At 44.0% G+C, this 248,872-nt stretch overlaps 5 protein-coding genes across 13 annotated transcripts; 4 read left to right on the forward strand and 1 right to left on the reverse strand.

The window, feature by feature from the left end:
* Positions 1 to 12,397: 12,397 nt before the first annotated feature.
* s1pr4 (sphingosine-1-phosphate receptor 4) lies at positions 12,398 to 14,986 on the reverse strand. The gene is made up of 2 exons (XM_071927411.2): positions 14,955 to 14,986; positions 12,398 to 14,263 (listed from the first exon to the last, which is right to left on the reverse strand). Exon 2 carries the CDS (start codon positions 14,067 to 14,069, stop codon positions 12,831 to 12,833), a length of 1,239 nt encoding a protein of 412 aa, XP_071783512.1. The 5' UTR covers positions 14,070 to 14,263; positions 14,955 to 14,986; the 3' UTR covers positions 12,398 to 12,830.
* Positions 14,987 to 20,068: 5,082 nt separating this feature from the next.
* Positions 20,069 to 82,727, forward strand: LOC139933344 (myosin IXB). Of its 9 annotated transcripts, none has more exons than XR_013505078.1 (45): positions 20,069 to 20,493; positions 40,649 to 40,863; positions 41,057 to 41,276; positions 41,886 to 42,395; positions 55,390 to 55,484; positions 58,687 to 58,749; positions 60,646 to 60,745; positions 61,361 to 61,461; positions 61,877 to 62,006; positions 62,122 to 62,211; positions 62,585 to 62,701; positions 63,093 to 63,227; positions 63,804 to 63,925; positions 64,286 to 64,427; positions 64,698 to 64,893; positions 65,394 to 65,469; positions 66,196 to 66,288; positions 67,809 to 67,922; positions 69,059 to 69,098; positions 69,392 to 69,514; positions 69,666 to 69,746; positions 70,211 to 70,321; positions 70,423 to 70,545; positions 70,803 to 70,952; positions 71,107 to 71,267; positions 71,516 to 72,823; positions 73,083 to 73,158; positions 73,301 to 73,419; positions 74,348 to 74,466; positions 75,613 to 75,806; positions 76,102 to 76,209; positions 76,343 to 76,513; positions 76,619 to 76,660; positions 76,789 to 76,900; positions 77,022 to 77,095; positions 77,525 to 77,717; positions 77,873 to 78,001; positions 78,256 to 78,361; positions 78,735 to 78,866; positions 79,102 to 79,225; positions 79,551 to 79,601; positions 80,569 to 80,684; positions 80,821 to 80,972; positions 81,082 to 81,135; positions 81,500 to 81,581. XR_013505078.1 is itself a non-coding variant. In XM_078285472.1 (45 exons), the coding sequence occupies exons 3-45, from the start codon at positions 40,712 to 40,714 to the stop codon at positions 82,060 to 82,062; spliced, it is 7,122 nt and encodes a 2,373-aa protein (XP_078141598.1). In that variant the 5' UTR covers positions 20,069 to 20,202; positions 20,431 to 20,493; positions 40,649 to 40,711; the 3' UTR covers positions 82,063 to 82,727. The 9 variants fall into 9 exon arrangements, 8 of the variants coding, with proteins under 8 accessions (XP_078141598.1, XP_078141602.1, XP_078141597.1 ...); XM_078285472.1 differs by lacking the exon at positions 81,082 to 81,135 and having other exon boundaries at positions 20,069 to 20,202; positions 20,431 to 20,493; positions 80,821 to 80,960; positions 81,500 to 82,727; XM_078285476.1 differs by having other exon boundaries at positions 80,821 to 80,960; positions 81,500 to 81,627.
* Positions 82,728 to 85,672: 2,945 nt separating this feature from the next.
* Positions 85,673 to 93,074, forward strand: use1 (unconventional SNARE in the ER 1 homolog (S. cerevisiae)). The gene is made up of 8 exons (XM_071927410.2): positions 85,673 to 85,786; positions 86,521 to 86,570; positions 86,911 to 86,989; positions 87,462 to 87,614; positions 88,054 to 88,069; positions 88,217 to 88,247; positions 88,689 to 88,851; positions 90,351 to 93,074. Exons 1-8 carry the CDS (start codon positions 85,685 to 85,687, stop codon positions 90,531 to 90,533), a joined length of 777 nt encoding a protein of 258 aa, XP_071783511.1. The 5' UTR covers positions 85,673 to 85,684; the 3' UTR covers positions 90,534 to 93,074.
* A 14,528-nt stretch (positions 93,075 to 107,602) lies between these two features.
* insrb (insulin receptor b) lies at positions 107,603 to 197,732 on the forward strand. Its single transcript, XM_078285790.1, has 23 exons — positions 107,603 to 108,947; positions 131,145 to 131,693; positions 166,864 to 167,072; positions 167,447 to 167,580; positions 175,040 to 175,179; positions 175,609 to 175,753; positions 176,373 to 176,587; positions 177,113 to 177,239; positions 177,381 to 177,631; positions 177,873 to 178,040; positions 178,211 to 178,409; positions 181,954 to 182,080; positions 182,554 to 182,701; positions 183,239 to 183,387; positions 184,730 to 184,886; positions 186,062 to 186,158; positions 186,457 to 186,524; positions 186,758 to 186,987; positions 187,994 to 188,104; positions 188,399 to 188,561; positions 188,810 to 188,939; positions 189,158 to 189,292; positions 189,577 to 197,732. Exons 1-23 carry the CDS (start codon positions 108,854 to 108,856, stop codon positions 189,929 to 189,931), a joined length of 4,101 nt encoding a protein of 1,366 aa, XP_078141916.1. The 5' UTR covers positions 107,603 to 108,853; the 3' UTR covers positions 189,932 to 197,732.
* A 1,775-nt stretch (positions 197,733 to 199,507) lies between these two features.
* On the forward strand, positions 199,508 to 242,854 carry arhgef18b (rho/rac guanine nucleotide exchange factor (GEF) 18b). Its single transcript, XM_078285617.1, has 31 exons — positions 199,508 to 199,610; positions 205,224 to 205,384; positions 205,731 to 206,377; positions 207,497 to 207,689; positions 208,006 to 208,132; positions 208,306 to 208,357; positions 209,635 to 209,709; positions 210,456 to 210,564; positions 211,032 to 211,242; positions 219,803 to 219,870; positions 220,424 to 220,469; positions 222,073 to 222,289; positions 222,996 to 223,102; positions 225,127 to 225,267; positions 225,824 to 226,074; positions 226,310 to 226,435; positions 226,643 to 226,760; positions 226,887 to 227,141; positions 227,405 to 227,481; positions 227,756 to 227,934; positions 228,430 to 228,503; positions 228,854 to 229,039; positions 229,281 to 229,427; positions 229,824 to 229,942; positions 230,465 to 230,536; positions 230,725 to 230,772; positions 231,393 to 231,674; positions 232,486 to 232,635; positions 238,699 to 239,044; positions 240,149 to 240,292; positions 240,800 to 242,854. The coding sequence occupies exons 3-31, from the start codon at positions 206,184 to 206,186 to the stop codon at positions 241,135 to 241,137; spliced, it is 4,452 nt and encodes a 1,483-aa protein (XP_078141743.1). The 5' UTR covers positions 199,508 to 199,610; positions 205,224 to 205,384; positions 205,731 to 206,183; the 3' UTR covers positions 241,138 to 242,854.
* Positions 242,855 to 248,872: the final 6,018 nt, after the last annotated feature.

Below are 248,872 nucleotides of genomic sequence, written 5' to 3' on the forward strand. Positions count from 1 at the left end.
CTGTTGAGACTCGGCCCTAACCTCCTCCTCACCGCTCAACAATCCTGTCATTATCCCCTTCCCACCAGGGTGGCCCTGGAATTTTCCTTGCAAAACAGCGTAAACAACAACAACAAAAGATAATAATACACAGTGACATTCTAATTTAGCGAGAAGGAAGTTGTAAAAAGAGTTGGAGTTTGTTTTCTTATGTCTCCCCTCGTGGACCCGCCCAGCAACTTCAAGGGTTTTGCAGCGATCTACAATGGGAAAAGAAATCAAACAGTCCAGTCTAACTTGTTCTATGCAAGGAAAGCCCTTGTTTAGTGGGAGACAGAGACAGAACAGAACCACATTCATTTATCATATTCGGTTCTGATTATTTGCAAAAGATGGAGACAGATATCCTTTATGGGCACGGTGCCTGTTGGGCTTCATGCCTGATATCCAGTTCTCCTAGGCTGGCATTTTGTATTGTGAGTATTGATGTCCAGCAGCGCCAGACAGTTTGCATGGCCCCAGCCATTCCAAACAGAACCAGTGTTTTGTTTTTGTCTCCAAGCCGCTTTAAACAAACAGGACTGACCAGGTAGCTGGGTCTGCATATTCCAACCAGGCTCCACATCTGCTGCGTCCTGCTGATCCGGGCAACAGACAAGTCCGCATAGTCATTCCTCACGTCCACACAAACTTAATAATTTTTATTAGAGAGATCAGTTGTATTGTCTTACATTCCAGGGTTGCAAGAGTGGTTTGAAGTGCATCGTAGATGATCAAATCAATTCAAGTCCTGATGTCTTGCTTGAGCATTCAAGACTGCTTGAGACATCAGTGTAAGGGTTTAATTTCCTCAGAGACATACATCTATCAAATGGCCATATGATATTGTTATAGTGTTACAATCTGTGAGGAGTAATGCGCCCCCCCCCCACCCCACCCCCCCACCCCCCCTCTCTCTCTCTCTCTCTGTTTCTGTCAGGTCACAGGTGCTCCACAGCTGCGGAGGGAGGCATCTGGAGCGCAGGAGTAGGGTGGAGAAGGTGGAGAGGGCAGGGAAGGGCAGAGGAGGGCAGAGCGAATCCAGCTTCCATCCTCGCTGTGGTGGGGAGGGTTCCTGGCACCGTGATTTGATGCACAAAGAGAAACAAAAATCACATTGCCAGGGATTTCCACTCCTTCACAGCTCAGCAGGTGACCCAGCCGCATCGGTATGTTCCCATTGTGGGATGCTTTTGTGCAGTCTTCTTGGCTGTTTTCAATTGATATCAGACACTGTATGTTGCTATGGAGTCAGAGGAATAAATACTGGAGAAATTTTACCAGGGAGACTAAAGTTCAGATGGATGTTGTTTTCAGCTCTCTCACAAGACTTCAAGAGATTACCTTGTGGAATTAGTTTCTTACAAGAAAAACCGCAAAAAAACATGTGTCTCCGTTGAGTGCTTTAATACTTCTAAAACTGCAGTTAAATGTGCAGCTGCTTGAAATTCAAACTGTCCACACTATTCTCCCCTTTCAAATCAGCCAGGAAGTGAATCTAAATGCATTTGATAACCGTCCAATTTTAAATAATGTATCAAATTTTTGGAGACATATCACATTTCGGTACTTGGAATGTCCAGTGACCTAGGGCTTTATAACCAAGGAGACTGTTTTGCTGTTTGAAATGTAGGCAAGGAGGATCCCTCATTGGCAGCACACTCTGAAATACAATATGAAATGAGCCCCATCAAAGGCGACGTGATCTTTGGCATCCCGAGCATTGCAGGTTTCGAAACCACCAACGTTACCAGCGAGTAGTCACGTAAAGGTCTGCGTGAGTCTCTGTTCCCTCCAAAGCCAGCCAGCCACTTGCTAAAGGCACAGAGCTTAGCTAATTGGTGAGCATTGATCCCTGCTATGTGTTGTTCACAGTGGCTAAGTTCAGTGCCTGAGGTGAAATAGTTGATTCGACGGAGGGGATTTGTTCCGGTGAATGGAAAGAACTTGATGATCTTGGATATGAAGAAAGGAGGAGGGAGGAGGGAAGCAGAGGAGTGACGAGAGATTAGGCTGAGGGGGAGGGAAGAGGGGGAGAGGGAGACTGGGAGGTGGGAAGAGAGGAGAGGAAGACTGTAAGAGAATCAGGACAAGCGTGGGAGAGTTAATGACTAAGAATTACGGTCCCATGCAGGAGCTGTGTGGGTTTGGACGTGTTATGGACCAAACTCCGCAGGTTCTGAGCGTGCAGTATGGGTCAGACCTGGGACAAACAGCACCTGCACCTTTTGTTTGGATTGTGTTTGCCTGAGCAACAACTGGGCAGGCTTTTACATTTGGGTTTATGAAATCTTAACCTATGCGACCTATGCTTGGCAAGAATCATCATGCATACCGAAATATTTGAAAGGATTTCAGATACAATTTGACCCAGGTTTGATGTGGACTCAAATGTGCCAAAGGGTCTATTGGATTTTAGGAATGTGGTGCTAAATGTCAGACCCGTCGGGGCATGCCCAGTTCTTGTCCAATTGACTTAGCTCAGCACCTGTGTGCCAGTACTTTGGGGCACCAAACAACAGCCTGGACTTATATGGTGGAAAGGAAACCTTGGTGTACCCGACTATCACACTCAGAGATTATTTGCTCATTCTTTTTTCATTGCATTTACACTGTATATGTCACACTGACACTGTCCTGTTCATGTGTGTAAATGCTCTGTACATAAGGTTTTTAAAAAATACCTACTGTGCACACAGGCTGCACCCTCCCATGTCACAGGAAGCGATGTTCGGGCTGTGCCCTCCCGTGCCTACTGAACTGGTATCAGTGTTTTACCTGAAAACTGGCTCAGTTCAGCAGGAACAGGAGTGGAGCCCACTAACTAGCCGAATCTGTGTTCCGCGTTACCTCATCAACCTCCAATCAGCGTGCAGCGAGACAGCCCAGCCCAGTTCCAGTGTTTCAAATTGCTGTGCCCTGTTGTTCAATTAACCACACCCCCAAAGAGTCCCTCGGGGCTTTTGGCTCCAGTCATTGGCCCTGATGAAATCAAACCCGAGCATTCCAACCTGTCAGGCGACTGCGCTGAACCCTGAAGTGTATCCAAGGCAGTGCAGCCGGAGTTAGATGACTGTCCCTTTCTTAGCCAAAGTATGAATGTTTCATAAGCAGATTTACCATTTTTGCTTGATAGGTAGGCCCTGACGTACTGAGCCGTTGTGTGAATATTGTTACATACTGATGCAGTCATTCCTGTTGTTGTGCTCAGCCTTCATGTTTATTTCAGCATCGCATTCATCCCTTGACAAGGCTGCAAACACGTCTCTCTCCCTTTGTCTATGTCTCTCTCTGACTCTCTCTCTCTCTCGTTTCTCTCTCTCTGAGCTGTCAAAGGCCAGACTGAGACTGCAGTTCATTGTGAGGTAATCCCAGTGAAATGCCTGCTATGTCTGTGTAATTGATGTCACCCCAGCAGCCTCCATTATCAGTGATTGGGAATGTGTGCAATGCTGCTTCATCCCCACTCTCTACTTTAGAGATAACTCACGACCACCAAAGGAAAGTGCTTCATCTTGAAGACTTTATACCCATAGGAAAATGGAAGCTCATTAGCGAGCACGATGAATCTGCTCTTATCCAGCAACCCCATTGATTGTGGTTGGCGCCATAAAATTACATTTCTGTTCGAGCTAGAATTTCTGTGGATAGATGTTCCATTCTAACCTTGAAGAGATTACCTAAAGACGGGCTGGAAAGTCGCTATTTCATCGTGTCAGCGGTGGGATCTTGTCTTCAGGGCATTGTTCCAGCCAGGTGGTACCAATGAAAAGTTAGGAGATGATTTGTGTAAGCAGTTAATCTAACTGAATATAGAATACATTGGTGCATGAAGTGCATTATTCAAAATGTCAGTAAGTTTGCTAACTACTTTGAACCATTTGAAGCATGATTTCTTTTGATGTTACAGGTGAAATCAGTGTTTCATGTAATGCATTTACCAACCCGACAGTTGAATAAAGTTGAAATGTGCCTGAGAAAGAATTCTAGTATTGTTTTTTTTATACAATAATAAAAGATAAGATAACATCATTGATCCCCAGGGGGAAATTGGGTCATTGCAGCTGCGAAGAACAGAGGTGGAGAACAAAGAATAAAATAGGTAATTAAAAAGGCTTAGATTAACAAAGGATAGAAACAGAGATAAATTAAAATGAGAGATTGAGCATCTCTGTGATGCTTAGAAAGGATGAAAGGATGAGTTTGGGGGGAGATGATTACCACATTGTCTTGTTGGTGAATTGCCACCTGCTTACCAGCGGGCTGTTAGCGGTTTGCTAACAGGTTATTGTCAGCGCCGTAGCGGAGGATTTCCAGCAAACTGCAGAGGGTCACAGGTTCAGCTCTCTTCTAAAGTTACACTTGCTACACCCAGTTGGCTGGGCTGCCTGCCGCATACACTGAAATCATAAACATGACAATACACATTCCCAAATTCTCATCAAAACACACACACACACACACACACACACACACACGCAATTACACAGCCATAAACGGGTTACCCAGACCAAAGCCTCCAGCTTTGACCACGTCTCTCATTTTAGTCTCCATAGCGATGTCAATGTCCCTTTCATCTTCGGGCCTCAAAGGCTGACCAGATTTCATGATGTGGCTGCTTTATTGAGCCTGATCTGCTTTTGTTGCCCCCATTCAATCAGGGTCCGTGTGGTTCTGGCCCATCGCTGTGTGCTGGGCTGGGTAATTTGGTTTAGGGCTGAACGGGAACATCTGTTCTACAAAGCCTCAGTCCCTTCCGTTCCTCCTGCCTCATAGCATGTAAATGGCGAGTTATGTGAAAAACCAAGGCTGGCGTCGGGGCTACTGCTGCCGCTCAGGACCCGAGAACCTCAAGTCACGACCCGAAACCCAAACCCACTCAACAGCAATCTCACAGACGAGGGAGGGAGACGAGTGACGCTTTGAAATGCAAAGTTCAGGCCAAACCTTTGTGTGAAGTCATGTAGAAATTATAGTTGGAGTGACTTTGACTAAAGATATGCTTAATTGATTTCATATGTACAGTAGGAGGTTTTAAACGACCCAGTAAATGGTGAGCAGAAAAATGTTTCAGAAGAAGTGTTTCATTGTGGTATTACACATTTACAGGGATTATTGTTTTGTTATTCTCTATGACTGCATTATATATATATTTTTAAGAATGATATAGCACAAACAAGACATCCACTTTTTATTGTGCTATCTGGGGCCTCATTCATAAAAGGTATGCACACATTTTGGGCCTATGACCAAATTTTTTTTAGGGTTTTTATGAAATATTGATCGGGATCTGGATGCCAAACACAGTGGGATTCATGAATTTTGGAGATATATAAACACTGAACAAAAAATCTATCATCATGCAACACATTAATACATACTGCAGATATAATCTTAAAGACACCATGAAATGGCATCTTTACTTCCTGTATTTGATGCATTTCCTGTTGAAACAGGATGTCGGGGCGGGACATAATGCAGTGAGGGATCAATCAAAAGTCTAAACCAATGGAATATCAGTCAGGGAGAGAAAGGCAATTTTATTTGATGGGAGGGGTGCAGAGGGGCGGAATTGTTCAAAAAGCTGATGGTTTTATTGGTTAGAAATTTATTTACACCTACTAGTGCAGCATGAAGTCACCATGAAAGATACTGTTTTCCAGGAAGTAAAAGTAATGGGAGTTAATTTCATGGGGACTTTAATAATTTGCTGTTATCATATTTATTCAAATGAATTTAAGTTCGAATTAAGCTATAACAGAGTGGCGTAGCGATTACTGTCCTTCAGCCGGAAAGACCGAGTTCAAGCCCTTTTCACAGCAAGTATCCGCCCTGCTGAAGTGTCCTTGAGCAAAACGCTGAATCCAAACCAGTTCCAGTTGTGCTGTTGTGTATCCGACCCTGACCTCTCACCTCTGGCCTTCCTGTGGAGGTGGGCAAGCGAAAGACAATTTCCGCTCAAGGGGATCCATAAATTATCTCCAACAAAATAATAATAAATAAACAAAGACAAAGCATGTTTTTATAAATGAGGCCCCTGAACTTGAACACAACAGACCTCTCTCAAAGAAAACCTGTGTCCTCCTCACTTTGGAAACTTTTTGGAAACCGAAGCCACATCATCACCCTTGGAACATCTTTCACAACACAATTAGTTAAGTGGTCACGGTGCTCAGCCAAAGCAGAGGAAGAATGAGAGAGGGGATTAAGAAAAGAAGGAAAACATGCCCACATACATTCCCAAGGTTGAGCGCAAAGTCACTGCCGATGGCCGAGGTCCAAACCTGGGAGAAAACTAGTGTTGTCTTTAGTAATTGTCCTGTGTACCCAAAACGAAAGAAGATTGAAAAAGCGCCTTTGTGTGCTTGTGGCAATTTTTCACCTTGTTGGAACATGTTATTTTCTTTTTTTTTTATGAAAAGGGAAAGGTTAAAAGCAAAGGGTTGGCGTGCACAATGTGTCTGCCTCCACCATTTTATTTCTCATAACCTCTGGCCTGTTCTTCTTTGTATCCGCTGTCCCACTATCTGGAATCTGATAAAGAAAGAGGAAACAGCTGTGCCCAGCGATGGTGTAGCTGTTAAGACCCTCATCTCCCCACATGTACCCAGCGCTGGCCTACGACTGAATCTCTCCAGAACCTTCTCTCTCTCTCTCTCCTGTGTCCCTCCCAGCTTTCTTTCTGTCAACATACAGAAAAAAATCCCCCCCCAAAAAAACGACAGTACGAAGGCGAATGGGCTGAGGAAGAAACAGCTGAGGAGAGTTCGTCTTTCTCCATTCTGTCATCCTCCCTTTTCCTCTTCAGCTGTTGTCTTCCTACTGTGTGTCGTCAGGTCAGAGTCCCAGTGTGTGTGTGTGTGTGTGTGTGTGTATATATGTGTGTGTGTGTGTGCATGGGAGGTGGGGCGATAATAGACACACTTTGTATGCGTTTATGCATTGCTGAGGAGGAGACATGTGCAGCCCTAACTGTGAACATACATAAATTATAATAAAATCCAATTACACCGCAGAACAAGAGAACCCGGGTCTCCAAATCCTTCAGGCGAGATTCCACAGCCAGGTGCAGGAGAGGGAAACACAGACACACAGACACATGGGAAACAAAAATGGTCTTGTATGCAAATGTTTGACTTGTTCGTGTGGACACGCAGCGAGAACGCCCTTCCTCTCCTTTGTTCTCTGTGTTGGCAAGAGCATGATGTCAGCTGCCCAGAGGAAAATGGCGACCGCTTTGACTGATTGGGTATAATTGTATCCACAACACCGAGTATTTACACAGCCATTATTGATGTCTGAATGTGGAGTGGGACGCTGTAAGGTAGCCAAACACACAGGCTTTTTTTCTTAGGGAGGCTTTCTTAGGGAGCGCGTCCGCTGGGTCAAATAAAGAGAGAAGAGAGAGAGAGAGAATTTCCTGATGCTGCCAGTTTATGAAATCATCCTCTGTGCGGCTGAGAAAGACCAGATAAGCGCTGACCTCACAGATACCTGGCTGTCACTCTCTCCATTACCTCAGTGTGGGAACACACACACACACACACACACACACACTCACACACATGCACGGACACACGCACACACATGTTAACACGTAGCTTGACACACACACACATTAACACTCGCACACATGCTCACTCACTCACACAAAGTGCTATTGTGTATTCTCCTGCCCTGTAGAAGTAGGCAGGTGCTGTATGGCTAATTATGGGAAATTAGTGATAATGAAAGACTCTCATATCCAAACCAAAATATATCGTCATAATAATGAATCTATTGTTGTACAGTAATTCTCTAGAAAATGGCACTGCACCTAATATATTATCTAAGAAACAGTTGCAGGAGTCCAGAGGAGTGAAGTGTGTAAGTCACTCTTTCTCAACTACCTGTAGATTCTGCTGTTAAAATGGACTGCCAGGTGGCAAGCCATGCAAATGTTTTCATGTGGAGAAACAATCAGACGGCTAGACCACCTCCACATCCCCTTCCGTCTCCCCGCACCACCGTGTTTACATGTTGTCCCTCCTCTTTCCCATGACCTACAGGTACAGGAGAGGGGATTAGGGCATTGTGTAACTCGGGTATGGTTAACAGCAAGCCTGCTGCCACTGGGTTCATGCAATAAGAGGCTGGAGAGGAGGAAACATGGGAAAAGAGAGATAGGGAGTGAGTGAGTGAGTGACTGCAGGGGCGGACTGGTCATCAAGAGCAGTGATTCTCAACCTTTATCATATCAAAGACCCCAAATTTAGTCCACATTAGAGCCACGGACCCCCATTTGATGAGATTTTGCCTCTCTGAGAATATTTGTATTGTTAGATAAGATTTTTGCCAGAATCCCATGACTATCTGTTTTGTAGATAGAGAGATAACAGTGAAACTATGACCAAAATAATCATTCTTCTACATCCTCTAATTGTGATAACTTCTTGTAAATGAAATAATGGTGAAGTTTAACAATTCATAAATTTGCTGGGGACCCCCTGGATTCCCCTCAAGGACGCCTGGTGGTCCTCGGACCCCACGTTGAGAACCACTGATCTAGAGTAGCGTGAGTTTTCCCAATGGGGCCGGTCAGCCTGTGGGTCAACCTGTGGGCCAGCAGTGAGTGCAGCAACACTGATAGCAAAAGATAAAAAAAAAAAATGTCCCATGCTGTTTGGTAGTTCTGCTGTAGACCGGCCGGCTCCATAGAGGTGTACATTCTACCTTTCATGCAGTGAGCTGACAACGACAGACTGATTGTGTTGTGCATAAATTGTGTCGACCTAACAAATGATCACGGAAAAGCAGCAGAACAAAAATGCAAAAGCGGGACTGAAAAACTAAGTGAAAACAGTCCCTCAGGGCAGATGTGACCAAATGCCAGAAATTGATTAATTTATTTTTTCGCACTAGAACTAACAGTGCAACATGCATCAGTTCTTCTAGCATCAAAGTGCAGCAGCATAATTGTAGCTGTTATGCTGCCTTCAGGTGCTGTCGGAATTATCAGAATTACGATTAAAGCAGTAAAAAAGTAAAAGGAAAGTTCAAATTCTCTATGATCTCCAAGTTGCTGAGATGTGACAATTATGGGTAGTGAGCATAAATCTTGTCAATAACTAATGGTAAAAGTGATGTATTTTTATTAAATTTTGAAATGAAATGTATCATCCAATATGTAAAATGGCAACTTAATTTTAAAGATTCTAAAAAAAATAGGCTATGACTTTAATAATACTTTGACACAATATGTGTCCATAATGTGAGAAGCGGGTCGGCAGTGGAGGGCCGGTCTGGGTCAAATTTCCAGGGTCGTTTTTTTTATTTTTTATCCCAGTCGACCACTGACTGACTGACTGACTGTTTGACTAGTTGAATGTCTTACTGACTGAATGACTCTTCCGTTTCAGTGTTTACAGTACCAGAGATCAGACTGTGTCACTTGCTTCACTCTTTAGCCTCTGTCCCTCGGTTTCGTCAGGTTCCCCCTCGGCTCCGGCACCTCTCCTGCCCGGCCCGACACCCCGCCTCACCCGCTGCCTTCGCCTCTCCTCAGACAGTACATCATTAGCTGTCTGCTGAACACCTGGAGGCAAAGCCAGCGAGGTAATTATTGAGGGCATGGCCACGTCTGCACGCAACCATCATTAACCCATCGCACCCCATTTGGAGTGGAGAAAAGGCCTTCTTGTTGCAGCGAGAGAGAGAGATACTGAGAGAAGGAAAGATTGGTGATCAGCCCCTGACATGTCAAATATGATACAACAAACGTCTCTGAGCCCGGAGCTAATAAAGCCTGGAATTTTCTGTTGCTTTTTCATCAGGCACCAGACCTGGAGCCGTGCCAGGACCAGAGATGAGGGAGGCTTATCCCCTACTCTTAACCGTAAAGATGCAGGAATTCATGAGTGGGGAAGGGGAAACACACACACACACACACACACACACACACACAAACACACACAGACAAATACACAAAACTAGCAATGACTTGTTTGCTTCCATAACCACAAAAAAAAACAGGAAAAGATTTTGAGGAGAGCTGGCCTCAGAACTTCTCACAAGGGCGCGATTACTTTGGAGAAACCTCACAAATGACTGTAGAGACTGGTTTTAAATGTGTAGGTGTGTGTGGTTATGTGCATGTGTGTGTATGAGTGTGTGTAGGTGTGTGTGTGTGTGTGTGTGTGTGTGTGTGCGTGTGCGTGTGTTTTTCTGCATCTTTATGTCTGTATATATGTGTGTGAACATTTGCATTTGTGTGTGTATGCGTGTGTGTATGCAAAGTCAAGTTGCTTCATTGTCATACTGTATATAGCGATACTATGAAATGTGTGTGCGTGTGTGTGTACGTGTGCGTGTAGGCCTATACCTTTGTGTGTGTGTGTGTGTGTGTGTGTGTGTGTGTGTGTGTACTTTAGCGGCTGTATGGCACAATACAATCATCTCAGCTGCGTGGGCGGCCATTCCAGGTAAAAGGGATAAAAGCGACGTTCTTCTCCTCTCACCTCAACGCCTCATTTCCTCCTTGCAGCCGGCGCTGACGAGCCCGTGCAGCTCACACACGTCACCAACAGGAATGCCTGCCTGATGCCTGAGCGGCTGCCAGAGCAGGGGTTCATCTCAACAGTCAGTGGTAGCTCCCTCTCCCTGGCTCCTTATCCATAGGAGGGGCATAGGAGGCATAAAATAAACAAGTGAAAAAGTCAGGATATGAATCATCTACTCATCAAGATCAGATTCACTTTGAACGCCAGTTACAGTAAATGTACAGGAATTTGGCACAAATGACAAATTCCGGCATATTTTTAATAACTGAACTCAAGGTAGACATACTGTATATTGTATATAGGAATGCTTTCATCATTTAAAGCATTTTGAATAATTGATTGCAAATTCTTTCTTAGGAATAGGGATTTTTTCTTTTAATTCATTTCTTCCTTCGGCTAATCTTTTTTATCATTAGCATGGGTTTGTGATCATGACTCACACACACACACACACACACACACAGAGAGAGAGAGAGAGAGAGAGAGAACACACACAGACCTCTATCAGTTAGGTGCCAATCCGTCTCCTGTAATTTGTAATAACCAATCCTCCATCAACCACAGTCTAATATCATGCATCAATCATTTCCATCATTTCCTCTCTCATGCTCTTATTTTCATGGCTGACTGTGTGAGTTTCACGTGGAAAAAAAAACATGTCTGGTTTAACTCATCACTGCCTGAGGTAGGAAAAAAGACACTGATGCATGACAAACGAAAACTCTTAAAGTGTATTGTTCATTTTGAGTATGTAAAAGGCCTTGATGCCAGCTGGCAACTAACTGTTCTCTGGATCCTTCATGATACTTTATCTAAATGGTTAATTCCTTTAAGCTTTGATATTGGCTAGATTGCTATTTCTAGAGTTAACCCAGAAAGGAGACAATATTAGAATTTTTAAAGTGGAAACTATTCCTTCAAATTAGATGTTTATCTCTCTAAAAATAAAATCAATCTTCAAGCTTCTTTTTACAGTGTCTCTATAATGAATTCAAATGTGAAACTGTGCCAGAGAAACCAACTTTGCATACTGTCTGCTTATTGAAAGTTTTAGACTGTTCTTGGGTTTCTTTTGTGAAAGTCCCTCCGATATTCTCGAGTCGAGATAAAACAGGTTGTTCCAGGATGCAGACGTTTAAGTACAGTACAGTAGCCTATATGACTTAGGGGTGGATACTACCTGCTGAACCTTATCTATCTATCCTGCCAGACAGTCATAATGAATTTATCAATAAGCCGTGGCTGTGTATGCCCTTGGGGCTGCAGTCCCAGCCCTCACCCTCTCTGTACTGAACTTCAATCACTCAGTCTGTCAGAAAGCAGGGAGGGAGAGCAGCCTGCAAAAGGCCTCTTGAGGAGTCTGTTATGCAACCTGGCGATAGTGTAGGTCTGTCAGAGGAGAAGAGCCTTCAAAAGTAAAGAAAATAAACATTTTCCCTCAGGCACAGTTACTCACACGACTGGTTCGCAAATCCTGTACTAAACCGCTGAATGAACAAAAATATTGTTTTAGGCAGAGATTAGAAGATGTCAGTTTACTGTGGTGGGATATGGTAAATCTACCTCTGTTCACTGCAGCATCTGTTAAAATTAGAAAGCTATTCATCACACATGCAGAGTTCAGTACAATATTTCCTTTTCAGACTGGGAAAAGACAAAAGCACTTTGAATCAGTTGGTCTCCACACAGAAGCCAGTCCATGCCTATGATAATATGTCTCCCTCCAGAGGAAAGTGGTGGTAGTATAGTTATTACGGTAAAAAAAAACATTTATTCTTTGTTAAAGTAAAATAAACTTTATTTATATTCAGTTCTGTAAAAAAACAAACAAACATCGGGCTTAGAAAAAATTGTTACAACACAATATTGAAACAGACATTTGCATTGTACATGTCTGTGACTCCTCTTATACTGTATATATACATTAACTCCTGTAAATAGCAGTTTCAAAACCTAAAACATAAATTTACAGCATATAACAACAAGTACAGTGTAACTCAGTAAACAGAAACTATACAATAAAATGCTGAAATGCATAAAGAAAATAAATGGCTGGTAAGGCTAAAAAAATAAGACAAATATGGCATTTCTTCTATCCACAGTATTATTGTAACCTCTAGGAAAAAGTCAAATTTTTTTTCTGTATTTTATGACTGTGTAATCATCAGTTGTATGACAAATCATTATACATTCAAACCAAAACTCAGAGGAAACCAGTAGATGTGTATCGGTGCGCACAGGTCCTGTTTGTTTGGGCGGGGAGCACGCTGTGGTTTAACCACTTGAAACTGACAGGCAGGTGGTGGTGGAACTGAGTCTGTATTTTTTTGGGGCGTTGCGACTCTTGCGTGGAGTCGAGGGCGGGGAGGCCACGCTCAGATTCCTGACCTTACTGAAACTGTTCCTCAGGCTGTCCCTCCGGCTCTCCGAGGTGCTGCTGGTCTCCTTGGACAGGAAGGTGTCCGGGCTGCAGAGGCCGACCTTCAGGCAGCAGCAGCACAGCAGGCCGGCGATGGCCTTCCTCAGCTCGCTGCTGCCCAGGGCGTAGATGATGGGGTTCAGGCCAGAGTTGAGGACCGCCAGGCAAATGACCAAGTCAGCGCTGAACAGAGGGGCACACTGGCGGGAGGTGCAGAAGAAGTCCACCAGTAAGAGCAGGAACAGAGGCCCCCAGCAGAGCATGAAGACCCCTACAATGGAGATGACAGTTTTGAGGAGAGCCAGGGAGCGTTTGCGACTGCGCTGGAAGTCCAGCTGTGTCGTGTGTACGTGCCTGTAGATGAGACCATAGAGCACTCCGATGGCCAGGAGGATGATGAAGAAGATGATGAGGGAGAAGAAGATGTAGGTCTTAGAGTAGAGAGGGAGGAGGGTGGAGCAATCCTCCAGGCTGCACATGCAGTTCCACCCTAGCAAGGGGAGGAAGCCGACCACCAGCGCCAAAACCCAGCAGAGCACCACCAAGCCGTAGATGCGGCAGTAGGATTTCCCGGTTGACTTCTGCTGCAGCGGCTTTATCATGGTGGTGTAGCGCTCCACGGCAATCAGCAGAAGACTGAATATGGATGCGGCCAGGGCCACGAAGAGCGTGCCTTCCCTGAAGAGCCAGAGCTCGGGGCTGAGGCGGAACGTCTGGCTGCCAGACATGCAGATGTTGACCACGTAGGCAGCGCCGGTGAGGAGGTCACTGAGGGTGATGTTGGCGATGCAGACGTACACCCAGCGCCGGCTGTGGCAGATGCGGGAGACAACAGCTATCAGCACCAGGAGGTTCTCCAGGATGATGAAAACACTGAACAACAGGAAGATGCCCATGGTGACAGTGATGTGGTTCTGGTTGCTTGAAATGGTTCTGTTCTGCAGGCGGCCAGTGTGGTTGTAATGCTGCAGGATCACATAGTTGATGCTGTCTGCGGTGGTGGCGTTTGAGATGCTGTTGTTGCCGTAGTAACTGGGGGAATGGTACAAGTTGGGGCAGGAGGAGGGCGGGCTGAGAGAGGAGAAGATATTCATAGTAAAGGCTGGGTTGGTGGAGACGGGACTGGCTGTGGTGGGACAGAAGCGGACTGGGATGATCTCAAGTTGGATGGGTCCGGCTAGAAAAAGCTTAGCTGGTATGAGCTGCACTGGAATTAGTGTGGAACTCCTGTTCTCAAACAGGCTATCACACTCTTACCACTGGAGCTCTGCTAGTGGACAACACACACCTGAGAAGTGATAAAATAAGAGCAACATCAATACAGCATCTATGTACAAATCACAGGAATAATGTTCACAACGATCACACAACATAAAATCCCCTGGTGCTCATTATGACTGTGCTGTGCGCTCCCTCATCAGCGTGCGTCAGTCAATTTAAAAGGCATCATTTAAATCTCTCCCTCCTGCGCCACACACACTCCGCTAAACTGTGGTTAACAGAAGAAGAAGTAAGCAGCTGCAGAGGGCCTTTAAATCGATACGTGAAGGAAATACACATATGATTTGATAAAAGAATGATGAAAAATGTTATCTTAAAGCTCCTAATCAGCAGAGACAACTGTATACTATAATAGTAAATAATTGCCAAATGGCAAAAACATAAAAATAAAAAATAAAAAATCTGCACAGATTTTTTTTCTTCTTATTCCTCTAAAACCATTTTTGGTGAAAATCTGAGCATTTTCATGTTAGTATTGTAAAACTTTTCATGTGAGCAGTAGCAGAAAAATTGCATTCATCTTTACTCATGAAGTTCTGCATGTAATGCCACAAAAGTTGAGCTGAAATCTGTTTTAACAATTCAAATATACTCATGACAAATTGATGAAATTTGTTACACATAATTAGCTGACCTGTACAGTAAAGTGAATTCTTTGACAGCAAAGCTTTGCAGAAGTGACAGGACACCGTACTTACTGTAGAGGTGGTGATGCTGAGTGTGTGAATATTGTAACTCAAGCTGAGTACGGATTTTTACTGCTCTTGTTTGATGGGGAAGTGGTCCACACCCATCCAACACACACAAATATATACACACACACACACACACATAAACCTACACACACACACACACACACACACACACAACACGCAACACACACATGCACACACATATGCAACAAAGATTGCTGTCACTGTTGTTCCATCACCTTACAAAGAGACAGTCCAATTGTGAAATTTAGAATTTGACAAAAACTTGGCAAAAGATGTTGTTTGCCAAGTGCTACTGCTTCTACTGCTTCTTTCAGAAAGGCACATTTGACTAAAAATTCACATTTATGATTTTAGTTATGCCATCAGTTTTGTGGTGCATCAAGATCATATTTTCCCAGGGCATCATGCAACTTTCACTGCTACTGCAATATCCTTTCTTAAGCTGACTTATACGGGAAGGACTGTTTCAACACATGTATGGCACACATAATAGATGTACGATAGAGTATGATGACAAAAGGATGTTTTGGAGGATGTGTGGCAAGATAGCCTACTCACTTTTACGAGCCTCTGCCACACAGGCATCATTACAAAATCATTAAATTAGAATTTTTTTTTCTCAATATTTCTCAGAAATAACAAGAGAAAAACAGGAACTCCCAATCTGATAGAGAGGGGCCCCTCCCTGCACATCAGGGTTTCATACCTCGACACCCAGCTGTGGTAGCAGTATCAGCAGATTAGCCACAGCAGAGGTGTGGACTCCAGTCACAGGACTTGGACTAAAGTCAGACTCCAGTCACAATTTTAATTGCTTGAAACTTGATTTGATGCATGAAGAGAAGACTTGAGACTTGACTTGTACTTTGATGACTTGAAAAGGTTTCTAAAGTCTTCACAAAAGATCTTGTGTTTGTGTAAACTTGGATTGAAAGTGATGAGATTTGTTCCACCAGAAAACTGAATTTAAATTCTGTTTTGTGAATTTGAATGGAATGATTGAATTTAATTTAAAGTTAAAACTGATTATAGAAATCAAACTCATGATGCACTTACTAAGTTTTTATACTATTAAAGCCATATTGCATTGAAAAGTCCTAGATATTTTGTTTTCTTTCAGATATTAAATTGATACTGGACTCTTGATTTGTTCTGACTTGACTTGGTGTTCCACATTTAGACTTGGGACTTGACTTGAGACTTGTGCCTCAACACTTGAGCCTGACTTGGGACTCGAGCGAAGATCACTTGGTCACACCTCTGGGCCACAGTAACACTATTCGCTCCCTGCCCACTTAACATGAGTAAACCGCTAACTACGCACCAGTGGAGCCTAACCACAGGCCATGCAGCAGGCAGTAGCAGTGAAGCTCGAACCACTTTCAACTCAACCATGAGCCCATAACATACTAAGCACCAGCACACGAGACCCAGGCATCTCTCAGGCACTAGAAAGTGATGCCAGGTTTACCACTTACCAAAAAAAAAAAATCACGAAAACCACTTCTCGAATATGAGCGAACCCAGAACACATGACCAGACTCGCTGCTTCTCAAGGGCAGAGTGGAGAGTTCCCAAAAACCTATGATTATAGATTTCTAACTCTCAGCAAACTAGTTTCTATTTGTATCCCTGCACTATAATTATCATTTATCAAATACTTCAAAAGCATGCTGCTGTGGTCTGAAAAAACATTGAATGAAACCTTTAAGAAACTCTCACTATAATTATGTCAATGCCCCAACTATATTTCTCTTAACAAATATTGTTTTTCTTTCTCAGATTCTTCAGTAATGAAAAAAAAATACAGGTGGATCTGTCATCTTCCATTTAGGTCCATCCCAGCTCTACTTCTGACTCAAGATAAATCATAACAGCTCTTCGGTTAGCATAATATCTCCATTAAAGAGGAAGAAAAGATCTCCTGCAGAGCCTGTGGAAGATTGCAATGCTAATATTGATGCAGCTTTGTATCAATATTAGCATTGCAAATAAATGCAATAAATAATGCAAAGGCAATATAATTGTGATGCAGTTGACCTACATATGGTAATGAAGCATGACATGGGCGTCCCCCGTGAAACCAAACTAAGGCTAATTTCTGTCACAACTTCTCCTTTTTAGTAAGTCTATCATATAGAGCTATAAAACTGCAGGCATGCATCAGTAACTCATATGGTAAAACCTAAGTCAAGTGATGCTGCAGAGGAACTTTAAAATGAAACAGGAGCAAAAAAACATCCAGCTGCAGCATCCTGAGGTGTCAACAACACCCGTAACTGTTGAAAACGCCCTTACACTGAAAATAAAACTTCAAACATCACTCTGCCCGCAAAGAGCTCACCACACTGTTTATCTTTTTTTTCCACCGATGAACTGAAAACTTCTGGCTTTTGGTGGCTGTAAACAACATTGTGTTTGTGGCCCGAAAAAACTCTTCAGCCATCAAATTACTCCCACTATCAATAATAATATATTAATAATATATAATAATAACTAATAATAATAGTAGTTTGTTTTTCATGTTGGAGATTGGACGAACACTGAAGCTACAAAATATCAGGGAGATCTTCCTGGTATTGAGCTGCAGCCTCTTTTGCACAATCCACACCTCCGTTGTCTCGAAGCTTAAAAATCCTTCTGTAACTTGTCTGCTTCTTTTTTTTAAAAAAAAAAAAGAAAAGAAAAGAAGAAAGCAAGTTGATGTGCTTCATTTTCACTGCAATGATCACTGAAAGACAGACATTTAGAAAGACATGTGAGTCTTCACTGACCGGGTAAACTCTGCTAAAATAAAACACACATTTTTGGGACTCTTGGAAGAAAGAGACCCCTAATAAAAACTCAAACTCAAACTATACTATGAGTCACCCCATTGTATAGTATGAACTAAGTCAAATATAGGCAACTGCTTTGTGAATCAAACACATCTCCATTGGTGCACAACAGAAATCAAAACATCAACCCCTAACTGTGTAGTAAAATGCACCTATCATGAGAAGTGGACATACAATAAACCACATTTTAAGGCTTAATAATAATAGAATGAATAGACAGACAGACAAAAATGTAAGACGCCAAGAAAAAATGGACCAAAAGGAAAAGTTGGTCAATGTGAATACAGCCCCGTAAGCATTTTGACTGCGTGCCGACCTGCCTGGCAGTGAGCAGTCAACACCTGGTGGACAGAAAACAACACTGAATCTTTCTGGGGAGGCGACATGCAGCATCGCTGTCTGACCACTGGAAGCTGCTCTAAACTCACTGAAATGCCACAGAGTGTTTTTTTAATCGTCTCAGGATTGTAATTTTGTTTGATACAGGCTAGATGGTAGAATAAACTTGGTTTGCAACTTTACAATTGAAGAGTTTCAATCCAAACTGAGATTTTCCACCACTTGAAAGCAATCACACCTCCTCTGACAAAATGACAGCTGGTGTTAAAGTTAAGTCTGTTGTGGGTAACTATTAAAGTTAGAAGTCATCTTCAGACCTTTACTTACAAAACATGTTATGTTTTTGAGGATAGAATCATCTGTGATTTTGAAATATTGACTGATGACATTTAGGATGATATAGTGTTTTGGAATGAAACCCTTCAATTCTTTGTGAGACATATTCTGCCGTACAAAACTAAAGAGTAGCAACTCCATAAGAGCAAGTCAGAGAGACGGGATCTCTATCTCCATCTCCGTCTTCACTGTATTCATCTCCTGTCCTGACAAAAGCATTCTTGATACAGAACTGGACTAATGTAACAGGTCTAATGTTTGTTAAAATTAAAACTAAACTTCAGAGTCATGATGTTTAATCTTTGAGAAACACAATACATAGTTGCTACTGTTTACCTTTGTAGGGCAGTCTAATGAGAATAATAGAGAGTGAATGCACAATGTTTGTGATTTCCATCTCAGCATTTTGGGCTCTTGGTTTTGTGTTCGAACCAGTAGGTTTGATGTTGTAGGAATCTTTATTTAAAATATATATATATATATATATATTTGTTTTGCATTACCACAGTTCTAGTCTGTTGCACACTGAGAGAGGTCTTAGTGCTGAAACAGTTGTGCTTTGCTTCTTTGGCGTTTTATATTAAGCCTCTTATTATATTAAAATCAACTAAAGTCTTTTATGTTTGGGGTCAAATTGACCCTAGCAATTTCAACCTATAAAATATGATTGTAGTTTGAAATGCTACCCAAGTTTAGGTCACAGCTGTTTCATGTCTCTCTACTGACCATCTTCATAGCACTTGAAATAAAACATGAATCCCCCGCATCCCCTTACACATCAAGTATTCAACTATAGAAAAATATGCAAATCCACATAAGGTCTCATTGTTTTACCTAAAATGAACAAAGAATATATGGGTTTTTTTTGTGTTTGAACTTTTAAGTACTTTTTGTGATTACTATTTAGAAAGAAACACAGTATTTATTATGAAGGATAGTAACATGTATTATATTTGGGGTCAATTTGACCCCAGGTAAACCAATAATTGCTGTGAAAATTGTAAATTGTTGTGAAAATTTAAAAGTTGAAACAAGGAAAAGTATGGTGGTATTATTGGGGGGAATGAGAAATAGAGAAATGTGGAAACGAGGTAAGCCAGAAAGTGTTTTTTTAAATTTTTTTTTATTTGATTATTAAAATTTATATCTGCAGCTGCATTACTTGAGCTAATACCTGCAGGCAGCCGAGGACGTCCCAAGCGGCCAAAACCACGGGTGAATTTTCAAGCCAATAAGGAAGTGCAGGCGGCAATTCCTCTAACGTCCGCTAGGGGCGGAGGCGGAGCTCCAAAATGACTCAAAAAACCGGCCCAACTCCATGCAAGTCAATGGAACCACAACCCAACTTCTTACTCAAAATACAAATGTGGGACGTACAGATGAAACCTTAAAAGCCTTCCTCCATCAAGCTCAGTCAGATCTGCATTGTACCGCCGCTGTTCTCCAGCAGGGGGCGCTGTGCTCCAACAAACGCCCCGCAGCAACAGGGCGCCTTCATTGTATAGAATCAGGCTTGCGGCTTTTTCCTCAACTTTTTTTTTTTCACCGCTCAGGCTGCTGCTGCTATTATTTAGGCAAAGAGAAAGGAAGTAGCGACAGGCTAGCTGGTTAGCTGGTCTAAAGCCATCCAGTTTGCTTGGAAATGATGCACTTTTGAAGCTCTTTCACCTCGGCGAGTACTGTTTTTTATTTAGTATACACATAGAGATGACAAGTAGGTAGGTACAGATTTTTTTAGAGAGTCGTCTGTGGGTTTTTTTTTTACAGCCCGGGTTCAGGCTCATTCAGAGCTGAGCTTTGTCCGAGAGGCTCCGTCGTTGTTAGCCTGTTTGTTACCAAGTGGGATTGCCTGAGTCTTGATTTTTTTTTTTTTTTGGTTTTAATCAAAGGGCAAAAACACAAGCAAGACACCGAAAAGCTGCGACTTGATTTTTTTTGTGTCTCAGCTGAATCGCGGGGGAATGCAGTGAAGGATTACACCGAGACAATGAGACAGACAACCGAGCAAGGTAAAAAAAATATATCTATATCTTCCTTGTGTGTGTTTGTTGCCTTTTTGTATGAGCGTGTTCTTTAAGAAAGCAGTTTCACTAATTTGTCAAAATTATGTTGTTGTCAAAGGAGAATTTCTCTTTGCGCTACAGTCTTGCTTTTATCTCAATATCAGGCTGAATTGACAGTAACGTTATAGGAAGTTGTAGTGAAGTAGTTGCTGAATATTATCGTACTGCTTTAACCATATTATATTGATAGTAGATATCAAAGCATACGCGGGACTGTGGCTTTCATACGCCTGTCTGGTTAGTGGTACATACTTGCATCCACTGTGTGAGTTGAGAAATGTAGGCTAACTTGTTGCAGTGCCGTGTCCCCGCCGGGCCTGCTGCACGGTGTGACTGACTGACTTAACATGTCAGTGGGCTGTCTGTTGTTTTGCTGGAGTGAACAACGCACGGCTCACCTGGAATTCAGAAAAGCCGCACAATGTTGGGTTTGATGCAGACCATTCAGTCCCTGCCAGGAAAAAGCAGTCAGACGAGTTGGTGTGGAGCCACTACGGCATCTCACACTCTCAAATGTATCCTACTGTTATTATGTTCACTCCTATTCGGGTAAAATTGACAGTTGCACACCTAGTATGAGTGCCAATGATAGGTTTAGGTGAAACAAGCAATAGATCTACCTGCTAGGACTTTATTGGGTCAATTTGAGGTGGTGTTGGTTTACACTTGAAATTGGAAACAGCCCTTCTCTCCCATTTTACTCACTCCATTAATTTAAAGAGCATTTGAACGCAACCATACAACAACAACTCCAGTAGTTAGAGTTAGGCAGTTGGTGTAGGCTTTGGCTTATGCAAATGGCCCAAATCTACAGTAGGCCTCCTCCAGCTGCCTCTTCCACACAGCAGCACACCGGCCAAACCTTACCAAAATCTTCCACATACACTAAAGAGAGTGGGACTGCCGGGGCATGCTCAAGCTACATGACTAATGTCTGGGTGGTGGAAAAAGCTAATCATATAGTAAAACAGCAAATAGGAACAGTAAAATTAGGCGTATGTGCGTTTCACTTCAAAGTTCCTCTCCCTCTCTGTTTTCCTCTTTCCACTTCTTTGATTTTCTTTGGCCTCAATACTGTTTGTGCTATTCCAGTGGCATCAGAGCGGTGCCTAATGTGGCAAGTCATTTCCTCTTGATGAAATAATGTATTTACACTTCCTTCTGTCACACAGGCCGCTCCATGGCTCTGTCAGCCACATGTTGTTGTGACCCAGGCTTAGTAGAGGAATGGCTTGCATTTCGGTGCCAGACTAATGTGGAAATTGATGACTAGCACCTGCTTTAGACAAAAGGGTTTATATCACATTTCTCTCATTCTTACTTTTTTGAATATAGGATATCCTAGGCTGTTCTTTGCAGACAATGGAAAAGTAGCTGACCCTTATAACTACTGTAGTAATTGAAATTGTGAGACAGGAAGCATATTTAATAAATAGAGACTTTGCTTTGTCTTATTAGCTTACTGTGAGACTTGGAATGTTAATTAGAGTTAGAATAATATGAAAGATGGGGGTTGTGATCGTATTGAATACGCTGCTGCTGCTTCTTGATTCACAGCAGAGCGCAGCCAGACAGCCCTACACTCAGTCAATCCACAGAAAGCCTGTCTGCCATCTTTAAAAGAAAAGGACCATATGGTCTTTGGCTGATGGTTTGTACTCTGCAGCCCCACTGCAGACTGGCAGACAGAGCTGACAGTGGTTGAGGGTAGGGGGGGAGGATAGGGGAGATTTGGGAGGGGGGTTGCTCCATTTTTAGGAGCTCAGCCTTGAGTTGTAATTGGCCTACACATCCTGGCGGATGCAATTGCGTGAAACTGCGGGTGAAAAGATAATTGCCTCAATCATAGCTGTGCCAGTATTTCTCAGAGAGATCTCAAGGGACGGGAGATTCTAGGTTGGCCTCAGAATACGCTCTCCCGTTCAGCTCAGTGCCTTTCTTTTCTCAACCAATAGGCTGACATATTGAGAACCTTAGCAATAGTGTAGTTATTAGAAATTAATTAGCCCACCAATTGCACATTTAGGTCAGTCCTATTAGAACTAGGCTTAATGTGATTTTAGAGGTGTAGTTTGTTGGTTAAAGGCAATGTCCAGCTCACTGTAGTATGCAAGTCTATAGCTGTTATTGGATAATCAACCTAAACCATATTAGAGGAACTGCCTTTGTTCCCTAATATGATGATTATAAAACAAGCTGCTGTCTGCCTTGACACCACAGCCAGAGCCAGCTAGCTAGCTTATCTAAACCTAATTTCAAATGTGTTTTAATGGCAACCGCATGGTTGGCAAAGAATAAGTTAAGGTGATGATCAAATTACATTGTCCTATTTTTACATTGTCATGTGTGAAATTTCTTGGTCTTAAGTGTCTTGCGGTTAGCTTAAGCTACATCTGAGCACTGTATTTTTAGATGATGACTAAAGAGGTGTGGGGGCTGTTTTTGCTTTGCAGATACAAGCAGCAACTTTGTGGAGGTTGAAGTGTGTCTGTCAACATCTCTGGCCTGCCTATATCATATCTTATGTGCTTGCAGGGTCGCATGTGTTGGGAGTTTCTAAAATAACTTGGAAACTCTGTCTGGTTTCTGACAACAACTGTTTGTGAAAGCAGGTCAAAGTGGTGGCTACACAGTATAATGAAAGTCAACTTTGACACACTGGATTTTTTTCTGGCTCCGACTACACATTAAAATTGTTTTAGCTTACTGTTTTGAACACAAAAAAACTGAGTAAAAAATTGAAGTCTTAGTGTTTCTTTTCTGCCTAATATGACAAGGTCTAGTTCAAAACCTGAACTTGTAGAGGTTGTGGTTGGTGTTGGGTGTGAAGATTGAGTTGCAGAGTGCAATGTAACCATGTTTTAACCATATGTGAACTCCTTATTAGACTGTTCTTAGGCTGCTGTGTTGGTTTGCTGTATTTTGTTTTAGTATCTGAGTAATTTAGGCCGTTGAGTTTGACAGAACAAGGACAGCTGAGCAGGTTGAGCTATGGTGTATGGTGCATGCAGCACAGTGAGTCCTAATTAGTCCCCTAGCAGCATGCGTTGTCTCTATGTACAGCTGCTGTACTGGGTTTAGGACTATATAGGCTACCTGTGGAATGACGCAGACACCTGCGGTCCCATGGCCCTGGAAAACGCAGCCTCAGCACATAGAGTAGACTAGCTATCTCAACTATCTGGAGGCAAACTGCTGATACACTCATCACTGGACCAATGGCATTAGTACAATTGGAGATAACAGAGTTTTTTTGTTCATGGACAAGAAGAGAAATGGGGGCCACTGCAGTTAGAATGACGACTGAGTACTAGGTGATTTTGTATTTTTTGACAAGGTACACTGGGTTCAAAACTATACTATCCTGTAGCAGTTGAGAAATAAGGCGTAACAAAGAGACGAATGAAGTTTACTACTACATGATGAGGTATGGCGCAGGGCTCCTTGCTGAGGGCTTGGCAAGAAAGTCACAGACATGTAGAGGCCTGTGTTTCTTTCTACCAATCTGCCCATCAGGAGGATGCCTTTACCTCGCTCTTACTGACACTGCTGCTCAGGAACACTGGGATGGGCTGGGTTAGGTGTCATGCTTCCTTTTGTTAACCTCTGGCTTGGTTCAGGCGTTGTTATTATAATTTCCGGAGAATAGAATCCAAACTTGCATATTCACTCAACCATTGAAAGAGCATCATCTCCTTATCTCCTCATCATTGACCTTGACAGCTGATTTGAATAGCCGAGTTGAGGATGATCCCCATCGGTGCTGTATCGCCTGCTGTATACTCAGCTAAGCAAGGTGTGTAGGTGCATGAGCACAGAGGAAGGGATGAATGGAAACAAGGTGAGTGAGGAGAAATGGGACACAGTTCCAGGACCACCAAAACGCATGTTGTGTGTGTGTGTGTGTGTGTGTGTACAGACGTTTGCATGCCTGTAGCGTGCCATAATCCAGTGTGTAAGTCCAGTAGTGTGACAGGAATGCTCCGGGGCGTGCCTCTCTGCGGCGAGAGACGGGGAGAAAAATAGCTTTGCATTCTGCAGAGAGCTGTTGACCAAGCTTTACAGTGTGGATTTACAATGACGTGCGTTGGGTAGAGATGTACGGACTGAAGATGGAGAGAGCAAGCAAAAGAAAGGGGGTGAGTGACTGAGTGAGTGAGTGAGAGAGCAAGGGAGTATGTTTGAGTTGTGCAAGCAGACAGAGAGAGGCAAAAAGGGGGAGTTTGAAAATCATCAAGTCCACAAACCCCCTGGCAACTCGGCTCTTTCAATGTGGCAAGCTGAATTTATGGGCTTTATAAATAGGCCCAGCTGTAATGATAGGGTATAAGTGAGGAAAAGGCAGACTGGCTGTTTAGGGATGGCCTACATACAGTGCATTTGTTTGTTGTGCCTTAGTCTTCATTCAGCCATCATTCCAGAGTCCAAACATATCAGGTCAGGATGATTGCGATCAAAGCCTGATTGTGGTGATTATGATTACACCAAATCTAGGTGTTTAGATTCTGATTTTAGGCTCAGTTATAAGCTAAGCAAAGATTCAACCACAATATACAACTCAAGAATTTTCCACAGTGAAGTGCAAAGTGGCCTGTCAGCGTCATGGAAGACCAATTTAAACCACTTTCAGACGGCTTAAATATTGTGATTTTGAATGGAATTTAGGCTAAAAATCTACAGATTAGTGCTTAATTCTTCACAAATAAGGAACGACATGTCCCATCTCAGTTCCAGTTGTGGTGGGTAACCTTCAGTTGTGTACAGTAAGAGTGCTTATAGTGCTTTCCCTAACACATACCTCTCATCACATTCAAATGTATGAATTGTAAAGGGAGGGATACTAGCAGTTCCAACAATAACCCAGTTTTACCAGCTGCACCACACTCAGCTGGTTTTCAGTAAGCCCCTACTTGTGTCCTTGCTGAGCCCAGTGGCAGGTGACCCAGTGCTGGATTTGAATTTTTAGACTCTTTGGCTGTTCTGTTAAGCTCTAATTATGGCAAGTCCAACACATTGTATAGGAACCTTGCTTTTTTTTTTCTCTCTCTCACTCCCTCTCTACCCCCCCTCGCTACAGCTTGGGTCCTTGAGTGGCCACCATCAGGAAGAGGACTGTGTGTGTGTGTGTGTGTGGACACAGATTGACTGGTTGATTGCTGTGGTGAGTGCTATAACCTCCCCCTCCATCCTCTCTGCGGTCAGCGATCCTGTCCCTTGGCTCTGGATTATGGGCAGAGAGAGGGCACACCCCGAGGCTCGCCTGGCTTTGTTTGCTATTACTGTGCATCATTGCCCGTCTCTGTGGGCGAAACCTGTCAAGGTCTTCCGCTTAGGCAGCGCTAATGAGGGCCAGACACATATAATGAGGTGATGGTTTATATATTATTTACGCTAATTGTTTGTATCATATTGACATCCCCATCATTTCTTTTCCACGGATATTGGATTGGATTGACTGTAGAAGTTTGTCATTCAAATGGAAAGAAATTATCCATGGGAGACTCTTTTTTTTTTTTCTTTAAAGGCTACATTTGGCCTGATTGCCATGTTTTGTAATGTGAAACCCTGTGCTTCACAACAAAGCAGATCTGAAAGCCCTGACTCACCTCACCCCTCCTCCTCCCTGTCTTATCTTTCACTAGCCAAAGCCATGGAGGCACAGAACCGGCATGTGTGACTGACTGCATATTCCTGAATGGCTTTCATGGTTGTTTTAGTGCTGAGGTGTACACAGAGCTGTACAATAGTTTGTTTTTAACAGAGATGAATATTAGCCTAGATACCGCAGTGTGCTTCTTCTTCCAGCTGGCTGTCCGCAGTATTAAACTTTTTATAGCCTTTATGGACATACATTGGGTTTACAAAATATTAGGAACACCTGTGCTTTCCATGACACGACCATGTGAATCTAGGTGAAGGCTGTCCCTTATTGATTTCACCTATTAGATACTCTACATCTCTCACACATATAGGGGACGATGCAGGTGCAGAAGAGGAGAGAGATTTAAAAATTAATTTTAAGTCCTGAAGAAATTGAGACCCAGATTCTGCAAGGATTCTGGGGTGCAGGTGTTCCTAATATTTTGCACACTCAGTATAGATGTCCCTAACTGTTCCAGGCACTTGTGTAGGGGGCTAACTCTAAAAGGATTGGATATATCCATTAGCTTTACCTTCCCTAAGAGGCTTGGTGGGTTTTGCCCAGTCTTCATTGCCCCAATCCAATTGTCCAACTTTACAGACATAAGTATATTGGGACAAATGGGATTGGACTTGTTTGTCTTGTTTGTGTGGACAAATCTGAGGAACTAGTGTTCAGCTTCATTCCTCTCTCCCTCCCTGTGTTGCCCAATGGCACTTGGGAGAGATTTGAAAGGAGACGGGGGGGGGGAAATGGATAAACTCAGCCAGGCGAGGCAGCAGGGGTGACAAACCGTTCCCGTTGTTCATGCCAGGCTAGAGGCTAGCCACTGTATTACAGCAGTACAACAGAAACTGGGAGAGACGACACAGTGTTGGAGCAGCGGATACAGGATCCACACAGTATATTTCAACACTATTCTTCCTCGTAAAAAATGAAACTAGCTGGGCTGATATCTTCTGAGAGATGGAGGTAGAAGCCAGGCCCCCCTTGCATAGACAATCTTATTAAAATAACCTGAAAATTTAAACCGATTTACTCTGGCTTACTCTGAGGCTTTTTACTAGTACCGGTCCTGGTTTTCTTTGGCAAAGGAAACACTGCATATTGTATATGAACTCTATTTTTCTGGTGTATTGTTATTTGGATGTCTGTCAGCCTTTTACATAGATTTCTCAGCCTGAATGTGGCAGTGAAGGACATGTCACACAGGGACAAACTGCACTGCAGTATGAGTGGACTTTGTGTTCGGTGTTTGGCTTGATCTCTGTTTGTGTCCCAGTCTGCAGACTGCAGCTGAGTCCGACCAAGGGATGCCTGAAGGGCTATGGAGAGTGACGAGAGAGAAGGAGAGGAAGAATGAAAGAAAAAGCAAGGCAGAATATCTAGACAAGAGGGGCATAGAGGGAAAGATATAAAGAGGAGGGGGGTACAGATGGAAAGAGAGAGACGAGCTGAGGGTAGAAGGAGAGAGAGAGGGAGCAGAAACAGTAGACCTTGGCTATGTGTTCTCGATTGGCTGGGCTCAGCTCTGTTCTGTTTGTTTTTGCTCTATTTTTACCCTCTAGTCTGACTCTGGTCACTGCTGAATGACTCCATATGTAAGTTACATTTCATCTGAGGGAAATTATTCAGATGTGTCTGGCCTAGGTGGGAGAGAGCGGTAGTAAGAGACTTTCTGTGATTCATACAGAAGAAAAGAAAATTGTAGCGCCTTGTGCCTTTGGAAAGATAACTTAGTGGTATTGTCTCCATACTGTACTCATTTTTCATTGTTCATATCTGCTGAAATGATTAGTCGATCAATTGATTGTCGTTCGACAGAAAATACATTTTGATAATTGATTAATTGTTTAACTCATTTATCAAGTAAATATACCAAATGATTTGCATGCTTTTCTCCATTTCATATCATTGTAAAATTAATACTTTGGGGTTTTTTGGCAGCTGGTCAGACTAAGAAAGCAATTGGTAATTGGGATAGTAATCTACAGATCAATCGATAATGAACATAATCGTTAATTGCAGCCCTATTCATATACATGTCACAACATACTCTGCATCAGTTTTGTTCTTTCGGTTTTATCAAACCCATTTGGATTTTGGTTGGATTTAGAAAAGGCAATCCTAGGCCTAGATATCTGAGGTTGGAACAGCGCTATCCTTTCTAAGATGCTTACCATCCACACCTCAGTGTGTGAATCTGCCGGGCCACCCAAACAGCATCAGGACACACCCCAGGGAAGATGTTTTCAGTAGATTACAGTAGATGCAGTAGATATAATCTATAGTATTTTAGTAGGTCTGAGATTATGCTATTTCCCGCTCATTATTCCAAACAGACAAGCTCCTTATAGCGAGGCCTCCTGCTGCCATTTGTCCCATGTCTGTGTGTAGAAAATTTAAGACTAGTAATGTTACTAACATTAGGGATCTCCTGTTGTACCAATGGGTAGAGCATGGCATTGACACTGACCTGGTTATAGGTTTCATTCCTGCTTGAGCCACCCATACTAAAACATGGTAGACTTCATCATAGCAGGAAGAGCTGAGGGTTTGGTCTGTATTAGCCAGGTTAAATCTCGGTTAAATTCTTTCCTGCTATATATGTTGTCAAAGGGATCAGTCTGATGTGGTGAGATCAAGAGGTTGGCCTGTCTCAAACTTTGTCTGATACTGTAGCTGTAGGGAACAAAGAAAAGTGTGTGTGTATATGTGTGTGTGTGTGGCAAGTGTGAGAGTAGGGGGGGGGGGGGCTTAAGAAATACTAAGTATGAACTTGGTGCAGTGCAGTGCAGTGCAGTGACTATTCTGGTGCCACAATGGAGTCATGTGTTTGGGGAGTGTTTTTAGAGCAGAGTGGCCCACATGAGTGAGCGTGTACAATATCCCCTCTGTCTGCCTTTTTCCCTTCACTTCCTCTTCTCCTCTTCCTGATTCCTGCCTGCAGCTGCCCCACATCTTCAGACGACGTGCGTATGTTTGTGTGTGTGCATGCTCTCGCCCACGCTCAATAGGAAGGAAGTGTTTCCTTAACTTGAGACCGACCTGCTCAGCCGCTGTCTGCCTTACAACACACGCACCTAATTCAGATAAACAAGCTGTCCAGTTATTGGTATTGATTTGCCTGAAGAGGGGCCTTGATGCTAGGCTGGAGCAAAAGTTTTCCTTTGAGCCAATAGCCTTTGTCTGTAATACCAGGGAAAAGCAAAAGTGCCTCGCATCCAGTTGCCTAAATGTCCTATATGTAGGACCGGATTTGTCCACCCCTGGTCTAAACAAATCAGGTCTATTAGTCCAACATGATAAGGCCCCCCCCCCATCCAGCGAGTGATCCTTGACTGAGATGACGGGTCCGGAAAACTCCGGAATCCCCTGTCATCACCAACCAGCATGGAATCCCAAAATAGCCAATCAGACGAAGCAGAGCCTTCTGGATTCCATTAAGGGAAACATGCTATGGCCTCGCTGGTCTGGTGTATTTCATGTGGACGCCGCTGCTTTGAATCTAGAGTTTCAGCTCATCATACTGATTGAAGACATACATTTCTCTCCACCATCATGGTAACTATGCATCAACTATCCTAGCATGAACCATGGGAAAAGACAGTCAAGGCCGGGATATTGGGCAGGACTTTGCATGTGGATTTGCATGCTAAGCCTTGCGTTGGTCTGTCGCAGGACTCTGCAACTGCTTTGGAGTGGTTTGATGAAATACAAAGCAGTTGTAAGATTTAGTGTTTCAATCAGAGTGTTGTTGGCCTGTCGACTCTACTCTCCTCAGCGGGGTTTGCCCTCAAGTCTGATGAAGTCGAACGGTTGACTGGGTGACAGAAAAGTAAAGGAGCACAACATATAAATCAAAGGTACCAGGACGTGGGCTTTTAATGGTAAACAGAGTTCCCTCAAGACTTTTTGCTCTTCTCTTCTACTCTACTCAGTCTAACCTGGCATCTGGACTGAGTTAAAGCAGCAGTGCCAAATGTGAGATGGTGGGGAGCACAAGGGGGGCGAACAGTGGGGGGTCGAAGGGGGAGGCGCAGTGGAGGAGCAGCATGGCCTTCCAGAGTTGCGTGAGGGGGGGAGACTGTGTGAAAGACAGTGGTATGACAGGAGGAGAAGGGGGGGTGGAGTGGGGGTGGGGGACATGGTGGTAGAAGACAGCGGTATGGCCCAGGGAGAAGGGTGGCGAGACACGGGGGGGTGGTGCAAGGCTGTACCGAGGCCCGCAGGATTACTGACCCGCTGTGAGAAGTACATAAAGAAGGAGTTTATTGAGCTGCGGCTAAAATTGGTGTTGAATTCCCCCAAGCAACAGCAGAGAGAGCTTACATACGAAGGCCTAGGAGCGTCATAACCGGGCCATGATTTAAACCAGTTGTTTTAAACGAGGCTATACATGCTCTAATGTATTTGCTGCTAACCCCAACTCTCTCTATGCCCCCCCCCCCCTCTCTCCACGCCTGACCTGAAAAGATCTGTGCATAAACATGAGGTCATACCTACCTCCGAGGGATGTCAAATGAACAGCAGCTGGCCGGCGTCAGTTTGTCAATACGTGACTCAGACGCATGATATTTGGAGTGACAGATCAATGCAGTGCGCCCAGATGACCTTATCGTGATTGATTATCATTATTATGATGGGCTACGCTAATCTGTTGTGACAGACATGCAGGCTGGCTTGATTTAGTTATGGTTGAGACATTTGGGTAAAGCAAGCAGTCCCTGTCTCTGTATGTTAAATGCCATTGTTCCTCACTTGTATAGAGAAGCTTTATGGTCTATAATAATGTCTTCTTCTGCTCTTCAAGTTCCTCTTCTATCAGTTTACTTGTGGCAGGGAAGGGGATTTTGACCATGGGCTTGAGCTACATAATGAATGAATGGGGCAATATCAACAAGTCAAATAGTGGATCCCTGCGGCTCCTCTCTCCTTTATCCTCTTCTTTAGACAGAGGCAGCAGATGCTCCTCAGCTCTGGTTTTATTGTTCATAGCTGGCCAGCCTGGGAGCTGACTTAAAGACAGGGGGGAGGAGGCGAGCTTTTAGAGTGGCCTTTTTCTTTTTTTCCCTCCACTTTCTCTCCACAGTTCTGTCTCTATCTCTGGCTTTCTCACTGGCCCAGTTGGTGTCTGCTGGATGAGTTAATTCCCTGATTGAGGTATTGGTCCCTGTTAAACAAAAGGCAGTGTCTCTGTATGGGCCACATGGCTCCAGTGGGAGGGCTCTGATCCATTCACAGCCATTTTGGGTGCATCTGCACTCCTTAAAGAGCCTCAGCCCCGAGGCTGATTTACCACCACTCAGCAGCAACAGGGGCTCTCTCTCTTTCACACAAGTGCTATGCACATTTGTGCATCCCAAAGAGCACACATGCACACACAGTGGATCTGTATTTCCCTTCCCTCTGTACCTCATTGTGCCCGGAGGACAATGCAGCCTGCCTTGGCAAAGGGCCAGGCCCTCTCATCTCCATTAGGTCAGGCAGGGAGTTGTAGTGGTGATGGATACCTCAGCAGCCCCCAGCTCCACTTCCCCAGAGGAGGGGAGAGGAGCTTGGTCTACAGCAGAGGGTCTTCAGCAGTGGAGGGAGCTTCGGTGGACCATGAGATTTGAATGAGAAAAAAGTGCGAAACAAAATTTAACATCATGAAAATCCAACTTGATGCAGTTTTAATCAGCAATCAGCCATGTCCAGAGACAGTCGAGTGGTTAAATCTGCCACCTCTGGAGCCACCCACGTGTCCCTGCTGGCGCTTTCTCTCCTGTGTCTCCCTCTCTGTCTTCCAGCTGTCTGAAGAAAGAAAAACACTGAAGGTTAATGGACTGCCCACTCTCCTTTAAACACAGATCAGCAATCAACCTTTTCCCTTCAAGTTAATGCATTTTCCTCCAGTCCAGCAGCTCATAGTTTTTCCTGACTGTGTTGTGTGAGTGTGTGGAACTTTACCAAGCAGTCATTCGTCTACTGTGGTGTGGGTTGAAACTGTGATTCCCTGAAGTTTGCCTTGCTACTAGAAAGAGTGAGCATCACTGGTCTGTACAATAAGATCTAACTTGCTCATCTTCAGTGAGTCAGATGCAGTAACCTCTCTGATCTAATTTTTAACATCAGTCATGATGGGGAGTGGCTTCCATGCACTCAGGGCCAAACCAAGCCAGGACTTATTCCTTGTTCTCCAGAATTAAAACGGATGGGATTCCCCTGATGTTGTAATATACATAGCTGTTCCGGGGAATATTTTTCAAATTTTGAATGGTAATGGTATAGGCTATATCACAGTATAGTAATTTTTCTGGTAATTCAATTGAAAAATGTGAAAATGCCTATTTTTGGCTGAAAGTATAAACAGTCCAGTTAATTGAACATGCAAATATAAGACATAAAGGTATTCTGTTGCACTTAAAACCTTTTTTTATTTGGAACATTCATGTAAACTTTGTGATAAAATAGAAACAAAAGATAAGAGTATTAAATATATATATAAATTGCAAAACAAATAAAATAACTTTTAGCAAGTTCTTCTTCATCTTGATTATATTTGGTTTCCTCCTGTCGGGTTTTACAGGACTCACGTCACTCTCCTCCTCCATGTCTCCTCTCTTAGACGTCAACAAATGCGCATGGTGTGGTTCACGTAAAGCCACCCTGCCCCCGTGTTTTCAGAGGTTTTGCAACTACTAACATTGATTGGTGGCATATAGGGGGCGAAGCGCCCCAGTTCCAACTAACCTGCGGTAGCAACGATATTGCTAAATCTCTTCCGGTAAACAGATTTCTACTGATATACCGATCTATCAGAAGCCAAGGGAGTGAGTGCTGTTTGGTTTATGAAGCCCTTATTCCTCCTGACTGACTTTTTTTTTTTCAGTATTATTATGTATTGTGCGTTAGACTATGACTGGGTAACTCATGTCATTTATTTTACTCATAATGCTGGCATTGTAATGTCAAAGCTATAGCGATGATAGGAGCTGCTTGTAGCCCTGACACGTGGGATCATCAGGCATCCTCTTGTGTCGCTGAAGTGGAATGCTGGGAGTCAGACAGTATATCATTGGTCCAGACATCTGCTGACATCATAACCCGCTTCCTGTGGGGTTGACCTCTGCGTGTCTGTGTGTGACAGAGAGTGTGAGATGTACAAAGAAGGAGAGAGGGAGGGAGTGAGAAAGAGCGCTAACATTATAGTGAGAAATATAGAGATAGAGAGGATTGTAGTTGGAGTTCGTTGGCCTCTGTGTGTCATTGGCCCATTCACTTCCGGCCAGACCAGCTAGTCACCCAGCGGTGTCTCAGCACTGACTGGTCGCTCTGTTTATTTATGTGTGTGTGAGTGTGTGTACATGCCTGTCTTAGGAGGTCCATTAGGATGACAATTAACTGTCCATAGCACTGACTAAGAGCCTAACACTCAAGGCTTTCACACTGCTCCAAGTGAGGCCATAAACAACACACATTTCTTTTTTCTGTCTCAACAGTATGGCACTCCAGACTTGCCATTCCTCGTCCTCCCATTTCTCAGGGTGGAGCTTATTGCTATTCATTTGAAGTGGGTGAGGAGGAGTGAGTAGGAGTTGGGAGGAAGGAGAGAGTGAGTAAGACCCAGTTGGCTTATTTCAACTCTGCCAATGTGTGTCAAACCAGCCAACTGTTCACATGGCCACACCTCCCTCTCTTCACTGCCAACTTCAGCTTCAGTTATAATGAAGTTACTTCTTGCCACGTTTAAAATAGTGCGTCTTTTATGCAACTAATTTTTCCCAGACTCTCTCTTTCCATCACACAAGTCCAGTTTGGCAATGGGGTATTTAGTCTTACCCGTTCTTTCTCTGTGAGTGCGGACAGTGTGGGAGAAGACGCACTTTTGTATGTGCACACCATTGCTCTTGCAATATTGTGCTTTTCAGAATTATGCCATATTAAATGGGCCATAACTTACAGTGTTAACAGCATGGCTCAGTGAAATGTTGGCCCACAGTACACTGTCTCTAATAGTTCCCCTGAGGCAGAGGATTGGAAATCAGTGCAGCAGCCCAGACATGGACATGTGTGGTCTCAGAGAGAATTAACTTTAAGAAGAGCTCAATCTGGAGACTTCATGAGAAAAAGACAATGGACTGTATTTCTCATCAGTGTTTTTACTAGGGATGGGACGATATGCTTATCTCACGATATGGTTCGACATGCGATATGTGGTTCACGATTCGATACAACCACAAAGCGATGTAGCCTAATAAATAAAAGTTCAATGACAACAAAGTATGACTGTGCAGAATTATGTTTATTTCTGAGCCACAAATCTTTGTATCAATCAGATTGGCAGATTGTAAACAACAATTTAAAAATGTCATTACAAAGTACAATTAATGTAATTTCGATGGAGAGCTTGTGAAATTGTGATGGGCAATCCATCTCATTTGCGATTACTACAGCCGAATAAAATGTAGCTAACCTTGCAATTCATTTTTCTGCCCCACTATACGTATTGTCACATTTTTGTGTTGCGATATATTGAATTTCGATATATATCGTCGCATCCCTAGTTTTTACTGGTTGTTATGTAAATTTGGTGTACTGTTAGTTAAATCCTATTGTATTGATAAATCAGTTGGAATGCATTTCTGGCTATAGGTTGACCTTAAACTATTTTAGTAATGACTGTACAGTGAGATTAACTTGTTACAAGCCCATCCTCCTTGACTAGATAATGAGGGGTTAGGTGGGGTGGGGTTAGGAGGTCCAAGGGGTATGAGTGGTACCTCCTTGAAAAATAACTGGTTTAAGGAGCTTGTTAGTTGTTAATGCCTCCTCCTGCCCGCAGTAAGCAGCTAAAGAGCCCCTCTCTGCCCTCAGCTGTAGTCCTGTTCTCTAGTATCTGCCCTCAACCCCCAGTAAGCAGCTCAAGTGCCAGGCTAAGCCTCCGCAGAGCAGACGACCCCGGTCTTATCTGTGGAATGCTGGGCATCCTCATGGAGGATCTCCTCTGCAGGGAGGAAGCCGCACTATCTGTTAGGCTTCGTCTCCCTTTGATGGTCTCCTGGGACCCCTCTCTCTCTCCTGTCTCTCTTTCAAATGTTTACTTTTCTCTCTCTCTCTCTCTGGCTCTGTCCCTCTCTCTGGCGCTGTCTCTCTCTCTCTCTCTCTCTCTCTCTCTCTCTCTGGCTCTGTCTCTCTCTGGCACTCTCTCTCTCTCGTCTCTCGCTTTCAAATGTTTACTTTTCTCTCTCTCTCTGGCTCTGTCTCTCTCTCTTTCTCTTTGTCCAGTCTTCTCTCTGTCACCCCTTTCTTCTTTCCTCTTTCTCTCTCTTTCTCACTACACACATGCACAGACACACACTGAGATTCTTTCTCTCTCTCACACACACATACACGCATAACTTTATGTTTGTTCTGTTGAAGCTGGTTTAGAGGGCATCAGCGGCTCAGGAGTTAAAGTGACAGATTTAAACCAGACGGAGCTCATGATGAAGGATAATGATGATGGTGTCTTTTGTGGTCTACTGCAGTTTTGCATGCCTTGGCATTTTACAGGCTTGCATGTTTTTGGGGCTGTGGTCAGCTAGCCTGGCAAAGGCACAAGCTCATGACTCTTAAGTCGCTCTATTTCCCTTCTTTTATTCTGAAATGTGACCTAAATGATTCCAGAGTTAGCCTAGTTTGGATGGCTTGCCTCTGTTGTTACTTTTTTTGTATTTGCTAGGTTCATGCAGGTTCATAGTCTGTGTCCTTTTCCGCTTGCTAAAGAACTGCTTTCCATCAATGCTTTTCATGAATGTGTGCAAACAAAAATTATCAAAGGTTGAACAGCTACAAAAAGCTGTTGACGAGGGGAGAAACAAAAACAAAGCTTATGTGAAAGCTGCGTAGAGAATCCAAAAAGATGATGTAGATGCACTCAACCCATCCAGGCACTTGCAGGATCTAGCTAGCTGGCCTGTGCTATTAGCATGCTTACCATGCATCTTTTGCCTACTAGCATGTTAAAGTTATCAGTATCACTTTATAATCTGTTGACCATGGACACAGAAAAATATGTAAAATCTGACAATGATAAGATCATGACAAGCTAACAAAAATACAAAATGGATGGATGGATTTGGATAACCAGTAATTTAAAAATATGTGGTTTGGATTGGCATCTTTGAGCTGTGGGGAGATGCCTATGCCTTATAATGGTAAGTAGTAAAGCACAGATACAAACTCTAGGATAGGATCATATGTCTGATTATTCTTTTTGCTGCAAAAGCTCCCAAAATAAAACAGTGGTGGAAGAGACAACAAATATTAAATTAGATATTAGCCTAATTAGCTACTTGGTGTGTATTAATTCTTGATAACTGCACAGCACAGTGCACACATGAGTGAGTCTAAACAGAGTTGAGAATTATTTATATCAGTCATTGGTGTTGGTGAAAATAAAGCTTATATGTAGGAATGGAGAAGTTGTCTTAATGCATAGAGAAATATAACAATAACTTCTATGAGAGCCAAGCGTTTTCCCTTGGCCTGCTTATTTTTGGTATATCTCAAAACTATAACATTTCTTATTTTTCAGGTTGAGAAAATAAACCATCTCTGCTTGAATGACAACCATGATAAACTATAGACCCCATTGCTTACAGGACTCGACCTCCAGATCAGGTTACTAAAGCAGTGCAGTCTGCCTGCCATACAGTGATTTAGACCAGGTTCCTGTTTCCCCAAGGGGCGCTTACAGTTTACAGAGCATGCATTACTGATGCAAAGTCAAGCTACGTGATCCATCATAAGCCTGAACTTTACCCAGCTGCTGTCTGTGTGGTTCACACTGTACTATAGATCATTGTTCTGCATCAATATTGGTTACAGACGTTACCTGGATCTTATTCCTTTGGCTCTGGTCCATTTGGATGCTACACTGAATCAATCCTGAAATACCTCAGGGCTTTTTCAAAGAGTTGCATTTTTCTTTGGCTTAACGGAGCCAGAAAAGATGGTAATGGCTTCATAATGTCGACCAGGCTCTCTGTCACCTAGTGGCGGTCTAAGCTGCCATCCTGCCGGTCTGGCACAGTGACCACTGCACTGTCTGCCGCTGTCAGCTAACTAGTGAATGGGGGGAAACTGGGAGACTGGGAGACTGGGAGAGAGAGATCTGTTTACATCTGGTGAAATTAACTTGCAGCCAGCGAGCTTAAGTATGAAGACTGAGAGTGGTATAAGACAGGCCTCGAGGGCTACTTACAGTGCAGCATTAGGCCAAATGACTGTCTAATGATGCTAACTGCTGTACAGTACTCTGTGGTTTGTAAAACTGCCACTCTCACATTATGTGATATCTGCCCCGTGGAACTTCCTACACTATTCTATCAAATAACAAGATGGCTCCAACTGTTCTCTTTCTTCAAGCTGTGTTCAGGTTATAATTTTTCTCTTGTCCAAGGGAAGAGTTATAGATCTGTAGACTCGAGTTACTACTGTATTCGTCGTTATTTTAGGTCTATTTCTTTGAGAAAAGAATTTGGGACTCCATAGCACGACTACGTGACGCCACAGGAAGTCCCCTTTGCTGTGAACTGGCGTTGAACTCTTACTGAACTTTTACCGCACTGTATTTTGCTGAATAATGGCTGTCAAAAGCTATTCTCTTTTATTAAAACTAGGCCATGTGCAATAAAACCTTGGTAATGGTGATACAGTAGCGATTGTCCATGCCTTGAAGCAGGGAGGGGCAGTCATATGCCATGGAGGGCAGAGAGTATGCAGGTTTTCATTTCAACCAATGACTACACCAAGTGATTTCACTGATTCACCTTCAACCAGAGAGGAGGAACTATCGGTAAAATCACTGATTGGTTGGAATGAAAACTTACATACTCTCAGTCATCCATGGCATGATTGCCCTTCCCTGCCTTGAAGCAATGTTACTGTCTGGAAAGGGTACTCAAAGAATTAATAGTAGTCTTTGTTTACTCCAATGAAGTTTTTATGGTGCAGACGTCAATCATGTGATTCATCACTAGGAGGTTTGTCCTGCTCCCTTGGTTATTTTGTGGTTCGGTTCATAAAAGAGCCTGGTACATGTTTGAGGCAGTTAGCTTCACCTCGGTCAGGAAATCAGTGATATCCTTAGTGAGGCCTGAACAAGCCTCTCCTTTGTTTTCAGTTAATGGGCTTTTTAGGGCTCTGTGATGTGGGATCTCGGTGTTGGGACCTTGCCAGGGAGAGAATATTGAGTTATCCTTGGATGGAGAGATGAGTGGTGGTGGTGGTGAAGGGTTGGGCTGGTAAACTCTTCATCTTGTTGGGGTTAGTTCTAAGTCATACATCACTGTGTGTGTCTGTGTCTGAGTGTTCGTGTCTGAGAGTGAGTGTGCATTCATTACGCCATTTGCGGTCTTAGTCTAAGTGTTGTCATTGAGCGGAAGGGCTCATAATTGCTCTGCTGCAGCTACAGCTGCAAGTTACAGTGGCAAAGCTATTGCAGATGACATGTGACAACCATGCACTGCAGTGTTATTAAATATGAGTCATCATTATGACCAACACCAAGGGTGAACGCACATATCATGCATGTCTGACATGCCTAAGATATCTATACCAAGGCTTATGTGCTTTCCAGGGAAATGGGAATAGGTCTCTTTAATTTGTTTAAATGCAGGTGCACTGTAATCTAGTTTTACCTACAGCCATGACTTAAGTGTATTTTTAGATGTGAGGAAAACCAGAGAAACTGGTTTCATTCACTTCAATTAGCCCTGGGGTTTCCCTTCAGTCACATATTATGGAATCACCCTACAAAAGCAGTGAAAGGATTTTGCTTTAGTATAAATTACTCAGTGTATGAGGTGGACTATTCAGAAATGTGTTATACTGTATGTAACATTGTGTACGCCTACCATTTTCAATATATTGCGTTTGACATTTTGAATTTTAGTCAATTTTCTTCACCAGGTACACCAGCATTGCGAGGAAAAGGTTTCTGTATTGGCATTAACTGAGAAAACACTTTTTGTTCATTGTTAGCATTCCCGACTGGGGAAAGAACATGAGTGCCGCTAGCTGCAAGGTAACAAGCTAGCATGCAAGGAGAAATATTAATTTATTTCAATCAGGAATGCTAATAATGCTGTTTTAGGGTAGCTGGAGTTTCAAATCTTGAAACTTTTCCACATGCTGTGACAAGTGGTTTGCGAAGGAAAAATAAACAAAACATTTTAATGTCAAGGTATCCCTTTAAACATTTTGTGGGTAAGACCAGGCCCAACTGCAGACTGAGGATTTAGGCCCTGTCTCAGATATCTCTTGTCATTATCCTCCTTGTTTTGTTGCGGATGGTGCTATGTTGATGTTGTTTCCATGGTGATGTTGTCCGTGTCGGCCTTTCTGTGGATTGGTCACCACAGGGAAGAGCACCTCTTGCATCACAACTATTAAAGTGACCTAGAGCTTACTAATGGTTTGTAACCTTACGACACCACTGAGTCCCACAGTAATCTCCTCAACTCACGTCTTCATGTAGCCTTTGCAGCCATTTGATTGTTGATAAAGAAATTATAGATCACAGATCAACAGGCTTATTTTGTATAATCAACTGCTCTATTCTGTAATGAAAGTAGGCCTGTAGCCAGACTTCCCTTGATGCATGAAGCTTTCCAGGAAAAGATTGACTGATTGGGACCAACCTGAGTCCCTCTACAGAATCTAATCATGGGCTTTACAGCTGTTTACTGTTAACAGTCATGTGATTATAACCTAGCATGGTACATTAATCTATTCAGTGTAGCGATTAGCTTTAATGGGCTAGCCGATATATGACATGAGGTGCTGTTGATATAATTTTGCAGCCTGATATTTCTAGGACATTTCATTGGGGTAAGGAAAGGGTTTATTTTTTGCTAGGAGTACATTGCTCAATTTAGCTTGTAGTTTTAACATATTTTTCTGATAAACCACTGATTACAAACCTGTTGCCTATTTATCCGGCCTGTGTCTTATGAAGCTTGTTGCATTTGCTTCCCCGGGCCTCTTTCTAGGCTAATCCAAGACACACCTCTAGCAGATTTCACATGTATTCAGAGTGGGAAATTCTTAGTGCCAAATACCAGAGATGAGCTTTCCCTGTGGTTTGTTAGACTTTGTTTGAAAATGAACAATTTTGTTTGCATTTTGAAATGCAGGCTCAGAGCAGGAGTGACGCATTGTTTAGGCTTTTAGAAAGCTGTAGTGCTCTATATTGGAAACATTTCACTACCCAGCGTATCTTACTGTGTTTCTAATTGCATCAAACCAATGCTGAGGATGAGTGAATGTGAGGGTCAGTGTTCTCTCTTTCATGCTGAATGTCTAGACTGTAAACTCACTTGTGCCTCCCTTTATCATGATCCAATGTCAATATGCAATCCTATCAATCAGTTATCAATTTATGAATGTGAACATTATTGTCACTTACCAATCAATACATGTCATTTCCAGGTGCTACGTGGTGAGAGCGAGGCGGTGGATACGGCATGCTGAGGCCACTCCCCCTGGCTCAGAATGAGTGTCAGAGATGGCGCTGCCACCATGGCAACGAACGCAGGTGGAGGAGGAGGGGGAGGAGGTGCAGCTAACCTCCAAGATGGCCGCTCCTACCTGCTCCAGATCTACCCGCGGCTGGCTGCCGAAGCTTCTGCCTGCTGCAGCCTCAGGTTAGTGTGCCACAATATTATGATTGTTGACCCTTCTCTGGACAATGTAAAATTACCATAGACTATTTATGTTTAGTTCTTCGTTTTGAACCCTCGCTATCAATATGTTTTCTCTATTATCTAGGAGAATAGGAACTAGTGTAATGTTGAATTGATCGTATTTAGTATTTAATACGTTTTATTCACCCATCAGAGTGCAAAAGGATGCAACAGCAGCCTCGGTGATCTCGGACGCAGCCTTGGCTCTGGGGCTGGACCCCGGCCGCCTGTACGTGCTGGCAGAGGTGAAGGAATGTGGCGGGGAGGAGTGGGTCCTGGAGGCCGGGGACCTGCCGGTACAGAGGGTGCTGCTGTGGCCCCGCAAAGCCCAGGAGCAACACCCACAGAGCCTCGGCTTTTACTTCTTACTACAGGTAGAGTTGACTGTTGGCTCCGGTACTGTGACTGTTCACAGTACAGCTTTCCTTGGCATCACTTCAGCTAAATTCGGCTTTGTCCATCAGCCCTAAGTCTCTGAAAAAATGTGGAACAGACAGCAAAAGCAGCTTTGAAGTTTATTCATCCATACTGCATACATTTGCCATGGTTACAAATTAGAATTTGTAATTTTGAAAATCTACTTCAAATGATTCAAAACTGAACCTAAAAACAAAAATTTTGTTCAGTAATGTGAAAAGGTTGTGTAAAGGTTTCCACATGCCTTGGAAATCCTTGAAAGTTTAAGGATTTGAGAAATGTAAAATATGGGATTTGTGTTGATACAGCAGTAGTTTTGAAATTAATAATTTTACCATGATTTGTTGACTTAACAGGCTCATTAGTAAAAGAACACAAGGCCTCTATGATGTCTAATTTTGACCAATGTCATGTCTTACCCCAAAACATGCCAATTTTCAGTTCTTGATTTTCACCAAACAAGGCCTTGAGAGTCATTGAAAAGTCCTTGAATATTATTTCCAAGTGAGTGTGGGAACCCTGTGTAAGGATCTTTGAAAACTGTATGCTGCTTTTCCCTGCTCCAGGAGAGGAACCATGATGGCTCCATCCATTACGTTCACCTCCCGGCCCTGTCCAAGGAACAGCAGGCCCAGAGGCTTGCCGCCAGGGGCTTCCTGCCTCCTCCGCAGGACGACTTCGCAGACCTCTGCAACCTCCCCGTCCTCAATGAGGACGGCATCTTAGACAACCTGCGCACGCGCTTCTACAAGAAGAAGATCTACACCTATGCAGGCAGCATCCTCATCGCCATCAACCCCTTCAAGTTCCTGCCCATCTACAACCCTAAATACGTCAAGATGTACGAGAACCACCAGCTGGGCAAACTGGAGCCTCATATCTTTGCCATTGCCGATGTGGCTTACTACGCCATGCTCAGGAAGAGGGTCAACCAGTGCATCGTCATCTCTGGGGAGAGCGGCTCAGGGAAGACCCAGAGCACCAACTTCCTGATCCACTGTCTGACCGCACTCAGCCAGAAGGGCTACGCCAGTGGGGTGGAGAGGACCATACTGGGGGCCGGACCGGTCCTGGAGGTAAGGATGGGAAATTACCACCAGACAAATGCTGGTGATTTTACCTGTGATTTCTGTGTCTACTCCACCAGCCACTGTGGCCGGTAACAAACCGTCATCTGGAGGTTGTATTGTACTCCTAAAATCTAGATCGTTGGTAAAATAGTGAGAGTAATTGAAAGGTTAGTGACCTGCCCTTGTTGGAAGAGGAGTTGTGGGTGGGGAGGGTGCAAGAATTTGTTTGGCAGATGGGAAAAGGCACCATAGAAGAAAAGCAAGTGCCTGTTTTGTACAATAAAGAAAGAATAAAAGACAGAGATTGTGTGTGCATGCAGCAGCCAGCAGGTGAAAAGTTTAGGGTCCCATCAACTCTCAGCTGCTTGCCATCCCAGTTTACCTCATCAGTCACATGGGAAACCTCTCGTATCACAGATGATCTGTGACATGCCATACCTAGTTACGTTTATTATCTCTTCAGTGGCCTTAATGAGGTGTGAAATGCATGACTGTACTGATTAGTCACATCCAATATTGACAATGATGATGCTTCCGCAGAAGTGACTCATGCACACATAGCCACACACACACACACACACACACACACACACACACACATATGCACATACACAGGATGTAAAATACACAGAATTCTGTTTGAGATAAGTTAAAGGAACAATAATCATATCTGGCACAGTGGTTATATGAGTGTAATATCCCATGAAAGTATCAGATTCCATAGAATATTGACCTAATGTCTTTTCAGTCTGTAACTGCATAGCTCTTTTATTTTATGTGTAGGCGGAGCTGAGGGGACGTACGGTGATCTGTGTGTGCAATGTAAAACACTTTGTTATAAAGACTATGGTCTGACCAGAAAGAAGAAATGAAAAAGAGGATGGGAAGTTTGAGATTCAGGCCCTTTGTTAACCCTTCGTATGGCTGCTCGCTTGTGAAAATGCTGCTGGGATCCAGTGAGAACAGAGCTGATATATGGCTGTTTGCTATCTAGAACTGCTGAGTAAACGTTTAGTTTTAGAAAGGACACAGATGTTTTTCTACTTGTAAGGAAACTCTGATCTTGCTGATTGTGATAGTAATGCTAATCTTCGTCTATTGTGTAACATCATTTTCTGGGTTTCTATTTGGATCAGAGTTCACAAATGAGTTTCATGTGGAATGGTTGTTGACTAACAGCTGCTGGTGTCAACGTTTCGGTCAGGTGACTTTGTTCCTCTTCCCACTCTCTGCTCTCTGAGAGAAGAGATGCTTCTGCTGACTGGCTATAGGAAGAGAGACAGACAGACTGACCAGATCAAATCTTGGGCCTGACCAATACAGAAGTTTTGTGTCCGTTATCAGTTTCGATAGTTGGTTGCGAAAAAACATGTGCTATATCTGCCAATACAACTTCTTAGAAGTACATAAAAGATAAATGTCTCTTGGCTCTAATTACAGTGACAATAACTAAATATTGAAGGCTACTGGAATGCAAATATTGTACCATAAGTGACCAAGACCCTTAAAAAATTCCAAACTACACTGTTTTGTTTTCAAATGCTGAGTGAACAAGTGTAATTTTAAGTCATTTTTACCAGCATATTATTTTTTATCACTACATCACGATATGGCAATATGGATATATCCGTGTAAGTCCAGTTGGTTGATAATATTGCTGCACCATTAGTCAGGTCTGACTCTAGACAGGCAGACAGACTGTCTGCTCAACTTACTGACTGTCATATGGACTCTAAACAGACAGACAGAGTGTCTCCCTTGGTTAGTCGTCTGATTGGCTAGACTGAGCGACTGTCTTATTGATAAACACGAAGAGGCACTACTAATCAGCAAAAAACACACAACCAGGGTAGACACTCTTCCCCCGCTTGTACATTCCCATTCAAAATACATAATTTTAGTCAGTGAACCAAATCAAAACATCTATTTTGTATTTTCGTTTGCCTGTCATGATGTCAGCAAAGGCGACTTTTACACGTTTGACTGCCTGTCTCTTCTGTCAACTGTAAGAAAAATACGAATCAATAACTTTGGAATGGTAACAGGCATTTAGAGACAGACTGGTGGCCCGAGTGTATCTGTGCGCTGCAGACAGTCGGACCGACAAACAACCAACCACAGCTCTCCGTGTTTGGAGTCATGAGAGGCGCATGCACAAACACATGCAAACAAGCAAGCATCTGTTAGCTTTCTCATGGTTTGACAACTTAAGGCTGCATCATGAAAGGCGAGTCATTGTACAGTATTATTTCTGTGCTACGTGGCTAAGAACAGAGTTGACTTCCTTTTGTTTGCTTTTGTTTTTCATCCCTGTAATAAGAAAGGGGCTCTCCTGCACTTTCACATATGGAAGAATTTACCTCTGGGTCAGACCTAAAGCAGGGTTATTATTGTGAAGTCATTTTCAGCGTGCACATCACTCCCACACTCACACTCTCATATACAATAGTTCATTGTGAGTGTTGTCATGCACTGGAATGTAGGCCTCTGCTCCTATTACCAGGATTTTTTAACTCCATAGTTGTGATTGTTTGACTGTACTACAGTTTTGACCCCTGCTGCACTGTCCATAACTGTTTTCAGCTGTGTGTGTGTGTGTGTGTGTGTGTGTGTGTGTGTGTGTGTGTGTGTGTGTGTGGTGGCTTGGGTGGGATGACAGTGTGTGGCCCCCTGGTCATGGGATGTTTGAGAAGTGCTTCCTGTCAGAGATGAAATCTGGATGTGAGTTAGTGACCTCAGAAATATGGAAGGACTAGAGATGAAGAGATGAGAGGAACTGGTGCCTGCCGCTGTAGACTAGATACTAGCGGACTGGGAAGCACCTATCGCGGTGCAAACATCCGAAAACCATGTGGACGAAAAGCAGAAATCATCAGTATTCAGTTGCGATTCAATAGCTTTCCTTGGTGTGGGGAACTAATAGTTCTCAGTCTTAATCTGGCAATAAATCCCTTCGACATATTTTTCTGGTTTATTCCTCAGTAATGTGACTATAAATAGAGCTTCAGCCAGCAAAGCCTCCATGAGGAATGTGGTTTATTAGAAGTAAAAAATGGTGCTGAAAACTCACTGATCTGTGTAAGTTAGTTCATTGGATCACACATGATAGAAGAGATGAGAACAGAGAGAACAGAATGTAGAACAGAAACTAGATTATGGTTTAATGAGAATTGGGAACAAGCTATTGGCTTCAATATTAACTCCACTTCTGCAGAATGGGCAGCTGCAGTGACTTTCGGGCCGGGAGTATCCATCCATCATCTGTCACATGCGTCACGTCTTTAATCATATTGTCCTCCAAACCCACTGACTCGGTGCTAGAGAGCCTCCGCACAGAGAAGAGCTGCTGCTTTGAAAGGCAGCTGGATGAGTGCAGCGCTGGTCCCTTGATGTGTGTCAGTCTGTCAGAGACTTTGGTTCCAGAGGACTGATGGAGGGAAGGAGGAGGGGGTTGGTTGACGGATAGAGGGATTTTTCCCCTCCATCAGCAGAGTTCTGGTCCCCCTTGGCAGACACACTGCCACTCCACCGTTCACTCCCAGAATGCAGCATGTTGGTTACGCCAGTACAGAGCTGTGGTTGCAGGGGCAGACAGGGAGACGGGTTTGGTCTGCGCTGGCCTGGGCTGTGGAGGAAGTGGAGATGGGATTTCAGCTAGGGACCAGTTAGTCAGTCGATCAGTCAGTCAATCAGTCAATGAGTCGATCAGTCAGTCAGTCAATCAGTCAGTCAGTCCATCATCCTGGCTACCAAACGGCCACACCAGGCCCCGAGCAGCATTACTGCCCCTAAAAAAAAAAATGCATTTTACCCACAAAAGCTACAGAGTACATGGTGACTATTCCTTTTGTCCTCTTGCATTTGTCCATGCCATTAAATGCTATGAGTAATAGACCATCCTCCTGGTTTGGTTGGATTTAGTTCAGTGATGTGACAAGGTCCTGTAAAGATCTTTTGAAAACACCAGGCAGCTTTTGCAGCGCACTCACAAGATGGCTGACATGAAACAAAAGTTGTTTTACAGAGGAAGCAATAACTCTCTGAAATGATGTTCCCTGCAGTTTCTCTCTCCACGAATAGCCTACCTCCAGTGAACGGATTATAAATGGGGTAAGGAATGCTATTTTTAGATAAGCCTATTGAAATGGAGGGATTTTTACTTTTGACAAGACATAATTTGGTTGTTTTTTATCCTGGAAACTGATCAGATTACAATGGGCAAAATGCGAGGTGTGTGCGTATGTACTTTGTGTGTGTGTCTCTGTGCGTGCGTGTGTGTGTGTGTGTGTGTGTGTGTCTCCTGAAGCTATAGGAGAGCTCTCCAGTCCCGGATCACATTTTGAGGAGATGAGATCACCGTTTCTGGTGCTTGACTCTGACTGTGGGCTGTGTGCTGAGTTGCTGGCAGATTGAATGGCCCCGCTCTGAAAGCATTTAGGAAAGCTGGTGGCCTACTTTAATGCATCGTACCACCTCTGCTCTATTCTATTCTATTCTATTCTATTCTATTCTATTCTATTCTATTCTATTCTGTATGCTTATAACTTCACAGATAGAATCTTAACTTTTTTCCAAATCGTATACCACTGTTCTGAAAATAGAGTAGATCAGATAAGGTAGAGATTGCCCAGTTACCTTATACTCTCCCCTGTTTCCCAGCTGTCCCTGAACAGATAGAGCGGCTCACCTGCTCTAAATGAGTATTTCACTCCTGAACTGGTCCGACTGGTTGATCCTCTGTTACGAGGCTCTCTTGCTGTCTGTTTTTTCTCTTGCCAGGCTTTCAAGGGCTTTTCTTCTTAATGTCAGCAGAGCCCTCCTCCTCTTACACAGAATGGTCTGCAAGCAAGTTTACTGGAGTTATGTGTCATTAGCCAATACAATTGTTTTGATCCATGTGTTTATTGTTTCCATGCGAAATAATTTTGAAAATACTGTTATTGGTAAAAGAAGGCAAGGCCATTTATTGGTATTGGTATTGCTAAAAGAAGGCAGCTCATTTGACATGCAGCGGTCAGGAGGGGAAAAAAAGCTCATTCAGAAGCTGGCTGCCAGCCCCCCACCCCCACCCCACACCAAAACACACACACACACCACACACCACACCCCCAGCCATTGATTAGGCAGCTCAAGTGCCTCTTGCTCTTGTTTTAACAGTGTTAAAATGTTTTATGGTGGATTTCTTCTTAAAGCTCCTCTGTCCTGTGTGAGATACATAGTTAGTACTGGTTTACCAAAATGAGTTTAGTTTCTCTGTTGTTTTTTAGGCTGTGTTTTAGCTATTTTTATTTGATTTATTAGTCTATTTTAACAATTCAAATGAGCCACCTGACACTGCATAACCCTCAACATTTGATTTATTACATCATTTATTTTTCCATAATTTTATGGATTTGGTGCGTTCTAAACATAGTTTATGATGGAGAGAGACAGGAAAGCTGGGCCTAAAGGGGATAACATGCAACAGCGGTCATGAGTCAGATTCAAACCCACAACGTTGGACCATTGTAGGAAATAATGGACAAAGTGACTGCAACTTCACCTATTGACTTTCTACATGGCACTGCCATGTTGTATCTTTGGAGTCAGAGTTTGTGCATCTGTAATCAAAACATGGCTGCAACCAGCAACCAACATACAGTGTTTCCCACACATAGACTTTACTTGGGCGGGCCGCCCAGGTATATTAACGGCCGCCTAAGTATATTTGGCGACCCATTTTAGCATTTTTTATTTTTATTTTTTTTATCCGTCCGAGAGTGGACGTCATCCACTCCATCAACTAGTGGACAATCTCCCCTCGCTCTACCCCTCCAAGGTTTCCCACACATAGAAAACTTTGTGGCGGGCCACCACAATATCAGCACTGACCGCCACAAATTTTGTTTTTTTTCACTATTTAATCGTAGAACTGCGTGTAGCGCATTGATTCGCTCAGCCCCCACGCGATCTCTCTCTCTCGCTCCCTCTCTTTCTGTCTCTCGCTCTCTCTCTCTGTCTCTCGCTCTCTCTGTTGCTCCCCCCTCTCTCTCTGTTGCTCGGCCTCTCTCTCTCTCTCTCTCTCTCTCTCTCTCTCTCTCTCTCTCTCTCTCTCTCTCGCGCTCTCTCACCGGACCCGTCTGTTCGCCTCCCACTGCACACGCGTGAGGGATTTTTTTTTTTCCATGCCCAGAAGACGGCCGACTGAATTCCCGAAAAGAAGAACGAACAGTTAACGTTACTCGAAATACAGCCGAGTTTCCGAGATTAGCACGCTGTATAGCCTAGCTGCTACTCAGTATCCACTGAGTGGACCGATAACGTTAATAATAACTTTTTAACTCTAACTCTGAATGTTTGCTCCCTCAATCCAGATTAATATTGAAAAATATTTTCAAAGAAGGAAAAGGACTCGTCCTGAGGAGGAGCAGGACAGTCTGGACCAGAGGAGCTGCTGAGCAGTAAAACAGAGTAGATAATAATGTCAAAGGCTGTAATGTAACGATGTAAAGATACAGGAGAGACTGACAGCAGAGAGAGATGTAGCAGGGCAGAGGGGCAGAAAAGTAGATTTCTCTGTAAAAGGGGTCTCATTTCTATTCTTCACCTTGTAGACAAAAGCAAGCAACAAACAGAACAGTTTGTTGTCAACCCACCTACCACCACAAATACATTTGAATTCTGTGGGAAACACTGACATATCAGTAGCTTCCTCCCTCAGACGTATGAGGTTATCCAGGGTTTATTGCCTCTGATGATGACCCAATTGAGACTTTAAATTTCCAAAGAAAAGAGAACTTCAAGGTAATGCCACCATCCCTTGATAACCGCATTAGGTTTCCTTATTGCAAAAGCTTGACTTTCTCACAGATGAGAGGGCTGTGGAGCAATAACATCTATCTCTACATCTCTGCATCTTGCCACTTGCCAGTCATAGTTTGCAGACCTGCTTCCGTTCTCATGGGATGCTAGCATTAAATAAGACTCAGTAGACTCAACCAACCCCACAAAGTAGCTTATAGCTTGGGCAACAATCCATTGTTAAATTGCTACACAAGTGCTATAGGATAGGCTACTGCTGCTGTCTACCTGACAAAATGTGGATTGAGCTATGTATCTGTTGGCACAGGAAAGTCATACATTGCATCAACACAGTTTAAAACAAAATCAGGAAACACTCTCAAAAAATAACACCATCTCTGTATAGACTTTCCCTAAATTGATTTTGAGGAAGTTTCCCCTTTAGGGTCAGCTCATTTGGGTTTGGTTCAGCATTTTAAATGAAAACTTCCTATGTGGTGTTTTTTTTTTTTTTTTTTTCTCACAGAGCAGTTTGTTGTGCCTCTACTGTAGAGAGAGCAGCACTGCATCCTCGGCTCAGCAGCGGCCACACTGCAGACCGACTGTATGACATCATCCTGGATCAAACAGCCCTGCTTGGTTTCTGCACTTAGTCAGCCAGGAAGTTAGCTGGGTTTAACAAAGCTAACCACTATTACTGCTCCTCCGCCCTCCAGTCTAATGGCTTAGCCCTTGTATGTTTGTGTGTGTGTGTGTGTCAGTTGTTTTATGTGTATCTACTGTGTGGCCTCCAGGCTTTTGCAATGGAAATGGATTGAGACAGTTAGTTGTTTTGTTAATTGTTTTGATGTTATAATCTATTACTCTGATAAATTTGACTTTTTGCTGGCCCCTCTCCACAGGGAGGTCAGAGGTCAGGGCCAGCTGTAGCACAGCGCTCTAAGAGCTGACAGGGATTCAATGTCTTGCTCAAGGACACTTCAGTAGGGTTTATGCCTGCCATCACGGGGATTGATTGATTGATTTATTTAATTTTTAATTAACTGATCAAATGAGGCTCACCTACAGATTTCCAATACTGTGAGTTGTATTCAAAAAAATCAATTTTGCTATGTTTCATGAGGCCCTGAATACATTATACTGCTATTGTTTCATGTGATCACTTGGTGAGATACATATAGACTAAAGCCGGTCTTCCTAGTTGTTATACCTTCCTGTATAACCTCTCTGGTAACCAGCCTGCTCCATGCCACTCTCAGTCTCACAGCTTCACAGACAGGAAGTTCCTATCATCCGGAACAGGAAGCAGAGCGGCTACGACACGGGAAGTAACAGCAGTAGTCCTCCTCTGCCATTGGCCCGGGCCCTCGGGGGCGTGTGGACAGGCCAGGGTATTGTATTGTTGTTCAGGAAGTCTAGAGGAGTAGCTGGCCGTTCTGTCTGTGGAGCCATTGTTTATCTCTTAGTTGTGGGTTGCCCCTCTTTATTCTTTGGCTATATTTGGTCAGGCTGGGTGGTATTGTGCATGAGTATGGGAAAAGCTAGCATTGCTGATTTTTAGTCACCGCGACACATGCACACGTGTCATGCATTACACATACTTACAAAGTAGGCCTTACTTAATGTAATCAGTACTATCAGAGTCATATTTTAGAGTCGGACATATTGTTCCTTACAGGAGGAATGTAGCCTACATGTAGCAGCATGCAGCAGGGCACTTTTGGGTCTATTCATGGTACTGTGACCACACCGCAGGCTGGTGGTTTGATGTGGTACCCTCCTAGGCGTGGGTGGGGCTGCTTCAAATGGCTACAATCTGGTAAAACACCACGCCACAAGAGCATTAAGATTGGTGCTTGAAAACTTTCTCTTAGCTCTTCCAACTATTTATTCTACCCCCGGCGTGTGTCCAGCTCCTCTGCTTGCTCTGTCTGTCTGGCCCTCCAAAACACACAGTAGACATGCAGTCAGGCAAAACATTGAACTCAAACTGTGGCAAAGAAAATGGTCAACATTGCTTTCCCAACTCAACAGAAAGCAAATGCACTATGTACTGTAGCAATGAAAATACAGTTAACTGTCTGATCTGGTTTCTGGCCTTCACTAATACGTAGCCATCATCTACTACAATCAGCAGTTGCATACTGAAGCAATTACACTGGATTTTGATCCCAACCCCAACTCCCCCTCCTTTTATTTCCACTACGCTGACATCCAACACAAGTTACTTTATTTTCCACTGTAGTTAAGTGAGTGCTGTTTAACTGTCATATGATAACTGGCCTAATATCTTTTTTCAAACATGCTTTGTTCTGTCAGAATTTATGACATTGTCATTTTTTTTACTGTTTTCTCTATGATTTCTTCATGTGTGTATACTCCGCAGGGTAAAATTGTCATCCAGCACATCTGCAGTATTTTAGTGAGCTGCCATTCATTCCCCATTAATGAGTAATGCCATGTCAGTCTGATTTTTCAAGACAAGAAAAAAGATATCACAGATGTAGTTTGTGTTTCTGACATAGAATGGATAAAGTGGCACAGAATAACAGCACTCGTAACATCCACCGTTATTGAACCAAAGCACCAGCCTCTCTGACTGCTATTGATGCTGTTGTTTCACCTCAAAGAATCAATTCTTTGTTAACAATTCAGTTGAGTTAAGCTGGAGGGGTTTAAGTGCAGTTGGTGGGTTACAGTGCTGGCTTGAAGCAAGGCCAAGTATAGAGGAGGAACTGTCTACAGACGCTGTTGTATTCAATCACAGCCATCATGTGAACTCACCAAAGCACTTTTCACATTCAGGACACCAACAGTGATTACTTTGTCACTAAGTACCATCAGTGTTTTGCCTCAGCATTGCAACTGCCAGTGATTATATGGTTTATTAGCCTGGTGCTTCGTTCTCCAGTTTTACCCTGTAATTAAAGGATATGTGAAGTTGTATGTAAATTTAAGTTGGGCATAAAGAACATGTTTGTTATTGTTATGTGTGTGTGTAAGTGTATGCAGCTGCATGAGTGAGCTTGTCCACATGAGGGTCTGATGTGTTTTTGCATGAGCGCCAGCCGTTGCCCTCGGTGAATGTGGGAGTTCTCGTTGTGGCGGTTGGACTATTTAGAGTCCTTTTTGTGAGTGTATCCACACTGTAGCGAGGTGTCAGTGTCAGTGCCTTGGCAGCGCTAGTGGAAACGTTTAACTGCAGCTCTATTGAGCAGCTAAACTTTAAAGGATGCAGAGATGCCTCAGTGTCATAGTAATTAGGCCTAGTCCCCAGGTACCAGCTCTAACCTTTTACTGATTGGAAGATAGTTTTGTCTGTCAGCAACAATTTCTCTCAATGACAGCTCTTCTTTCAGGTTTGCTATAATTAGGCCTGTAACTACTGTAGGTAAAAACTCACTAAAAAACTATAAACCCTTCTCATCATTGAGGTGTCTTAACATTATGGGAGTTATTCATAGCTTGGGGGAAGTAGGCCAACTCCCAGGGCCTAGAAAGTTTTTCCAAAGTCACAACAACTAGTGAAGTTTGTCGTTTCTGTTAACCTCTCATCTCTTTTACGACATCACACTTTTGTTTCATTTCACAAATTTTGTTTGTTCGTGTTTGCACATGTTTATACTAGGCGTCACGTCAGATGTCTTCTTAAAGTATGTAATTTTCACTTTCTCGTGTCTGTCCTGCCTACTTGTTGAGACAAACAACTCATAAACTTCGCTGTTTTAGAAACACTCCCACAGTTTGGTTTGTAAGGAGAAGTGTGTGTGTGTGTGTGTGTGTGTGTGTGTGAGAGAGAGAGAGAGTGCGAGGGGGCTGAATGGGGATGTGAGACTGCATTCTGGTAAGGTTTGGCACTGTTGGAGTGGAAATGTACAGGGGAGCAGGCTGCCAGAGAAACCGGCCCACCACAAAAAGGAATCAGTCAAGACAGGCTAGTGCATCATGAAACGCTCTCTGAACATTAGGCGTAAGGACGCCACATGCATGCACACCCACACTCGCTCACGTAGATGCAAACACTGCGGATCACTGAACGCCACCCACCCCCCACTTTCAGTCTCATGCTCTCTCTCTCTCTCACTTTCTCTACCTCTCACTCTCCCTCCCTCCCTTCCCTTTCTTCCATAAACACACCGAGAGCAACCCCTATTTCAACAGTATGCAGATTAGACCACGGGTTTCCACAGACGTCACGGTTTGGCAAACCATCCGTCCACTTCCTCATACCTGGTGAGCTCTCCAGCCAATCAGAGCGTCCGCTGAGGGGCATGTTCGAATGTGAATGATGCTGTGACATGTTTAGCATTCCCTCCGTGGCGCAGGGGCCCGGGCTTTGCAGAGATTTCCCAGGGTTTTGTCCTCTTGGCGGCGAGTTAGTGGGGTTGAGGGTGGCCAGGACAATACTGGCCAACACTGAGACACTGTGGAGGGTCAGTGCCAAAAAACACTCACCGGCCCTCAAGCCTGGAACGGTGGCAGTGGCATTGGACTGGGTAATCGCAAACAACACCTGAATGAATAAATAAATAAATGTAAGAATTTAAACACATGAATATATGGGCATGCAAAACACATAACACATGAGCACACATACCGGTAGGCAGGCACACATAACACACAAACAGAGACAAAAAGAAAGAGAGAGAGAGAGAGAGGGTGTAAGCCCAGCAAGTGGGCGGGTAGGAGCCTTGTCTGAGCAAGTCCAGGTTAACGAAGGATGGGTGATAATGGTCACGAATGAGGAACGTCTCAGCCGAACACAGACCATCTCTTTCATCATCCGTCAACAGATCTTGCCTCATACTCCCTCTCAGGTCTCAGAGCTATTTTAGGATTACATTTTACTTTGTCATTTCGGATAAATTGCTATAAGCGCACTAAACGTCAAAGATACAGTAGCATTGAGATAAAGATGAGATGAAGGTGCAGAATTATATTGCGCCAACGGCAAAATGGGTAAAAAGAGAAGAAAAGAGCTAATAATAAAGGGGAAGAAAGGAGCTAACGCAAGGCTGGCAGGTCTATTGGAGAAATGGAAATAGGTCAACGGTTCATTTTAAGGAATCTGAATCAGACCCTGTGTGTGTGTGTGTGTGTGTGTGTGTGTGTGTGTGTGTGTGCCCCCTACCTCTAATCTGCCCAAACACCACTGTATCAAATTCACCCTGCAACTGGTTTTGAGGACACAATGTGGCTCCTATTTAACATGCACTGAGTCAACTTCCCCTGTGGTGGCCTTTTGTTATATATGTGTGTGTGTTTGTGTGTGTGTGTTTCTATCTGTAACCATGTGAGCATGTGCATCACGGAGAAAAAAAGAGTGCTATTCTGTTACGGCGTCAATGCAATAAACAGGGCCTCTCATTGAGGCCTGGTGGCTCTGTGTGCCCCTGGCTGGGCTTGGCATTAGCCTGAGGCCTGGAGAGAAACCCTGCTCCTCTCAGCTTCTCTTTGGTCTGACACCGCTATACAGATAGGCCCTCCCAACCTCATTTATCATCACTGACCCACAGTGTCACACACACACACACACACACACACACACACTGAAAGAGAGAGCGAGGAAAAAGGGAGGGCTTGAAGGAGGAAAGAAAAGTAGGAGGAGATGGATGGAAAGATTGTGAGAGGAGGGCAAGAGGGGACAACGAGTTACAGATGCTCGCCCCCTCCTAAGACCCCCAAACACACACATACACACACGCAAACATCCAGGCACACAAACACACACACACACACACACACACACACACACACACAGTCCCACCCCCTGCTGTGACCTCAGCTGCTGTTTTCTGACCTCTGGACTGTAGCGTTTCTTTGTTGTCATGGTGATTTGTTGTTGTTGTTGTTGTTGACTTCAGTAAGAGGGCTGATAAACATGTTGACTTTGAAAGTCAAGCCTGTTGTGTTTTCCAACACAACACTCCTGCATAATTTGTTGTCCTTACTCTGATAATAGTAAATAGTCAACTTTCCATACAGCACTTTTTCTCTGATTAATAATTAGAGAGAGGAAAAAAGTCAGTGGTTGTATTACAGTAATTTTGAGGGGATGGTGTTGGATTTGGCATTGCTGTTGTGCCACAAATGTATCAAGGTTGAATGGATACATCATTGTAATATGTCATTTTTTGTCTTTATCCCCTTGGTGTGGAATTAATAAAATACTAACCCCTGCATTCTTTGTCCTCTCTCTCTCCTCTGTTGTCTCTGCCAGGCTTTTGGAAATGCCAAGACAGCCCACAACAACAACTCCAGCCGCTTTGGCAAATTCATCCAGGTTAACTACCTGGAGAGTGGAGTGGTCAGAGGGTGAGTAATTTAACACTGTGTGTGTGTGCGTCTATACAAACATTGCAACCACCCACTCAGCAACCTCCTATGCACTCTCACACAGACTCTAAATTAAGCCAGACTGTGCTAATCTACAGTACCGCACCATACAGGACCAGTTAGATGGTACTGCTTGTTTTTGTGTTCTGAATACTCCTCTTCCTGTTGCTTGTCATTAGAGCCTTCTACCTCTATAACCGTATATCTTCCTCTTTGCTCTTTTTATGGTCAGTCATGTGTCCCTCCTCTGTGCAGTATGTGTGTGTGTGTGTGTGTGTGTGTGTGTGTGTGTGTGTGTGTGTGTGTGTGTGTGTGTGTGTAGACTGAAGCTTTCAGCCACTAGCGTGTTCTTCCTTTTTTTTCTAAGCAGTCAGACTCTCTGGTTAGGAGCTGCATCAAAGTCTGGTCAGCTGTGTCACTTCCTCACTTCCTCATCAGCGCAGGAAGAGAGGGCAGCAGCTGCACAACACAATATCATAAAAAGGCAAAAGGTGTCGAGTTGCAAAGAACACAGAGTACAATATTCAGACTAAATTCTTGCCAGGACTGACACAGTGAGATTGCTGAGTTTTAGTCTTGTTTATTTATATAGCCATTTATCACAGTCAAGTCTCAAAGGGCTTTACATGCTGTCATATACCATACTACATCATATATACATACTACATACAATATATACATCACATACTAGGCCATATACATCGTTTACTATGTCACATACAAAGTTTTACATTTTCCTGGTTTATATACAAGAGAAAGTATGTCATATTAGTAACAAATTTACAAACCAAGACTTAATAGTTGAAGCATCTAAATGCCTGTGGGGACTGCTGCTCAGCATGAGTTCACAGTAAGCAGGCACCCCCAACCTGATTAGGCCTTAATAGCACCAGGTCTCATCATCCTCTATTGAGTTGCTTATCCTGAGAAGGGTCTCTAATCCAATATGGATAGCTCAGTTTACTTGGCTGAGGCTTTTCTGCACTGCAAACCAAACCCCTTTAGGCTACAACCAGACAAGGTGAAAACCAGACATCCACAAACACACCTCACATAATTTACAGTATAGCCTTCTCCTCCTCATCTCTTCCTCTTCAGTTGAAGCACTGAACCCAGTGGACAGTCACTGCTCCAGTATCACAGTTCTGCTCTGTAGCCTTAACAAAGGCCGCCTGTCTATCTCTCCATCTCCAGTGGCAGCCATTCAGACAGTCAATAGAGGAGATTAACAAAGGGAAGACTGGGACTAGCTGCTGTTCCGCTCTGCTCTGCTCTCTGAGCGGACCGACGGACTGATAGACAGGATGTTTTCATGCTCCCTCTCACTGTGGCTCTCTGTCCAGCTAATCCTCGCTCACTGGGAACTGAGCGGGCTGGAGTTGAATGATAAAAAGGGGACCCACACTCCAGAAGCGGTGTGAAAAGGAGGCGGTGTGTCTGAGTGAAAGGTGTCTCAGCATGAGCACGTATATTTCTGTGTGTGTGTGTGTTCTAATTGTGCATTTGTGTGTGTACTTGTGTTCGGCTGTGTGTCTGATTGAGTTTGGGCATATGTGTGTGTGTGTGTGTGTGTGTGTGTGTGTGTAGTGAGACCTCTCTTACCCCCTCTTGTACCTGTTGACAGATATATAGCCAGTCGGCAGTCGGCTCCTCTCGTCTTGGCTGAAATTAGGCTCCTGTCCACATTCCTGCAGATACTGTTCTCTATTAAATCAGCTCCAATGAACAGACAGAGACAAAGACCCACTCTCACTTTCAGGGCACTATTACATTCACACATTGTTTTCTTTACATCCATTTAGCTGTGGTGGCTCCCCACAGCTGGAAATTGCCCCATAGCTAGAAAAATGTAAATACAATGCAAATTCATCATCCAATCTTATTGCTCAGCCCACCCTCCAAAAAACAGTTGCAACTGCAACACAGTTGTCCATATATCATGATGCAAATATCTGATAGGAGCCATTTTTAAGCTGCAAGCTGATCCTGGAATGGGCTCAGACGCAAACCTGGGTCTCCGAATAAATATTACCCCCACATGTACAAAAACATCTACAGGAAACACTGCACTCATTCACAAGAAGCTCAGATGCTTAGTTTAGGTTACTTCTGCTGAAGCTTTTTAATGAGTTATAGCATGAAGCAGTAAAAGCTGGCATGGTGGATATTTCTATGGATATGTTGTTATCTATGGTTACTTAGCTAAATGGATGCTTTGACATGTGACACCCCACCCTAACATTTTTTAGCTCATCCACACAATTTTTTCCTTTGGCCTAGAAATCGCAGTGCTTTACTAGTCTTTCAAATAGTACTCAAGGAAGATGTTCAGGGAAAGATAAAGAGAAAAGAGAAGTCCAGGTATCTGATCTATAAATCTATTCTCTTACTCCCGGTCTATCCCCAGCACCAACAGATGGAGGACAACTATGTCTCCGACACCACAGCTCTATTCTTAGTGTGCCATGAAGACTGGCGTCAGTGTTGTTTTTCATAAGCCTGGGTCCGCTGGTATAAAATCTGATTTAGACAACTTTATGGCCCTGGCCTTGTGTAGTGGGGAATACCGCTGCCTTTAAAATCCCATATCTCGTGACTGCAGAGGTCTGAAACCATACCTCTACTTTTTTCTGGTGCCCCTACAATAACTTTCCAATCTCTTCTGTCTCACTCTATCATAAAAAAAAAAAAAAATACCAGAGGAAATTCCTGCCCGTTCGGAAGCTAATCAGATTAGCTCCATATTTAGGCTGTTGTCCGTGGCTGTTGTTGTGTGTTGCTATGTGATGTGTGCATTGCTACACCATCCATCTGACCGCATCTGAAGGCTTTGTGCACTCTTTGATTGTTGCGACCATCTGCCCCCGCTTCCCCTCCTGCTCCTCCCCTCATTTCATTACCAGCCCACTTTCACATATGACCCCAATATGCACACACACACACACACACACACACACACACACACACACACACACACACACACACACACACACACACACACACACACACCCACACACGCACACTCACTCAAACAGCTGAGCAATAGGACCAGACGACCTTTATTGTTAAGTGATTCATGTTCATTCTTTCTCCTCTTCCCCTTTCTTCTTCTTTCTTTTCCTCTTTTTCTCTTTCTCTCTGTCTCTCTCTCTCCCCCTCTCTCACTCTCTCTCTCTCTCAGGGCCGTGGTGGAGAAATATCTCCTGGAGAAGTCTCGCCTGGTCTCCAGAGAGAAAAACGAGAGGTGAGGAGGAGCAGGCGGGGTCGTGACCCTCAACCCCACTGACCCTCATGGGCCCCTCTGAACAAACAGGGGGAGTTTCCCCTGGGAGCCTCTGACAGTTGGATATGAAGTCTAACTGAAGGCTTTAGCCTAGCCTTGGACTTTTCATGTCCATTTGCTTAAACACACACGTACTCACACACGTACTGCTTGTGTACAAACATGTCTTCTTTCTAGTATCAGTACTGCCTGTGTGCATACACTGAGTTGAGTTGTTTGAAAACCTTGTGTCTCCAATTTCAGTGATTTTCTTGAAGAATTACATGGTCTTAATTTGTTGAGAAAGTTGGATAAACTCAGAAATGCACAGTGGTCAATCTGAAATCAAGGCCGTTTTTCTTAGTTCCTTAGAAACACAAGGTTTTCACCCGACAACGATGATATGTAGAAAGGGCGGACTCCTTTTTTGACACTTTCAATATTGGTATACTCTGGTGCAGTGCCAGGATTCAGCAGCTATAAACAGACAAGCTGTAGTAGCGAGAGATCATAGTCAAACCGGGTGTGAAGTCACGTGCATTCAGTTTGCCCTAATTTGATGTCAACCAAACTCCTGTTTGTGTGGGTTAAGCATTAACTACTTCTGTACAAACGAATGAAAAAAACTTGACAATACTGCCTGTCAGTTCTGAGAGAGTCGGCCTCATTTGCCATGTTGTCGCTCACACCTGCTTCATGTCATACACTGTGTGTTACTCACAGTGTATAATACTGATATTCACTACAGACTAGACTACTGGTCTGTTGCTACTAGTGTGACTAATAGGCAAACACATATTAGGCATTTGTAAGGGAGGCATATATCAATGAGCAAAACTTCAGGTGTTTATTTTCCACTGTTGATTCATTTACAATGTAATACTAATGAATGAGTCATAACAAGAGGCTGTCAGATTTTTGACTCCCTTCATTTTAAGTCAATGTTAGGTAAGAAAAGTAAGAAAAGGCTGACTTTAACGCACTGTCCCAGTACTTTAGGTACAGCAGACTGTTATTATAGCCTCTAACCATGAGATGGTGATGAATCTGAGACATGGTTTTAGCTGTTATTTATCCAGCTATTTTTCAGCTCGATGAAGTATTTTTAGCAGTCAGTTTGTTACGTAAAGGGCACCTTGATGGTAGTTGTTTAGGGAGGGGAGAGAGCGTTACTCATTCACTTTTCCCATCCAGATTTTGTGGGTGGGAAAAGAGCGGATTTTCCCAGCTGGTTTTGGAAATGGAGTTGGTGACCTTCCACTGACAAGCCCGTTTCCCTAACCTCCAGGCTACCGCCAAACCCACACAGTGTACTGTTAATCACCTAGTCTACAGTTGCTGTTGACAAGTGCGTCTTGCCCGTCTCGTCCGGGAGTGAGTCTACTGTATGATGTCATTGTGTCTCAGTGATAAACGTGGAAACTCATTACTCCTGTGTGCTTTCACAACAAAGCTCTCCCGTCTATCTACCTACCGGCCTCACTGATAGCAAGAGTGGAAAAACTGATATCAACATCATAGCAGTCCAGGCATTGTCTTCTTCCTATTAGCTTTTTACAAGCACTGGGCAGCGATGTTGGGCAGGGTGTTGACTTTTCATCCTTTTTTTATTAGCCACTTATTGGGATGCCCTTATTGGAAATAGTGATCATTAACACGAGGCTCATATCCACTGATAACTGCCTACCAAATAATGAAACAAAAGAATGATAGATGCAAACAAGAATTCACTGACTCCATTAATTAATCCATTTATTTGTTTGCCTAGAGACTGCGCTTAATCAGTGGCAGGAGAACTTTCCTGCGGTAATAATTTAATGTGAGTACAGTATGTGTGAAGTACGCTCTGTGAGAACAGTATGTGTTGTCTATTTCCAGGAACTACCATGTGTTTTACTACCTGTTGTTGGGAGCTTCAGAGGAGGAGCGGAAGGAGTTCAAGTTGCTGCCGCCTGAAGACTACCTCTACCTCAAGCAGGTGCTGCCAAACCCCCCTTCCCCCAACCCCATACACACAGCAGTTTACTGTATATCTATTTCATGTAAACGCTGAAAATGGCTGCTTCACTGCTGCATTTCCCTTCTAGCTTTTGTTCCCATTCTTCACCTCATTTACGCTCATTCTGTTGTATTCACTCTGTCCAACCGTGTCCATGAAATACACTTTGCCTTTTAATGGACCTTTTTAATTCATTGATTTTCACTTGTACAATATTCTTGTAAGCGTATATATTGATTCAGCCTGTGCTCTCTGAAGCCGTTGTTGTGTATGCGGTGTGACCTTGAAGGTAACATTGTCATTCACAGTGAGTGGAGCTGGTATTCAGGATGATTTTCCATGCTGTTGAATAGGCTGCTGCATATGCTCCCAGCTTCCTGCTTCCTGCCCATATGTGCACTGCATGTTAATGAAGCTTTCTTTGTTCCCCCTCTTTCTCTGCCCCCCCCCCATCCCATCCCATCTATTTTTTATCCCACTGCTCCCTCTTTCCTCATCCCTCTCCTTTATCCCTCTTGGTTCTTCACCTCTTACTTTTTTTTTTCATTTTTCTCTGCACCTCTACTCACTCTCTTTCCTCCACTCTCTTTGCAGCAAAACTTCAAGATAGAAGATGAGGAGGACCTGCGTCATGACTTTGAGAGGCTGCAGCAGGCTATGGAGATGGTCGGCTTCCTCCCTGCCACCAAGAAACAGTGAGTGGATCGGTGTACAGTGTATAATGTAGGAAAGAGCCTAATATTAATCTCCTAAACTGGAAAACCCATCCTGATGCATCTTTCCAATCAGTACTTTACATTTAGATTATTTTGGTGTGGCCAGTTTGTGAGTCTTATGACAAAAAACATTAATTACACACCAAAAAAACCCACCAATAAAAGGCTACATTTATAACCTTTTATACAATGCTTCCATTCAGTTTACTACTCACAAGTAAAGGCCTCTTTGCTCCTGCTATGGATGATGGGATTATCAAGTTAATGAAGGCATGGAAAACACAAAATAGACCATGAACAGCATGCATAGCAATAATCTCCGCATGCATCATATGACTATGTCACTACTGCTTATTGATTGTTTACGCATTAATCATCAATATCTATGCTGCAGGATCTTCTCTGTGCTGTCGGCCATCTTGTATCTGGGCAACGTGACCTACAGGAAGAAGTCGACGGGCCGAGACGAGGGGCTGGACGTGGGACCCCCAGAGGTCCTGGCTACCCTCTCTGATCTGCTAAAGGTGATGTGTGTGTGTGTGTGTGTGTGTGTCTGCATACAGGAGCATGCCTGTACCTCTTTGTGTCTGGCTCGATGTGTGTGACTGTCTGCTGTAACGTGTGTGCGTTCCCTCTCAGGTTAAAGAGGAGCTGCTGGTTGAGGCGCTGACGAAGAGGAAAACGGTGACAGTCAACGACAAGCTGATCCTCCCTTACAGCCACAGTGAGGTAGGCACCATCCATCTCTGCAACCTGTCATTACTATAACAGTGTTGCATTGCAGACTAATTGGTGGCTGCCTGCCTCTCTAGATAGATGTCTTTCTGTCAGTATTTATGTTCATTTAATGTTTGTTTTGTCTGCCTTCTTTTCTTTCTTTTTATTTTACCCTCCATTCATCTGTGTAACCCTCTATACTCACCTCTCACACTGCGTCTGCACCTGTGTTTTTCTCCATTTCGTTGTAATGGATTTTCATTCAAAAGCCCAGTGTGTAACAGCACCTCTGCCTCTATTCTGTCATGTTGATTGAAGTTTATTGGCATACTGTGCTTCATCCTGTAACACCCCCCCCCCCTCTCTCCCTCACCTCTTCCATCAGGCTATCACAGCCAGAGACTCCATGGCCAAATCTCTGTACAGCGCCTTGTTTGACTGGATTGTCCTACGCATCAATCATGCACTGCTCAACAAGAAAGACATGGAAGAATCTGTCCCGGTGAGACATGCAGACACACACACACACACACACACACACACACTTGTACACAAACACATCCAGACAGATGCACGTGCACACACATACACAACACAAAAAGGAATGAAAATAAATTTGACTTCACCTGTCATGACACACCTTTGCTTGGTCTGTATGGAGCCTGTGTGCTGTGCAGATGACTCTCAGGAGTCTCTTCAAGCCCCAAGGAGTGATGTATGATTACCCCAATTAAGATGCAAATAATGAATTAACTTCACTTTGATGTGACACGACACTGTAGATGGTTAATTGCTATAAATAATCCTTTCTTTGGGGTGATAATTGTTATGCATTCCTCATGCTGTTACTTATTAATTTTCAGTTAGTGTTAATAGCTCTGTCTGTTTTCCAGTGCTTGTCCATTGGTGTCCTGGATATATTTGGCTTTGAGGACTTTCAGACCAACAGCTTTGAGCAGTTCTGTATCAACTATGCAAATGAGCAACTGCAGTATTACTTCAACCAGCACATCTTCAAACTGGAGCAGGTGAGCTCTCTTTTTTTTTTTTTTGCCTGTTGCTTTGTCTGCCCCCCCAAAAATCATTAAACATGATTGACTGCTTTTTCCACCAGAAGATCTGACTCCGCCCTCTCTTCTCTGTTTATGAAAATGACTAACATGATGATTCATCCAAATAACCTTTACTGATTGCTAGAGATAGCAACGGTTACACGACTTTGTCTCACTGGGAGCTGTAGTGGTCGACAGTAGAAATACTGAAGTTAAACTACATACAGCGTTGCTAGAGCAAAGCGCTACATTTCCATGATGCAAAAATTGGCAACCTGCTTATTTTGTGTTAAACTTGCTGGAGAAAACAGATGTCTCCTTCCATCACCCAGATTGTACAGTGCTACATGTTTTTGGCATGCACAGCAAAAAAAAAACATTAATTACAACTGTTTTTGGCAGTTTTTCCTCAGTTCTCAGTTTTTCTCCTGAGACCAGACAGTTGGTTAAATAGCTTCAGATCAGCAGTGAACTTTGTCAAAATGTCCAGCTTGACTGATTTCACTGGTGATGAACTGGTTTACCTAAATGTTCTGTCCTGCTCCCATGCAGGAAGAGTACCAGGCAGAGGGCATCACCTGGCACAACATCGACTACACAGACAACGTGGGCTGTATCCACCTCATCAGCAAGAAACCCACTGGCCTGCTCTACCTGCTGGACGAGGAGAGCAAGTATGAACAGCAACAGCTTTATGATTTACACTCTTTCATTATTTCATGGTCTCTCAGTGGTGGCAGCTTATTGATAAAGAGTGACAGCAACTTAGCGAGGGTCTTGCTCTTCTGGCAACAAACTGCTGGAAGAAAATCATGCTTCCAATGGTTGTCATATTTGTTTTGGTTGTTTTTATGTGTTTGTGTCTTTTTTTTAATGAATATTTTATGGCTGTGGGGAGGAATGAAGTTTGTTAAATTGAACTGAATTAAATTCAAGAAGCTAACCATTCATCTCTCACTTTCTTCCCCTTTCCTCTCCTCTTTCTGTCAATCCTCTTCTTCCTCATCTTCCTTCTCTCTGTGCCTCTGCTCCAGCTTTCCCCATGCCACAGATAAAACCTTACTAGCCAAATTCAAGCAGCAGCACCAGGGGAACAAATACTTTGTCCCCACACCAGTCATGGAGCCTGCCTTTGTCATCCAACACTTTGCTGGGAAGGTCAAGTACCAAATCAAGGTAAGGAGGATGGACACAGAAGGCATCGCCTAGTGTGTCAAAGAGCTTGTTCTCCTAAGTCTGTGAGCAGAAACCAAGGAAGAGTCAAGCAACATGGTAGTAGCTGATGCTGTCAAATGTAAACAAATTCCTAAGACCAGAGAATTGTGAATTGTGGAATATTTGTATGATACTTCCTAAATGGAATTACACTTCTATAGAATCTAGCGCCTTTGTTCGTTTGGCTGTGATGCCTTTTTCTAACACACTCGCTATCTTCAAACTCATCAGGATTTCCGTGAGAAGAACACAGACCACATGCGTCCAGACATTGTGGCCTTGTTGCGGAGCAGCGACCGCGCCTATGTGCGGCAGCTCATCGGCATGGACCCAGTGGCCATGTTCCGGTGGGGCATCCTGCGCGCCACTATCAGGGGCATGGCTGCCTTCAACGAGGCTGGCCGCCGCTGGGCTGCCAAGACTGCAGGTACATGATCACTACAACTCACACAACTACGTCCGTTTGTTGTAAATCGGTTGTAGAAATCTACTGTCCAGTGCTACAGAAAAGTAACCATGTTCGACCATAGATGCCTAAACCTTCAGTCCACATGTGCAGCGTATACCACAACTCCAGAGTATTATAGTTCTCACGTTTCTCTCCTCTGTAATTAGTCTTTCAGGTCAGGGCACTGAGAAACATGGAGCCCTGAAACGTGAGGCTTTAGGAGATTTTGACATTTTCCCTGCAATTCTCAATCCTTCAGACTATTTTGGTGCTCTCGGAAGTGGCCCGTTGATGGAGGAGGCTACTTTAATGTGGATTAACAAGATTAGATCAAATTAAGACCGAAACCAAAACAAGAAAATTACCGCAGTCATGCGACCCTGATCAGCCTTTCTTTTTCTGGTTGAAAGCCTACTTATGAGAAGTGCATTGTCAATCCTGTTAATCTTCTTTGTGTTATGTATTTATGTTTTGTGTAGGTGTTGTTCGCCCGACATCCAGGACTCCATTAGGAGAGCTTCAACGGCCCAATGCCCCAGTAGAAAGACTGTACAAGTAAGAATACACACACACACACACACACACACACACACGCACCACTCTGGTTAAGGGGGGCTAAGACACTCTGGCTGGGTAACAGAGGGTGAATAAGACTGGTACTGTACACATTCACTGTAGGAAGATAATTGAATATGGAACTTGTTTTTCCTCTCACTTAATCTTTGTTTTCTTTGGACTGGTCACATAACTGTCAGGTCTCTTTCCCCTGGAGGCAAACTGCAGCAGGTTTCAGTTAGATCGCTATCTGTCTGCCACAGTACCTGTGGAGATGGAGCCAAAGAGCCGGTCCTGTTCACTCTGTAATAACTCTATTACCTTGCATGAAATGGAGACCAATAATTTTAAATTGGATTAACAAAAATTCAGTCTTCATAAGGTTGCAATCTTTCCATCAGTAATACACTATATAGTCACTGTTCAGAGTATTTCCTGATTGATGCTCCATCCTGGAGGAAATGTTTTAAATGGTTGGTGGAGCTCTGCTTTTACCCTGTGGTACTGGATGAGATGAGGAAGGACTGCAATGTCAGACACCTAAAGGCTGCTCAGCAGAGTTACTGTAGCTTGAGTTGAACTAAATCCATAAACGCTAATGAAACACAACCTCCTGACAGATGAATCCTCCTTCACCTCATCTTGGTCACCCATTTCCTTTGTCCTTCTCCACCTTTCGGTGACCCCAGTGTGTGCGGTTCTCTCCTCTCCCTCTCCCCTCCACAGACGAGCCTCTATGCTCGATTTCTACTTTGATCACTCAGAGGAGCGCCCTCTAGAGGCCTTTGAAGACATCTTTGCTAGCTATGAGAGTAAGAAGTAAGTGAACTGGATGACAGGAGAAAGGAATGGAGGGATGAGGCCAAGCAGGAAGGGAAATGTGTTTTGTTTTGAGTAACTGACACCGGTTTGTTCCCCATTCTGAGTTTGCTTCCATGTAAAAATTGGTGGCTGATTTTTCTGAGGAATTTAATGGAACAGGAATTGAGAGTTGAAAACTGAAATTTGAAAGTGGCCAGTCAGTCAAGGGTTTTTCTAAGAGGAAGTTCAGTGCACCAATATAAGGCAGTACGACAAAGCAGCCCTTAGACTTGCATTCACTCTTTTTCCTCACTGTAATCCCCGTCTTTTTCTGTAGCTGTGATAATCTCTCTCCTTTCCTCAGGTTTATTATTCTTGTTATAGAACACAGGAAGGTGTTTGTACTGGCCTGCTCTGATTAGCCGCCTGGATTACTGACATGAACCACGGAGGGCTGGAAACACACACGAATACATAACACATACAAAGGCCTCTAGTTAAACAGACAAAGAGAATCGTGTGAGCTTTCTCAGAGTGGAATCAAACGGTGAAGAATTTTTGAATGTTGGGCCTTCTGAACCATGGCCTCCCATCTCCTGTTTTCAGATCTGAAATTACTGGGTTGGTTTAATTAACGCAGAAAAATGTCTCCTTTAGGGTTTAAATGAACTCAGTTGAACCTCCCACCCCATTGTTACCTTGATTAAATCATCCAGTGCCTCTCAGATCTGAAATAACTGAGGTGTAGAGGTCGGTTTTAGTTTGGCTCGTTCATGTATTGCCCGTTCCTTCCCTGCCTGGCCTCCTCTGTGTTCACGGTCAGTCATGGGTAAGTATAGAACAGTACTGCATGGACTAGCTCTGAGACGTGGAAAAGGCTCCGTATTAACCTCACCAGTCCCAGTCTCCAACGTAACACCAGCCCCCGTCAAAGGATTGCAATTTCCAATAACACCAGCCCCTGTTAAAGGGCCGTAAATCCAGCAGCCTCACCAGTAACAGCCCCAGCATGGAGACAGATGGCCAGCCACACTGAGCTTCAGCTCAGCTCTGCATGCTCACCACAACAGTGGCAGGGATATGGGTGTGAATACAGCACCGCCATGCACCGATCTCTCTGTCTGTGTGTGTCTCCTTTTCTATTCTTAGAGTGGATAAGGCAGCATGGTTGGGTGGTCTAGCATATCTTGTGGCTTCTATGAATTTAAACATGAATAGTGGGAGAATAAATTATGTGGGTTATTCTTCACGGATGAGCAGAGTTGCGAGTGTGACAGTTGAAGTTCCTCTAGATGTCAGACTCCCAACCATTCTGTAGTGTGTGTGTGTGTGTGTGTTCCTCTCTTGGGTAACGGTGGTGGTGTGTTTTCTTCCAAGGTCCTAACAGTGGTGTTTTTTTTGCACCCTGCCCTACGTTTTTTTTTTTTTCTCCTTCCTTCCTCCTTTTGTCGTTTTTCCAATCCTTCTCCTGTTCTTCCCCTCCCCTCTCCTGCTCTCCATACTCCCCCTCTCCACGCTGGGTGTGTGTGTGTGATCAGGGACATGCATGCACAGATCATCACCTCCATTAAGGACTTGCAGCTGGACGGTGAGGACCCTCGCAAGCTACTGCAGTCCTGGGGTCGCCTCCGCTTCCCTCGTCACGTCCTCCAGTGAGTCTGCAGACAGACCTGGCATCACCCGCTCTCCAGATCAGTCCAGTCTAGTCGAGCCTGGCTCAGCCAAAACATGCTCCTATCTACTCCTCCAGACCCGGCCAGATTTAGCCCAGCTTGGTTTTCCTGGAAAAATGTAGACTGTCCTAGACTCATTTTAACCAGCTCAGCTCAATCTAGAAGATGAGAGCAATTTAGCTTACCCAGCTCTGGATAGATATAACTATTACTGTTAGAGAATTACTATTACTGTTACCCAATTTCCCCACTAGGATAATTAAAGTTTCTAATCTGATCTAATAAAAAGCTAAAGCACATTACCGCTCTGACAGCAGACGAATGCAAGACACACAGGCTTACTAATGGCCCACTAATGGGATGTGACCACACTTTAATATGGATTAAAGGTCGAACGATACATTAGCCTGGCCGATATGTGACATTTTGAGACATTTGTCATCGGCAGACGGTGACACAAACATGGTCGATGTATACATTTTATTAGATTTTTTTTTATAAAATAAATTGTTGCTAGTGTTTTTAGTTTTGTTATATCTGGTCTTGAAGGCTGAAGATGTAATGGCTGGAATGCATTTGTTAACTGCTGCATGAGCAAGGCAGTACTTAGAGGAATGGCCTGGCATGTAAGGTCTTTCAGAGCATCTATAAAAACGTGGTCCCAGTGGCCACACAGCATGTTACAATTTACAGCAAGTTCTGCAGTCTGACACTTGGTGACAGTGGGAACATGAACCCGACTTGAATTTAGGGCCCTTTGTCTAGTGGTGAAAGCAAGAGAGCATGGAACAGGAGTTTCTTCTTTCTTCGCGTGCGGACTCTCTGCTGGGCTGACTGTTTAGATTCTCCATCTCCATCTCCATCTCCTTCACCTCCTCCTCTCCTTCATCCTCCCCCTCCTCCTCATTCAAGCCTTGCCTCTACCCATCATTCATCCCGTCATCCAGGTGCAACCCTCGATCTCCTCACTGACTGACAGCGCATGAAGAAGACTCACCAACCATACTAACCTGGCTCCACGCGCTCCATCCACTCCCCCCTTCCATCCGCCTGCCTCAGATATTCACCTCTCCACTCCTCTAACTCACCCTTCCTCTTCTTTCCTCCCTCCACAGGAAGAACAAGAACACCAGACAGAAGCAGATCATCCCCAAGGTAAACCTGACTAAAGACACAAGCACCCTGTTCAGAGACAGATAAAGAATAGACACTCTGAGCTTATAGTTTCAGTCATATACCTGCACTACTGCTGCACTTAACCATTTTTTGCAACCTAATGCTATGATTAATTACGCAACTGCCACCGATTTTTTGAAGGTTTGGTATATTGGCATTCCTGTTAAGTTTTATATTAATTTCTTTAGTACTTGATGATGATAATTTAGTGCACATTGAGTGCCATGTAAAGTGGTGATGAAAAGCTAATTTACTCTACTGCTACCATGCAGAATTTGCTCGACTCTCGGTCTCTGAAGTTCATTGTGGGCCTGACGCTGCACGATCGCACTACCAAGTCTCTGCTCCACCTGCACAAGAAGAAAAAGCCCCCCAGCATCAGCGCCCAGTTCCAGGTAACATCACAGATGAGACCCAACAGTATACTGTGCATACTGTTGGGTCTCATCAACAGTATGCACAGTATACACATAAACATGACATTTTACACCAAACAAACCCTTCAGCTTCAGTCCTAAATTCAAACCTCCTCCTTGTTTTCTTCAGACCTCTCTGACCAAACTCCTGGAGACTCTGGGCAGAGCAGAGCCTTTCTTCATTCGCTGTATTCGCTCCAATGCTGAGAAGGTAAGAGCCTGTCAGTGTGATTAATTGTTAATTGGTTGATTAACATCTACTGTTCCCATTCTTGGTATCAGTAACAAATTTTGGGCATCATAGGATATCAAAAGGCATCAGAAAGCTCACATTTTTTGATTCTTGTAATGAGAACAGTTTTCTTCCAGCTTATGGGCTTTTTTTATGTTTTGTTTTTAGGAAATCAACTGAGCAGCTATTTAGGATAGTACATGCCATGTGCAGCTGATGAAACAAATTTTCATCCAACAAAGAATAATTTTATCTGTATCAAATTTGAAGTATGGAAAATTTCACGATATCCAGCCCTAATGATTGATATAGAATATCTTAAAAACAACTCTTAGCAACACTGATGTTGAGCGTTGATTGATTGGTTAATAGATCTGAATGCTATCTGAATGGTTAGACAGAAGATAACAGAATATACTTCCTGTGCCGTTGTCCATGAGCAGAAGGAGATGTGTCTGGATGAGGCCTTGGTGCTTCAGCAGCTGCGCTACACAGGAATGCTGGAAACTGTTCGTATCAGGAGGTCGGGCTACGGAGCCAAGTACACTTTCCAGGTACTGCAGACCTACTCCTTATTAATGATCATTAGTCAAATCTGTTCTTTCCCAATTGCTTCAGTCATTTTTTAATGGCCTTCCTTGTCTTGTCCCTGCAGGAGTTCATAGAGCAGTTCAGGGTGCTGCTGCCAAAGAACGCCGCAGCCTGTAAGGAGGACATCTCAGTGCTGTTTGAGAAGATGGGCCTGGACCCCACCACCTACCAGATAGGCAAAACTAAGGTCAGCCAATAAGCTCTTGTTATTGCTTTAGATTTATAGTTGGTTTTTTTTAGTTGACAGTGTGCTGAGAATGAATTCCAAGTGTCTCCAACTGTCTCAATTAGTTTCCATTACCCTTTCTGAAAATGTACCAGAGGTTTGCAGATTATGAGATTTAGAAAGTCCCTGCGTGTGAGATATGTGTTCTGTTATAGCATCATTACTGTTTGGCAACTCATAATGTCCCTTGTCAAATGTGCTTTTTACCTTCTACCCAGGTCTACCTGAAGGAGCTGGAGCGGCAGCAGCTGCAGGACACGCTGCACAAGGATGTGATGCAGAAGATCATCTTCCTACAGCGCTGGTTCAGAGCTCGCCTGCAGAGGAAGGAGTTCTTGGACATGAGAAAGGCGGCCAGCTTGATCCAGGTACCCATAGATACAACCAGTGGTTTTTTGAGGCACTTACATCAGCATATTGATTTTGTATATGTCTCACTCTGTTTTGTTTGTAGTGTTTACAAGAGAATTAAACTATATTGTCCTGATAATGTCCTCTCCTCGTCCCTCTTCTCCCTCGTAGCGTTCATGGCGCAGGTACTGCAAAGAGGAGCAGAGGCGGCGAGCGGCCACTCTGATCCAGGCTGTGTGGAGGGGGTCCAGGCAGAGAGCCGAGTACCGCCAGCATAAACAAGGCATTACCAAGATACAAGCCCTGGTCAGAGGACACTCCGCACGCAGGAGGTAACACCAAGACACTCACTCAGACTGTATGTGACTCTATTTGTAAGTTGGCATAATGTTTAAAGCCCAGTCCGGGACATCGACAACTCAAATGGAGCATTGATGGTCTTGAAATGCTGTGATGACATTTCAAAAGATGTGTATTGTCATAGATATTTGGGAAATTCAGAGACTTGGAACAGCTTTTTTAGCTTGCCATAAAGATTAAGCTGTATCCTATCCTGTCATTACGTTTTGTTTTTTTACAGGTGCCACTCCATACGTGAGGAGAAAAGGAGGAAGGAGGAGGAGGAAGAAGAGGCTCGTAAAAGGGCAGAAATGGAGGAAGCAAAGAGGAGGGCAGAAGAGGAGGAAGCAAGGAGGAGGGCCGAAGAGGAAGAGGCAGCCAGGCTGGCGAGGGAAGCTGAGGCCGCCAGACTCGCTAGAGAGGCCGAAGAAGAGGCGGCGAGGAAAAAGAGGGAGGAAGAGGAGGAAAGACTCCGGCAGGAAGAGGAGGAAAGGAAAGCGAGGAAGGAGGAGGAGGTAGCCGGGCTTAAGCAGGCAAACGGCATTGATGCGGAGCCTCAAACGAGGGAGGATCCAGATATAGAGTTGGTCACAGAGGAGACACTGGATGAAAGTCAACAGGACAACCTCCCTGTCCAGGAGACGGAGGAGAGAGGAGACGAGGATGGAGAGGCTGCCTCAAGCTTGCAGACTGAAGAGGAACAGGGGAAGGAGGAAGAGCTGGAGGAGGAGGATGAAGGTCTGGGAGCGGAGGAAGAGTGCGGTGAGCCTTCGTCTCCCAGGTCTGATTTGGAGACCAACGGTACCCTGGCTGAGGCCGGACCCCAGCTGGACGAGGAAGAAGAGGACGAGGATTTGGAGAACCAGACACTGGGACAGTCGGATTCGAAACCTGCCCAGTCAGAGAAGCCCGGGGATGGGGTGACATCTGAGGCAGCTGCATCCCAGTCTCCAGGTAAGAGTTTGGACAGCCAGGCTCCCAGCACTAGCCCCACTCCATCCCACGCTGAGCAAGAGAGAGTGCGACCTCCCCCTCTTCACAAGGGCCCGGTGTCCAGGAGCCAAGAGAAGAGGAAGCAGAGGAGGCAGAGAGGGCTGGAGCACAACCAGAGAGAGACTGAACGAGCTGCCTCCACCTCCTCCTCCACCTCCTCCTCAGCCACCGGCAAGGATGAAACCTCCGCGTCAAAGAGCAAAAACCAGGAGGCCGCCAGGCTAAAAGAGCGAGCGGACAGCAAGGAGCTGGATCAGTACACCTTTGTGGCCTGGAAGATGGACAAAGGAGGGAAGAAGGAGGCTAAAACGTCTCCTCCACCTCCTTCTGCCGGTCCCGTTCGTCCATCTACGTTGTCCCTGCAGCGCTCCGACTCCGTGCCGGAGAGGAACGGCCACGGGGAGGGTGTCGGGGCGACAAACCTGCAGCGCCGTCCCGGGGGGATGAAGGAGAAGCCGGAGAAATGGAAGGGGAGGAGGAGTGAAGGAGAACACTCCGAGAACACCAGCCCCCCTCCGCCTCACAACAGGGAGGACAGGAGGAAAAAACACGCGCAGTACGTCTTCTCTTCTTGTCATATTCTCGTTTCTACCCTTTCTGCCCTTCTTTAAGCATGTTTTGTTCTCAGTTACATAATAGATAGAGATACTAGATCTCAAACATTGACAAACATTTTCCAATGTTTGTGTGTATGTAGGAAACTGCTTTATAATGTCATTACCTCTGTGGTTTTCAATGCTGACCCCAGTCTTCCTGTATCTTGCTTATAAATTGATTTGTATTGCATCTCTATATCTCTGTCCCCCTGTCTGCAGGAGTCGAACAGCCTCCTCTTCAATAGACAGTTTGTCTCCATCCTCTGAGGGAGCCGGTGCTGTTTCAGGCAGAGAGGTATCATAACTATTGATCTGCTTCAGTGGACCATTTCATGTTTTATAATGTTTTATAAGCTCAGATGCATATAAATACACATGCATATAAACTTACTGTACTTGTACAATAAGTATTCATTCTCTGGTTTTCTGTTCTGCAGATGCTTTCCCCTGCTGAAAGCCATCCTGATGGCTCAAAGGGAAGCTCCATCAGAAGGAAACACCAAGATGGCTCCGGTCACCAGGACTCAGCCCACACCGTCCCATCCACACCAGAAAGGTACTGCACTGCACAGGACTAGACACACTCGGGCTGGTGATGAGCTGTAGCAACAAAAACAGCAACAAATGTCACATGTCCGTCAATAATATGTCGGCCAATATATTGGTTTAGAAATGTCGTAGCTCTGAAGTACAGCCTGATTCGTATAGTACTGTGACTATAATTATCAGTGCAGATAGTATAATACTCTGCTGGATTATGAGGAAAAGCCCCTTCACATTAAACCATTCACAGTTGCATCTTAACCCACTAGGAGGTCTGTCTGAGCCAGATGGCTCATGGGAAAACACTTTGTCTTGTATAATCAAACCGTCCCTGGCTCCCTCATGTGGTGTTACACACACACACACACACACACGCACACACGGTCTCCCTTAACCATATATAGATACACAAGCAGTTTGTTATGGGAAAAAGACACGATTGCGGAAATTCCTGATAACTGAATTTACTCTGAATGGATTGGCTTGCCTGAGGTTCACTCACTGGGCCAAAGATTTATCAGATGAAGGGATCGAGTGGATTGCTTTGTTTTGAATTTGTATTGTTGCTATGGTGATACCATTGGAGCAAACCTTGAATATGTGGCACTGTAAAGACAGACTCTCTAGATAATACAGTTTTCATGGTATTCTCAGAACTGGACATTTTCTTAGTTATTTAGTGACACTATCTGTTTTGTCTAACTCTTGCCAAGAAGGAATACCAGGTCGTTACATGCAGCGACATGATCAGGAACACGAAAGTGGAAAAAAACAAAACAAAGGAAAACAGTGATCTGCCATTAGAAACTAATGGAAGTTTAAATAGCTTGAACACAGATCCATGAATATGACGACCCCTGAGTATTGGAGTTACACTATATTTTAGCTTGACTTGGTGTGTGAATATTCTTAAGAGCTTCTTGTGTTTGTGTGCCCTGTAGGTCAACAGGTTTCCTAAGCAAGATCTTGAAGAAGCGACCACACAAGGAGGCCCAGACTCCAGACGATGGAGACTTGACCCTGGCTCAGGCCCTCAACGAGAAGCCAGCAGGAGGGGAAGGTAATTAACACAAAGAGGAAACTCAGGCCTCCATATAAACTCTCCTTGTCAACACTGCAAAAAAATCTCCATCTTAACAAGTCATCCAGTCAAATATTGAGTCCTAAAATCCTAATTTTCTTCAAATAAGTGGAAAAAATCTGCCACTGCAGTGAGATAATTTCACTTGTTTCTGATGCAAATCAACTTGTTTCAAGAATTTTCTAGAATCAAGTGTCATTTTCTTGATAGTAGTGCAGTGATCTACCTTATTCTAACTTCTATTTCAAGATATTGACACTAATTTCTAGAAAATTCCTGAAACAAGTGAAATTGCATTGGAAAGAAGTGAAATTATCGCACCCCAGTAGCAGATTTTTTCACTTGTTTTAAGAAAATTAGGATTTTAGTCAATAATAGAATAAATGACTTAAGATGGAGATTTTTTTGAAGTGAAATAAATTTGAGATGTCTATACGTAAGAGATAGTGAGGAGACATTGTGTGCCAAAATGCCAGCCAGTGTCATTTGCTTTCCTTGAGTTATTGCTGTTATAATATGTTGACAGTGTTGTGAGTAATTAGGGAAGGGGAATGACTGGTCCCTTCCATTGAAGTCCATTCCATTCTAAGACTTTGTTACTGTGACTCACACAGTATTTATGCTAGCGTCCCATCTGCCCTGGAGTCAGAGGAGTGTTATTCATGTTAGCCGGTGTTGAGCCTTCAGCAAACTGCTGCACTACATCTGCAGGGCTGCTGCAGTCCGCGTCCGTCATACTTCCCGGAGTGAGACGTGGAAAGAAAACACAGGTGTATTATTATTATTCCAGAGGCTTAACTAATCATGCTGTTTGCTTTCTGGGTAAACAGTGACCCGTGCGGGATCGTGCTCTCTGCGAACAGGATAGCTTGACTCAGGATTCTGTTTCATCCATGTTGCTGATGCGTACTGTACATTCTGCCCTGGTGGTTTGAGCTCGGTTTGAGATAAGAGGGTGAAGCGTAATGAATTAAAACATTGAATTAATCAGGACCACTTAAAATTTGTGAAGATTGAGATCGCCTTTAGAACTTTGTTTTAAAACAAATCATCCAGCTTTTCCTCCAGCAGTTAATCTTATTTTACGATAATGTTAATTTCTCTCTCTCTCTCTCTCCCTTTCAGCCTCAATGCTCGGACACCCATCTCGCTCCCTTTCCCAGCCCCACGGGGATCGCCCTGGTAAAGGCTTGAGCCGCAACCTCACCATAAAGATCAGCCGCGCCACTCGGGTCTCGGAGCAGTGGAACGCCTCGCTGGACCGAGAGATCACCAATGCCAATGAGCTGCGGCACCTGGATGAGTTTCTGGGCAACCAGGTACATTAAAGGGTGAATTTTGTCCGGTCCATACAGACAAAATGACACTTTTGCGGAAAGTACAAAGTGCTGCATTGGCTTCGGACTCCGCAGTCGAATTGCCGTGCTTGTTGGAGGATATCTGCATCTTTATGAATAATAATCTAAATCCTCATATTCCCTCCCAAAAAATGAATTCCTGAAAAATCACATCTCTTATTACTGTGTCTGTCCTGTTCAACTAAACTTCTCATGTTGCAATGTTTGATTAAGTGTGTTTCATTAATGAACATCTGCCTTGGCTTTGTCTCTGCAGGTGAATGATTTCCGCTCTAGGGGGAAGCAGCTGTCAGCCACAGAAGCCATCTTCGTAACAGCCACCATGCAGTTCAGAGAGACTATCAAAGCCATGTATTCTCTCCCAGTGAGTCTAACCGCAGGCACACACACACACACACACACACACACACGCACACCAATCCAATTTCCACTACCGTTTTTTTTTGCTACCTCCTCCTCTACCTTATTTTCTCTTCCTCTCCCCTAAACTTCACCAGAAACCCACTATTGGCTACAAGGGTCTGATGAAAGGCTACCAGAACAGAGTGATCCACCTGGCGGGGGACAAGCAAAAAGGAGAAGTCCAGCTGGTGGTCAACCTGTTCCAGTCGGTGCTGGACGGCTTCATCAGAGGAGAGATGAAGAAGGAGGAGGCCGAGCCTGCCAAGGTGAAACAGCACAGGACCGCTCGCACTGAGATTCATGATCAATCACTCCGTTAGTCCACATGTGAATAAAATAATGTATTCACACTTGTGCTCTCTGTATTTCAGCCTGCTAAAGCTAGGAAGAAGAGGCGGAAAAAAGATAAGAGTGTAAGTATGCAGGATTGAAATTTGGTTTGACCATATTTTTGTTTTCTTTCACTAACAGAATGCCTGTAACAAAATGGCAATTTAATATAGATTAGGATTCCTAATTGAGAGACTTATTGTCTTTCTAGATGGAGAGCCCGCTGGATCATGTGTTCAGCAACTATCAGGTCAACATTATGCAGTCATGTGACCAATGCAGCTCCTACATCTGGGGCATGGAGAAGGCCTACATGTGCAGCTGTGAGTTGGTTTTGCATTTGTGTTCAATTACTTAAAAATAAACCATGCAGTATACCATAAACCGTGTCAGTTCCTTGTACTAATTCACAGATTTTTTAACACATTTGGTCTTGTTTTCTAGATTGCAAAATGGTATGCCACAAGAAGTGCCTCTGCAAAATAGTCACCGACTGCTCCACCTTCTGTGCCAAAAAGGTACGTGTTTATTATCAGAAAGGCTAGGGAAAACGCACACCTTGATTAATAGCTAATGGCATAGCCTACATAAGATTTAAACATACAGCCAAAGGGTTTGGGAGGCGGTTGGGCTTTATATATTACTGTAATGTGTTGTAGTAGTATGTATAATTTGGTATTAAGACCTGGTGTTTGGGGGGGAACAGGAAATTAATAAACAGAAATGGAAGTAATTATTGTAACTCCAGTACACAATGTGACCTGGTGAAGACAGTCTACCCTGTCAAAATGTCAGTACAAAATGTCATAATACAGTAAAGTAGGTGTCAAGTCAGGCTATAATTAAACTTTATTGCACTTGCAGTATGTGTGATTGCATGGGTCTGATAGATGCTGATGGAACGAATAGATCTCTCATTAACTGCTGCTGTCTGGCTCAATCCCCAGAGTGATGAGGAGTCCGGCGGTCAGCACTTCGGGGTGCGCGTGTGCCACCTGATCAGCGATAAGAACCCAGTTCCCATGGTGATGGAGATGATGCTGGAGCACGTGGAGATGAACGGCCTCTACACCGAGGGCATCTACCGCAAGTCCGGCTCTGCCAACCGCATGAAAGAGCTGCACCAGCGGCTGGAGACTGGTTAGCCCCATCTGCATAACATTGACAGCTAACAGACAGCGTATCCTCCCACTGCCTTGTCTTTGTTTATCAGCCCTCTGTTTCTCATACAAAATTCTGTCAGGGTTCCATTGTTGATTTTGTGTTGATTTTTCTATTGTTGTTGTGTTCTTTAGACCCCCATCTGGTTTGCCTGGAAGACTACCCCATCCACACGGTGACAGGTCTGGTGAAACAGTGGTTGAGGGAGCTGCCAGACCCACTCATGACCTTCATACATTACAATGACTTCCTGCGTGCCGTGGGTAAGGATGCCATTCTCCACTAGGGGGCAGCATTTAACAATAGAAATAATCTCTCTGGGCTTTACTGCATCTGCCTCTGGATAGTAGGGTTTTTTTGTTCATGATTGACATGATGACATTGATTTAAAAAAAAAAAAAAAAAGAATAAATGGCTGGTAGTGAAGCCTAAATTTGACATGAAAGTTTCTGAATATTTACAAAGAATAAAAATGAAAAATTGGGAACATCTTTACACATTTTTCTCCTTTCTGTAGAGCTGCCAGACAAGCAGGAGCAGCTTCATGCCATCTACAAGGTGCTTGAGGAGCTTCCCACAGCAAACTTCAACACGTTGGAGAGACTCGTCTTCCATCTCGTCAGGTAGGGATTCTCTCATTTTGGTGTAACTGAATATGAGCATGACACAAACACTCAGGGTTAGGGGTTTGATTCCCACCCGGGCCACCTGTCCTGAAAATACATGGTATTGTATAATGTTGAAGATATGTTATGTTATGTTATTTTCTTTGAACATGGTCAGTAGTATTAATATGAACTTATCCATCTTACCTCAAGCATTAAGTTATGACATGACTGACAAATGGACCGGAAGCTCACTAATCTGTGTAGTATCACAAAAACTATAAAAGGATAACCTCAGAGCAGAGACAACCCTCTTCTGTGATAAGTACAGTAGATTCTAACTCCTATCTCTATTGCATCTAAATGCTTGTGTCTGATAATTCTCTTGCAGGGTTTCCAAAGAGGAGGCTCACAACCGCATGTCTCCTAACTCTTTGGCAATAGTGTTTGCTCCTTGTATCCTGCGCTGCCCAGACAGCGCCGACCCGCTGCTCAGCATGAAGGACGTGGCCAAGACCACCACGTAAGACTGCCATGACTGGCTAGACTGTAGTGCTTACAAGTCTTAACCAGGGATGCAAGAGCAACAAAATTAGCTTTTCGTTTTTTAAGATATTTAGCATGTTTGTTTTTTTTTCATATCATTTCATGTCACATAAACAACATGTGCAGAACCAGTGAACAGCTGTAAATCTGCACACAGTCACACTCCTCAATACTGTGACCTAAGATATTCCTCTTTCCCTATCCCTCTGTAGGTGTATAGAGATGCTGATCAACGAGCAGATCAGACGCTACAATGAGAAGATGGAGGAGATCGAGCAGCTGGAGTACGCTGAGGCTCTGGCTGTCAACCAGCTCAAACTCAAGAGACAAAACACGGTGAGGAAGAGAGCCTTGACCTGCTCTGGATCGGCCTTGTTCGCTTTAATGTGGTCTGAATATTATGGCAACAATTAACAACCAAAAGTTTTAGATTAGTGCCTAAACTTTACCACGATCAACCTCATGTGAAGATAAAAGGAAAGGCATTTAAACATAATGTCACTTATGCATAAATGGTTTATTATGCCATATGCCAAACTTAACTAAACTAATTAGTAACATGTTCCTTGATCAATTAAATGATATGGCATCCCCAGTATCAGATATTATTGTTCTTCGGGTTACATGGGTAACATGGCCAATGTTCCTTGTCTCTCTTTAGCACTACTGGCATTTACCTCTCAGGTTCTCAGCTCCTTACAAAGGAGTGGTGGTATGTATCATCAAGCCTCAAGTTCTCCTGGTAGATCTAGTAGATGTAGTAGTGTGTGTGCCATGCTGACACGTCTGTGCATGGCATGTTAGACGTGGGTGACCTATGACCCTCTGGCTGTTCTCTCCTCCCTCTTTCCTTACTCCCTTTGTTTCTTACTAACTGGTAGAACGTTGCATGTTAGTTTGGTTTAGATCCTGCTTGTGATGTGAAGGATTAATCTGTTCCCTTTTCTGTTATTCTTGTTCTCTTTGTGTGAGGACAAGATGGTTCTGGGTTTGGTGTCCAAGTACTTTTGTAGTTGTCTTGACTTTTTGGAAGGCAGTGCCCCCTGTGAATAGCATGGCTTTCAAAGCGTCAGCTAGAGGGAAATAATGATTAATTTATTCTGTGTGGTATTCTAATGTCTTCATAACTTATTGACATAAAGAGGAACGTTCTGAAAGTCATGTTATTTGCAGAGGAGTGTCTGATGTTGAGTGGCAGGGCCTTTTTGGATTGCGGTGATGTGTCTAACATTTGTCTTAGTTCTGAAATGATACAAAGCCCTCAGTTTGCCTCTGTAAACCCTTACACCAATACTTTTTTGAATGGGTGGATGTTAATGATTGTGTTCATTAGTTTCTTTCATGTCACTGTATCTGTGTCTCCGCCTTTTCTTTTAGTTATTCACAGAAGGGCTGCGAGAATGATGTGCAGTTGCATGACTTGCCACAGGCACCATCCACCCTCGTCTCCCCTCTTTTCCCTCTTGTTCACTAACAAATATGGTATCAGATGTTTCAGATGTGGGTCAAAACCATGTTTGATTTCTGTCGGAATTAATGGACATTTTCAAACGTACTGTACGAGTTACCAGCCCAGCAAAGTAAAGCAATCACGCCACGTGTCCTAGAAAGAACAGCATTTTGCCCCAACGCTGAGTTGTTCAAGGTACCAGTGTGTGACGGTCTGTCTGTCTCTGCAGGTGCATGAGAAGGCCAGTTCTGATCTAAGTGTGGTTCCTGAGAACGAGCCTCTGGACTCAGACACAGAGGCTGAGAAGAACCTGGTGGAACGCATCAAGTCCATCAAACAGGAGAAGTAAGGATGGTTTCTTTATCATCTCCTTCCACCATTCCCACCTCAGTCTCCATAGTCTCAATACAATATCTCCAATGTCTCCTTTGCTGTCTCTCCTCTCATTTCTCTGATGTTCTTGTCCTCCGCTCCCCTCCAGAGAGGACCTGGCTTGCCGACTGCCGGAGCTGGAGCAGCCTGGTTCGGACCAGGAGAACTTGGACTCCGAAGCCTCGCTGAGCTCTGAGAGCCTCTTGGACGAGCAACAGCGCTCCTCTGCCCACGGCTCAGAGCCAGAAGGTCAGTATTAAGGTACAGTCTGGCCTTTCCTTCCTTCTACCTGTTTCTCTCACTCACCGGTGGGTTTCTGACCAGTCCATGGGGCCGCTGGGTTGGGCCCTTCCTGTCTTTTGTGGTGCAGGTCTGGACCAGTGATGGTGATGGGGTCGGTGCCGTCTGCTCTGTAGCGAAGCAGGTTGGAGCAACAGCGACTGTGTGTGTGTGTGTTTGTGTTTGTGTTTGTGTGTGTGTGTGTGTGTGTGTGTACATGTGCGGACATTTGCACACCTGTGTATGCATGTAAATATGCATGTGTGGCACAGTAGCATGCTGAAACTTCGTCCAAAGTGAATTAATTGAACGTTTGGCACACCATAGCAAATGTTTTGCTTCTTTGTGCCTCACTGAACGTGATTTTTGGTAGCTAACATGGTTGCATGATCTTCCATTGATCTTCACCCTCTCAGGATGGCTGTTTTTGACTCTTAGAAGTGTCTGGCAGAGGAATATATTTATCTTTCCCTTCCTCTGACCCTTCCTCTTTTCTGCCTCTCTTCTAGGACGAGGTTGCCCCCAGCTGAGGAGATACAAGCCAGTCTGTCCGCCCAAACCATCAGACCTGGCCCTGCGACCTAAAGCCCCAGGTGGGCGTTACTTTCTGCCAAACGTCAGCCCTGCTAGCTCCTCCTCTTCTGTGTCCAGCTGCGCTTCTTCCTCCTCTGTATCCTCCAGTGCCTCCTCCAGGCATCAGCTGCAACGCCGCACCCCCGTCATCCCAGGCACAGTTAAACTCCCCCCGGGCGTCCACTCCCAGTCTCTAGCCTCGGGCCCAGCGCACGCCCTCACCCCTCCTGCAAGTCGTGCATTTAAATACCTGATCAGGAGAAGAGAGCAGCCCGGCCGCCGTAAAGACAGTACCCAGTCCCTGTACATTGACGGCCCAGACTGCGACCTGCTGTTGCCTTTTTCCTCCTGCCCCCCCTCCGCTTCCTCCTCCTCCTCCTCCATCTCCATGGTTGCATCTTCTCCTAAGCACCAGCAACCCCAGACGCCAACCTCGCCTACAAATGGCCAGAGACGTTTTTCTGACCCAGACATACCTTATATGGACGATGAGGTCTGACCAGGGCAGAAAAGAGAGGAAATGAGTGGATGATGGGCAACAACCTCCCAGTAGAGAAGGAACCACAATATAAATGGCATACGTAGCTGTCATAGATGACAAGAGAAGTAGATGGCTTGTAGTGAGCCAGGAGAGGATAGGAATTAAGAACCACAGTAGAGGAACATAACCTGTAGAAGTGAATGGACATGAGAGAACATTGATGAAATGCGCAGTAACCATGGTGGGCCAACAAAGCACAACAGGAGAGAGACAAAACGGAGGCTGTTACAGTTCCTGTTGTCATGGGAACTAATCAAGGAGCTGCAAATTTGTCTCAGCTCTTGTCGTCCTATATGACAGCGAACACAACTGGACACAATGTCGCCAAGCACTTTTTCTATCATTATTAATATATTGTGGTTACTGTTGATGAAATCAAATTGGACGTGGGCTGTGTTTTCAGTGGCCTCATGATGGACCTTTCCTCTGTTTATTTTTAAACACATTTGTGCTAATTCAAGGAAATATTGCAGGCTCCATTTGCACCTTTCCATTCCTTAGTTCTGCTAATGAGCAAGTCAAACCAGCATGCTCATGGAAATGTTAACTAGTGCCTTGATTTTGTACTGTAAGTTGACAGTGTACAAACTCATTGGTTCGTTTTACCTGTAATCTTTATGGAATTGGGGTTGGGGTGGGGTTGGGGTGGGGTTGGGGTGGGGTGGGGGGGGGGCGGGAGGGATTTTTGGGGGGGTGGGGGTACTTTTGTATGATACTTGTGTGTTTATTGTACTGAACCGACTCAAGACATGTTTGAAACAACAAGGACATAACACACACACACACACACATTGTGAATGTTGTTCTGGTGCCTTATCACAACAGCTGCAATGGACATCAGTCTCACTCCTTCACCTTTGACCTGCAGCACAACACAGTATAAAAACCTGAACCGCTTTCACAATAGCAAAGGGAAATGGGAGCAGCACACGCCACTTTTTCCTTTGGAACGAAGAAACACCAACCCAGCCATGATAACAACGGGTTGTGCCACGATGTCTTTAAAGCTCAACAGTCCTTGAATTCGCTTTCTCTCTCTAATATGGACATGGCTTCACTCAGCTGTACTGTACCTGCCATTCCAAGTGGACAATTCCCTAATTTGCAGGCTCTGTTGAAGCATGGCTTTGGCCCACTGTGTATGATATGTAATACTAATGTTCCTCTCTCTGACTGCTGTTGAATGCTGTTTGTCTGTCTGTCTTGATTATGAGGAAGATGTGTAGGTGTGTATTGTTTAACAGGGAGTGCATGGTTGGGACTGAATGATGTGAGCTGTAATGGTTATTACTATTAACAGGACAATACAGTACATGATGCTTGTAACCTCTGCTGCTGTGTGTTTTGTTTGGGCACCATGTGTGATACTGCTGTTATGGTAAAATTATAGTCACTAAATTCAGTAATTGTCACAGTTTATATCTTAAATCTGGGCTACATTAACATCTGCATCTACAGTAGCACATCACCAGAAGGCAAACTCCCAAGTTTACAAAAAAAATGCACAATATCAGCCTGTTTTTGATGGTGTTCATTTACTTTTTTTAATGTAAATCATTCATTAAGGTTTTGTGAACCATCTTCAAAATCATCCCATTCTAAGAAGGGAAATGGAAGCACTTCACCTCGGCTATCCCACCAATATTATGACTAGCAATGTAAAGTTAGACAGTAATACACAAACACACATGCAAATGAATTCAAAATTACCATGTGTTGAAATGTTCAAATTTAGACAAAAAAGCAATAACTGAAGGTCAATGATCCTGACCACACAAACTGCAAATGCCAATGAGGAAAGATTTTTTTATGTATTAGAACAACCCGTTCTCTGTCTCTATGTCAACAATGTCTATATGTGGAAAACGAGATGACAGAAAATCCCTTGTACCCTTGTGGTAATGGACACAAATGGTGTTCTAGCGTAGCCGAGGACCAGTTCAAACAAGGACATTTAATGCTGCTGCCTTCAGAGCTAGTCGTAGCCACAGGAAGAAATTCTTTGCTGCTGCCTTCAAGGTCTTCATCCACTCAGTTTGACATTCAGTCTGTGGTCAAACTTTACAGCTTTTATTGTTTCAGTCCTTTTACATCCATAGGTGCATAACTGACATTACAATATTTTCCTTAAAACTAGAGATATTATTTTAATGCTGACCTAAACTTCAATTTGTCTATCTGTATTTTACTTTATAATTTGGTGCGCATTTCCAACAAGGCAACAACTGTTGTTTGTACAACTGATAGTCGATCAAAGAGAAGGTCTTCACCAAGGTAAGTAGCGGGTGGTGTTATAACAGGCCAGTGAAATCCTGAATGGCGTCTGTTCAAGACAAAATCAAGTCTTACGCCTGTAGCATTTTAGAGTATACATGGAATAACAAACATTAAGCCTGTCTGTTGTACTGGGTGGCACTCAACTGTTGACTTACATGAATAAGAGCCACTATTGTCCAAAAACTCATTGCACCACACTTAACTCCTGTTGTAGAGGTTATAGCTGAACAACACAATGCACAACACTCTGAGTTGTGTACAATTCATAATAAATACTGTGTAGTGTGACATTAACATAAATTAAGTTCCATTATAAAACATTTCAGATTTTCCCTGTACCTGACAGAATAGTTGTTTTCTGCTCTCCAGTTATTACTAACCAATCTCTTGAGTGAATATGACGGCTCTTGCAGGTAAGAAGTAGTGTGTGTCATAGCTGAGGTATTTGATATTAAAAAAAAAAACGTGTTTGATTACACTGTTGTGCAATTACTGTTAAATCTTAAAGTATTCTTTTGTTTAGCCTGACCTGCTGACCACTATCTACTTCCTTTAGACTTCCTCACTTTCATCTACAGTACATGGCCTGGGATGGTTTTGTCATATTCTCATTAGCAAGGCACTTTCAACTCTCATTCAAGTTCTCTTCACACTTTCCCAGCAATTGGGTCCACATATGCTATTCTCTCTCTCTCACTCACTCACTCACTCTCTCTCTCTCTCTCTCTCTCTCTCTCTCTCTCTCTCTCTCTCTCTCTCTCTCTCTCCTTCTGTTGTATTCACTGTCAGTGTAGTGTAGCAGACATAGATTTGTCATTTCATGACATCATTAGTGATGTAGTGGAAAATAAAAGTGTTAAACAATGATCTCTAGACAGTGATTATAATAATGCATCACAATCACCGTTATAAACAAAAATATTTTTTGTTTTCAGTAAAGGTTTATGTTTCCCCGCTTAATGAATCTTAAATTCATATAGGCTATCATACATCAGTTTGATACTACTTAATATGAATTTATCGCCCTAAACAAGTCAGTGAACTCTGTTTTGCAAATAAATGGGTGGTTAAAAAAAGCTTTATAAGACGTAGAAATGGTTACAAGTTTAGACTACACTCTCTGAAATCGTAGTAATAACTTATATGAATTCTGTTAAAATTTTAATTCATGGATTTATGTTGAGAATTAGTGGTAGTGTAAGGCACTAATTTGATGGAAATACTGTTGTTGCTGGCCCGCTTCTTCCGCCAGTACTACTGTTTGACTACGTCATATTCCTGCGACGGTCTGTCAGTTTCAAACATGGCTTCGTCTAGGTTAGAGATAAATTTTGTGAGATTACTGTCTCGCTGTGAATCCATAGCTTCGGAGAAAAGAGGGGAAGCGGAATGGAGGTTAGACAAGGTAAACAACACGGAGTGAATGTCATTATCCAATACAGGTTTCCTTTAACCTTTCTTAAGCTATCTTAGCATGACTGTCAGAAAAGCGTAACGGTCGCTAGTTGTTGTCACCGCTGCAACAGCAGGACAGCCAGTCGGTTAGCCACGTCGTCACTGACAGCAGTGATTGCAAATTCTGCTATCTAGTAACGCCAACTTGAAATGCCTTTTTACGACGGGTTTTGCAATAAACAACACTTTCCAAAAACACATTTGAATCCTTCGCTGTAGTAGATAATGTTTGCTAACTTTGCTAGCTTGTTAACCTTATGTCTTAAAGACAGTCACAGGATGAGAGTGGACATCATCACCCGGTCTGTCTTGTTGTTGATATTAGTGTACTGTCTTTTAGCTTGTTTACTAACATGCCACAGTGCTATTCAATATTCAACAACTAGCTGAATTTCGATTTGACACAGTGTTGAATTACTAGCGTCGTTTCCATTTGCTATCAACGAAGACTAAGATTTCAATGGGTTGTTTACGAGAAGAATGTGTATTGGGTTTCTAAGCTGCTTTATCTTGGCTATATTAAGAAGCTTGTGTGAGACTGAGCTACTGTACACATGGGCACAACTTGAACTTGGCATGGGTTCAGTTCTGTCTAACTCAAACTATATTAAGCTACCAAATAAACATCAGCCAAAGCATACAGGGAGGAACATACAACCAGTGTTTTTGTTTCCTCTCCTGCAGTATGTTGGTGCCCTGGAGGAGATGTTGGTGGCTTTGAGGAAGAGCTCAAGGTAAAACATGTTATGAATAGTTACTTATCCAATGCCACTCTTGCCCCTTAGTATGTCTTAACATCTTTTATTATTGTTAATTTGTAAGAAATGTTACAGTAGTCATATGTTTACCATGACTGTAGGTCTCCTACACAAAGGCGACTAAAGACTTTGAATCTCATTGACACCCTATTTTATGAGTGTTTAAGTATTTTCTAACAAAGGATAGCTCTTAATGGTGCTTGAAAGAGGTCACACCATGCATGAGGTAACATGTTCTTGGCCACGTAACAGATTTATCAAGGGATTTAGTAGTACTGTTATTCAATGATGATTTGGTTGTTATTTATTTTCTCAGCAAACCCACACCAGAAGTTCTGACAGAATACACAAGGAAAGTAGATTTCCTGAAGGGACTTCTAGAGGCAGAGAAACTGGTCAGTGGAAATATTTTACACAGTTTCATTACTTTCAAGAATTTCACCGTTTTCCATTTATCAATACACAGGATATGATGTTAATATCCCTTGTGTCATAATCCAAGGTGAGCATTCCTATGGAGGCCCAATTCAGAGTCTTAACACAATGATATACTACCATACCAATGAGCCACAACTACATACATACCATATCATAAACAGAGTGTATTTACTGTTATTCCAATATTTAAAACATTTATTATTTATTATATTTATTATTATTTATTTATTTAAAACATGTTATAAACAGCAGTGCTGACTCCATTCTTGTATTTCTTATTCATTCTCCAAACTGTCCATCCTATATTCCCAAAAAAGGTGGAACAATTAGTTCACGATCAGGACTTTTTTCATTTGTCTTTTCAGTTTGATTTTGCTTCAGTCAGGACAGATTTCCGATCTCATGGCTCTCCTGTATTGTTCTGCACAGTCTTCCCCCACAGAGAAAGCCTTAGCCAATCAGTTCCTTGCTCCTGGACGAACGCCCACAATAGCCAATGAGAGAATGCCGGCCACTAAAACTGTACACATGCAGACCAAGGCCCGGTGTACAGGAGAGATGAGGGATGAGCTGCTTGGCACGGTAGGACGGCCTGTTCCCCCGGCCCTCACTGTGAGGCTAAAATAGAGACTAGCCAAGATGCAAGGTAGGCAGGTAACTCCCTAGCTTTACCGTACTTTTGGCAATTTATAAAAAAACCACCATCCTGTTTCCACCTCCCGCTCTGGAAATTAGCACTCCCACTATGACTCGGATCATATAGCCAATGTACACAGAGCTTAAAGTTTAAAAGCTGGAGATTTTTGCACATACCTTGCATCTTGGCTATTCTAAAATTTAGTTGTCCATCAATGTCGTCACTTTGGTGAGTTATTCATATTTTCTTAACTAACTGCAAAAACTTTTGTAGGGCTTTCCTGAAAAAAACCCAACATAAATAAATCAGGGGTTAGTAGAGAAAATAGATTTAAAAGGCAACCTTCTACCCACATAAATTTTCTTCTTCTCTGTCTCATTACAGGGTTTGATGGGCAAAGGTAAGAATTATTTTGGAATTCGAAGGCATCCAGAATTCAATATCCATATTGAAAAAATACAGTTTGAAAGAGTATCTCTGTAGAAAACTAGTATTTTTATGGAGAATCCACATTTAGAAAGGTGATTTTCTCCTTTCCTCTCCACAGGCACCTCAGAAACAGACTTGCGAAACAGAAGGTAAAGCTTTACATTAGTTCTTGTCAATAAGAACTAATAATGGATACATCACTATTAATTTGTGTGTAGATATCGAACAAAAACATCCATTGATTGATTGACAGGTGAGGTGAGGTTGACTTTCTACAGATGCTTCAGAAAATGTCAGGCACAAACACAACTCTGTAGAATTTTTTATGTGTGCCTCAATCAATGAGTTCATCTCAGTTCATCAGTTTCTGTGCTTAAATCCATCCACCATCATTCTAGGTATACAGGAATACATTGTCAGGGCACTGTGACTTTTGACCCTTACACTCCTCACTACTGGATGCTTGTAATGTCGGTGGCCTAGGAATTGAAGATTATTTTATTGCTGGACTCGGTGTAGTCACTCAGGATAGGAGTCTCAGCTAAATGTCTAGCATAAAACTGTAAATGGGTCTCCCCCTCCTTCTACAGAGGCGTGCCACTGGATGAGCGTCAGTCTGCTGCAGAGCTGGATGCCGTCCTGCAGCACCACCACAACCTGCAGGAGAAGCTGGCTGAGGACATGCTCCACCTGGCCAGGAATCTGAAGAACAACACTCTGGCAGCCCAGAACATCATCAAACAGGACAACCAGGTAAATATGAACAAAAGAAGAAAAGGAGCGCTGCTTGGGTGTCTCTGGTACCTTCAACTGGTGCTCTTTGGTGACAGGGATCGGAGTCTTCCATGGAAAAAAGGAGATCCCACTGCAGTCCGAAATTAACTTTTTGGCTCTCAACTGCCAAGGGCTGGTAAACTTAAAAAAATATAACTATCAAAAATCATTTTCACCAGCCAAAAGAATTCATATGCATTTTTCATAGTAGCAGGGTTCCCACAGGCCTTGAATTATTTTTGCAAGTTTGTGGATTTGAATAAAATTTGTTTTTGAAAATGAATGGATGGCCATGAAAGTAGTTTTTTAATTAAAATATAGCACCCTAATTTATCAGTGTGCCTCAGCTCTCTGGACCGCTCTCTGTCCTCGAATCAATGCTTCACTTCCTGAGGAAAACCCCATGATGGATATTTAAAATGAATGATTTTACTTGGATGTCTTGACTTGACAAGATCATGAGTAATAAATGAGGCCTCTGTGATGTCTAATTTTGACCAATGTAATGTCTTACCCCAAAACATGCTTTTGAGACCTTGAATTTCACCAAACAAGAACAAAAAATTGAAAAACAATACTGTTTCATGTATAGAATGAAGCATAGAGACAAGAGCAGATATAGAGTTTTAAATTCAAGATTGCCCATTTACTTATACAATGGATTCAATTTGTAATTAGTCATGAATTGACTTGCCACATGGGAATAGTAAGTAAAGTTTATTTATATAGCACCTTTCACAGAGCAAAGTCACAAAGTGCTTCACAGGAGTAAAATAATAATAACAATAATAATAATAATAATAATAATAATAACGTTAAGTTTCAACTGATGATTAACTGCTAGTCAACCATCCAGGCAGCAGAGAAATACAAGTTTAGATGCTACTGCTTTGTGTGGAGCCAGTGTAACAGGCAGCCAATCAGGAGCCTGTTTGATACAAAGCCATTGTTTTGCTTTTATTTGATTGGCTCACGGTCAGAGAGCGTGTACGGTGGCCAGCAGGGAGATAGTTTGAGAACAGGCAAAGACCAAAGACTATAAATAACCGAGGCATTCAAATGTTATCATCTCAAAAAGTTACATTTTCCCAGCATTTGTTGCTTTGTGGGTGTTCTGTCATTGAGAGACCAGGGAATTTTTGGCACTTTTTCCTGTATATTCCAGCGTTTCAGATGTTTTCATTTTTCTCAGGGATTTGGTTTGGGACAGGGAGATGTTTATATTTTTGCAGGGTTATTTTGTGTCAACACTGTTCCCCACACATTTTCTCCTTGTCTGGTGTGGCAAAGTGTGTCAGTGGATTCTGTCCACAAGTGGGCAGTGTGAGGCAAGTAACACTCACTACCAGCCTATGAATCTAAGACAAGTAACATATTATTCATATCAGCAATCTGACGTGTGCATCAATATTTGTCTTGACAATTGTCTTGTGTGTTGTTTAGTTACCTCTTCCTCCCTCTCCCTCTCCCTCTCCCAGACACTGAGCCAGTCTATGCGTCAGGCTGACATGAACTTTGAGAAGCTGAAGACGGAGTCGGAGCGACTAGAGCAGCACACCAAAAAGTCCGTCAACTGGCTCTTGTGGCTGATGCTCATCCTGGTCTCCTTCACCTTCATCAGCATGATCCTCTTCATCAGAATCTTCCCCAGGCTCAGATGATGATTGTGTACAGTCTCGAATCCTCAGTTCTACGTCCGTCTCCGTTTACAGAACAATAATAACAACATAGGCCTAAGCAGATCTATACAGTATGTCTGTATGTGTTGTACAGCTTGGTAGGAGTCGGCACCAAATCAATTCAGTTTGATGAATTGAAAAGTTTGGACTTTAGAAATTGAAATTCTTCCGCTAAATGTGCTATTGTAAAATCGTTCACAATGCAGAGAGTTGTTTCAAGCAGCAGTATCCCTTTTGGAAATGGAACAGAGCATAGAACTACAGCATATAGATATTTATTTAGATACATAGACAGAGGGAGAGCCTTAGAGAGCTGCAGCATAGTCTTAATATCCCATGGAATGGACTGTCTGAGCCTTAATCAATTTAATCCCTGTTCAGGTAGACTACTCGACATACAATACAGGTATGCACTGTCTCTCTGTCTACCCATGGGATTAAAGTCAAATTTCACTTTTGTACAACATTTAATTTTTTAGCATGCATGCCTCTGTAGGAGTTCATGAACTGTCCACCATCAGTATTGGCAGTCCTAGGAATCCAGTGTCAACACTGGCTTGAATTAATTGAAAGCCTAGTTAAAAAAACCAGACTTATGAACAACAGTGCTAAAACTTGAAATGTTCCACTGAAGTGAAATATTATTTATGGGCCAATAGATTGGCTTGCAAACATCAGTCAGTTTCATTTTTCATAGTTTGTTAAGGTCTGGAGACATTCATTTTCAAGAGGTTTAGAACTACATGCTGTTGTTTTGTTCCCTGTTGGTCGAATGGATAGTATTTAATCCAGTTCACCTCCTCAAATTCCCAATGCCTAAGTTTTTTTTGGTGAGTGTATGTATCAGCTGGTTATTCCAGAAATTGGAAAATTGAAATGGGATTTGCCATTTGTTTTGTTGTCAGGTGTGGTGACAGTTGTATTGGTGATGATGATGGTGACGTTGGTGGTGATGAAGCATGATGTATACATTAAATGACTGTGAGTGATGACCCCCTTTCCACCCTCATATCAAGGTTCGAATAACACTAATGGTGGCAGTTGTGTGTGCAGCGTCCCAACAGCCTAGATTCGTTAAAAAAAAGAATGGAAACACTAAATTGCTAAGTTCAACCCCAGACAAGAGCGCGACTTTTCTAAACCTTGCTGTAGAGGTTGGCCCCTTGTCCATTTGATCATTTTGATGTATATTGTGTGTACTTTATGTGTTGTGGAAGCTGTGAGTGATTGGTAAATGATTGGTGAAATGCTATATAGCGCCCTCTGTTGTTGAAGAAATGACTGATGCAGTGACTCTATGTGGCCAGTATGTGTCAGGCACGGCCTTACAATAGCACCAGATAATAACCTCCATGACCCCAATAGCCTGAACAAGCCATGAATCCCAAATTAACCCCACTACCCATTTAGAACTGATCTGAGGATTGAAGTACGGCTAAATAAAGGCAGTTGGCCACAGAATTGAGTACAGCACAACCATATGGGACCCTGGGTAATCTTTTACATTTGGCATCTTCTCTAGTTCCCGTCCGTCGGGCCATGAGTGCTCCCACCTCTGAAACAGTGTTTTACATGGAGACAGGCATAATAGTAAAGACACTTCGAGAGAAACTGCTTACAATGTGGAACCAGGTTAATGTTCCTGCTGTGTTGTCGGTGTGAACGCAGACTGCAGTCTATTCTGAGGTCTGTGTAGCTGGCTGGCTTGCCCAGGCTTGCCGCTCTGCCCCTGGCCCTTCCTCTCTCTCTCTCTCTCTCTCTCTCTCTCTCTCTCTCTCTCTCTCTCTCTCTCTCTCTCTCTCTCTCTCTCTCTCTCTCCCTCCCTCTCTCCCCTCTCCCTGGCTGCTGCCCCACCTCACGGCTGGCTGGGCTGCCGCTGAGGCCTGGCTGGCTCGCCTGCCGTGTATTTTGGGATCCCTGGGGGGTATTTCTGCCTGTCGGAAGCTGAGGCATGCGGGCCACCAGGAGACCAAATGAGGTTGTGTCAGAGCGGAGGAGTCATCATCCCCCTCGGTTTCATCACAGCTGTTTGCGCCTCCATTCTCGGGCTCGTCGCTAATGCGCTCGCCGTGTGATCGGGCTCTCTGAGGCTCGGGTTTGGGGAAATTGCCCTTTGAACTTTAGCTGCATTACTGTATCGTTGGTGTGATTTATCATGTTCGTTACGGTTGTATCATCCTGTTCTCTGCAAGAGACTGTTAGCCATTTACGTTTCACAAAAATGACCAGTGCTTCCTGTGTTGCGTCCACTTTCCTACATAGACTTCAAAGCATGGGGTGTCTTAAGTGTGTGTTCTTGTATTCACCCCAGTGCTTTGAGATCTGTGAGGCACAATGGACACACTTTAGAGAAGAGGCTCGTTAACGGCAATACTGGGTTTAACCTCTGACCCAGCCAACCTGGATGAGTTCCTTCCTGTGCTCCTTTCCCATGGGAACGGCCTCAAAATAGCCGTGGACCCTCTGTGTTCACACAAGACATGTTCAATAATAATGTCTTACTGTAATAAATAAGAAATCTATTTTGCTTTGTTTAGACTTCTCTCTTTTCTGTTCCTGATGCACCTAACTCTCTGTCTTTGTCAGGTATCTGCAGATGTTTGAGGTGGAGTGTGTGTTGTGTGTGTGTGTGTGTGTGTCATAGTATGCTTTTAATTGGTTTGATCCCTCTAAACAGCAGAGAGCAGAAGAACAAATTGTTAAGCATGAGAGAACTTCCATTCCTCCTCAGCACAGCACTGCAGCTTTTAAACACCCCAACACTCCAGTCTTTTTAATTTAGTTTTTGGCTGCAGCTACAGTGAGGATTTGGGTTGCCTACAGAGATGAAGGAGATTTTTTTCCTCCCTCTCCTTTTTTCTTTTTTTTCCATTTCCTTCCCTGCCTTGAGGGAGCAAAAGGGTAAAGAGGTTTTTTTTATTTTTTTTATTTTTTTATTCTGCCAAACTTTTGAATGTGCTGTAATGTTAATGACCTAATGGGAGTGTAAAATGCTGCTGCTATTAAGCTTATGATGTGAGTCACTATCTCACACACACATACGCCAATTCGTGGCGACGAGAACCGACTTGAGTCTCTCCTCGATGTTAGTCACTGAGCCTCTACACCTGCTCAGAAATTGTACATTTTACAGTTGTTTCTCCCTGATTATGAGCCAATCAACCTAATTTTGGTACAATTAAGAACTTTTTTTCTGCAGTCTACATCTATGTTTTCACGGTACAATTTTTAGAGTTCACCTACAAGGCACTAATCCATAGGTAAATCTATTTATACTGAAAAGGTAGACAGTTTTTTTGTTGTTGACTGTAGTGCTGATTCCCATGTTTGCCCGTGTCTGTGTTGTCCTCCTCTCATCTCAGGTTTACCAGTGTTGATCTCAATCTCCTAATCTCTCATGTCTGCACAGGTGCTGTGGATGTCTCTGTTTTGGTTTTGCCGTTACTGTTTCTCTTGAGAGAACCCACCTCCCTTTGTGTGTGTGTGTGTGTGTGTGTGTCTATCTCTGCCTGTCTGTGTGGTTGTGTTGTGTCTGTGGCTCTTCCCTAGCCTAACACCCTAATGAGGGTTCCTCTCTGGTAAAGCTGCTAGCACAAGACACACACACATTCACTCACTCACACACACATACACACACACACACACACACACACACACACACACACATATAGCAATGCCGAAGTAGCTGAGGCACCTAGAAGGACCACTTTCACCTCTCTAACCTGTGACGGCTGAGGTGAAGGAAATGGAACCAGGAAATGTTGCAGCAGGTTTATTGGAGAGAATCGCACCTCATTTCCCCCCCGAGAAGAAAACCACAGATAGAGTGACCGACCATAACAGTGCTGCTCTGTTCATGTGACTGTGTGTTGTTCAGTGTGTGTGTGTGTGTGTGTGTGGTGTGTGTCTGCGTCCGTGCAGGTATGTGCATATGTGTGTTTTTTGCCTGTGCATGCGTGTTTATTGCACCCAAAAGACCTGAGCTATATGTCATTTACAGCAGCCCCCTATTGCCCCTCTATGCCTCCGAGTTCCCAGCCTAGTGTCAACATGTGGGTTAATGCACTGAACCTTCCAGCCTATTTGTCAGGCAGCGCAGCGCTGAAAGAGTCCCCAGTGAAAGAAAAACCTCCCTGCTGGTTCCTGCTCAGCCTTTGATGTATAGAGCCCAGGTACTGCTGCTGAGAGGCTTAATTTCTTGGTTCTTTGCTCTTTCACCTTTTAGTGATTCAGGATTTCCCAGCGGGCAGGGATTGAAGGCTGGGGCCGGTGCTGGTACCAGGCTTTGTGTCTCGGTGCTGGGAGAGAGAGACAGACAAGGGAAGCTGAAGCTAGCGGCTCGGGGGATAAGACGGTATAGGCTGAAGCTAGTGTTGGAAACTAGAACTGGGGCTGAGGTGGGAACGCAGCTGGAGCTAGCTGCAGGTGTCTTGGAGGTTGGTGCTTGTGTTTTCTCTGAGCAGCAGAGACTGAGGCTGGGTCTAGAGCCGAGCCTTGGGCTGGGAATTGATGCTCAGACAGAGGAGGAGGAGGAGGAGGAGGAGGAGGAGGCCTTGAGGGTAAAACCGGTCAGGGGCGTAATGTGCTGGATAGAGTATGAAGCAAGAGCAGAGGCAGGTGGCTGAGGCTCTGGGCTTGGCCTGAGGCTGGAGCGAGACTGGGACATGGCCTTGGGGGGTGGAGGTGGGAGGTAGGGGTGTGTGTGGAGGGGGGCAGTGGCGTAGTATGCTGTTTAACAAAACTGGTATGTTGGGAACAGGCGCACCTCTCAGGGGCCCCCTCAATGTTTACCCCCAGGAGGCCCCACGCTGCCACAGCAGGTGCAGGGCTCCTCCTGGAACAAGGGAGGCTCCTCAGGGCTGCACAGATTAGGGGTGTGTGTGTGTCTGTGTGTGTTGGGAGTGTGTCTGTGTTTGTGTATGTGTGCTTCTGTTTTTGCTTTCCAATTGCCAGCCTTTCTCCATCCAGCTTTCTGTCTTCACTGGTATCGCTCAGTTGTTTTACAGGATATTGAAATTCATGATGGGCAGAAAATTAACCACAAAGAAGTGACATTACTTCTGAGTTTCGTATGCCATCGGTCAAATATCTGTCTTTGTGTGTGGAAAAATACTGTGTTGATAAAAGGGCCGAATCCTTGGATGAGCTGTTATTTTGTGAGGATGGTTAAGGCCAAGGTTTTTTTCAAGGGTAGTTTCAACGTCATTCGTCAGATGTTTTGTCCACCTCTGAGAATGTATGAGTTGGTATGTCGAGGCCAGCCAGATGCTTGATGATTAATTGCAAATATAAAAGGGTTACATTTTGCCAAAACTCCTCTCTAAGGTTGTCAACATATTACTTTCTCAGTACAGCCTCTGAAAAAATGCAGTCCAAAACATGATCTCAATAACTGAGACCCTTGTTTTCTCAAAATGGTCAGTTTTCAAGCACTATATTCCTTTCTTATTCCCCACTTGGGTTGTGTCATGTCAAGCTTTCTGTGGTCATATCCTTTTTCAAGTGGATAGTGCAGTGGATGCTTTCCTCTCTAATCCATCATTTTCCAACTGATCCAGATCAATGGTGATGTTAGTTATTTGGCTGTCAGACCAATGTCAGCCCTTTGTACTTAACTATTGATTATTTTCTTTCTCTGTTTCCTCTGCCTTGTTAAATGACTGTCTATCTCAGTGGGAGAAGATGGGGGGAAAGATGTGGGATGTGTGTGTGTGGGGTGGGGGGGTGGGGGGGGGATTGTGAGCATCCTTAGGGGTAAAAAGGTCTTCCCCTGTTTGTATTTGTGAAGGAGGTCTGAGCTTCTTGGAACCAGCAGGACAAGAGTCGATGAGGGAGAAGTGGAGTGGGTGGGAATGGCGCTCCTCGCTCGACTTCAATAAGAGCCGGTCTACAGGAGGGTTTTTGTGTTAGGCTCTCCATCCTGTACTGCTAGCGCCGCCGTGCTTTAGCCCAATACAAAACCATTTATAAAGAAATGAATGGCCCCACTGAAGAGGGAAGATGTTTGATTTCCAGGATCCTCAGCAGCCATTCAGCTTTTACGCCATGATATCTGTTGGTTTTGTGCTGCACAGTACTGTGGCAGCAGCACACTGAGGGTTTACCGTGCAACCCCACCACACACACACACACACACACACACACACCTGTACTCTACACTAGTAGAAACCACTGAATTGATGATTTAATCTGATACTATGAATAATAGATGTGTGTACAATAGCATAGCATATCATTTTTCACAGAGGGGACCAGTGATTTATATGTACAGTAAACTATGGGTATAATCCTCTATTTTGGGCTATAGGGTGTAGTGGGCCTTGATTCAAGGATAACAATCCTATAGACAGAATCCTCAAACTGAGCCTGTGTAAAGCTGCTCCCTTATTGTTTTATAGAAAGCTAATATTATGGCCTGGTTTCAGCAGGGCTCCTCAGCTGGCCAGGTGTCATGGCCAGGTTCAGTCCAGGTGAGGGGGGGCGGGGGGTTGCTGCGCTGCCTGGTTGGGTTTCCCCGCACAGCCTGGTGTGAAAATGTCAGTGTTCTGTAAAAACTGCACTTCTCAGTAAATGTCACGCTGGAAGCCCGAGCAGATACAGTCAGAGCATCGGCTCCAGCACCAACGTGGTAACGCTGCTACTGCTGCTGCTGCTGAACCGCTCTATATCCCATTCTCTCTCATCTCTCTGACCATGTTTCTCTGTTGATCTCAACCTATCTATTATTTAGCTGTATCACTCTTGTTCTTTCCAGTTTCTACCTGTTCACCTCTCCCTCCTCCTCTCTCTCAGCTCTCTCGCTCCTCTCTCCTCTTTCTTTCTCCCCCTCGTTCTCGATCTTCCTCACGCGGGAACACAATAACCCCTCACAGAAGAGAAATGTTACAGCTGAATAAAACATCACAGGACCAGGGAGAAGGTTGTGAAAAGCCCTGACCTGCTGTGGTTAAACTTAAGCTCAGCATCGGAGCGTTTTTCACTTACTGGCTCCAGAGATCTTTGACAAAACCCTTTCTGTGACCGTCAAAACTCAGTGGGATGTGGGCTAATTCAGGGAATAAGCATTAATAACTGTACTGAAAAATAGACATACTCTACGTAACTCTTGTCATCCTTGAATCTTTTCATTCTGCGGCCTGTGATATTCTACCTCATTGGCTGAATGTCTGTGATTGTCACTTTAAGTTAAGGTTAAAGGATAAGGCTGGTGTTTTTTAATGTATTGCTTACCGTCAACAAATCCTATGAAAATAACAAAATCAACAATGATTTTGTTTTGCCAACAAGTCTCGTCCATGTAGCCGGTGCCTAATGAAGCCATGTCCCAGCAGCCACAGAACTCCATTGTAGTAAAACAATTAAAAACACGTCAAAGAGCCATGCCGTTGCTCTGGGCAGCATATTTCATCATCACGATGTACCGGGCCAGCCGACTTTTTCCTCAAACAACTTAATAAGCCGGCTGTAAACACGTTTGCGATCTCAGGAAAGTAGTTCCGTAGCACCAAAAATAGTCCCCGGCGTAATGAAGAATTTGTTCCCATTTGAATTTGATTTGGTAATAACTACAACAGCCTGACTTTTCGTGGTAACAGTTAGCGATTTTTAAAATTGAAACTATGTCTTTGTGAGCTGTATTTCAAGGTTTTTAGCTTACAATTGGAGCCAATGACTTCCGGGTTGAAGGCTAAAAACGGTACATGGGAAGTCAGAAAGTAACGGGAGTAGAGCAAACGCATTGTTGATTTTGTTATTTTCATAGGATTTGTTGACGGTAAGCAATGCATTAAAAAACACCGGCCTTAAGTGCTGATCTTCCTGTTGTTTGAGTATCAGGGAGGTTAGAGGGCACAGAAGAACAGTGGCAGAGCTATTGACCGTAGTTCAAGGATGCCAAGATACACCAACGATCCTTATCAGCTGGACAATTACAAATTAGTTTCAGAGGAGAAGCCAACACAGGAAATCCATATCGCTGAACTGGAAAGAAGACACAGGAGTGAGGCAAGTTGAGGAATATCTAGTAAACACCCACGACCATCAGTCAATGAAATTAAGCACACACACACACACACACGCACATTTAATAAGGGACGGCACATCTCCCACTGATATAGTTACCACATGTCTCTAATCATCACCTATCTAATCTTAGCCTCTGTGCTTGATGGGATTGGTTATTTTTACACACACTCTGAATTTTGATGTCCTAATTTGGGCTATTTTTCTCTCATGTTTTCAAACAGGGGTTATTTATAGTGACTACTCACTGTACTCTCACACAGCAGACCTCTTTTAGGCATGCTTATCATCACACGCATGCACACACACACACACTAACACGCGCCCGTGCGTGCACACACACTCGCACATAGTAAAGCGAATGACATGACATTACAGTTATTCTCGCTTGCATAAGTCCGAGCCGCAGTTTGTTTGTTGACTCCCAGACCCCTTACTGAACTTTTACAATCGTCCTACTTCCTCAATCCCCAACTTCCCCATCTCTCTCCATGTGAGAACATAAACAAACGCATTTTTTATTATTGTCGTTCTGGGAAGTTCGAGACACAATATGGCCCCCGGTTCCTACCATTCTCAGCATGCAGAGGCCCGGCCCCGGGGTCAGGCAGCAACGCTGTGGTCAGTGGGGCCTGAGGAGTGTTAAGTGCAGGATGTTGTAGTAGCATGCCCCAGGGCTGCGGCTGGAAATAGGCCCTGGGAATAGAGAATAGTTAAGGCTGGCAGGCGGCTCCACTCTGCTGCTTTGATGCCTGGCTTCCCTCCTCCTCCTCCTCCTCCTCCTCTGGGGAGGAAAGAACAGGCCACACACACACACACACACACACACACACGTCTCACTGTCAACCAACTGACAAGGGGTCCGGGCCAGTACTTAGACTCCATTCCAAAGGGTCAATAACAATAGTAACAGGCAGAAGGAAGAGGAAACAAATCAAGGGTTTTGGCAGTTTGTTTGGCAACCACGTTACTTCACGTTAATTTTGTTTGGGGAAGAGCTTGTTCAGAGGGGGAAATAGCTTTGCGGAGGGTGGCCCAGCTTACTGGCAAGAGCAGCAGACAGTTTCTTGCTCCCCTGTAATTGATGGTGTCACGGAGAATGCAATCTGTCTTTGATCTTCACAGAAGAAGTAGTTCTCACCTTGGATGTGGTGTTTGCAGCGTCCAGGATGGGTGGTGTGCGGCTGGGCTGGTTTCCTCTGTAAACACTAATACAATGCTACTGCATTTATCCCGCAACCGGCCCAGCTCTCAGGAAGTAATTAAGTCTGTCCGGTTTCTCTCATTTTGGTCTCAGTCGATCAGCGTGCCAGGGAGCAATGCGATTTGCACTCTGACCTGCATTAGCCTCTTAGGTCTATTTAGGTGACTACATTTTTAAAGAAAACATCTTTGTTGTTTACTTTTTTCCTTCTTTGCACATCTGCTCTATATTATTCATAGGTTGTTGTCAAGAACAAATACTATCCCATTGCATAGTCTTGTTATACTTTTGTGCGATGTCCCTTTAGTCCATATATTATCAAACAATTTCCTGCTCAGGTCAGGGGACAGGAAAGCACTAGTGGTTGTTAACCTGCTGGTAGTGTATGGCTGATGCACAATATGCCCCCAATGAAAGTTTACAACTATCAATGTCAGTGTGAACTGTGGTATTCATGCTGCACACATTGATTCAAATGCTTGTACCTGGAGCTGCTGCCAGTTACCAAAGTTATTGCTTGAAAAGCAGGCAGAAATTGTACCTTATTAAATTTGAAATGTTGGATTATGTTGTTTCAAATTGAACGGGATCCTGAGCAGTGGCAGGTAATGCATCTTTAATTCACATATTCAACATCATGCAGTGTGCATTCAACAACAATCTGCATGGATCTGAAGTAGAGCCGAGCAAAAAAACGTCATCAGTAATATCAGTATTTTTGATCTGAGTAAGTTGCTATCTCTGATATTTCATTAAGGTCCAGTAATAGAACCCAGCTTGTTGCAGAATCTTGAAATATGTAGTTCATCATGGCAAATAAAAGGTGTCTGTTATTTTTTGTTGTCAAGAACAAATACTTTCTTATCATCACTTAATACATCATTTGGATTAATTGTGACTCATTTGGATAGGGTGGGCCTTGATGGATATCTTAAGCCTTGCAGTACAGGACACAGGGGGTCATTGTCAAGTTCCTGTGTCACAGGAATCCTGGGAATTTTTATCCCTGCTCTGATCTGCACTCAAGTTGCCCTGTTGCAGTTTTCACATGCAGAAAAGAAAAGGGATTGACAACTAAAAACTATGAATGACACATTTCATAGAATGAATCAACAAGTTTTCTTTTCTTCGGAGGATGAGAGCGAGTCTGTCCGAGCCCGGCTCACCCAGCTATCTCCGACGGAAATGTTTCTAAGAATTGAACTGCTTGCATGTGAGTTGCCCTGCATGTGTGTGTGCACGTGCACACGTTTACGTGCGAAGGAAGCAACAAAACAACAGTGTCCTCATATTCCCAGTGTGAGGGGAAGTGTAAGAGCCAGACTTTGATGTTGTGCAGCACACACTGGCTTCCTGAAGCCAGGCTGGTCACACACCGTTCCCCCAGGCCTGTGCTGCTAGGGACATGCAACATTGACCTGACCTTGACTGTCCCCTGTGTCTCTCTCTCTTTCTCTCTTTCTCTCTCTCTTGCTCTCTCTCTCTCTCTTTCTCTCTCTCTCTCTCTCTCTCTTGCTCTCGTTCCAACAATATGTGGATAAGGCTGTCACTCACACATCCTCTCAGGAAGGGGACTCAGGTTCAAGCTCCCCCTCCCCAGGTCCTTATCACTGATAAAACTAATCCTTTAGCCCTCTACACGGCCTCATGGCCCCATGAACAGGCCATCAGTGTGAGAAAAAGAATGAGTAGGGGATGGGTGGGCAGAGGTGGGGAGAGGGAGCAGGGTGCAGGAGAGAGGGAACAGAAACAGGGAAGAAAATAGGGTATAAATGAACAAAGAGGGAGGTAGAGAAGGAGGAGGATTCAAACCTGGAGGTGTCAATAGAGAGAGCGGATGATGAGAGTTTGTACAAGGAAAACAGAGGGAAGGAGCGGAGAGTGCAGCAGAGGCGGCCTTGACAGTCTAATCTGTCTTTAGATAAGTGTGTTGTGGTCCATGTGTGGGAAAACAAGGCTCTCTGGGATGTGTGTGTGACCCGGGGTTAAGTGTCTCACACACAGACCAAGGTGGAACTACACACACGGACAAAACAACACACAACACGCATGGTGGACCGGGGTACAACAACAGGGGCGGAGGCTGGGTTCAGAGAAGGGTCCTGCAGTTCAGGACATCATTACAGAGATCCAGGGTTTTGTCTGTCTGTCTCTCTGTCTGTCTGTCTGTCTGTCTCTCTGTCCGTCTCTCTCTCTGTTTTGGATAATGAGGCACCTCTGATACCCCGGGGCTCGAGGAAAAACAATAGTCCGTTCTCAGAGTGGACACAACTGAATGGACAGATAAAATGAATGAGTGAATAGCCCTCTTCATGTTGGTTTTAGCGGAGTGATTAGCACGCTCTCTGAGAGGAAGTATAACCTTTCCACTAGCAAATAAGCTGGTTTACGTTTCCCTTTATCTTCAGAATGGCCGGGGAATTCACTTGGTCAGCATCACATACAGAACACGAGAAAATTAGATATCGTGAACAAGGCTAAGCATTCAGATTGTGCCATTTGTTAAGTTTGCAGTTACTATTTGATTTGCAAAATATGCCGGTGCAAATGCATTAATAGTGCATTTGTAAAATGTCCAAATCAGCTTATCAAATAAGCTTTTTTTCTAAGCATAACATTATTCCAGGATATGCACTTTGAATTGCCTTTGTGTACGAAATGTGCTATATAAATAAACTTGCTTTGCCTTGCCTATATACATACCTAAATATCTTGTCCTGTTCTTACACACAGACACATTTCTAGCAACTTTCATTGCAACAAATTGCTGAATGACTTTATGACTTCTGTGTGAATCAGATGCTGAGACCCAGTGGACAGTAAGTTATGTAAAGAGGTGAAGAGGCTGAACACTGGACTCACTGTTTGATAGACAGAAAGGATGATCAACATATGTACTCTGTTATTCACAAATCCCCAGTAATGCATATCAAGCCGCTTTATGGATGGCACACTGTAACCTTGGTAACAATTTCATTAGGGGCAGAGGTGACTGGTCAGAGAGAGAGAGAGAGAGAGAGAGAGAGACAGACAGAGACACAGAGAGCGAGACAGAGAGAGAGACCACAGATCAATCTGAGGACCTGAAAGGGGGCAGTTATCAACATGGATTATGGGTTGTGTGTTCTGTGTGTGAGTTTTATCGGATCACCGTACGCATCATAGGGCACATAATCACAGCGTTGAGCCAGGCGCGATGTTCTCTCCAAGGGCTTTAGCCTTCCTCTTCAATGGCTTAGTCTGATTTCTATTGACATTGTCATCAGCACTCATCATCTCCCTCACCTGCCTTCTTTCAGCTAAATTGTTTCACACAGACAGACAGGCTGTCCCTCCCTCCACTTGACCTTGGATCAACAGGGATCAGTTCAATTCAATTCAATTCAATTCAGTTCAGTTCAGTTCAGTTCAGTTCAGTTCAGGTCAATTTAATTCAAAAATCGATTGATTTTAAGGGGGAAAAAAAGACATCAAATCACCTCATGTAAATATCAGCTGATAACACTAAAGAAGGAGTCAATAGCTAAAAAAAACAAGGTTTGCTAAATGCGTGTAGGGGAAACAGCTGTAGGTTTCCTTGATTATCATTAAATGTCTGATGGCTATTTATGGAGCAGAGCATGATGATAATAAGTGTTTTTTTGAATTTTTTGAATAAGAGCCATGAAATTGCAATGCCTGTGACACACACTGCACCTGCACAGGAAGATGAGGTGATCATGTTCCACATCGTACTGTGTGCACAAAACATAGTATTTTGCTTTTAAGATGCAGCTTCACCACATTTGCTTGTCAAAGATATGGATATTTTCTGCAGATGTACCCAAACACAGAACTTCCTTTCGTCACAGATAAGGCGTTCTCAGTGTATCAGTCATGTATCCTGCAGTATATTGTTGTGTACCCCTTCTCCTGTGTCACATGTGTGTGTGCAGAACATCATGCTTTATCCTGTCGGCAGCCACACAAGACAAGCTATGTGTATTCAGCCATGCGCATAGCTCGTCCACGTGAGAGGAATAGGTGGGGTACTCTCCCGTTTGTCTCTCTCTCCAATTCCAAATGACAGTATATGTGATTGCACTGTGCTTGAGTAATTGAGAGAGACAATGAGAGAATCAGAGAGGGAGAGGGAGGGAGGGAGAGAGAGGGGGAGAGAGAGAGAGAGAGAGAGAGAGAGAGAGAGAGAGAGAGAGAGAGAGAGAGAGAGATAGACCCTGTTGTTTGTCTGTTTGCCTGAGCTGCAGGCTAGGGCCTCAAGTGCGGGAACAGCAAGTGCTAAAAGAGTACATCACCAACACAGGGAGCCGTTTAAAGAGGATAATCCAGGAACGCTTTGTCTGTTTAGCTCATGACCCTCTCCTCGGCGGACATACACACACACACAGACACACTCATGCACACACACAGATACCCTCACGCATACACACACAGAGGCTGAACAGAGGCTCCTGCTTCCTGGCTCCCCAGGCAGCTAATTACTGAGCCTTCCACACCAACAAAGGAGAGAATCTCCCTCCATTCAAACGTATTAATCCTTCTATTTACAGGCTGCAGCAGAGGCGACTGCAGGGGGAATGAGCGGGAGTTTGTTTTGCTTTGTGTGTGTGTGTGTGTGTGTGAGGGAGGGAGAGAGAGAGGGAGACAGATGGAGAGAGAGAGACAGAGAGTAAGCAGGAGGAGTTGATGTTGCAGAAGTGTATGTTGTTGTGGGGGAGCAGGGGGAAATGCAAATATATGTGTTTGTAATTCATATATTTGTATGTGTGTACTGAATGTCAACTGTAATGAATGTTGCTCTCCTCTGCGGAGCTGTTATGTGTCACCTGAGCGCTCCTATAGGCTGATGAGGCTGATGTCTAGGCAAGATATCGGCTGGACTAAAGTCCCATAGGAGCCTTAAACCAGACCTGGACAGGACTGAATTTAAAGCTATAGGATATGTAGTGGGATTGGTAGATATAAGTGAATAACACAATGTCAAAGTCACTGCAGTGTGATCACCTTAATCACCCGAGCCCTAATCTTTAGCTTCCCTTTGAGAGAGACTGGCTTATGTAACCTGTCTGTTCCCTGCTCTAGGCAGTTTCTATTAATTGTTTGTAAATGATGGTTTTAGGAAGAACATTCTGCATTGCCACAAATAATGATTTGACTTGTATGCTGTGTTGCTTGATGCCTGTCATCACCTTGCTTGGCCCGAGGGAACAAAAAGGACCACAGTGGAAAGAAATCCAGAACTTTTTTTTTAATGTTATTGCTGACATTTTCTTCTTCACATGCATATATATTATGTGTTTAAATTTGGCAAATAATGAAAAAGAAAGAGAAAAATATATAATAAAACCTATTTAGCCAGAGGTTGTGGCATTTTGGGGCTTGAGGAGCATTGTAGCCTTGTATATACTGATGTGGTAAGACACAAGCCAGTGCTTTTTCTCCAACAGTTGTAACGGGTGAACTTGTACATCATGATCAACCCCCTCTGTGTCATGAGGATATCTTCATATCTTCCAGTCTGTATAAACTACCAGCTGCCCATAATCAGGTGGGAACGCTCCAGTTCTGCCTCTGAGCTCTTGAGAAACGCTACAGTGTCAACACACTTATGCATGATAGGCATTACTGCTTCGCAACATCCATGACCCCGGTGGAGAAACTGGCCAGAGAAGTTATGTTCAGTTACCCTCTGTGTTACACTGTACAGATAAAAGTATGCTAGTGACTTTTCAATTGGCTTTGTGTGTCTGAAGTGAGCATTGTAGAGATAGCAAGAGGTTTAAGGATAGGAAACCCATCCTTTATTTAAAGCACTCATTGTTTAAAACACCATCTACTACCACACAGTATATCTGTTGACAACATCACATTAGGTTATTTTATTTGGCATGACCTATTTCAAGCTCCCTACTCTTCTCTCTCTGGTCAGATTTAATCCTATTTATTCACAACATTGTATCCCTTTGTCCCCGTTTGACATTTGGAATGAGTGAACTGATTCAAGTTATTTTTAGTGCCACCTATTGAACTGAAGTTGTAGTACAACAGAGAAAGAGCAGATCAGCAGCACTGCACAGGTGCTGTGTGTGTACTAGTATACCTGAACTCTAGGTAGGTTAGCGGGAAAACACCAGCCAACCATTCACTCAACCACTGCCCTCCCACTGAAAAGGGAAGGAAATTGATCAAATTTACTGAAGAGGAACAAGGGCAGTGGTTTGAGGTGAGAAGGGAAGAGAAGAGAGGAGAAGAGAAGAGAAGTGAAGAGAAGAGAAGAGAAGAGAAGAGAAGAGAAGAGAAGAGAAGAGAAGAGAAGAGAAGAGAAGAGAAGAGAAGTGGGGGCCTCCGTCAAACAGAGCGACTGCCAAACAGAGATCTGTTTTGACTAGATTCCACAACCCTTAGTCCTTCAGACCTGCGACATTTAATCTCACTAAGTCCTCATTTACTGCGTTCACTGAGTAACAACATTCCTCAGATTAACAGCTACTCCGCAGGCTCTCAGCAGAGCAGACCAGCGTGTTCCCATCCCAACACAACAACAACACCTACATGATAAACAACTCAAAGGACGCCTATTCTATTCTACTCTATTCTATTCTGTTCTATTCTATTCAATTCTATTCCAGTAGCCCTCAGGTCCTGGGCAAACGTGGCCTGTTTATCATAAACCACCAAGAGCCAGCCAAACTGTCAATGGTGACAAGATGAACTTCCAGGCAGTGTGCAGCTCAGCCCCATCAATAGGACAGGTTTATTACAAGGATGTTTGTTATGCTAAATTGAGGGAACTGTATGTGTGCCTTCCTCTCTACACAGGTATTTTGTTTCCTGGCTGCAGGGCCAAGTTAGTGTGTAGTATTTACACTGCTCTATGAGACAGTGTACTTACATTATGCGTACAATCATATTAGCCTACATTAACGTAAAAAACATTCTGGGGGAAATTAATTTTAAAACAGATTAAAAAAAGAATAATTGCATGTACTTCTGTTTTGTGTTGTAATTTAAAAGTGTTGCCCCGTCTCAACTGAACAGGTGTTATGTGCCACTTGGTTGTGCATGCATGCTGGGGCTGGACGTTTGGTAGTGAAAAAAATTATTGCAATTGCTTCACCTGTGCAGCTTCTCCATTAAATGTTGGTTATTCCTATTGTTCTAGGCTACCGAATGGAAATAATACATGTTGTCAGTTCAGCTGAGGTGCCTCCCCCACCAGTTCTGCAAGCCTTAATGCCAAGGCCAAGGTAGACAAGGGCAGGAATATTCACTAAATTTGTGGTACAAATCTTGCCTGAGAATAGCTTAATCACAAAAAATCATTTATGCATCAGTGACCTCATATGAACCTAAATTAATCTCCAAATTAGAAACACTGCTTGATTTATTTTGTATGTATTTGGGTAAAATATGACCTGCAGTTGGTGATCATTATGAGGCAAACAATTTATTGTATTTTCAGAAAAGCGTCAATTTATGTGGTATTTATATATATTTATACATCAGTTTGACACTATTTACTATTATGCATACTATAAATTTACTTTACAAAAATGTATGCCTGCCTAAAAAGGGCGGGTAAACTCTATCCCGCAAATAAAAAGGTGGGTAAAGTGAGTTTTAGGTGGGTTCACCCTCCACTACATCCCTGACAAAGAGCACAGGTCCAACAACAGCGCTTGTCGGTTCAGACAGTCCAGATCCGTGTTTTCCGCAGTGTGTTAACGGCGATCCGGTCCGGGTTTTCCCCCGCGCCATGTGTGCCCCAGCTGACTGGCAGGACTTGTTTACTGGTGGAGAGACTCACAGAAGAGACGGAAAGAGGGGGAACCTGAGGGAGAGCTACCGCTAAACGGGGATCCAAGTTTTTACACTTGACCCGTCTTTTTAAGTCTTTTACGTTTGTTTACCTCATCGTTTTTGACTGTCGGGGACGGGATACTCACTTTTTTTCCTACTCTATCGCCGACACTGAAACCTCGTTTGTTTTGGATTAGCTAGCTAACGTTAGCTGTTTTTCCCCCAGCTAACGTTAATCTGAGAAAAAGAAACGGGCGGCGTGGTGGTGGAGAGTTTTCTCACTTCAGAGCAAACGTGCTTGTAAATGCTGCCGCTTTTTTTTTTCGTTTTTCACGGCGGTTGAAAAAGAAGTAACGTTTGCCTCAAGTTTTTTTGTTTTGTTTTCTTTCAACCCATTTTTTTTGGTCGTTTTATGGGTGTTCATTCGTTCGCGGCGTGGTCAGCGGGGGTGAAGGAGTTCAGAGGAAGGTCGTCGGGAAAGCAATCGCTGCACGTTTTTCCTGCACGTATCCAGAGGAGTTTCCTGGGATGTGCTCCTGTTTGTCTTTACACGTCTTAAAAACGTGAGCTTCCCGAGAAGATACGGGCAAAGAGGGAGGATAAAGAGACCTGTGGACTTTAAAAAAAGAAAAGACGCAAAACCAGCCAACTCTTGTTCTTGGTTTTGTCTTGGGCGATATCCATAACTTCGGCCGAGATCGACTGGACGAATAGAAGAGGAGACTTTTTTTTTTTAATGCTGTGCACAAAATCCTTCTGACTAACTGTATTTGAAATGGGTCTTCCCTCGTTGGAGCAGTGTTTTACACAGGAATGAGCCCGGGGCGAGTGGATCGCCTTTGGGGACCCCCTCACTAGCCCTCTGTGTGGGATATTATTATTATTATTTCCCCCTTGGATTCGTCGAAACATCAAACAGATGAACGAGAACTGCCGCATCCACTTATGGAAAATGAAGCTTTTTATTCGTACATGTGTCGCCAGAACCCAAGATCACGTTATTTAGTGGTCTACATTTTCCAGGGCTCACATATATCAGAAACTTGGCTGGGGGAAATATTTTTGAAATTATACTAGAACCACGTTGGACCCCCCCGGCCCCCTTCTCAAGGGGGGCAACCTTGAATAACTTGACTAGATTCCTACATGACGTTTTTAAAAAAATCGTTTCTTACTTTTGATATTGCAACGCATTTGAAATAAACTTTGCTCTTCAAAGATCACAGTTTTGGATAAGCCTCAAGAAGAGACACAACCCCCCCCTCCCCGAGTCAAAATGAGGCGGTGGACGATAAAGCTGCGAACACAAATTGTGTTTTTTATTGTCTGCGTCTGCATTGTATGCCAGTGTGGACTAATAAACGGAGAAAGTAAGTATTGTTTTATTTTTATTTTTTTCAAATAATGTTGCATGTTTCGCATGCCACATATCCAACTTGCATTTAATTACTTGCGCTTACACATAAACATACACGCAAACACACAGAGACATCATACAATTTACACATGCAGAAAAAGTACTGCATAAGTGGTTTGTTTTCTTTAACTAAACCATAACGAAATAGAACTATAGTATTCCTGCAATACATTTTAGGATACTACACATATTATAGCAAAACTATAATTCCGTGTAGGAATATTATTATGATACTACAGGAAATACAACTACCATAAAGTATGATAAGATCACTATAAACACAATATTGAATGTCAGACACACTATACGTCCCTATTGGAATATTATAGTGACACCATAGGAAGTAAAAATACCATCAAGTGTGATAAGGTCATTATAAACTCACTTTTGACTCCCACAGACACGCTGTAAATCCCTAGTGGAATATTGTAGGAATATTGTTGTTTTTTCGTTACGGAACTCAGAAAAGAACGCAAATCTTATTTTAATGCTTGTACTAAATTAATTGAGAAGGCGATTTTAGTCTTGGCAGCCTCAGCTTCATCTTGGCGCATGCTCAAAGTTTTGTATAGGGTCTAATTAGGGAGCTGGTAATTTTAGTTTTCGCGTGGCCGTGCATTGATAATTGATATTTCCTCGTAAAGTTATTGAGGAATATCCCCGCCCCCTGCGCTCTCTCTTAAAGATATATAGTAGAGGCCTGTGCTGGATGCGGCAGCCCCAGGGCCAGATTAGTCGCTGTAACTGGACGAGGGTGGTCTGCTGCAGCGAGTCTAAACTGGGAGTTGCAGGATTGGCCCTGTGAGCGCAGCTAGGCCTCTCATGGCGACTAGCGCACACCAATAACATACAGACACGATGCTACTGCCGCTGCAGCCTGGACGTAAACACATTTAGCCACCGACGCTAAGAAGTAACCGAAATCCCCTTATTCTAAGTGGCGGATTAGCCTACATTACGCCTTAGCTTCAGTTTGGGATGCAAGTATGGGCGTTATGCTACCGGGGAATGTCTTGTTCCGTGTTGTGTTTTTTTTTTTTTTTTTTATCAATGAAACGGGATTTTGATCGCCCACGTTGGACTAATAACAACGTGGAATCAAAACAATGCGGCGATATTTTGCTTCGCTGCATTCCACAGAGAGCTGAACTCAATGATCCCGCTATAAATTGTCTAATGACCTCGCGCCGTAACGTTGATATAACTTAAGTGATGAATTTCAACTCGGGAATTTTGTTTTCAATTGGTAGGATTACTATAGGCTGCTAGGAGAAGCAGATAACCTGGGATGTAGTGGAGTTGACCTATCACCATAGTCTGATATAAATCTTTATGATGGAAATTCATATTGCATGTAAAAGTAAGAAGTATCAAATTGATTTAAGTTATATAAATACAGTGTCTTTTAAGGAAAAACTCATAAATTGGCGATTTTCTGAAAATAAAATTGATTTTTGTTTATTTTGGTAGATCTTTGCCCCATGATGATTTACCCATCTTTTAATTTTCTTTAATCACAGTATATAATACACTAAATAAAACGAGTAATAATAACATTATTTTGTTAGAGCAGGTCATACATTAGGCCATGTGATTAGTCTACTACTGCAGTGTTATCTCAATTTGAATTAATGAATGAATGTCTCCATGTAAAACCGATCTCCTGTAGATTCAAAACAAACTTTTTTTTTTTTTTTTTTTTTACAAGAAATACAACTACACAGAAATTGACTGTTTCTGATAAAAGCACTTTTTACATGTTTATTAGTGGTTCAACCTATAGCCTGCATGTATCCTTTAGAGAGTTGTGTTTTTGTGCTGTGATGTTTTACATGTGTTGCACATGACCACAAGGCATTTCAGTACATGAATCAACTCCATGTGGACAGAGCAAGTGAGCAGTTAGACCAAGATAAAATGAGGAAAACAAACACCTTTGTGAAATCAATAATAAAAGCATTGTTGGCTGTTTCCTTCTTGTCTTCTACTCGGTGGCATTAATGGTCTTCCCACTTTGAGTTGTATTAGTTAAAAATGGCTCCCGAGGCTGGGTTCAAAGGAAATGTTCTGGGTATTTTACACAGGACATGTATGCAGACAGAGGCCCCTTAAAGGGGGTCTTGGAGACAGGACTGCTGGTACCCCCCCTTCTCTTCTCTCTCTCTCTATCTCTCTCTCTCTCTCTCTCTCTCTGGGAGTGGGGTATATGTCATTGGCTGTTTGTGGTTCCTGATCTACTCAATTCTCTGGGAAGTGACCATATTTGGCACTCTGAGACGTTTACGCCTAAGGGGGGGGGGGGAGACCAAACAACAACCAAAATACTTGGAATATTTCATTCTGAATCCACACACTGCCTGATATCCCCACCTCAGTCATGGGAAAGGGGAAGTATTGATATGTAAACCACGGTGAGGCTGTGATCTGCTGACTGCAGGCTAGAGAATGTAATAAAGCGGTTTTTACAGGTGGTTGTTAGTTGATGTTGATTGGGTTGTTTGTCATAAGAAGGTGGGGGGGTGAATGTGTGAAGACAAAGTTATCAGGGAGCAGCTTTCTGAAGTAACCGCTGAGCTGCCGTCTTCTCCTGGGCTAACTAGCAAAAAACAAGTTGTGCAACTGGGAGCCTTGCCCCCTTCTTGTTCCTCATAGGCTTGTGAGCACAGCTCTGTTGGAAAGGGTAGCGTGTGTGTGTGTGTGTGTGTGTGTCAGTATGTATGCTTTCCACAGTCTGTGTGCTTCTTTAACCAGCTCTGTCAGACACACTGCATCAAAGCCTCAAGAAATCCAGATTCTTGTAGACAGAGTTAAATGTCCAAAGCAGTCTTCCTCATTCAGGAAGAGCAGTCGAATCCTTCTGAACCCTGCTGATGGAACAATATATTGACTTATAAATATATGGCTACAGCAGGAGGAAGGATAGGCTAGTCGAGATGCCCTCCATGTTGTGTGTGTGTGTGTGTGTGTGTGAGAGAGAGAGAGTTTGTCTGTGGCCTATTTGGAATCCTCAGGCACCCTTCACTGAAGCACACAGTGGCATTTTCCCACAATGCTGTGCGTGGTGTGGAATGTGTTTGAAGTGGCCCACCCTGTAGGTGCCTGTGTGTGTGTGTGTGTGTGTGTGTGTGTGTGTGTGTGTGTGTGTGTGTGTGTCTGTCTGTGTGTGTGTGTCTGTCTGTGTGTGTGTGTACACGTACATACGTATGCACGTCAGCTTCTACTGTCTGCAGGATCTCTTCTCTCAGTTCCTGACCTTCCCTCTTCCGGGCCATGTATGTTTTCCATGTATCTGTGTGTGTGTGTGTGTGTGTGTCCAGTGGAGGTGGCCATGCATGTGAACAGTGTGTCCTAGAGTGGCAGGCTCAAGGGTGGGCTGCCTGCTAACACCAGCCCCTGTACCCTGAGTGGCCCCTTGTTTCCCTACACACCCAATTCACGAATGGACGCATTGCATAATGTATCACTAAAAAATAACGTTATATATATATAATGATAACTAACTGGACAATGTGCCAATTTGCCACAGAATAGTCTTGAGGATGGACAGCGAATAACATTAGGCTTTATAATGTTAACTCTGAAAGGGAGTCAAAACAATGAAGATGGGTTGGATTTGGTATAGTATGTAACGTTCTGACAATTGACAATAGGTTTTGGGCAGAATCAAGATTTAATACTCCTATAGCTAATATGACGGTGTGAACAATGTATTGAGTATGTATGTGCATCCCTGTAATGTCCCTGTATTTAGAATGTACCAAATGAATAATGTAAGGTTCTTAAATAGACAAACTTCAATGAATGCTTCCCTGGGCATCTTGATAAATCAATGGCTATAAGGGTTAAAATCCAAAAGAAGGCTACGACGCCACTTTGACTTACAGATAGAACATCCATTTATTGTAAGCAAATGACCAAACATTTGCCTCAATAAATGGCCATTTTATCTGCTCTTTCAATGCCTTGGAATCCCACTTTGGAAAGCTGATATAATATGTTTGATAGGCTACATGCAGAATCCAGGCTTTCACAATGCAGCCCTACCGCTTGTTGCAGATTGCCATTGTATGTTTGGATAGCCCGTGTCCACAGAGCCAGCAGACAATGGGAGGGGTCATGAACTGAGGCTCCGCTAGTTGCGCGTTATACATTGGGAGTGTTGGCCAGGAAGGCAATATGTACTGCTAAAGGAAATTAACTGTTGGGGTGCCTTTCCTAAGTGTTTCCTCCTCTGCTCTTATCTCTCCAAGTACCCTTTTCAACTTCTCCTCGCTTGCCGTTGCAATTTTTAATCTTGTTTGTACTTGTGCGTGTGCGTGTGTGTGTGTGTTCCAAGCAGTCTTTCCTGCAGCACTCCTTGTCCACAGCGATACAAGTGCTGGACGAAAAACACAACCTGACCTTTTGACTCCGACAATGCATCACCATTTGATCGGCCGACAAGCAAATACATTCCTGTAGCATGTTTGCTCGGGCGTTCAGTTTTGTCTGCTTTTGACAAACACTTACTAAGCAATACTATTTTTCAGTTTTTAATCATTAATTGGAAAGGCTGAAAGGCTTTTTTGAATTAAGCCTTTGGAAAGTAGAGATGATTGATTAAAATGAATGAAAGGAGTTTTTTTTTTCTCAGACACATCATGTCAACCTGTGAATTAAGTGAAGGATTGGAATATGTGTATCAGTCTGTGTATGGCAGGACTGGTTTTTAATATGCAGCTTAGCTGATGCTCTCCTCTCTGACTCCCATTCCTAGATAGAGAACTATGGCTGTTTATATAAACCTCTACTCACCACACAGAAATGTAGCCTGGTTGGGAGGGGGTGGGGGTGCAGGGGATCACACACACACACAGACAAACACACAGAGTGCGCCGTTACGCCATGCTGCAACAATCTGATTTGATGGTCCTTGTTGCTGTTTGGATCGGCCCTATTTTAACTGTCGGTGACTTCACACTGTAAAATCCAAGTTGAGCCGTTCCTGTAATGCAGGGATCAGCAATGGGACCCTTTGGGGCCCTTTGGCAGGCAGGACCAGACAGGGGCTGAGGCAGGCTGAGAGAGCAAGCCTGCATGGGACTCTGTATCTGTGTGTTTGTGCGGCATGGAGGCCTGGCGGTTAGAGAGTTCAGAAGGCCGTCCCATAATTCGAAGGCGACATGTTCAGCAGCTAATGTGTCCATCCCTGTCAAAGTGTCCTTTAGTAAGACACTGACCCCCTGCCTGCTTCAGGGGCGCCACCGTGCTCTCTGACCCCTCTGATGAAAGTGTATGTGTGTTTGTGTCTTAGAGGGATGTGCGAACAAACGGCTTCCTGTTTACATTGTGAAAAACAAGGCTGAAAAATGCGTGATAGAAAGATGAATGACTTTGCTGTATGTGTGGTAGAATATGTTTAAATCTGTGTGTGTATCTGTCACTTGCACGTGTGTGTGTGTGTGTATTTGTGTATATGCCTGCCTATGTGTGTATGTATCTGTGTGTGTTTGTTGGGCTGGAGTGGCCGTGTAACTGAACCTGATGGGTTAAATGTATTTTGAGGTCTGTCATATGACTGCGGAGTGGCCCCTTTGACACACAGCCCAGTGAGTCTCTCAGTAGTTAATCACAACTAGACCCAAACACACACACACACACTGCTGCTGGATCACAATGTTGATCACTGTTAAATAGGAGAGGAATGGATTGATTCAAGCTATGAAATAAAGGAATATTGGCTACATATGATGGATATGATGTATAGAAATTGATCACGGACGTTAGGCCATAGTAAATGTCAAATTAATTCACACGTCATGGTTTTACAAGAGAGACCCAGATAACTGTTGACATTTGTTATTTCTATATTGAGATTTAGTTTGACATGGGAAATGGTATGATTGATAATGACATAGAATACTCCAAGGTGATAGTGAAGTTATGAAGAAAGCAGCTTTGGCTATCAAATAATATTTTTGGGCTGTTTTTGATTGTTTAAGCGAGGTGATCGTGTAGTTCCATAGTATTTTATGTCTCTCTCTCAAACACTCACAAATGTGTGTGCATTTCTCTTATGAACATGATGTGTCACCAAGGCTGTAGACTAGAGCCAAAACAAGCCCATGAAGTCTGGTTGATTCTCCAGTCAACCTCATTTCTTCCTATAAACGTTTTCTTCCCCCCTCTCTCTCAAAAGACTGGCGGATCTTGCAGTCAGGTGAGAAATGAGCAGAGCAGAAAAGCATTACTCAGAATCAATAGCTTCATTAGGTTTTTTACTGATTAATTGATTGATTTAAATGTACTGGGCTGTAAATGAATTGACTGATCAGACTTGGATGTGGATGGCGAGGTCGGTTTGTTTACCTTATTGGATTACGGAAGAGTTGTGCTACAGTGCGCAGAGCATGAAAAATGGTTCTGTAGCTTGGGGAACTCGGGGAGTGAGTCAGGGATTGAAATGGAGCTCATTGCTGCCTAAGACAACAGTTGGCTCTGCAACAGGTTGTCTTCATGGGTGCCCTTGTAAACATCTCAGCGAATGGTAGCGTTCTCCTCCTTGGGCCCTTGTTGGTTTGCAATTAAGTCTCATTAATCATTGAGAGCTTAACATTAATCCAGCGTGCTCTTAATGGCTGCAGGGAGTTCAGTCGGTCAAGTTCTGTAATTTTTCCGAGAAGACGCTAGCTTGACTTTCCAGTTTGTGGAGACTGGAGATGCAAGTGCCCTCATTTATTATGTCAATGTTAAGCAGCTGGCTTACACTGGAGACCTTGTGTGTGTGTCTTTCTCTCTCTTAGTGTGTGTTTCTATCTGGCAGACAGAAGAAATGTCTGAATACTGCAGCTTTTTGCCAGTGTTAAGTAACTAGCTTAAAACAGACGCTACTGTGTGCCTGTATGTGTGTGTGTGTGTGTGTGCGCGCGCTAACCTGAGTTTAACAGTGGCACAGACTACATGTCTGGATATTGGAGCTCTCCTTTGCCTCTTTCTTAGGTAGTGTTATTCATTTTTCTCTTCCACATCTCCCTCCCTTTTCCCCCCTCTCTCCCATGTCTTGCGCCTCTTGGCTCTATCTCTCCCTCCCTCTCTTCCCATATCCATCTCTCGCTCTCCCTCCCTCCCCTCCTTCGTGCTCTCCCGCTCTGTGCGCTTTTTCATTGAGGGGTGAGAGGGTTCACTCTCATCCACTGATTTGTTTTTCTTTCACACTGCAGATGCGCACAGCCTGTGGACCTGTCTTACACACACACACACACACACACACACACACACACCTGCTAATCCCACTCTGTATGGGGTGGGAAAGCCTCCTCTTTCATACCTCTTAAAGGTGTGAACGCCATCCATTTGCCACCTCTCTCTATCCCCCCTTTGTTTTTTGTTTTCTCCTCTCTTATTAGGCCTGCTTGCTCCAGCTGGGTCTAAGTGATGCTTAACATGTACACCTGCACATCGTGAACAACAGCACCCAGTCACATGGACCTCTGATTATGTTGTGTTTGCTGCTCTGCATCTGTGTGTGTCTCTGTGTGTATGCATGTGTGCTTGTGCACCTGTGTGTGTTTGTGTGTCCTTTTATGAGCGCTCATGCTTGTGTGTTCTGTGTTTGGTGATGGGGTGTGTGTGTGTGTGTGTGTGTTGGGTGGGTGGGGGGGGCTCTGTTTTTGTCCTGATGAACCAGCCTGAGATGGGTTACTATGGTGACAGCACTAGCTGTGCTGGTAGTAGGCTACAGTGCCCCCCCCCCTCCACCTCCCCTTTCTAAATACACTGCTACCCTCTCTGCATTTAACACACTTGTTTTGTCTCAAGGAATCGTCATTCATGCAGTTTTTAATGTTGCATGGTTATTTAACGTAGCTGTGCCTACAGGGAATGGTGTGGTAAAATCAAGCTTTATGCGAGTCATTTTTTAAATTAGCATTTGACTGATCGACTGATTGATTTATGTAATAATATATTATCATTTGTCATGCTACATCATTCAAGCGCCATACGAGCTCAGGAACCTGGTTTGGAAACCTGAGGAACATGCAGTTGATAAAAGGATCAGTATACTGAACAGCATCCCAGTGATAGTGTGAAAAACTAAAATAAGTATTGCCAGCTGAAGATGTTGTGCTATAGGCTGGGCCTCTCAACAGAATATTGTTGAGGTTATGCACAGGTATAAGGTGTATACACCCAACTTTATCTCTGGGCATCATAGAGCCTTGGGCTGAATGCCCAGTGTATACTGATGTGTCGCAGATTTAGTCTTTACAATTAATAATTGTAGAATATTAGCATACTGAAACATTTCATTTCATTGAAAATGTCAGCTTTTGATGAAAATCATCAAGATGCCTGAAGTGCAGTAAAATATTTTTGTTCCTCACACCATCAAGACAGATGATGTGATGAGTAATTGTGATCACAATATCTAGCAAAAATAAGCCATAGGTGTGCAGTCATAATATAGCTTATACTCACCTATTACTGTAATTGCTGTTGATTTAGGTTGAATGTTGGGTGTCATTGTATAACCACCTCCTTAGCACTATACCTACCTCTTCAGCTATCAGTACACTGCTGCTCAGGGAGGGATGCAATGTTCAAACCCCCATCAACACACCGGCAGGTAGAGAGAGAGTGAAACCACCTGCATTACAGAGAGGCAGTATACAAAGCTCAATTCTCAATTCCTTATCTCTGTTCTGTTCACTGCAATATGTCTAGGTGTGTGTGTGTGCGCGGTTATTTGTATCTAAGCATTGCTGTGTATTCCAGTGTACACCGTGTATGTGTACTTGTGTACGTATGCTTTTATGTTTGCGTTTCTGTGCGGTGGCAGTTTTCGGAAACAAGTCCACATACTGCACCATGTGAACCACCGTAGCCTCAGCGCCAGACGGGAGAGTCTGACCGTGCCTCACAACACCACTGGCCAAGCAGTAAATCTATTCTTTTAATTATAGAAAGTACACTTGTATGTTTTTATTTATGCCATTCGATCGTTGACGTGTGCGTTCTTTGGTCTGTGTGCGTGCGTCACGTGTTCTGTGTTGCTGTAACAGTGTTTAACTCGTCACTGGGCGTCCGTCACGCTTTCGACAGGCTGAGCAGTGAGGAGTGGGATGAGAACAGGTACATATGGATAGACTAGAGCGAAGGGATTGTTGTGTGGCAGGGCTGGTAGCTCACATCGGAGAGAGAGAGAGAGAGTGAAGGAGGGAGTGATGCCAAGATGGAGTGAAAGGGGGCAGAGAGACCGAGAGCTTGCGCCTAGTTTATGAGCTTGCATCGAGCATTCCCACATTCACTTACAGTCAAGGGGGCCCATACTGAATCGTGCCTTGCTGTGAAATGACAGCGTAATGAATGGAAGTCATTTTACAATGCCGGCACGGCCACAGACCCTCCACTCCGGGGACCCATCTGTCAGAGGCTAGGTAACAGTGAGTGATTTGTTGGCCGGGGGGCCTTTTGAACGTTGAACCGACGTCAGTGTTCCATCCATGCCATACCTAGCATGCTCACAGATATCCTATATGGAAAAACCAACAGAGGGGGGGAGCGTTTGAAAATCTTTGGGAATCGGCAGGGGTTCCCGTGGAAAAACAAACAGCGGGGGGGAATACTGGTACATAATCAAAGGCTCAGGTCTGAATGTTTCACTGACGCTCAGATTTTATTAATAACACGTTCATAAAAATAATATAAACTTCTACGGCAACGTGTAATGCCAGGGAGAGGTATAAAAAAGTGGCATTGAAGGGCAGAAAGTTATGAAAACAGATTTCAGTGGAGATTCAAATGTACCAAGACTTTTTATGTTTGTGTTGTTGTAAATGGAAGGAGACATCGAAGCTGCGGGTGTAGGCCTAAGCGATGGAAAGGGTAGAGGGAGGGAGAGATATGGAAAGAAGGAAGCAGAGAGAGAGAGAGAGGCAGGGTGTGTGTGCGTGTGTGTGTGTGGACGAATGTGTGTGTACGTGAGGTTTTCCTGCAGCAGCCAGTGAGAGCCGGTGGTCTAACAGCACAGACAAACAGGCCATTAAACTGACCTGGCCGCTCCGCTCTTCATCCCTCCATCCTCCCCTCTGCTTCTCCCTCTTTTCCGTCTTCGTTCGTCAAATCCCTCCCTCCGTCAATTCCCCCTCTTTCTGTTTGCTCCTGTACCTCTTTGCTCTCCCCACCTCTCAAATTCTGCCTCGTTTTTTTGCTTTCCCATCTCTCCTGCTTGTTAACTTGTCTTCTCACTCCTCTTCATAGTCTCTGGCTTTGTCTCTGTCTCTCTCTCTCGCTCTCTCTCTCTCTCTCTCTCACACACACACACACACACACACACACGTGCGCCCGTAGTCTCATTTCAAGGCAGTTAGAATCAAATTATTTTCTCCTCTCTGGGTCTTTTTCTTCGTTTGCATCAAATTTAGGATTCAACTGTAGCTCGGAGTTGGCAGCCTTGCAGCAATCCAGTCAAATCAATAGGATTTGCCATGCTTGGGATGAGCTCACTCGTCCATTCACCACACAGGGAATACCTCTCCTAAACCCCTAAACAGTTATAGCTGGAGGTTAAAACTACCTAGTGTCAAAAGACAGCGTTAGCATATTGAGCTAAAGCCAGGGCAGGCTCAGGTTAGATCAAACCTTCCCCGTCTCATTTTCAAGCTCTCTCTCTTGTTTCTATGTCTTTTTTTCTTTCTTTTTTTTTACCCTAAGTTATATGTTGAAGTTTTGCTGAGAACACATGCACCACAGCTTTTCTATAGTTGGCCGTCAGCGCTATTAGGGGGTTAAATGCCTTGTTCAAGGGCATCTTGACGGCGGTTGTTTAGGGAGTGGAGAGCATTGTTCACTTTTCCTGCCCGGGTTTTCAAAGCCAGAGATTCAAGCTTGTGACATCCTGGTTACATTCTCTCTGCTCTTACCCCTGTCCCTCTCTTGCTGTCTTTGCCCCCCCCCCCCCCCCCCCACCCCAGTCTTGTGTGTGTCGTTTCAGTCTTAATGCTGAGTGGCTACAGCACAATGTTAATAAATGGGCAGACAGTCAATTAGGTAGAAAGACAGATTTGCAAGAAGAAAGAGAGACACACAGGAGGGAAGAGGCTGACTTGGCAATGGCAGCAGGCAGGCGTAGCTCCTCCAGCCCCATGCGTAGCTCTGGTTTGTGGGTCGGTGTGTTGGTGGGGCTGGGCCCTGCAGCTGCTGCCGTGTGGCTGGAAGTCAAGCAGGGAAATGGAGCTCTGACTGCCTCCCTCTCAGGCCGAGGCTCACCACACCAAGATGCCGCGCTGCGCTCCACTCACTAACGTGGGAAGATGAAAAGGAACATCAGATGTTTTATGTATTACTCACTCTGTGTGTGTGTGTCTCTGTGTGTGTGTGTGTGTGTGTTGTCTGTCTGTCTTGCTCTATATCTTCGCCACAGTCCAGTCTGCAGTTGATTACCTGCTCCTGTTTCATAGTCTTCTCTCTGTTCCCAAACGCATCGGCTATGTCAGGAATGCCGTTTCCCCCAGCACGCTTTTTATTTGTTTGGAGCACCACCTGGTTTAGCCGTTTTGTAAGCTGCGGCCAGAAGTTTTTTTTGTGTGTGTGTTTGGTTTCCTATTATTTTCCAGACAGTGAACATGTTGCTTGTTGTACATTAGGACCTTGTTTATCTTTTGAACCATCTGGTATCCTAAATGGACATAAGCAGAAAGAAATGCAGCAAAACTGTATTCTGTTGATTGTGTGCATTTGTTGGAAAATACGTGCTGATGCATGCAACTAACAGCAGACAAAGTTCATACTGGATCATTTGGAGCACGTCAGATTACGCGTGCATGCAGACTTCATATTTTGACAGAGCTTTTGGGTGGGGGTTTCTGTTTGCCTCAGTGGTCTGGACATTTCATTCTTTCGAATAACCTCCATTTCTGAGGGGGTTTGGATAAATGACGCTGTACTGTGCTGCAGAAGCATGTGAGGCAGAGGGAAGGAGAGGGAGAAAGGGCTGGAATTGGAATGAGGAACTGGGCAGTAAGGAAAAACCTCAGATACAAAGACAATGACTATCTTATCTACTATACAAAAGGACTGAGGCTTCTGAATTCTTGGCCTGTGTTTGCTGTGTCTGAGAATGGAATCAGAGCAGGGGGCGGCAGTAGGCTAAAGGTTAGAGAAGCGGGCTTGCGACCACAAGGTTGCTGGATCAAATCTGTTGATTGTCTCGGAAAATCTGGGCAAGGAAAGTGAATAACACTCTCCCCTCCCTCAAAATGCCTTTGAGCAAAACATTTAACACCCAGCTGCAGATGTACTGGGCGGCCACTAGAAAAGATTTTTTAACCGAGTGAGTGCTCTTTTTCAACATGCTGTTGCTGAAAAAGAGCTTGTAGTCTTAGAAAAAGCATTACCTGGACAAATAATTGTTAAGATGCTTTTGGTGATGTCTGATGTCCTTTTAACCTCAGTCAGACGGCACACATATCCACATAGTGGATGTTTAGTGTTTGGGTTGGTAAGGTCGCGGAGACAGGGATCAGTTTCTATCAGACTGTCATTCTAGCAAGATGTCAAACAGGGCAGTGCAGGCACCTTCTGCTCTGTTTTTCTGCTCATCTTTCTGTTCCCCTCTCCCTTTTCTTCTCTTCTCCTTCCTCATGCCCTTTCCTCTTGTCTCCTCTCCTGCCCTGGTCTCTTTCCTTCCCTTCGCTTCTCTTTTCTCACTTCACTTTTCCTCTCCTCCCTTCTAGCGGCCTTGAGTCCAAGGTCAAACCAGGCTCGGTGGAATAACAAACAATAGTGAGTCATTGTTTTGAAAACAAGTGACAATGACCCAGCGCCTCGCCTGGCCCCCTCACTTTCTCTTTCTCTTCCTCTCTCTTCCTCTCTGTTTATAATCTGTCTCTTTGTCTCCCTCTGTCTCTACCTCTCACCCTCTCCCTCCGTCCCTCTCCTCCTCTCTCCTTTGCCAGTGCCGGAGGGTGGAGGGAAGGAGGCGAGCCAAAGTCACCAGTGTGATCTGATTTAGGCCTCTCTCTTCTCTTGGCCGGCCATCTGACAGCTCAGGGCCTGCATGTTGCTCTTTTCTCCCTGCTTCAATCTGCCACGGCCTGGCCCCGTGCCACAGCTGTAACGGGACCCGTCGTTGTATATAAATAGGCTAGGCCAGCTCCCCATGCCATGCTCCTCAATGGGAGGCTGAGGCAGTGGAGGAACAGGTGCTTTCCCCTCGCTCCTTCCCTCTCCCTTCCTGCCCGCCCCCCCCCCCACCCCCACCCACACACCTCTTCTTTCTCCCTCCCTTCCTCTCCCTCTCCCCTCTACCTTTATCTGATGTCCTCAAATGTAGAAGTACAGACCAGTCATGATGCACAGCTATGTCAGCTATGCTCGTTTGTCATATTACTTGGTCATAGGTCAATCTAATATAAATCAGTCAATTGAATTTTGAGATTTATCCCCCTCCTCACTGTTTTTGTATTTGCCTGTGCTCCTTCATTTTTATGGCACACTGATCCTATTTCCTCTCTTCAAACTGCCCCCCTCTGTCTCTTTCTCTGGCACACGTACTGTTATTTTGGTCCTCAACTCTCTTTGTTTTGGAGGTACAAGTTGGTACATGTTAATCAAAATGCCTCTCATGCAATTTTTCAGCATCATTTTTCACTGTAGAAGCCACAGCTTGGCAGTGGGCGCACAGGGAGCTGGCTTTACTTCTCAGGACTTTCCACAGCTATATTAACAAACAAACGCATTTTTCCACTGGCAGTCCACTTGGCAATGCGGCCGCATATTTTCTCTCCCGGGGTTTGTTCAGCAACTGAGCCGTTGACAAATCTATAATCGGCAGATCACCTCATCAGGGGCAACGTCGTCCTAAGCTGACAGAGAGAGGAAACTTCTCACGGTCCAGAGTTAGCCGCCACCTGGTTTCATGCTAGCCAGGTCTGGTTTCACGCTAAGCTAACGCACCGCTGCCCTCCCCTACAGTGAGAGGCAGAGGCAGGCTGGTCTCTGGGCTGTCACATCGACAGGAGGCCAGAGAGGGCTCCACTCTCACCTTCTAAAACTGCCGCTGCGTTCCACTTTCCTACTGCCAGCCAGCACCGAGCTAGCCAGCCTGCTACTATTGGTAGATGCGTATTAAATTCTCTGCAGGGAGCGCAACTCTAAAAATAAGAAAAGGATCTGTCTGAAATTGTAGCTACATTATGATGGAGGCTGCAGCTGTGGGTGCTCACTGAATAACAGCCTCAGAGATAGCAGTTTCATTACTATGACCTCAGTTACACCGGTCATGCCAAAGTGATTTTTTCAAATGTAATCATGATGATCTAATGCTATGAGACCGCTTTGCTGTGCGTCCACATGTTGCCTGAAAATGTCCCTGGCTCTTTCACTTTTCATAGCGTTTCTGCTTCATATTTGATGCATGTCTACATTACACACTTGTCTACATTAGGGAGAGAGACAGGAAAGATGGGAGAGGGACAGGGCATGACATGCAACAAAGGTACATATTATGGGCGTTTAGCTGATGCCCTTATCCAATGCAACTTACATCGAGTACGACAGTAGAACAAGGCTCCATTCTTAGATCACCTCACATTATAGGCAGCCAATAGCAAGGAGTCAGAGCCATCCTGGCAATATTCCTGTGATCTGAGTGTAATCATAAATAAATAAATAAAAATAAGAGCTAAGGAGAGAGACTGGCTGTGCAGTTAAATCTAAATTATCTTTTTCTCACTTGCCCTCCCCATGCCTCCACATACTGTAGCTTCTTCACATTGTGGCTGAATTGTGGGCTGGAAGATTCAATACCAGTGCAACCAATATTCATTTTTTTCTCTGTTTTTTTGGAATGCCTCTTCACTGTCACAATCAGTTTAATTTCCAAGTACAATGTACTAAAATTTGTCTAGACAATGTTGGCGCCGAGATATTTTAACAACTTAGTTTCACAGTACATACTGACAACGTGGAATGTGCAAGGACAACTGGGACGTTGCAAGACAGTGGACTACATATCACTCTTTATATACACACATTCAATGTTCAGTATTCAATAACTATTCAAGCAGCATGCACAGTGACAAATGTCAAGTCAGCAACTATCTTCAGACCTTCACTTTCAGAAGAAGAAAGTTTTTTTGAATTTTTTTTTTACCAAAATGTAACTTTTTGGAATGGAACCCTTCATTTGTCAATCTCCCAGTGAAGACTTGAACTCACCTCCCTCCCTCCATCTCCAATCTTTTCCTCCGCTGTTTCTGTTTGTCTGACACCCCTCCTGTACCTCCCTCCTCCTCTTCTCATTCCTGCTGCCAAATTAAGTGTCAAACAGACAGGGAAGGCGGGTGGATGGCCCACATTTCTCCTATAGAGGTCCACAGTATGGTACAGTACGTTCCAGTCTCTCCTCTGTTATTCCATTCTCTGGTCTGCTCCCCCCCCCCCCCCCCTCCCCCAGCCTCATTAGTGGCTGATTGGGTTGTTATTGTAATTAAGAGCTCCCGGACAGCCAGTGAGAGCACCAAGCTGTCTGCTTATGGGTGGTCCTCAGTGGGAGGGTGGGGTGTAGAGGGGTCACGGTCATTGTCCCCCATACACCTCCCCACCCCACCCTCAGTGTCTAGCATTCTTTTATATATCACATATAGAGCTGCAGACTGGGGTTAGGGTCAGTTCACTTGATTCAAAATGTAAATTAAAACATTATAGATTTGGTATAAGAACCATTTGTAACAAAATATTTCTATTTGTTTTATTCTTGAAGAAAAAACACCTGAATTGATTGAATTTAAATTAAAATGACATCAACTGTGCAACGGACATCTGTTCCTGTCTTTCCTCACACCTCCCCATGTCTCCGTCTGTCTACTTTTTGTCCCGTCTTCTCCTCTAATATCTCCTTCATAGGCTCAGTTTGTTATGAGTGTTGGTGTATTGTAGGTAAACCCCTCCTCTTGTTTATTTTTGTGTTAAGTGGCCAATAGGTAGCAAACTAGCCCCCTCCCGTCTCCCCTGGTTGTGTGTGTGTGTGTGTGTGTGTTCATGTATGTGGTCTGTCATGTAGCAGTGGTCCATAGGGGCCCTCCATTCATGCATGTGATCACCAACCGTCCTGGAGGTCCCTTACGTCACCCTGCCTGCCTGGCTAGGCTCAGGTTACACTCCCACCCCCTCTCTCCCCTCCCCTGCTTTCCCCCTTTTGCCCGCGACCCTTTCCCCCTCTCCTCTTCCGACTCATTCCCCCTCTGCTCTCGCTCCCCATTCGCTCTCTCCTCCCCTCCTCTTTGCCTCTCCCGTCTCCCCCTGCTCCTAAACCTGGGAGGAGAGAGGGAGGAGAGGGCTCATTGTTTTAAAGACACAGTGGCCCTCGGCGCGGACCCCGACTGCATAACATTTCTGTCCCCCCCCTCCGCCCCTTTCCCCTTTTCCTTCCCTCTTCCCCATCTGCCCCCCGATGACCCCCTCCTCTCCCTCCGTCCCTCCTTCCATCTCTCCCTCGTTCCTGTCGGTCCAAAACAAGACTCCATTTTGCGGAGGGAGCTCCCAGCAGCACTGTCTAGTGCTTCCCCTCATGGCCCACTGGCGTGTCTTTGTGTCAGTAAAGCTTCTCCAACAGGAGACATAACACATGTGTTAGCCTGTTAGCATGCGGTGAGAGGACAAAGACCTCTCATTTTAAGTAACACATTTCTTACCTGTAGTGGGGGAAAAAACCCTCAAGTGTCTCTTTAATGTGAAAGGTCATGTTTATGTCCTCTCTTGAATATCATTGTGGGCATAGGGGAAGTTGCACCCTGGCCCCCCTGGTGTTGCATAACGTAGTTTGTTATGTTGTCGTGTTGCACATTAGGTGTCCGGTTAGTGCTGCAGGCTGACAGCGAGTGGGTGGCCTGTAGGCCTGTTTGATGTGTCCAGAAGATAAGGCAGGAGTGACGGGGAGGTGTAAGGTTCCTCTTATCACTGGGAATAACACCTACTGCACTGGTTTATACGTCTCTCTTTCTATCTCTGTCTTACTCCGTCTTTCTTTCTATCTCTGTCTTACTCCGTCTTTCTCTCTTTCTTTCTTTTACCCGTGATGACGCCACATAGTGGAAGAAGGGTGTATTTGTGTGTTTGTTTTTTGTGTTTGTAGGCATGTGTGATACTATTAGTGTTTGGCTACTAAGGTCCAGAGGTTATACCTGGGCTAGTTTAAGGAACTGCTAGTGTTCCCTGTTCAATGTGATTGAACAGCCGGTAGAATGTGTTGCTACCGTAGCTGCTTTGAACAATTAAATTTGTTTACCCACCCAGAAGTTTTTTTTTTTTTTTATGTAGCCCGGCATGCGCTTTATCTGATGAGCTGAATAACAGCTGAAATTGGATTCATTGTCCTTTTACGAGTTGGTTTTGGCTGGCGGCAAGGCTGGCTGCACACTGACTTGTGCTAAGTTGAATAGACTGTTTGTGTTTGTGTGTGTGTGTGTGTGTGTGTGTGTGTGAGAGAGAGAGAGAGAGAGAGAGAGACACGGAGAAGGAAACAGTAGCTGGTTTGATTTACTACAGTGGACAGTTTTGTGCTCATTTCGTTGTTTTTTTTCGGTCTTGTGTCAGGGAGGAATTTTAAGGGACTGTGTAAATGTGGGTGTGTGTTTGTGCGTGGGAGTACATGTGCACCCTTGTACCCATGGAGGTGAGTTGTGTGTCACTCGTAAAGAAGGGGCCAGCTGAAGTATGACATCCCCATGGGGACGGAAAAGTCATCAGCCAAAGGGGGTGACATCAGAGATTGGTCGCTTCCCTTTCCTCTTCCTGCCGCCTGTCCTCCCCTCTGTCCGTCCGTCTGTCTCAGATAATTGATTGGCTCTAAGGGAGGAGGGGAAGTATGCTATGCTGAGTATGTGTGAGAACGGCTCAGCCTTGGAGGTCCCACCGCCAAATGATACACCGGTAGAACCCAGGAGACGTGTGTGTGTGAGTGTGTGTGTGAATGGGCACGTGTCTACATTTGTGTGCATTGGATTTCCCATCACTATGGGGCCCGCTCCAATGTGACCCGGGATTCAAGTTGACCCCTAGCCACTGATCTCTCATCAGTTTCAGTTTCTCCCTTTAGCAGGCGAGATCAGTGTTTGAAGGGGGAACACTGACCCAGATCTGTGCAAAGTGTAGCTTTCACTTAACCCATGGCTGAATAACAGGCTTTGGTTTGATAACAAACCAATTCACATGATCAATGTTTGGTTCTTTGTGTGACCTTACCCAGCCATGTGATATAACCAACTGATGTCATCACCGTTGAGTCCCATCAGAAACTGAAGAAAGGCTCCTTTAGCTGTGCTCATGCCATGCCCACCCACCAGCCTGTAGACTCAATGCACAATACATCAACTCTAGACAGATCTCATAACTTGAATGCCAAAATCCACCCAAAATGAAATATTGCATGTTATTCCTATGATCATGGATAGCGCAGTCTATTTTTGTGGATATGAACCAGTCTCTTCCAGTGCTAGAAGCAAGAGAGCCAAGGCTGCAGTCTGTGACGTTGAAAGCATCACTTTTTGGAGTTGCACCTTTTTGAAAGGCTGATTTTTTGAGACCAACACCAACATGGTGGCTTGGAGATACATTTTCTAATTGAGAACAGAATGGGAAATTAACACCAGCTGCCAAATGCTGGCAAATATTTGTTGTGGCTTGTAAGTTTGTCTACTCTACCAGCTAATTTAGCAGGTAACTAACCAGGTTATTTTCTACTCTGAAAAGCATCTTGTCTGATGAAATGGCTGAAATAACATGTAAATTTTCCTTCCCTGGTTTAGAGGTGTTTCCACTATCGTGAAATATAGCTCATCTACATGCTCAAAAATGTTATGTGAGTCCACAAAGTCAGCTTCTCCTTACAAATATTGTCTGAACTGTCTCAAGATCATAGGAATAACATGTGGATTATTATTTCTATTCCAGTGTAAAAAATAAGTTAGGTTTGAAAGACCCAATATGATAAAGTCCTTTATTTTTCATATATTCTTTTAATATTCCATATACTTTAAGTCAGTTTTGAAAATCCTGTTAGTGAGTTTCTTCCTTGAGAAGTTGGTGTGTTTGTGCATACTGGTGCAAACTTGTTGCTATGGAGAGCTGTTGCCTTTTTTATGATGTTTGTCCAATTATGTCTATAGGGACGTGATGCAACCCAGCCTTCCTCTATTCTAGGCCTCACTATTGTCTTCCAATCGCTTGTGGCCTAATACCAAGATCCACCTTGACACACATGCACGCACACACGCAGAGGTTATGTGTACACACATACGCTCTGTTTGGATAGCCGGTAGGCTACAGGCTGACCATTGTAAAACTGAACAAACGAACAGACAGGGGCTGCACTTGGCCTTACACCATGTACAGAGGAGCACAATTGATAGCTACAGTTTAATATCTCACTTGGACTAATTCCTTTCATTGTAAAAATTGTGTCACCATGTCCAGTAACACCAATCTTATATTAACATACTTGGCTATGTAGGGCACTTAAGTGTTTCATCACTCTTTTGTTAAGTCTCTTACACGGGCACAAAACAGGATTTTGAAATTTGGACCTTTCCTCCTGCATATATCTTGGTTAAAATGTTTTGACCTGTGAAGCTGTGATGTTGTTGAACCAAGCATTATTACAGGCATTACATTACAGGCAACCTGGCACATACTATGTAAAATGAATGTGAAACACTAGTGCCTTATAAGAGAAAAAAAAATACATTTTTCAATTTGAGATCCAGAAATCTTTCTTTTTCTAAAATGACAGCAGCAGGTATATGCCCTATTATTACAACCAGGTTGCACCCACCATGAGCTGTAAGTATTTGAAATAAATATAGCTTTGTTTCAATTTTGAATAGCTCACCCTGATTATCAACAATGGTCTTATGCTGCTGTAGTAAACAACATGATCTTATTTGGCAATCTAGCTATTACAGGCCTGATTGGATGCCAGCCATTTCATTGATGTGCTGCTGGTCAGAGTTTGTACCTGAATTGTTGACATGTTTGTCTTGTTAACCATTAACAGAGTGATAAGTTAATAGGTAGCTTACACCTGGGAGATGACGAGGGTCAGCAACTGCTGGTGCTGTGCAATACACTGCAATGACTTGTGACTTTTTTGGGAAGGTGTGTGCTTGTTTTATTATTTTTGGTGTGTGTGTGTGAATGAGAAAACAAACCCAAAACAAAAACAAATGGGAGAATAGGGAGAGGTGGTAAGCAGATGGGATTCACACCTTTAAGATACAGTATACAGTATGAAAGACATGTACAGAGTGGGATAAGCAGGTGTGTGTGTGTGTGTGTGTGTGTGTGTGTGTGTGTGTGTGTGTGTGTGTGTGTGTGTGTGTGTGTGTGTGTGTGTGTGTGTGTGTGTGTGAGAGATTGATTGGAAGCAGCAGAGCGGTTGTAGACCATTAGCATGCTGCTGTCATGTGCAGAAGGCTGGCTGACCCACCACTCCTCCTCTGCCACCTCATACACTTACACCACACACTCATTCCACCCTCCATTTTGTTTACATGTGGAACCTATAATGTCAGGGGTGGTGCGTTACTGACGGAAACATACTCAGATTGTGAACCATAGTTGGTTTTCTAATAAGTGTAATCAGTTCCCTAGTTACCTTTTCCAATAAGACGGTTATTGCCATCCTGACCCTATTTACCTTATATTTCTTGTCATGCTATCAACATTTTTATGCATCATTTGAAGAGATTGTTATATCATGAGAAGGTATGCATTAGATTGTGAAAAGTGAACAAAACCTGGAGACACTTATCATAGACTGGATATATCCTCAATATCCTATTAGCAGCTTTGTGAACAACATTTTTGAAAAAAATAATCAGCTACAGTGCAGTTGCAACAACAGAAATTATGTTTTCTTTTTTTATACCTGTCATTTAAAAACAAGGGAACATAGGAAATGAGATTTAACAATTTAATGGTAAGCATAATAAAATACAGCACTCTCTCCAGAATGTGTTGAGAAATAACACATGTGACATACTGACTTCTAGTGTGTATGAAGCGCCCTTCCCTCCTGTGTGGTGATTTTCCTTTCATCGCTGTAGAATAGGGTGGAAATGTGTATCTTGTTGTTATTAGTAGGAAGCAGCAGCAGCATGCTTTTCCCCTCTCTACATCTCCGCTAAGTAACCGCCCCCTAATGAATTCTGCATTCCTCTGATGTATGTGTGTGTGTACGTGTGTGTGCACATGTGTGTGTGTGCCTGCATTCGCCCGTCCAAGTGTGGGCATATGTGTGTGTAAACGTGCAGCAGCTAGATTATGAATGAGCAGGGAGAAGCGTTTTGCTTCCAGGCTTTTATTTCTGTTAACCCTTTCTCGTCTGCTTCATTCAGATAAGACAGTGCCATACAATCATTTCCTCTCAGGGGAAATACTATTGGAGCCAATGAAAAGAGAGAGTGTGTGTGTGTGTGTGTGTGTGTGTGTGTGTGTGAGAGAGAGGGAGAGAGAGAGAGGGAGCGCTCGCGGCCAGTCAGATTGTCAAGGGGACTGAGCGAGGCTGCTTTTGTGAATGGCTCTGCTCTACTTAATGCAAATCACTAGTGGTTTCATGGCTTAGATGGGGAAAAAGAAGGACCCATTGATGTTCATATCCGGTTGTTTTAATACAGTAGCAAATTGAAGCGGACTCTTTTGCCGGCTAGGCCTACAGGCCACTGTCAAGCAAATTGCAAGCAGCACCATGTCACTTCATCTACACAATGGTGTGCTCTCTTCATTCTTTTCTGTACAAGTAATTAATACTCAATAGCGAAATATACTTGGGTGTGGAAAATGGATGTTTAATGCTCCCTCAACACTTCTGCCAATGTGCCTTTGAGCAAGATACTTAACACAAAATTGTTCTAGTGGAGCTTCTCAGTGGTATTGTAGTATTGGGCAGCTCCCAGGTATGTTTATAACTTTATGACTGTGAAGCAGGGCAATGCTGAAAAAGGATGTACATGCTTAGTAAAACCCTTCCCTGGATGAATAAATATATACTGTTTTGACTCCACATTGACTACAATAATGCAGAGTAGACTTGCGTAGTGGCGACGACTGACTGTATTCTTCTCTTACCTCTCTTTCTCTCTCTTTACCTCTGTCCTCCTTTCCATCCTTCCAGTCTGCCAGAGTAAGGACATCCGGAACAATGTGACCAACCTCCAGTCGCTGGAGAACTGCACCATCATTGAGGGCCACCTGAAGATCCTGCTCATGTTCAAGACCAAGCCCGAGGACTTCCGCGGCCTCAGCTACCCCAAGCTGAGGGTGGTGACCGACTACCTGCTGCTGTTCAGGGTCTACGGCCTGGAGAGCCTCAGCGAGCTCTTCCCCAACCTGACAGTGATCCGTGGCAACAACCTCTTCTTCAACTACGCTCTAGTGCTCTTCGAGATGCTGCAGCTGAAGGAGGTGGGCCTCCACAGCCTCATGAATATCACCAGGGGCGCCGTGAGGATCGAGAAGAACCCGGACCTCTGCTACCTGGCCACCCTGGACTGGTCCAAGATCCTGGACACGGTGGAGGACAACTACATCGTGGCCAATAAGAACGATAGGGAGTGTGGAGACGTGTGTCCCGGCACAGCCCAGGGCCAAACCATCTGCCCACAGAACACCATCAACGGACACTTCAGGGGACGCTGCTGGACACAGAGCCACTGCCAGAGAAGTAAGTGTATTTGTCTGTGTTTGTCTGTCTGTCTGTCTGTCTGTCTGTCTGTCTGTATCTTTAAGAAAGAGGTAAGAAGAAAGAAGGAAAGCTTTCTTGTACCATACTTTGAAATACTGAGGATCTTCTGTCCTTTTCCCCATACGTATAGCCATTAGGAAGTCGATTGTTCTCAGGCATTTAAACTGCTCTTCCAACCTGATACAGGCAGAAATTAAGAATGACATTATTACATTGAGAAGTGGAAAAATTTCCATATTGACTCGGCTACTGTGCGCGGAGGTGATAGTATAGCACCTTCCCAGAATCCATCATGTTCCTTGTTGTTAAGCGGCCCGTTGAGACACATAATGAGAATATGCATCGGAGATTTTTCCTCGCAGAAATCAATTGAGGCGACTGATGTTTTCACTCCAAATGGTTTTCCTAATGATTTCTATGATGTGGAGGGACGCTCTTAATATCAGCAGTCAGAGGTCGTGGACACGCCCCGCCCTCTGATTAGCATTCATTGACTGGAGCATTGTGGGTAAGTGTTCTGTAATTACAGGCTAGGGATCAGCTTGATGTGTGAAATGACTCAACTGCATTGTAAAACAGGGAACTGCGCGCTGACAGGTAGACATTATGGGAAAACAAAGGCAAGGAGAGAAAGAGAGTAAGGGTAAGAGTCAGGGAAACAAGGCAGTTGGAGAGAAAGCAGACAGACAGACAGGGATAAATCTGATTTATAACAGTACACTTGTTTGTTATGAATTATACAGATTTTCTATCCTTTGGTTAAAAAGAGCTGTGGGTTGGCTTAGTGCTGCAGCAAGTCAGTCAGTCAGTTAGTCAGTCAGTCTTTCCTCTCCTACCCTAAACACAGAGAATGGCTTCTATTGTAAGACACACAGAGAGAATGCTTATTATTTTTTTGAAGGCGATTATAGCTTGTGTTGTTCTGTCTGTGTGTCTGACTGAGAGGCTAGCGTTCAAAGCATAACGACCTCAGCCATGTTTATACTCGAACATTGACTGTTACAGCCCGCATATTATGTTGGCTCCTCGATTTTCTGCCAGGCCTCGCTGTCGGGAAAGCGTAATACAGGAAACGTCTCTCTTTGTGTCTCTCTCTCACACACACACACACACACACATGCACGCATTGCCTTGGAGTTGTGACTTTGACAAGTAGGTGTACAACGTTCCATATGTTTTATTTGAATGGTTAAAACAGCCATTTTTAGCATTACAGTGGAAGAGTAATGGAGGTCATGGATGTGATTTCCAGGACTTCAGGTGTTTTGAAAACGTCCCACATCCCGTTTTCCCCTGGTTTTCTCCAGTTATTTCCTTTTTTGTGTTGTCCTGCTGATCCCATATGTGAGAGTCGCAGTATGTGGTCAAATGAAAGGCAAAGAAATAGAGAAATAGTTGAGGTTCTTGTAGAATTGGACTTGATTCCAGAGACATACAGCCATTGAGAACATAAAAAAAAAAAGAATGTCCATTGAGAAAGCGAGGGAAGTGAGAGTGTATGTCAGAGAAAGTGTTTGTGTGTGTATGTGTGTGTCCTTCACTTTGGTAAGGCCAGGGGAGCAGGTATGACGCTGTGCTCCGTGTCATGTGAGAGGCACCAGTTTAGTCAAGTGCTGTGTGTCAAAGCAGGAGCCATTTCTAGAACATGATGCAATTCTTCTCTCTCCCTGCGGCGAGGGGAGTGTGTGTGTGTGTGTGTGTGTGTGTGTGTGTGGGGGGGGGGCACGCACAGGGATGATATGTGCGCACTTACAGTAAATGTTTGCGGGTGTTTGTGTGTGTTTTGATATATGTGTACTTAAGTGTGTGTGTGTGTGTGTGTGGTCCCCAGCGGAGGTGAGAGCTCCAGTTCCATACTGCTACAGACACGTGTTCCTCTCTCTCTCTGTCTCTCTCTCTCTGTCTCTCTCTCCCTCTCTCTCTCTCCGCCCCCTTCGGCCATTACTACTCAAAGCCCCCTCCATTCTCTCTATTTAGCCTACAGCAGCTAAACTCTCACTCTCCCCGTTCGAGTTTCTTCTTCTGTTACTACTGCTTTTCCCAAATCAGCGCTGTTCAACTCTGTCTGAATGATGATAATAATAATAATCGCCATGATAATAGTACTAATATTTGTAGTTTTTACTTCTGTACTGACCACTTCATTATGCAGCTTAATATCTTGCGAGAGTGCAACAGTGTGTACAACAGGAATCCACAACAGGCTAGAGCCTCGCAGGTCAACCTAGATAAGATGAAAGCATGTGAGATGTGAACCCAGGATAAGAGAAATTAGTTTCCTTTGAATGCTTATGCAGTGCTATAGAGTGTAACACGTGCTGCGTGGTGGGATGAGGAAGCTATAGGATCTTTAATTAGGGCTTCTGTGAATGAAAACTGTTTACAAACTTAGATGCACACATGCAGACATAGGCACAGGGCGGAGGAACATTAGATGGCGCATTAAAGTTTATGTGCGAGTGGAAACTGTGGGGTTGTTTTTGTTGTGTTTTTACAGGGTTCCAGTTGCCTGAGGTAAGAGCCAGGGGAGAGCCTGCATTCCTCTGATCCTACACGTGCTCCTCACAAGCAGGAAAACCACTGTATGTGTGTGTGTGTCTGTGTGTGTGAACCAACAAATGTCATATTTAACCGTACAGGGCTCCTAAGTTACTTCTTGGCAATCAAAATAGCCTTGAGAGGTGTATGAGATCTGACATTCATTGCTCAGTGCTCTTTTCTCTGCTTTGCGTGTGTATGTGTGTGTGTGTGTGTGTGTGTACGTGCGTGTATGTTTTTGTGTGTGTGTGTACAGCTGTGTGCAGGTAGCTGTGCGGATGCGGAGGTCAGTCCAGTAGTAGGTTTTGTCAAGCGCTCTCAGGCTGCAATTTTCTCAGCTTTTACAAGCTGTCACAAGTCACTGTGGCTTTACTGCCTGATTGAATGTTGCTGGTTGTTTGCTTTCCCTCTGGACGATGGTAGCGCAATAGTGTATTGCGATTGAGGGTAGTAGTCTGCTACATGCATAGTCTGTGTTGTGCTGTAGAGCTGGATATCAGAAAATCCCAATTTGTGACATTGATGCTGATTTTTAAGGCACTGAAACGTGTCTTTGAGCAAGAAAATGAATCCCTAGCAGCTCCAGGAGCGCTGTTCTGTCGCTGACCCTGCGCTTGGATCTCCCTTTGGAGACGGGGAAACGAAGAGACAAATTTCTCCCTCTGGGATCATGAGTATCACAAAAAACTTCCTCTGATATGGTTGAGCTTAGATCAGACTGGCAATGAAAAAGAGCTAAAAATAAAGAAGAAGAAGGGTTGTCAGGTCAGAGGGCAAACATCGGACCACTGGTACCTGCTGTGAATGAGACAGACATGATGCGTGGGTATGTGGATCCAACCTGCACACTTACACACACACCCACATATACACACCCACACATGAGCACATGACGCATCCAAGATGAGTACTAAAATTTGTGCCAACATACTTTGGCATTGAAAATATAGACTTGTGTAGAACAAGGTTGGTTGGTTTCTCAGATGGATTCTTGGATTGCTTTCGCCGTGAATGTGAGAGAAAGCGATCTCTTGATGTCTCCGGCGCTTCTTGCCTGTGGCCAGTTTTGAGTTTTCATTTTGGTTTTGATTTTGAGGTGAATGTAGTAATTCACCTGCGTTGTTACCCTTCAAATTTGATTTCCTGTTAAAGGAGAAACCTAGCACTGATGAACACTAAGTGGCCTTTGAACATAAGAGCAGAGATTTGATTTGTTCTTTCCAAAAGGAAGGAACATTTTAAAGGTATTATAAATGAGATAAGAGAGTGGAAGAGAGTGGACTACATGTACAGATAAGACAAAATTAAGGAAGAGAGAGGACTGAATACACAGATGAGACAGAACTAGACTTACAGATGAGAGATAGACAGACACATAGACAGGCAGATAGCTGGAAGGCAAGCAATCCAGCCAGAAGACTAGATTTATAAATGAGAGGTAGAGAGAGAGAAGGAGAGATAGACAGGAAGAGAGCGGAATATATTCACAGATGAGGGAAAGAGAGAGAGAGAGAGAGAGAGGGAGCAAACAGCCGATCTCCTGTTTAGATAAGGCTCTATCTGTTGCTGAGGCCTGGCACACTCTGTTCAGCCTCACAGACACCAGCCAGCTCCATGCTTGCACAATACACACACACACACACACACACACACACACAGGAGGAGAGAAAGCTTTTCAGGTCAAAGTTCACCTAGCCTGTGCGTGGGTGCTTTGTTGTTGCCTCCGATTGTTTTCAGGCACGCACACACAAACACACACGTGCGCAGCCACAACTTCACCTCACAGTGACAAAAGCCATAGAGGGAAAATGCCATCTCTCTGTCACATAGCCACTGTGCATGTTAATTTGTGTGTGTGTGTGTGCATACATGTTTGTATGTGTCCACCCAGCTCCTACGTGCTGGCATTTTCAATTGAGGTTAGAGCCACCATTCCAAGTGCATTAGCCTTTAACTGTAACCCTATAAAGAGCATAGTTATCAGGTGACAGATGTTTTTCAAATTTTTGGCCCAAACAATTCACAGTAAATGGTATTATCATAGTATTTCTCAAAATTATCACATTTGAACTTGTTTTACTTGTGTTTACATTGATCATTGAGTACTCATGTTGTTGTCTGAAGTACTTGGTAATCATGGTAGTCACGGTAATGGAAATTGGCATCAGTGTCATTTCCATTAGTGTTTTATTTCTCGTGGTATGTAGTGAAACTGGAGAGAGCAGGGGGGGTAAGATGAGGGCCAGAGGAGAGCGAGAGAGAGCGAGAGGAAGAGTCTAGAAAAAGAGAGGAGGGGAAGAGAAGGGGTTGGGCAAAACAAAATAAACAGAGCAAAACAAACATGGCGGGGCGTTTCAAGTGTGGCTCCCAGGTACACACACACACACACACACACACACATATACACACACACAAAAACCACACACACTTTTTTGCCAGAGTGGCAAGTGGCCAAGCTAGAGCAGGCTAAAGAGAGAGAGGGAGAGAAAGAAAATGAGAGTATTAAGGATGGAGGAGCTCAATGAAGCGTGCTGTTGGCCTGCGCCCACAACCAAACAAAAACACTTAGCTAGCCCAACCTCTTAGCTGGGGTGTAAAAATGTCTCCTCTCAGGAGCCCAGACTCTCCTTCTCTCCTGTCTTGTCTCTGTTTCTCCCTGTGTCTCTAATGAGAAGTAAATGAAAGAGTTTTCCTGAGGCCGCTGTTCTTAATTTACTGCTCAATGACACAGAGAACGCGAGAACACACACACACACACACACACACACACGCAGAAAGGAACACACTGCCTGGATAGTATAGAAGTGTCTCTCGCCCATTAAATGGTGTTGGCTTGTTCCATAGGAGACGAACAACTCGGGGGTGGCCAACTCGGGGGCGGATGGCCACAACAGTTTTGGGTCTGATACGGATATTATTTACACACCAAAATTATCCGCCTGTGCAGTTGTGTTAGTTTTTCCCGTGCATTACTAAAACAGAATTTAACTTTGAAAGGGAAAACAGAAAGAGAAATTAGAAGACATTAAGACAGCAAATTGCTCTTATGCTTGTTGCATTTGAACGGCAAAGGTCACTTTTCACCACATCACCACAGTTAAAAACATTTCCCAATGGATAATAATCTAATCTAATCGAATATAATAATCTACCAGTGCAGATACTATCTATGGATATGAGAGTGCAGATCTAGTCATGTTTTTCCAAGTGCTTGCCTATAATAGTAGTGTCCTGATTTTTTTTTGGAACTAGTGTACATGCACATGTGTGGTTGTGTGTACGCTATATATGTCCATGTGTGTATTCGGTGAGATTTTTAGACCTGACATCAGCTCTCTCTCTCTCTCTCTCTCTTTTTCTACCCCTCTCCGCCATGTCCATGTTAAATGTCCCTGGGGCTATGAAGGGTTTGGTTTCTGGGCCACTTGAACTTTGACCCAGATGCTTTTCCAGTGAGAGGGGACTTGAGCTAGAAACGCTATCCTAGCTGTCCTCTCCCTCACTGGAATTAACCTAGTGGAGCTGCCTGGAAATGGGAGCGTCACGGCTTGATGTACAGTCAACTTGTACACACTAAGAGCTATGCAGTGAATCCACAAACCTAAGGTGTCGGATGAGTACGGTACACGTAGGGTACTTGTGTGTGTGTGTGTGTGCGTGTGTGTGACACATGCCATGTTAGGGGCACGTGACCGGGTGTCCGGCGTAAGATATGCAGCCAGGAACTGGGAGGGTCTCTGGGGGGCAGCTGGTACACATCACTTCACACCAGGATTGGGGTTTAGGGCTGCATGATTACAGCTAAATGATTATCCCGATTATTTTGCAAGATGTTGTGATCACGATTATTCATCACAATTATTAGTGCTGATAACTTTGTTTTGGCTAAAACCACAATATACAATTGTACACAATTGACTGTGCAGCCCTCAATTCACCTTCAATTCAAACACCTCAGGAAATTGTTTTCCTTCCTACTTGGGGAAAAAAAGGTGAACCTTTTGATGTTCTTATATCCAGTCTAAGAAGAAACAGTCGAGAATAAACACTCTGTCATTATTTAGCGACAGTGTATGAATTGTTTTCCATTTCCGATTTCATTTTGATAGAGTGAATTGAAAGTGATGTGATCCTAACCGTGATACACACACACACACACACACACACACAGAGAGTACGTACATTTGTTCTCGTCTTTCTCTCATTCATTACTATAGACGCAGGCAAGCTCCTCTTTGATGCTGTCCATTTGTGATAGTTAAAGCTTTTCCCTGGTGGCTTGCCTTACATCCACACACACACACTCGCCTGTGTTTGAATTACCATGAATATCTTATGAGGGACAGGGAGCGAGAGGAAGAGAAACAAACCGAAAGAGATAGAGGGAAAGAGAATAGTGAGGGAGGGAGGGAGGGAGGGATAGAGACAGACAGATAGAGAGGGAGAGGTAGTAATCATGCTCTTGTGTTTTTCTTCCTGGCAGCTTGCATCCTTGTTAACGAATCCAAATTAACTTTGATAAGCTGGCATCAGTTGTGTGTGTGTGTGTGTGTGTGTGTGTGTGTGTGTGTGTGTGCACGCGCGCTGCTCTGCGCTCAGCACGGTCCATTCATTCAGCGAGTGCAGTAGCAGGCAGGCAGTGCTAGCCGAGCGCCCCAGGGGATCTGGAACACTCTCTCTCCTCTCTCCTCCAGCTCATCAATGGACTGGCACTCCCACACCCGGCTCTACACAAACACACACACACACACACACACACACACACACACACACAAAGTGCACGTGCATATATGTAAGCGTAAGGGTGCACATGCATATCGACACACGCACAACACATACACACTCGCACACAGAGCCAAGTGGAGCGCAAACATACACACAAGGCTAAGTGGAGCACACAGACACTGCTGCCCACTATTCTGTTTGAAGCAGAGGATTGGCTGTTGGTTGAGATTCGAGTAGCCTATAGTGTGGAGAGGATGGGGGCTTCTGAGGATACCAGTATAGTGGAGCAAGATGCATGACTACTGCTGCTGTGCTGTGTGTGTGTGTGTGTGTGTTTGTACGCACACAGGTGTTGTTTTTTTAGGGTGTCTGTGTTCGAGAAGGAGGTAGCGAGCAAGAGGGAGAGAGACATTTCATATCTGTTAATGCCTGTGTTCCTCCTCCCTTGCATTTCTTAAGATTACATATTTCACGAGTTAAGTGAGGACAGAAATACTGAGAGGGAGATGGATGCCCTTTACTAATTAGGGTAAAAGCTTGATTCCCTCTCTATATAAGTGGTTTTGGCATGTAGGGGTATATTTCTTTGTAGGGTGTGTGTATGTGTGCACATGTTTCTAGGTATTTATGCGGGTGTTTCTCTGTGTGGATGTACAAGTGTGTTTCTCTGTGTTTGCGCGTGTGTAAGTGGCGATGTGAGGCGGGGAGGAGAGCATGTTGGCAGGCGAGCGGTTGTTGCAGCCCGAGCTGTCTGAAAGGACTTCCTCATTACTTCCTGCCTTTGTCCAAAGCACTTCCTACTGCCGAGCTCTACAACTGGGCCCTGGGGGAAGTCTGGTGGGGTGTGAAGGGGGGAGGAGGGGTGATTATGTGTATGTGAGAGAGAATGACAGGAGAAAAAAAAGAAGTACAGTTTAGAGTAATGGTTCTCAGCCGTGTTGATCCGCAGTCCTTTAACAAAGAGATACAAAGAGTATTTATCACAAATTCTAAACATAGTATATTTTGATGAAAGATATTTATTTTTTACATTCTGGAAATCAACCCTCAGGGACCCCCAGGTTGTGATCCACTATGTCAGACAATCAGGCCAGTCAGCTTGTTGAAATAAGAATACAGGGAGCTGAGAGGAGAGAAGAGCAGTAAGGATTGCATAACATGTTTGTGTGCGAGGGAGGAAAAACACACGACCCTCCCTCCGGTCGAGGGAAGGGGATTGTTTTCAGGTGTTTGGAGAGATCGGATGACTGCCTGGTCCCAATTCTGTAAGACATCGACCTCATACACACACACACACACACACACACACACACACACACACACACACAGAGTTGTAATGATGCAGGTTGATCAACAGTAGCCCTACGCTGTAGTATTATGCCAACATGCTCCGGTTTTCACCTGTCAATACGCAAATACAACCGAACCTAACATGGCAGCCTGGAGCGTAGCACTCACACCCAGCTCTCTCTGTCTCTCTCGCTCTCTCTCACACTCTCTCACACACACACTCACTCTCTCTCTCTCTCTCTCTCTCTCTCTCTCTCTCTCTCCGTCTGTTGGCAACACAAACACTACAGGGAGTCTGTGATGAGGCTACTACTACTACTATTTAGGCCAAACTAATGGCCACAGGTACATCTGATCTATAAAAGCTTGTACCTACACTAGAGGTTCACAGTAGTAAGATTATTGTGAAAGTAAAACCCTCATTATATATATCTGTGATACCATAGATTCTGATGTGGCACTGTAAGTAGTATAGTCACAATACCAAATTTTGACTTCGGCAACAATATCACCACAGGTATCTATTTTTTGTTAAACTGCAATAATTAGGTCCCATCAAATTTCACTTCAAATAGCCATTGGTGGGAATAAAAACTACAGCAGTGTTTCCTATTGGACATACAATAATAATAATAATAAAACAAAACTGTTAATTGCAACAGTCCTACCACTAGGGCCGCAACTAATTATTATTTTCATTGTCGATTAATCTATCGATTATTTTTTCGATTAATCATTTAGTCTATAAAATGTCAAAAATAATTACAAATGCCCATCACAAGTTACCAAAGTGCAAAGCGATGTGTTAAGATTGCTTACTTAGTCTGACCAGCAGCCAAAAAACTCCAAAGTATTAATTTTATAATGATATGAAATGGAGAAAAGTGAGCAAATGTTTGGTATTTTTACTTGCCTAAAACGATTAATCAATTATCAAAATTATAACCGTCTAATTTTGTACTGATCGACTAATCGACTCATTGTTTCAGCACTACCTACCCCACACACACACACACACATCAGCATGAAGTTAACTAGCATACTGTACCCCAGACAAAACGCATACCACCCTTTACATCATTAAGTCACAGTAAAGTGCACACTGCTGGTTCCAGTGGATCAGGGAAGCTGAGTGTGTGTTCACACATGATCTCACAGTCTCGGCCCCGCGTGTTCGGCTGGTTATGGGCTTAACATAGTCTGTAAGCACAGCTACTATGTACTGTATTTGGGACATCTGATGCTCGTGCTTCAGCAAATACTTGGAATTTCATTGGTGGCTTTGAGGTGGTACGACGGCTCAGATGAAGGGGTCGGGTGGGATGTTTGGACATTTGGAATTCCCAGGAATTTGTTGTTATATCACCTACCGGGGAGAAGGAAGCACAGAGCAGGCTGTTCCTTGTAGCTGAGCCGCAGAACAAAAAAAACTATACCGAACAAAAATATAAATGCAACATGTAAATTTTGGTCCCGTGTTTCATTAGCTAAAATAAAATATCTCAAATGTTGTGCACAAATTAGTTTATATCCCTGTTAGGGAGCATTTCTCATTTGCCTAATTTCTTTCAATGGAACGATTTTCTTATATGAACTTTAACTAAGTAAAATCTTTGAAATTGTTACGTTTGTTCAGTATATATCATTATAATCCAATAGCAGGGAAGTATTTTTTTCCACGGGTTTCTTTCCAACCCAAATTAATTTATTTTTGGAGATATCCGACTTGTTCCTGCTTTGTGTGTTTTTATGACATCATGCATAGGTTTGATCAAAAAAGAAGAGTCAAGACATTTCTCAGACTTAAATCTCAAAAGACTGGCTATAATAAAGGAAACCCTCAAAGTCAGTGTTGAAAATCAGCCTCAGGTTATTAAACTTTAATTAAATTCACCTGAATTGAAGTTTTTTATCCTCATCTGAGATCCCCATTTCTGAAATTGCTTCCAACTCAAACCCTTTCCACAAGGTTCTAAGAAGAACCAACTCACTTCACTGACATGTTCTTGGCTTTCAAGAAATGGCTCTTTTCCTTGAACCATTTTAACAGGTTTCTCCCAGGGAAAAAAAATCCCACTGTCCCCTCCGGAGAGTTCAGCCCTACCCAGAATGTGTTAAGTGTCTGGGAAAGGAGCGTAATTCTCAGTAAAGGGGAGCTTTGATGGTGGCCACCCCTCTGGAGGCTGTAATGGTGCGGTCCGGAGAACCTTTGTCTATTTAAGGCGATACTCGTGACATTGGGCTTGGGGTGGTGGTGTAGGTGGTGGACAGATGCAGGGGCGCATTATTGGGAGAATTTGACCCCGGGTTGACCCACCCAGGTCAGGGGTCAGTAAGTAGAGGATGGGGGGGGGAGAAGAAGGGGGTCAGAAAGTAGTGGGCCACTTGCTGGCCATAGCTATAGAATAGTGAGATATACACACACACACACATACACACACACATAGATTCCAGGAGAGCTCACCAAGACAGCGAGCACCAGTGTGGAACAGGGACAGGTCGGTGTGTGTGTGTGTGTGTGTGTGTAGTGTGTGTTTGCTTGCCCAGAGTCAGACAGTCAGGGAGAAATGATGTTTCTTCTCTCTCCTCTTCTCCATGGCGCTGCTGATGACACATCAAGACATGAAATCATAATGTATCCAAGATAATGTATATGAAGCAATGTCGATTTCAGGTCTAACTGTCTGCCAGCTCTGCAGCGGAAGTAAAATATGCCCTCCCCCCCCCCCCCCCCACCCCCTCTCTCCCATAAAGCATCCAGAGTCAGACTAGCAGCTCGGTAACCTGTCATGAAGTTTTAACGAGAGTCAGAATTTTTTTCTCTCAGTGATGTTTCTCCATCTGGAGCACCTGGAGCAAGCTACGCTGTGAGAACTTTTAGTAAGATATCTCCTAAAGAAATCTAGTGTCTTATCAAGTCAGGAAATGGTGTCATGAGGCATCTTCTCAACCCTGGAGCCAGTCTCCCATCTCTCTGTCATGGTTAATGCTTCAGCGGGTGTGTCACCTTGCACTGTTGGCATCAGTACACAGATAGGCAAGGCTCCAATGTGCAAAACAGGTGCATTCCTCAGGCCCACGCCTTCTCGGTATCTCTTGTTGTGGCATTTGGTATTTTGTGTTGAGACTTGTAGCATTACTCAGTACCGAGTAGTAGAAAGGTGAGGGGAAATTTTAGGAAGTTTACACAAAAACACCCACAATTGTTTGGCTTTGCTCATGTGCAGGTAACATTTCCCTTCTCAGGCAGGGTAAATTGCAAACGATGAAACCCGAGTGTATCCGAAACCATACACAGGAATGACTTGAGGGGTTTTAATCAAAACTGACCTCTGTTCCTGGATGGGAAGAAGCTGCAAGCCGCTGACAGCTTTAAGTTTCATCCCAGGCCATGGTCGGCTGGCTCCATTAAATGGGGCTTTTACCGAAGCCGTAGCCCACGTTTGATCATCCTAAAAACAATAGGCTACTTTCTTCCCAGAATGTTGCTCTCATCTTTTCTATTTTCCATTAGTTCTCTTTCTTTAGCTGATGTCCTGGCCTCACTCCCACTGCTGTCATGAAACACTATAGAGCCATTTTATTCTGCCTCTCCACTTTCCTGTCCTGATCATGGCAGAATGGTCTTGTATTATAAAAGCTAGGTTGTAAAAACATTAGGCCAATAAAGTCCCTTGGCCGCCTATGCCATCTCCTCTCTCTTCCTGATAACTTAAGTGGTAATATATTTGTAACACTGTGATAAAAATGCTATGATAATCCTTCTCTCTCTCTGCCTAAATGCATCCCTCGATGATACCAGAGTGGTGACAGAGTTATAAGACCGCTGTAAAAATGGCTTCTGCCGTTCCTTGGCCATCTCTCTCTCACTACACTTTCTTTATAGAATAGTAATAGAATATTGTAGCACAGGATAGGGTTGCAGTCATGGTTATGGTATGCAACCATTCCCTGTGCCCTCCCATCTCCTCTCCTCTGCTGACTATACTTTGATGGCCCCACTGCCCTCTTGATGAATGATTAGGGTTAATAATTTTAGCTACATCTGGGCGGGGAGGCATATCTGTCTAGTCGTGTGTGTGTGTGTGGAAAAAACCTCAGACACTGCTAAAACATGATCAAAAAGAGAAGAAATAGCTGTCTCTGTGTCTCTTTCTTTTTCTGTCTCTCCATTTCTCTGCTTCTGCTGCTCCACCTTGTGTCAAAGATCCTCCCTCTGTACTCCCTCCCTCCCTTCTCCCTCTCTTTTTTCCTCTCTGTCCCTCTGTTCCTTTGCTTTGTGCTCTCTCTCTCCCTCTCTCCCCCTCTTCCTTTCCCTCGCACGCTGTGGTATGCAGACATGCAGGAATTTCTGGGCCTCAAAATGATAGACCAAACTTGTCAGCCCTGGCTCCCGTTACTAAAGATGGCTGCCTTGGCAGTGTGTGCGCCTGTGATTGGTGCATATCTGAGTTACTCCCCACGTGATTGGTCGTAGCATGTTTGTCCACAGCTCATACGCTGCTGGGAAAAGCGTGAATTTTAGTGTTTTGTTTGTATAAGAAGGAGTTTCTGTGTTTATTTGTTTCTGTGTGTATTTGAGTGCTTTGTGTTACCTATATCGCTTTCTCTCTCCGTTTTTGTGTGTGTTGTGGCTTCAGGGACATATGTGTTGTTGCATGCTGCTGTGTCTGTGTGTGTGTGTGTGTGTGTGTGAGAGAGAGAGAGAGAGAGAGAGAGTGTGAATGAGGGGTGTGTCACTGCAAGCACCACTCCACCCAGCTTAGGTAAAGTGTAAATGACAGAAATGCATTAGAACGCAAGATGAGATGAGAGGAGTGGTTTAAAATGAATGTGTGGAAGAGACAAATGGAGAAGTATGCAAAAAGGGATAAGTTACTCTCAAATGTAAACTCTCTTGGCTCCTAACAAGGTTTCTGATTAGCCAACCAACTATCCTTAGCCCCGTATCGTGGTTTTATATCTGTTATGGACTTAGTCTGAATGAGTGCATGGCATGCCGTAGTGTGTGTGCACTTGCATCATTTATAGACTTAAGTTGCCTGCTGCATACTAGTCTGCAGACATTACATGGAGTCTTAAATGGTCATGTGTGATGTGTTAGAGCATTGCAATCGCCACTCACTGGTTTTAGCTGCAGCGCAGGTGCAACTATGGTGGCTGACGACAACTCGGCAATGGCAACAATGGAATCCTGTCACGCTAGGCCATATACGCTTCCTCTTTGAGATCCTGACGCATATCAGAAATGCAGTGAGAGGGACTTCGCCAGAGTGGTAGGGGCGCAAAGGAAGAGATGGAAGAGAGGCACTGCAGTTGAGCACCCCAGTTAGTTATGCGCTGTATAGTTGCATTATCTGTTTTCAGTATAAAATAGAATGTAATGGAATAAAATGGCATGTAATGAAAGAGGAGAGGATAGAATAAAATAGAAACGCTTCAGTATTCTCTGGGGGACTCTGCGGGCCTACTTTTATTTTTTTCCTGCTAGTTTGAAGAAGATGAACCCAGAACAGACACCTCTACCTCCAAAACAAAACAGCTGTCTGTTATTTGGACCTATTAAAGTCTGTTGAAGATGATACTGAATAGCGTCCGTAGCCTATCCCTGGTATAGACTATGAGCTAGTTAGCTAGTCTCTCAGGATATGCGTGTGCGTATGTGTGCGTGTTTGTGTGTGTGTCACCATGCAGGCAGAATCACGTCCAACCCGGCTAATATTTAGCATGCCTTGGCTGCTGCCTCCTCACTCCAGTGTCTGCGGCTCTGGGCCTTGTGACGGCATTGTTGTAGCTAAAAAAGGTTCTGCTCCTTTGCTCTGCTCTGGGCCTGTCAGGCAGACATACTGCACTCTACACACTCACACACACACGCACACATAGACCACTCTCCCAACTATGTTATGCCGTTATGCTGTGTGGACCGAGGCGTGTGTGTGTGCGTGCGTATGTATACCCATATATCATCTGACTAATCCTTGTGCGATTTGTATCGTGACAGGAGAGAGGAATGAGGATTTTTTTCATGAGGAATTTTGTTGTCATGTGCTGTCGGTTTTCCTCTTTTAGTTTGTCTGTGTGTACCAACGTCAGACCAACATGGCTCTGAATTTGGGTTAATAAGATCAACTGGACCCGCAGTATTTCTGGTCTGTGTGTGTGTGTGTGTGTGTGTGTGTACAGCGAACATGTGACCAAATGTAATTCACATCAATCTCGAGCGAGGAGCAGTGGGACATTAGTAGACACACGACAACACCACCAATCCATCTGCAAGCCTCTAGCCAATATATCCACCACAGAAACCGCCATTTTGGAGCGGCAGTTTCTTCTCAGTGTAGCTGTTGCAGAGGTAACAAACCAGGAAAAACAACTCCCAGGTAAATCCATCTTTAGTCGTGAGGTCTATTTTTTACACACCGGTTTTGTTTTGAGAATACTATGCTTGTATAGGAAAATTAGCAGGAACTCAGAAGTCAAGCAGGTTTCTGAGGTTGACAGATCTGATGACAAATGACATTGCTTGTCACCCACATGAGGCTCAGACCCCCGGGAGGAATGCTGGGCGATCTCCTCTTATCTCCCACCATCTCCCTTCCTGCCGCCTGCCTCGACCAATCAAGGCACAGCATGCACGGAGAGGGGCCCCCATCTGGACAATTCCAGTGAACTAATTGGTTACAAGGGCTTGTGGGTAGAAGGGAGTCGGGGAACAAAGGTGAATATGTGCATGTGTGCATGTGCGTACACGTGTGCATGGGGGGGAGGACAGAAGTGGGTCCTATTTTGTGTGTGTGAGTTTGCATATGTGTTTATCCCTTGGTCCTTCCCAGAGCGGGAATGGGAACACCATGGGAGGAACTGGGCGGGGCTCCTGTTGGTGGGAGCGTGACCCATGCTGAAGGGGTTAACATTTGCAGAGAGGGGAGAGGCCCCAGTGAGAGAGGTCAGCATAAACAACAGGAGATGGGAGAGAGAGAGAGAGAAAAGGACCATAAAGGAAAAAACCTTTTTTGTAGCTGTTGATGTTTGTTGGGTTAAAATGACAATTTTACATAGACTGTGGGGACCTGTGATCATGCACTGACCCGTTGACCTGTTTAGCTGTGTTCCAATGATACAACCTCTAGAAAGAGAAAGGGAAGAAAAACAAGAAAAAAGATAACCATATAGGCTAGATATTACAACATATAATCATTGCATGCTCTCTCTCTCTCTTTCTCCTTCCCTTCCTCTCTCATTTAAGGGCTGTGTTGTTCACATTCACACTCTCTCTCTCTCTCTCTCTCTCTCTCTCTCTCTCTCTCTCTCTCTCTCTCTCTCTCTCTCTCTCTCTCTCTCTCTCTCTCTCTCTCTCTCTCTCTCTCTCTCTCTCTCTCTCTCTCTCACTTGCCCTTCTCCCTTCCCAGCCCTGCTTCAGGCCTGTTGAGACTCTCCATGTATTGTGGTATGTTAGCTACTGGCCTTGGTGAAACAAAACCAGCCACATTGACTCACCATGCCTTGGCAGTTGAAGCATTCGACACTGATTGAAGAGGAATATGTTATTGATAAAAAGCAACATTGGCTCTTAAATAAATGTAATGTCCCTAAGGCAGATCCAAATTAGGGGTAGTCTGGGTAAAATGCATAATTTCAATTGGCAATTGGATCGCTGATCGTTCAATCACACTGTTAAAAAAAATCTGAATCGGACCGAGAAAAGCCGATCAGTGCAATCCTAATATATTGTTTAACCAATGAATGCATGTGTGAGTGGATGGATCAGTGGACAAGTCCCTGAATCCATGAATGGGTTAATGAATGAATGTTTGGATGAAAGCATGCATGTCCAGCAATATGCTTCTTATGACTTGGCCTGTCCTATATGGCTCTATGAAGGCAATTCACAGTCAACACCCCGATTTTGTGTGTGTGTGCATTCGTGTTTGCCTGCGTATGTCTGACACCTCTGATAAGTGGAGAGCAGCGATGGAGGGATGGATGCAGAGAACAGCTTGGATGACAAACTCGGCTCCCAGTTTTCTTTGAGGGGAAGTGTGGCTGTAGGAGGGACTGTCTGGCGCTCCATAACTCCATACTGTGGGCAGTATGTGCATGTGTAGATTGAGACAGATGCTCTAGTGTCTTCGTCTCATACATACCAGTGACAGAGATGAATGTGCCAATAGCACTTTTCTGGACAGCAGAAAAATAGCCATGGTGATGCACGGCATTCATCCCCTGCGCTAGCCATGTGATTGGCTAAGTGTATCAGCCCTATCCTCTTATTGGCCAAGTTTGTCAGAGCTTGCCCTGCGATTGCTGGTGGTGGTTTAGTAGCAGCAGTGGCCTGATTGATGGGGGGGGGATTCCACAATGTTCTGATCTCAAATAAATGAATACAGATGTTTTGACTTTATTTGATAATGTGGGTTCTCTACTGATGGCTAGAACAGTCACTTTGTTACACTTGGGTCCAGAGACCAGAGTCACTGTGATGTTGCAGAGCGGTAGCTTTGCTTGGGTAGCTGATGTGTTTTTTTGGGGGGTTTTTTTCCTTTTGAGGTGAAATTTTTTTTTAGTTTTTTCCTATCTCATCTGCTTAAATTTGTCATTATTTTTTCCCTTTAGTGTGTTTTATCGTTGTATTTATTACTTCACTTTCATGTTTAAACTTAATGAAGTAGGTGTAGGTTATTTTCAAATTGTATTTTTAATGTAAACTGGTGATTTAGTGAAAGCAGTCTCTGCACATGGTTGTTTTGCTCGTGCTCAAGACCAGTTTGAAAAACGTTGGTCTAGCACACAAGTGGCCAAATTAAGATGCAAAAGTAGATTTTCTATTCCAGAAGAGATGAGTATGCCAACACACTTTGTGAATCATAATATTTATATAAGTCTACCTACACCACTGTGAACAGGTCCCTCAATGAACATTTCCCTATTCTGAGAGTCAGGCATGGCTGCTGATGGCATCAATCAGGATACCTGCTTACTGTTAGATTATTGTTATCTCCCGTTAACTCCCGTTAAACGCTGCCCCCCTGAGCATCCAGAGCCTCTCTTCTGCACTGATTCAATTTGGCCCCTCATTCTACTTTTTCAAATCGTATTACACACACACACACACACACACACACACGCACACACACGCATACACGTCTACCTTTCTCTGTCCTAGGTTCTGTGGCAGATACCGTGTCTTTTGTACAGTGGTGTTCTGGTGTTGGAGCAGCAGATATCTTGTGTTTAGAAGCCAGAGAGAAAGAATACATGGAGTCTGGACCTTGATAAGAGCAAAACACTGCTACTGTTTCGCAAACCACTAGCTGTCCAACTGACATGTGAACTCTGTCTCTGACTCACGCACACACACACACACACACACACACACACAGATCTGCAGGATAGCAGCATTTCTTAGAATAACAGCAATACAGTAGCTAGCTGAGCTGGAGGCAACATCCTTCCTTCCTGTATCCCCTCCATTCCGTTCCCTTTGGCAGCAGCCAGAGATAAAGTTCTTGTTCTGTGTCTTATCATTTGCTGGATGCTTGTAAATCTGTTCTGGCTGTCTTTCTAGCCATCTGTCTTTGGTCAAATGCTCTTTTATTAGGACACCATGTGTGTTTGTGCGTGTAATATCAATGACCTGCGTGTGTATGAAGCTACTCATACATTTAACCTTTATTTAACATTTATTTAACCAGGCAAGTCATTTAAGAACAAATTCTTATTTACATTGAGACCCTGGCAATACATAGCGTAAGTCTGAACAGTGCTGAGAGTGGGAATGTGGAGGGGTGGTTCAGGGATCCTGTAATTTACTGGTGAGCCTCCTGGAAGTGTCATGAGCTTAATTCACAGAAACATCTATAATTTAAGGTGCTGACTTGATAACCCTAATGACATACCCGCTCTCATTCACTCCCCCTTTTCCCCCCCAACATCCTAGCCGGGGTTGTACAAAGGCACTCACTGGTTTAATAGGACAAGGAAGTTGCGACAGGTCCTATTTATGAGTAAATGTCTAATATCAGTGGTAAGCTCCACTTGGGCTCTTAGTACTTCTTATCCAGACTTATTCTATCCAAGGTCCTGTATGGCTGCGCAGTAAATTGTGTGTAATTGTAGGCCTATATTGCAATTTCAGTTTCTGCAATTAACTATCATAGAATGTTGGCATATCAGCAATACTGAAACATTTGACTTTATTTAGAATATCTGCTGCAGTTGAAAATAGTCAAGATGTCGATAAAAGATGCCAAAAGTGCAGTAAAATAATTTTGTTCATCAAATTATCAAGATTAATAATGATCAAAATATCTAGGAAACTAATTGTAATTATTCTAATTTTACTGATTAGTGTGTAGCCCTATGTTCTTGCTGAGGAAGAGCCCGTGGCTCTGGTCATAGTCATAGACCACAAACCAGAACTGAATGAATTGTGGTTACCTCAGGGGACTCATTGAAATGAACTTCAACTGCAAACCAGCCAGTGTTTGTTATAGAGATAGAAAATCAAGATATGCAAGATTGAAATTGTGAATTTATGCAGATTAGATAGGAGTTTAGGGACCTTTTGTTGTCCATGCTGCCTTTGTTATTCATCCCAGTTGCATTAGCACTAGCAGAGGTAAAGCTCGCCCACGAGGCACAACGGGTAGTCTGTCTGTCTCTCTGTCTTTCTCCCTGTTTACCTCTGGCTGCTGTGTTTCAATGAGAGGCTTTTCTTTTTGTGTACCTCCCACCCACCCAGCCTCCCTGCTAGAGGGACCTCTGCTGACAACACCTGCGCCCCCCAGGATAAGCGGGGCCTCTTCAGCCCCCCCACACTCCTTTTCCCCCCCTAATGTATGTGTTTTGTGTGTCTGTTCCTAATTCTTTTGTCCTATACCCTGGTGTACATATATTATGTATGTGTATTCCTGCGTACACACACACACAGATCCAAACACGGGTACTCCTGTGTGGTTGGACCCTTCCCCTCCAACAGTCACCCCGCTGTGTAAATCCCTCGGCCTGGGTGTGTTTTTCAGTCAGCCTGGCCAAGGACCCGGCTCCTCTCCACTTTCTGCTTTGGCTGTCCACATCATGCCTGAGCTGCAGCCATAATGGGCTGTGAATGTTTTTGGAATAAAACGGCGGCTCAGACACTATAGTGCCTGCTGCCAGGGGCATAATTGGCCTAAGTGGGCATCAAGCACCAGGATGGGCAGTTCCAAGCTTGGTATGGCTGGTGGAACCTAATGCCTAAACCTGTGGCTAGTAGCGATATTGACATTGCCTTTTTTTTTTATTAAAGCCAGACTCACTGTACACAGCAGGCTGGAGGAGTAAGCCAAGTATATATACAGAACATCCAAACACACTGGAGGCCTTGAGCACAACTCTGTCTGTTATAGGTCACTGTTCAGTAAAGCACGCAGCAACATGTTATTATGTCCTGGCGGAAGATAGATGATACACTAGATTATGTGTTTTGCATTTCTGATATCTGATATTTGAATTCTTCGAAATGGAACATGAAAGCCACGTGCGCTGTTGTTTGGTTTGTAAGAGGCAAACATGTTTGTTTAAGGAAAGATGAAGAATATTTTTATGCTGAGATCCAACGTGTTGTTACCGTGCATGTTATGTTGTCTTTCTGTCAAACAACAAAGTCGTAAAAAATGTGCATGTCTGTCCGTCTTTGGGCAAATAGTGTGTTGGCTGTTGATAATCTTGTTTTTGAGGAGACACCTCACCAATTCCTGTGCCAAGAGAGGAAAAACAAGATGGGGGGAGGGGTGGTGTTTGTCAGAGCGAACTGATCAGAGCGAGACAGGGAGGGAGGGATAGAGAGAGCGAGAGGGATAGAAGGACAGAAACGGAGAAGTCTCCACCCCAGACCATTGCAGCCACAGGGCTCTGGCATAGAGAAGGTGTTGTTTTACAAATTGTTTTTGTCTTAGAGGCCATGTGGCTGCACCCTCCTCCGTTTCTCTCTCCTCCTTTACTCCATCTATCGTCCTCGGGCACGCCCCCACGCTGTTGCTTTTCTCTAGCTCTCCCTTTGCCTCCGCCTCCCTCACTCCCTCCCTCGCTCCCTCCCTCCCTCCCTCGCTCCCTCCCCTCCAGCTTCACCCTTCTGCCTGGCCCCCCGCTCTCCATCCCTCCCTCCCTTATCCTATGCATATCTGCGTCACCCCATTCGATTGTGTCTTTCAATTTTCACATGGCGCGCCGATCCTAGCCTCCATCTGTCTCCCTCTCTCTCTGACTGTTTGTCTCCCTCTCTCTCTTTTTTCCCCCTCCTCTCTCAAGGCATGTAAGGGCAGGTCAGGTGACCAGAGTGTTGGTATCGTCTGTTTATGGCCGTGCTCCAGGTCACCACAGATGCTGTTAATCTCACATGGAACCGTGTGGTCATTTGTGTGCATGTGTGTGTTGTGCATGTATGTTAGTTTGCCGTTGGGATGGCCTGCCTCCATTCAGTCCGTATATAACAATGGCAACTGACTCGCATCCGCACACACACACACACACACACACAAACACACACACAAAACCTCCCTTCATTCTCTGCTTGACAATTAATAATGTGTGCGTACGGCAAATCTCTTTAGCCTGGCAGTTATTGGAACCAAGATTTTAATTAGGGGAGGTTTTAGAGTGGCGCACGCTGCATTAGCATTACAACAGGGACATGTTTGAGGGGTGGACAGGCAGGCAGACAATGAGCCATCATTCTAACTAGCAGGCATATCAGTCCCGTCAAATAGAGACCAGAGATGGCAATGTAAACTGTATTGTATGCATACTATCTTACTTATGCATCGTCTAGACTGGGATGTCATATTTCCGTTTTTTTCAGAGGATTATTTTTTAGGATTTGTAGACACACGACTCCCATTCATTTCGATTATAGCTACTCTTTCTCAAGCTGTTTTTTTTTGTGTCCCTGATCACCTCCCTGAGGCTGGTGTGGTGTGGTCTGGCCCAGAACTAGCTCCTGTTGTCAATGTGAGATGTTGGAATGATGCTGGTTCTGCACGCTCAAGGCTTATTCTTCTCAAGAACCTTCTGTCCTGGTTGTAGGGCTGTACACGATCTGCCATAGAATAGGATGGCTGTTTTCAGGCCAATTTTCACCTCACAGCATCGTGAAGTTTGAGGTGAAAATGGTTGATGTGACTCTAGACTTTAGGCATATCACCTGTAATGTAGCTGTATTTTCTCTCAGCCTTCAGCCTTTGTAATTGCCCTTTGGACAACATCACTCAGTGGGCAAATTCAAACAAATTAACTCAATAATAACAATAATTCTCAAACTAAATGAAATTTAGCGAGGCTGTTTACACTTTGGGTAATATATGAAACCGTGGTTATAATATATCAGCTTTGTTTTTCAGTGAAGGGCCCCTGAAATGCTTAGACTTTTTGATCCATAGATTTCACAGTGCCGGTTCTAAACCTGTTTTCCATAAAACCACCAGAACCCACTGTTGGTTCCAGTTTGGTCTGACTCAGCCCGGGGTCTTTCCACTAACTGTTCATCACAGACTCCCAGTCACCTTCACACAACACGCCCTCCCAGCATGCAACCAGTGCAGGACACAAGGAAGAAGGGATGTGATCAGAGAAACGGATGACCGAAAAAGTGGAGTAAACAGAAGCAGGAGTTTTGCTGCACTCCCAGAACTCCCAGAACTCCCAGATGTACTTTGACGCATTTGAGCTTGAATTTTAGTTCACACTGTTTTGCTTATGACTAACACTCTCCATCATCAGCCCCTGCACACCGGCCCAGGAGACCCCTGGCCAGTCGTCTTGGCTGTTTTCATTGGCCGCTTGCTCTGCTGATGGAAAGATAGATCTCAACGAGGTCAAACTGAGGCTTCGACAAGTTGAAGAGAGGTTGCGAGATGTTGTCTGTGAATTGATAACCACAGTTTCATAGCTTTTACTTTTGTGGGCCAACGTATTGTTGCCATCATGTGGAAACTTCATAACCCAATTTTGGTGTTTTTCATTTTTTCCTTAGGTCCTCTGTGTGCTGAGTATGTTTCATGACCCCTGGCCTGTGAAACTCTTGCCAAAGTTATTAGTCAGACAATGCAACTATTTTTCTTAAACCAAAGAGTTTTCCATCTTACATGGACTTTTTCGAACTGACATTTACCCTCATAGTGTGCAAGTGTAGTAAATAGTTTTGCAAATAATTGGTAGTGTCTCATTTAATTTTCTTGAAGGAGCAGATTTGTGGGTTTTGCCGCATGGGACAAAATGTCCTGAACCCCACCTATGTGCTAGTCCAAGCAGTTATAAATTATTGGTGAGTTAAATTTGATTCAAGGCTGGTAACGATAGTGTTCTCTAGTCTAGGGGTCAGGGGTTGAGGGGCAGGAAGGGAGGGCTGCTTGACCTAAAACAAAAGAACCACACTAGAACTGCACGTGTCTGCAGCATGTGACCTGTGTACTGTATCTTTTGTGTGTGTTTTGGACATGAGATGGGCGAGTGTGTATGCGTGAGCCCTTGTGACAGGTCTGTTTCTCCTGGGTATGATGGAGAGTTTCCCTCCTTCCTCCCCTCTTAACTGGCCTTCCTGAGGCCATGTGGGATGCAAGGGGAGTGGTGGGAGGAGGGAGGAGACGGACAGGGTGAGAGTGTTCAAATTTGTCAGACACAAGGAGCAGTGAGGGCACTTAAAATAACATCTGGCCACATTTAAGAAATCTTCCGTCATTAACTTAATGGCTCATAACAAAACTGATATGTTTGGATCCTTGTTGGTGATCAGTAGATCAAAACCAGACCTGGGACACATATTATTAGAAATATTTGTTATGCTTTGTTTCATCGTAGCTACGTGCCAGAAAGTTAAGACAATCATAGGAAAGTATTTCAAAGTCAGTTTGATATATTATTGTAAGAGTGTTTTGTAAATACAATTTGAACGTGGCCTCATTTCTTGAACATGGATTTTGATTTATAATATAAATAATATCGGTACAAGTTCTGGAACTTCAAATTTGATACTTCTGCTAGAATGCTATTTTGTATCTTATGTGATAAAACAGAATTAATAGAAATTATTTTCATGCCATCTGAGTTCTCAATGTAAGATTCCAACATTTTGAAGCTTTTTCATAACTCTTGATACTCTTCATAACTTGATACGTCAAAATTGATATCAATACAGTACTAATGGGTATTGTTTTGCTTTTCGACAGCCAGCCACGCTCCTGGTTCTTTTACCACCAGCTGCTCTGCTGTGCATGCGTGTGTGTGCGCACACGTGTGTGTATTTGTGTGTGCGTGTCTGTGTACTGTAGCTCTGCGCTGCTTAGTGCTATGCTGTGAATATGAAATAGGGCAGCTAGCATCTGCACTGCAGCCTTCCCGCCCTGGTCCCCACACTGTGCCTACCGCTCAGTACAGCTGGCCAGCCTGCAGATGGAAGAAGACAGGAACACTGAGCCTATGCGTGCGTGTGTGTGTGTGTGTGTGTGTGTGTGTGTGTGTGGGCGTTTGATGAGGAGGAAGAGGGTTAAGTTTACTTGTGTCTGTGCCATTCTCTCGGTTTATCTCCTTGTCTCCTGCTGTTGTGTCTGGGACTTTGTTTGTGTTTACCTGAGGGAGATTGATTTCCTCTGTCTGTGCATGTGTGTTTGTCTTAACATTTGCCCGTTCGCTTGTTACTACGTCTTTATCTATGTCTGTGTGTCTGTACTGTTAGCTCCTCACTTATCAGCATGCCAGTTTAGTTTAGACGTAAGAGTAACCCAATAAAAATTCCACAAATCTTCACACACTTTGCATTTTGTCTGTGAGCAGAGAGGTATTCCAAGGGGAGCCTAGTCCTAGTGTTTTCAGAGGCTAACCTAAGACAGTAGAGAGTCCGAACACTAGATCTGGGCGGTGTTTTGGGGTTTGGCGCTGTTTGGCCTGGCAGCGCTGAATCTTCATCCTGGTCTCACTGGCCATCTGAACTCAAAGCCCCCGAAACACAAGGAGGCCAGAAAAGAGGGAGAGATAGAAGGAGAGGAAAGAGAGAAAGATAGAGGTAGGGAAAAGGAGAAGAGAAAAAGACAATCCAGGACAATCAGCCCTTTGATAAACATTTTCTGGGTGTCAACTGAGGACAGAGAGAGGGTGACTTGAGTTCTCTCTCCCTCTCTCTCCCTTTCTCTCTCTCTCCCTCTCTCTCTTTCTCTCTCTGTGGCTAATATGAGGAGATAATGGGCCATTGAGGCAGAAAGGGAAGGCTTAAAAACACCTTAGTCATGACTGGGCCGCCGCTCAGCGCCACTGATTAAATTACCCAGATGAAGCGGGGTATTTATCTAAGCACAACTGCAATCCATAAAACTGCACTTACGAGTGCCCAGTTAAAGATGTCAAATCACTGTCTGCAGCTCTTTGTGACTGTGTGTGTGTGTGTGTTTAGGGCTGGCATGTTGCAGACATAGAAAATAGTGTTTAATGTCATTTAATTTATTCAGGCATTTAATTTCCTCTATGTGACATGGTAGAAGTTGGAACTGCAGAACTCCTGTGTAGCCAGACCTTTCCCCTCAATTCATTTCATTTGGGCTGACGCTGTGCCAGCGCAGGAGAAAAGTCTGGCTGAAACCGTGGTCAAGTGGGAATCAAGGCCGAAAAAAATCTAGCTTTCTTCAACCAAGCTCCATTTAGGGCAGCGTTAAAAACCAGGGGGTTGATGGGCATCGTCCCATGTGTTCATTGGCTAGTTTGATCGCTTATGCGGGACACAGAAGGTGATTGGACAGAGCTAGGGCTGAATTCGTAACCGACCATTGCTATTCCCCTGTCAAACATCATTTGAGTCAGCCTGGAACCGCAGTGGAATCGATGACGCTGATTGTCTCCAAATCCAGTCCACAGTATTTGATGCGTGTGTCACTCCAGGCGTGCCACAGGCTCGTCGAGCAAAGGCCTTTCATCTAGTTTGAAAGGAGTTGAAATCCAGTTTGACCCAGCTGGTGTGAAGAAGATGGGGAGTCTTTAGAGAAAGCCAGAGAGAGTGTCTGGCTACTTGACCTGATAGCAGCCCAGCCGTGGTGCTGGGCTTTTGTTGACTGGCTGAAGGGTGTTTGGTTATATAGGGACTCCTGTTTCATCGACTCTGTGTGTGGCTGTATGTCTGAGAGAGAGTGAGTGTTTGTGTCTGCCTGCTTCCTTTCTTATTGCTCACACACAGAGGAAAGTATGTTGATGTGTTTATAGCTGTATATGTCTACCTGTGTGTGTGTGTGTGTGTGTGTGTGTGTGTGTGTGTGTGTGTGTGTGTGTATGAGTGATTCTGAGTGGTGGTGCTGTGAAGGCAGATCATGAGGCTGGTGATGCAGGCGTCTCGTTCGCTAGATGGATGTTCACCAGCCGCCTCTCTCCATCACCTCCACACTGTCACCAAACTGTCCACTCAGCAAAGCCTGCTGGACCTCAGTGGGGGTGTGTGTGTGTTTATGAGAGAGAGAGAGAGAGAGAAGAGAGTGAGAATGTGTGTTGATATCAGTTGTGTCTATGACTGTATGTGTACAGGTGCATTTTGTCTATTTTGGGTTTTCTGTGCGTGTGAGGGAGAATGTGTGTTGACTGCAGTAGTGTCTGTGTAAGTGTGTGTGTGTGTGTGTGTGTGTGCTGGTACAGGCTTGTCTGTTTTTTTGTGTATTTTGTGTTTGTGTCTAGATGTCAGAAAAAGTGCAGCCAGCAGCAAATGCTGTGGCTGGTGGCAGTGTGACAAAATTAAAGACGTGGCGCGGAGGGAGGAGAGGAAGGATGGAGGGGAGGGAGAGAAGGAAGGAAGGGAGGAGGGATGAGGAGGCAAGCGGAGAAGTGAACAGAGGGACGAAGAAGAAGAGGGGCTAGGAAGGAGGCATAGGGAGGGGAGTAACGACGGATGTGTTGGAGGAGAGGAGAATAAGGGAGTGGTGAGGAGGGCCATCAGTGGGGCGTATTGATTTTAGCCCCATCCTGAGCGTCTGTAATGAGATCTAGTGGCTGTGGCTTTCTGGAGGAGCAGATCCGTCACCTGGGGCTAGACACTATGGCTGGGAGGGACAGGAGAGCAGGGGAGGGTCAGGAGGAATAGAAGAGGAGGAGGTGGAAGGAAGGAGGAGACGGCTGAGGGGACGAAGAGAGGGAAAGGGGAGAGCAGCGGACAGCTGAAATGGACCGAGAGAGAAGAGGAGAATGGAAAGAGTGTGGCTTTAGGATGAAAGGACAAGACACAAATGATGCCTAGAGGGGAATCTAGGAAAATGCCTGTTAGGAGCGGGCTGCTAATTACTGCAGACAGTCTATGTCTGGGCTCATCTCCATGGCAACGGGATGGGCCTATCACGTGTCGGTAGGGCCGGCCAGCACACAGGAAGACACAGACAAGGAAATCAATGAACAGACAGACAGACAAAGGAGGGAGCAAAACCATGTTCATTAAGCCATATTCAGTTTGTGTGTGTGTGTGTCTACATGCATGTGTATTTGTGTTTGTGTGTGTATATGGGTACATGTGTCCGTACCTGCTCGCATGTTGTCCCTACACCGAAGAGACTTATTTAGTATTCATTGCTAGAGCAGCCATCAGTAGAGAAGTACCCTTATATAAAAAACAGTATTTTTTTCTACTCTTTATATGGAAAAAAATGCAGTGGACAACGGTAGCCTAGAGATCAGAGAAGTGTGCTTGTGATCAGAAGGTTGTGAGTTTGCATCCTGGGCTAGCTGGGAAGATCTGGGTGCTGGAAGTGAATAATAAACGCTCTCCCCTCCCTCAACAAGTGCAGTTATTACTACTGCTACATGCCCTTGAGCAAGGCAAGAAAACCAATTGCTCTCATGGAGCTTTTTAGTGGCCAACAGCAGTAGTAGCAGAGTGTGGTTTTACTGGGCAGCTGCCAGGCTGTGTGTAACTGTGTGAGTGTGAAGCAGGACACCGCCTGCTCAGTCAAACTTCCTTGGATAATTACAGTTTAATAATGGACTGCAGGGAAGAGATTTTGCTCATAACGGCCATCCAGATACTTGCGGCGCATAGCTAGCTCGATGCCACCGGTCTCTTTTTGCCCGTTAGCATGACAAAGTGATTAGGTCTGATCATTTTACAGTCTGTTGGCAGCAGAGACCATCAAAGATGTAATTAGAGTTCATTCTAGATTCTATACATGTTAGAGCCTCCCATTGACATGATTGGACTTGCCTGCTCTATATGGGAAGATTGATAACATGCTACTCTTTATGTAAGCTAACAACTAGACACGTTGGGGCAGGTATGAGGATATGTGGAAGGGGTTTGCTTATGTGCATTTATGTGAGAGAAAAAATAATGTAATATTTGATTATTAATGTTTTGAATTTTAATTTTACATTTGGAAATAAAGCTTTTCAAATGTGTGGGTATACATTACATATGTAGGCTATGTGTCAGTGAGTGGATTCATGGTTACAAGGACCAAAAACCGCAGCAAAATAAGTTGGTGACCCCAAAGAATTGAATTTAATAATGATATCCATGCCAATTCCCACCAGTTTCTATGAGTGTGATGTCTACAAGCAACCGTGACATTTTCAACCACTTAACCTGCTTACAAAGGTGTGTGTATGAGTGTGTGGCTGGGTGGAGTAAAGCAAATGTAGTGGAGCGATCACAAGGGACAAAGAGACCCCTGCGTGAACTATGTGTGTGTGAAGCCCTGGTCTCTTTCAACCCAATCCAACCCCCAGTAACCCAATAAAGTCAGGGTCATTTAGTCAACAGGACACACACACACACACACACACACACACACACACACATACATATACGTAGAATCAATGGAAAAGCTCCAGTCAGGGCGCTCAGCCTTTTCCTGAATGTCATTTCTAGATAAGAACGTTTTCTGCTGGAGGTTTTTGTGAAATGAATGATGGTCCGATTTGCTGTTGTTTGTGTGTGTAGGGTAGGGTAAGCAGTTGCATGTGGCAGGAGCGTGACTACACACACACACACACACACACACACACACAAACATATATTAAATTGAATTAAAACTTAAAACACTTTCTTGTGATTGTCTACCCTGTCTGGCACTCATTCTATTAGCCTATGTGGCAAATCCCACCCATCTGGTACCTAGCTTGGTTAAAATAAAAAGTGACATAGGCCTGTTGTCTGTGTGTGTGTTTGTGGGTGTGTTACAACCTGCATGTCAACATACTTGATCAGATCACCGTGACCCAGTGACATAAAACAGAACAGTAAATTGTCCTGGCATAGTAACCTAACCAATCTCATTACTGAATTGTGTGTGTGTGTGTGTGTGTGTGTGTGTGTGTGTGTGTGTGTGTGTGTGTGTGTGCGTGTGCGCGCGCATGTCATACAGAGGTTGCCCCTCAATCAAAGTCCTGCACAAATCTCATCTGCGCAAGACCCCGTGGACAGGCATAAACGTCTTATCTAAACATTTACCGTTTTAGATTCGAGCGTCAGTGTGTGAGTCATACACACTCTGTAAAGAGACACCGCAGAGCGTCATGGTCATCATTGTCTTGGTGACAGTTGAGCTCAACAGGATTAGAGCTGATAGAATGAGAGAAGATGTGGTGACTGCTGGAATACTCCCCTCTAAGTCTGCTCTCCCACTGTTAACACAACACTTACTTAGGAGCAATGATACACAGAGCCACTCTTGGGGACACACTGACATTTCAATACATTTTTGATCATGTGTCTCACGATGTTTCTGGAAGTATTGTACATTTACATTGCCACAAAAATTGCCAAGAGTTTCACCACCCCAATGGCACTTTATAGCTCCCCTCTTCGCCCTTCTCTTTTGCTTGTTCACATTCGCCTGCTAGATACAAATTGAGACGTATGGCTAAGTGGGAAAAACACACTAGCATCCTCCACTTGTATATTCCCATTCAAACTATTATTTTTATGTTGGCAGGGAACCAATTCTAAACATCTAATTTGTACTTAGCCTGTCATGTTGAAAGCTAAGGGATTTTTCATATTTGCTTGCTGCTGTCAGTAGACTCCATAAAGGTAAAAATGAATATATTTGTAATGCTAATGGGGATGAAGAGGGACTGACATCACAAGCAAGTTAGCTGTACCCGGCTGCATGTACCTGGAGGGCCCATGTGTGTGTCTGTTGTGTTGGCAGGATAGGTGATGTGTATTGGCTTTAGGCTGTTTGTCCTTTTGCTTCCCTTTCTCTTCATCAAATCAACTAGAGCATGGCCCCAGGCATCTCTGTAACCACATTGAAATAGCTTGTTATTTGCAGGCACACACACTTGAAACACACTGTTTTCACCTGTCCTACTACTGCTAAACCCAGACAGACAGCCAGAAACAGATAGACACACACTCACACCTCTCAGGTTCTCCTACTTCCTGTGTTTAGCGAGTTGCTTGCATAATGGCTGCTCTTTATCTGTGTGTCAATAAGCCTAAGAGGGAGTGGCTGGTAGAGAGAATGAAAGGAAGGGTATGACTGCATATACTTCTCAGTTCAACCTCTTATGCAAGTCGGGAAAACTATGGAAACAGAATTTTATAATTTTCTGCTCCCAAAACTTTGGTAATTGCACATAAAAAGCATTGAATTAGTATGGAAAAATATAATGTTTCTATCCCGATACACATGTAAATGACATATTTTCTGTAGCCTACTATCATTTGATATATTGTGGTATTTGCTGCTCGGTTATCTTCACATCCATGTAAGAAATTAAAGGTGTACTATCTAAGATTTATATAAAATAGCACCCCCTGCAGGCGCACAGAAACAAAAACATCAAAACAAAGACAAAACCTCCAAAGACTCCACCCCAGTGCTGCATGCGTACCCCCTCACCCAGCGAAACACATGCGATCAATTCTCAAACAGTCCAACACTGACAATGTAAGCCAGTTAGGAGTAGTATATTTAAGATAGAACCATATTTTACACTACTCACCCGCTGTAGGATGGGAGGGGCTCCAGCTATAGGGGAGGAGCTTTTTTACCAAATGGGAATGAATATATTATTTGTTCATCCCTCCACCGTATCGTTTGACCTACTGAGAAGATTGTAGCTAGATTAAAGTGAAAATCTTACATCGACTGCCTTTAAGGTCTGGAAAAATGGTGGACTTTTGAAATTGGAAATGTGTTGGAGCAATATCATATTATCTAAACCCTTTCCTCTACATTACCTCTCACCTCTCTCCTGTTCTTTTCCAATCACCTTACTCCCCCTCTCCCTTCCCTCCCCCGCTCCTCTCCTCCCTGGCCGTGCTGGTGATTGTATTGTTCTTGTCATACTTATCAATACTGTCAAACAAAGTCAACACAAACAGACCTTTGCCTTGCTGTGTGTGTGTGTGTGTGCATGCTTGCGTGTATTTTGACGCTGGTGACGACAGTATCACTCCCTCTCCTCCCTCCCTCCCAGGGATTTGTGTGTTTTTGTTTACACTCTTTCCCCTACCCCCTCTCTCTCCTCTACTCTCTCAGGGTGAATGTCTTACATCAGATCACTAGAAGCATTTATAGCAAAGCTTTTGAAGCTTAGGACTCCCACCGTGGCCAAATATAGTAAACGTGAATCCAGCAGCTGTGTGTGTGTGTGTGTAAGAGGGTGCGTGTGTGTGTGTGCGTGCTCCTGAGTAAATGGCTCTGGGGTAAAAACGTGTTTGTTATTGTTCCCAGCGCTTTGCCTGTAGACAACACTGCCAATTAAAGGGGAGGTTTTATGTGTAAGAGCAGGAAGTGTTGCCGTGTGTGGCTGCGCGCTATTGGCTGCTCGGCTTCTCCCATGTTCCTTCCCTGGGGACTGAGCAGCCAAGGCTCTTTACTGCCGTGGCCAAATGAAAGGTAAACACAGCACACCTTTGATCAGGCTTTGCATTTAAAATCCTTACTGGAACTCAGTGTGTTTAGGGAAGCAGCGAGCAAATTATTGAATGACACAGTGAGGTTTACATGCGTGTGTGCGTGTGTAGCTTAATGAGAGATAAGCTCTCCGGGATGCCGCTTCCTCCTCCTCCTCCTCCTCCTCCTCCTCCTCCTCTTGTTGTTGTGGAAGCACGAGTGAAATCATCCCTCCATCCATCCCTCCTTCCCCCCATCCCCCCATCCACCCAGCATGAAAACAAAACAAGGCGTTGTATGAATGAAAGTGGGAGGGGCAGAGTGGCCTAGAAAGGCAGGCAGGCAGGCAGATAGAGAGATAGATAGTGGTGCAAGGCAGGCTGAGGCTATGGAGGAGAGGAGAGGAGGAGGGATGGATGGAGAAGAGGACAGTGGAAGAGGAGGAGGAGGAGGGGATGAATGAATGAGTGAGCTGACTGGAGCGTGTTTGGCAGAGAAGCTAGCTTGTGTAGCCCAGCTCTAGCGTGAGCAGAATTGAAATAATGCTGCTGCAGTAGCGGCGTTAGCGCTGTGCTACTGTAGTACTCCCTGCTGAGAGCACTGTGCTGGGATCTGATTGAAACAGGAGAGGGAAAGGAGTAAATATACCATCCAAAAGCCCTTTACAGTGACAGAAAAAGAAAGAAAAATAAGAGGGCAATACATTGACGTGGTGCCTGTTTTTATTAGTAGAACTTGGAGATGTAAACAACTGATTTTCTGTGGCCCTGTATTCAATGGAATTGACGCAAAGCTGATTCACTAGCTCCGTCTAACTCTGCATTGGCCAGGCTTCAGTCTCAAGCTTGTTCTTATTCACCCAAAGCAGCAGCAGTAGATCCAGTAGTATCTTCCCTGGCACGCTGGCTCCTTGGCTGCGTCTGCCCCCTGTCTGCCCCAGCGAGGCCAGGGTTAACCCTGGGCGTCTCTCCTCCCCGACATGGAGGAGGCCATTGAATGGCTGCCTCCCCCAGCCAGCAAACACATTGGCTGAAGCTGAGGGTGGATCTGGGGCTGGAGCGGCACTCCGGCGTGGATCGCCGGCTGGAGCTGGATCAGGAGTCTGTCTCCGCTCTCCCTGTTCTGTTATGTGATGGCGTGGTCACAGCATGTACACACACAGCAGACAGGAGAGAGGGGGAGGGCTGGAGGAGACAGGAGAGCTATGCATTTTTTTCTGTGAGAGAGAGAGAGAGGCTGTGTGCGAGGGCAGGTTCACTAGCTCATAGTAAAGAAAATGTAGTGGAGCGATCAGGAGGGAGAGAGAGACCCCCGCATGAACTATCTCAGAAGGTCGGAGGTGGTGTTTTTTCTGCATTAGTCGTTGTCTCTCTCTCTGTGTTTTTGACCCCCCGTCCTCCCTTTCTTCATTGCTCTTTCATTTCCTTCAGCCTCCTTACCCCCCCGTCCCTCTCAGTCTCCCCTCCTCCTCTCCCCCCTGCCACGGCCCCGTCTGTCCTCTCTGCTTTTGCTCAGGCAGCACGATGGGCAGCCCTCCCGTGCAGGAGAGGGGTCCTAGCTGTTTCCTTGGCAGTGAGAGCTCATGTGATGTCCTCACAGAGGTGGTATCCCTTGAAAGCTGGCACACCGTGCCCCCATTGCACTCTGCTAAATGTTTTTTTTATTTCTTCAACTCTTTTCTCAGCAGCTAAGGAACAGTATGTGTTTCTTTTGTTTGTAGTAAATATCACAGAATTTTGTCAAAATACAGTCAAATGCAGAATGAATCCCATATGTCAGACCTGGGTCAAATAGTATTTATGATCCAGTTCTTAATGTTGTTTTATCCTGCCGAGAGTAACAGATGGGTGGGGTTTACCGCTTAGGGCAATGCAAGTGCCAGAAAGGTTAGGCAATCATGCGTAAGCACTTGAATATCAATGCAGTATAGTTTTCTTTGATTGACATATTACCTGGCACTGTCTGCATTGTCTTGATGCAGCAAATCCCCACCCATCTGGGCCTCAAAGCAGGTTAAAAATACGCTAAGAATTATTTGCAGCTAACTCTTTGACCTAGGTCTGCCCTACATTCAGCACTTTCTTCTGCCCTGGCCCTCTGTAGTTCAGTTAGCGTGTGATATCTAAGCTGACAGTATAGTGAGGGACGTGGTGTGAGAGACTGATTAACACACAGGGCCACGGACAGGAAAACCAACAGGGGGTCAGAGTTGGCCTACATTCCAATATTCTTTAGTCTCTTCTCCTCAAACCTGCCCCGCTCCACGTGGATTTTAAAGCATGGGATAGATTCGATTATAGAAACACTCAAGACAATCCAGTTGCTTTTCTGTCTGTTTAGACTGATAGCTGATGAGTGCTGCACTTAATTGAAAATCAGGAAGCCAACTGGAGCAGGAAACATTCTTTGTCTAAAGGTCACAGTGGCTGCTAAATCCCAAACTTTTTTCTATTTTACCTGACTACTAGATGTTTTTCAAATACAATAGGATACTCAAATGATGCTTTGTTACCTGCTAAAGTAGCTGGTAGAGTAAAACAGCCACAGTAAACATTTACCAACCTGTGGCTGATGTGGTGATTTCCTATCTTTCACCCAATCCTTCAGCTGGTCAGTCAGTATGTCCAGTTGCTAAAAAGGTCAGGGTTTAGTATATGTTGAAATCTAATGAGTCTCTATTGGCCCATGGACAAGGCGATAAGAACTTGTTTATTAGATCATTACAGGTCACAGGTCAAATCTGACAGCTAATCCAATCACAATTGACACTCAGCCTATTTGACCAAATGGTGTTTCCCAATAGGTCAAATCAAACTTGACATGTCAAGCCAATGATGTTTAGGGTTCAGCCCATTAGCAATTAGTTGGTTACTACAGGGGCTTGGCCAAATTGCGCATATGTATGTGTTTGTTGATACTTAAGGAAACAATTTAGGCCTGGTCATGTTAATGATAAGATAAGATGAGATGCACTTGATCCCCTAGAGGAAATTCGGGAATGATGCTGAGTTAGCAATCCATCACCTAGCAAGGAAATCACTGATGTTGATGTTTATATGCTTTGTTGTTTCTGCCGTTAGTTTGTCGTTTTTATAAGGGACAACTAAATATTTTTCAGATACAGGATTGGATTCTTTCTGTTGGCAGTACACCTTTCTCATTTTCTCTTGGAGCAGCAACAGCAGTAACAGAATCAATGTACCACAAAGCCTTGTAGAGGACACCTGCTTTTATTTCATGAAGGCACGCACACATGTATGTGAATGTGTATGCATGTGTGTGTACATACAGTACGCCCAAACTTGCATGTGTGTGCCCTCATTGCTCTCAGACCAGAGCAAACCACCACTTGGTGGCCATTTTGGCCCTGGGGTTTTCGTCTGGTCCGCCCCTTCCTGTTTTAATGTTTTGTGAGCCGTTAAATTCTAGAGAGAGCGAGTGTGACAGAGGGAGAGTCCAGTGTACATGCCGTCCAGTGCAGTTTTTATTTGGTATTTTGTTTTTATTTTATTTTGCTTCTGCACCCTTATTGCTGTAAAAGCAGAATGTTTTTCAGTGTTTTTGTGGACTTTGGGTGAGTCCCAGCTCTCTCCCGCTGGTCTCCAAATACCAACCTAAAAACACGACCGTGGTGAACACAAAGTGCCGCTGCAAGTGGGGGCCAAAATAAAGCGTTATTGATTGCAGTCCCAAATGTCCACTTGTATCAAACATGATACTAACCACCTCTTACCTCTCCCTCTCTCCCTCTCTTTCTCCAGTGTGCTTGGACAACTGTAAGCATGGTGCGTGTAGCCTCCAGGGCCATTGCTGCCACGACCAGTGCCTGGGCGGCTGCTCAGAGTCAGGGAACGCCAGTAGCTGTGTGGCCTGCAGGAACCTCCAGCACGCCGACACCTGTGTAGACAAGTGTCCTCCAGGATACTACGTCTTCAGGGGCTGGCGCTGCGTCAGCTTCTCTTTCTGTCAGGTTGGTAATGGGTTAATGGGTTCTCAAGGTTAAAACAAATCACATTTAGCTCAAAGACAGGTATAGTACACTCTCTGTGACACACACTGAGCACGTACGTTTTATCAAATGAGACGCTTGCATCACTTGACTTATTGTAAAACACCGATAATAATCAAAGGCACGCACAGACACTTACATCCACTCTTTCTCTACTTTTTCTCCTCTCTCTTCTCTCTCTCCTTCCCTCTCTCCCTGTGTGTGTGTGTGTGTGTGTGTGTGTCTCTCTCTCTCTCTCTCTCTCTCTCTCTCTCTCTCTCTCTCTCTCTCTCTCTCTCTCTCTCTCTCTCTCTCTCTCTCTGAATGATATGTATTGTCCCTGTTGCTCTATCCAGGACCTCCACAATCAGTGTAAGCAGACTAAGAAGTTGAACCAGGACCGGGAGTCAGGCTGCCACGAGTACGTCATCCACAACGGGGCCTGCATACCAGAGTGTCCTTCTGGATACACCACCATCAACTCCACTACGTACGTCTGGCTCACACACACACACACACACACACACACACACACATCACCAGGTACATCTGCCTCACACATGCACACACAGGCACACGAACACAGACGTATACACAAACACTAAAATGATAAGGCTTTGCTATGGACTTAACCCTAGAATGGTACCACCATCAACACTGCCGCATTATTGATGGTGGCCATCATTACATGATCGTAGATGTAACGGTCACCCACAACAATTCATCCCCTGTGACCTCATCTGCACAAGTGGATTGTGAACACTGAACACAGACAATAACATTTGCACACAAGAGATGACGGCGTTTGGAAGTTGATCAAACAAAAAGGGTGAAGTATGAGTATTTTTTTTTCCACTATGGAAAGTCTCTTGGCTCCTGTGGAGAAGCAGCTGGGCTACAGAGAAGATAAGTGAGGAAGATATGGCAATAGAGGAGCAAAGAGGGCAAAACATCACCTGCTCTATCGACCTTGAGCTGTACTGGGGAGCTTTTAACTACATGTAGGTTCGCAATAAGTTAGAAGTTGTGGGTAGTTTGGTAAATTATTGTAGTTTACCCACCACTTATTATGACCTGGCATTGAGGTTGATCCTCCACCTAATCCCACAAGTCAGACAGTAGCACTCGGTTAACTACTAATGCCTAAAAACATTAATACAAACTGCGGTTTATTTTCTTCCGATGGGGCATTCATTATTTCTCAACCTTCACAACTTTTAATTCTAAAGTGAAAAGACTGAAAAACTATTCTCAGTTCAGTTGAAAACCTAGTTGTCCTGTAAGGAGAATTTGCTTTGCAGATAGGGTTTACACAAAAACACATAATAAAAACACATTGCAAATCAACAAACATATACCATACTAACAAACATCAGTTGATAACACCACACAGGGTGTTAGTAGCTTAATATCAGCATAATGACGAAGTCGCTCTTTGGCACAAAATACAAAGTTCATACACATGCATGAGACACTACATCATTTCATATACAAATTAAGTAATCTAACTGAAATGGGGTAAATGAGTCCCTGGTGTTTTTACAGTGTCATTCTCATTCCTTTCTCTGTGATTACACAGCCGCTACACGAGTAAAAGCATTACCAAAATGACACGAGTGAACAAATGTTTGTCCACAGCAGTTTATAAAAGTTCTGTAGGCAGAATGTAAGTATGCAGATTATATGCATATTTTTATTGTACTTTTATTTTGTGTTGCATAAATATATATTTTTTTTATCAGTGTAGAGAAACATTTCTAATCTATCCAAAGTGTTGATTGTTTTGGCACTAGCACACAAGGGTGCACTGGAGTGAAGTAATGTGATTGGGTCTTTATGCACCTAATAGCCAATTATTTTCCTATTGAATGGATTATTCAGTGGCAAACTGGGCTCAACTTATAGTCTGGTTGAGTAGTTCATATGAGATATGAAATATCATGTGAAATTATATTAATGGCTCAAGAGGCTACATGTAAACATAGTCAGTGTCACTAGCACAGTATACACAGCCAGCTGCACATTTTGGACTGAGGAAATAAAATATGAAGAAGCCTGCATCACTTGTGAAGTATAAGAAAAAAGAAAATTAGATACTCATGCAAGCTTTAGACACATTTTCTAACTTTGCAAGTGTAACCAAAATCCTTTTGCTTAGCTTTGCAGTGTGATCACAATAGTGCGTGAAATGCTTTTTTTGTGTGTCCATCTTTCCTCGGACACAAGAGAGTGGTGGCAGTTTGATGGACTTGATGTTTAGCAGCGATGTTGCAGAAGGAACGCCACTCTAATACATCTCCAAAAAAATATTTTTACGGTTACATGGATGATATATTGAGCATGTAGGGCAGGCCCTATCTAGTGGCAGGGTAGCCTAGTAGAGAATATGTCACATAGGTGAAAGGTCATAGGTACGATCCCTGCAACAGCCTTTTGTCCTCAAGCAAGACACTCAACCTCCTCTCTTTTTGTAAATTGCTCTGGATAAGAGTGTCAGCTAAGTGCCTTGAATGTAAATGTAAACGCAATCTTACAAGCTGTCTGGACCTCACCTGGTCCTTTTCAATTCACAGCTTTGTCTGCATGTGTTACAAGCAAGGGGACAACCTTATTTAGCAATGCTACTTGTAGTTAGGGGAGAGAACATTATTGGTCTCCTCATTTAGCACCAGTAGCTGTTTAGAAAACATATACTTAGGATTGGGTAATATGGCCAAAATATCATTTTCTAATATAAACATGATGTGTAAAATACTTCCCTCACCCCTGTATGGGTAGACAAATCTGATGACCACAGGTATGACCAAGTCAACTTTGCTCAAGTCCCAAGTCAGTTTCAAGTCTTAAGGCACAAGTCTCATATCAAGTCCCAAGTCTAAATCTAGATTACCAAGTCAAGTCCATGTCATTAATGTCCAGTATCAATTTATTATCTTCAATCATTCAATACAAATTCAGAAAACAGAATTTAATTCAGTCGTCTGGTGGAATAAATCTCCTAACTTTCACACACACAAGATATTTTGTCAAAACTTTAGAAACCTTTTCAAGTCATCAAAGTCAAGTCCAAAGTCACCAGAACCAAGTCAAGTCTCAAGTCTTCTCTTCATGCATCAAGTCAAGTCTCAAATGATTAAAATTGTGACTCAAGTCTGACTCAAGTCCAAGTCATGTGGTTCGAGTTCCCACCTCTGCTGATGACACATCCATCACAGGAGCTGCCTAAGCAGCCCAAGCTTAATTTGTGAAATAAGATCATGCTATGCCAAGACAAATATCATAAAAACAAGTCTGATGGTGTTTCCACGCTACGCTGAAGGCTAATTCGGCGTGTATCACCGAACTTGTAAACTCTGTATTAATAAAAGTATTCTTGCCATATTCTGCCTCCAAATGCACCAAATAGCTTGAACACAAGTGGTGCTTCATCCTTTCTGAAAGCAAGAGTGTGTTTTGCTGATATGAAGACAGAGATCAGGACATTAGGAATGGAGGGTGGAGTAGGAGGAAAGACGGAGAGGGAGTGAATGAGGAGGAGGAGGAGGAGGAAAAAGAAGGACAGAGAGGTGTATTTCTTTGAGTTTGTTCTAATAAGAGCAGGTTGTGTGCTGGAGATGTCTGCTACGCCAAAAGCCACAGGTTGCTGGATGATTGATGGTGTTTGTGTGTTTCTGGTATAACCATGTGCGTGCATGTGTGTATTTGTGTATATATGTGTGAGTGTGTGTGCGTGCGTGCGTTTGTGTGTGTGTGTGTGTGCAGAACGTGTTTGTGACTACATTAGCCCGGCCCTGGTAAGGTGTTTGGCCGTGTTGCTTTTTCCAGGTGCAGTCTGGGGGAAATGTCCACTGTGTCCAGATAGGGAGAGGTATAAATAGATGTATTTATTAGGCAAATAACACACACACACACACACACACACACACACACACATGCACAGAGTGAGAGGGCATTTTTTCACTTATGTCCTATGCAATAAATCCCACTGCTTCTAGTACACCCTAAGGGAACAGTGCTAAGGACATTTCATCCATGTCTGTCTGTGTGTGTGTGTGTGTGTGTGTGTGTGTGTGTGTGTGTGTGTGTGTGTATGTGTGTGAGAGAGAGACTGTGTGTGTGTGTGTGACACTTTCCCTTGCATGCTGCCAGCCTACAGGGATTATCAGGTGCTTAGGCAGTGAAGAACATTGCTTTAAGTCTCAGTCATACACCCTGAGGCACAAGGCAGAATGGCATCCTTTGTGTGTGTGTGTGTGTGTGTTTGTGTATGTGTCCGAGTAAGGATGTATGTGCGTGCGCATTATGTTATATACCAGACTTTTCTTTTCCATTGGGATTCTGCTGCAGTTGCAACATCAGGGCCTGTGTGTGTGTGTGTGTGTGTTGTGCTGCTATGGTTTGGTTTCAGTAGGAGCGTCATCACAGTGGCTTAGCTGGCAGCGGCTACACCCAGACACACAAATCACCCACCCAGACAGCCAGACGGACCCACACACACACACACACACACACACTCACACTGATAAGGATGGACGAGGTGTAGGGATGGGTCGGAGCTGGAGAAAAGGCCAAGCTGGAGACCCAGAGGTTTGCATCATGTTTTTTCTATGATGCCGATTTTGTATCAATATTAAAATCCTTCTTCTTTTAGGTGTCCAGCTCTCCGTCTTTTTCCTCAGTCTCTCCTTCCGTCCCTCCCTGTCTCTCCAGACAGCTAGCTGTGCTCTCTAGGCATTCGGCCTTTACTAACATCCATGATGGAATTTGCTCATCTTTCCTGGAGGCTCTGACAGCACAGCAGTGTGTGTGTGTGTGTGTGTGTGTGTGTGTGTGTGTGTCTGTATATTTGGTCTGGTTCCGCCGGGCCTGGGCCCAAACCAAACCCAAGCATCAGCTGCGGCCTCTGTTCTAGATGGTTCTAGCAGACCCTGGGGCCCGAGTCACAGAGTTCAGCTGGACAGATATACACTGTCCCTTTAAGAGCCGCCACTGGACCCAGCCTGTCTGTCTGTGTGTCTGTGTTTTTCAATACAACGGCCCAAAACATTCTCTCTTTCTACGCTGCAACTAGAGCGTTACGTTTGAGAAGCTGAATTTACGATTTTCCATGTGGGGGAGAGAGATGGAGAGAGACAGAATATCCGCTTGAGTTTTTCTTCTCACTGTTGTTTTAGAGAGGTCATTACGGAGTGTTTCCACTCAGTCAGAAGTCATAGGGGGAAAACCATGCAGATTTGGCCTGTGATTGATGTAAATTATTAAGAGCTTGATAAGGTGGAATCTAGGAGAAGCGGGGCGTGTAATGGGTCATTTGGCACTGTCAGGGTGGAGAGGAAAGGCCAGCCAAGGACCAAAACAGCACGACTGGAGCTCAGTGTTGCGTGTCACTACAGAGAGTGGCGTCTACGACGATGTTTTTGGGGGAACGTAGCGGCAGGATTTGTGTTGTGAGTGCGTGATTTTTTTTTTTTGGGTAAAGCATGTGTGCATGCCAGCTTGTGTGCACGAGTGTGTGTGTGTGTGTTTCCTGGGGAGGGGGGGATTATAATAAGAGCTGCATAAACATAGCATTAAAACAGGGTGAGCTAGCAAATGGCAGTTCATGCAGTGCTAGCGTGGCCCCCGCAGTGAACAATAGCAGCCTTTGTTAGCTGTTCCCAGGGCTCGGGGGCTGCTTTAAATAGGTGGCTGTTAAGGCTGCCTTTTGATGCCATTGTCTCCTCACCCCTGAGTTTTGGAAGCCTGATTGGACTTCTTCACCCCCCCCCCCCCCCCCACTCCCCATATTTCTGGATCTGCTTTTCCAGGAATCAGAATATTTTGACGTAACTCTCTTGTTTTTCTTGCACGGCCACCTCGGAGCGGAGTGGCCCGAGTGAGGCAGTCATGCAGCAATAAGTCCTGTTCTGTAATACACAGCTTCACCCCACCACCCCCCACTCCCTTCTCCACCCACCCTTCCTTCCTCTCCTCCTCTCATCCACCTCCTGTCCCTTTTCCCTCCATCCACCCCTCTCCTCTCCCTTGTTTGTTTTCCACATGAGCAGCTAACGGCCGGATGAGCGACAGAGAAACGTCGTTGGGGAGATGGCAGGTGGGGGAGGTTATCGGTCGGTGGGGTCCGAGTCAGTTGTAGAGGAGTGGGGGTGTGTTGGGGGCAAAATGTCGAAGGTTGGTAGCCGTGGTGGCCGACTGACCGACCAGCCGAACTGCAGCCTTTCAGCTTATGTCTAAACCAGACCTGTGTGGTTAGGGATGTCAAGGCTGGAAGTGGAATTAAAGAGAGGGATTATGTTCTTTCGAGAGGGCTTCGAAAAAAAAATAGAGTGCTCATTTGTGAATGAAGCGTTGGGTCCCTTTTCTCTGTGTGGCGTGTCCCTGGCTGCTCTCTAGACTAGGCCTGGCTTTTGTGAATGAATTCCTGAAAGGCAACGCTATCAAGGCCGCACAGCTCATTGTGTGTGTGTGTGTGTGTGTGTGTGTGTGTATGTGATTGTCTGCATAAGTGTGTATGTTTGCAGGGAGAGGACGCCACTCGCAGAGCAGAGAGAGAGAGAGAAACAGAGCGATGCCTGTTGGGAACTGCAGCTGGTGTTCCAGCCATGTTGTTTTTGTTGTCTCTGATTGTGCTCTGTGTGTGTGTGTGTGTGTGTGTGTGTGTGTTGCATGAGCAACGGAACTAATTGAACCAAAGGATGAGAAAGCTCTCTCCTCTCTCCCCCAGTGCTAGTAAAAGGAGGGAGGCTCAGATGTGGATGAGAGATTACGTAATCTAATTCCACTCCTAAAAGCCTATGGATTCATTACAGGGCTTATCAAATTAATTGAGAGAATTATACAGATCCACCTCTGAATCCATCAGCTCATTCATTAGATTCCAAGGTCCTGTTTGATTGTTTCTCGTTTGAGTTGCTTGGCTTGAGAAGCCATTTTCTCACTGCTGCTAAAATGTTTAAGGATTTTGTCATTTGTCAAGTTTGTTGCTTTATTTGCAAATTTCATACTGTTTGCTGTCACTATAATTAGGAAAAAACTGTCTGATATTTAGTCAAGTACATTTTATTTGTGAAGTAATTTAATAAACAGGTTTGTCACAAAGTACATTTGGGACAAAGGACAAAAATGAAGATAAAAAACGAGATAAAAACAAAAATAAGCACATGACAAACTTGCAGATATGAGGCCAGAGCTGTGTGTGTGTGTGTGTGTGTGTGTACAGTATGTGTGCGCGTGCCGGCATGTGTGAGTGGACGTGACGTATAATGAACAGATCAGATCCCAGTGAGTAGAACAGATGTTTATCAGTTAGATTCCTCTGAAAAGATTAGCTCTATTATTTCAAAATGCCAAGTCATCCCTTGTCCCACCTACGCCACGCCAGCCCGTCACATAGCATTCCAGTCTCATTCCATTCCATCCTGCTCCATTCCATTCCTGTGATATCTGAGCACAGAAACATCCTTGGTATTTGTCGTTTTCTTCTCTCAAAAACACAGTTTGTTGTTTGCTCCCAGTTAAGGCATTACTCTGCGACGTTTCAGCGCTGTCTCGACACTTAGCTTGTCATGTAGGAATGCGAATGAGTCATAAAAGTTGACTGGGGAGGAGAGTGTGACATTGGTTGTAAGCTGTTAAGAAAACTGTAGCCTCAAATGTTGTCTTGCAGCTTTGGAACGTATCGAGCGCAATGGATCCATTTTGATCAAACGCATATAAACTCCTTGCTTGTCTGAATTGATCTGTATTGACCTGCATCAACATTAGGTTGTCTGCCCACTGCGTCAACCAGTAATTACTGCATCAAATAACGCTGACACACAGCACTGGTGGATGACCAAGTTGTTTGCGAGTCCAGACACACACACACACACATTGTATCTCACCTCGTTCATTAGGATGTTGTTGTAGGGCCCGTGTCCTAATCTGTGTGTGTATCTCTCTGTGTGTAGGTTGAACTGTTCGCCGTGTGCAGGCCTGTGTCCCAAGCTGTGTGTGGGGAATAAGACTGTCGACTCGGTAACTTCAGCCCAGGCTTTGAGAGGCTGCACCGTACTCAACGGCAACATGATCATCAAGATCAAAGGAGGGAGTAAGTACTGGTTCTCTCAGTCTTTCTCAGTATCTGTCTCTCTACGTCTGTATCTCACTCCCTCCACCTCTCTGGTTAATTGGTAACAGAAAGAAGAAGAAAATGGGTAAAATGGCCCTTTCCTGACCTGGTGGGGAAGTACTATTGATAGCTCAAATCTCTAAGCCCGTGTGTGTGTGTCTGTGTCTCTATATCAGGATTGCCAGTCATACCGTTTGTTCATCCACCTGTCTGTCCAACTGTGTCTCTGTCTGTGTCTCCAAACTGTAGAAGACATGCTGTCTGTCTGTCTGTCTGTCTGACCACCTGTCTGTCCCATGGTCATTACCTAGTGGCTGTCTTTATGACCAACTGTTTGTCAGTCTACTTGTAGATAATATAGCAGCTGTTTCTCTGCCTGATCACCTGTCTCTCTCTCTCTCCTTGTAGATAACATAGCAGCTGAGCTGGAGGCTAACTTGGGCCAGCTTGAGGAGATCACAGGCTACCTGACCATCCGCAGAGCCTACGCCCTGGTCTCCCTCTCCTTCCTCCGCAAGCTACGCATCATCAGGGGGGAGCAGCTGGAGGGAGAGTAAGTCTTCTCCTCTCCTTTCCTTTCCTCTCCTCTCCTCTCCTCTTGAATATCGTAAATATCCAGATTAGACACATAAAACATCATAGCGTAAAATACATGTAGTATTTTATTAAAATGACCACAATAATTTCTGGCCATTGTTGAACTGAAAAACTGATTTCATAGGCTTTTGGATTGCACAGAAATCACTGTAAAAGTGATGCAGCCTGCCTCACTTACACTGACCAGTTTGTAATAGCAGATTTATTCTTGTCCACCTGAAAAGTTAAATGTTTTCATCTCCACTTCTACTCTAAATGTGATAGCTTTATTTCTATGTCTTGTTGTCATGTTGCCATGTTCGGAACTTAATAATATTCTGAACTCATTATACTCGCCTGCCAAAAATATTGCTATAGAATACAAGCTATAGAAATAATATATTAAGTATTATGGCTTTAATACAACTGTTACCAATGTACGTACAAACAAAAACGAGAACAATTTCTAGCTGGCTGGAATGTGTCTTCAACCAATCAGACTGCTTGGCTGAAACTTCCAGTTGTATAAACAGCAAATCAAATATTGTGTCTAATGTCTCCACTCTCTCTTCCCCTTCCCCTCCTCCCTCTCTTAGTATCCACTCCTTCTTTGCGTTGGACAACCAGAACCTGCGTGAGCTGTGGGATTGGTCCAAGCACAACCTGACCATCCAGCATGGCCGCATGTTCGTCCACTACAACTCCAAGCTCTGCATGTCTGAGATCCGTAAGATGGAGGAGATGACGGGAACCAAGGAGCGCAACCTTAAGAATGACATTGCTGTCCGCAACAACGGGGACCAGGCCTCCTGTAAGAGACACCCAGAAGCCACAGCTTCTGACTCTCACCACGTTTAAAATGTCCATATTTTAGCCCTGGTGATGCAGTTGTAGCATTTTCTCACCTTGCAATATCAACATAAATATAATGTTCAGCCTAATGGAAAGGGTTCTCCCTTTCAATCTGTTTAGTTTTGATGTCTCCTAATATTCCAGTCCTGACAATCTGTTCAGTTTTGCTTTCTACCACACTTATATTCCAGCTGTCTCTCTGATCTCTACTTCATGCAAAGAATACCCACACACGCATCACTTCTCTGTGTACTGTATGCACTGTACTGTACTCTATGTGCTGTACCTTTCTCAAGTCTCAAGTGTATGTCTTGACTTCCAGGTCCTTTGTATCTTCTTTCTTTCTATGGTTTCAATTGTTGGGATGTGATTGCCTGCACCTTGACGGAGAAAGTAGCAGTGTGCACAGTATTCTACTCTGTTCATTTCCTCTTTTACTAAACTCATGTACTGTAACCTAACATTGCCCCTTTCCGTCCCTTAGGTGAGAACCGACTGCTGAAATTCACCTTGATCAAGACCTTGTCAGATAAGATCATGGTGAAGTGGGAGCCCTTCTGGCCGTTGGACTTTAGAGACTTGCTGGGCTTCATGGTTCTCTACAAGGAGGCGTAAGTAGCCGACAAACATCATGGGACTTTTCCTTACCAAGCGAGTTAATTACCAAGCACTCCATTGCTACTTTTATTCATCTCACATTTGAGTTGTAGATTTTGATCCATCTCTCTCATCTCTCCATCCCCCTGCCCCAGGCCGTATAAGAACGTGACCGAGTTTGACGGACAGGACGCGTGTGGCTCCAACAGTTGGGTGATTGCTGACGTGGACCCGCCCCCCCGCGCCACAGAGGGTAAGGAGCAGCAGGAGCCGGGGTACCTGATCCGACCACTGAAGCCCTGGACCCAGTATGCCATCATGGTCAAGACCCAGCTGTCTGCCTCTGACGAGCACCAGGTCCACGGAGCCAAGAGCGAGATCATCTATGTTCGCACCAACGCCACCAGTGAGTCACAGGGCTTAAAAACACACATACACTTGCGAATCTCATGCCTCGGTACAGTGTTTTGGATGTTGAAAATAGATTCCACACAGCTAAAAGACTGTAACATGTTGGCAGAAGTATTGCGTTGGTAAAGGTGACACAGTGGAACAGATTCAAACACTTTTTAATACTGTGATTTGACATACTGTAACAATACAGTCCTGAATGTTGATTCAGCATCTTCCTCCTCCTTCCCTCTCAGAGCCCTCAGTACCTCTGGACCCCATCTCCTCCTCCAACTCCTCCTCCCAGATCATCCTGAAGTGGAAGCCCCCCACCAACCCCAATGGCAACATCACCCACTACCGGGTCATCTGTCGTAAACAGCCCGAGGACAGTGACCTGTACAAGTTTGACTACTGCCTGCAAGGTTAGCAGCCATGGGTCGCCCCATTTGTTTCTGCCTACTTCATAAATCTGTTGGCTAGCAGATTAGCTGCTGCTGGTTGACGTACAGCACAACTCACCTCATACCTGTCTGGCTGTCTCTCTCTCTGTCTCACTCCGACCCTCCGACCCTCTGACCCTCGTCCCTCCTAGGAATGAAGCTGCCGTCTCGTACCCCCACCCACCTGGGCAGCGAGGACGAGCAGAAGTGGAACCAGACTGATGAGCCCACCTCAGGGGCCAAGTGCTGCGCCTGCCCCAAGACCGATATCCAGCTTAAGAAGGAGCAGGAGGAGTCAGAGTACCGCAAGACCTTCGAGAACTACCTCCACAACGAGGTCTTCGAGATCAGGTACACAACCTTGACTGTCATTAACTGTTGTCAGGTATGAATAACATACTGTATGTACATACTGTTTCCAAGTTGGGTAAGAACACACTGGTGTTTTAGGGAGGGATCTTATATAATACGACTGCAGTGGCATACTGTATACTGCAGGGTTGGGGTCCACTCACTTTAACCTTGATCAGTTCAAGGAGTGGATTTTCTTCAGAATTCAAAAACTAGAAATCCTTTGGTGTAGAAATATTCTTACATCCATCCTGTGTAGTTCAGTGGATCGTCATGGCACTGACACTGTCTGGGTTATGCTTTGGACTAAATGACGTTTTGTTGTTAAGAAATTGAGAATGAAAGCTTTGTCACAACCAAGTCAGTTGTAGTTTCACTTTCTATTTTGAACTGAGTGAATCGACCCCAAAGTTGCTTCAGATTAAGCACTGTATGAAAGTGCTGATACCACAATATAATGTTTGACATGAGTTCATAGAAAGATGAAGGTGGCTGAACACACCTGATCTCTAACCAACTCTTCCAGAACCTCGCCTGCTGTAAGCCCCGCCTCTGACAACGGGTAAGCCAAAGAGATAACAGCTGGAGTTAATGGCCAGTAACCCCATTCATCTCCTTGCTGTTCAGTCGGAGCAAACAGTCCAATGGCTCTGCTTTGTCAGTGGTGGAATGCTTAATCAGAGGCACTAATTGACACTGAAGGGGCTTTTCCCTCGGCGTTCACTCACCAATCCTTGCTTGCGAGCTCCAGTCTTTTATGTTTGTATGTTAATTTAGACCTAGCAGCTGCCACATAATTCGATGGTGTAATCTTGTTGTAGGAAGGAGCGGACATTTTCTACATGGCACAAATGAAATGGCTGCCACTCCCCAGCATGTTTGATAATGCTGATGGTGGAGGTGTCAATCAATGGGTCAGATGTTATGATAAGCACTTCCATTAGCCTAGATTTCTGCCCAGTTCCCATGCCAGGGAGATGTGATAAACATGGCCTCCGCTCCTGGATCGGTTCGTTTTTATACCTAAGGCTCTTTTGGCAGGTGGAGGAGCAAGCACAGGTGCCTGATAGATGTACTGATGATTGATAGGGCCTTGGGCTTACACACACACACACACACACACAACCTTTTGATGATCGTTTGATGTTTGTTTTATGTTTGGTAGGTACACAAGCTGTCACAAGCTTGTATCTACAGAACATGGAACAAATGCACACACACACTAGCCGCATTGTTAAAAAAGTTCACACAGAAACCAAACCAAAGAAGGAACTACAGTATGTAATAGTTGCCTGGTATGTGTGGTATGGGAAATCACTAGGTGACCACTACACACAGTTTTTTCCAAAATGCCATTTTTCCATTTGAGAAAAAAAACAAAACATTACTTCTTACTAAGTACCTCATTCAACATGTGGCATCATTTTCTAAGGAAGCCTGGCTGTGCCTCTGTGTTGCTGCTATTTTTAGATGTTGTGAATGTTCTTCCTAAACAGCCATTGTGAATCTTGTGAATGAATAAATTAATCCTGTGGTGAATCTAGTGGTCTATGTGACCAATAGGATCTTCTGCAAACTCAAACATCAGAATCAGAATCACTTAAACTGACAAGCACAATAAATCTACAGGAATTTGGTGACATTGGTGCAGAGACATGCACACAAATAAGTGTCACAGTACATGCTGACACACACGGTACAAGACAAGACCCTAACCCTTCAGTATCTCTAAAATATAGATGATCCAGTTTGTATGATTATTTTGTCAACCAAGGACTTAAGTAAGTATGAAAAAAAAACGACGGCAAAAAACCCCAAATAGGATTGGTTTCATCTTTTGCTGTCAGTCATTTTGTAAGAGTAGGTGTCAGTTTTTAGCTAGTATTAGTCACTCTTGTAAGTCGGTAGGGTTGGTTTGTTGGTCCCAAAAATTCTAACAAACCCCACTGCACCTATTTATGAACAGACTTATTAGTGACAGACGGCACGATCTAAACAAGTATAGGCCAACTTTAGCCCACCACTTATCACAACAGCCCCAATAAGGTAACCTGCACCAATCTGGCCGCAGAGTATCAAGAATTGCGTGCTTGTTTCAAATGCTTGTCTGCATTCAGTACATTCCACATTACAGTAGCACCAAGAGGAGCCACTGGTTCGGTTTGTTTCCCCTGTGGCTGTTTGTGGCAGAGCAACAGGAACACTGCAGCCCTCCCCACCCAGCCAGACTAGATCGCCCCTCTTTTGTCCCAGCCACCATGATGTGTGTGTCAGAGTGGCTCTGTGCCAATTCTGCCTCGTCCATCTGTGTGTGTGTGTGTGTGTGTGTTTATGTAGGCCCTTGTTTTTGTACTGGGGACTACTGTGGGGGGTTGAGGGTGGGAGGCGCTGATCGTCTGGGCCCCCGTGTCTCTACCCTCTCCCCTGAACAGACACACACACACACACACAGTCTCTCCCTCCAGTCTCCCAGGGGAGCGATTACTGTGCCCATTATCATTCATGCCAGTCTGGGGTGCAGTCATGCAGACTGCCGTTTGGACACACACAAACACTCACACTCACACACACACCTCAGCTGGATTTTGATCCCATGCTGTAGTGTTAGCCAAGGTCACCCCCATACACTGAAGCAAACAAGGAACTCTTCCTGCTCTCCTTTGCCATCACGCAAAGGGATAAACTTTTTCACCTACCTGAGTCTTTGCTGAGCACAAATGTTCTTTCTTAGCAGCAACGTCTTTCGCATTAATTCAGTCCCACACCTTCCCAGTACAGTAACAGAGAAGCTTCACTGCAGCAGCCTAGGGTTAAGTGCATTGCTCAAGGGCACTTTGATGGTAATAGCTCTTGAGGGAAGGGAGATGGTTTTCTCACTCACTATCTTCAGTAGGCAGTGATTACAGCCTATCCTATACAAAGATGTACAGGGGAACTTGAACCTATCTGTGTTCCAATTTGTTTTAAGTTTATGGCCTCCCTGATGGGCTGACACTCATAACCTCTGACAGTTAAGTGAAGGCAGCACAGTGCTCATTGGCACCACCCAGTGGTGAGGGTTGGTGGCTGCAGGTGCAGGGAAGGAGGTGGTAGCTGCGTTTAAATGTCATGCAGCCAGCATTGCTACATACTGTAAAGGTCAGTGTGAGCAGAGGTCCCCACTGGCCTCCTCCGCACTACTGCTCCATCTGCCCATGGTCTAATTCACATGTAATTCCTTTGGCTTCAGCCCTTCATGTCAATAATAATTCATCACAATGAATGTAGATGGAGGCTCCGCTAACCCAGATTAAACCCTGCATGGATAACATGGACTCGTAATGAACAAACAACTTTTAAGAACCTTTTGATAATTGGTCCTAGCTTGGCTCAAAGTCATTCAGAGTCAAAGCAGTTGTTAAAGAACACAATGCCAGATTTTTTGGGCGAGATTCTCAGAGTATCTGGCATTGTGTTCTTCAACAACTGCTTTCCTCCAGTGTGTTTCTCAGTGGCATTTTAACTGACCTTCGCTAACTGCTCCCCTGTCGCTCTGTCTCTCCAGACCGTCTCGTCGGCGACGCTCAGTGGGAGTTGCCAACGCCACGCAGGCCCTCCATAGGTTCAGCGCCACACTGCCATTCCCCACCACCACGCCCACCTCTGAAGACGAGGACGGGGAGGGATCCAAGGTCTCATACACTGTATATATTCTTAATGCATTCTCACTTTTGAGTCAGTCTTGTAGAGAACTACTTGCTGATCATTTGTTGCCGAGTTTCCCATCCTAAATTTAAATGCTATTTCCAATTATGGTCAAGATGTAAAATGAGAAAAGGAATAATCATGGATTCAGAGGTTTAACTGTCTTCTGCGATGAAGGTTATTTCCAGATCTCTAAATCACTTTTGACCTCTGTTTTATTCATGGTCATAAAATGCAGTTAAATATGTTAACCTCTCATTTAAGCATCTAACTACACTACCAGTCAAAAGTTTTGACACCACATTTTTCTTTATTTTTACTGTTTTCCACATTTTAGAATAATAATAAAGACATCAAAACTTTGAAATAAGACAAAAAGATGATTTGTGTGTAAACTGAGACTCATTAAATCATTGACACCATTGGAGTGATCTGACCTGATCTCCTCCTCTCTGCTCAGGTGGAGGTGTACTCCAAGGAGTCAACAGTCATCTCCAACCTGCATCACTTTACCAGCTATAAGATAGAGATCATGGCCTGCAACCATCCCACTGACCTCGCCCGCTGCAGCATGGCTACCTATGTCAGTGCCCGCACTATGCCCGAGGGTAAGACCAAATGCAAAACTCTTAGATACACACATGCATGCGTGCTTGGATACATGCACACGCACACACACACACCCACATATGCAGACCCCCTTTACATCTGGCATTGGCATGCGTCATAGGTGATACTGTAGTGCAAACATGCATAAAATCCACACAAGAGGCATTGAAGATCAGATCATCCAAACGGCCACCAGAGGCAGTCAGAGACGAATGTGGTCACATTAATAAAGTGTAAATGCAGTGCTTCATAACATACTTGTCAAAATAAATTGTAAAGTGTAAGTAATTGTAAGCATACAAGAAATCAGTGTGTATATTGGAGACGTACTTTAATGCCAGCTGTAAATGTAATTCAGCTAAATCATATCTTGACACAATCCAGATACAAGACGCATGTTAATTCCAGGTGTAAAGGGGGCCATACACACACACATGTACGCTGCCTTGTTACATATACACACACACACACACACACACATATGATGTCTTTCTAAAAGCTGTTTTTTATACGTATGACCCCTTTGGACCCTACAGAGAAGGCAGACGACATCCCGGGCACTGTGACCCATGAGATGATCGCAGACGAGCCCAACTCGGTGATCATTAAGTGGCAGGCGCCTCGCTCCCCTAACGGCCTCATCATTCTCTACGAGCTGTTCTACAGGAAGGTTGGAGACGTGGAGGTCAGTGGCCACCATCACAGGACTGGAGGAGAGGAGAGAAGGAGGGAGGGAAGGAGTGATCTGGATTCACTTGCTAAGATGGAGGGAGACAGGGACGAACAGAGTGAGCGATAGAGGAAAACTGAATGAAGATGGGAGGGAAGGAATGAGCTAGCAAAAGTGATGGGGAGGAATGATCTTGATTTACGCTGTAGGAAGGAGGAAGATGGGAGGGGGGGGGGCTAAGGGAGAGAGGCATACAAGGAAACGGGGATGGAAGATAGGAAGAAATGCGGAGAGAGCGAGGAATGGAATGGGAAGGGAGGCAGACGAGGAAAGGATTGCTGTATACACTCTGAGACCAAGTTCGACTCTGCGCTGTTCCTCATATAGATAGAGCAACAAAGGAAATATTTGTTTACTAACTCCCAGTGCTACCAGTGTGTGTGCTGATGTTTTCTGCGCTGTGCGAGTGTTTGTATGTTATTGATATTTTTGTGTGCTTGTGCGTGCGTGCATGTGACTGAGTGAGAGTGTGTGTGTGTGTGTGTGTGTGTGTGTGCGAGAGTGTTGTTGTTTACTTGCTGTGAATGTGTGGATTCATCTCTCATTGCTATTCATTGCTGCACTGCCTGACCCTAGGAGCCAGTAGCAGCTCTGTTACCATAGCGACAGAGGCAGGAAGGAAGAGTAGAATGCAGTGGCAGGGATGGACTGGCGTCTCAGATGACATCTCTAGTGCACTGCACTACACTGAAAACACACCACTTACTTATACACCCTACAGCCGAAGCAAACTGGTGTGGATTTATTTAAAGTGATGTTTAGAGCCCTAGGAGGTCCAACCTAAGTACTGGGTTTATCTCACTGAGCCGACATGTGGCAAACCCTGCAATGACTTTTCCAAATAAAGACTGAACAAATGAAGAAAATCATTTCAACATTTTATAATGTTTTATCTAAACCTCTGACTGACTGGTCTGGTAAATGGCCTTCATGCAAAAACGTTGTGAATGTTAAAATACAGTTTTGCATGATTTCTTTATTGATACCTGCAACTACAAATATTTAAAGCACAAATCGTATAAAGCATTGCAGAAGTGATGAACTGCCTTGTTTTTCTGGAATCCCATTCTTTTTTTAATAAGATGTTTTATGTTTATTCAAAAGTCAAAATAAAATAAAATACTTAAAATAATCTTTCGTCGCTAATATAAATGCTTGTCACGGTTCCTAACATTTCTATCTCCCAAACAACCTACATTCTGGAGGAGTTTGGATAAACAAGGTTCTACTGTAGATGCCACCAACTGTGCTGATTTTGTGTGTGTGTTTTTGGTTTCTGTTTTTTTTTTTTTTCCAGGTTCACACAGCCTGTGTGTCACGGCCAGCCTACATCAAGTCAGGTGGCACCAAGCTGCGGCTGGTGTATCCTGGGAACTACAGCGTGAGGATCCGTGCCACCTCGCTGGCAGGAAATGGCTCTTTTACAGACACCACTTACTTCTTCATGCCCGACAGTAAGGCCTGGAGGCTATGTTTAACTAAAGTTAACTTACATCTGTCTGTGTTTGGTTAGACTACTATCTTAGTCTAATTGGCATTAATAAGCATATAGTTGTGGTATTAGGCAGCATGGCCACATCACTGTCTTAATCTAATTAGTAGTTAACAAGCATATCGCTGTGGTATTTGACAGCACTGTCTTAATCTAACAGTATGGTTACGCATACTGTATATATGTGCATCCATACAAAAGATTAAAACAGTTAGAAAAATAGAAACAGAAAGAGAAGAATGTGAAATATGCAGGTGAGACAAAGAAAGAAGGAGCTTATAAAAACGTTCCGTCCCAAAAGAACCATCACTTGACCATATTTATTGTTATTCTACCTTGTAATCCACTTTACAGCCCAATGCACTCATGCAACACACACACAAGCACACGTATGTACACGCATATCAAATGCAGGCATGTTCAGATGAAGGTACAAACAGGCATATATGACCTTGTCCATTTATTTACACCTCATTTACATGTGCCTGTTATTCATTCTCAGACATTCCACATATATGAATAGACTTCCACACATGCAAATGTGTCAGAAGTCAGAATTAATTGAATGTAATTGAAAGGTTTATATTCTCATCCATATGATCATCAAAATATATGTAAGAAGTGTAGGTAATATCTATGTACCTACTATGCATGTAAATGTTTAATGTATTGCACAGCTGTTGTACAGCAGGCATGTATTATTCACATACATTATTGTTGTAGTTCAAGATCAATTAGTTATGTTACCAGAATGACGGAAGTTCAGTAGATACTACGGTGTCTCCATGCTACTATGCTCGCTACAACAGGCAAGCTCCACTAACAAACCATTCATGTGAAGACTGAAAGCTTTGTATGTGTTGGCCAGAGTGGAATCTGTGGACATTTGTTTCATTCATGGTTTTTTGGCTGTGGAAATATGTGGAAAATGTGGTGAATTGAATGTGGTAGAGTGTTCCTTTATTGCCTCAAAAGTATACTGCCAAAATATACTGCCATGTTTTGTAGATGATTAGCTACATAATAACTGAGGCCTATTTTAGCTCTGTTATCAATTTATACACAGCCATTATTATTTACTGTAGATCTTTTTTGCCGACCCTGTGAACTAACCAACGGCTGCTGTGTTTGTTGCAGAGGACACCAGTGTATTGAAGATTGTGATTGGTCCGGTCATCTGCTTCATCCTGCTGCTTTTCGTGGGAGGTGGAGTCTTCATGATCTTCAAGAAGAAGTAAGACATGTGACTGGCATGCTGCCTATCAGAAATATCTAGTGGATAGACCGTAGGGCATCGAAGAGAGAATGGGATATTTTGTTCAGCTGGAGTGTATAAACATATTGAAGGATTTGAAGCAGAGGGCATTACGTTCTAATACTTTGAGCCCAGTTCCTATCTGGAATATGTGCCAGGACAAATAAACAAGACAGATCCTGTAAGTAACAAGAAGGTCATGACATGCTGGAGAAGGTTCAGATCTAAATGCAGGTTTAAGTATTTCCGACTAACTCTCTGTGTGTGTGTGTTACAGGCAAACAGAAGGCCCCACCGGACCTCTCATCGCCTCCTCAAACCCTGAGTACCTCAGCGCCAACGATGGTAAGAAACCCTTAAGTCAGCTTTACTCACAAATACATCTGATCCTGCGTCTCAGTTGGCCGACTATAGTAATAATATTGCCAGGATCAGGGAGTAGAATTCAACATGTATGCATTATCTGCATATCTTCAGATGTGAGCTTCTTTAAAACCATTTTTGCTATAATTGAAAAAGATAGGTGCTGCCTCATGGGGAAGGATCCACTCAACTAAAATGGCTGCCTGTTTGTGTAGTATACGTTCCAGATGAGTGGGAGGTGGCCCGGGAGAAGATCACGGTTCTGCGAGAGCTGGGCCAGGGTTCCTTCGGCATGGTGTACGAGGGCCTGGCCAAGGACATCGTCAAAGGGGAACCGGACACGCGCGTGGCGGTCAAGACAGTCAACGAATCGGCCAGCCTGAGAGAGAGGATCGAGTTTCTCAACGAAGCCTCCGTCATGAAGGCCTTCAGCTGTCACCACGTGGTACGACGCCGGCGCCTCGCAATGTCTTTTTCAAGCTGCTTCTTCTTACTGTTCCATTACTTACATTTATTAAAGGGACATTGGAACAGCAATCCATACCCTTGTCGATGGTATTGCAGCTTTCGGTCACTGTTCTGTTGACGCCGCCTTATTGACTCCCAATTTGTCTCCCAAAACAATTCACATTCACAGTTAGTAAGATAATGTGCCTGTTTTATTAAATAACGCACTTTACTTACCGGGGACCAGTTAAAATGCCTGTCACATGTTTGGTTGTAATAATCATGTCAGATTGTAAGGGGTGAAATTTCATTGTTTTCCCACATGACATCACATAACATTATCTTACCTGCCCGGTAAACAGGAACAGCTGTTTCTCTTGAAGATGAAGTACTTAAGGGTTTCACCGGAATACAGATAGGGGTTGTGAATAAGATGTAGCAGGTTATGTATATATCATGAAACAGCAGTTCGGGGAGTTTATCTGTAGACTCAAGTGGTTGCAGCGAGGGTCACATCCTGCAAGGAGTAAAATATTTGTACTTTTCTTCCGAAGTCAGGTGAGATGTTTGCTTTTTCAGGGTGGCTTGTTGTATAGTCTGTGGTTATAATGGGAGTCAATGTGGCGGCGTCAACAAAAACGTCGCTCTAAGTCATAGATAGGTTACTTATTATTCCAAAAGTCTGGCTGTTCACATAGTGAAAGTGTCTGGTCAGTTTTGGTATACACCAGCCACTGTGGCAGGTTAGATTCCTGCTCTGGTCAAAACTATTTATTAAATACTATTTTAAATGCTTAAACCTATTTATTTTGAACTGGCATTCATTACATTATACTTAACTAGCAACCATGGTTTTGGGCCGAGTCTTAAAGTGCCATAACAGGAGCATTGAAACTTTGATCAAAACCTACTTATGAATGCTATTGCAGCTGTTTTCATTGTAACTTCTTTGGTTTGGTTTGGTAGGCGTCTGCATGTGTGTGACCATGTGTGTGTTTATGCAGGTCCGTCTGTTGGGTGTGGTGTCCAAAGGCCAGCCCACCCTGGTAGTGATGGAGCTGATGACCCACGGAGACCTGAAGAGCTACCTGCGCTGTCTCAGGCCGGACTCTGAGGTACGTCTTATTACAATCTTATTAATCGTATACAGTCTTATTTCTGCCCCTCTCTCTTGAGCCATTTTGCCTCAGTATAAATAAGAATGTTTTCTTAACTGACCTGCGTGGTTAAATAAATTAAATTGAAATCCAAGCTGTCCATACTAACTTAGCTGTACTTCCTAAAGCCTGTCTCTAAATTGCCCTAAGACCTGAATGGAGGTAGATGTTATAGCTGAAGGAGGCTTAAACATGAGATTTCCACACATCACTGACAAAGTGTATAATTGAGTGTGTGTGCATGTCTTGTAGCACAACCCAACGGGCCGTCCTCCACCCACGCTGAAGGAGATGATCCAGATGGCTGCAGAGATTGCAGACGGCATGGCCTACCTCAACGCCAAGAAGTTTGTCCACAGAGACCTGGCAGCCAGGAACTGCATGGTGGCAGAGGACTTCACCGTCAAGATCGGAGGTACTGCAGCTTGTGTTTTGGTTTTTTAACGCATTTCCTGTTTGTTTCAGTTAGTTTTGCATTTTGGTTGAATTGATCCATCCATGTAGGAGTAGATTTTACCGTGTGCTGACATTGAAAGGTGCTGTATTATATTTAGATGAGTACTTTTATGTACTGTTACTAACAATCTAAGTAATAAGCCTAATAAACGTGCTCTCTCTCTCCCTCTCTCTCTTTCTCTCTCTTTCTTTCTCTCTCTCTCATAGACTTTGGTATGACACGAGACATCTATGAGACTGACTACTACCGTAAGGGAGGGAAGGGTCTGCTTCCTGTCAGGTGGATGGCTCCAGAGTCTCTGAAGGACGGAGTCTTCACCGCTCACTCTGACTGCTGGTAGGTCGACAATTCCCATTCGGTTCTAATGGGACATGACTGATTTCTTGCCTTTCACATTATCTTTATTATCCCACCAGGGTGAAATTTGGTCGCATAGGACCAATGGACAACTGAACACATCAGTCACGTCACACTTTGGCAGAGCAGTGCCAATTTTTGTGTTCCTGATCACATCCCTGGTGCATTTGAGCACATTTGTGTGTGTGTGTCTCCAGGTCGTTTGGCGTGGTGCTGTGGGAGATCAGTACGCTAGCAGAACAGCCCTACCAGGGTTTATCCAACGAGCAGGTTCTCAAGTTTGTCATGGACGGAGGCTACCTGGACCGTCCAGACAACTGTCCTGAGAGGATGTGAGTAAACACAGGCGGTGTTTTATCCAAACCTCCTTGCATGGCACTAATGCTGCCTTGTGCTCCGACAGTGATTTGTGTGCCTAATCCAACAAATGTGGCCTGAGTGGGAATCACACCCCTAACCATGGCAGTGTTAGTTTACTCTCTGCACATTGAGCTACAGATTTGCCTGTCTCCATCCTCTGTCATCCATTTCTCCCTGTCCTCCATCGCCTTCCTCATCCCCATTCTCGTCGTTCCTGCTTAAACCTCTCTCTCCCTTTCTCCCTTGTCCCTCCCAGGCACAACCTGATGCAGATGTGCTGGCAGTACAACCCCAAGATGCGGCCGATGTTCCACGAGATCATCGAGATGCTGCGGGAGGACCTGCACCCGTCCTTCCAGGAGGTCTCCTTCTTCTACAGCGAGGAGAACAAAGTCCCTGAGACGGAGGACTTTGACCTGGACCTGGACAACATGGAGAGCATCCCCCTGGACCCGTCCTCGTACTCCCAGAGAGAGGAGAGCCTGGGCAGGGACAGCGGGCCCTCGGTGGCCCTCAGGGGGAACTATGAGGAGCATGTCCCCTACACACACATGAACGGTGGCAAGAAAAACGGACGAATCTTATCGTTGCCCAGATCCAGCCCATCCTAACATTTCCTGTTTCCTAGATGAACTTGTTTAAACTCCCCCCTTCCTCTCCCATCCTAAAACCTCCTTCTCCACCTTCATTCCCTTCCAGTCCATTTTCTTTAATCCTCCTCGTTCCTCTCTCATTTTCTAATTATTTTCATTCTATTATTCTTGCAGAAGCCCTTCAAAAAAAGAAACAGATCTCAGGACTTTTTATTTTCTTCCTCATGGCTGCCGAAACACTGGCACGCGAGGGATGCAAACACGGTGTAACACTTTTTTAACTTCATCCACAACACATTGGACTTTCTATTACCATTTTACCTATCTATTGTTTTTCACTATTGCCAAGTTTCCAGGACTCAGTGTGATGGAAACAGAGAAAAAAAACTGTGAACACAACAAACCTTAGACAACCAGAAGGCTGCTTATGCTCAACCTCTCAAGACTTGTCCCTCCTCTTCTCCCGTACCTTTACCAATCTGCATTTCCGTGTTGCTTTGTTTTTTTTTTCCAAGTGAAATCTTTTACTCAGATAGTGGCCTTTTTATATGTGGCCTATAAACAAAGAGAAGTGTCTATCAGCGCTTGTACTTATTTCCTTTGAACAATGACTTAATCAGTTTGGAACAGTTTGGAACGGTGGGATGACTCACAAAGACTTGATCCTAGAACAAACGTCTATTCGTAGAGGATTTTATTTTTTTTTTTGTTTTATTTTGTTTTTTGGTTCTGCAGAATTCCAAACTACACACAGATTCATCGGGTGTTTGGTGAATAGTTTTAATTTATTTGCTTTTATTTTTTATTTCTCTATCTCTCTCTCTCTATTTCTTTCTTTCTCTCTCAATTTTATTTCTGTGTCCTCACAATACGGCTGAAGGATATTTAAACAGTTAAGAATTGGACAAAAGAGTTCCTCAGACTGACCAATAGCTGCTGCTTTGATATATTTTAGTGGGTATAGAAATATATATAATATATATAGTATATATGGAATATTGGTATTTATGTATCAATATTTTATATATAATATATGGAATATTGATGTTTTTGTATATAGTTCATATTTGTAATATTTTTCATCAGAAGCTTTGCTGGTAAAATGTTTTTGTTTGTCAGTTTTTTCTTTCTGGGTTTTTTATTTTCTTATTTTTCTAGCCCCAGAAATCACACTAATCTACCGTCAGTGCTCTCTGTGTCTTAGGCCTCCAGCCCCCTTCTAGTACTCTGTCCAACTGGATAGGACAGGGGGAAAACCCTAGAATATTGTCAACTCACCGCATCGTTTTTTATAAACCTTGTTCCCACTGAGAGCTGTCATTATTGGGAGGCCACTTTGCAACAACAACAAAAAAAACACAATAACCAAAAAAGCTTTATAAAAGGGGAATGAGGTCCTTCTAGGTCGAAGTGCACCTGGTGTTTGTTTGTCTCTGTGTCTGCTGTTCCTCTGGTCAGATCAAGCTGGAGTCGAGGTCTATATGTGTCGTTATCATAGGTTTATGACATTCACGTGATTGTGTTGATCCGTCGGTCGGTGTTTATTGTCGGTGAGGTTAGAGAGCGTGTCGAGAGCTTGTCCTGGCCTAGTGATTGTACTTTCTCTTGTTAGCTTAACGGTAATGCTCGTCAGCTCTGTCGGTGCTGCTTGGATTAGGGCAGGGTGGGAAATTAACACCAGCCGGCAGCCAAATGCAGGTAAAGTGGACAAAAGGGTCGGCCCCTTTTCTATTAATCACCATTTGCCTGGTTTATGGTCAGTGCTGAAAGCCCTCAGAAGCTAGCAGGAGAGCAGTAGTATTCCCTTCCTAGCTGACCTGAGATCCAAAGTTAGATGTAAGGTTTTGATTAAATTCACACGTTGCGGCCGTGCCTCTCGTCCCCTCTCGTTCTCAGTCGACTGGGTTTGCTCTGAACCCGCCGCCTCCTGCCCTCTCTCCTTCCTCGGTCTCCCGGAGGATTCCCATTGGCTGTCAGGCCCACTGCTCAAAATCCAGCTGGTGGAATTTTCCACGTTTTGTGGTCGAGGGCTGGAGAAGGATCCGGAAAGTTCCTACTGTATTCAGAGTCCGCAGCAGGCAGCGGAGAGAGGGGCTGTTAGTCTCTCTCTCTCTTTCTGTGTGTGTGAGAAAGGGAGAGAGAGTGTGAGTGATTGTTAATCCTATTATTCTCCCTCTTATCACATGTAGTTAGGCAGTCAGGACACGGTGTACAGCAGCCATTTCACTCAGGTCTGACATTCCAGGATTTAGTTAGAACTACTCGTTCCCCTCGTCCCCCTGTTTTGCCCGCCTGCTGGCAAAGCTAATGTCATCACCACACATGAAAGACTTTACTTCTTTATTCTTAAATATCTGTAGTTGGAGATACACAGCGGCAGACACATTTTCCTAAACATTCACAGGAGGAGAAATTCGTGATTACATTTTCCAGCAGTCAAAATATCTTTGTTTTACCAAAATGTTTGTCCCTTCTGCTGGGAATCAGAAACATTCCTGTCACCTTTACCCTCGCAGCGCAAGACAAAGCTACAGATTGCAGGAGAGATACAGGCGGCCTCATTGCTGACCCCAAAATTTTGTGTGAAGCCTCTTGAGATCATTAGTTCATTACCACTGTCACTAAGACCCAGAGGCTATCAGAGTTTCACAACAGCTCGTCCTGGATCTCCATGGATCTTCCTCGTGAACCCTCTTGTCTCGCTCTCTAACCTCGTCAGGCTGTGACGGCTCAGATCTGTCGTCCACGTAGACACGGGAAGCGGCGGTCAGGAGACGAGTGGAAGATAACATTCTGTTCTGAACACATAGACCAGTGTGGTAGCCAATCTAGCCAATCAGCATTCAGCACTTCTAATATAGCCAAAGTGTTGGCGGCTTTCTGTCAACAACGTAGAACCCACAGAATCGGAGTCAGAGAGAGCGGAGAAGCTGCCTCCATCTTTTACCAGTGCCTTCTCAAACCCAGAGCCACGTCCAGGCTAGTGATATTGGCTAGTGTAACACACACTCACACACACACACACTCACTCACTCACACACACACACACACAGGCCTCTGTGCTCTCTCTGCATATTATTTCATGGGACAGAAGAGGCACAGAGATGGAAGCTGCATCTACATTGTGAAACTCGAGTTCTGCTTTTAGGTTTGAACAGCGTGCGTTTTGAACAGCGAGTTCACCCAGTGCTTTAGTGATGACACTGTGGATCGGCCAGAGTCTGTGCTGTCAAACCACCTTGTTGGCACCCAGAGGCGCCTAAGGTTATGATGTACGACATAGATTTTAGCTAATTATTCTGAAGAGCTACAATCTTGGGCTTTTGTACTTTGTAAATAATCTGTGACATAGTTTGGAAAATGAAAGCAGAATAAAAGGAGAAGAAAAAAAAAAATCTGATGCCCCTTGGTTGTGTGTACATGACCTTGACAAAAGAAAAATGGTGGACATCTTGTCTCGACCTTTGACCTATGTTTCTTATCTTGTGGTGGTGTACACACGCATATGCAATTTTTAATTCAGATGGTGCCCATATCTTTGAAATACCAGATATCTTATTTATTTTATTATGATCATTGTCATTGTATAAGAAGAACCCAGTTAGCTTTTTAGTCAAGCATTTTTAAGGTGTTCAGAGTGGAGCGATGTAAAAGCCTAGTTTGTTATTGTACAGGTGGAGTAGCTAGTGACGAGCAGAAGGAGCGCTAGTTAGTTAGTAAGTAATCGTCGTCGTCTTTGTGTTTGGCCAGAGTCTACCTCAGTGCATATGGAGGAAACAGTCTAAAGAGCCTAAATCATCCCCATCAGTCACTCAGCATCCCATCATTTCAAAATATCATGTTTTAACATACATTACCAAAACTGCTGAATTCCTTTCCCCTGTGGTATACTAATTCCCCCAGCCTCCTCCTCCTCCTCCTCCCCGTGTCCCGGGGGAAGCTCTCCTAACTTAGGAATTAGGAATTTTGCCCAAGACCACTGCAGTATGAACGTATTACATTGCCCTTCACATTTTGGCCCTTTGCTATTTCAAAATGCTCTCAGAGCTCATTGCCAGTCATTTGTGAAACAGAATGGTTTAAGCACAAACCTTTCAAGATATAGTATTATCCCTGTGCTTAGATTTATACCCACAGCACTTATTAAATGTAGTAAATCGGGCAAGAGGGTGACATTATGACGGGTGGTCTGTCCTTTTGATTAGTGCTACAGTTTACGAAATTACTCTCGAGAGGCTTCCCCTGGGCGCTGGAAGCAGCAGCGTAGCTCTACTGTGTCTACTGCCTGTTTGCTATCAGACTCTAACCTGGTCCATACCCACCACCGCTCTGGACTGTATGTAGTAGCGGCTCTACTGGTTTCTGCGGATGTGACGTTAGCATGAGTCAGATCTAAAAAAGATGGAAGCGTCTTGACTCTCGATGCATATCTGTGATCACCTACGTGTGGCCAAGGCCAACCAAGCTATGCCCTGGACACTCGTGCTCTTTTAATCACGTCTAGACCAACCTGTTGTGTCGTCTCGTAGCACCAATGCAGCCCTCAGCTGGTAACTCTTGAAGCAGGACGCCCTACTCCTCTTCTTTATTCTCTTTCTGTCTCTCTCTCTCTCTCTCTCTTTCTCTCCTTGGTCAAAACAGTCAGCATTCAAATCCCAAGGCCTTTCCACGTTTCCTCCAGTCTTTGTCGGTTTGTTTGTTTGTTCTGTTTCTCTGTTCTGATGTTGTTTCCCGATTTTGTTTGTATGTATATTTTTTCTACTGTGAATATCAAGAGATAACCTTTATTTTCTGTCAATGCCATGGATTGGGTCTGTTTTGGCTGATCAGGACACTAACGTCTGGGCTGGTCAAAAGTTTTAAAGAGGAGGACTTCCCTCCCTCTGCAGAGGAGAGCTGGACTGGGACAATCCTGTGTGCCATAAGAACTATTAACAGACATGAAATCTAGATTGTAACTTTCGTCTCAGGGAGGCGGCCCGATGCTTTGTGGTTGGAGGAGAAAGAGGATGAGGAGGAAGAAGAGCTACCTACCTACCTTTTATCTACTCTGACTGAAGCGCAAGTTCTCAGCATCCTCGCAAAAAGATGATGGAGATGTTAAGCCCTACGACAAGTTTTCAACGACAAAAACCCCAAAACACCCCCCGTCGTAAATCGAAATCCTTTCTGCCCCCCGACGATAATCAAGATCAGGAATGCATCCTCTTCTCTCTCTGATGTGATGTGGGTTGGACTGCCCCCTAGCGGCTGGATGGGAGCGTCGCAGGTCAGGGGTGGCGAAGCAAACAGGGCCCCGACCCATAGTGCCTTGCTCAGACTGACCGCCCTCCTGACCCCTCCCACCCAGTCCACCATCCCACCCCACCCCAACACCCAGCTGAACCATCACAGACTGGCGCATCTCCACCAATCACTAAAGAGGATGACTCCCCTCCAAAAATTAAACAGGAGTTCTGTTTTTTATGCATTCTGTAGACAGGAGATGGGTTTTCTTTAGTCGTAGCTGCAGAGAAAAGCAAACATTCTAACTGCTTGGCGAGATAATACTGTAATTTGGGATTATATGAATGATGATGTTCATGGTTTTTACCAAAAAAAAATATTTTTTTTTGTTGAACTTGTGTCTCTACTCTGCTAAGCTCTGGCTTGCTTTGTGCATGGAAAATGAACCATCTATACCAGCGGATAGCTTGTTAATTTGATGCTAATTGATTTTGCTTCTCGGCAGCCATCATCGGTCTGTTTTGACAGCGATGCCCCAAAGCACATGTGAAAAACGTATGATTAGCAACAAGTTGATTGCATGACATGTGGGGAGCATTAGAGTTCCATTTGAAATGCATTCAGTTGTCCATCATTTTTTTGAAAATGAACTGATTGATAAGCTCCAAACTGTAAATAGCAGCAGATATCCCCCCCTCTCCCCCCCTGAAAAATGAAAGCACTTGATTTAGGGAAGTTTAGGTTTGTTTTGTTGAACTCTGATAACCTAAGAAGCGGTTGGACAGAGCATGCTAGTAACGCAGTGCAGGGTGAGAACAAAGCATTGTATGTATTATTGTTTTAAAGAAAAGAAAAAAGTATTACATTTTAGAGATGTTGATTTCTATTTTTTTTTTTTTTTTTTTTTTTTTTTTAGCCAAAATAGGGAGGGCAAATACAATTACTTTTTCTGACTGTAAACTTTTACTACTCTTGTACATTATGAATTTAACATTGTTATCAATGTGTATATAACTTTTTCTAAATAAAATTAAAAAGATAGATGTTTTTTTTTTTTTTTGCTCATGACACTACCCCACTACACAGAAAAGAGCAGAGTAGAGTCTGTCAATGTACTTAACGGGAGCAGCACAACTCCGGTCTGAGGGCTTCACCCTGTGTAACGAGACATGTGGCCTGAAATGTTTCACAATGAATCCTGTTCTTAATCCCATGCATGATCTGAATGTTGGCCAACAAGACGTCATGCATCTGAACCCCCCCCCCCCCCACTCATCACAGCAGCATGTCATCCGTAAAGCCTTTCCTGTATCACAAATATCACCTATCGCAAATGTTGTATGAAATTGAAAAATATCACTGTTTCTGACAAGTTGAAAGAGACATATGTTTAGTTTGCAAATGTTTTTTTTTTCCTTTTTTTTTTTTTTGATGTGAAAAACTGGAAAAGACCACTGCACATTGTTTGAGGAAGAGAAAACATGAGTGATGAAATCCTGAATAAGCTAAAGCAAAAAAAAAAAAAAAAAAAAAAAGTGTCTTTACCGATGGTTCAACAACCATAAAATCCCGGTCTGATGCGGAGACTGTAAAGCTGGCAGTGCTGAAGCGGCTGCCTGGCCCTTTGTAACGAGGCTGTATGAAGACGAAACACCTTCATCTATCTATGAATTATGTACTAAATAATGTCTGTCAGTAGCATGATGATGAACTGTTTCTATTTGCTGTTGTTTTATTGATGAGAGACACGCACCACTGTTTAAAAAAATACCAATTTGGCCAAACATGTAACAAATCCCCATGAGGAAAGATTTAAGTCATGCAAATGTTCTGTTGTTTTGTAAAGCTCGTGTTTCTGAGGTGTAACAGTTCTGGACGTTTGGGGTTAGTTTGTTTTTTTTGGGGGGGTGGGGCTAGGCGGGCGGTGTTAGCGCTGGGTCGGAATGTGAGGTCACGGGGGTCAAAGGCTTGAGCCCAAGTTGACAAGACGACAAAATCGATTCACAGTCAAAGAACAGCCTCTTCTCGAGTTTTAACGGGTGTTTTCTGGTTGGCCCGTCGGTCCAGTGGTCTGCTCCAGTTTCCACAGCAACACCTTGTATTTGTCTCTATCCTGGCCCTTGTGCTGTATGTTGTTTATTATCGATGGAGTTGTGTCTGTGTTGTCCTCGGTTGAAGTCTTTACCATGGCTTTCTTTGTGTTCTCTGATCGCTGCTCCTCCTCTTTCTCTCTCTCTCCTTCTCTCCCTCTCTCTCTCTCTCTCTCTCGGTGCACATAGGTGGTCCCCAGAATGCTGTGTGTAGTCTTGCAGGATACCTCTTTTTATTAAGCGTAATGTCATTTATTGTCAATGAAATATGCTGATGTGTTAATTGGGAGATGTTGTGTATACATTATGTTGAAACATCGGTGCGTGTGCGGACGGCAGGTGTGTAATGTGTGTATGTACAGTATGTCAAAAACCCAGCCCACAACCACAGAGATCGCTTCATCCCTCACACTGGATCCAAATGTGCCATTATCTTTATGTATCACATATATCGTCATATTCACACACACACACACACACACACACACACACACACACACACAAACATGCAAACAGAAATACATGCATATTGTACAGGATCAAAAATGTGCCATGACTAAATAAACGCTTGACAATTTATTTTTTCTATGTTTTCAAAGGAGAGCCAAGCAGTGACATGTACAGAAAATGTTGGAATGATATGAAAATAAAAATCTTGCTGTGTGTAAATTATTCAACAATTAACTGTTTATATTAAAATTATGAATAAAATTATTGGAGAATATGTGTCTTGTCGCACTCCTTAATCATGCACTGTGGCATACAGCCAGAATTTCAGGTATGAAACACAATTACTAGTCTTTTCTAGTCTACTAGCTTTTTGTTTTCTTTTTACCCCCACCATACATTTCACTGTAAATAACATTAAATATCTTTCAGATCTCTGTACCACAACCAGAAATATCCAGTGTGGTGGCAATGTGGTCCAATTTTTTTTTCAACTTTTACATAACCAGGGAATAGTTTTGCTGAGGATGCATGCTCTTTTTCAGTACCGCCCTACTTCTTCTTTTTCACACACACACACACACACTTTAAAAACTGTCCAGCGTAACCACAGCCTTCTGTTTGCCACCGAAACACTCCATCAGAGCAAATAAGTGGATGTGGAAGGATTTGAACCTGCGACCCTGTAGTGCTGAACTCACTCCTCTTCCATGTAGTCTGCCTCTGCCCCCTCACCTAACCCCTCCCTCTGCTGCAGTTGAAGCTAGTTTCCTCTTGAGCGTGCTGTTGCATCTGCTTTTGATATATCAACAACCTAGATAGATGATAATGCAACTACAAAGGAAAGAATGCAATCAAAAGAGAAATCTGCACCACATCAGTTTTAATCAGAATGTTGATATATTCATTTTTTATTTTTTTTTTGCAGAGAGATTTTCAGAATGCATTCATCCACAGCACAAAATATACATATAACCAATATGTTATATGTCTCCCTCCTCTCAACCTCTATATAAGACCTTATTCCCACTTGTTTATATCATTCAAAAAGTGGTATCACACCTGGTAAAACTTCCCCTAACAAATGTATATTCATTTGTAACCTTTACCCCCTCGCACTGCCTCTATGAGTGTCTCAGGGGAAAACAGTCTAGTCTCGTCTACCTGTCCATGTCCGGCCTCAGCATTCATTCACACACGTACCGTAGATCTCAAAGTGAAAGACAATGAAAGAGCGAGCATGTGTCGAGGTTTGACTCTTACGTCGTGAGTTAAACCGCGGCGAACGCAGCGAGTTCCTCCTAACCCCATTTCTCAAGGCCGTGCAGAGGAGCGTGGGCTGCAAACGCTCTGAGAAACAAGAGGCAAAACAGACAGATCAGGGTAGCGATGATGAGATAACACTTCATCTCAGTGTGTGTACCTGGAATATTTAACCATGACTACACAGCCTGCTGAGTGAGTGTTTAGTGTGGCGGATGATGACGTCCATCTGAGCTGCAAACATGATCTAGTGTCAAACTCTGTGAGGTGAAAACAGGTTTATTGTCTATAGGTGCATCATTGTTAAGAAAGGACTTGGGGGGTAAAAGCCACAGTGGCTCAAGTGTGTGATCATCGTAAGTGTGTGTTACCTCAGACTGTGTGCTGCCAGTGGCAACGATGATGTGTGACAATCTGTATGTGAGTTACGTTACGTCCTCAGCTGGAGGGACACAGAGAGAGAATGAGAGAAAGAGGAAGCAGCGTAGAGATCCTGTGGTTGGCTTTGTGCAGTGTGTGAGCGTGTGTGAGGACGAACTCGACGTTCACACACACACACACACACACAACGCAGTCAGACCTACAGGACTTGTCCGATCTTTGCTCCTCGCTGTTGCTCCTTTTTGTGAATAAATGGGAATTACGCTGTCATCTGTTGCCTAAGACTGAATGTAAGTAAGGAGTTTTGTGTCATTATGTACTTCCAAGTGGTTCATGACAGGTTTCAAACAGTTTACTAGGGCCTGCATATACACATTTACACATCTGCCATTTAAATGCACGTATTTAGGCATTATCTGAATTGTGAGGTTTTTGTGTGCTGTAGACTTTCTTGGAGGAAAACAGAAAGAATTGTGGTTTTCTTTACGCATTTCCACTTTCCTTTTCTCAGCTAGTGTAGCGCGCTGCTTCCTCTGTCTGTGGGAAAGTAAGGAGACTTTTCCACTTGATGTGCAGTGAGCTGAACTTGACAGTCATCGATGGTTACACTTGTGCAAATTAGGAAGCGCAATGGTCGCAACAATTGTCAAGGATAATAGCTCTACGTCTAATAGATCTAGTTAGTTCTTGACACCTCCTCCCCCTGTGCTGATCATTCAACTTTCACTGTTTTTGCATTCAATTGCGTCACTTTGCTTTTCAAACCTTTCCCAGCAGATCTGAGAAACAGTGCGACAGATATCCCTTCGCTGCTTAAACCTGACAATCTCTATTAATGCACTGGTATACTCTTTCACCTCTAAACCTTTCACCACTTCACCTCTAAACCCTTTCCCACCCTCCTTATCCACCTGCCCCCCCTTTCATCCAAAGAGCTTTTAAAAATGTCTAGAGTCAGGGAAGGTTCATACTCCCATAGCTTTATTATATAGACTAAAAATGGTCGACATGTCCAGAGCAAACCTCACCTCCACTCCTCTTCCACACTTCTCTTACCACTATCACCCACGTTCCCCTCGCTCCCTTCTTCCTCACTTGATCGCCTTCACCTCTGACACATTGGTTTCTTTCTTTCTTTCTCTCTCTCTCTCTCTCTCTCTCTCTCTCTCTCTCTCCCTGTACTGGAGTCTTTGGTTAGGTAATCCCCAGCCGGCAGCTCCCTGATCCTAGCCTTGGAGTCTCTTTCATACATTTTCTCTCTCTCTCTCTCTCTCTCTCTCTCTCTCTCTCTCTCACTCTCTCACACACTTTTTTCTCTCTTACACTCATTGACTCCCCTCCCTCCATCCCGGCATCCCCCCCCCCTGGCCACCCCCCTCCCCTCCTGTGCTCTCCCTCTCTTGCTTCTCGCTGCTTGCCGGAGCTCCAGTGTGAGAGAGCTCCAGCTCCAGCTGGCCTCCCCACTGCGCTGCTCCCATGGCGGACTCTCCTCTCAACAACTCCTGGCCCTCCTTCTCCAAACTCTGGATGAAGAGATGGTCCTTCAAGAGAGGTAACGCTAACTATGTCCGGAATCTCATTTTATACTTGGGTTAATATTTAGGCCATTTCTGCTTCGTCAGATAGCACACAGTGGATGACATGCAGAAAAGGGTCATGGACAGGATATGAACCCAGGAGGTGGGTTGACTGTGTTGAGATGGTGTGTGAGAGTGTGTGATAAGTGCCTCAGTCCACTCCTGGCTCTCTTTGCTGTCTCTGGTTTGCTCTCATTTCTCTTTCTTCTGAACTCCGGTCTCTTTCATTCAGTTTTCTTTCCCATATAGATGTTGTTTACCATGTTGGTTCTGGGGTTCGCGGTGAGCGACGGTTGCAGTTTGTCTGTTGGGGTAATGTTTGTTAATTGCGATGTCAGTGAGTCATTTCTCATCATCCCCCCGGCCTTGTGTATCTTATGTCGGTGATTTTCAAAGTCTGGGTGATGACCCAAAAATGGGTTGCAGAAATGTCAAAACGGGTCTTTAAATGAAGACAGCAACATCTCATTGTTATTGACCAGAAAATTACCATTTTGTATGATGACTATACTTTGCTGCCGTTGCATTTCCAAGGCCTTGTAATGTAAGATAAGTTGTATAAAACACTGTAGGCTGTAGGGCTAGTAGAATAAAAGAAAGTTGGGTTGTTTTTTTTTAAATGAGACTGAGTGTGAGTCCCAAGAAAAAATATTTTTTAATATGTGAGTTCACAGAGAAAAAGTTTGAAAAGTGGTGCTTTATACACCACAGCAACAATAACTTCTCAATTGCAGTTTTCATTCTTCTCTCATAGGCCTTTGTCTGATACTGTTATCATCAGAGGAATACAATGCATTAGACTTATTGAAGTTGTGTAGGCTGCTTCCATTTTGCTTTAACTGCTCTGTGTGGGGCGCTCAGCGCTTTGAAACACTAGTGTAATGAATATCTGATCAAAGGGGATCTGTATGATGACAGTTGTTTTGATGTGTGATCTGACCTCAGATCTAACAGCCTCTGTGTTCTGCTCTCACCTACACACAACAACATCTGTCACACACACACACACACACACACACACACACACACTCACATCTCACCACATCCGTACACCAGTCCATGAATCATCCAGGTACTGAATGGTCACTGCAACCTTAATCCAAACAATTTGTCCCAGAAGCAAAGTATTGAACAGTATATTTATATTATGTGACTTGCAAGTGTGATTTTATCTTCTGCTGTTTCTGCAGTAGGGCAACATATGGGCTCCGTGTGTGTGTGTGTGTGTGTGTGTGTGTGTGTGTGTGTGTCTCAGCTGCACATCTCATCAGAATGATCCTAACCATACTCAGCAAGGTGTTTATTGTACTACCGACTCTGTTAGGAACATATCTATAGACAAATCTTCCTCCTCCTGTAAATCTGCAGGCTTTTTTTAATAACTCATACCTTGTAAGTAATCAACTGACCGTATCATATGATGCCAAGTTCCTCTTGTGATTGTAACGTAGCTTTGTAAATGTATTTGGGCCTTGTGGTAAACACAATGTCATTTCCTTCTCCTCACATGTGCTGAAATGTCCTCTTTTTCACAGAAACACTAAAACCGACTTGTTGGTGTTACACATTGCACATTTGAATCAGCTGTAAGCACAAACAGTGTTGAAGCAGCACACAACTTTGGCATTTTCTTTTCATACTTACCATGGAGGATAAACCATATTCTGAAACTCGTGCTACCGTAGTTTAAACAAGTTGAGAAAAAAATTACATTGTGTTTACTTTCATTTCATTTCATTTTTGAATACTATATTAAACTGTATATTACATCACTGTATAGTGTATTTAGAGGGCTACTTACAACGGCACCCTCATGGCGTCCACTGGTTTATCTAGTTTGACAACAGTTTGTATTATTTAGTACAGTTTCACAACCCTGCTTTTATGATAAACATACATTTAAATTTGGGTTACATCAACTCATAGATTTGTCAAATCAACTTATTGTGGGACTTTCAGTGATTTCAGATGACAATACACAGTAGTTTTAGTACAGCCATTGTTAGCGGTACTGTACTAATGTGTGGAGCCAAACTCTGTGTGGGGAAAACAACTGACTGTGACAGAGCCAAAACCCTTCTGAAGAACTTGGGAAGCCACACACACACACACATACACACACACACGCACACACACACACATATAAATGAATGCATGCACGCACCTGGGCACGCACACACACATACACACACTTGTGTTTCATCCCTCTGTGATGTATTAGCCGATATGAGAGGCCAACCATAAAAGGCTACAGCGGCACTACAAGACAGCATCAAGCAGCGGTGCAGCAGTGTCTGCACCGAGTGTCTCAGTTTACACTTCACACAAGCGGGATTTGGACGCAAACAAATCCTCCCTCCGGCGGGGACGCTGCCACCCCCCTTGGCCCGAGCCAGTGATTTAGTAATATAGAAAATAGATCTATGTCTGTCTGTGTGTTTATGTGAGAGCATCTCTGGCTGGATGGATGCTGCTGCTTTATAACAGGACAGGCTGTAGGACTCCGAGTGTGGCCCGTCTGAAGCTGCACTTCATCTCACTGTACAACACTACCTGAGCTCTACCTTCATAATATAGAAGTGAAGGGGACTGTCTGCTGGTGATATCATAGACAGACCTCTCTAACTTGAGTGGGAGTCCCATATAATCTGGATCTAGCCTCATGTTTTCATTCATATGTCTTTAATTTAAGTGCCTTTCATTTAAATTCAGTCTCTGGACAATTTAAAGATCCAGTGCAGTGATTTCAACTCAGTCAGGAAAGATTTTATGTTGATTTCTAACACAATGAGCATCAGTTTTTCAGTTTTTGATGGTTAGATGGTCCAAAGCTTGTAAGACTGGCATGACAATATTTATATGGAGGCATGGATATTTTGGCTCATTCTGCTGTAGCTGGCTGGCTATTGTCTGACAGACTATCGCACACCTAATTAACATACATTGCATACTGTCGACCAATCAGAGCATTCATTAAAACCTATGTAGGTGACATCATTTACACCATGAAGTAGATTGGAATTCTACATCTGTTTGATTCTGTTGACAACCGGAGGGAGAGTTTTTCAAAGAACATTTTAACAATTTCCACAAAGCTGACAGTTATATTAATATATCAGTAATTTGGGTAACTTTACTCTACATTAACAGGTCCTTTGTGAAATTAAATCAAGAAATGCAATTCTCATTGCGCTGGACCTTTAAATAGTTAGTTCCCTTTCTGTGCTCCACAACTTAATCTACTGTATACTCCTTGCCTGTCTAGGAGTCTAGGTCTAGGTTTCTGTTTCTGTTTCTGTTCTATTGTCCAGAAAGTCCCCATTCACAAGCCGCCATTCAGTGATTCCTCACATGCAACCCTCTTTCATCATTCCCTCCTTAGTGAAACCACAGATATGATATACTGTAACTATGATCAGTGGCAGCTAAATTGCAGAATACCTGTTTACACTGGTCCAGTCATGTTAAATCAGAGATTTAATTTTCCCTGGGGAAAGGAAGTAGGACTTCAGTCTTGAAGACTTGAGACTTGAATCAGGCCCTGCAGAGCCAAGCTGCCTCAGGCTTGGGTTCAGAGGAGGTGTCCCTTATGAAACGTGCCTTATGTAACCTGTCCTAGCAGTGGCTCTCCCCTCCTCAGATGGGCATGGCGGCTGAAACCCTAACAGTGAACACGAGACTCTCAGACGCCATAATAAACTCTTCAGATACCATCAGACACATAGGAACGTTGTGTAGGGAGAAACACAGGCGCTGATCGTCTTGAACGTTCCTGAATGTCAAATCACAATCTAAGTTTTGTTTTTATGAGGTAAAATGTAACAAATGTTAAAACAACACACACCTAAATGCTTCTTTTCACCTAGAACATGTGATACCTTACCCCATCTCCTGCATATGGCGAGTATTTACCTCAGTATATGCAGCAGTGAGTCTTGCATTAAGCAGCTTCACAGGCTGCTGAGAGCACAGCGAGGGAATAAGCTCCAGCTCCCCACCACTGACATGGAGACTAATGCTGGATCACCGAGCGGTTGCCAGTGGTGACGGCGGTTTGTGGCATCATGTGAATCAAGGAATCTGTTTATGCAATGGAAATGTAAAGGAGCTTTCAGGGAGAGGCTGGGGATAGGGGCCGAAACCGAGCTTTCCTCCATTACACACACAATCGCCAAAATTGATTACACAGGTGTTGTACAGCTGCGTCTTCCTATATTTGCGTTCCTCTATTCCATATGGCATCGTTGAAGCTATTGCATTATATGGAAAATGTTTAAAACTCACACAACCCATTTATTTGACCTTCCCATATCCATTATTTTTCAGCGTCAGAGTGTAAGCCATGTAGTCCGTCCTGTGAGCCACCCAGTGCCCCGCTCAGCAGCCAGCCTTACACCCCCAGTGTGGCCGGGACAGGGTCTTCCTCCTCACTGTCCCCCGCCTCCATCGCTGAGGACGTGTTCTTTAGTAGTGTCAATGACGACCAGGTAAAGCACAATATTATATGTATTACTACTTGATCTTTGGGTGGGTGTATATTGGGTTGGGGCATGTTTGGGTATATATTGTGTTTCTACATTTGTGTGTGTACAGTATGTGTTTCCTTGTTTTTATGCTGCTCCTGGACAATAAAGATTTATTGAATTTAATTGAATATTCCTTCTTTGGATCATCTTCCTTTTCTTAGTTATGAATTTTGGAATGTGGCTGGTGTTCAGAATATCTTTTATCCAACCAATTTCTATTCATTTCTTTTCCTATTCTTTTCCTTCCGTTCCCTCCTTTGCTCCCTTGCTCCATCCCGTCTCCTCTCCCCTCCTCCCTGACTTCCAGGACACCTGTTCAGTAGTCAGCGACTACGACTGCCCCGGTGCAGAGGTGGGCAGCAGCGTGGAGGACCTGCTGGGCCTCAGCTCCTCTCTCAGAGACTCGGAGTACTTCAGAGACCTGGAAGGAGGGGTGTTGCCTTCACAGTCTACTGCATCCACAGTAACCACAGTCCCGGAGAGCAGCACCCTCACTGTGGGCCTTCAGGTGTCGCTGAACACGGACAGACCTGCTGTCAGCCGACCTGTACAGACTTCTCTGCCCACATTCTGCCCTCAGGCCTACACACCACTACCCCCCTCCTACATACAGCCTGGTTCACAAGAACCCCACTCCAGCTTTGTGGTCACCCAGCTTAGTCCTCGGTTACTGCCAGGCTGTATCATCGACAGCGGTGACTGTGAAGACCCCGCAGTGGGGCTTAGTTTGACAATTAATCTGAATGGACTATTGGGATCCATGGAATCAGCAAAACCCACTAGACCAGCGGTACCAGAACGGATAATGGGACCAGAGGGAGTAGAATGGGAACCCGGCAAGGACTCAGACGGAGAGCCAGACCCAGACAGCTTCCCCAGCCTGGTCAGATCCATGTCAACCTCTCGAAGACACAGCTGGGGCGTGCCTGTGTCCCCCATTAACCTGGGGAGGAGGTAGGATGCATGGATGGGTGGGTGTATAGAGTGCTGGAAAGAATTCAGAGCATTTCCATTAGAATCAATAGAAATACACCCAAGCCTCACTTATATTATACAAGCAGTATAATTGTAGTATAGGTCTCTAAATTCAACTTCTCACATCACTATCACTCAGTATTGATTTGTTGCTCTGTCATAATAATCATAAGAATCAGTTATGACAAAATTGTCATAACAATCCAGCATTTTTAGAGCATCTTGCTTCCTTAATGTGATGTATTTCCTGTCAAAAGAGGATGCTGTGGCGGGACATAATGCAGAGAGGGATCATTCAAAAGTGTAAAACAATGGGATATCACTTATAGGGAGAGAAATGCAGCTTAATTTGACAGGAGGGGCAGGATTGTTCAAAAATCTGTGATGATTTTATTGGTTGGAATTTCTATATACGCCTCCTGGTACACGATGAAGTCACCACTAAAGATTTTTTGTTTTCCAGGATGTAAAACAAATGACAGTTTGATATGAAAATGCAATAAAATAAATTTTGTAGCATAAATTATCAAATAGGTGTATGGTAAGATAGTTAGAATGAGCTAAAAAGGTGAAAAAAGCATTTATTATTTCAGTTCGACTTTAAAAACAATTCTGGGGATATCTACAATTAGAGTCTGCTGTTTGCTATTTTCAGAGTTCACATTAGATTGGTCATAGCAGTGAGAACTTCCTCCTCACTGTGCTAAATAACTGGGCTGAGTGTGTTTGGTGGTTTGGTTGGTTGTTCTTTAACAGCTTTTAAATAATGCAGTCAAAATACCTCTTGCAAAACAAAACTGAAATGGAAAACAAAAATAAACACAAGTAATAGAACAACTCACTCATTTTCAGGGCATGTAAGTGCACTGGGATTAAAAAAAAAACCATACACTACTGCTGCAGATGTAAACACAGAGGGAAAAAATGGAACAAAAGTGTTGCTTTCATATTGTGTATTGTCATTTTTCTTTAAAAAAAAAATGTATTCTGTTTACTGCTTGTGTTATTTGATTGTTATTGTTTTGTTGATGGTTGAGAGGAATATTTTATTGGCTAATCAACTTTATCATGCTCTGTGTCTCTATGCTGTTCTGCCAGACTGAGTCTGGACACCCAGGCCATGGACAGTGATGGAGAGAGAGAAGACGAGGAGGACAGACAGAATAGTCTCTTCCAGTCCACCCATCAGCAGACCCTCGGCTACCCAGCATGCCTTGGGACAGGCCAGGGGGAGGAGCCAGATGGTCCCATGCAGGGAGTCTCCTGTCTCAGAGCCAACAGCAGAAGCATGGTAATAAGCCACAATAGTAATGGCAACACTAAGATACCTAAAGGAATAAAGCTTGGTTAGCACATTGATTGGACACTAAATAAATACAATAAATTATTGAGAATTTAATCCTAGCACTTTGAGAAAATGCAGAATAAAAAATATAAATGACTAAATAAAAGGTTAAATAAATGATAAATGACCAACTAATTAAGGCTAAATAAAGGGTTTGGTCATGAGTATTTCAGCTTTTAAATTTTCGGGGGCTGAAAATACACATCAAGTTCGCATGTGATGATTTTAAATTGCTTTTATATCATTTCCCCATTGCTTTCAGGATGCTGGTGTGCCTGGCAGGCATCTGTACGCCCGCTCAGAGATCCTCGCCACAGATGAATATTCACGTGCTGCACACGTTTCCCGTGTTGTAGAGACGTCCAAACAGGCGGCCAGGGCAGCAGGAGGTGTGTCCGTGTGTGTGTGTGTGTGTACATACAGTATATGTATATGCATGTGTGTTTGCACATGTGTTTCTGTGTCTAGTCTATATGCTTACCACTCAGCAGGTGGCCGTAAGAGGCTTTTACATCGTATTTTACTTCCTTCTCTCTGTCTTTGTGTCTCTCTTCTATGGCAGAGGAGCTGGATCCTGAGGAGAACCTACATTCTGCTGATGGACAAAGCCATATGTAAGTCTGCACAGTCACCCATCAGTCTACTGCCTTGTGTTAGGTTACAAGGCATGACTTGGAATGTGCGCTGGAATATCTATTTTCCTCCCAGATATTCCAGAAGAAGCTTGAATCTGACTGGCAGCAGTTTCAGTGATGCCCGAAACTAAAAATGATACTCTGCTGGTGTGATTCACATCAGACAACTGTCGATGAGTTGTCTCAGAGATTATACCTGCTGCTTTTGAATGGTTCAGTAGTGGACAGTAGTGTACATACTGTTCTACAGTTGTAGCTTGTTATAGTCTGGTACAGCTATTTAACTCCCACGTAACGGAGGGGCTTTCCCCATTCCCTCTTGACATCTCTGCTCCATGTCATATGTCTGCAACCTCCTCCTCCCACAGTCCTCTCTCCCAGCTCCTTAGATGGCCCCTTGATGTGTGTATGGGTGTGTATATGCCTGCTTGTGTGTGTGTGTGTGTGTGTGTGTGTGTATGTCTGTGGATAGTGTGAAGGCAGCAGACATGGGAGGATCTTTCTCTAAATCACAGTTTGACACCCAGCTCCCAGCAGTCGTCTCTTCCTCTCCTCTCCTCTCCTCTCCTATCCTCTCCTCTCCTCTCCTCTCCTCTCCTCTCCTCTCCTCTCCTCTCCTCTCCTCTCCTCTCCTCTCCTCCTCCTCCTCCTCCTCCTCCTCCTCCTCTTCCAGCCCCCACTCAGCCTCAGTGTCTTGTTTGTCTTAGGCTGATGGTACAGAAAGTTCTGCAGGAGCTAAAGCTGTACCATGGGTAAGTAAACAGGAGAGGGAGGTCTGCTTTCTCCTTCTACTGTACAAACGCCATCCCAGTCCCAGCAGGGCAGGCCAGGTCACGAGCACAGGGAAGCACTGAGCCTGTGTGTGTGTGAGTGTGTGTGTGTGTGTATACAGCACATGCGTGCATAAAGGCTTGCATGTGTGTTTGTATGTGCACTGACACAGCATGAGGATATCTCTGGAATGGGGCACGGTATAGCTCTGTCTGTGGAACATTACATGAATTTTTGTCATCAAATATATCAGCGGTTGATGCTGAACTCACCTGGGAGTGAAACCCAACTGAGTGAAACCTATCTTCACTGCTGGCTAAGCATATTTCACCGTCAGATTTTTTATTTTTCTGAATGATTAAAGCTTTGAGACACTTGTGCGGTGATTTAAGCCATTTATTAGAGTGTTTCAGCATGCTGTGTTAGACACTTCAGGATCTTAAGAGTTACAGATCTAAGTTAGGCAGACTGCTTTTCCTCCACAGAGCCAAGCAGAGGAACAACAGATCAGGGGCCAAGGTTTCAGGAAGTGTTACTTGGTACGAGTTCCTCTCTAATGAGTAAGTACTGCACTTTTCGCTGTAGCCTACCACAGTTTGGAGTTACCGAAATCTACAAGTCATGGCACTGAAAATTACAATCAAATTCTACAGAATTGATTGCTGTGTGTCTTACTTATCTGTATCCGTTACACATGGAGGAGTTTCAATAGTTCAGCAAAGCCACATCTGTCAGACATCAGTTTATCTGAAACACCTACAACAGGATATGGTCAAACCAAAGGAGACACTGACATTAAGTCTCACTACAGTGAAGGGAGGCAGGTGTTTCTGCTTGCATTTCCTGTCGTGGAAACAATCCAATCAGTTTTATCATCACTACTGTTATAGCAACTATTTAGACAAATCACATTCAACCCATAATGCACTGGGTGTGCAGTGTTTTCCAGGATGAATGTGCACATAACAGTAATGTAGAAGTGGTCACTTAATGATGTGAAGACTGTGACAATGATGACACCCATATGACTTACATGAGACATCCTGAATTGAGCACTAAAGGGAGATTATGAAATGGCATCTGGGGCAGCTTCTTCTACTGCTGTCATAAAAAAGGAGGGTCCAGATGATCAGCCGAACCATTATGAATAAATATGATTTAGTGATAAACTCGAGGATGAGATGATCAAACTATAACAGAAGCAAAACACAGAAAGATTTCTTTATGGTGGCTTTTTTCCTGTATTTTGACCGTACCTTGTACATATTGTGCACTGCTGTGGTTCATCCTCTGCTTCTTCTACCAGGAATGAGGAAGAGGAGGATCGTACAGAGAAGGTGGAGAAAGGCACCAAGGTGAAGAGAACTCTCAGCTCTCTGAGGAACAGGATGACTGGCTCCTTCAATAAAGACAAGGTAAATCTAAACCAAAGACAACTGGTGCACTTTGTCACTGACTGTGTGCTCTTTAAATACACCATGCTGCCTGAGTTGCATTTGGCATATGATGGCTAAATTAATTGTTTGGTTGCCGAATGTGGGATTCCAAGCATTGCAATTTCTTCAAGAGCTAAGAAATAAGAACCATGGGACAAAAAGTTCCATCACATTTTAAGCTACAATGCACAACAGTGATTTGAATTGTTCTGTTTCCTAATATCACAAGGGCAAAATCCTTGAGTGTAAACAGTTCACTGGCACCCATGTTGTTGCACACACTACACACTAATCTCCTTACACAAACCCTGTTACATACCCTGCCTCTGATACAGTTATGCGATGTGACACCCAGCCATGCAATACGTGCTGCAGTGAAAGAGAACACACACTTTTGCATACAAACGCAAACATCCCCCTCTGTTTGCTCTCCTTGTTCTTTGCAGGGTAAGAACCGAGAAAAAGAGCAGCAGAGAGAGAAGGGGAGGGAGAAGGAGAAGGAGAGGGAGCCCAAAGAGAGAGATAAAGTGTGCCGCAGCAGCAGCAGCAGCAGCAGCAGCAACAGGCATCAGTTGGTGCCAGGCGCTTTCTCCAGCTGTGCCACCTGCTCACTGTGCAGCAAGACCCTGCAGAGAAAGCATGGCCTGCAGTGCATGAGTGAGTAACACCACAGGCACACTCTTACGCTCTCCCACGCTTGTTTTTCTCGCTCACACCCTGGCACAGGTGTTGCACTCGCACTCCAACTCTCGTACATTTTTACATACGCATGCTGCCTCACTCACTCACTTATCAGAGCACAAAACATACACTCAGGCACACAGGCAAACAGACAAAGCCACTCATACACACACACACACACACACACACAGTCACACAAACACAACCAGCCACTCTTAGCTCATCGTTTCATCAGCAAACACCCAAACATTCTCCCTCACTGGGTGTAATACATCAGTTTCATTTCTGACCTTGTGATATTTTAATATACTTGTTGACATCATTGTTATGTATCAGAATACAGCACCTACAATACAGTATAGACCATAGCAAGTACGTCTTCACTTCCTCTTCACAACTATGTCATAACCGTGGATGTGATAATCACACAGCAGGCTATATTCAATTTGTCTTTTCTTCTGCTCCTCTCTCTCTCTCTCTCTCTCTCTCTCTCCGGAAAAGAAGACACTGTTCCCTTTCAGTTCCGTTTCAGTTCCTCTTTAAACAGCATTTGAACTTTGAACCTGTGAAGTATTTCATACTAAGGCGCCAGTCTTTATCCACACTGAACTTGCCCACAGCTTGCTGCTCTGCATTCTTCACAGTGTTTCATTGGTGCAGCGTCTGCTGCAGATCCTAACCAGCTCACTTGTTTTGATTTTGTTAACTACTGTTTTAGCACCATCTTCTGACAGTTGTTGTTACCAGTGCACAGCACACTTTAGCCTTTGCTCTTCTGATGTTCTTCACATTTCTCATTTCTTTTGCATGTCGGAGCAGCTTTTACATTGAGAAAGCACTTTATGTCGAAGCAGCAACACTGTCATGCATCCATTCATGAAGCAGACCTGTACAGAACATTTCAACACCCCCCGGCTCCTCTTTCTGTGGCACTTACACCACTCCTATGCAGCCTGCAGTTCAGCTGATAAGCACTGCAGTATGTGATGAAAGACACATGAAACAGCCCTGTGTGTTTGGTGCAGGCAGTGATGAGTAGGGTACAGTGGGAAAACACTGATCCAGGAATATAGACTGCATGACAAACTAGGAATACTAATTTACCTATCTCTCATAGGTAAATTATTAAAATATCTTCTCACATAAGTACTGGTTTGGTATTGTTGTTTTTTTTTGTTTTTTTTTAAACGTCTGGCTGAAACTGACTGCGGTTCCCTTAACCTGTCAAGAATCCTCTTCTGGTCAAAGGGGAACCAAGGCATTCAAATAAAAACCGATAGACTTCCCCAATAGTTCTGTTATTTATTATTACTCTTACTACAGCTTTTACGTAATACATGCACAAGGTTGTGCTTGTATATGATTTGAGAGATTAAGTTTGGTCAGACAGTTTTCTCAAAAACTAAAAGAGTGGTGGGAAAATGTGTGGATGTCATGTAAGTTTGGCGGGAGATAAATATGATAGACTTGTAAAATCCCTGAACATATTCTTTAAAAGCACATTTACACAATATTAGAGAGTTTAACTATATTGTAATTACTTGCACACGATCCATTACACCCCCCCCACACACACACACGCACACCAAAAACAAGAATTATTCTTTTGTCGGTTATCCCAAAATTTATTGAAAATAACTCTTCTTCTTGAAATAGCTTCTTGAAATAGCTTTTCCTGGATCTATTGCTAAAATTAAAATATCATTCTTCTTGAAGAGACACGCTACAGGTGAATAAAACTGCACTTACTATAGTTAAAGACAGACTCTCTGCATTGTTCTTGAAAAAAAAGCTTAATATAAGTGCATGATTGAGGTTTCTCCATCTGAGCATGTGATTTTAATGCTTTCAAAACAAAACAGGCTTTTTGGTTTTTTTTTTTCAGTACATCCACATCATACAGTCAGACTCTGGTCAGCTGCATGGGCTTCTGTCACACATCTGCTGACATTATTGTAATCCAGAGACTTCTTCCCGTAGACCACGCGGTCTGCTGCAGGGGAATCCTCCTCAGAGAGACTGCTGTCTGTAAACAGAAGGGATACTCTGCCATGAGGAGCTCTGGTTTCGGTATCAATTTCATATCACCTTTCCAACAAAAAACAAGGACAAACAACTATTCTCACTATTAGTGCCATTTCATTTCTTTGGTCTGGACTGGTAAATTGTATCATACAGTGGGTGAAGTGGTACTTTAGTGGCAGGTTTCAAATCCTTATATTTTAGTCCCAACAACGTAAGGAAAGGAGCACTTACTCATTCTGTGCTTCTACTTCATTATTTCACAAACATGATTGCAGACTAATAAGTTTCAACCTAGCTCCCTCTGCTCTGTGGGAGACAAAAGCCATAATATCTCCAGAACAGTCATAAATCTTGCAGTCTGGCAGGGGGGAATATAATGTATGACTGTTTTGATTAGTGTGCTTATTAAACAAAGTTGTTCTGGCATATTTCAAAAGGTACAAGGCACCACCACACATCCAGAGTGCTTAAGATCGCACTGCTACATTTTGATTTAACATTAACCAGTAACCAGTGAGAAAACACACACACACACACACACTCTCTCTCTCTCTCTCTCTCCCTCTTTCTATCCCTCTCGCTCTGAGACAATTCCTCATTCATCAAACATGGCTGTTGAAAATTATAAACTTGTGAATAAATTCTAAATTCTGACATTTGTGTTATTGTTATATGTAGGCGTGAGAAAACAAGTGAGTGTCCCTTTAATTTGAACCAAGCCCTGGGGGGAATCAGCCTAGAATCAGCCTGTGGAATGCGTCGTTTGTATGCCAGAGATTGTTCCCAGTGGAGAGTAGGACACAAAACTGGACAAAACGAAGAGTGTGGAATACTTGCTTGTATTGATCTCAGTGGCTGCACTGATTTTTCTGGCTTATGGACAGACCACATCTCCTTTTGGATATCAGTGATTAAGATAATACTGGGTCTTACTGAAACGGTAAGCAGTAGCTACTGTAGTGTTAGTCTCAAGCGGGATCAGGTGGATAACTCCCGTTGTTTCGCTCAATGGACTTTTCAGACATCCTGGCCGCTAGCTAGCCAGCTAACGCTAATGTTAGCCGATCATTCCTTGCATTTTGCTACTTTGGTCTTGTTATTATGTCATGTTTATGTTCGTTTGCTGGCAAGTGGAAAGCCAACTATTTTTTAGTGGGGTTCTAGTAATTGGCCCAATTAGGTCCCAGTTACAATCGTTAATGTTTGCTAGCCAGTTAGCTTGTTAGCCTGCGTGCTAGTTTAATATTACACCCCGCTTGTCTAAACAAAACAAGGTTAGGTAGCTAGCTAGTTACCTTTAATTAACTTTCATTAATAGTATATAGAGCTGAACAAAATATTCCCATTATGTATTTGTCATTATCTCTGAATGACGCATTTCACCGCTCTTCCAGTTACTTTTTCAATAGTCTGTCTTTGCTGCTGCTTAGCAGACTCCGTTCAATTCTTGTAGCTCAACAGGTGATTGCTAGCCGCTAGCTGGAAAGCTAGCTATTTAAATCAAGTTAGCTAGTAGTAGACCCAACTAAGGCTGTCAGGTTCAGCCTCTAATAGAGCAATAAAGGAAATTCAAACATTGTTCAATATCCGGTAGTAAAAACGTATTTCTCTTTAGCAAAACTTCTGTTAGCTATTCTCTCAATTGTGTAAGTTTAGGTTAGCCTACATCTGCCATAGTGTTAAACGTTACAACAGTTGCAGGTGTATTCTTGTGTGCCTCATAGTAGCTGGCAAATTTGAATCAAGCAGCTAGCTAGGTATTGACCGTTAATCTGCACAATCTTTAGTATGTTAAATGATGCTTTTCTTAAATGTCAAATTCTTGCCATTCTTCGGCCGGGCAGGCGATGCCCTGTACCAATGTTATAAAGGCATCAGGCAGTAGGAATGCCCTTGGCTAAGGGTTGACCATTCAGCCTGTCTCTCTTCACCTCTGTTCTGAGCTCTCTGACTGGGTCACATGGTGCTAATTGTGCTTGGCAGGTCTGCCAGTGCATAACAGCCCACTCCAGTGACTCCGGGTCTCACCCATCTCACCCTGTTAGCACACCACTTCTCCATGCATCACTGATTTGCCTTCCAACATGCCTGTCTCTCTGTCTCTGGGTGTCTGCCTATACATGATTTGGGGTCTGGCTGCCTGCCTGTCTCCACTGACTACCTCGCAGTAGATTCTCCATCTTTATTGTCTGCATAGCTGTCTATTTTATACCTATAAGCTACCATTATTGTCTGCTTGTCTTATTGTCCATTTGCCTGACTAGTCAGGTGGACTGGTTAGGGTACATTGGACAGACAAACAGGCTGCTCCATCAAGGGGCCTAATCAACAGAGGGGAAATAAAGTAGAATATAAAACAATTGCTCTTATATTAGATATGACTTTTTTTTAGATGGGAATCTAAAGCATTTATTTGGGCCTAGGTATGTGTCTGCCTCAAAACACTGACTCGAGTTTTCCCCAAGCCACTCTTTGAAGTATTGATATTTTGTATATGCTACTGGCCTGTAATGGCGATCATGGCCCTCCTTTTTGGAAAATGTGAGTGATAGAGATGTTTTGCCTCATTCAGTAAACAGCTCCCTAAGCCCCAAGTTCTCCTGTTTCACTGGATGATGTCATATATTGGCTGGCTGATTCAGAGTTTGCCCCAAGTGTTGGTGTTTTTGTCCCATATTGTCGCAGTGAATTAGGACTAACTGCTCTCTCTCTCTCTCTCTCTCACACACACACACACACACACACACACACACACACACACACACACACACACACACACACACACACACACACACAGATACACACAGGAAGCTGGTGATGTCAGTTTTTGGCTGCTATGTAAGAAAGTAATGCCCCCAAAACAGTTGTTGTGACCTCTTCTCCTGTAGCAACCAATTGAAGTAGGGGGTTATTTCTGTGGATTGGATAGGATACTTAGGACCGACAGGCTGGTCTTAACTTGGTTTTAAGAATAAGACAGTGTGTGTGAAGAGGACACAGGAAATATAGACCTATACTGTATTGATTCTCCTCCAAGTTGGTTTCAAAAATGGTGGCACTACATTGTGCAAAGTTGCAGTGTGTAAGATGAAATAATTGGGTGAGATGGTGAGTTTGCTGAAACTTTAGTTGGCTAGCAGAGAGGACAGGCTGACCTTTCACCCACTCCTTATACACCTTAACTGAAAAACGTTGTGGTGTTTGAACAGTAGACTGCCACATTATCCGGTATCAGATGCTTTGACCCAAGCAAATCACTGCGTACATGCACTATAAGTTCTAGTTATTATGATGAATACAAGAAACCCATGTTTCAGACCTAGGCTGGACTATTGTTAACAAAACTTTACACAAATTTAATGTTACAAAAACTACAGTGCCACACTGTAGTCTTGCATTTGATGGTTTTGGTTATTTAATATCTAATGGGCATTAGGAGGGTCTACTTCAGTACTTTATATGATCAGAAAAAGGCTATAAAGTATCTGCTTATATGAGGTAACCTGAGAGTGTTTTCCCTGGAAGAATCCGCCCTTTGCTATCTGGATCTCTGATGGTTCCAGTCTCTTCCAGTAAGATAACACAAGCCAGAACATTTTTTCTTCAGGGAAGGAACAGCACTGACAGGTGATTTTAACTTGCTTTGATATGAGCGATTATAATGCTTATGATTATAAGAGTAATGCCTTGTTTTCACCTATCCAGTGATATAGGTCAGGTCTAATGCATGTAAACTGGGATAGTTGGCCATTCTGTCAGAGCAATCTGCAGCTTACTCTCTATTTCTCCCACACAGGACAAGCCAGAGAAAACAATGCACACCTATCATTCTGCTAATCACAAGGGTGAAGCGAGGCCTTGTTTCCACCCACAGTTCATTGAGTCACTCACTGAAGTGTACACTTCACACCACATGTCTGCTTCCTGTGTGGTAGGGTAGTTGTCAGTCAGCAGATGTAGGGTGTGGTGCTGGTGTTGATGGGGGCCGACTGTCCCGTGCATCAGCTCCAAACCACAACACTGACCGGACCTGGCTGGGAATTTATCACACTGCTCAAGAGTAGGAGAGCTGGTCTAGGATCACCCACTAGGTCCACTTGACATCTCATTCAAGGTGGATGTGAATTGAAGTTAAAACTGATCTGAGGTCTGATCTCTGTTATACTTAGTTATACTATCGGCCGTGACTATCTGCTGCAGCCTTATGGTTTTTTTTCTCCTGGGTATCATCACTCACTTTGCCACTACTGTGGTCTGTAGCCACAGTGAGTCAGTGCTGAGATGCGCTGCTACTATCAATGAACGTGGTGTTCTTGTTTAGCTTCATTTACTTCCATCTAGCAAGAACTCTGTTTGAATGCAGTTTATGAGAATGATTAGCGATGCTACACATTCCTCTCACGGTAGTAGCCTAGTTTTGGTTTCTTCACTGATGACTCCATGTGACTTTGGCTAACTTTGTCACAATGAGAAGGACTGCTGTGGTTTTTTACTCTGTCTAGATCTGCTTACCTCTCAGGTCTTCTTATCTTTTCCTGTTTATAGCATGACTTTCCCCAGCCTTGCCCAGTCAGTGTGCTCGGTCTTTGATGAAGATGGGTAGAAGATGTACTGGCCTGACAGACTTAATTAGACATTGAAGGCCTATTGTGCTTTTTCCTCTTTTGTCTGAATGAGCCTGGCTGGCAGAGAGAGTGGAATTTCGCACATTAGTTGGAGCGAGGTGGAAAATTACCTCTGGATCTGGCTGCTTGACTGCTGACGAGTTGGCTGGCTTACTGACTGGTTCAGTGCCCGTAACCTCCTCCTTAAGGTGAAAAAACAATCTTTTCTCTGGCATTTACAAAGAAGAAATGTGTATCACTGAGCAAAAACAAGTGTAATCTAAAGATAAATAGCTGATCCAAAGGAGTAAGATTTCAAAAAGTGTTGGTTGTATTCGTTTTTTGCCTTGAGGGTAGATTTGTGCTTTTTGGCAAGCTATGCCTTACTCAGTGTCTATATCGGGATGAGAAGTAGCAGAGTGTAGGCCTACAGATTGCCAAATGGGGTTTGGGTTGGTCTAGATTTGTGCAGAAACATTGTAATGAAGCACAGACTAAATGTAACAGTTCAGTGTGGTGTACTGTAGGCTGAGCCCAAGCCAAAGAGCGACACGGCAGCAGTGGTGAAGATTATTCAGAAGCCAGTTTCTGTTTTCTTTTCCTTCAGCTCAGCCAGCCATTGTTTATTTATTATCAGAGAGAGGGGAAGAGCGGGGGGTTAGGATAGAGAATGAGAATGAAGTGGAAATAATAGAGGAAATCAGTTAGATCTAAAGGGTGAGAGAAAGTGGTAAATTAATGTAGATTACAATTAATGTCCTCTTAAATACAGAATACCTACATATATGTCTGCAGATAATCTTAATGGCCTACTACCTTCACCCACATATGCACACAAAAATTATAATCCATCTCCACTTCATGCTTTTACCATACAGGAAGAATTTTGTTGTTTTTGTGCTAGTGCCCTTTGTCTTGTATTAACTTCAAACATGTAGAATAGGAAGCACAGAGAAGTGGAAAAAGGGAGGGGAGGGGCAATAGGAAGCTTTTACAGTAGGCAGCGCAGCAGTTAGTGGAAGCTGCTAGTGTTGGCCATGTTGTTTACATTGTATTGTTCAGAGGAGCTCCACCTTTGTGAACAAGCCATGCAACCTGGAGGGTTAGACAATCACCATACTGCCTCGTGCCTACAGCCATGTGATATGTTTAATGTATGGAAAAACACACAAACACACGCACCATAGCATTGCGAAGAGGTGAGTGATTTAATGAGTCGTTAGGACACACACACACACAGCAAGGCCACTCTGATTTTCTTCTTAAAGCACACAGCCAGTATTGAGTGACCCACTTGGTGCAGCCAGATGAAGGCTTTTTCTCACTAATTGCTGCATTAGACCAGGCAGTTGTCAACTCATCCACCCCTGCCTCCACTGATCAATCTCCATATAGCATAGCTGCTCTGTGTTTTGCATTGAAGGCCATGTGTTTATTGTCCACATCAGCCTGGATTTACCTGGCTGGGCTGGGTTCAGGCTTTGCATAGTGATAACGCAATTTGTTTGGCCGGCCAAGTCCCTAGGGAAAGGCTTGTGTTACCTACCTTATACAGTATGTAGCCAGTCTGTGAGGCTCAGTGGTTTGGTTTCTTCCGGTGTTTTGTCCACCTAGCAAGGAAGCTGATCATGGAGAGGAGAACCCGGTAGCCCACTGTATGTTTTTCCAAAACAACTCTGATTTGTATCTCTGCTAATCAGCCTAAATGTCATTCCATCCAAACCTGACAGCAGTTTTCCCTTCAGTGTGGCTTTGTTTTCCAGACAGATGGACAAACAGAGCTACAGAATCAAACTGAGAGAGAGAGGGAGCTCCTGACCGCCCTACTATCTGTATTGTGTGGGTGCAAGCAAACCAAGTACTGCTACAGTGTCTCTGAGTTTCTGTCCTGTCCTGCTGTCTTTCAGACTGTGCTGTGAACGTTCACAAGAGCTGCAGGACTCTGCTGGGAGAGTGCAGCAGCAGCAAGAATAAGGTAAACACAACACTGGAGTAGCCCTGGTGCCTTCCAAAGTATTATTGTTAACTTAAACTTCCTTTGTGGAAGTTGAGTATAGTTATTATGAGTATATGCACACAGGTTTTCGAAGGGTAGGACATGCATGGAAAATAAATCTGTGACTTTCAGATCCCTTAAAATATAGGTCATGTTGCTTCACAATTTATAAACCAATATATTCCAATGTAAACAAAATATCAATAGCTTCAAAGTATATTTAAAACTTGCATTTTGCTGTCACACATGGTCAGTCTTTGTATCAATAGCACAGTCAATAGATTTTCAAGTGAAAAAACAAGTCGATTGAGGATTATATGCCTCTGTCCACTAATATGCATCTGCCTTTGGAGATAGTCTTTTTTGCTTGTGAAGCAAAGTCCTTGGCCTTGTGAGTACTGTAGTACTGTAAAAAAAAAAAGTACTGTAATAGCAGGCAATTTTTAGGCATTTCGTAATCTGTCACTCAGCTGATAAAGGCTCGAGAGAATGCCCTCGAATAAATGCTTTCTTTCTTCTTTTCTCCACACAGAGAGATTCTCTACAAAGGACAGCCACATCAGGATCTCCTAACCTTGGTAAATAGCACACACACACACACACACACACCCCTAATGAATACCACTGACCACATTCACTCATTTAATAAAGGAAAAAGGAAGCAGGGAGGATGGATTGATGGGTGGAAAGGTGGCTTGTGGGGTGTGCAGTGATTCTGCCAGTCCCTTTGTGTCAAATTAGAGAGATCTGGTTGCCTCTCTGGAGGTTTGCAGAGGATTAGCGAGATGAATAGTGTCTCTGATGAACCCTGACGACAGCTTAGCATGGAGTACTCATATCTTTCTCTTGCTGTGTTTTTGTGTTGTGCAAACATGGGTGTTTGTTTGTAGTGTGTGTGTGTTTGTGTGTGTCTGCTTGTACTTTTGTGTGTAGAGGAGGAGATTGGCCACCAACAGGCTGTGGTCGAAGGTGATAATTAGACCTGATTAGGACCAGTTCACATAATTCACCTCTGGTTTATTTTTGGAGAACTCTGGACTTTGTTTGATTCCCAGCAGAACAGGGATAAATGTATGTAATGTATGTTTTATGTATGTAATACTGTATAATATGTAATACTTGAACACTAGTCTTAATTAGTATCAGATCAAATTAAATATAGCAATTCTGGGCAATTATCTGTGGTAATCAAATAGCTGATTATGGAATAAAAATCAGACTTGCAAATTCTTATTTTCGAAGACATTTGTCAATTTCTTTGTCAATTTCTCTCTCGCAATACATTTTCTCTAGTGTGTAAAAGGTTAGATAAAAGGTCATTTGACTTGTTACATTGATTAGCCTTGAATGTCAAAATAAATGATAACTGTGATTTCCTTCAGCATTATGAAGTGGTCCGTATTAGAAATTGACAATTAGTGTTAACTGAAACATTCAACAGGTCCTGTTTAATTGCACAACTGCATGTGATCCAACCCACAGGAGACAGTAGTGGCCGCAGCAGCAGCAGCTTAAGTTAATCTCCTGTAGCGGTTGTTATTCTCTGTTGCCTAGCTGGAGTCCTGTCACACACACCTGATTGCTCCTCATGTCCTGCGCTGGCCAATCAGTAGCTAGAGCAGGGGGTCGGGGAAATGAGGAGCAGAGGGAGGAACTAAGAAAAGAATGAGAGGGAGGTGGTGATGGAGAATCAGAAAGTGCGAGAGAAATGTAAAGGGCATGCGTGTTTCTAGAAGTTTCCAGATGAGATCAGACACGAAGGGTCTGGGAGAGTGAGAGTTTGAACCATACAGGAAGGAAGAACAGGAAGTAGAATGCTACTGTCTAGGATTGCAAAACCATCCTCCTCTTCCTCCCCTTCCTCCTACACCCCACTGAAGGGTCTGTCTGGACGTGTGGGGGTGCGAGTGATGCACCGCGACCTGATCACCTGCCGTTTCTTAGGATCCCTGCCTCGCTCTTGGCTGAAGAAATACTGGGGCCAACTCGGACAGCAGTCAAACAAGCAACCGCTCGCCTCCTCCTCCTCCTCCTCCTCCTCTACCTCCTCCTTTTCTTCCACCTCGTCCTCCTCTCCTTTCCGCTGGTCATCTTCTCGTTTCTCTCTCTCCTCTCCTCGTTTCTCCTCATGTCCCTCCTCCCATTCCTCCCCTTCATCTGTCTCTCGCCTCTCTTCCCCAGTGCTGAAAGAGCGGGACAGAGAGCGGGACCAGTCCGGCCTAGCCTCAGCCCAGGCCGTGGATGGCCCCCCAGGTTTGTCCCGCGCCCCAGGCATGACCCTCACTCCGTGGGGACCAAGCGCTCAGCCGACTGCCGCCCACACCGCCAGCTCCACCACAGCCGCTCCGGCCGCCGCCTCCGGCCTTGGCCACAGCCTCTGTCACCACAGCAGCTCAGGGTCAGTACCAGTATCTCCGCTCCTCTATTAGGGACCCAAGTTGGAAATAGGTTTTTGTATTTGTACCCTTTCTTACCAAGTGGTTTTAAAAGGTTGCCTCTGGACATCAGTATCCCTTTTTACTTCCAGTAGAGAAGTTACAAACCAGCACGAAAACAAAATATCTTTTCCCTCAAATCTATAATGCTGCTGAGGGCCTAAGATGTTTGCGGGATCTGGTTTATGTAAATGCTGACTATTTATAGAATCCTGTCTCTCCTGCTGAAGTACTGTTTTTCTATGCCATCCTATGATGTGTATTTATAGTTGACATACCAAGGCAAGCTGTCTTTTCTGATTTAACAGCTTTTTAAAACTGAGTCTAGACTGTACTTTTCCTGCCGCATCACTCAAAAAGGTGTGTAGGGAGAGAGGGAGGCAGAGGGAGAGAGAGAGAGAGGCACAGGAAAGGTGTTAACAGAGAAAGGCAGGAGAGAGAGACAGAAAGGCAAAGATAAGAGAAGCAGACTGAAGAAAGGGATCAGGAAAGAAACGTGTAGCTGCCTGGGTTGTTCTCTTTCGTGTCTGATTTGGTGTCATTACTACCGTACGCCACTGTGGACCTGTATTTGCGCATGTTGGCTCTTTAGTTAGGTTAGGCTGTTTGGTGGAGTCAAACCAGTCTCAGCATGTACGCCACCCTGGACCTGTGGTTGTCCTCCCTCAGATCCCTGCCAGGGGAGATGGACGAGACGGATGCCCTGCGCTTCAAACGCTTCAACGAAGACGCCGTTTCCCTTGCTCCCTCCACCACCGAGTCCATCATCGTAGAAGGTGAGTTGACTGACGGAGGTCCAAAGTAAAGAATTCCACTCTCTTGTGATTTTTATTGTCTTGAGATTTGAATTTGATTTCTTTGAGGAAAATTTTCCACTAACTCTTATGCACTCAAGATCTGTTACGGTGGCGATCTGTTGAAAGTCCTCTAACATCTGTACATTTGCCTAGGTGCAGAGTGGTTGTTTTGTCTTCAAGGTGTTTTCTTTTAGGCAGGGAGGAGAGTGTATGGAGTGTGTTTTGGGGAGTCAGAGGTGACCTCACCCTGTCTCATTAAGCTGGACTGTGTGGGAGAGAGAGACAGGCTTACTGGGTAGCAGCTCACCACAGACAAAGCCATCTTATTTTCCTGCTGCTGCGTTAACAGCGTGTTTTGTACCATCAGACACACCCTTATCATGAAGGAGCTATTGCATCACTAATACTGTACCACTCAGCAGCAGATGGTGACACATTTCCTCATTTTCCTTCTCTGCCACTTTTCAGGCGTGATTTACCAGTACGCCAGGAAGGAATTAGAAGATTATTGCAGAAAATCAAATCTGACAATGTCGAAATGACTCCAAATAAAAGCGTGAAGCAGAGCACTGGGGTTACTGTCTGTTTGTACATTTACATTTTAGGCATTTAGCTGGCACTCTTATCCAGAGTGATTTACAGTGAGTGCAACAGTGGAATAATCTTCAACTCCTAGATTGCAAACATTACAAGCAGCCAACAGAAAGGAGTTCAAGGGTCACAGCCATAATGCCCAGCCAATATTCCTGTGACTGTAGAATGATCATGTAAGAGAGAAGTGCGTACTGTTACGTCCTGCATCAATGTGAAAATCCTATTCGCAAGCCCCTTTTTTAATGAACTCATTAGAATTAGAGACATCATCTGTTAATAAATAATAATAATGTGATACTTTATTGATCCCTGTTGGGTAATTCTCTTTTTGAGATGAGATCACCGGTTCAGCTACAGACCAGCACCCCTGGAGCCGACGGCTGTGTCCAAAACAGGAGTTTGATGTTGTGTTGTTAGAGCGCAGGTTCAGATGTGCTGCGACTAAAACAAAGAACACTAAGACCTCATTCGTTCCTTCAGCCTTCACTGAGCTGAACAGACTGTGGCGATAGCTGGGACCAACTAGTGAAAAAAATCTCTCTATTGTTTTTAAAGCACCTTGTGAGATCTATCACAGATACAAAGCACTTCACTGATATTACACAATGACACTTCTCTTATCTCACTACACTTTATTTTATGTGGTAATTGTGGAATGATTGCTAAAATGAGAGTTTGCTGGGTATCTTGACTGTTGATTTTAATAATGGTAGATATCACCCTGTCACTATCCCCATACATCATATTCAACCTGCCAAAATCTTCAGTCAAGAAATAAACAATCTACAGTAAAGGAAAAGGTTGTGAAATAGTCCAAAAATGTGAAATGGAAAATGTGTTAGAAAAATCACTTGAAAATCATCATTCAGTATCTCTAAAATGTAGAGGATCCATTCTGTTAAAGTGTTAGCATTTTGTCATCCAAGGACTTCAGTTACCTGGTGTCCTTTAGGCTACTATAATTTATAGTAATAGTAACAATAGTTTTCATTTTGTGTCATCAATCACTTTGTGAGAGTTTGAGAGTTGTTGTCACTTTAGTGGTAATGCGACCGATTGATGATCTAGGTTGAATCCCACATGTCTGCAATGCATCTGCCCTGCTCAGCTGCCCCTGAGAGAGACACTGAATCCCTACTAGCTCCAGGGGTCGCTGTTCTGTCACTGACCTTGACCTCTGACCCTTCTGTGGAAGGGGACAAGCAAAAAGAGAATTTCCCTGCAGGGATCAATAAAGTATCATATTATTACACTAAACACTGGCCCCAAACATTGAGTTATTGGCATAGAGGATAAGGTTTTTTTTTTTTTTTAATACATTTTTTATATTAGCAGCCAGGGGGCACTAACAGTCAGAGTTTAACAGTGTAATGTGTGATGGTTGTTGATGCCTTGGCTCTTTCCCTCAGATGCTCACTATGCAGCGGTGCGGGCTGATCTGGAGTCAGATGCCCAGGATCTGGAAGCAGAGTCCTGGAGTTTGGCAGTTGACCAGCAGTATGTCAAGAAGCACTCTAAAGAATTGGTGAAGAGGCAGGATGTGATATATGGTGAGTCTAATGTCTTTGTTTCATAGTATTTAGTAGTAGTGGAGGCCAATGGTGTTTTTCTTTGGACGCCTTTGATAGATGCTGAGTGTGAGTATAGGGAGGGTGTTAAGCCTTGGGTGTCATGGGACGATTTTAAAGAACATTTGAGATGGAGGCTTCCCAATTATAATCCCAATGATTTACTCACTCACCAACCTTTTCCACTGACATCAAAGCCAGGTTTCTGTGCAAGTCCTCACCCTAGTTTAATAGTACAAGGGATAGGTACATCAGTATTTTTCAGATATATGCATTTTTGATTGTGTGTGTGCTAAATTAAATGTTTGTGAGTTGAGAAGACATGTTAGATCTTAATTTTTGGTGGTAGAATCCTAGGTTTAACAAAAAAAAAGCTAGGTAAAATTTAAGCTTTTTCTTTTTTTTCCCCTTTTTTCAGATAATTTCAGCTTCATTCAGCCAGTCTTGAACTCACGTCATTGTTTGTGCATTATACTGTATGTGCTTTACACCGCTGAGCATAAATATGTAACTTATTGCCATGTGTCCCTTTGCACAGAGCTGATGCAGACGGAGATGCACCATGTGCGGACACTGAAGATCATGCTGCGCGTGTACGTCCGAGAGCTGAAGGAGAACCTCCAGATGGACTCGGGCAGGCTGGACTGTCTGTTCCCCCGCCTGGAGAACCTCCTGGAGCTCCACACACATTTCCTGTTCCGCCTCAAAGACCGCCGGCGAGAGAACCTCATGTCGCCCAATGACAGGAACTACTCCATCCACAGACTGGCCGATATACTCATTGCACAGGTAGGGAGGGAATGGCCATCAAGCATACACATCCATACAAACATGCACACACATGCTTACATACATCATATAACAATGTTGTACATGCACAACATGATACACAAATTATACATGCATACACACGCCATGCTGCGCTATGGGCACACACACAAACGCAGACACACATACTGCAGTTGCTAAAACTGAACAGTGAGCCGCCTGGGTGTCAGAGATGACAGTTTCCTTTGTTCTCCAGTTCTCAGGTGAAATAGGAGAGAGGATGAAGGAGAGCTATGGAGATTTCTGCAGTCACCACACTGAAGCTGTCAGCTACTACAAAGAACAGCTGCAAAACAACAAGAAGTTCCAGAACCTCATACGGGTGAGACTGATTAGCATTCTTCTATTTTTTGAAATGATTTTTTTTTTGTCTGAGACTAAATCCACGGTGCGTCAGTTTGTAGTGCAGTATTATGAATACACTTAAGATCTGACAGACTTGAAATGCAACTTACTGCACTTGCTGTGCAGTAAGTTGCTTTTGAAAAATGGGTCTTCTAAATTAAGCCTTTCGCCTTTTTCCTTTCAGAAAATCAACAACCTGTCCATTGTGCGGAGGTTAGGAGTGACCGAGTGTATTCTGCTGGTGACACAGCGCATTACCAAGTACCCAGTACTAGTAGAGCGCATCCTACATAACACTGAAGGTAATGCATGTGACATGCTGCATAATGACCAGAGAAGAAGAGTGTACCCATATGAGTAATATCTTCAGTCTTAGTTGTCTGGTGGAATCAGTGAGAGTATACTGTATCTTTGTTTTTTGTCTCCAGCGGGTACAGAGGAGCACGAGGAGCTGACACGGGCGCTGGGTCTGATCAAAGACTCCATCGTCAAGGTGGACGCGCTCGTCAACCTCCACGAGAAGGCCTCGCGGCTCCGAGACATTTACAACAAGATGGAACCAAAGGCACTGGGCAAAATCAAAGATGGCCGAGTGTTCCGCAGGGAGGACCTGGCGCAGGGCCGGAGACGGCTGCTGCGCGAGGGAACGGTCAACTGGAAAGCCGCCTCCGGCAGACTCAAGGGTACTGCCACAATACAAGATGCTTCACTGCTGTACTGTTTAGTAGTGTGATTATGACTTCTATACTACATTTAGACTAAACCAAATGAAGACACATTTAGCATGTGCCAGTCCAGTCCTCTCTACCTTGTTTTGGAATAAATTAACATGCAAAAATTCTACTTGTACATCAAAGCATTACATGTGTCGCTAGTTTTCATCTACCTTTTTCCCACTTTGCAGACTGAAGACTAGAAATGTCATTTCTGATTTCTGTCCTTCCAGATATTCTTGCAGTGCTGCTGTCAGATGTGTTACTCTTGCTACAAGAGAAGGACCAGCGATATGTATTTTCTACAGTGGTGAGTGGTTTATCTTTCATCTGTCTGTCAGTGTAACCATGAGCTGTCACACAAAAACAGTAAAGTAAACATAGAGTACTTGAATGATGCACAGTTAGGTATACGTGGGATCAGAATTGTCACTCTTATACGTTTGATTTAGTCAGTAATCCACAACAGCTCTCTGCTTTGAATGTCATTCATCAGTTGTTGTTTTTTTTACCCCAATTAATCAGAAAGCATGTCTTCTGTTCTCTCTCTTTTCCCCCCTTCCTCTCCCTCCACTCCCTCCCAGGACAACAAACCGTCGGTGATCTCTCTCCAGAAGCTGATTGTCAGGGAGGTGGCCCATGAGGAGAAGGCCATGTTCCTCATCTGCGCCTCCTCCAATGAGCCGGAGATGTACGAGATCCACACCGCCTCCAAGGAAGAGCGAAACACCTGGATGACAAACATACGGCAAGCTGTTGAGAGGTAGCTGCACTTCCTCCGAGAGGGGAGATTCTGCGCTTAAGGAGGACACGCCTACTTGCTCTCCTGATTACACCTCCATTTATTACTCAGACAGCACTCTTACACGCTCTCATCCAGGATCCCTATGCAGGTCTGAATGTCCTGAAAAGTATGGAAAATGGAAGTAATCATTTCCAGGTCTTGGAGTTTGAAAAATGTTGTTCAGTTGTATCACACATATTAATACAAATTTTATGTAGATGTAGACCCACTGTATTTACACATAGTGATATTTGTTCTTGTGAATAACAATCTTCAGTGATACAATGATATGGTATAGTTGACAGTCATATTGCCCAAACACTATCATCATGAACATCATGTTGAACACAGACCAAAATCTTCAAATATAGCCAAGAAGTTAAGCTGTGGAGAAAGCATGGAATTTCAAAACTGAAAACTGTCTGAAAATTATCTCTCCACCACCCAACCTGCCTCTTCCTCTCCTTTCCCTAGTTGTCCACATACAGAAGAGAGGCTGTTCAGTGAGGAGGAAGAGGCACGAGCTGCCAGGTTCAAAGAGTTTCAAGGTAACTACAGACAATTTGACAGCGAGCATCCACAGACATAAAGGAATGCCCTGGAAAATTAGCAATACATGGCCACTAGGGGGTGCACACGTACCATGTTAATCCTAAAAGTGTTACAGGTTGCTTTGATTTTCCTTTCTACCACTTATCTTATCCCATGGGTTCTTAAACTTTTTCAGTCAGGGACCCACATGAAAAATTAATTTTCTCATTTTGGAGGCCAGGTTCTTAAAGAACAACGGTTGAAGTAGGGATGCACCAGAAGTAAGCTTGTGACACATTTTGGACCCTGATCCATTGTTTAAGGATCCTTTTCCTCATCCTTTTCCATTTCATCCTCCCCGTTCTAGAGCGTCTGTGCCAGAAGGACGCGGTGATCGTCCAGGCTCTGACTGAGAAGCTGCAGCTGTTTGCGGACATGGCCGAGTCAGTGGCAGGTCTGGAGGACACGGCGTCACGTTCCAGACTGCTGCTCAGAGGAGACGCCTCCGATCTCCAGCAGGGGGAGACTCTGCTCAAAGGAGCCATCACTGAGGGTGCGACAGAGCTCCACAACACAACACAACACGTGTCTAGATACAGCCAGAGAGGACAACATGAAATTGTGTGAATTTTACACACCTGTGTGTCTGAATATCTACTTTATGTGTATGCACTCCCTACTGCAGATCTGAAATGAATGAATACGTATCAGCATTGTTGAATTTACTGCTATTCCTCTGAACTGTCCACTCTGTCCCAGTTTTTGACCTTCCCTCACTGTCTCTTCCTCCCCAGTGGAGAACCTGCAAAACCTGCTGCAGTCCGGAGTGAGGGAGGAGGCTCCAGCCCCACGGCCGGAGGAGGGCAGCGGCTCCGGGGTTCTGCCCAGGAGAGCGGACACCTTCGGGGGCTACGACAGCAGCCCCACCATCCTCAACAAGAGTGAGTCCAGCACACTCCACGCTCTGAGGAAGTCTACCATCTAATGGAGTTTGCACTTGTATTTTGATGGCCGATACTAACTGCACGATGTGAATAAATTGGACTAATTTGGCAAAGACTGCTGGCTCCTTGGATTAAATTTATTGGTTGAGTTAGTGTATGAGTTAATTATTGATTACTTAGTTGTTAAGCTAGTACATGTACCTCATAACAAAATACTGCAATTCAAGATAGCTTGCATATGGGTGCAGTTTTATGTGTATGCATGTTGTTTCTGTGGTTCTGTCTCTTTATTAATGTTTGTATATATTTCTGTCGGTTTGTTTTGTTTGTGGGTGTTTGTGTCACTGTGTTTTTATATGTGTGTATCGGTGTGCATCGGTGTGCCTGTGCCAGATGGCAGTGTGAAGAAGAAGAACTTTTCTGGCGAGGCTAGGAGCAGAGACAGAAGCCAGAGAGCCAGCTCCGACCCACAGCTCAAAGACCTCTGTGGCAGCCACACCCTGGAGCAGACGGTAGGGGATCAACACACACACACACACACACACACACACATACACGCACACTCTTCATAGGCACACATGCACACCACACACACACACACACACACACACACACACACATCATGGGCTCGGTCACAGTGTTATTTCCTGTAAATAGTAATAGCCAGACCAAGTCATCTGGAAAGTTTCCATGTCCTCATGTTGACTCTAACCCTGTTTTCTTAGGTAACTTTATTTGTTTATAAATAGATTAAGCCTTGATGAAACAATTTGCTCTGAACATTGTTATATGTTCCAACAAATCCTGATCCTTAAGAACCATCAGGCAAACAAAATGTAATGACATGCTGTCTACAATGAGCAATGTGGGACAAGCAAACCCTATTATACCATTTCTCATAGGATCAGCTTCAATTTGACCCGAATGATCCTGTATAACAGTAAACAACATTACTCACTGCTATATTTTAACCAGTGTGTTTGTGTTGCTTTTGCATAAATATGACTTGCTGTGTGTCTGACTGTGTTGCTCAGGTTGACGAGAGCTGCTGCTCTCCCCCTGCCAGCTGGAACCGCATCTGGTCCAACTCCTTCCCCGAGGCCGAGGTTAGCTCCTGCTCTCTGATCCGTCACCCTGTGTTACACAACATTACTGGATTTGATATTCATAGCCGCGCTAGCTCAGTTTAAATTTTTCACCCATCAGTAGCTTGCTAATCCACTCAAATGCTGTATTGTGTTGGTGGTGCTGGTGGTTGTTTGATTACAATGACCCTGTCTGTCTCTCCCTCCAGTTCTTCGACAGAGTGCTGATGCTCTCCCAGAGGCTCTACAGCCTACAGGTAATACTTCTCCTTCACTGCCTCCAATGTGCTTGGTCCTCATGTGTACACCATTGATAATTAGTGGGACAGACACTTTTTCACGCTTAGGAGGGCTAGACGCCAGAGCTGTCTGTTTGTTTGTTGTTATGTCGGATCAAATTACATGCTTGATTTAAAAAATAAATAATAAAAAATTCATGTTTGTCAGTGTGCACATGACTTTACCTGCCTGCAATTAGTTTAATTTATTTGCAGATAAATCTAAAACCTATAAACAAAGTAATTAAAAACAGAGTGAGATAACGCACACAATTATGAAAAACAGAGAAAGAAGAAAACTATCAAGCGGAGAGCGTAGCTGTCTGCAGTTATCACCGTATTCTACAGAAATACATTCTAGTCTCCAGCACTGGAATGAGTGTAGTTTTGAAATGCCAGTGTAGAAGTTGCATGTGATTGACCATATACCATGAACATGGATGCTTGCATACTTACATTACTCACTGTGCACTGATACTATGCACAAAGCATGGCATTGGTTGTGTCAATTCACCATGCCTTTTATAGGATAGGACTTTATTATCTTGCCTTATTAGAACCTTACCTTATTTTCTTCCTCTTCCCCCCTCCATCTTCAGGCCATCATATCCCAGCAGGACAGTCACATTGAGCTGCAGCGGGCCTCGCTGACGGAGCGGGCCTCCCTGCCCGGCCGCCACCGGGGGAACGTCCTCCTGGAGCAGGAGAAGCAGCGGACCCTGGCCCTGCAGAGAGAGGAGCTGGCCAGCTTCCACAAGCTGCAGTCGCAGCACCGGCAGGAGCAGCAGCGCTGGGAGAAGGAGAGGGAGAGGCACCGGCAGCAGGCCGAGACCGCAGAGGGCAGGCTGCGACAGAGAGAGGAGGAGTGCAGACGGCTGGAGGTGAGGCGCCTGGCCATGCCCAAGGTTATGGAGCTGATTTAATGGCAGAACATTTATACTAGGCTATTAGGCTTTATTTCATGAACTTGATGCTTTTGCTTTGTACTTGAATTTCAGATTCCATGGTTGTGCGCAAGATTTGCACATTTACAATGTGCAAATGTACAATAATTCCAGTTTCAATACTCATGACAGCCTTTTTGTACTAATGGCCCCATTTTATATATTACAGCAACTGTTTTGTATTTGCATTTAAAGTCATGCATAGTTGCACATAAGTTTCGCAAACTCAATAACAAGTTCTGTATCTGCAATTCCTGCATCTAACTTGTGAATGTATTTTGGAGCTTAATATTGTGCAGGATGTGTGCGGAGGTTGTGCACAACCAGGGAACCTGAAATTTGAGTACAAAGCAACGCTGCAAGTAAATGAAATGAATCCATCAGAATAAATCTTCTCTCATGAAATTAGCTCCATATAGGTTTCCTACGTTTTTGGTTCCCTCTGTATTATTAGTCCTGTATAGCCCAATGACTAGAGCCTGCTCAACTTCCACTTGGGGCCAACTGTGATAAAAAAAATATGTGCAGTCACTGTACTGTAAAGCACTGTGGAAAATGTGTCCAGCAGATTGCAGTTATAATGTTATGCTTATGTAAGTTGCGACCCGTGGTGCACTTTTACAAATTAATGTGATTTGATTTCAAATTTAACATGTTTGCTCTTAATGATGCCAACTATCAGCGGGTATATTTTCCAGTGGTCCATGCTGCTGACAGACTTAATGACTTTGCTGATCCTTTGATGCAGGAGCGTCTGGCAGAGGAGAGGGAGGAGCTGGAGAGGCAGAGGGAGACGTACCAGCAGGACCTGGAGAGGCTGAGAGAGTCCACCAGAGCTGTGGAGAGAGAGAAGGAACGCCTGGAACACCAGAAGAAGATCAAGAGGAAGACCATCGAGGTGGGGAGCTAGTGATGTGGTGGTGGTTATAAGTGGGCATACAACAATATACCAAAATACAAAATTTGACACAGAAATGTCACAATATGCACTATGGGTTGGGAAAACAGTTCACCATACAAGGCTAATATTGACTAGCTAACTGATGCTAGCTTTGGCTAAATTAAAATCCACTCACGAAGCTAACGAAGAAACGACAAACAAAAAAATCAGTTGAGTTTGGGGCACAGTCTGATTTATTTAGGCAAGATATTTCAAGCTAATTTTCACAATTTTAGCCAATATTTTCACAGAGATTTGAGTTTCAGAAGACTTAAGGTGACTTTTCATTAGATATTTAAAAAAATATATAATAAACTCGTTTAAGGATGAGAAGAAGAAGAGGGCGAGGTGCTGAGTGACAGTGAGGAGTAGAGATAATAGTAGCAATAGCGATGAAGATGAATTACCTACCTTGGGTCTCTCCTTCCTTCCATCCCCTGGGCACGAATCCTGTACCCACCCTTACTTTGTTTCAACTCCCACAGCCTGTTTATAGATGGGTGTAATGATAAACACACGCACAACTGAATACAGTTCTAACCGCTCGCCCAGGAAACCACCTACGCATTCTTTTTAGTTCTCTTTACCTCTTTTTCCCTCCTTTCCTCCCTCTCTTTCCGTACTTGCATCCCTCTTTCTCTCCGCGCAATACAATGCGGGCCATTGTTTGTGAGTTTCATGGGAGAGGAGCTTTAAGAAAGATCCACTGACTGTAATTTCATGCCCGGTGCTAATAGATCTGTCGAGGAGCTACAGTAAAGTTACTTAATATCAGCCTTTAGTGTTTTTACAGGCCTGTATCACCATACAGGCTTGGTTTATTGGCATTCTCTGTGAAAAGTTGAAGAGAGGTAAGGGAAACTCCGTAGCTTGGGAACTTATACCTTTCCACCGGATGGACTGGTTTCTGATGCTGTGTGTATACAGATGCACGCGCACACACACACACACACACACAGATGTGTTTATAGGCCTCTCTGATTGGGGTTGTCTCCGATGATGTCATTAATCTCTCTCTACTGTCTGCCGTTCCTAACTGGTTGAGAGATGGCTGTCTGTTATCTCTGATTGGCCAGCGTTTCTTCCCTCCGGCACAGCAGGCTGAGTGACTGAGAGATGACATAATTTAGGCCATTCAAGTCCTGACCTGTCCACAAACCTGTATGTGTTTTTGTTTTGTTTTTTTTTAGCAACTGTGCATTCCACATTTTTGTCTTTATCCGTTTACCTTTACTCGTGGTTCAAACGCCTGGCCACCAGTCTACCACGTCGTCCGTCCGTGTTTCTGTGTGTCTGGCCAAGTATTTCACGGTAACAAGACCTTTTGATGACACGCCTCGGTTACTCGGAGCCTTAACTCAAGACGAGTCGTACACAAACACAACCAGCTGACATGAATTACTGCCCCTATCCTGCGCCCATCATCTCATTACTGCAACAGGCAGGCCTTTGACTGCGGCAGGAGCTGAACCTAGAACATTCCACCGTGGCTCCTGGAAAACCGCAGCCTCTGGCCTTCTTTAGAGAGGGATTCGTTGGCTGAGTTGACCTAATCTGCTCTGATGAGTAATGCAGGGACCCAGATAATTACAGGGGCAGATTCTGAAACGGCAATGGTGAATCAGATTGTAGTGTGGTATGTTTGTTTGTGTCATGCTCTGCAAGATGAGATCTGAGGTTGATCAGATCTAGACCTTAGACCTTATCAGCACTCAGAACCCCATTAAATGAAGGCCCCAAGATGTTTTAGACCAGCTAAGAAGTGTGTGTGTGTGTGTGTGCAGGATTTGTACACATGCAGATGTAAGGGTATGCATCTGCGTCTGTAAGTATCTTCACAGTTGCTGTAGCGTTGCAGTGCTATATTGTTGGCACTACCATGGGACTTTCTTGGCTGTGGTTATGGGATATTTGGAAACGGTTGGTTCCCCCTCTGCGTCAAACACATCAAACAGTCTTTTCATCAGCTGTGACCTCAGGATCTGTTCCAGGCTCCGGGCCAGCCTGATATCAACAGACATTTAATCACCACCACCCAGCATTAAGGCTCATCAGCTAACCCATAGAGCTATGATTAGACCTCATCAAAAAGACATGCCTCTGTGTGTGTGCGTGTGCGTGTGCGTGCGTGCAGTTATGTGAGTGTGTGGGCAAGAAATGTGCCACTTGAGGCATGTCGTGACTTCAGAAGAACTTCTTTTATGTGTTATCTCAACTGATCACACTTCGTCAATGTTACCGCAGCAGCACCCTCAGCACAGTACCACTGTAGCTGCTGTGCCCGCAGTCTGCAGAGCGGATGCAAGGTGAGTTGCGAAATTGTCATCTAGCCTCTTGATAAGGAATGCATCGGGCTGCTCTTTTATTGGCTCTCGGAGCAGGGAGAAGCCTTGGGTCTGATTGCTCAGTAAGATTGTGGATGTAAAGTCATAAAACATGTGCCAAATCAAGGTTACAGCTGGAATTTGTCGGATTTGAACAGCAGTTTTGAAGGTAAATGGCCTGCACAGCGCAGCAGGAATTAATGGGAAAAAAATATGCACTTTACTGATCTTTAATGGTAGCCTAAAGGTTAGGAATCCAAATCCCCTGACCCGCTGGAAAAGTCTGAATGGGGAAATTGAATGAACAGTGGCTAGTAGTAGAAAGTAGTAGAAAACTGTGGTATTGGATAGCTTCCTGGTGTGAGTGTGACTAAATACATGAACACAAAGCACGGCATTGCTAACACATGGTGAGGTTTGCAAAGGTTAAGGAAAAACGTTAAAAGGTCAGTAGTAAAACAATGTCCTGTATCGGTGTCTCTACACCTCGTTATCTCTCCCCTTCTGCGGCCCCAGTCTCCAGGCTGATTTATGACACGGTAGTCTGACTGTGTTCCTGTGGTCTGAAAACCCAACTGACTAACTCCTAACCCTTCTCACACTCACCATATTCACTCACCTAGATCCCTGTGACTCACATCCTCTATAAGCAGCCAGTGGCAGTTGTTTTGTGGAGCCAAGGCACAACACTCCTGCCTGAGGGGAGATATTTTCTCCTCTCCGTCTGTCAGTGTAGCCATTCCCCACCTGTTAGCCGCACACTGTGTGCAGTAATCCTTCAACTTGTACCTTGGTCTGTATGTATATTTTCTATTTACTGAATGTTCACTCATTGTGGGTCACCTAAGTAATAGCTTGCTCATTCTACGATTTAAAAAAATACCCTAGAGTTGCATGTGCAGCTTTTTCATGCATCATGTTTGCTTGCCATCTATTCCTCAGATATGGATAATGAAATATTCCATACATTTTTTTTAGATGTTGCAATATGATGTTTAGCCCCAGGAGAAGTGAAACTGACACAAACCACACAAACCACATGAATTATCGATTATCTCGATGCACTTAGAATTTTGGATAAGACATAAACTAAGGCCTACAGCACTTGCTAATCAAATTAAGTTGCCATGGATCAGAGCGGCACATTCATTCTTTCACTCATGTTACTGCTCCCCCAGCCATATATTGCAACTTAGGTTTAGCAACCAGCATCTCTTTCCCCATGTTGTCCATTGTGTACAAGGCAACACATTGTGCACCGGGAGACGGGACGCTAAGCTGTGTATGTGCTGATATGGGAGTATCCAGGCAGTTTTCGGGATGAGAGGAACCTGGCTGTATAATTAGCCAGTCCAAGCCTGTCATTAATGGAAGCTCCTGGAAGGCGGCCAGCACTAATTGTTTATGTGCTGTCAGTCAGGGCTCTTTGTGCTCCGCAGCTTCCACACGGTTTACTGCCCTGGAAACCTGCTGTTTATGCCGTTTAATGCCGAACACCTCGCACTGGGAACAATGGAACATCTGTGTGCCAAGATGAGTGAGTGCTGAAAGAGGAAAAAATGATGGAGGGAAAGAAGAAAGGGGGATTTAGGGAAGAGAGGGAGGTATGGAGACTTTTCCCACCACAGGGCCCCTCTCTGCCCTAGGTACTACCGTCATGCTCTGCCACAGCAGCTGGAGGAGACACACACACACACACACACACACACACACACACGCACACACACACACACACACACACACACACAGTCACAGCTGGATGAGTCTGCCCTTCATGCCCTGTGAAACACAGTCATCATGTGTTTCCCATCTCTAGGAGGAAGTATCCTATACAGTCATCAATCACGTAACAGGTGGACTGCATACCAGACGGAGACTTTTACATTAGTTAAAGACACTGCAGTCCAAACTAGGGTTAGACCCACATATTGGTTTGCTGAGGCCAATATTGGCATTATGGCAATGTGATGCAGTTTGATTGATTACATTTACTGTATAATTGATTGATCAATATTACACTGAATTGATTCTAATACAAAACTTTAATCAGATTCCAAACAATTATTAATGAATATATAATATTGTGTCTCATGGTCTAAATGCTGTTTCAGAGGCTTTTCAAACAGGAATACAATTATGAGGAAATCACTTTTAATCTTTTTAGCATGAAAATGGTCAAATTTTAAAGATTTTGAATATTGACAGAAAATATTGGCTATTATTGGCTACTATTGGCTATCAGTAATCAAATCGGCCTTCAAAAACCCATGTTGGTCAAACCCTGATCCAGACTAATTTCAGCAACAATTTTAAGGCCATTGTGAGCCTTCAATATGCATATATTTGGTATAATTGTAAAGCTAACAGATACAATTCCTTGTCTTTCATTGGAACCGTCCTGCAGTTGGGTCATATGAACACAGAGATAACTGGAACTCTTACAAGTGACCTTGTCTCCTTGTCTCCTTTCCTACCTTTTCCCCCATTCTTACCTAAACCACATGTTGTTTCCAGGCTTACCTTGACCGATAGTAATGTCACAAGCAAAACAATTCCAGTTGTGAGGTACCTTGAGGATGCCAGTTTTACAGACAAACAAAATAATTATTTTACCTTTACCTACATGTTTTAAACTACATGTACTACTACCTACATGTTTTTTTTTGTGTTTTTTTTTGTTTAAAAACAGTATAATTTATGTCTTTCCACAGCACATTGGGTCACAACGTCATAGAAGAGCTTAAACTTGGGATCTATTCTGTTTGGAATATATGGTGAAAAGTTGTTTTTTATTGTTCATGTAATGCAGCACGTGGGATTATTAAACACACACACACACCACACCATTGTTTTAGTCATTTTCATGGTCCATTTCATTGAATGCAGATTGGATGATGATGTCGACTTGATCTCTAGATCATCTTTCCCTCAATCTAGTAATTAAGTGGACAATGCAGTCAGTGTCTTTTATCCACTGATGTCATGAGAGCCATTTGCTTGTTCCCCTGCTTGTCTAACAGCCCTGCCTGTTTAGTTAGACACGCCTTTATGTGCACAGGGACTATTAAGGGTTTTAGGTTTCTCATTTGTTGTATGTGTGTTTGTGTGTGTGTGTGTGTGCATGCATTGTCCTCGAGCCTCTTGGAACACATCAAAAGCCTATACCAAACTTACCAAACTGTGTGCTCAGCAGAAAGAGTAGCATGTGTTTCTGATTCCCTCTTTAGCCCATAAATACCCTGCTCTTCAACAGATTGTGTTTCCTTAATGGCACAGCGGCACACAGACGATTTATAGTGTGTGTGTGTGTGTGTGTGTGTATATGTGTGTATGTGTGTGCCTTCTGTACTCTTTAGAAGTTGTTCAAAGTTTTTTCAAAGACGAGCTCCAGTACAGGCTCCCTCCACACACACACAACATGCAAACATGAGGTTCCACAACTCAAATTCCAAACTGAATCCGACCGCAAATATGGATAATTACAGTGCAGAGTTGGGAAGCTGTCCTTTGTGAACTTGGATACTAAATTTGAAGTCGCGTATGATGATGTTTGCAACAATCGAAGATGACGTGTGACCCTCCCCCAACATTCAGTCTCTCCCCAACGACTAACATACAAATCTCTCTCTCTTTCTCTCTCTCTGTCTCTGTCTCTCTGTCTCTGTCTCTCTCTCTGTCTTTCTCCCTTCTCCCCCAGGTGGCTCCTCTGTCTGGCAGTCTGAACGGGGAGCTGCTGATGTCCTCTGGCATCCCCAGCTCGACCAGTGTCTCTGACCTGCCCCTCCCTCTGCCCCCGAAGCCCCTGGTGCGCTCCAGCCTGTCCGTGGCGCCGGCGGATTACCCCGAGGCGTTGCGGCGCGAGGCGGGCAGCGCCACCCTGCCGGTGAAGACGGAGGTGCCGCTCCATCTCTTCAGCACCACCAACCAGCAGCACAAACTGGTGGGGGTACAGCAGCAGATCCCCACCAAGCTGGCTGCCCTCAGCAGGGGCAAGGAGAAGGGAGGCAAGGGCGGCAAGGCCTCGCATCGCACCGACAGCACTGGTAAGGCGCTGCAGCGAAATACTAGATTACATGCAACCATTAGGTGGCAGAGTGGCCCGGGGTTTAGAGAAACTATCCTGAAACCAAAAGGTCACAGGTTGAATCCCCAAACATCCTGTCAAAGTGTCCCGGAGCAAATACATATGCTACCAGTCTTAACCCCCATCATCACAACATATTTATAGATGGAGGTAGTATATGTACTAATGCTACCTCCATCTATAAATATGTTCCGATGAAGAGAATAGACAATAATTCAAATGCATTGCTATTTTGATAGGTGAACAGCTACTAATGCACATATGCAAATGTGCATGTTCTGTACATATGTTATCTATATCTGGAAATTTAATATATTTGATGATATGAATAGTTTCAGTTTTTCATATCATACATGCACATCTAGACACATTCTGTACATGTGTATGGCATTCTGCAGACGTGTTCATGTAATTACAGTGCTGATTTTACACATCCTGTATATATCCTATATTTCACATATGTGCAAAATAATATATAATAGCTTGTAGTGGGGAAAAGTTGCACAATCCTCTCTCTATTTGCTGTGACACATGGAACAAATGGAGAGAGTGCAGGAGTGTCACAGCAAATGGAAAGGGGAGTGTGCGACTTTTCCCTGTTGTTGTTCAATTATTTCCACCAGCCTGCACCCCGCTGGGCATACATTTTGATTGCTTTTTGAGGTTAGTGCTTTCTTTTATAAGGCTAGCTTTTTCTAAAAGCAGCTGTGGCGAAGAGGCTTTTCTGTGCTCCCTTGTTCTTGCAGGTAATGTATACAACACAGTGAAAACCTGCAGCTCTCTCCGTTTTAAACTGGATACTGATCCGTCTGATTCACAGTCACTGATATTCATACTATCTCTGCCTGACATGGGCATGACCTGATTTAAGTGGCTCTTTAAGGTCACATTAGCTGTCTCAACTGGGTGGCCTCTTAATAAATCAAATGATGGCCTGGAAGAGGCTAGGCTGTATTGCAATCTAATTTTGCAGTTTAATCACATTCTCTCTCTCTCTTTGTCTCTCTTTTCTTGCTCCCTGTTGCTCTTTCTCTCTTGTCCTTTCCCTCCCTCCCTCTCTCAGCCTCAGTGGATATGAAGCAGATGCTGCCGCTGAAGCTGTCAGCCCGAGACGACAACACCCTGAAGGCCAGGCGCTCCATCAGCCCCCACCAGCAGCTCCCACTGTCTGCCCCTCCTCTGCCCCACTCCCTCCATCACCACGCAGGTACCTTATCACGCACATACGCAAACACACACACACGCGCGCGCATCCACCTACAGTCCATCAAGGCAAACACACACACAATCTCCTCTCGTCCGCCCTACTCCCTGCATTATTAAACCCGGGTTAGCACAGACACACAAAGACACACGAGACACACACATTCTCCACCTGGGCAAACCTGCCCCACCCAAGCACATTCCCCTCTAAAGCCTGTCTTCATGCCCAGCCTCACCCTGTGTAAACACCTATCATTGTTCCACATGTTTAACTCTGATTAATGGCACTCTGTACTGCTGACACAGGCATTTTAACACTTTGATCCTATTCCATCACAATTACCACTGACAAAAAAAAACATTGGCATGATTTCCTGTGGTAGATTTCGGATAGGTTGAATGAGGCCAGCTGTATGAATAAAGTACAAATGTCAGTCTACCAATAGTTTTTCTGTTAGTGGAGTAATCTGCAGCTGTCTGATGTCTTCTCCTGTTGGTCGATCTCTTCCAGATTCACTCAGTCCTCCAGACAACAGCGGACCAGACAGCCAATCCACCACCTCCACCATCACCTCCCACCCTCCGAGCGTTCAGAAGCCCCCCATGCCCCCTCCCCAGTCCCACGCTCAGCCCTCCGCTCAGCCTCCCACCCAAGTCCTCAACCCTCTCCACTCGCAGAGCCCCACCTCCCTCCACTTCCAGCCCCACCTGCAGCCGCAGGGCGTCAGTCCTAACCCCCACCCCCAGCCCCAGCTGCACGTCCACGGGCTCAGCCACAGCCACAGCATGCCCCCTCCCTACAGGATCAACACAGAAGACCTCAATAAGGAGGACGTCATCTTCTTCTAAACGCCCGCTCCGGTCCGCTGCCCTCAGATCACAAAAAACACGGATGTTCTCCTCTCCAAAGCTGGTCCCCGATCAGCCGCGCGGCCCATTCCAAGGAGCCACTTACTCGCGGTAATGTGAGGGGGGGAGTGGGGGGCGGGATATGTTCAGTGTGGACACAAAATATGTGTGTGATCACAAAATGCCTCATCTGAATCTGTGGAGGTGGTGATGTGAGGCTCGGTCGGGTAACTTGGCCTGAACATCTGTCCAGAGTCCATGAGCAGAGGACAGGACTTTGTCAGAGCTTTACTGGATCACACACACAGAGAGAAAGAAAAACTCACAACAATCATTTTATTAAAAGATGCCATTTTAGAATCAGCCCATTCCTTGGTAGAAGAGCATCTATTTTAACACCCCATCTTCCCTTTAAACAACCACTGCTTCTTTTATTTCATTTTTAAATTTTATTCCTAAACTCAATAGGAAGTGTTGACAAGTACGAAGAGGGGAGCTTTGATGAATGAAATGAAGGCTTTTTATAACATGTGTGAAGGGTTTAAATGAAGTAAAACCAATCCAAAGACGTTTTAGCCCAGAGAGCTGAATGAAGGAATGAGATCAGTGGATTTGACTGCGAGTCCAAGAAGGAACATTGTGAAAGAAACGGTGTCGGGTCCATTTCAGGAAGCCTGAGACACCAGTCAGGCTGCTTGGTGGCAGCATGGTGATGGTGTCCAGACCTGAACATCTGCTTCTCATGGACCTGGAACCACAGGAATGATTAAACAGGAACCCAGAAGTGATCCAACTCTTAACACGTGAACAGTCTGTACTTGACGTTTGTGACGAGATGTTTCTTTTGCACAGTGTAAATACTCCATTCCAGACAAATGAATGAACTTATATGGACTGAATCTGTATTGCTTGGTTGTACAGTTGTCGATATTGTGAAGGTTCATTTTACTTAGGGTTTTTGTTTTGTTTTTTTCTTCTTAATCGTGCTAAAACACTGGAGTGCAGCTCTTAGCATTGCCACTGATTGTGAAACACAACTTGGATTTGGTCAACGGATTAGAAACAGACAGGTTGTTCTGGAAAGTTTTGTTTCATTTCAATTAAGATTATTAAGAAACATATCTGTTCCCGCAAGTGTTTTATATTCCTAACCATTCATACCATAGCTTGTTCGTTTTAGGGGAAAAATTGCTTTTTAAATGCTTCAATTTTCTGGACAGTTACCCTCCCTAGAGAAATTAATGCAAACTAATGAGCTAACAACAGAGAATGAGTTATAATCACAACAGACTATGTTGATATGGACTGAAAATCTAAAAAAAATCTATCATGACATCATGATATAAAAAGTATAATTTCATGCTTTTGCACTAATTAGTCCGGTAGTAATATCTATTATTCCCAACAGAAAATGGCTAAAATTTGTCAGATTAGTACTAATAGTGTTCTGTTGACAAGAAGGCCTAGATTTGCGTATTGGAGTACAATATTTTCACACAGTTTTATCATTATACGATTAGTCTCAATCAGATAGTTCTTCAAATTGTGGAGTGCTGTGTGAGAACCGCAACCACAATGCAGCAGGGAAAGATGAAGCTTAACTGTTCTGTACTTAAGACAATAGCTCCCTGAGGTACAGTCGTCATAAAAGCTGCTTCTCTCTCTCGCTCTCTCGCTCTCGCTCTCTCTCTCTCTCTCGCTCTCTCTCTCTCTCTCTCCCTCTATTACACACATACAACACATTCTACAGACCCGCAGGACAAGCGTGGAGGCCGTATTGTGTAGATTATTGAAGCATTTTAAAGTTTTAACTCCCCAGTTCAAACCACTTCAGTTCAGTCCAAACAAACCCCGAGGTTTTCACACAAACCAGGTAATTAAAAGTTCATATGAGTGACAAGTGGAGTTTTTGAAAGCTTGTGTGAACGGAGCATATTTGGCTGACTTGACATATTACACATTGTCGGAATGAGTCAGCTTTACCAAGCCGGTATATCTCGGAGATATACTGTACATGAGGATGTCAGTTTTAATTGAGGCCCCAAGGTCTCATTGACAGTGCGTTTTAGTGATTGCCAATGACATTTCATTAGCTGGGTCTTAAATCATCAAACTGATTTTCTGTGCCTGACAGACAAGTGCTGCAGCAAGAACCACTATCATCTGTTTTCTAAGATTTCTATCTTTACCTTTTTTCACGGAAGAAATATGGAGATGTACGTCCCATTTTTGTCTGTATATACCACGGGCCTGTGTTGATAAAATCATTAAGCAGATGACAAGTTAATATGTTTTGGGCAAATGTGTCGCTATGGGGGAAATTTCAGAAGAAATTTGGGTTTCCCGAGGGAATTTACAGTTCTTTTTGTGTTTGTCCAAATAAGCTTGTCGCTCAAGCCTTGATCACTAGCTGGTGTGAGCTTGAGAAGGTTTTCTGAGCAGTTCTGTTGATGACTTTGTGTTTGTTATGTATATTATGTACATATGTGATCTCTTCCGCACTGGCCGCCTCCCTACATATTCATGTATGGAGACATCAAGAACAATTCGACATGAATCAGATATGACCATCGGCCAAATGTCTATGTGTGTGCATGCATGTGTGTATAAACTTAGCAACATACACACATGGATGTGTTTGTACAATGCTGTATGTCTAGGAGTCTAGGATGGACTGATGGCAGGTTACGGCCCCACAATCACGTCAGTGCTAAGATGTAAATGAACCGAAAATGAAGGTACGCATATTTAATGTCCTAATCTGTGTCGATGTGGTAGCGTTGAAGTCAGGGTGCGCTGTCTCTCGTCTTTCTGGTACTCTTGCGATTAATGACATCAATGTTTCACCAAGATTATGTAGCAGTCAAACTAAATCATCTACTCATTTCAGTCGGTTAACCAAAGAGACATTCGACTGATTGGGTCCCTCACTGTGCTCTGATATGAAGGGTAAATGATACTGTGATGGTTGTGTGGTAGTAGACGATGAAGCATTATTACTTGTACGATAAGAAAACTTATGAAAACACCCATCCAAGGAGAGTCCATAACAAGTGTGTTTACAGTACACACACACTGTATTCCAGATAATAGCTCATATCCTGGTTAAGGTCTAATTTGGGATTCACTGTTTATTTGCATCCTTATATCCAGATTACAAATATCCTTCTATACACAGATGAACAGAATATTTTGAATATTGCCATGAAAGAAGAACTTATACAAACCACAAAGCCCAATAATAACACATCCCAGCTACCATATTCAGGCTTCTCTTTATGAGGATGTGAGCTTATCTAAGGCTATTGTAGAAGGGATATGGTGTCTATATATGGCAACTCTTAAACGCAGCGCTTGATCATCATAAGTAACATTGGAATATTAATACGCATGTAAACACACTCGATGGTTTTTGCGGGTGGAACCTTATAAAACTTTTATGAAGTGTTTTTCATGTTGAAGAGACGTTTCCGTGTGTATTTGAAGGCTTCTGAAAAGTGTCTCCTTTTAATGAGCTTCTGGATGAGATGTAAAGTTGTAAAGACAACAGTAAAGCTGGTATGAGAGCACTTTACCCAGTTCTACTCCCAGGTACAGGACCTTGGTCTGTGGAGAATGTTGGACCTTAACAGGAGAGTCGTGATGCTGCCTGTTGGTGCCACTGTTTGGATAAACTCAAGTCTTAAATGTCCTCTTGCTGTACTGAACTGCTTAACTCTCCGCTCTGTCTTATACTTGGGAGCCAGTCAGTCACATCACTGTGCGCGTGCATGTGTATGTGAGTGTGTGTGTGTGTGTGTGTGTGGGTGGGTGTGTGCCTGCCACCAAAAACACAGTGGAACATTCCTAGTTGACTTGTCTTAGTTCCAGCAGTGTGTTTTGTACACACACACACACATACGCACACACACACATACACATACAGTATATTGGACCTGTAACATGTAAATAATCATGAACATATTTCGTTTCCTCCGCCAATTTACACTAGTCACTTTGGATAGTAGCATACTTGAAGGGGAAAATGAATGTTTATAATGCATATTATTATTGTCTGTGAACTTTTATTTACCGAGAGCTGTCTAATGATGTTTGTAGCACACAGTGGAAATGATTTTTGTACCGTTTTATTTTATTCACTTGCGAGACATTAGAGAGACCTGTGGACACAAACTGCTGCCTTAGAGAAATCTGAAGTTTAGTAATAAAAAAAAGTCTTGGAATTAATTTGTTGGTGTATTTATTGATTTGTAAATCATGGTTGACTTAACGGTGATTGTTTGGACGGCTTCATATCTGGATCATTACTGTCTGGGCCAAACTCGAGCACGCAATGAATTATTCCCATACAAGTAAAGTTGTATTTACACGGATTTTGCTCTCTTGTTTTTCCTCTCAGCAAGTACCACGTGTGTATGTAACATATAATTCTGCCTCGTTATTTAGATTGCTATTCATTGCTCATCAAAATAATCCTGACCACCCACTCAGCCAGGACCTGAGCCGTTCCTGTGTGTGTAGGTGCAGTAACAGCTCTACTGACCCTGTGTTCAGACGGACTAATGGCAGTCTATTACCAGACAAAGGTCTATTTTCAGGTGCTGCGGTTGGAGCTGTTGAATCCCTCTTTAGCCCGCTCTAACAGTAGGGCAGCCGGTTCCCGTGTTATTGTTATTCTGACTGGGAAGACGCTACAGTAGTAGCCACTTTTATTGTCTGCTGTCATTAGTGGCTTTCCTCTGTCTCCTCTCAACAATTATTTTTCCAGGCTGCTATGCCCTGTGGAGGGAAGCTGCATTTTACACGGTCTTTGTTTCCGTCTTTTTCCTCCCTCCCTCCCTCCTTCCATCGGTCTGCCCATTTCAAGTCAATTCTATTCAAGTCTCTCTCTCTCTCTCTGTCTGTCTCTTCCTCTCTCATCCAGCCCTCCTCAGCCTCCTCAGTGCTTGGAGGAATATTATGTGGTGCAGTGTGTAGGAAGTCAGGAGTCTTGACTGCTGTAATTCTGCGTCAGAGGCTCTTCTCACCGCAAAGCTAAACAAACAGAGGATGCTACATAGAGACAGACAGTCGGACAGACGTCCCTGCGGACTTGTAAAATCTTAGTTTGATAGTCGGTTTGGACAGTTGGTTTCCATTTGTTCTGCTGTTACATTCAGAGCCAACAGCTTTTCTCCCCTCGGGGACCATGCAGACTGGGACAGGCCGTTAGGAAGAGTTTAGCTTGGCAACCGAGCGACGCCAAGATTGAAACCCAAGCAGTCAGAGGACATGCGATGGTACTGAACACCAATGATGCTTCTCAACCAGACCAGATCCCCCAGCGACTTCCAGCATGTGTTTTCGTGGGTGATGTTATGGAGGAATGTGCTGCATGTCTGCTTATCTGCACCTCCGCCGATGACCCGAGTGTTGTTTCAGCGCTCCTAGCTGACACAAAGATCTTCTTGTGGAAACGACACAAAGCAGACTCTATCCGTCTTGCTCTGCTAACACCCAAGGTGATTATAGAGATATACCCGGGCAGTAAAACACGTCTCTCAGCCAAGCCAGCTAAAGTCCTTGGAGGCTGCCTGGAGTTGTACAAACTCCGCTTATGTAACCTCCTTGGCAGGCTGGGATATATTCTGGGGAAGAGTTTGTCCAAGATAAGGCAGTTTGACTTTTCAGGTTGTAGCTTTTATCAGAAATAGAAATAGAGATAGAGGCCTGCAGAACAGTAAAGGTCTTCGGCCTACAATAAACTTCTGTGTGTAGATTCACATCAGAGTGCGTGTTCCACAGCAACAGCGCTGTGCAGCTCTGATGTTCCCAGTTTTATGGGCTGTAAAGTATAGATAAACTTAAGAGTGAGTTCTCGCTGGCCGGTCTGAGCGAGCAACAAGCTGCGCTCATAGTTCGGCTATGAATGAATGAGATGCATTGTTCCTCCAACCTGCTCGACGGATCTTCCATCTTGAATCAACAATGCGAGTCCCTGTGCGAGGGCACCGGTGAAAAGGCTTCCACAGCGGAGGTTTATGCCAGGGAGAAATCAGATCAGGTGGATGCTATTGTTCTGCCAGAGGAGGCGCCTCAGGTGAATTGAAAGGGGGAGATGGATTATAAAGGAAGTGTGCTCTGTGCTGAGTCACTCTTTGTGTTCGCAGCATTTGCATTTTGCAGTCACCTGTAGCCAGGTCACTGCCTCGTCGGTCCAGTTTTATTCCCATGCGTCGATGCGCTCATTATACTGAATCGGGGACTGCTGAATGCCGCCCTTGTGATAGATGGACCTGTTCCTGAGAAGAGTAAACAAGTTAGATTCTCATATGGCAGCGCAGCAGTGATTTATCATGGCTTTGGATGAGTCTCCAGCCTGCTGTTCTGAGATTTATGAAGAGTTTCTCATCCTCAACAGTTTAATAAATGGAGAAAACATTTCTGTTGATCTCGTAGGATTAGACCATTTGTATAAAGCTTATAGTAGGAGCGGCAACAAATCGCTAACAAGGTCCCCGTCACCATTTCATTATACCATCCCCGAATCAATGGTGATTCTCAGTCTGTGCTGCTATTCTGCGATGCTGGATAAATGTTGGGCCTGATCTCTGCCCCGCAGCGTTCACCACATTTTTCATTTCTATTTCAGGATGCAATTGTTCAATGCTGATGCTGTGTGGGAGGTCTCTGTGGCAGTTGCAAAGAAGTAGAAAGAATTCCCCTCACAAACACACACACATGCACACGCACATGCACACACAATCTCACACGCATTTTTGGTACTTAAAGTCAAACACTACTGGTGCCAAGACAAATAGCCTCCTGGCAGCTAGCATGGAAAACCCTCTCCATCTCAGAATGTGAAGATGTGGGTAATTTAAGTTGCTAAGTTTCCTCTTGGAAAGGCCGAATAGGAGGTTTGTGCAAAGTTTTGTGCCATCATCAAAGTTGTTTCTGAAAGTCCATGCCAAAACATTGGAGAATATTTTTAGTGAATGCGCACTACTTTTAAGAAAATGGGGATCAGAAGAGGAAAAGATTGTTGTTGGATTCAGAGTGCAAGAGAAAAGAGCAGAAGGCCCGCAGAAAGGCTGATAGTAAATACAGATAGTGATGTGAAATGTTCATAGCAAAACATTCAGAGGGGGGGAGGTTGTGCTGTGAATGTAGTTTGAGTGGAGAGAGTGCACTGGGCTCTAGGTAAGCCAGGTAAAGCAGATGCACTTGGGTTGACAGTGCACTTAAATCTCCCTCTATTATCTTGAGGAGCTCTCTAAGAGGTTTGTTGTCCCTTTCGAAGAACGTAGCCTGTGGCTGTGCACTTCACTCCGGCAAGGCCCATTCACCATCATCAAAAGCAGAGGAAAGCACTTTCTTCTGCCTAAATAAGACGGTTTTGTGTTCTGCATCTATGTGTGTGCTTTGATTTTTGCCTGAGTAGCTCTGCGACTGCAAAACCACCACAACGTTCTCTATGCCTGTTAGTCTTTTTCTTGCATGTAATATTAGCTGATGTGTCAGCTGAAGCAAGAGAAAGGGGAGAGTGTTTTCTCGAGAGCCCAACAGACAGGCTGCCTAATCAGGAGGAGAGGAGAGCTCCGGCTCCAAATGGGCAAACTGGGGCGTGAGTAACGGCTTATGGCTTCCTCAGCCCAGCCACTGCGCTTTCTTCTTTCATCTCAGAGTGGAGAGTGGAGCTCAGCGGAGCTCATCGCAAGTGTAGTGCAGCTCTGCGGGGGGGATCTAAACACAG

This window comes from Centroberyx gerrardi, chromosome 9, assembly GCF_048128805.1.
Source record: "Centroberyx gerrardi isolate f3 chromosome 9, fCenGer3.hap1.cur.20231027, whole genome shotgun sequence".
NCBI classification, from domain to species: domain Eukaryota; kingdom Metazoa; phylum Chordata; class Actinopteri; order Beryciformes; family Berycidae; genus Centroberyx; species Centroberyx gerrardi.

Excerpts from the sequence above, each read along its gene's own strand:
- s1pr4 (XM_071927411.2), bottom strand. The coding sequence starts at position 14,069 with ATGAATATCTTCTCCTCTCTCAGCCCGCCCTCCTCCTGCCCCAACTTG.
- LOC139933344 (XM_078285471.1), top strand. The coding sequence starts at position 40,712 with ATGAGTGTCAGAGATGGCGCTGCCACCATGGCAACGAACGCAGGTGGA. Across the intron at positions 63,926-64,285 it reads CTGCTGGACGAGGAGAGCAA|CTTTCCCCATGCCACAGATA; the intron begins GTATGAACAGCA and ends CCTCTGCTCCAG. Across the intron at positions 79,226-79,550 it reads AACTCAAGAGACAAAACACG|CACTACTGGCATTTACCTCT; the intron begins GTGAGGAAGAGA and ends GTCTCTCTTTAG.
- use1 (XM_071927410.2), top strand. The coding sequence starts at position 85,685 with ATGGCTTCGTCTAGGTTAGAGATAAATTTTGTGAGATTACTGTCTCGC. Across the intron at positions 86,571-86,910 it reads GCTTTGAGGAAGAGCTCAAG|CAAACCCACACCAGAAGTTC; the intron begins GTAAAACATGTT and ends TTATTTTCTCAG. Across the intron at positions 88,248-88,688 it reads ACAGACTTGCGAAACAGAAG|AGGCGTGCCACTGGATGAGC; the intron begins GTAAAGCTTTAC and ends CTCCTTCTACAG.
- insrb (XM_078285790.1), top strand. The coding sequence starts at position 108,854 with ATGAGGCGGTGGACGATAAAGCTGCGAACACAAATTGTGTTTTTTATT. Across the intron at positions 178,410-181,953 it reads AACGAGGTCTTCGAGATCAG|ACCGTCTCGTCGGCGACGCT; the intron begins GTACACAACCTT and ends CTGTCTCTCCAG. Across the intron at positions 186,988-187,993 it reads CCTTCAGCTGTCACCACGTG|GTCCGTCTGTTGGGTGTGGT; the intron begins GTACGACGCCGG and ends GTGTTTATGCAG.
- arhgef18b (XM_078285617.1), top strand. The coding sequence starts at position 206,184 with ATGGAATCAGCAAAACCCACTAGACCAGCGGTACCAGAACGGATAATG. Across the intron at positions 226,075-226,309 it reads CCGATATACTCATTGCACAG|TTCTCAGGTGAAATAGGAGA; the intron begins GTAGGGAGGGAA and ends TTTGTTCTCCAG. Across the intron at positions 239,045-240,148 it reads GCATCGCACCGACAGCACTG|CCTCAGTGGATATGAAGCAG; the intron begins GTAAGGCGCTGC and ends TCCCTCTCTCAG.